This window comes from Peromyscus eremicus, chromosome 10 (genome assembly GCF_949786415.1).
Source record: "Peromyscus eremicus chromosome 10, PerEre_H2_v1, whole genome shotgun sequence".
In the NCBI taxonomy this organism is placed as follows: Eukaryota; Metazoa; Chordata; class Mammalia; order Rodentia; family Cricetidae; genus Peromyscus; species Peromyscus eremicus.
This window is the reverse complement of record NC_081426.1, coordinates 61,682,576-61,970,933: the sequence shown is the minus strand read 5'-3', so window position 1 is coordinate 61,970,933 and position 288,358 is coordinate 61,682,576. Positions and strand designations below refer to the sequence as shown.

General features: G+C 37.6%; 3 protein-coding genes, 1 long non-coding RNA gene and 1 pseudogene across 9 annotated transcripts; 2 read left to right on the top strand and 3 right to left on the bottom strand.

Annotated features, from left to right (window-relative positions):
• Nucleotides 1-109,808: 109,808 nt before the first annotated feature.
• LOC131920410 (ribosomal biogenesis protein LAS1L-like) lies at nt 109,809-169,829 on the bottom strand (annotated as a pseudogene).
• On the top strand, nt 169,404-190,672 carry Gnpda2 (glucosamine-6-phosphate deaminase 2). Of its 3 annotated transcripts, none has more exons than XM_059275953.1 (7): nt 169,404-169,532; nt 171,909-172,071; nt 177,674-177,775; nt 179,196-179,378; nt 184,361-184,539; nt 186,455-186,629; nt 189,802-190,672. In XM_059275953.1, the coding sequence occupies exons 2-7, from the start codon at nt 171,948-171,950 to the stop codon at nt 189,861-189,863; spliced, it is 825 nt and encodes a 274-aa protein (XP_059131936.1). In that variant the 5' UTR covers nt 169,404-169,532; nt 171,909-171,947; the 3' UTR covers nt 189,864-190,672. The 3 variants fall into 3 exon arrangements, with proteins under 3 accessions (XP_059131936.1, XP_059131934.1, XP_059131935.1); XM_059275951.1 differs by having other exon boundaries at nt 184,355-184,539; XM_059275952.1 differs by lacking the exon at nt 169,404-169,532 and adding an exon at nt 171,035-171,334 and having other exon boundaries at nt 184,355-184,539.
• LOC131921235 (uncharacterized) lies at nt 188,009-193,506 on the bottom strand. The gene is made up of 3 exons (XR_009381905.1): nt 193,276-193,506; nt 191,665-191,740; nt 188,009-188,412 (listed from the first exon to the last, which is right to left on the bottom strand). It is a non-coding gene; the product is annotated as an uncharacterized LOC131921235 (long non-coding RNA).
• Nucleotides 193,507-194,435: 929 nt separating this feature from the next.
• Nucleotides 194,436-210,880, bottom strand: Guf1 (GTP binding elongation factor GUF1). Of its 4 annotated transcripts, XM_059275949.1 has the most exons (17): nt 210,743-210,880; nt 209,649-209,760; nt 209,321-209,469; nt 208,974-209,054; nt 207,852-207,929; nt 207,010-207,093; nt 204,955-205,019; nt 204,173-204,376; nt 202,781-202,920; nt 201,384-201,507; nt 200,421-200,553; nt 199,662-199,805; nt 199,032-199,165; nt 197,683-197,784; nt 196,956-197,075; nt 195,575-195,611; nt 194,436-194,586 (listed from the first exon to the last, which is right to left on the bottom strand). In XM_059275949.1, exons 1-17 carry the CDS (start codon nt 210,878-210,880, stop codon nt 194,449-194,451), a joined length of 1,983 nt encoding a protein of 660 aa, XP_059131932.1. In that variant the 3' UTR covers nt 194,436-194,448. The 4 variants fall into 4 exon arrangements, with proteins under 4 accessions (XP_059131932.1, XP_059131933.1, XP_059131930.1 ...); XM_059275950.1 differs by lacking the exons at nt 201,384-201,507; nt 202,781-202,920; XM_059275947.1 differs by lacking the exons at nt 207,010-207,093; nt 207,852-207,929; nt 208,974-209,054; ... (1 more) ...; nt 209,649-209,760; nt 210,743-210,880 and adding an exon at nt 206,934-206,963.
• A 16,335-nt stretch (nt 210,881-227,215) lies between these two features.
• Nucleotides 227,216-246,134, top strand: Yipf7 (Yip1 domain family member 7). The gene is made up of 5 exons (XM_059275252.1): nt 227,216-227,331; nt 234,149-234,312; nt 240,829-240,974; nt 243,630-243,811; nt 245,802-246,134. The coding sequence occupies exons 1-5, from the start codon at nt 227,216-227,218 to the stop codon at nt 245,962-245,964; spliced, it is 771 nt and encodes a 256-aa protein (XP_059131235.1). The 3' UTR covers nt 245,965-246,134.
• Nucleotides 246,135-288,358: the final 42,224 nt, after the last annotated feature.

Sequence of the window (288,358 nt, the reverse complement as noted above, 5' to 3'; positions counted from 1 at the left end):
GCCAGGCAATTTTAATAATAAATGGCAGAGGTAATACATCTCTCTGGGCTGGTTGTTGAATCGCTCTCTTTTTACATTTTCATCTGTAAATGATATTAATTATATGTTCCTATCTCCCATAAGTGCTATGATAATTACTGTTGGTAAAGCACCTAGGTTTTCGTGGATAAGGGAGATGATGTAAGGGCAGTGTATTATCATCATAATTATCATTGCCCTGGGCATCTGCTCATTAATGACTACATTTGAGTAAAAACTCATGAAAGCTTTAATTGATATGAGACAGAAATTGGTCAACCTTAGCCATATTCACTGCCAAGTTTTAGTCCAGAGAGAAAAACTCTTCTGTAATTAGATCATCTCCAATATAATCACTAAGAGCTACACAAGAGTTTTACAGTATTAAATCAATGCAGGGTTCATTCATTCGACAAACTATTTGGGGGGGGAGGGCAAGGTATCTGGTATATGGCCATGCTCAGGGTTCTAAGCACATGGTGATAAATAAAAAAAATAACCTTCTAGAACTTACATTTGGCAGTTTAAAATATCCACTTGGGGTATTGTCATTTGTTTTCTTCCCATGGTGATCCTGTCTTTTATATTGTTTCTTAAACTTTATATTCCCAATGCCATTTTTTTTGCAACATTTCACAAAACACTTGCATGGCTTTTCTCTGTGGAAAGCTAGTCCTAAGTTTTTATTTTCCCAAAAAAATAAATTGCCATCTATTGTATAAAATACTTTTAAATTGCTTATCATTTTTTTCTAAAGTCACTGGATCTTTCCAGTTATCCATGTTATCTATTTTAGGACCACATATATTACAAATGATCTCCCCTAATTAAATTAAACACCTAATATTGTCTGTCATTAATACTTTCAAAATCAACAAAAGTTTATAAATGACTTTTCAGCATAGTAAACTCACTTAGTACTCAGATAAGAAAAAAAAAAAAAATGAGAGTTTGATTAAAAAAAATGAAAAAGAAAAAATCAAATGTATTAAAAAATGCACTCTTTGCTGGCTCTGTATCTCCAGTGCCCAACAGCCATTGTAGGACATCCAGCTGCTAACAAGACCTTGCCAGTCAGAATCATTCCAGGTACCTTGTGGTATCATGTCGTGGATACTCATGGCCATGTCAATTAGCATCAGTATGATATCTGGAAATGATTTCTTATATTCTGGACTTCTTCAACACTGCTAATTCTCCCCAATGTTCAAACTCAGGTTATATGCTAAATTATAAGAGTGATAGATATGAATCCTGTTCCTTTTCCTTCTTATTTCTTCACAGCGCTGAGAAAATACTGCTTTATATCCCTAAATCTTAAGATTCAGTTAGACAATATTCTCTCTCTCAATTTCTATAACCCATGGATAAATTTACCATATTGTCCCTACTGTTTTAACAGTCTCTATCCTCCTCCAATTTTATATATTGCTAGACCCTAATTGCTAGAATAAGAAAAATTAATCTGAGGAACAGAGTAATATAAACAACTCAGTTGTGAGCCCATAAAAAATTGTGCTGTAAGACCAAGCTTAGTGTCTCTCTAGATCTTCTCACAAGCAAATAGTTTACTTGGTCATTATTTTTCCCAACCAAATAACAAATATCTCATCTTGCAATTAAAAAAGAATTGTTTTTAAAAAGTAAAATAAAAAAATGGCAGTCCTATTTGCTTTGCTTCTTTGTGTGCCCAATGCAGGGAAAGTATAGATAGGCAGTCACTTGCTTTAGTCCCTAGACTTTATTAGTTTCTCAAATATTTGAAAATTGAATGTAACAAAGAAAACTTTCCATTTTTTCAATAAAGGGAAGCTGTTAAAAAGTCAATTTAAAACAGCTATACACTTAAAAATAACTTTATTTTTATACACAATACTCTAGTACTGTGCATGTTAATGGTAATAATGCATTTTTATTACTCTGACATTCAAAGAAGGAAAATGGAGTGCACTTGTCAATAAAACCATGGCACTGTGAATTCTACCCATAAACTTTCTGAAAATATCAGTATCAAGAAATAGCAGCAAAATGAGAATAATGTATTACCCAATATAGTTATGGTAGCATTCTGTTTAAAGTTAAGTTTAAGACATTTGTTTTAGTCTTGAGAACTATGACAGCTAAATAATGACTTCTCCATTCATCACTTTCTCACCCCTTCCTTTACTGTACTCAATTTGTGAGTTCTCATCACAACCTTAGTAGCTATATAGGTAAGTAGCAAAGGACCAAAAAAGAAGCTACACGGCTGAGCTCATTTTCAACCACGCATTTTTTGTGAATGACTCTATTAATTGTTTTGCTTCTTTAACTCATTTTGAAATGAGAATAATAATCATATCCATCTCATAGCCAAAATGTGAGACATTAATAGGCTAAATCATGTGAAATGCTTCAAAAGATATACAGTCAATAGCATCTAATAAATATTAGACATCATGCTGATGTCATTACCACCACACTGTCTTTATCATCAAATAAATTAAATTTCACACATAGAGAAATGAAGAAGGGGAAGCTTTTTCTGAGTTCCATGACATACTGAGCCAAATCAATGGAAGTGCACAATTACAAGGTGTGGTCCTTTGCTTCAGCAAAGTATTCACACAGGGGTGGCACAGTCAACTTACAAACTTGAACCAGCCAAATTGGTATATCCTCTTCTTTTCCAGAAGACAATAAAATTTAGTAGAAAGTAAAGGTGCTTAGATGTAAAGAAGACCTAGAAAATAGACCATCTCTACTAATCAGAGGTATTAATGAAAAGCCTCAAGAAAACTAAAACAGAAACCAGAAGGTGAACTTGAGATTCTGAGAGAGAGATATAGCAGGTGATGTAAAACTGAATTTGAAATCCTCAAAATTGTAAGGGACTATATAACTTTGCCTGAGGAAATGTGAACGTATATCTATTCATCCCAGAGGAAGCACCAACAGTGACAAAATTAATGATTTCATCTCAGTCTACCTGAGTGAACCAGTGAGTCTGTTGAAGTTATTTATAGGACCATGGATGGCTCAAAGGAAACAACATCACCAAGCGGCCCATCGCAGCATGGGTGCTAACTCACAAAAAGTACATCTTTGATGACTCGCAGTCAGCATGTCAAGTCATCATCCCCTGTAGACGTTATTCCTATCCAACCATAGAGAGAGGGCAATAGGAAACACCTAAGTTCCTGGAACTTCCTAAGACTTATGAGTTGTTTACTTCATGAGGCTTTAAAGTTTTATTTGCTACCAGAGGCCTTCCAGGAAAGAATGCTTCAATTCAAATTCTACACAATAAAGGGCTACTACTTTTATGAGTGAATAAAGAAAAGTTACATTCAGTAGCAAAGACTTAACTATGAGAAGGTGTATGTCTTTATAGTTGGGTAGTCCACTTTGGTTTGTATAGATGGAAAGACATCTCTTCTTAGTGTTTTTAACTTTTAAGACTTATTTTATCTTGAATTGTGTGTATGTGTGTGTTTGTGGATGTATGTCGTGCGTGTGTGTGTGTGAGTACTTAGCGATGTTACGAAAGGTAATGAGTCACCAAGACTTGGAGTTATAAGTGGTTGTGAACTCTGATGTGGGTGTAAGGAACTGAAATTGCATTCCCTAGGAGAGCAATGCTATTCACCACTGTGCCATCTCTCCAGCCCAATCCTCTGAGCGTTTTTATATTTATTTTGTATATATGTCTTTGCATAGGGATTGAAATAGAGAGGGAATGATCTAATATGTTTAATTATCAATATTGAACACAAATACTTATCAAACAAACTGCTCAATCTAAAATGTGTTTGTTAGTAAAAACCTTTCAGGCTTTCAAAGTTTCCTAGTATTTTATAATAGCATCCACAAAATTCACTGGTGAGTATATCACACCACTGCAAAGTGTAAACAAATCAAAGCTATCCACTTTTAGTCTCCCACAAGATTGTACAGCCCAGTAGATAAAAAGCAATTAATCTTCTCTGATCAAAAAAAAGGAGGGTGGATTTCAGATCTCTATCTGTTTTTGAGTCACATCTTTGAGATACAAATGACTCCTCTATGGAGTTTGTAGAAGAGGATCATTCATATCATCTCTCCTAAGGATACCAAAGATGTCAAGAATAAAAGGGAAGAGCACTGGTCCTACTTACTAATGAGTATTCCAGTGAAGTACAACCAGATTAATTATCCAGGCTTTTAGAAAAACTGTGAAGGAAGGAGGCCAACAACACTTTATGATAAATTTTTCGTAGACTACAAAGCAAGCTGTCGAAGTAGTAACAGAGCCTAGTACCCAAAGAGAAGACTGTTCTAAAAAAAAAAAAAGGTGCAATGGGAGAAGATGAAATGTTTTCCTGTGTCGTGCTGGCCCTATTTCATCATTTCAGTTCCTTCTTGGAAAAGCAATCACCGAAGTGTTCATTGTGTATCAGTGTGTATATCTATTCCTAGCACAATCATGACCCATTCACTGCAGTGACTCATATTATGAAAGATATAGATTTTCTTTTTTCTCTTTAGCAGGAGGGTGCCTCGTTTCTTTGCTTTCTTGCCTCCACTTGTAGCATGGGGAAGATGATTTGAGGCAGAACTATTTGATATTATTGTGTTGTTAGATAATAGTGACACCACAGGGGACTACCATTATGGTAAGTCGTTCTTTCTTAATACCTCTATTTTTAAAAACACAGATGTTTGGAAATTAAATCTAAGAAAAAAATGTATAGCATACTTCTGAATATAAAAATCTGTTTCATTCAGCCAGGAGAGTATAATCAAGAATTGGTATCTGGTTGACAAATAGAAACATTTGGTGTTGGTATAATTATTTAGACTAAGATTGTTTTCTTCTGGTAAAAAAACAGTGCACCTTTGATTATTAATTTACTGTATGTTGAGATAATTTGAAACAGGGTTTTGTCTTTTTAATATTTTATTTTTGGGAATTCCATACATTTTATTATGAAATATAATTATGTCTACTTCCTTTTCTACTCCTACTCTCCTCATGTCACCCAAACTGCCCCTTTCCAACATCATATTTGTTTGATAACCCACCAAATCCAGTTATTTCTGCTCAAACATAGCATGGGTGTCAGGCTATATCCCTTTGAAGCATGAGAAACCTACAAGTGCCCACATCCTCAGAAAAGATTTTTTCTTTCATGTTTTAAGATTATAATATTATTCCATCACTTTTTCCTTTTCCCTTTCCATCCAAACCCTTACATACCTTCGTCCTTTCTCTCTTTCAAATTCAAATTCATGGTTTCCTTTTTCATTAATTGTTGACAAAATATATGTGTGTCTGTGTGTGAGTATGTCTGTGTGTGTGTGTGTGTGTGTGTGTGTGTGTGTGTGTGTGTAAGGACATAAATAAAACCTGCTCAGTCTGTATCATGTTCCATGTATGTATATGTTTTCAGGGCTGATCGTTTGGTACTGGATCACTAATGAGCATGCTCTTTGCTAAGGAAGAGATGTTTTCCACTCTCAGCCCTCTGTCAATGCCTTGTGTGGAGTTGAGGACTCTTGGTCTTTCCTCTCTTCACTTTAGCATGTCTGTTGCCACCATTGTTCCGCTCTAGTTTAAGCAGTCCTGTTGGTGAGATGTTCCGGGTACACTTTCTGACATTTTTAAAGAAAAAAAAATAGCTTAAAACAAGAATTACTAAATTAATATATTAAGGGAAAATCTGTATCAGTAGCCATATGTAGACATTAATATAGGTAAAAAAGATGAAAATGTTATAAACTTGATTGTAGTAATCTGTAAACATTGTTTTGAATGTGTGAATATATTAAAAACAATAAATTACATAGTATGAGTCAATTGCATAGTTTAAAAATCTTATTGCAATAAATCTGTTAAAATAGAAAAGAAATAGCAGTCTACTTCAGCTGAATAAAAAGTAATATATATTCTATTGTTCAGTTATACTTCTTTTATAGAAAGATTTTGTAAGTAAAAATGACTCTTTCATACAATATATTTTATTTTTTTTTTAATTTTTTTTTTTTTAAGATTTATTTATTTACTATGTATACGATGTTCTGCCTGCGTGTACACCTGCAGGCCAGAAGAGGGCACCAGATCTCATTACAGATGGTTGTGAGCCACCATGTGGTTGCTGGGAATTGAACTCAGGACCTCTGGAAGAACAGCCAGTGCTCTTAACCACTGAGCCATCATCTCTCCAGCCCCATACAATATATTTTAATCAAGTTTTTCTCCTCCTCCAATTCCTCCCAGATCCTTCCCACCTCCCTACCCACCAAAATTTATGTATATTTGTATCTCTCTCTCAAAACTAAACAATAACAAAAAATAAGAAACACAAACACACAAAAGAAAAAAAACAAAATCCACAAGCTAAAGACAAGACTAAAAAAAATGTCCAAACCAAAAAAAAAAAAAAAATGAGACAAAATTGTACATAAAAATACCATTGAGTTCATTTTGTGTTGGTCAACTACTCCTAGGAATTGATTCTACCCTGAAGTGTGCTTAAAATACCCAGTGAGATTCCACTGGAGAAACTAATCCATCCTCTCAAGACTCAGGGATCTGTGCTGAAGAGGAGTCAGAAAGATTGTAAGAGCCAGAGATGACGGATGACTCCAAGAAAAGAATGACCTCCAGACACAAGACTGATGCACGTATGAACTCAGAGAGAATGTGGCAGCACACACAAGTCATGTACAGGTTTAAGAAAGATAGAGCCATACCTCTGCAGGAAAGTGGACACAGGTTCCTTCCTCTAACCATGAAGCGGTCTGTAACTGATATCTGCTGAAAATAAAAAAATCAGAGATGGGATCATTATTCCTTCTGAGGAATGCAAATCAAAAAATTAAGAATTTTTTTCTGTCTTCTTGGTGTACATATAAAATAATGTGAGTGACAAAATTGACCCAATATCCTGTAACATATTTCTTTGTTCAAAATTGTATACTCTGTATCAGGAACAATTATCTGGGCCAAGATTAGACAATTGATGCACATATTAAAGCTACCTGATATTTCACAGCACAAAATTGTGTAAGAATTCACTTGCTTTCTGTGGAAAATACAATATCTCTTCTTTGCCTCATTTACAAAGCATGTCTAAATATTAACTTTTTAAAAAATTAAATACATAACAGCAAACATAGCATTGCTAACTTAGAAAGAAAAGTAAAAGACAAAAGAGCAGCTAAGAGAAATGGAGCAGAAACTAAAAGCAGGATCTTTGGAAAATTTAGTTCACAAATAGGCTCCCATGGCATGTAATTTATTCATGGCTCCTGCTGGATTGAGCAAAGAGCAGCTGCTTCCCCTCTTGGTTGTGGTAGTCATTCCCTAAAATGTCTCAGCTCACATCCCAATACAGGCGGCAACCGATGCTCAACTGCACTGCTACCCTCCAAAACAATATTCTGCACATCACAAGGCTGTGAAGTCGACATGATGATCTTCATTGAGCATATGCCCCCTGGTTTATGTTTCTGGGTGATTAGAATACGTGAAAAACGGGAAAACTAAAGTCATGTTTACATACAGGAAGAAAAAAATAACACATCAGAAGAAACTAAACTTTTACTTAGAGTTTAGGAATTTCTTTGAGCCACTGCAGGTGGAATCTAATTGCTTGGAGGGGATTTAGACACATACATATATCTGGCCTTACAATGGAAATAAAACAATGTGTGTCTCAGCATATTTGTTGAATGCTTTCAGATTTGTGTTTTGGTCCTTTCAGCCACCCTACAAGAAAATATTTTTTTGCACAATTTTTACAAAATCAAATCTCATGTATGTTTGCCACTAAATTGTAGAAATAAGTTGAACTAAACTGCCTACATTCTTATCTAATCCACATTTCCAAGCCAAGCCTCAGTCACACAATACCCTGATAGGTTATCCAATCCCTAGTGGTAGGCTTAAGCACATACACACAATGAGCAACATTAAAGGGACTCAGCAAGTAGCACTTATAAATCGTGTGTGTGTGTGTGTGTGTGTGTGTGTGTGTGTGTGTGTGTGTAAAACAATAATTAAAGAATAAAAGATTAGAGGTTATGAATTTGACAGGGAATTAGGGAAATAAGGAAAGCAGAGTGGGAGAAAAAGGAGAAATGATGACAAATGAAAATGTCAAAACAATTTAAAAAGAAAAGAATAGGCATGAATCCATTTAATGCAGTTGGTGTTAGAGAGTATTATTTTAAGGTGTGCTACTTTTGTTATGTTGCATTTGTTTAACTCTGTGAAGCTGTGTTACTGTGCCTGTCTAAAACACCTGGTGGTCTAATAAAGAACTGAGTGGCCAATAGTAAGGCAGGAGACGGGATAGGTGTGGCTGGCAGGCAGAGAGAATATATAGGAGAAATCTGCAAGGAGAAAAGGAAGCATCCAGAGAAGGATGAGGACTCCAGGGGCCAGCCACCCAGCTACACACACAAGCCATGGAGTAAGAAATAATGAAAGGAAAAAACCCAGAGGTAAAAAGGAGATGGGATAATGTAAGTAAAGCAGGCAAGAAACAAACCAAGCTAATGCTGAGCATTTATAATTAAGAATAAGCCTCTGTGTGCAACTTATTTGGGAGCTGGATGGCAGCCCCCCCACACACAAAAAAGAGCAAAAAGTAATAAAACAACAAGTTGTATTTACCAAATTACCTGAACAATAAATTTATCTATATTTAAGAACAAAATGAAATGCTTACCTTTTGCAAAATAGATCTATTTAACAAAATTTTTTTATGATTTCTACTCACATTGAAAACTTGAAATTAAGAGAGCTCACAAAATGACAAAATCAGGAGATTTTTAAGAAAATGCTGTGCATCAACTCAATTTTAATAGCTACCTTCATCAGAAAAGAGTTCAAAGAAGGACTTGACCTTTATACTGTGAAGTTTCTGGCTTTCATTCTTCGGTGGATGGGCTACAGCTGTATTCAGTGCCATATAAATGATAGGATATCACTGGTCACCTTGGAAGGAGCAAGATCTTCAGTCTTTTACTCACGGAACATTAAGTAAATATTTTTACCATCTAGTTTTCATACTATAATTCAGTATCAAAGCAATAAAAATGTTATTTTTCAATTTACTTGATCTTCTGTAAAAGCCTCGGGATATTTGAATTTCAAAGTAGGAATGATTCAAATAAAGTACAAAGAATTTCTGTCACCTACATGTAAATAAACTCAAAATTGCAAAATAAGTCTAAAATCATAAATATTAATAAAGAAAATTAACATTAATAAATAAAAGGCATAAACACAAAATGTTGATGTATTCAAACCTTTGAAGAGTTTTTTAATATATTTTAATTAATTTGTTTGTGTGGGGGAAGGATGTATATCCATGTGTGTATGTAGAAGCATATACCCATACATATGTTGGGGGAGACCAGAGAATTATCTTGGAAGACTTCTATTTCTTTCCACCTTAATTTTCTAGAAATATGGCCTTACTGAACCTGAAACACTCTATTACCAATGACAGTGGCTGGCCAGTGGACCCCTGGAGTCCACCTCTCTCTGCCCCTGTGGTTGGGGTTACATGTGCACACAGCCATGCACAGTTTCTACATGAGATTAGGGACTTGAACTCAGTTTCTCTTGCTTGTGCAGCAAGTGTTCTACCCACTGAGCCGCCTACCCAGCCTTTATATGACTTTTGATGCACATATAATTATCTGATAGAACGTGATATGTTGATCCGCATGTGCATTGTTTAATAAAAAATTTCAAGATGTCATGTCAAAATTTTATCATTTCTAGGTGCTTCAAATTTTAAAGTTAATGTCCACTCTGCTTGAGTAGTATTTTATTTCTGAAGAATAAATTTTCTTTCCCTAGGGGTAAGGTTATCATCACTATCTTAGCATCACTGTTATGTACTCCAAACATAACTCAGTAATATGAAAAAAGCTATAGCCCTGTGCATATCTATTGTTATCATATGAACATTTCAGTATTGGCAATAACTGAAAGGGTTAACACAGTAGAATAACAAGTTCATTGAATGAAAAGTTTACAGTGATGTGGTGACATTTTTTGTCTTCATTTACAATTCACTGAAGCATGAAAATGCTTTTGGCTGTATAATTGGACTTTTGAGTGAGAAACAAAGTTTTGAATTGGCACTAGAGTGCAAATTTAATTAAAGACACAATTCTTGTGATGATCAGAACATTGATGTCATAGCCAAATGCCCCGGTTACATCTCCAAGGCCTTTCCTTTAGAGTCTACCTACGGTTCACTTAGCTGCTGACAAAGGGGTCACTTTGGACATTTCAAAAAGTCTTTTGAGGCTATTTGATGACTATACACATTTAATAAGAAGTTAATTATAACCTGAACATTTTCAAGTTTAACAAATTTAAAAAAATCAACAACAAAAAAGCCTTAAGACAAGGAAAATACAATGAAAATTACTTTACCCAAAAGTTATGTGTGTGTTTGTATGTGTGTGTCTACTTAAAAATCAATTTTCAAAATAGCCTTTTTCCCTGTAACTTTTATACAGTTAAATGTTTTCTATGAATCTAACAAGACCTATTTATTTGTGAAAAAAATCAATTGACCTTAGAATTAATATCAGAGAATTATAAAATTATCATGTTTCAGAATGACTTCTTCCATTTTTTGTCTTTATAATGGAAGAAAGAAAACTGTTATGTGAATTTAAATATGAAAATATATCTTTTTTGTATCCTTTTTAAATTTATTTTTTAAAAAAAGTTTTCTTTTTCATTTTACATACCAATCCCAGTTCCCTCTTCCTTCCCTTCTCTCGCCCTCCCCAACTCCCCAAGACACATTCCCCATCCAGTTCTCAGAGAGGGTAAGGCCTCCCTTGGGGGGGTCAGAAAAGTCTAGCATACTAAGTTGAGGCAGGACCAAGACCCTCCTCTTGTTTCAGGCTGAGCAAGGTATCCCGCCCTAGAGAATGTGTTTCAAAAACCATTTCCTGCACCCGGGATAAGTCCTGGTCCTACTGCCAGGGGTTCCCCAAACAGATCTAGCCACCTAACTGTCACCCCATTCAGAGGACCTAATTCAGTTCCACGCATATTCCCCAGCTGACAGGCCAGAGTCCATGAGCTCCAGTCAGCTTGGGTAAGCTGTCTCTGTGGTTTTCCCCATCATGATCTTGACATCCCTTGCTCCTGTGATCCCTGCTCCCTCTCTTCAACTGAAGTCTAGGAGCTCAGCCCAGTGCTTGGGTGTGGATCACTGCATCTGCTTCCATCAGTTACTGGATGTAGCAGCTTTTTTTTTTTTTTTAAAGATTTATTTATTTATTATGTATACAGCATATATGACCGCAGGTCAGAAGAGGGCGCCAGATCTCATTATAGATGGTTGTGAGCCACCGTGTGGTTGCTGGGAATTGAACTCAGGACCTCTGGAAGCGCAGTCAGTGGTCTTAACCTCTGAGCCACCTCTCCAGAAGCTCCTTTGATGACAATTCGGGTAGTCATTTTTGGATGGAACTAGAAAGAATCATCCCAGTGAGGTATCCCAGACCCAGAATGACAACACGGTATGTGCTCACTCCTGAATGGACGTTAGATGCAAAGCAAAGAATAACCAGGCTACGATCCACAATCCCAGAGAAGCTAGGTAGAGAGGAGGACCCTAAGAGGGACACGCATGGAGGGCCCCAGGAAGGGAAAATAGTTAAGATCTCCTGGATAAACTGGGAGGAGGGATAGAAGGGAAGGAATGGGGGAGTGGAAACAGGCAGAACTGAGATGGCTGAGTGGAGGGAGGGATGGAGAGGGAGAGCAATGAAAGAGATACTGGAACCATTGGGGGCCTAGGGAGAAACCTGGTGCTAGGGAAACCCCCAGGAATCCACAGGATGATACCAGCTAAGACTTCTAGCAATAATGGAGAGGTGCCTGAACTTTACCTTCCCCTACAATCAGATTAGTGAAAATGTATCTTGTGTTCTAAGTGGAGTGATTGGAAGACTGTGACCAAGGTACATAGCATACAAGTATGAAACTGTCAAAAAATAAATAAAAATATTCTTCAAAATAAAAATAAAGTGTATCTAATAAATGAAGACATCTTTCTATCCACACATAGAGAATAAATTGTTTGAGATAAAAGGCCTAAAATTTAAAATATAAGTTTTGTATCTGAAATACATTAAGTATTTAGAGGCAATATATAAAATGATAGAAATCAATGTTCTAAGGAGAGCAGTTCTAAAGAGACAGAAATTAGCCAGAGAACTCAGTAACCAAAAAAAATCTACCTTAATGTTTTAAAGTTTCTGCCACACTGAAAACTTAAATTTTTCAGTTTCAGAAAGGCATTTTAAATGTAGTAGATAAAAGCAGCTATCTTTAGAATTTATACCTCCTTAAAACGGGGTGTCAATAAACAGGCAATTCAAAAAGGGTTGGGACACAGAGGTTTGGGGAGGACTTTGGTGGCAACATAGATGAAGCTGTAAGCAAATGTGGAGAATAAAATTCTAGCAAAATCCAAGCACTACCCTTTGAATGCTGTTCTTCTGCAAGAAAAATTTCCTTCATTCTGACTAAAAAAGAACCAACTAAGCATAAATGGTTACAGACACATATCTGTCCATCACTTTCTAAGGCAAAAAGACATAAATAATAAAAAAATAACAATTTCACTAACAGAATTTATTTAAAAATAAAAAACCTACTTTTTAAAAATCTCGATTTCACATGTCTTCTTTTTCTCCCCCACAAAATTGGAAATTTCATAAGTATACACATTTTGTTCCTCTGCTTTATTTTCATGCCCTTATTCCATATAAAACAATCTCAGATTTATATATATATATATATATATATATATATATATATATATATATATATATATATATATATATACACACAGTAAATATTTATCATTCATATGAAGGAAACAATAAGAAAAACATGGGATAGAGCAAGCACATTTGATCCTGCCTTACATGGCATAAAACACCACTGGTGACAGATGATTTACTTTTGATCTGATTCTGTGCTTACCAAAGATATACCCAATTAGTGAACCATTGCCTAGAGCTGCATGTGCCCAAACAGAGCCTTGTGCATGTTGCTCAACACAAAATTGTGAATTTAGTTAAAATTCTATGAGGTATTTTTGTTTGTTTTTGTTTTAATGGGTACCCCAATGCATAGCTTTTAAGAGTGAACATCAGGGATTACAATGTCTGTAGCTAGAGTTTTCCTGCCTGGCCCACGGTCAGGGCAAATCTCTCTCACCTGCCAGTCCCACAGCCACTCAGACCCAACCAAGTAAACACAGAGACTTATATTGCTTACAAACTGTATGGCCGTGGCAGGCTTCTTGCTAACTGTTCTTACAGCTTGAATTAATCCATTTCTATTCATCTATACCTTGCCACGTGGCTTGTGGCTTACCGGTACTTTACATCTTCCTTGTCCTGATGGCGGCTGGCAGTGTCTCCTTCACCCAGCTTCCTGTTCTCTCAATTCTCCTCTCTGTTAGTCCCGCCTATACTTCCTGCCTGGCCACTGACCAATCAGTGATTTATTTATTGACCAATCAACAACACATTTGACATACAGACCATCCCACAGCAAATGACCTGTTTCCATGTCAAAAGTTTGGACGTACCTTCAAGTCTAGGCTAAGGTGGCACATTCATTCAGTGGTAAATTTGACCTTCAAAAAAAAAGTGTTAATTTTTGTTTAACTGAAATACTCATAAATTCAGAAACTGTCCTTTGTGTTAAGGGCATTGGAGATAGTATCTCTTTTACTGATGTTTAAACACATTGTACTTATCAGGAAAAGCTTAGATTTCTGAGCCAGCAACTGCTTGAGAAAGCAAATGTGTTATAGGAATAGAGAATAAAGTTATTTCAAATGAACAGAAAATTTGATTTGCTTGTATGAATTGATTATTGTTATGAATTTTGAAACTTTTCCTTTTCCTGGCATACATAATTTGTGGTCAAATAAGATTACTCTTGGTAGGTAGAATAATCTAATAATTTAGAAATACAAATAAGGAATGTCAGCATGATTAATCAAGTCACATGTATCCTTTGAACCACTGTCAAAAAAACAGACTTGAGTCAAAGATAATTTCACTGATTTCAAATTTGACACGAGACCACAAAGGATTATATGAAAAAAAAATATATGCTACTCAGGATCTCAGACGTATCTTCATTAAATAGCCAGCTTGTTGGTAGGGTACTTTATAAGATGTAATTTTAGTTCAAGTATCCCAGTACCTATGTGCAGAGAAGTCTGACCTACACTTGGAAACCCAGGACAATGAATGGAATGAATGTTCACCTCCCAGTCTACATTGTGAAATTCTAAATCTCAATGGGATGTTATTAAGATATAGGACCTTTGGGAGGAGATGAGAGCCTGAGGACCACCCTCATTGATGGGATGAGTGTCCTTATGAAAGAGGCCTTAGAGATCCCAGTCACTTCTTATCTGAGGGGAGGGAGGAGTCACAATATATGAATCAGTATGTTGGCAATCATCACACAGCAGTTCTGACAGCAACTGCATCTTGGAATTCTCAGCATCCAGAGCCATGAGAAAGAAAATGGTTATTTGTATGCCCCTTGTTGATGGAACTTCTGTTATTATCAGTCTAAGTCTTTGTCCCCACCCCTCCACCCCCATAATTAAACAATTGATTGAGATTCAAATGGAAAACTGAAGACACTGACGAACTAAAGTGGTAAAAATTCCCTATTTGATTACATGTCCTCATTCATGTTCAAACTATTTTTGTAGTTCAGTCATTTGGTATTAAAATAAATAACATTGATCAATTAAAAGTTCTATGGAAAAGTAGTGGAATCACAGACCCTCAGATGTATCAGAGTTCATGATTTCATACTACCTGGAATAATTACCTTCATTTGCTTTCTGCAAATGATTACCTCTTAATTCCTATACCAGCTTCATGCACTCACCTAAGACATCCCTGGTCGTCTTTCTTAGAAAAGAGGCACCACCAATTCACTTTAGTTACTTTTCCTAGTCACACGTTTCTCCACAGTTCTATCCATGTTCCATTGTTTGATGGTTTTACTATTCTCTGTTATTTCTTACCATACTGGAATTTTCAGGAGGATGGTACTCTCTGTCTGCGTGTGCTTTTCTGTGTCCCTAAGAATCTAAACCTATTCCTAGCGCCCAGTATGAAATACTATTGAATGAATGAATGAATAAGCAATTGAATGTGTAAAAATGAGCTGGCATTTTAAAAAGCTGATTGTTTCTAAGTAAAAGAACTATATCCTTGCCTTATTTTCTACAGTTGAGGCCTGAATACTACACTGTAGAGACAATTTCAATGGACTACTGCTCTGCTAAGCTTTTCTGAGATATTAGTTGTCTTCCTAATAAAGAAAATCTTTCACCCCGTTTCATAGAATTATTAAATTTTATTATACTTATGTGAATCTCATATATTTAAGTGTTACTGAAGTGTTAGTTCACTGTTATTCTGAATAAAATATATGGTAATAAGGTAGACATAATGAATAATGACTATGCATATCTATTTCCACATTTGTAAAATATTGTTTAAAAAGTAGGTTTGAAACTCCAGTGAAATACTATAAAATTAACTGCTTCAAAATTTAATTGAAATAAGCTGGTAAGTGTGGAAAATGTGGGAAATCATTTAGTTACTTCAGTACTTTTCATATCCACAATTGAAACCAAGAAATTTGCAGATAAATGGATGGATATGTTATATTATATGAATTATTTTATATTAAAATATATTGAGTGAGGTAATCTAGACTCAGAAAGACAAACACTGCATGCCCCATGCTCCAAATTCTCATATGTGAGTCTACCATATAGAGCAATCCAAAAACCAGGAAAATATAAAGGCACCAGAGAAGGACCATAGTTGGGGGTTAGGAGTTGGAGGAGAAGAATGTGATACCAGTGATATGAAACAACAGAGAGAGGTTCCAACCAGAGAGGAGGGATGGAGGTCAATACAGAAAAAGAGGGACAAGGACAATTAATACCACAGGTGTTTGATAAAATATCAAAGTAATATGATTTTATATTTACCTAAATTATATGGAATACATATGTTTATGTGCATATGTATTATATGTTAAGATATACATCTTAAATAAGACTATATATTTCATATATATTATATATATGTATATACACATATGTGTGTGTGTGTGTGTGTGTGTGTGTGTGTATAAAGAAGTTAAGTCACTTGGGCTTACTTTGCTCCCCAAATGAATCAGAGACTTACAAAAAAAACCCAAAACCAGTCACAAGAAACCTCCTTTTGACTGGCTTTTCAAGGTAGTCCAAACTAATACAGATTACAAAAGCAGCCCTTAGTTGTCTCCCCTGGATGCAAAAATACAGGCAGCTGGTGACTTCTGCGAGAAGGAGAATTAACCTCTCCATATATATATACAATGATAATCAAAAGAAACAGAAGCTATCAACTTGAATGGATGGGGTCTTGGGAGGGGTTTGAAAGAGGGTACCTGAGAGTGTCTGGAGGGAAAGAAGGAAAAGTAAATGTAATTGTTTTTCAATTTAAAAAGAAAAGAACTAGTGGAAACACACGAACTATGAACCAACAGCTGAGGAGCCCCCATGAAACTGGATCAGGCCCTCTGGATAAGTGAGACAGTAGATTAGCTTGAACTATTTAGGAGGCCCCCAGGCAGTGGGACTGGGACCTGTCCTTAGTGCATGAGCTGGCTTTTTGGAGCCTGGGGCCTATGCTGGGACACTTTGCTCAGCCTGGGTGAAGGGAGGAGGGAACTGGACCTGCCTCCACTGAATCTACCAGCCTGAGCTGAATCCCCAGGGGAGTCCTTGCCCTGGAGGAGATGGGAATAATGGGTGGATTGGGGGGAGGGAGGGGGAGGGGGAGGAGGGAGAACAAGGTAATCCATGGCTGATATGTGAAATTAAATTAATTATAAGATTTTAAAGAAAGAAAAGAATTCACAAAATATTTTATATTGAAAACAACTTGTACTGCAAGTGAGGTATGTTGGGAATACATTATTTCTCTCTTAATGTTTCAAGAGAGTAAGATAATACACACCAAATATAGACTCCATAGATGTAAAGAATGTGCACAAACACTCATTAGCTCCGTTTTGTTTCAAACACATGAAAAATTACACAGTGAATGCAAGCTCTGTGAGTGTAAACCATGTGGTAAAAACTCCACCATTCTCGTTTATTTCAAAGGCAAAATGTAACTTAGATTGGAGAAAATGCAATGAAAGTAGGAACTGTGGGAACGCATTCTACTGTTCTAAGGGTTTTTAAAAACAAAATATTATTCACACTGACAAAAGGCCCTATGAACATACAAAGTATGGCATCTTCAAACTCATGTAAGAGCATATTATACTGAAGTCCCAGAAATGTCAAAGGTATGGTAAAGTCTTTTATTCTTTCCAGTTCTTTTCAACTATATAAAATCACACTCGAAAGAAATCTTACATGTATACGGAATGTGGATGAGCACATTCAGTTGTTCTAGAATCTTTCAAAAACATAATTCACACTGAAGAGCACCCGATTAGTTCACAAAGTTTGTAAAGTCCCCAATCATTCCAGAAACTTCTCATAAGTGAAGAAAATCAGCACACATTATAGGTTTCTATGGAATACTCATTTTCTATGTTTCCTTTCAAAAGCACATAACGAAATAAGATAAAAAGTAAGATAAAACAAATAAATTTTTGAAAGCAGTGTGAGAAGCCTGTCATTGGCCAGCTTTATAGCAAACTGAAGGATGCATCAGTAATGAGAACCCATATTAAAGCAGTGTAACAATGTCTTCTGTTATCCCATGTCAGTAAGAACCCATAAAACAACACATTGCAAGCAATAAAACAATAGACACATGGAATATGAGCAGAATACAAATGGTATCTTTGGCTTTGTCTCTTTACAACACCAGATAATTCCATTTGGGAGATGACAATGTAGCTCTGTGGTGGTACAGTGGGGACCTAAGAAATACAAAGTAATTGGTTTGATCCTTACTTCTACAGAAGGAAAAGAGGGGATGTGCATGGATTAACAACTTTTATATGAATTAAACCAGAAAGATTATCAATTTCAACAATCACTTTGTAAGGCTTGTAAAAACTTTAAATGTAAAGATATTAAGTTAATATGAAAATCTGATGCAAAACATTGCATACATAGAAAGATCCAAATTCACACATCTTGAAAAAATAGTAAAAAAGAATGTATAAATATATATCTTTATCAAGTGTTAATTCTGAGAGTGACATTCTGTTCCAAGAATCCATATATTTATTTGCACACACAAAACATCATTAGTATGATATTACTGTGTAAGTCCTTTTGAAGCAAAGGATCATGAATTGATTAAGCAGTGGGCTCTTTTTCATAACTTAATAAAATTTAACTATACATTTTGAAGTGTGTGAAATCCATGGGTGACTTAAAAATGATTTCTTCTATTCCAGAGTGTATTTTATACAATCATTTAATATTTGATGGTCAATGAGCCATTGAAAGGTCAGGATTTGTGGCCAGAGAGATAGCAGAGCAGGTGAGCATTCTGTCGTCCTTGCAGAAGACCTGAGTTTACTTTCCAGGACCCTCACTGGATAACTCACAACTTCCTCTATCTCCAGATCCAGACTCTTTCTTTTTCTTTTGGCCTCAGTGAATGCACACACATGGGCACACACACACACACACACACACACACACACACACACACACACACGAGACAGAGACAGAGATAATAAGAATAATTTTGAAATGCTCTATATTCTCATATGTGTGTGAATCATTGGAGATATAGCATGACAAAACTATATAGCACCAGTATTACTTTTCTGTTGCTTTTATAACAAATAAACGCAAATGTTATTGCAAATGACATTATTCTATGATCTCACAGTTCTTACAGATATAAAATACAACCTAGAGGTCTATAAGTTCAAACAATCAGTACCACAAAAAAAATATGTCAAACACGGAATTTGATGGGCAAAGATCTGAATATTGGCAGAGTTGAACCTTCTCTGCTAGCTCTAAGGGTATGTTTCCTTGATGTGCCTTGCTTTCAGAGATTGCCTCATTCATTGGTTTATTAAGCTTAATCCTTCTCTACTCAATAGTCTTTCCACCACAGAACACCCTGTCATAACCAAGGTTACATATTATACTTGAATTATTAAAATTAATCCCACCTCTTCAGTCCTTAATTTCACCATATCTGCAAAGTCTATTTTGACATGTAAGATAATATACAGTTTCTGAAGATCAGTTTGAAGATTTTTTTTAATTATTAGTCTACCTGCTCACAAATATCTCAGTAGAGAGGTTATGAAGGAAAAAATAAAGATTAAATAATGCAGAACACTCTCTCTCTCTCTCTCTCCCTCTCTCTCTCTCTCTCTCTGACGTGTGTGTGTGTGTGTGTGTGTGTGTGTGTGTGTGTGTGTGTGTGTATGCGCACATGTGCATAGTTCAGGGGTGAGTTACTTTTATTTACTTTGCTGAAAATACTTGACATGTTAAACTAGCATTTTTCATACACACTTACTGTAAATTTAGTAAGCAGAAAATACAATGATGCCTATCAAATATGTAGATTATAATGTAGTGCCAATCAGAGGAAATTGAAACACTATTTTCTTTAGTTAAAAACCTATGTCATAGGCTCGGTATGGTGGCTCATGCCTTTAATTTCTTCACTTGGGAGGCAGAGGCAGGAAGACCTCTATGAGTTCAAGGCCAGCCTGGTCAACACAGCTAGCCCTAGGACAGCCAGGCCTCTGTAGAGAGACCTAGTTTCAAAAAACAATCAGCTCTCTACGATGGCAGCAAGTTGTAAACTAAAGCAGAAGATATTATAAAATATAAACAAGCCCAGACTTCCCTTCTGGAGCACAGGTGAGTCCCCTAGCTTGCCCCAGACCCCATCCCTGGGCACCATCCACTCTGGGGAAGACCTGCCCAACTTGGCCTCAGGTTCTGGCCACTGGGCAGGTTCCCTTCTAGCCCCACCCTTCTCCAAGACCCCTGGCAGACCCTGCAGTCTCCACGCCCTGCCCCCACGCCCATCCGCCGGAGACCCAAGCCTCTTCCTGAGACTTAGAGGCCGGCCCCCAGCTCCCATCTTGCCCCGGACTTCCCTTCTGGAGCACAGCTCCCATCCTGCCCCAGACTTCCAATTTGGACAAGAGAGCTCCCATCTGGACAAGAGAGAGAGACTTCCTGAATCTGTCAGCTCTGTCTGAACCAAGTGTGCAGATAAGGCCAGGAAGGAACCACAAGGAGATGGGCAGATGTCAAGGCAGAAACACATACAACAAAATAAATAGCAATACAGCATCACCAGGCCCTAGCCCTCCTCCAACACCTAGACCTGAACATCAAAAAACAACCAAAACCAACAAACAAAAAATAACATTAGAAAAAAAAAAACATATGCCTCATTGTGCCATGTTGAATTTCCAGGGTGGTATAGACACCCTGGAAACTCAACACATTGACTTTTTTCATCCTTAAGCAATCTCTCCTTTTACAACATGAAGAGATCCCCTGCATATTTATGGAGCAATCTGCTGTAGCAGCCACCTGCCAAAAGGGCTGCAGCTCTCTCCATAATTACTGGCTGTTTATTTGAATCTTCTGAAAATCACAACAGCAGACCCCTTCCAAATCTGCATGAAGATGGGCCAAAACCCTTAATTACTGTCGCCAGACATCACTAAGTTTCTCTTGATTTACATCCTTATTTGCTCTAACTAGCATGCTGTCTATAGCCCTTGGCTTCTCATAGTGACCTTTAATTCTGAAAACAAAATTCTACATTTCCACTCTTTAACATGTGAGACTATTTCCCCTCTTCCTTTTACTTGATACACTCTAAGTATTTCTGGGGCTGTTCTGATTTTTTTTTTCTGTTGCTGTGATGAAATATCATGACCGAAAGCTACTTATAGAAGAGTTTATTTTGTCTCCTGCTCCAGGGGGAGAGTCCATAATGATGGGGAAAGCATAACATAGATGCAGAAATAGGAAGCTGGCTGATCCTATTTTTCATCCATACATAGGAAGCAGAGAGATCAGCAGGAAGTAGGCAAAGCTATAAACCCTCAAAATATCCCTAATGACACAGTTCCTCTCTCAAGACTATCTCCCAAATGTCACACAGTCTTACCAAACATTGCTGCCACCTGGCTCAATTGCGTAAGTGCATGAGCCCTCATGGGGACTCAATGTCATATTTCGATACATGTATACACAATGTGTAATGATAAGAAAAATGCAACTGTCATAACCATTGCCTCGAATGCTTATTATCTCTTTGAGCTATGGATATTAAACATTCTTCTTACTATTTTGAAATATGTAACCAACTTGACCTAGTTACAAAACTGAACATTAGGAGTCATTTTTTTCTTATTCCTGTTAACTATCCCTTCTCTATCTATAGTCCACCCCACCCATCCCTAGTCTCTGGTGACCACTCTTATTTTTATCCTTAAGCTTTTGTAAAATTTGAAAAAAAATCTCATATGATTGACCAGCATTGCAAACTAGAAACTACCACCAATGTAATTTATAAGACTAAAGCTTAATCTCTTCTTTACCTAATTTTCTTACAGAATTTATACTAATGTGTAGCTGGAGAGTTTTCTCTCCGGGTCCCACCAAACCCCGGCAGTCTGACAGCCCACTGATAAAATAATCACACAGACACTTATATTATTTAAAGTGTTTGGCCTAATGGCTCAGGCTTCTAGCTATCTAGTTCTTATGTCTTAAATTAACCCATTTCTATAAATCTATACCCTGCCACGTGGCTCATGGCTTACCGGTGTCTTCACATGCTGCTTTCATGGCGGTGGCTGGCAGTGTCTCCTCCTACCTTCCTGTTTTCTCAGTTCTCCTCTCTGATAGTCCCGCCTATACTTCCTGCCTGGCCACTGGCCAATCAGTGTTTTATTTTTTGACCAATCAGAGCAACAGATTTGACATACAGACCATCCCACAGCAGTAATGTAGTGCATGAATCTGAGTGTACCTAAGTCTCTCCTGTGAAAGACATAATTTTTCTTATTTCTTAGTACTTCAGTTGTTAACATGGAACCCACTACATTTTCTTCTCCTGCAACATTAACCTGTGATGGATATTTTGTTCTTCCTTTCTGAACTCTGAGTGAAGAACTTTCTCCAGACCTACTTTCCTGAAACCACAGAGGGCAACAATTCCCTGCTCAGAATAAAAAAGATTTCTTCACTTGGAAAAGGAATTATGGGTCACAGAGTAAAGAGATTAACGGATTTGAAGAACTGAAGAGAACAGATTGTGTGATAAAAAAGATAGATCAAGATGGGAAAGCTAAAATGAATTTAAGTGCTCCTAAATTCTAAATGTTTGAATTACTTTCTCTAACTTGCTCCATCATTTTAACATAAATTATAGAAAGTGTGGTAATTTAGAAATTGTTAGAGAATTTCAGACAAAGGAAGCTGATAAACGATATTTGTAATTTACTCTGCACTGCCTATCCTTATATGTCAAGAGGGAGCTATGTTTTATGAAGTATTAAGAAATCTGGAGGAGGGATCACAGGAGCAAGTGAGGTCAAGAACATGATGGGGAAAACCACAGAGACAGCTAATCCAAGCTGGTAGGAGCTCATGGACTTTGGCCTGTCAGCTGGTGAACATGCATGGGACCGAACTAGGCCCTCTGAATGTGGGTGACAGTTAGGTGGCTAGATCTGTTTGGGGAACCCCTGGCAGTGGGATGAGGACTTAGCCCAGGTGTAGGAAATGGCTTCTGGGAACACATTCCCTAGGTGGGATACCTTGCTCAGCCTTGACACAAGGGGTAGGGGCTTGGTCCTGCCTCAACTTAGTATGCCAGACTTTGCTGACCCCCAAGGGGAGGCCTTACCCTCTCTGAGGAGTAGATGGGGGTTGTGATTGGCGGAGGTGGGGAGGGTGAGAGAAGGGGAGGAAGAGGGAACTGGGATTGGTATGTAAAATGAAAAAAAAAACTTTTTAAAAAAATAAATATATTCTGGATATCAGCCCTCTGTCAGATGTGGGGTTGGTGAAGATCTTTTCCTATTCTGTAGGCTGTCGTTTTGTCTTATTAACCCTGTCTTTTGCCCTACAAAAGCTTCTCAGTTTTAAGAGATCCTATTTATTAATTGTTTCTCTCAGTGTCTGAGCTATTGGTGTTAGATTTAGGAAGTGATCTCCGGTGCCAATGTGTTCAAGACTACTTCCTACTTTTTCTTCTAGCAGGTTCAGAGTAACTGGATTTATGTTGAGGTCTTTGATCCACTTGGACTTGAGTTTTGTGCATCGTGACAGATATGGATCTATTTGCAGTCTTCTACATGTTGACATCCAGTTATGCCAGCACCATTTGTTGAAGATGCTTTGTTTTTTCCATTGTACAGTTTTGGCTTCTCTGTTGAAAATCATATGTTCATAGGTGTGTGGATTAATGTCACGGTCTTCAGTTCAGTTCCATTGGTCCACATGTCAGTTTTTATGCCAGTACCAAGCTGTTTTTTATTACTGTAGCTCTATAGTAGAGCTTGATGTCAGGGATCGTGATGCCTCCAGAAGTTGTTTTATTGTACAGGATTCTTTTGGCTCTCCTGGGTTTTTTGTTTTTCCATATGAAGTTAAGTATTGTTCTTTCTAGGTCTGTGAAGAATTGTGTTGGGATTTTGATGGGGATTGCATTGAATCTGTAGATTGCTTTTGGTAAGATTTCCAATTTTAAAAATAATAATAAATTTAAAAATATAAAAGAAAAGAAAAGAAGTCTGGAATACAGGCAGGTTGGCTCATGTCTATAATACTAGCAACTGGGAAGTGTGGCAAGAGATTGGCTGTGAGTTCAAGGCCATCCTGGGCTACATAGTAAGGTCCAGCCTAAGGCTTTCTAATAAGACTGTGTCTCAGCACACACACACACACACACACACACACACACACACACACACACATACACACATACACATACACACACACACACACAGGGTGTGGAGTGAACCCTGACCCATCCTCTCTACATTCTCTTTCTGGAATGGTTTCTTTATCTTAGTATTCAGGATAATGCATATTCACTAGATGATTGTGCTTCATTTCCTTAAAAACAAATATTCCAGGATCTATCACACTACTCTTAATGATAGAAATATGGTTGCCTGGTCTCTTGTCATACTCTCTCCTAGAATGCCAGCTCCATGAAGGCTGACACTGCATTCTTTAATGTCACAGTGTGTGTTAGCAGCTATACAGAAACTGACCCAAGTTTAAGTTTGACATAGAGTTTAGGGCAAAGTAAACACAAGAATAAATTTATGTTCTTCAGCTGGGACTGGATCGTCTGATGGGCTGGACTCTGGTTAGCAAGGTGTAGATGTAATTCTAAATGGTCTTATTAAATAAGAAACACGGAGCCAAATAAAGAGTTAAAAGCCCAGAGATCAGAGCAGTATCTTACCACTCACTGCCATCCTTCCCTTCAGAGAGAGAGACCTTCTTCCTGTGTCCTGTCTATTTCCTGTCTGTTCTGCCTTCTCATTGGCTGTAAACCCAAACACATGATTTCCTCATCACTACCTGTCTATACAGACTGGGATTAAAATTTCAGGTCACCTTGCTTCGGATGTGTCCTTAATGACAGAGACTCTGCCTGCGATGTGATCGGATTAAGGGCATGTGCTACCACTGCCTGACTCCCATTTATGGCACACTATGACTTCTGATCTCCAGGTAACTTTATTAACATACAAATAAAAACACATTTCAGCACAAATAAAATATCACCATAGCAAGAAGAGAGACTTGAAAGCCATGGCGCAGCTGAGAAGAGGAGATCCACACTCCAGGGCTCCTGAGAACTTCACTCCTCTCATCATACTTTCTTTGTCAAGAAAAGGGGATAAAGAATGTGAAAAAAAGGAAGAAAATATGCCATTTTGCTGTCTTTGAAGTATTTTCCAAGTCTGTCATTTGTAGAAAACTGAGAATGTTTCCATTGTTTTCTATGTATACGGATCAATGTTATATTATTTCTTTGTTAATTTTTGATACTATTTCATTATATCTCTCCTTTCATTTACTCTCTCCAAAGCCTCCCATATTCTCCTCACTGCTCTTCTTCAGTCTCATGGCCTCTTTTTTTCACTGATGTTACTGCACATATCTATGTATTTGTACTTAACCTATTGGTCCATATAATGTTGTATGTGTATTTTCAGGGCTGACCATGAGTGTGTTCATCGTTCTTGATTTTTTATTTTTGATTTGTGTGCACTTTGATCTTCAACTTGAAGCTTCTAATATGTCAGGTACTGAAATTGGCATATACTTACTTTACATTTACGTATAGTTTCTGAGTTTAGCCTTTACAAATTGTCTCCTTATTCTGTTAAAAGTAAAACCCAAAAAAACGTTGTTTTAAGAAAATCTACCTAAATTAAATGAAAAGATTAAAAGTATACATTATGAGATATGTTTCCTTACTGTTATTTAAGTCAAATACCAAAACAGTAACTCTAAAGCTGACAGTGCACAGACCTGTCGTTCTTAGTTTGTGCCTTGTTACAATGAAGGTGTTACAATCACCTTCTTAAAGCAGTGGGTGGGGCACATATTTCCATTTCTACTGAGATATTATTTCCATTAATAGAATAATATTTTTATTATTATTCTACTGAGACCCTTTAATACAGTTTTTCATGTTGTAGTGACCTTCAGCCACAAAATTATTTTCATTGCTACTTCATAGCTGTAATTTTGCTACTATTATGAATCATAATGTATATATCTGTGTTTTCTGATGATCTTAAGTAACCCCCATTAAAGGGCCATTCAATCCCCCAAGGGGTTTGCAACCCACAGGATGAGAACCACTGCCCTATAGGACTTCTTATTTTATTACATTTTAGATTATACTCAGATAAACAGATCAAAATATTACAAATAAAACATTCCCAGTTCTCAAGAAGTTTATGGAAGTGTGAAAGACACATACAGATTGGGTGATTTGAATGGTCGCAACAGTGGATCTGTTCTACAAAGTAGTTACACTTGGATTAAAACTTGAAGAATGAGCAAGAATTCAAACAGAAAGATTATGAAGTTACCCAATATATAGGCAGAGCATATATAGAAATTTAAAAAAAATCTTAGAGACCCATGAGAACTCCATAGACAGTGTGTACAATGCAAGAGAGGTTGAAGACAGGCAACCAAAGAACTCGGTAGAGTATTGCTAATTAACATAGAACACCAATATTGTCAGACTGATGCTCTTTAATGACTAAGAGAAAGTTAGCAATAAGAAATAATATGAAAATTCTTGAATTTAATAAAGTGACCATTTAGGATGTGTGGTAGCTTAAACTAAAGAGTTGGAAGACCATATGGAAGATAGAGATCAGATGCTGCCATCTTAGTAAGACCATTGAAGACATTGTACCCAGTGCATCCTGCTCAACTCAGGAGGAAAGTGTAGTAGAGCAATTGGGAAAATAGAGTTCACTAGAAAGTGAAGAAGAATCAGAGTTTAACAGTCAGCTAATGTATGCTTACATTCAATTATATTAATTTATTAAGAATGAGCCTGTATCATTGTAAGCTCAACTTAATTGTAAATGATGCTTACAATGAAGGCCTCTGTGAACTGAATACATTATTGTAAATGTGCTTGCATTCCACCAGAATGAATTACTGCTTGTCTGGAGGCAGTCTTCTGAATGAAGTTCCATATAAATTAAACATCTCATGTTGATGAGCAAAACACACTTCAAATTAAAACATTCAACAATATTAATTAAACAGAAGAAATTTCTAAATTGATGTTGGCATACATCTTTACCTCATTTATTTTTAGGGAACCAGATTATTAATGTCTCCTTTAAGGGGTGGTGGTGGTGGCACACATCATTAATCCCAGCACTCAAGAGGCAGAGGCAGGTGGATATCTGCAAGTTCAAGGCCAGCCTGATCTACAGATAGAGTTCCAGGATATCCAGGCCAACACAGAGAAACCCTGTTTTGGAAAAAAAAATGAAAACAAAACAAACAAACAAACAAAAGCAAAAAACTGAATACAAGTGCTCATTGCTATGGGCTTCCTTACCACGGATATCATGTAAACGATCTAGTGCTATTCCTGCTGCCACACGCTCTCTGCCATTATGGACTGAAACTATAGTATAATGTAAGCCCAAATAAATATTTCTTTGCTTAAGTTGTTTCGGTCAGGTATTTTGTTGCAGCAATGACATCAGAAACCAACAGAGGAGGTTACAGAATATCTCATGAAATTCAAAGGATGAGTAGGGGAAATTATAATAACTTATAATTATAATTTAATAACTTTAATAAATTATAATTATAATAACTTGGAAAATCTAAAACACAAAAGCAGATACATATCTAGACATGTGTGATGTACCGAAATTCAAATGAGAGGCTCTGAACAATTTGAATGGATGCAAACAATCAATGAGATTGAAGCCGTAATAAAGCCTCTTAGTAGCCCTCCTATATACAATGGACAAAAAAGCGGAGAAGGAAATCAGAGATACATCACCCTTTACTATAGCCACAAATGACATAAAATACCTTGGGGTAATACTAACCAAGCAAGTGAAGGACCTATATGACAAGAATTTTAAGTCCCTGAAAAAAGAAATTGAAGAAGATGTCAGAAAATGGAAAGATCTCCCATGCTCATGGATAGGCAGAACTAACATAGTAAAAATGGCAATCTTACCAAAAGCAATCTACAGATTCAATGCAATCCCCATCAAAATACCAACACAATTCTTCACAGACCTGGAAAGAATAATACTCAACTTCATATGGAAAAACAAAAAACCCAGGATAGCCAAAAGAATCCTGTACAATAAAACAACCTCTGGAGGCATCACGATCCCTGACTTCAAGCTCTACTATAGAGCTACAGTAATAAAAACAGCTTGGTACTGGCATAAAAACTGACATGTGGACCAATGGAATCGAATTGAAGACCCTGACATTAATCCGCACTCCTATGAACAAATAATTTTTGACAAAGAAGCCAAAAGTGCACAATGGAAAAAAGAAAGCATCTTCAACAAATGGTGCTGGCAAAACTGGATGTCAACATGTAGAAGGCTGCAAATAGATCCATATCTATCACCGTGCACAAAACTTAAGTCCAAGTGGATCAAGGACCTCAACATAAATCCAGCTACTCTGAACCTGCTAGAAGAGAAAGTAGGAAGTAGTCTTGAACGCATTGGCATAGGAGACCACTTTCTAAATAGAACACCAGTAGCACAGACACTGAGAGAAACAATCAAACAATGGGACCTCTTGAAACTGAGAAGCTTTTGTAGGGCAAAGGATATGGTCAACAAAGCAAAGCGACAGCCTACAGAATGGGAAAAGATATTCACCAATCCCACATCTGACAGAGGACTGATATCCAGAATATATAAGGAACTCAAGAAATTAGACATCAAAATGCCCAACAGTCCAATTAAGAAATGGGCTATAGAACTAAACAGAGAATTCTCAACAGAGGAAACTCAAATGGCTGAAAGACATTTAAGGAATTGCTCAACATCCCTAATCATCAGGGAAATGCAAATCAAAACAACTCTGAGATACCACCTTACGCCTGTCAGAATGGCTAAGATCAAAAACACTGAAGACACCTTATGCTGGAGAGGATGTGGAGCTAGGAGAACTCTCCTCCACTGCTGGTGGGAATGCAAGCTTGTACAACCACTTTGGAAATCAATATGGCGATTTCTTAGAAAATTGGGAATCCATCTCCCCCAAGATCCAGCTATACTACTCTTGGGCATATACCCAAGGAATGCTCAACCACACCACAAGAGCACTTGTTCAGCTATGTTCATATCAGCATTGTTTGTAATAGCCAGAACATGGAAACAACCTAGATGCCCTTCAACTGAAGAATGGATAAACAAAATGTGGTACATATACACAATGGAATACTACTCAGCAGAGAAAAACAATGACATCATGAGGTTTGCAGACAAATGGATGGATCTAGAAAAAATCATCCTGAGTGAGGTATCCCAGACTCAGAAAGACAAACATGGTATGTACTCACTCATAACAGGATACTAGATGTGGAACAAGGATGACTGGACTGCTACTCACATCACCAGGCAGGCTACCTGGAAAACAGGACCCCAAGAAAGACACAGGGATCGCCCAATGACAGAGAAATGGAATGAGATCTACATGAACAGCCTGGACATGAGTGGGGGTAGTGAAGGGCGAGGGTCAAGGGAAAGAGAGCTTGGGTGAGTGGGAGATCCCAGCTGGATCAACAACAGAGAGGGAGAACAAGGAATAGGAGACCATGGTAAATGAAGACCACATGAGAATAGGAAGAAACAAAGTACTAGAGAGGCCCACAGAAATCCATAAAGATACCCCCACAACAGACTGCTGGCAATGGTTGAGAGACAGTCCGAATTGACCTACTCTGGTGATGGGATGGCCAAACACCCTAATTGTCGTGCTAGAAACCTCATCCAACTACTGAGGGATCTGGATGCAGAGACCCATGACTAGGCCCCAGGTGGATCTCTGGGAGTCCAATTAGCGAGAATGAGGAGGCTTTATATGAGCGAGAATTGTTGAGACCAAGGTCGGATAAAGCACAGAGACAAATAGCCAAACAAACAGAAACACATGAAATATGAACCAATGGCTGAGAGGTCACCAACTGGATCAGGCCCTCTGAGTGGGTGAGACAGTTGATTGGCCTGATCTGTTTGGGAGGCATCCAGGCAGTGGCACTGGGTCCTGTGCTCATTGCATGAGTCGGCTGTTTGAAACCTGGGGCCTATGCAGGGTCCCTTGGCTCGGCCTGGGAGGAGGGGACTGGACCTACCTGGACTGAGTCCACCAGGTTGATCTCAGTCTGTGAGGAAGGCTTTGCCCTGGAGGAGATTGGAATGGGGGGCGGGCTGGGGGGAAGGTGAGGGGGGCGGGAGGGGGGAGAACAAGGGAATCTGTGCCTGTATGTAGAACTTAATTGCATTGCAAAATAAAAATTTAAAAAAAAAAACTATTTAAAAACTAAAAAAAAAAAAAAAAAAAAAGAATCATGGCACATATGCAATACGAGAGGGACTTCTAATTGTAAGGGATCCATGCTTCCAGCTGAGAACATGATTCCATGACCCAAACTCCACCTAGCTTACTCAACTCTAAGGAAACATTTTAATAAATGTATTTCAAAGTGTTAAAAAAAAATAAAGCCTCTTAACGAAGAAGAGATTAGGAACACATAAATTCTAGGCCAGCTCTATTCCCCTGTTTGCAGAAGCTATAATTCCATACTTAAAAAACCTTAAAGAGTCCACCAGAAAACTCTAAGAAGTGATTAATACATTCAACAGAGTATCAAGACAGACAATCAGGAATAAATAGTCAATGAGGTCAAAGGTCTCTAGAATGAAAATTTAAGGCACAATGCAATTAAAGAAGACACTAGAAAATGGGAATCCTTTGCTTGCTTGCCCCCACTCTCACTGACACGTCCATCTGTTCTGTGTGGTGACATCCCTTTGCTAATATTAAAACCAACTTCTTTGGGATTTAAGTGTAGACTGAAGACCAGCAGCTCTCCAGGAATCTTTCAGATTTTCAGAGGCATATTGGGACTGCTCATGTACCCAGCTTTATAGACTGAAAAACTGGCAGATTCTTGACTTACCCAGTATGAGGAAGCAATTCTTGGATTATCCAGACCTCATTTTGTAAGCCAATCAAATAAATCCTCTCCATATATATCCCCTTCGTATGGAAAGATAAATATCAAAATGTTGTAGAAAGGGCTATATTACTACAAGCTATCTATAGTCCCAATGCAGTCACCATAAAAATTCCAATGGTAATATTCACAAGATTAGAAAAAGCAATCCTAAAATTAAAAAAAAAATCCAAAATTTCCAAAGTGGTCTCAAGCAGAAAAGGCCATTCTGGGGGTATAGAATTCCTGACTCCAATTAGATTAAAAAGCAACAATTTTGAAGACAGCATGGTAGTCATACAAAAAGGATATACCGATCAATAGGATCAATAGAACAAAATAAAAGACTCAGGAATAAACCTACAAAGCTACAGCCAAAGATGTCAAAAACAAACTGGAATAAAAAAAAGCTTGACAACAAATGCTGCTGGGAAAACAGGATAGCCATTATAAAAACCAAGGAAAGTAAATAACTTTTCTTACCCAACACATGAATGAATAACTTTAAACCCGAAGCTCTGGACCTATTTGAGGAAATCATGGGCAAATCACCTCAAGATTAGGCAGAAGCAGTGACTTCCTGAAAGAGAATTCAGGAGCATAGGAAATACTTCCAAGAGTTGACAGGTGGGGTTGAAAGTAAAATGCTTCTGCACGACTAAGAAAATATTAGACCGTGTAGAGAGGGCAATTAAAGAGCAGGAAAAATCATTTCCAACTATTCATCTTCCAGAAGGCTAATGTGTAGACTCCATAAAGGACTCCAAAAAAAGTGAGCACTAAAAAGGAAGAAAAGCAAGCTATCCAATCAATAGTTGGAGTACTTAATTAAATTGTTCTTATAGAAAAAAACACATATAACTAAAATTTGAAAAAGTACTCAGTACCCTTAGACATCAGACAAATGCAAATTAAAATTACATCGAGATTCTGTCTCACAGCAGTCGGAAGAGCTACGATCAAGAAAACAAATAACTAATGTTGGTGATGATGGAGAAAAACAGGAAAAGTTTTACACAAAGCAGGAACGTAAACTTGTGCAGCCACTGTGGAAAAATATACAGAATATCTTCAAAACTGGAAATAAAACTTCCATGTGATGCAGCTCTACCAGTCCTGAATTAACATCCAAAGAACTCAATGGCATCACACCTCAGAGGTACTGGCTGATCCATGACTATTGCTGCACTATTCACCATATTCAAGGGGTGGAACCAGGCTAGAAGTCCATTAAAACATAGCAAGGGGCTAGGGCCTGAGGAGAGAGAAGTAGGTAGGTAAAGAACTTTCCACACAAGCTTCAGAAGCCAAGTTCAAATCCCCAGCCACTAGGAAAACTCTTGGTGGGCTTGGTGGGCCTCCTGCAATCCCAGGATCTGATTAGCCTAGCAGAATTCTTGAGCTCTAGGCTCAAATGATAGAGGCTGCCCCAACATACAACTTAATATGCTACCTACAATATTAGTATGAAAGAAAGCTAGCCTACAAATATAATTTGAATAATGTAAAGATTTCATTATGACATTTCATTCATGTATATGAGGTGCTTAGATAGTATCTACACATGCTCATACTACCTCTCCTTGCTGCTTTGTTCCCATCTTATTATTCTGTAGCAATTCCTTCTAAGTTCATGATGTTCTTTAAAGATTCTGTATGTGAGAGAAAAGATAGAATATCTTTAAGCAAAATAAGTTGCACTCACAAAGGCATGTACCATTTAAATACACATTTATGAATACATAGTTGTTCCAATTTTGCAACCAAATTAATATATTCTGCATAATATATATGTGTGTGTGTGTGTGTGTGTGTGTGTGTGTGTGTGTAATGGTAATAACAAAATAAATGTAGTTTTTTGTATTAAATGTACACATGCAATTTCAGCGGTAGCATATAAGAAATGGTAGATTTATTTTTTATAAGCATGTTATTATTCTCAAGAAGATTTAGAGGGGGGATCAACACCATTACCAAAACAACCTGGAGAGTAAAGGGTTTATTTGGCTTCCATATCCTGAATTACAGTCCATTTAAGGAAGTCAAGGCAGGAACTCAACTCAAACCAGATGGGAATCTAGAAGCAGGAGCTAATAAAAAGCCATGGAATAGAGCTGCTTATTTGCTTGCTCTTTATGGCTTGCTCAGTCTGCTTTCTTCTATAACTCACAACTACCATCTCAGGAGTGTCCCCACCCACAATGGGCTGGGCCCACCCCTATCCCTCACTAATTAAGAGAATGTTATATAGCCTTGCCAAAGCCCAGTCTTATGAAGACATTTTCTCAATAGAGGTTTCCTCCTTTCAGATAACTATAGCTTGTGTCAAGCTGGCATAAAACTAGCCAGGAAAATCATGAAACATTTATATAGCTTCACCAGTATAAAAAATGGCAGAAATGACACTTCTATTCAAAATTAAATTAAGAATAATTTAAAATAAATTGACCAGTGTGGCCAAGACTATTTTGCTTGAAATAAATGGAAATCCACTCCAATTAGTTAAATAAATGGAAACATATCATATATCATGTATATTACAAAATATCGAAAGATAAAACCCAGGTACATATTGATTTGACAGGAATTGTAAGTGAAAGCTAAAATCAGACTTCTCTCACCATATTTTAGATATTAATTTTTCCACTGTGACAAGACAGCCTTGGTTCAAATCACAGCTTGCCTACTTCATAACTATAAAGGTCTGGTAAGTCATTCATGTTCATAAACAGCAAGGAATCAGGTTATTCCAAGGAGGAAATGATGTCAGCATATGCAGAGTACCTCATTAGTTCAAGGTGTAGTGTAAGGGCTACCTAAGGGTTTTCTAATATCGTTTCTACATTTCCTTTTAGTTTTTCTCCATTAGTTGTGTTCCAACAATTCCTCTTGCTGGTTGCCTCATACAAAAACATAACTGCCTCTTCTCTATAACATGAAACTGTTCTGTTTGGCAGTATAACACACTGGATGGTTTAGGTACAGATGTATGTTTGAAGTCCTATTTGGCTGTAGACTATAAATGAACAACTGCTTGAAATATTAATGTGCTTAGGAATACTGCTGGTATCCAATTATAAAATATAACTTAAAGGAAAGATACATTTTAGCTGATTAAAGTGGTGAATGGAATGGTGGCTTCACGACCATTCCAAAATTGGTTTAAGTGTATAAAAATGAAGCAAATTAGAACCAAACCCTGTGACATGTAACTATTCAGATAGTCTCCATTCATGAAAAATGGGGAAGAACTAAAGAGTTTATGCAAAAGTGTTTTGTATTATGATGCTGAAGATTGTGAGTGTATGTGTAAGGCATCTGTGGCTGAGCACATGTGCGAGCATAACTGTATGGAAGTCAGAGGACAATTTTGTGCAGTCAGACATCTTCCTCAACCTTTACGTAGTCCAGGGGAACTTAAACTCAAGTTACCAGGCTTGCATGGCAAGCACCTTTACCAGCTAAACTGTCTCACAGACCAAACACAGCGGTTTTAAAAAATAACATTGAAAGCAATTTGGAAATAGAATAAAACTGGTACTAGGAGAGAAGTGTTTGCAAGATGACATGACAAGATAATGATGCAGAGTGTGATTAGACCAACATGGGTGCATGGAAAAGCTGAAGTCTGTCACTGCTACTGGGTGGTACATGGGTTACTTGTACCCACACCCCAAATATATTTGAACCACGTCTGTAAAAGATTCATTAAAGTACATCAATGTGTTTCCTTCAGCAGGTTGCTACCAAGATCAAATTAGATAAATGTGTATCAATTTTTCTTTGAAAAAGTTGAAAGATAATATAATTTAAATACATTTACTAATATCCTTAGTAATACAATTTATTTTCAATTGTAATAACTTCCAAATACAATGTTCTCTTTAATATTTTATAAAAAAGCATAAGCAGTTAAAATCTAGATTTGTGATGCTGTTCAGGATGAAATTTTTTTTTTCAGAAAACTTAAATGTGGTGGTATTGTGTTCCCCAAAATACTCTGTACCCTAATAAACTTATCTGGGGTCAGAGAACAGAAAAGCACTAGATACTTAGGATAGGCAGTGGTAGCACACACCTTTAATCCTAGCATTGCAGAGGCAGAAATCCATCTGTTCAAGGATACAGCCAAGCATGGTGACTCACGCCTTTAATCCCAGAAAGCGAGCCTTTAATTCCAGGGAGTGATGGTAGAAAGGAAAGATATATAAGGCGTGAAGACCAGAAACTAGAAGCATTTGGCTGGTTAAGCTTTTAGGTTTTGAGCAGCACAGTTCAGCTGAGAGCCATTCGGATATGAGGACGCAGAGGCTTCCAGTCTGAGGAAACAAGATCAGCTGAGAAGTTGGCCAGGTGAGGTTAGCTGTGGCTTGTTCTGTCTCTCTGACCTTCCAGCATTCCCCCCAATAACTGGCCACAGGTTTGTTTTTATTAATAAGAACTTTTAAGATTCCTGCCATGTAGCTAGAGTTTTCTTGCCTGGCCCACGGTCAGGGCAAATCTCTCTCACCCGCCAGTCCCACAGCCACTCAGACCCAACCAAGTAAACATAGAGACTTATATTGGTCACAAACTGTATGGCCGTGGCAGGCTTCTTGCTAGCTGTTCTTACAGCTTAAATTAATCCATTTCTTTCTTGGGGTCCTGTTTTCCAGGTAGCCTGCCTGGTGATGTGAGTAGCAGTCCAGTCATCCTTGTTCCACATCTAGTATCCTGTTATGAGTGAGTACATACCATGTTTGTCTTTCTGAGTCTGGGATACCTCACTCAGGATGATTTTTTCTAGATCCATCCATTTGTCTGCAAACCTCATGATGTCATTGTTTTTCTCTGCTGAGTAGTATTCCATTGTGTATATGTACCACAATTTGTTTATCCATTCTTCAGTTGAAGGGCATCTAGGTTGTTTCCATGTTCTGGCTATTACAAACAACGCTGATATGAACATAGCTGAACAAGTGCTCTTGTGGTGTGGTTGAGCATTCCTTGGGTATATGCCCAAGAGTGGTATAGCTGGATCTTGGGGGAGATGGATTCCCAATTTTCTAAGAAATCGCCATATTGATTTCCAAAGTGGTTGTACAAGCTTGCATTCCCACCAGCAGTGGAGGAGAGTTCCCCTAGCTCCACATCCTCTCCAGCATAAGGTGTCTTCAGTGTTTTTGATCTTAGCCATTCTGACAGGCCCAAGAAAGACACAGGGATCGCCCAATGACAGAGAAATGGAATGAGATCTACATGAACAGCCTGGACAGGAGTGGGGGTAGTGAAGGGCGAGGGTCGAGGGAAAGAGAGCTTGGGTGAGTGGGAGATCCCAGCTGGATCAAAAACAGAGAGGGAGAACAAGGAATAGGAGACCATGGTAAATGAAGACCACATGAGAATAGGAAGAAACAAAGTGCTAGAGAGGCCCACAGAAATCCACAAAGATACCCCCACAACAGACTGCTGGCAATGGTCGAGCGACAATCCGAACTGACCTACTCTGGTGATGGGATGGCCAAACACCCTAATTGTCGTGCTAGAAACCTCATCCAACTACTGATGGACCTGGAGGCAGAGATCCATGACTAGGCCCCAGGTGGATCTCTGGGAGTCCAATTAGCGAGAATGAGGAGGGTTTATATGAGAGAGAATTGTTGAGACCAAGGTCGGATAAAGCACAGAGACAAATAGCCAAACAAACGGAAACACATGAAATATGAACCAATGGCTGAGGGGTCACCAACTGGATCAGGCCCTCTGAGTGGGTGAGACAGTTGATTGGCCTGATCTGTTTGGGAGGCATCCAGGCAGTGGGACCGGGTCCTGTGCTCATTGCATGAGTTGGCTGTTTGAAACCTGGGGCCTATGCAGGGTCCCTTGGCTCAGCATGGGAGGAGGGGACTGGACCTACCTGGACTGAGTCCACCAGGTTGATCTCAGTCTGTGGGGAAGGCTTTGCCCTGGAGGAGATTGGAATGGGGGGGCGGGCTGGGGGGAAGGTGAGGGGGGGCGGGAGGGGGGAGAACAAGGGAATCTGTGGCTGATATGTAGAACTGAATTGTATTGCAAAATAAAAATTAAAAAAAAAAAATAAAATAAATTTGATAAAAAAAAAAAAAAAAATTAATCCATTTCTATTAATCTATACCTTGCCACATGGCTCGTGGCTTACCGGCATCTTCACATGCGGCTTGTCATGGTGGCGGCTGGCAGTGTCTCTCTGACTCAGCCTTCCACTTCCCAGAATTCTCTTCTCTGCTTGTCCCGCCTATCCTTCCTGCCTGGCTACTGGCCAATCAGTGTTTTATTTACTAACCAATCAGAGCAACACATTGGACATACAGAACATCCCACAGCACTGCTACACTTAAATCTTCCCTGTTCTATCATTACAACAATTTTGAGTTTCAAAACACAGGTGACTGAAACTAGCTTGGTGAAAAAAAATATACTCAGAGCCAGAGACCTAGATAACAAAACCATATTATTGTCAAATTAATTAGCTTACAAATCTACAGCATTCATCTTTTGGTAAACTCAAATATGCCCTATTACAGGGGCACATTTTTGCTCCATGTGCATCCTTAATCTGTTTAAATATAGTTGGCTTTAAATCCACTATGGAGGCTTAAAATTATTAAGTATTCATAAGGCATCACTATCACCACTCATTTTTTCCCTGGGTTTGGCTTCCTGTACCCCATTCTTTCTATCTTTCCCCATATTTTCTCAAAGCCTTTACCTCCAGGATGAACACCTTCTGTTTCATAATTCCTTTCCTCCTATGCCAACAGCATTCTTAAGTACTTTGCTCTAAAATATATGAGGACAATAAAAACAGTCCATGGCATTATTGCTTCTAAAGATCTAGTTTTAGTATGTGTTCGCTTTAATATTTCATAAAATATTTGATCACTGCAGGCTAGTTTTCAGGCAAACCTTTGCTGATATTTAAATTACAAATACATTTGCAGAGTTCTAGCAGGCTTAGGAATGCTGCAAATACTCTGCTCATTTAGAATAGTTTCTTAAATGTGTGCTGCACCCATACCCCACTTGCTGTGATTGATGAGTGCTAATAAAATACAGTCGGTCTGTCTCCAGAGATTTCCCCCTAGGAAGCTTCCATGTGTGATCATGACACACTGCCATTTCCAGCATGAATGACAGCCAATACCTAGGTGATATAAAACAAAAGAAAGTCATACTGTGGGAAATGGGAATAGGTTTGGAAAGGCCGTTTGTGCCACGTAGAGGTTAGTACTTAAAGTCAAGGCTCTCTTTACATGTGACAACCCCTCATGTATTGTCTCCTCCAGTTCTTTCCTTTTGGGAGATATCTCATGAAGAGTACATCCTCAATAAATCTTCTGTGGCAAATTTCTGTTGAGAGGTTCTGCATCCAAGAAATGCACGCCAAACTCATGATTCATGAAATACATAAAAGATCTCTCTTTTATGAATAAGGATAAGCCACACAAAAAGTATGTGTCCATACTTATGTTATTCATAGATTTTGAAATTCATGTGACTTTGTGCTGGCATTTAATTAAAAACTTCATGGAACAGTAGCTAAATAAATTATATAGTGCTTAGAAATAAAATTTCTACTAATAATGCTCAATTTTATAATTTTTAAGTAGCTAGAATTTATCCCCCTACATTTTTTGGAAAATACAAAGCATAACTTCTACCTTAGTGTATACAGGCACACTAAGAACAAGTAAAAATGGATTGACCAAGTCCCCTTTCATATACCTCAACCTCACAATAATGCAAGTCACATCAGGAACATTAGTAGTCCCTTTTGGTATCAATTTTTAGAATAATTCTGATTTCATATTAAATTTAAATATTTTGCCACAACGAGTGTATAGATCAGCAGAATGTTTATAAGTTACTCTTTTGCCAAGTACATGGGTGAACATACTTATACATACACACATGTTCATACACACCATACATATGCATATACAAAGAAAATGCAGAGCACATATTTAATTGTTAGCTCTTTGCTTAGGTTCATACAGAATGGGTTTTCTGATTGTTTATCGGTTACTATAATATTTACATTGCATCTGTTTTTTTGCTGTGACATAAATACAAAGTTGAATCCAACTCTGCTAAGAAATACAAAAACCTAATGCTATGTATAGCTGTGCCCTCAGACTCTTCATCCCTGTAGTAAGATGCTGCATTTGCTAGCATGTATGCTGTAGAATGTTGGTGCTGTCCTCTTGAAGTTGCAAATCCCTGTTGCTGGAGAATGATCTCCACTGTCCTTTTAAATACTACCTCATTGGCACTGACTTTACTGGTCTTCTAGTGATCTATTTCATCAGCTTTAAGAAATCATTCACATTCTCTTAATGTGAGGCAACCCTTAAAATCTTTGTAAAAAGAAATAATGGGGTTATCTGAATGTGTGGTGCTAACGAATTAACTTTAGAACTCAAAGCAGAATCTTGACATTCCCATCCCAAGGAGACCATGACAACCTAAGAGGTAAACTGGAATAAGTGACCAAAGAAAGTTACTGCCAACTAGATTGTATGCTGAAGAGTTGAGATGAGTGAAACCAGTTTATCTACAGGAAAAAGAATTTCAGGATAAAAAAAAAATAACACTTACACATCATTTACTGATGTGAAGAATTTTCTTCTATCTCTGGAAAGATATATAGATATAGATATAGATAATGCAGACAAAGAGCCTTTTGGATGTCTATGCACACAGATAGGTACCTATTCATTTATTTAATCCTTCATAATCCTCTGTAATTAAGATTATCACTGTATCTGCTAACTTTTATGATATCCATGATGATCCTTTCACAGAAACTAAAATCAATACATTTTACTCCAAATGGAAGAATTTGGATTTGAACTAGTGCAGTTCATGGTCCACCTCACACATTAGGTATGTTTTACCATGGCAGAAAAGACGTAAATAGTGGAAAGTCTACTGTGTAAAAGTGGGGTAGATTCCACTCAAAAGGACAACTCACGTCAGCTCAGATTAGCTATGGAACTAGACAGAACTCCAAGAAAGCTGAGTAATGAGGTCAACCTCTGAGAGTGAGAGCAGTATACGGGCATGGCTTCTCTATCACAATGCTGATTACATTTGAACAGATGATTCTTCATTGTGAGGGTCTCTGTCCATCTGAGGATTTTTTTTTATCTGTCACCCTTTCTGACCCTCTGTCTCTCATTTCCAATAGCAAACTCTCCGTTACGGTAACTTCAAATGCCCCCAGACATTAGGAAATATCTCCCCTGGAATTCACATTCACCTCACTACTAACTTCCAGACAAGCGCAGGAAATTCTCTGGCTCAATACAAGAGAAAAATGATCAAATTACAAAGCTTGGTAAGAGAATAGCACTGGAAAGCAAAGAAGCCATAAACAACCATGAGCCTGAGAAAAAGTACAAAGTACCAAATGTAACTGATGCACACAAAGCCAAAAGGGCAGTGAGTTTGGGAATACCCCCTCCCTCATCTTCCTCCTGCATTCACCCCAACCAAAGAATGAAGTTATCCCAATCAGTATTCTACAATAAAGCTTATCACTTGCACACAAACAAAAATTGTTTCCAAGTACTCTATGAACTTTTAACACAGAGTAACACATTCCACCGCAGGCCTTATTCTCCACCAAGGACAGTAGGTCCAGTAGTGTACTCTAGCTGCTGTGGCCCTGGCTGCTGTCACCAGTTAATGCCTATGTTTCCCTGTCACTCTAAGATGAGGCTTCGGATTCTCTGTCAGCCTTGCATTCTGGGCAGAACCCGTTACTAACCAGAGCTGACATGTGAAAGGAAATCAATTTTTCATACCTGTTATAGAGGCTGCATTTCCCTTGATGCATTCTGAAATGAACACAGCTATTTTGGCAATCATATAAATCTATTAACTCACAAAACTTCTCTTTCAACTACATACCTTAGCCTACCATAGTCCATATGGGTAAGTTCAAGGTGCTAAGTATCTGACTAGAAGTTGTTGCCTTCGCTTGTGTGTTAGCCTGTGGAGATATCTGAATCTGATTGCCATGTAACAAATCCCAATTATGTTTCTAGCTCATGGCACTTGCAAATTTCTTCAAAATTATTTGCACATCTCAGGGCTCAAGAGATGGCTCAGCAGTTAATAGCACTTGCTGCTCACAGCAGAGGACGCAGGCTCTGTTTCCAGCACCAGTTATGAGCAAAGCAGCTCACAGTTAGATTCTCCTTTCTGGCCTTTGCAGATACTGGACATACACATGGTACACATACATATATGCAGACAGTGTTCCCATAAAAAAATAAACAAACTTCAAAACTTTTAAAGAGTTGTATTTATCTTTTTATCAAATGATTTTTAAAATGCTCAGACAGTAGATTACTGCAATTTGAGAATATTCATGATTTATAACAGTCTATCTTTCCATACTATTAGTCCAATATTTAGCCAAACAAGCAGTTTTCTTGATTATTAATTACCTAAGTACAACCACCAGTCTGTTATTTCATATCATATGTGGTTTGTCAAAAACTCGATGAATAGGCTGGGAAGATGCTCAGTGGTTAAAAGTGTTTTCTGCACACGTATGAGAACCAGAGTTTCAATCCCAGAACTCATGAAAAAGCCAGATACATTCCATGAGCATCTCTGATCCCAGTTCTCCTATAGGGAAATGGGAGACAGAGACTTGAAGAGTGCTAGAGAGGCCCACAGAAATCCACAAAGATACCCCCACAATGGGTATCTTTGGTATACTGGTAATGGTCTAGAGACTGCCCGAACTGACCTACTCTGGTGATAGGATGGCCAAACACCCTAACTGTCGTGCTAGAAACTCCATCCAATGACTGAGGGAACCAGATGCAGAGATCCACGGCCAGGCCCCATGTGGAGCTCCAGGAGTCCAATTGGCGAGAAAGAGGAGGGTTTGTATGAGCGAGAATTGTTGAGACCAAGGTTGGATAAAGCACAGGGACAAATAGCCAAACGAATGGGAACACATGAACTATGAACCAGTAGCAGAGGAGCCCCCAACTGGATCAGGCCCTCTGGATAAGTGAGACAGTTGATTAGCTTGATCTGTTTGGGAGGCATCCAGGCAGTGGGACCGGGACCTGTCCTCAGTGCATGAGTTGGCTGTTTGAAACCTGGGTCTTATACAGGGACACTTGGCTCAGCCTTGGAGGAGGGGCCTGGACCTGCCTGGACTGAATCTACCAGGTTGAACTCAATCCTCAGGGGAGTCTTTGCCCTGGAGGAGATGGGAATGGGGGGTGGGCTGGGGGAAAGGCAGGGGGGAGGGGGGAGGGGGGAGAACAAGGGAATCTGTGGCTGAAATGCAAAATTAAATTAAATTATAAAATAAAAAAAGAGTCGTTTGTGAGAAAGCTAGCCTGATATTCCCAGAAGCAAAGCAATAAAGACACCCTCTGTCATGAAAGTGTGGAGGGCTTAACAGACTAGATTTCTTCTGACCTCCACACAAATGATGTGGCACATACAGGCCCTCACTCATGCACTTGAATATAACACACACACACACACACACACACACACACACACACACACGCACACAAGCAAACACAAACACACATATTTACCAATTCACAAAACACAATTTAGCACATTTTCCTATCCCACTTTTAAAAGCAGTGGAAAGGCTAACAATCCCTGGCTTATTTTTAATGAATATAGCTGATTGCTCTTGTTCATAATTTTCCCCTTTCCTCAGGTGTCTCAAGTCTCTGAAGTTCTGAAGACACTTACAATGTAAAGGTAATAATAATACAGAAACATAAAAGAAGTGATCTGCTAGCAATATAATTATAAATAACACCAGCATGAAACTCCTATACGCCCTCTATGGGATGAATTTCCCTGCTCTCCCTGAAGTTCTGGTGGGGTAACAGTATGATATTCGCACTGATTTCTAGCTTTTTTAGTGGCAGTTCCTATTTTTCTAACTCATATAGGATAATATAAACAGGAAGCCAGAAGCAATCCTCCAGGGGAACATGATCAACAGCACCTCTAACGTCAGACATTATCCTGACACTACACATTGTAGTCCAAATATGAAATCTTTCAGAATTATTTTTCCCTCACTTTTCACCCTTTCCTTTTCTTCCTTAAAATTATTTTTCTTCGTTTTTTTTTCAGACAAATGACAGGTATTTGCCTTGGTTTGTGCCCTCAAGGTAGCTAACACTTTTATAAAGGCCATTTCCATAAAATAGAAGAGGTGGTGAATTGTACTTACTTACCTACAGAAGACACAACACATGACTAACACACACTAGAAGGCAGAGAGAGGAACTGCATTGATAACACAGTATAAAAGCTGATATGTTGTTTCAGTAGGGGGAAGAGAATGGAAACGGAAACAGGATGTGACAGACCATGAGAACAGGCCTGGGCAAGAAGGGGAACAGCTGATATTTAGCTGTAAAAAGTGTTTGACATGCAGACATAATTGATCTGATCTCCAGAGAATCTGGGAATCCAATGCTTACATAAATATCATTTTTTAAATACTGGCTTATTTCCATATCTCCAGTCAGAGTAAATGTCTGTGGGCTATGTAAAGCTTGGGGGAAAGCAGTGAGTAACCACTTTTGTGCATGAGAGTGTGTCACTCCCAGAGCGGATGCTTGTGGTTAAGCAAATAAAATGAATTTTTCACAAATGCCTAAGATAGATAGATAGATAGATAGATAGATAGATAGATAGATAGATATAGATATAGATATGTTGCCAGAGAATGCAGTTCAACAAACAAATGTATCTAATTAGTTCATTTAAGATGCAACAAAAAAAAGCCAATAATAAATGGTTGTAGAGCTTCTGAGTATATTTCATCCAACTCAGCTTATAGGATACAAACATGGTTTTAAGTGTTTCTTTGATGGGGCAGATTAACTCTTTTAATTGTTATTGTATATTAACGTGGAGGTGAAGTAATGACAATTTGGAAACTTCTCCTTAGCCTTTCTGTTGTGTACTATGCCTTAAAATGATTGCTGGGCACTCTCTGTAGGCCTTTCTGTGCCTGTCAGGATGATAACTCAAAGAGAATAGATGTAACTACTGTGTCGTGAGTCAATGACCTAATACAAGGTTCTTTTGTTACTCTGTTGTTCTGTGCTCCTCCACAGTTGTCTTACCCTTTCAGAACTCGTGGTACTTTCTCTCTGGCTTAGTCATCGTGCTCCTTCTGGAACTCACTTTGTCATAGCTTTTGGAGCACTAATTGGATCTCTCTAGAAGAAAGCACTTTATATAAATGGAATGTATATTCTCTTGAATGTTGGTATATTATTTATTAGCCATCTAGTCATATTGTTTTTAATTAGCATATAGGGGATTAGATGTTATAGCATTTTCAAAAACACAGTATGATTTTGGAGCTCCACATCCCCCCATCCTTTCAGCCCACTATTTCCTTCTGACCACTGCCCCATTATGAGCCCCCTAAGTCTCCTTTCCATTCCACATCACAAATGTGCTTTGGGAACCCCCTTCCTTGGCACCTCATTTTAGTCTCTCAGTCTTCTTTTTACCCACATTAGCATATATTTAAGTATATGCACGCTTATATTAGAGCCTAGCATCTGCCAATGAGAGAATATAAGGCATTTATTTTTCTGAGTTTGGCTCACAGTACTCAATGTACTATGAAGATCTATCAATCTTACTGTGAAGTCTGTGGGTTTTTTATAGCTCAATTAAATTTGTTTGTTTATATGTATCATATTTTCATTGTTAATTCATTTGTTGGTGAGGACTTGGATAACTCCATCCCTTGTGTGTTGTGAATAGAGTGGGAATAAGTATATATGTACATATATCTCGATGGTATATATGGAGACCTATGAGACTATGTCCTGGGGCAATATACATAGGCCATATGGTAGTTCTCTTTTAATTTTTTGAGAAACCTCTATATTCATCTCCATAGTGGCTATACCAGTTTGCACTGCACCAACTTCTGTGCAATTTATAACAAGGTTTAATCATAGATTAAGCTAAGCCTAAGACTCTACTTTATTTCTAAAGACACACTAAAGATGAATTTGTACAAGTAGCATTATGTCTTCCCTGAGAATGGAAACTGAAACAAATTTCACAAATAGATCTCATTCTGTAGAAGTTGAAATAAAATTTGTGTCCTACCACTCCTTTGAGATGTACTATTTTTATCCTCTCATTCTTTCCAAAATGCTCTTTGAATTTTTAAGCATGCTGATTATTTTTGCAGCTAATAATGATTACAATCATCATAATGACAAAAGTCTTAGGCAGTAAGTAAAAGATTAAAATTAACTACTAAGTTTCTGGAAAAGCAGCACATTGATTTGAGCTAAGCAATAGGGGGAGATTTATTATTAGTAACAATCTTTAACACAACTATGAACATTTTCCTGTGACCTGAGCAGTGCCAAGACCAAAACCAAGTCAAGGAAAATCTATGAAGGGGGTACATTTCCTTAAAGCCTTTCATGTTTGTTAACCTTTGGGCAGGTTTGCAACAGGGGGTTCTGTGTATGTGATCATGACAAACACATTGCATTAAAATATTGCACTATTCTGTTAGATGAGTAAAATGATGACTAATATAAAGGGCTACACATGGTGAGTACTGACTCTATTTGCTCAGCTCCAGTCCTTCAGAAATCCTGTTTTATGAACCTGCTGCTCATTCTTTCTTTTTCAGCTAAGCATTCTAGTTGAACCCGTGAGATGCCATCTACTGTTGGCTGCTTCAAAGGTGTGGTGCCAGACAAGACAATGAACCCTGGCCGTTGCTGAGCTATGAAAGAGAGTTCTTGTAGTTAGAGGTTAATGTGCCAAGCAAAGCCTAAGGCTATTTAAGCAGACGTTATTAGTGGCATGGCCTAATGGTCTGTCAGCATTTGTCTGGTCTTAGCCTCCATCCATCTGTTCAAAATTTGTATCCAACTCCATCCTGGCTGTCCTTAGCCTCTCCCAGAGACAATTAGAGGGGACGGGCATTTCAGTGTTCTATACCTAGAGAGTGCTAGTCAGGTAGATGCTATTAAAAATAGCTACTTTTCATATCCAAAGACTAAATCCTATTCAAGTGACTAAGACCTCCTTTCTACCCAGACATAGACAAATTTCCTAGAGCTTTGTCTATTTCTTGCTGCCAAATGTTCCTCTTCCCACATTCCTGCCAAAAGAGCCACCTGTCTGCCTAGCTGTGCCTGGACTTCCTTGGTAACAGTTGACCTGTCTGTGCTTTCCACCAAGGAGACCTTGGCGACTGTGATTCCCATGATAATTTGTCTTACTACCAGAAACAGAATCTTACTCTAGATACTAACATTTAATGAAAGTCTGACATTAGATTTCTAAAAGATAACTAAAAGCACAAGAAGTCTTGTGTCTCAGACAGGCTGGCATTTGTTGCAAGGCTGAATCAGCAGCAGCCCAAAGAATTGAGTCAGAGTCAGCTCTTAATTCATAATTGATCTTTTAATGCATGCACCTTTTTGTGATCTTATTATAAAGCAAAAAAAAGACTTTCTTTAAAGGAAGTGTGACTAGCATTTTGAGAAATGTTTATATCTATTTTGATTGAATAAATGACTTGTGTCCATTAGGGTGGGAATTGTAGCTTTTTCATAGTCTCCACGTTCCCACAAAATAAAAAATGCATGGAGGCATTCCATGAATACAATTAGCAGATTGCAGAAGATTTTGGAAATACACATATAAGCCTTCCTGAAAATGTCAGTAGCAGGTCAGATGAGCAAGAAAATTCTCTGTCTTGTCCTATACTGCCATCCTGTGGGTAACAAAGATTAAGGTAGTCTGATAATAACAATTTAGTTCCTTCAGAACTCAGAAAACCCCACTGAGTGGTACCTGGATGAACCCAGTTACCCTCTTACAATGGAAAGAAAAATCAGTAATAAAACTATCTTTTATTTCCCAATATTGGTGATTTAGATGATACTCCATAACCTGAATAAACAGAGGCTTAAAGTAGAAGACACTACTCCAGCCATCATCTACTCCACCAATCCCATCTCTCTTTTCTCATTGTATTCTAGCCACATTGATTCTGTTATTCCATGAAGGGGCCAAACTGTTCATTCTCCTTCCCTCTCTACTTGGAGAACTGTCACTCTTCCTACAGACTGAAGTGAGACTGTTTCTGCTTACTGTTTTGTGCTTTGCTTTTAAACAGAGAGAGAGAAAGAGAGACAGAGACATAGAGACACACCACGTTTATGTAAGTTCCAGGTCTTCAGGTTTTCACAAAAAATTGCTTTTATCCACTGGGCCATCTTCTACTACCACAACCCCCCACCTGCCTGAAGTTCTTTCTTTAAATAAATTCTGTTCTTTATTTATTCACTTTGTTAAGTAAAAACTCCGTGAGGATGGAGATTTTTGCCATTGGAGCATCCCAGGCACATAGAGCACAGCCTGAGACATACAAGTCATGCAATTGCTGTCTTGAATATGAATTGAAAGTTTAAGCCATTGTATAGTCATATCCACCCCACTGAAAGAAATCAGACTGTATAGATTTGTTAAAGAGCCTTTACTTTTCCAACATTTCAGTCAGTCCTGCCAATCAGAGACCAAAATATAATGCATAGAGATCAGATTTCAGGTCCTCTGATGTGTTTTATTTGTCTGGAGATTTTCTGCTCATGTTGAGGCTTGAATATACTTAAATAATATAATACATTTTCAACTTAACAGTCCCCAACATTCCATTTTATCCAATACTCAACTTTAATTGTTTCCTTTTTTCTTGGCCTATTGAGCATGCATGTGCATGAGTATGTGTGTGAGTATGTGTGTCTGAACATCCTGTACTTGTTTATGAACCCTGATTTTCATTCCTATCAATTTGCTAAAGCACTGTTTGTTCTTCCTTGCAAATGGGCTCTATTAAAAGAACAAGTGGGCCTCAGCCTCCATCAATACAGTGACTATCCTATATTGGAAAAAAACATAAGCAAGTATCATTAAAATAAAAACAGCTTAGTTCTGAGTCTACAATCTTTGCATCTTACTCTCCTCTGAGGGCAATCAGCCTCTATATTCGTGGTCCTCAACCTGTGAGTTGTAATCCCTTTGTAGTCAGTTAGTAGTTAAGAGCATTGGAAAACACAGATATTTACATTACAATTCATAACAGTAGCAAAAATACAGTTATGAAGTAGCAACAAAAATAATTTTATGGTTGGGAGTCACCACAACATAAGGAACTGTATATATTAAAGGGTTGCAGCATTAGGAAGGTTGAGAACCAGTGTTCTAGATCAAGTAGAGTCACACAACAGAATTTGACAGGAGCCACATGAGCACTGTACTCATATTCACCATGGCATCTCCAGCACTAAAAACTGGCCTTGCTTTTGGGAGGTACAGTACTTGATTAATGAGGGAAAGGATATTATAAAGTGAACAAATTTACAAAGTGCGTATCTGGATATTTGACTAAATGCGCCTTTAACATGTCACTAAATTGCTCTTCTCTCAGTCTTCCTCAGCTCCTGGTGACACTCTCATACTTCATCACAACAGGAGAGCATGAGTATATTCTAGTTATGTATAAATAATGTTTTGATAGTGATTATTTCTTGTTAACACAAAATTAGCATTACTCCACCCAATTAGTTCACTGTCACAGTTAATGGAAGATAAAAGTATCATAACAAACCAAGGTAGATCGTCCTGAATAAGGTACCATGAAAAGTTAGAGAATGGAGTTATGTGAGATGAAATTTACAGCAAGACATAACAGATAGTGAGAAGCAGTACAGAGTGATGCAGTGGTAACAAGGGGATTTTAAACATTTATCATTTTTGTTCAGACCTATTCTGAAATATGTTACTTATATTCAATAGAAAGGTTTCTGTTTTTCCTTAGGATCATTTCCTTCAAGAACCAGTCTGGATCTCAGGCAAAGTCCTGGAGTTGCAGCTGTCAGTCATAGAATCTGGGCGTTATATAATGCAGACACTATAGACATTTCTACACAAGCTCAAGAGAGGCTAAACAAAAGGTCTGGGGAAGTTAACTGTGGTCAACTGAAGAGTCAATATCTCTTTAAATATTACAAATATGTGATGAACCCAGCTTAGATTACCAGAAGTGGAAAGGGTGCCTGAACTGAACTGGCTTGCCCCACTGATCAGATCAGTAAATACCCTAATTGTCATCATAGAGCCTTTTTCCAGGAACTGATGGAGGCAGATGCAGAGATCCACAGCCAAACACCAGGCCGAGCTCCAAGAGTCCAGTCAAAGAGAGAGAGGAGGGATTCTACGAGCAAGTGCACCAAAATCATGATGAGGAAATCTGAAGAGATGACCAAACCAAACTAGTGAGAACTCATGAAATTAGCATCAACAGCTGTGGAGCCTATATGTGACTGGGCTAGGCCCTCTGCATAGTGAGACAGTTGTGTAGCTTGATCTGCTTAAGAGGCCTAATGTGAGGATTTATCAAGGCAACTCCAAATAGTTAAAAAGGAGGATTATTTTGAGGTAACTTACAGCCAATAAAGGGGTTGGTTACAGGATCCGGGAGAGGTGAGGTGTAGTCCAGAGGGGTTCTCTGCAGAACTCTGACTCAGTCTGTCTTCCAGCATCCAGGATCACTAGGAACCAAGAGGGCTGGCACATCTGGATCTAGGGTCTTAAGGGTTCCCATCTCGGCCCCGCCCCAGGATTGCATCATAGGTAGGCATGGCAGTTACCAGAGGTCTCACTAGGGGTAGTACTTCCAGGTCAAAGCTGGAACAGCTACCTACTACAGGGGTCCCCAGGCTTAGGATCAGAATCCATCCCTGGTGCATGAGCAGGCTTTCTGGAGCCCACTACCTATGATGGGACACCTCACACAGCCTTGAGGCAGGGGAAGGGGCTTGGACTTGCCTCTACTAAATGTACCTTACCTTCTTATATGAGAAAATGGGGGATAGGTGGGGAGGGGAAGGCTGGAGTGGCAGGAAGAGGGAAGAGGGGGATTTTTGATTGGTATGTAAAAATGAATAAAAACATTTTCTTAATAAAAAATGAATTTCTAGTATTTTATGAAGCATATCCTGATATAACACAACCTGCTTTTAAAAAATGAAGTCATTTAAAATCAATATTAACTGTAGAAAATATCTAATTAGCTGTGTGTTGGTTAAGCTGACATCAGCTAGACTCATTTAGGAAAGGGAACTCTCAACTGGAAATGTCTCCTGTAGGCAAGTTTGTAGAACATTTTCTTGTTTAATGATTGATGTGAGAGGTCCTGGCCTATCATGTGTAGTCTGACCCCAGGGCAGGTGGTCCTGGGTGGTTTAAGAAAGCAAGCTAAGAAACCAGGAGAAGCAAGCCAGAAAGCAGTATTGCTCTATGGCCTCTGTCAGATTCTTCTTCAGGTTTCTGCCTTGAGTTCCTGCCCTGAAGTCCCTCCATGGTGGATCATGATATGGAAGAGTAAACAAAGTAAACCCTTTCTCCTGAAGATGTGATGGATCATAGTGGGTTTTTTTAAATTTTTTATTTATTTTTTTGTTTATTTTTATTTTTATTTTATTTATTTATTTATTTATTTATTTATTTATTTATTTATTTATTTATTTATTTATTTTTTGGTTTTTCGAGACAGGGTTTCTCTGTGTAGCTTTGTGCCTTTCCTGGATCTTGCTCTGTAGACCAGGCTGGCCTCGAACTCAGAAATCCACCTGCCTCTGCCTCCCGAGTGCTGGGATTAAAGGCGTGCGCCACCACCGCCCGGGCCGTAGGATTATAGTGTTTTATCACAGCAATCTAAACCCTAACTATGACAGGCTAACTAACCAGTATTTTAATTTTATACTGTAAAATGAATAGGAATCATTTTCAAAACCTAAATGATATTTGACCTTTAAATTCTAATACTTTTAATCTGGTCAAACCTTAATATTTTCCATTAAGTAACTCACTGCACTGCTTATACTTAAGAAAATGTTCATCAATTTTTTTACCATACATGTGATCCTATCCTTTCTGCCATTTTTTTCTTACTTTTTTTTTTCACTCTTATGCATTGATTTTGTGGGACACATAAAGGCCTTCCATGCACTCCAAGCCTCTCCTTCCCACAGTCTATAACCAAATACTAACGTTGTGTGTCAAGTATTTTAAATTTTAATGTTGTAATACCACAAGACAGCAAATTGAAATATAATATTTTGCAAGTATAAGTAGCAAAAGGTTCACAGTTTCCAGATGGTCAAAACTCATGAAAGTGAGAGAGAATATTACAAATCACAGAGCTGCTAATAGGAAAATGGCACAAACACAATCCACAAGAACACACACCCCTGAAAATAAATACTATAGATGGGAAAATAAATCTTCCCTTTGAAGCAAGAAATTCACAATTAACAAAAGGATACATTATGAAAACCATCAGAAGTGACTAGCTCTCAGGTGCTATTGATTATGTGAAAAGGCACACACAAAAGTTACATTACTGGTGAGTCACAAATGTGTAGGGTATTTGAAGATGGCATATTAAAACATGTTTCAAGAAAACTGTTTGGCTCTAGCCAATAAAATTCTGTGTACTGCCAGGAACAATTTGGATGCAATCACAAAGAGGTTATATGCATGGATGCTTGCTTAGCATTGTTGAAAATAATAAACTTAAAACTACTTAAACATTTAACAATAAGTAAATTGTGTTTACTCATATAAGATCTGTTAAACTTTATGAAAACATCAAAAGCAAGGGTTCCAAGGCAGATTTCTTACAAGGGAAATTAGTAAAATATTAACAGAAAAAAATGAATAAATTCATTCTTACTGCAAATAATTTTAAGTACTCACATAGGCTTACATTGAAACATTTAAAAGTTTGTAAATATATGTTCCAGAGTATTTCAAGTTTGTTTCTGGGTGGAGGCATCATCTCAGTTTTTATTAAACATTGTATAGCTTTCATATAATATTAGTGTCTGTGGTATCTGTATTTTCCATAATCGGAAAAATTAAACATTGAGAATTGTCTAAAAAGCAATGTCACATAATAATTAAAGAACAAAATTAGAGTCGCTAACACAATGTGCCTATAACATAACTCCTGATATAAAGTTTCAACTTGAAGTATGCAGAACTTACTGAGTGGAGCCCAGGATAGATAATAGGTACCTTGTTGGTTTTAGCAAAACCGAGCAGGTACACACACAGTGACATCAAAAATTCTTCAATAACAGGTGTGACTGAGGATTGTAGGAGGAAGTGTCTTGGTCCTACCCAGCCCTGAGGTTCCACAGCTGCTTATAAAACAATTACCCAGAGGCTTATATTAATTACAAACTGTATAGCCTTTGGCTCCAGTTTATATTAGCTAGCTCTTTCAACTTAATTCAACCCATCCCTATTAATCCACGTCTTGCCACGTGGCTTTGTGGCTTACCCATACTTTCACTTATTCCTTGTTTGGTGGCTTGATCACATCTCCCCCTCTCTCCGCCTTTCTTCTCTATCTCTCTTGATTTCTGGCCTGGCTGTAAGCTTTCTTGCTGCCTTATTTATTAGCCAATAGGAGCAACACATACTCACAACATACAGAAAGACATCCCACAGCAAAGGATACTAGAGGCATATCTTCTTCTGGAACATAGCAATTCAACAAAAGTCAATCCTTTTCACATCATTTTCCTCCAAAAGAAAGACTTTTATTCTGAATTATACAAATATATACTCTTATGCACCTTGCCATTTACCTTAAGAAAAGAAAAAATCTACAAAAAAAAAAAAAGCTAAAAAAAACTTCCAGGATAATAACTTTGCTTAAGTCAGTCTAACATTTAAACTTCAAATCCTGTGCTCAAGTGATTGGAAGTGATTGGTTTTTCTGTCTGTGTTAAGTTTCACTGTTCAGTGTTTTCGATTTGTTTTTACTTTTTTGGGAAGGGATTCTGGCTACAGGTTGTTAAAATAATCTGCATTTTTCTACAACATTTACCCTCTTAAATTATGTATGTGAATCCCCCCTTTTCTATCTCTCCCTCTCTCCCCCCCACCCCTACCCCTGTGTATATGCTTCTGAAAAATAATATAGGCTTGATAAATATTTCTTGAATGGATTAGTGAGTGATTCATAACCAGAGTTACCCAGCATATTTACACACTTTCTCCTTTATTTTCACAACAATCCTATAAAGTTGGCAACAAAACAGTAGTAATTCTACTTTTATATATGAATGAACAAAAAGTAAAGGAGAAAGAGCTTTACACAGACCATACGCTGAACTACTAATTCGCTGTTGATTGCAGCTTGGTTTGACAATTAGACTGTGCTGTCATTCTCATTCTCTCAATCACTTCCTCAGTGCCAAGCACTTGCTCCTATGAGGTACAGTTTCTTTTATATATGATCAGTACAGCAACACACACGTCAACTTTTTACACATTAGTATCCGTTGATGCTCATGTCTATGCAGCAACTTTGCTGTGGATAATTAAGAGCTAGCACATTTTTCTCTGACACCTTCAGCGAGATAGGTGCCTTTTAGTCATGCTCAAAAGCCTGACTCTCTGGAGCCCTGGGCCTCCTTATCCCCGTCACCATGCTCCCGGAGCTCTGATGGATTCAGAATTAAAAATAGCTGTGTTCGATTGTTCAAGTCCAGACTTTGGCTAACACCACAGCCTGGGAGCTCACCTCTCCCTTTTATCTGAGAACACTGGAGACTCTGTAGAGTACAAAGGGCATCATGAGCTGTTATAAGCTGATTGTCCTCACCATGGAAAACAGGAAGAAGTCACAGTGAAGGGAGGCTCCTCCAGGAGTCCCCTAGATGACTGGTCCAAATGTTGTTTCCTTGTTTATTGTTTAGGAGAATGGATGGTTTCTCAGTTTCATGGAACTCTCAGCTGTCTCTCAGCAATGGACTGTGGAAGTGTAGTAAATTGCTCAGTACCTTTGCCGTTGATCCAATTTGTATCATTAATCAGATACAAAACCCAATTAACAACCCTGCCAGGATGTAAAAAAGGAATTCTGCCTTAAGAGAAAAACATTTAAAGAGTGCTGGAATAGAGCCTCTGACTCAGTGATGGGGTGAATTATTAGCCAGAGAATGTTAATGCATCTTCTCGTGTTTTGCTTAACTCATTGACAGGGCAGCATTTTTTAAAGTTTGTTACTGTGGTTTTTCTCTCTGGGGAAAAAAAAATTAAGCAACAATTAACTTGAAACCATTTTTCAATTAGGAAACTTGAAAAAAAAAAAAACCCTTGCAGTTTCATGCCAAATGCTGTGGAGATTATGGAAAACAGGCTCTTTGGCACTGATTGTTATTTAATATTTAGCAAGTATGCGCATTCACCTCCACTTTCACACTCTGCTCTGTTTTGTGAAAAATCTCAGTGCTGAACTTAAAGGAACAAAGTCAAGGTTACTTGTTGGGCCTGTAAACTATAGTACTAGAGAGCTCTCTAGAGAACCACAATCAGAGGAATAGACATTGTAATGTAGACTATAGTACAGCAGGAAGTAGAATGCCTGATAAATCTCTCTGAGATCCGGAAGCAAGAGAAGGTTGATGTGGATTACTGAGCTGGGTAAACCAACTGAAGAGCATGCATTCTCTACTTTAAAAACAAAACAGTACTTTGTATTTCTACAGTTATGAATATTTGTGTGGCTTGACTAGAATAAAAACCATTAGAATGACACCCAGGAGTTATATCCATGTATGGTTCTAAAATGGACAAAGAGAAAGGAGTCACAGTTGAGGTAGAGGACAAATGTGCAGCTGTGTGTTTTAACTAACAAACACAGTGGAATTAATGTTACTCGTATGATTATATTCACTATAAAAGAATTATTCTGTACGTTATTTGATATTGAGTGCATCATTTTAAATAAGTGTCCAGAAAAAGTTTACAACTGTTGACCAACATCTGTCCATAAAAGTAACACAGGTCTTGCTTTTTCTAAGATTTTCTTTGTGAAGCAGCGTAATGCAGTTGATCCATTGTTGGTTAGAATCTGATTCCCTGAGTAGCTCCTGGGGGAAAATAAGAAAAGTCATTATTTTCTAAAGGAATTGGACAAATCAGAAGTGTAGGAAGAGGGGACAGAAAGAAACAAGTCAGCAGAAAAAGGGCTGATCACTTCTCAGCATAAACTCTCTGGTGTAAAACTACTAGACTATCGCTGCCAAGATCACAGAATGAGAAAATCAGGGAAAGAGGCAATCTTGGCTCTCCTTTTTCTTCTTCTCCATGATCCCTCAGTACACCAGAAACATGAGCATCTTTAACGATCATGGTTTACTATGTTAAATTTGGAGACTTGATGACAACAAGTTAGGAGAAACCGAGTCTTGTCCTACTTCTATTAGCCCAGAGAAGTGGTCTTGCAGGGAAGTGGTTATTAAAGCTTGGGCTTCTACATTCCTTTCTTTCCTTTTTTCACATTCAGATAAAAATCACTTTTCCATATGAAGTCCTTTTCAGCTTTTGACAGCAGCATGTTGCACTAGATATGCTAGCGAGATTGCTAATTTAAAAATTGAAATAATGTGTGATATTTACTAGATGGCTTAACGTTGTCAACTCCTTCAACTAGTTTAAATTGATTAAAAATCTATTTTTAAAAGGCTTTGAGAATTAATCCCTAACAGAGTGAATTTTGCAGTTTCTCCAGATGATCAAAACATAAAAGAGCTTTGAACATTGCAATTCATTTTACCACCTATTACTAATAGCAACTGTCCAGCTGTGCTTTAGGAATATAGAAACTAGGAATGGAGAAAGTAATTAAAATAGAATGAAGAGATTCTGAAAATCTTTTTTCCTTCAAAGAGCAAAGTAAATGTGAAGACAGTCTGTGTTTGTAAAATGAAAAATTACAAGAACTAAAGCACATTTACTCTACTTACAATTTTAAATGTAGTCCCTTCCACCCCTCTCTGTGTATGTGAATGTGTGTGTGTGTGTGTGTGTGTGTGTGTGTGTGTGTGTGTGTTTAAACATTCAATACCATTAAGTGAAATAGAGTAAGAAATGGGTTGATGAACATGAAACATGAAGGTGTGAGGTATGTGTGGAGACACCTGCCATATAATGATAGTCTAAGAGTTAGTTATGTTCATTCATAATTGCTGAGGAGGAAACAAGAAAATGCATCAGGAGACAGGAAACTGCATTTTCTAGGAAATCAATTTTAGACAAAAATGTCAAAATACTTGTCTTTTCTGAGAGATGCAGAGCTCCAATTTTAAAACTGAAAGAAACTGGCAAAAGACTACCTTTAGGAGCAAAGTGGTATGTGAGAATGCACCCAGAGAGACAACCATCCTCTGTTTAGACAAGGAATGATGGATGGAGATGGCCCTTTGATGGCAACCAGTGAAAGATATTCTTAGTGTGAACTGATACAGGTAACACATTTAATCAACTCCCAAAGCAAAAATTGTCACTGTAGTTCAATGACCAGAAAACAATGTCTTGTCTCTTGTCATGTAAACTAAAAAAGAAAGGATCTTAGGAAACCAAAATATTAACAAAATTCAGTGTTTTATTATAGGTTGTTTTTCTTTACTTTGCAGACATTCCCTCTAAATTCTTGGCATCAAAATATATTTGTCCATGGTCACATTTATGTTGCTGTAGAATATGTATTATGAACATATAATATACATATATTTTGCATAATTGAATATCTGATTTACATCTTAAAATGTCGTTTCTCTTCATTCACCCCTTAGAGTAGATCACCATTTGTAAATGAACACTTAAATATAAAAAGATATCAAATGCAGTACAGGAATTCATATTATTAAAATGGCTTCCAATTGTTAGTTCTCCTTAATAAGCATTCACAAAAATAGTTTTTATATAGTTTTTCTGTTATATAAACATAGCATATTGTACTCAGATAATTACTGAGAGCAAGGCTTGAAAACTATATTAGGATTTGACAATATGCATGAGTATCTGTACACACGTGCACATACATACACTATATAAACACAAAAAATTACTTAATAGCCATTCTTCTTTTCTAAGACAATTATAAAGATCTCTTTGTACATATGATGTGTTAGGAGGATCACCATGTAGATGTGGTTAATATTGGAAAGATATAGCAAGGTTCTGTGTCATGCTTAGCATATTCTCAACTATAAATTACAATAAGATGACATGAAATTAAATTTCTGCTATTTCAGATTCCAAGCTTATTAAAATTATTGGGCCTCAAACAGCTGTCATTTTTTACAATCATATTAATGTTAGACATGTAAAAAAGTCAAAGCATTTAAGTTTGGAATACAGACACATTTAAAAATAATAAAAACAAACGTATAATTAATACAGTAATACACAAATTCTACTGGAATGTATCTGTATTGTAATGACTAAATAGCCAAACCTTCTGATTCACAATAAATGGGGAGCAATCATGCTTTTCATTAGTAGGCATGTAAATAATTGAAGTAACATTAGGACATAAAATAAGAAGACTGATTGCATTTTCAAATATTTCCAGTTCAATTTTCAGCACCATACAATTAATTTTTAATCCAGATTTTAGGTATCTAGTTACATAGAACTGATTGTTGCCATATTAGCTATGCTGTGTATAAGTTTTGAATGTGTACTCCAAGGGTGTGAATGGTTGAGACTTGGTCCCCAGTGAAGTGATATGGAGATGACAGTATCTTTAACCATGGCACTTAGTGTGGGGTGTGGAAAGCATTTGAGTATGCTTCCCTTACAAAACAATAATCATAACTTTTGTGAGATCCAAACATCCCCCAGAGAGAGGGGTTAATGCAGAGCAAAGCAGAGACCTCCACACTGTCTGGTTTGCCTTCTCACCAGATGATCTCTTCATTTCACGAACATTTCGGCCATGTTGCCATCTACAACGATTTAGCACAATCCAGGGAAGTGCTGTTAGAGTCAACCTCCATGCTTCTTGGGCCTCAGCCTCCAAAATTATGAACCAAATAAATCATTTTTCTGTATAATAGAAACCAAAGGCATTTAGTATAGCAATAACAACAAAAACATTGGAACTCAGTCTGATAGAATGCCATTAAAACTCAGTAGACCAAGTCATATTTCAGCATAAATTGGGGTGAATGGATTCACTTATTTATGCACTCATTTTCAGAGCTAATATTTCAGTTTTTACAAAGGCACACTCTATAGAATCCAAACCTAAAGAAGAGACTTCTGACTGCTAGACTCGAGAAATCTCAACGGTTTCCATGTACTCTGATTTATTTTGAATACAAAGCAGCAGAGTGCCGCTCTGTGTCTCACATTTACTTTAAAACAGATTATTTGACAATGCCCTTATCTATGACAGAAATACATTTCCTCTGAGAAACCTTTATCTTTTACTTTAAGGCAAGAATTTCACAAATATATGTGCCAATGCTTTCTGAAAAGGCATCTCAGAGTCTTGTGAGTGATTAAATTTATCATAAAAAGAATCAGGATAAACCTTTCCAATCTATTTTAAGTTTAGTTTAAAAAACAATAAATGATGATAAATGAGTAGATTTTTTTCATACCTCCTCATGTATATGTATTATCTCTTTCATTTGGGGGTAAAGAGACTATAATTTTTCCTTTTTAAGCTTTATCTCACACTTTATGGTTTCTTGAGGGTATTTTTGAAATTCAAAGTTATTTCAATGGTATTATTAAACTAAAGTATAATATTGTACAAATGATACATAAATTGAAATTTCTCACAAAACTCTGGTAAATGTATTTATGTCAGAAAAGATAAACATTATACCCTTTGGGCAAAACATTATATTTTAATGGGCAAGCAAACTGTTCATAAGAAGCAGCAGTAAATGCTATACCAGTCTGTAATGACACTTTACTATCAGATTAAATAACTTTTTAAGAAAAAAGAAAGAAATCACCTGTGTAACACGGGGGAGGGGAGCTTGAGGTGGATGTACATGAAAAAGTTTGTGTGGGGTAGTACAAAGGAAAACTCTACCTTTATTCTGTCTGTGGGATTGATAAGTCATTGATCAAGAGAAACTGAAGTTACAAAAGGATGTGAGAAATTATTTTATTTTCCTAATAGTCAACAACTTGACAAAAACTATGCCAAAATCATGCTGGTTTCCAGATCTTTATAAAGCTGTTCCTGAAACACACACACACACACACACACACACACACACACACACACACACACACCAATCATAACAATTTTATACTCTGCCATTGCAAACACGTAAGAGTGCTTTTCCCAAAGGATGCTGATTTTTTATTAAATGTTATGCCCAATTAAGTTCAGTTAATCATTTTGGTGTAAAATGAATTGCTGTGGAGTGATTTCCCCTAAGAGAGTAAGCAGCTATCTGCTTTTGGATTATAGCACAAATAGCCGAAAGCAATCACCTCACTCCGGCGCCATAAAAAGCTGTTGGTCTTAAAACAAAGAGAATCATCTTGTCTAGACTCCATTGGACAACAAAGCTAATAGCATATTTCTTTAAGTGATATTGCATAAGATGTTTAGAGTTTTTCACGTCTCTAGATACGTCTCAGTACAATTTCCTACAAGCCTGCAGATTTCAGAAGGTTATAATTCAGGTTTGAGGGAGCAGTGGGTGGGAAGGAATCATCTTCAGCAAATTAATCTTGAGTGTAGGGAAGTTAAGTGTGTGTTAATGGTAAATGTAATTACTTTGCATTGAGTACCTTATGAAAATGTGATTTTTACATCATAGTGCTACACTTTTTTAAATTAATTGTTTTTAATCTTTTACTTGTCTAAGAAATTGTCTAAGAGATTCCAAAATCCTTTCATTTTTTATGTAGAATGTTGAAGTAGTTCTCACAAATTATAGGTTGATGAATATGAAGTTCTTAAAATACTGTGCTTTTATTTTAATGGTAATGGAAATCTAAATAAGAAATCTCCTCCTGACTATGAAACCTCTAAAATAAGGAGCATAGAACTCTCCAACAAAGAAGTAACTTGTTAGTGCACTGTGCAGAACAGCAGTGTTGTCTTTTCAATTCTCAGTTCACTATAAATGACTAAGGATTTATATCAAAAGGACAATGCATTATTTCTATACATTTGCTAACTTCTCATTTGATGTTCTAATGATCCCACAGGTGCTTGGGTCATAAAAGAATATATTGTAAATTTCATTACATAAAAGGACTTCCAGCTAATTCACATTTACATAAAATAATTAACTTCAGATTAATGGTATCTAGTGATGTCAGAATTAGAAGATCCAAAGTTGCATTTGGTTGTAATAAAACAATGGATGTTTAAATTTATCTTTGGATTTTTATATCATGCTGTAAAATAATTTGTAAAGAATTTGTAGGTTCATCTGTACTAGAAACTGGAAGACTTATCTACTACTTTTTGTTGTGGTCACACAGACTTCTGTAGAATTATGGATGTTATTAGGCCCTAAAGCTAATAAAGAAGATCAAAAGAAGGAGGTAGGCAGGCACTGAGTCTGTTACCTGAGCATACACCTGTGTTAATACAGGGGATGCCTCCTCACAGGATGCTGCAACTCTTAGGAGCAAACAGAACTTAAGATACAGAGCCTGGAAGTTGCTACAATCTCAAGCACGATTCAGATGGAGACAGTAATCCAATGGTACAGGTGCTGCCACGTAAAGGAGCTCCTGCCTTAAAGAGAGGGGGAACTTGTGAGGACACAAACGTGACCAGGAAAGCAAAGGGCAGAGTTTCAGCTGAAGTCTGAAAAGAATCAATACTTGGGAAACCAAGGGGAAAGCAACAGACTTGTGTTTTTCTATATGCTGAAGGCTCCTCTCTTCTGAGCTGCTTCACTATTCCTGTCTTGGAAAAAGCCGTGTCTGTATAAAATAACCCGTGGCTTTTGGAATTCTTTTTCTTTTCAATAAATACACTTAAAGAAATCGGTTAACAGGTGCTGGAGAGATGGCGCAGAGTTTAAGGTCACTCGCTGCTCCCCCGGAAGACTAGGATTCATTTCCTAGCATCCACATGGTATCTCACAACCATCTGTAACTCCACTTCTAGGGTTTCCAATATGCTTCTCTGGCCTCAGAGAGGACAAGGAAAACACTTGGTACACAAGTAGGCATGCAAGCAAAACATGCTTACACATAGAAAAGTTCAACTAAATTAAAAATGCACCTTTAGAATCATGAAATTCATTTTTAAAAGACTTGGTCACAGTGGAGTAGATTTTCATATGACCTTTTCAAACCCTCTTCTTTTTTTTTTTTTTTTTTTTTTGGTTTTTTGAGACAGGGTTTCTCTGTGTAGCTTTGTGCCTTTTCCTGGAACTCACTTGGTAGCCCAGGCTGGCCTCGAACTCACAGAGATCCGCCTGGCTCTGCCTCCCGAGTGCTGGGATTAAAGGCGTGCGCCACCACCACCCGGCCCCTCTTCTTTTTAATTAAACACTGTCCCCCAAATCCCTGGTGTCTGCTGTTTCTGATGTCCTCCTTGCTTAAGCCTTTCTTTCCATTGCCTCCCTACATTCCCCTTGACTTAAGGAAGCTGTGTAATGAATTGTAACAGAGAAGCCTGATCACTAAAAGCTGCCTTGATAGTGTAGTCAGAAGTTTTTCTCTGGTCCTGCCTGGCCCGCAGTCCCACAACCCTTATAAAATAATTACTGAGACTCATATTAATTACCAATTGCATGGCACATGGCAGGCTTTTTGCTAGCTAGCTCTTATAACCTAAATTAACCTATTTCTATTAATCTATGTTTTGCCACGTGCCCCATGGTTTACCAGTTTGCTGGCATGTTTTTCTTTGGGCTGCAAGCTGGCGTCTCTCTCCTCTCCTTTCTCTTCCTGTCTATCTGCTTGGATTTCCACCTGCCTCTAAGCTGCCTTGCCATAGGCCAATGCAGCTTTATTTATCAACCAATCAGGGCAGCACATATTCACATCATACAGAAAGATATCCCACAGCATGATAGCATATAAACCATCTAAAACTTCTATATTTGTAAGACGAATTGCTAAGTGGTCTTATTAATAAAAAAAACCCAGAGCCAGATATTGGGGTGAAAACTGAGATATCAGAGAAGCAGAAAGAAGCCAGCCACATACTTCCCCTAAGAAATCTTCAGCCAAAAAAGAGAGCTACGGCCGGGCGGTGGTGGCGCACGCCTTTAATCCCAGCACTCGGGAGGCAGAGCCAGGCGGATCTCTGTGAGTTCGAGGCCAGCCTGGGCTACCAAGTGAGTTCCAGGAGAGGCGCAAAGCTACACAGAGAAACCCTGTCTCAAAAAACCAAAAAAAAAAAAAAAAAAAAAAAAAGAGAGCTACTTCCTGTATACTCACGCCTGTGTGCCTTTCTGTGCCCATCTCACTTCCTTACTCTGCCCAGCTACATCACTTCCACTTTCTGCCCAGCTACATAACCTTCTTTCTGTCTGTACAGACCTCCAGACCTCTATGGTTAATTAGTGCTGGGAATTAAAGGTGTATGCCACCATGCCTGGCTGGTCCACTTCCCAGTGTGGCTTTGAACTCACAGGATGAATCTCTGCCTCCCAAATGCTAGGATTAAAGGTGTGTGCTACCACTGCCTGACTTCTATGTTTAACATAGTGGCTGGCTTTTCCCTCCAATCTCCAGATAAGCTTTATTGGGGTGCACAAATAAAATATCACCAAATATGTTCATGTAAAAAGAAATTACTTCTCTAAAACAATATGTCCTAGGGACAAACTTTCAGAGCAGAAAGGATAATAAGCAAAAATAACCTGTGTCATCAAATATCCCATGAATTAGATATTTTCTGCTAAAATATCACTAAAGTGATAACCAGTGAATAGGCATAAGCAAGATGCCTTGACCAATCATCTGTGAAAGAGACATAGTAGATTTGTAGTAAAATGAAGATAAAAAAGAGGAAATAGGCAAAGAGAGCAAAAATACATGCCCAGTGCAGGATAAAAGCCAACATGAGCATTTCCGTGGATGTGGGATTGGGAGTTAGGTGCCCTAAGCAGTAAACCAATTGTATATCATAGGATAAACTGGAGAACAGGTCAGGGCTGCACTTGGTCCTCCTTTAGCTGGAAGATTCCACAACACTCTGCATCTGAACTGCAGGCTCTTACCTGCAACCTGAGTCTACTGGACAACCATCCCTTCTTGAACACCTTTCCAAATCTCTCTGCAGTCACTCTCTGCCTTGTATAAAACTCCAGTACTTGGTTACAGCTGTTACTTTGAAATTTCCCCTCAAAGTTTTAAAGTCCTTATATTTTCATCTCCCTAACCCTTTAACTTCACATAAGAGGGAGAAGTTATCAGTATATGAGATTGAAAGGATGAGTGGTATACATTTGATTGTATTGTTTAATGGTATTGACCTCCTGTCTAATCAGTATTTAAGTCTCCTAAATTAATACATAAAAATGAAGTATGTTGAAGAGATTAATAAAACCTGGTCTTTTTATTATGCAAGCAGTTATAAAGACTTAATCATTAACCCACATGTATTAGAGTAGAAATGGGAGCCCGAGGTGAGTTTAAGCAACCATGAAAAATAATTATGGCTTGTCATATTTAGTTCAAAAGAATATTATTTCTGCAGTAGAAGTCTGGAAAATAGTTATTCTAATGGAAAAACGGTAAACATGGGGCTCTGTTTAGAATTTGTTTTACATCGAATGTAAACATTTATGGAAACAATAACTGTTATTTTTTTAAAAAGACACGAAACCTGTAAGATGTTGCAGTGGACAAAATTACCTGCTGCCAAGCTAGATAACATGAGTTCAACGCCCTGGACCCACATAGTGGAAGTAGAGAATATGTCCCGCAAATTGTCCTCTGACCTTTACACAAGCACCATGGCATGTACACGTCCACACATATACACTCAATAAATAAATGTAGTAAAAATGTAAAAGACATGATTGGCTTCTGGAGAGGAGCAGCAGTAGACCTAGGAAAGGTAAGTGCCAGTAAAATCTATGAAGTCTTTAGAGTCTAGTGCATGCATGCATTAATGATTAGGATAATAAGAAATAGCATATTCATAGAAATATCTTTTAAAACATAATGTCCAAAAGATGGTCAAAATCACTACTAATTTAGAAAATTGTTGACATTCTAAATGTCTATTTCTTGTCTTTATATCAACATGTTCTTTGTACATTAACAAAAAATAGCATACTCATTAAAATGCACAGTGGCTCTTTCTTACTGTAACGAGTTAGTATCTTGACACTTTTTCATGATATGAAATATTGCAGATAGCATTTCACACAGGGTTGTTCAAAAGTTTAATATTTTTAACAATTGCCCAGTTTTAGGAAAATTAAGTCACTTTATTTTTACTTGTTTTCTGATCTTTTTGTTTTGGTTTGTTTGAGATGAGGTCACATAGAGACCACTCTGGCCTTGAACTGAATTCACTCTGTGTCAAATGATGACCATGCCCTGAAGACTCTCTCATCTCCATATCGTAAGTCACTACACTAAACTCTTTAATTTAGCTTTATTTTATTTTTTTGCTCATATGTTGGTGCATCTAAATAAGCTTGTGTGTGTGTGTGTGTATGTGTGTGTGTTGAAAATAAATCACTTTGTATCGGTTTATTAAGTTAAATAATTATTGTAAATACTCATACAACATGAAATTTATAGTTATGAAATTCAATTTTTATATGTTCCTACTGATAGTAAGTATTCAACAGGAGAATATATCATATTTTTAACATTTTTTAACTTCTTAGACAACTAGGGATAATAATATTTTATACTCTCATAGCATATATTTTGGAATTTCCCTTCTAATTTAATTCTGTGTTATGTATGCTTGAATATTCCACATTTCATATAACATGCACATCCTATTTTTTGATGTAACAAGGTAACAGTGTTGCTGCTTACAGATATTTATTTCATCTAACAGAACAAGAATATTCATTGTTCTAGAGCAGTGTGCACATACTGTAGAATATTCATGTTAGGTCTAAATGCCTTAACAAATATCAGATGGATAAGATCAGACAAGTTATCTTTCTCAGCCATAGTGAAATAGATCTAGGAGTCAATAACAAGTTTTCACAAATATGTGGAAACTAAATGGCATCATGCTGAACAGTCACTAAGCACTAAGAAAAGCAAAAGAGAATTTGTTTGTTTAAGATTATAATATAATTACATCATCTCCTCCTTCCTCTTTTCTCCTTCTAAATCCTCCTATATACCTCTCATTTCTCTCTTTCAAACCCATAGCCTGTTTTCTAAAATATCTCTCAGAGTAAATGAATGTTTATACTTTAGTGCTATTATGCATAAATCTGCACATAAAGATTTCAAGGCAGTTTTGAAAACACAACTTAAAAAAATAGAATTTTACTACTGGTCAATTTTGAGTAAGAGATATCCTGCCTTTTTTCTTTCATCTAAAACCAGTGACAATCTAAGAGAGGACAGGAAGTGAAAGAAACAAAAATGTCAAGGTTTTTTTTTTATAAGGCCAGTAAGAAGCTTTTCATTATTTGCTCAAGTAAATGAAGTTCATGCAGAGCTCGTTGGTGTCCCTGAGTTGAGAAGGTGGAACAGCCAGCTGAGATCACAATTTGCGGCTGTAGAGCTGCATAAGGAGAGGTGTAGGGATTCAGACCAGTTTCTCCTGAAGAACTCCAGCTCGGTAGTCAACAGCTCATGCATGTAATTAAATTACCTGAAGTCAGGAAAACGATTATCCTAGAGCATTAGAGGAAATAACCAAAGCTTAAAGGAGGCTGACAATAGTTCCATTCCTACCAGCCAAAATTTCTGTAAGCCTCAGAATTCAAGCAGTATCTTGAGTAGACAGATTTAAAGTTGTGTCTTAATAGTGTGGCAAAATCAGCCCTGGAGTAATGAATGCTGCATTGATTCTACCTAAGTTTTGAAACAAGAGTCAGTGGAAAGAAAATTATTTCCAAGTCAACTAATTATGTCACAGAGCAATGTCAACCACTTTTATAAACTAGAAAAATACACAGCACTCAGTAATGCTAATCATTTGCTATGTTGAACATCCAATCAAAAGTTGCCAGAAATGCAACAAAATAGGGAAAAAAACGGATCAAGAAAGGACAAGAAATATAATAAATGAAATCTCTATAACAGGCATGATATAGTAAATAGATAAGGACGTTAAAGCAATATTTAATATTGTAGTTCTTATGCTTATGAAGCTAGAAAAAAATCAATGAATAACATTACCAGAATGCTAGAAGAGATTTAAATTAAAAATCAGAACATCTACAATCCTTTGTTATCTGCCAACCTGAAGAAGATCTCTCAACCAGAGACCTGCAAGTGCCACAGTAGGCAGGTTCTTACACACAGAGATCAGTAAATCAGTCAAAGCTCTTAAGAAAAGCTTTGTCTTGCAGTAACTGGTCGTTAACATGCAAGCCCACAATAGGACAGTGTGTGGAGAATTAGAGACTTTGAGGTACGCAGTCCTAAATGGGATGTCTTCATGAAACTCCTCTTTACAAGGCACAGACATCTATACAGAAGAGGAGGCATAAAAGACAGAGATGGTAGATGACCTCAAGGAAACAGCATCTTCCAGATTCACAAAGACTGGTACCTACATAAACTCACAGAAACTGTGCCAGTGTCTAGGAGACCTGCACAGCTTCAAGCTGGACAAAATTCCAACACTGAGAGGAGAAAGTAGACACTAAGTCCCACCATTAACCAAGAAGCAATTTGCAATCAACACCTGCTGGGAAAGGAAAAAAATCAGTTTTTTTTTTTTCATTAGAGTATCACTGGATACGTCAACCACACTCCAAGGCAGGCCTCATGTGCAGGAATATTTGGCCAACACAAAATGGACTTTATGGTTTTGTTTTGGTTTTTTTTGTGTACTTTTTGTTTTGTGTATTTTTCACTGATCTTTTGTTGTTTTTCTTTTGGTTGTTTGTTGTTGTTGCTTCTTTTTCCTTTTGGTTTTCTGTTGTTTTGATTTTCATATGTTTTCTACTTGGAGAGACAGAGAAGTTGGAGAGGAAGTAGGAAGGGTCTGCGAGGAGTCAGGTGAGAGAAAATATGATCAAAATACATTATACAGAAAAATTTAATATTTTCTCAAATGAGAACAGTTTTCTAATATAAAATTCTAGCCTGTGTGTGTGGCTTAGTGAAAGAATGTTTGCTCACCCTATGGAAGGGCCTCGATTTAATTCCCACCATTGCAATTAATCAAGAAAGCAAAGTAAAGTGTCTGTAATTAAACATACCTCTGGTAATAATGGCTGAAAGATCAGACATTTCAACAATCCATGAATGTGGAGATGGCAAAAGAAAAAATAAAAATGAAACAAAAACACAGAAGAAATGGAGTGAAGTATGGGACAACTTGCATGTACGTGGACATGTGGGGTAGACTCTGAAGAAAGAAGAGAGAAGGTATGGAAAAATGTATTTGAAGAAACTAGCACTAGAAATACTAGAAAAAGTATTTCCCAGTTTAAGGAAAAACATGATTCATGATTTAAAGAAGTTTGGAAACCCAAAATACAAGAACTTTGAAAAATATTATACCAAGCCATAATCACATGATAGCTCTTATATTAATACTAGCAGACCAAACACTTCCCCCTCGGGATAATGAACATAATCAGGAGGCCCATTTTGTCACTGCTATTTAAAATTATTCTGATGATTCTATACACTGTTCAAAGGGAACAAAATAATTTTTGGAGGAAATCTACATATGAGTGAATGGAAATAATAAAAGTATAGCTTAATTTCAGCATTCAACATCATCATATAAAAATCAGAGCAATAGGCTAAGGGATTGGCTCAGACCATAATGTGCTTGCTTTGAAAGCAGGAGGACCTGAGTTTCATCTCCAGCACCCACCTAAAGATTCCAGCATTATGGCACATTCTTGTAATAACAGTGCTGGGGAGAAAGACAAAGGATTACAAGGACTTGCTGATTAGCAAATCTATGCTAATTGGTGACCTCCAAGCTAAGGAGAAACCCAACCTCCCTCAAAGGAGCTGGATGGTCTTCTGGAGGATGACACTATAGGTGGTCTCCAGGCCTTCAAATGTATGCTCACATGTACACACACACACACACACACACACACACACACACACACAATTCAAAATAATTAAATCCAGAATTGTGGAGGGCTCTTGTAATTCTAGGCCTGGAGAATCTAGGGTAGAATGATTTTAACTCAAGGCCAACTCAAAATCTAATGAATTTGAGACAAATCTAGATCTCATAGTGAGAGTCTACATCAAAATAATTGCATAAATAAATTAACAAAATTAATTTCTACCATATTACTGTAAACTGGATATGAACATTTCAAAACTTGAGAAAGATATTATTTATAATATTGAAAAATATAAGATGTTAAGGATAGATTCACAAAAAGATATTAAAAGATTATTTACTAAATACTGCAGAAGATTACTTAGAAAAATGAAAATATAAATATGTAAACTTATACACATGTATGTGTGTATGTATATTGAAAAACTAGATATTACTAAGTCCTACAAGGTGGTCTATACTGTACATAAATTGCAATATTAAATAAATTATTGTACCAACAATGCAATGTTGAAGTAGTCTTTTTTCAAGTACAATTATTATTCCACAATTAATTTAAAACTTTAAGAGGAAAATGAGCATATTTGCTTTATTTTGCAGAAACATAGTATCACACATCTATACACGATTAAAAAATAAAATATTTAAATGAACATTCAACCTCCACACTGTCTACCTCCCCTATTGTTTGATCTAACTAGAATGTCCCTGTTCATTTACCTCTAATTTTCAAACTATGCCCATTCATCCTAATCACAATTACTATCTCCTCCAATGAGCTTCTGGAATGGTTCCAATGTTAGCTAATCTGTCCCTTGTCAATGTACCAAAAGCACAAATATGAAAGTACTGCTAAGGCACATTGTACAGAATAAGTAATTTAGATGTTAACTTTTTCCCCTATGTTAAAAATTACAAAGGAAAGAGACATGCTAGAATGTTCTGTTCTTCCCAATACCTAACACAGCGTGTCAGATCATCATACTTCTTGACATTGTTTGAATTTCTGTAACATTGTTGTTGCTCAAAGCATCCTGTCAGTCATGTCAATAAATCACACACACACACACACACACACACACACACACACACGGTTTTAAAAATTATAAAGACAAAAAAACCACACTAATAGAAGTGATCAAGGAGAGAAATAAGAGAAATAGAAATGGATAAGTGAAATCTTTAACCTCAATGGTAATTACAATTGGGACTGATTTTGACAATATAATAATGACTGGGCACATATCACACATAATTATTCACACGAAAGTTTCTATCCCTACTACACTATGGGAAATTTTTAAATTGGGGATAATAACTTCAGATTTTAATAGCTAGGAACACTTTTAATAAGTATAGATATGTGATGATTTTGTTGTTTCGTTTTCAGGTTTTTAGGAACGATTGCAATCTTCTTCCCGAGCACACCATGACTGATGAAAATATATGATATAATTTCTCTTAGCATTGGGAAAACTTGCTCATACTAAATGAGCTCATTGTTAGCATATTTTCTGACCATTAGTTTGAGAGTTGTTTCCAATATTACATTTCCTACTTTAAGTCTCTAAAGGGAGAAATTGCCAAGCAAAGAGAGTGGCTTGTGTAACTTGATTAAGCGACTTGAAAGATTGTCAATCTTTAACACTTTCCCAATGAAGACAGGCATCTCCAGGAACTATTCTACATTATTAGCCAATTATATATTGTTCATCAAAGGACATTGTATATATCGAAGTCATTTCTTCTTATTGTTGAAAGTTTGTAATCCATGTATCGTAGTTATTTGTCTTCCTGTCTCCTGAGAAGTATTAAAACACATTCTTGACCTTAGCTATTTCTAGCCAAATCCAAATTATCAACAGCAAGGCAATACAAATATGAAGAGCAACATGGAAAATAAGTTCACAATTAAGATGAAAAAAATTGTTCTCACCTCTAAATTGTCACTCATTTCCTGTTAGCCAACTTGTTGAACCAGAAAGATTGCTGTCCTCACTTACAAAATGAAAATGCTAGTCTTGTCTAATTTTCAGAGTATTTATCAAATTCACCTCAGGTGCCTGCCCTGAGGAGATTTCTCCCAGAGTCCAGGGGAAGACGTTACAAGCAACTGGGATGCTAATCAGAGGGATATCAAATGAATCTAAGTGCACCAAACCCTTTAGTCCATCCATTTTATTCTTCTAAGTCAATTCTATCTACATAGCTTCTTTTCTGTTCTCATACTTAGCTCCTCTCTGTCCCTTCTTCTACTGTTTTCTCATTGTTTTGTCTTAATTCTTCTCTATCTTTTTTTTTTTGTTCTCCCCAAAGCATATATATATGTGGCCATATATATCCATTCATTAACAACTTGTTAATAAAATCTACAAAGTAAACTCTTAGGGACAAGTATTCTGATAAGAGTCACACTTGGCAAAGACTTGGTCAGCTTAATTGGTGACTGACAATGAATGGCTGTAGTTTGTAAAAAGTTCTGGCTATCTCTTAAAGGGGTAGCTACAAGGGTTACAAGGGAAGAAATTAAACCAATGAGAGATTTAAGGAAAAGGCAAAGAATATGTGTACTATTTTATGTGACTAATAATATCCAGATATGGTCAGTCAATTAACAGCCTTTTTTCTGTTAATCACCTGAATCTCAGGACCTATGCATAATTAGTCTACTTAGCCTAAAATCTTGCATTAAAAACTGGTGTAGAAATGAATACAAAGTGTTCATTGTTTTTTGAATCAGAGTGGGGAGGTGCCAGTGGCAGATGTTTAGGGCAACATAGGTGCTATTGATGTCTTGAAGGACTAAGATATACTAAGGCCAGACACCTCTGCACTATCACTTATAGTTTGTTATAATTCTTCTAAAGGGTTTTGATCCAACAAGGCCAGGCACCTTCAATTCTGCTCTGTGAAAGTTCTATGAAGACACTTTGGCCAATATTTACCTTGTCAGTGGTGGAATCTGTGGCTGATATGTAGAATTAAATTATATTGTAAAATAAAATAAAATAAAAATTAAAAAAAAACTTTATTTAAAAGAACTTTTACAATGATTCTAAAAATAAAAGAGTTCTACATTAAAAAAATGGAGAACAAGACCTCTAAGTGTCTACAGTCCACATGGAACAACAGACCTAGTATGAAGCATATTTTAGTATGTTCCTATTTATAAAAATTATACAGTTAAATAAGAAACTATCTTCTTGACTTCCACAATTATGTGTGCCCATAAGATGGAGATGTAATCATGAGATTACATGTACACATGACATGGAAATGCACAGTAAATGGGGAGATGTCACAGCTGTTAGTGCACAAGAAGTTTACAACAAGAAACAGCCAATTCATTAAAAAGGCAGTAATTCCATAACGCCTTGTGTGATGGTTTTCTCCAACAGAATCCTTGGTTCTGATAGGTTGGCCTTCTGAGTACTAGTTATCACCCATGGTCTTTTGCTGCCAGCAGCTCTCAATAAGTGTCAATCTGAAACAACGAGGTAATAGGCTAGAAACCAGAGAACAAGCTGCCCTTCTTCCATCCATCACGGAAGGGACACAAATTGGTTGGACATTAAGTACTCCAGCATTCAAGAGAAGACTTTCCCTTGGTGTTTGTCAGGGATTCTGTTACTTATTGCATTCCCAGTGTTCTAATCTTTCCTTCAGTTTTACCAGATCCTGAACATCCTGCTTTATCACCATAGACCTTACTTTCCTTCAGTCATATAAAGATGGTAATTGAATCTCCTCCTTAAGCTGCTGTGAGGTTCAGTATGTTTATGACCACACAGCTTTAAACATAAATCTTCACAAATTCTGTAATCATTAACTGCTAGTTATTTCTTGTATTGATCCCATTTTGCAGATGAGCAAATGGGATTAGTACAAGAATATACAGCTTGGAAAATATAGAAATACAATTTGAAGTCAGATATGTTGTTTCCATAATCAATATCTAAGCACAGTTGATACTGTCTTCCATTATCTTAATCTAAATAATGAGCAGAATGTTCTGTTTTTATTATTTACTAAAAAATGATAGAACAAAGTCATTCTAAAGGGTAATGGAAATATTAAGATAAAATAAGAAATCTCTCAGCTTGTTGGCTGAGAAAAAGGCTGAGGACTCATGGTTTGGTAGTGAGCACATAGCTGTAGAATTTTCATGTTTCTGGTGGAAACTGGTGGAGATTCCAAAAAGAGATTGGAAGAAGGAAGGCTGTGATAAGTCAGCCAAATTACAACCCCAACCATGAGTTGGCTGCCAAAAAGCCATAGACACATTTGTCTGCAAAGCTTTAATAAATGCAGTTTCACAAATACTATGCATAATATTCTCTCTCTCTCTCTCTCTCTCTCTCTCTCTCTCTCTCTCTCTCTATCTCTATCTCTATCTCTATCTCTATCTCTATCTCTATCTCTGAAATTAGTTTAAGTGCAAGCTGGAAGAATTCCTTGTGCTTGGGCCAATTGAAAATTTAGGAAATTCAGGAACTTTGAAGGGAAAGAAAATAGTAATAAAAACATCTAAGGGTTATGAATACAGTAATTATCTGTGCATAAATGTGAACAGTTTATCATTCTATGCCTAGACAGAAAATGAAAAATGTGTCCTCATGGGAAAATTAGTTGTGAACTGTTTTAAGAAATGGCACTGTTTCCCATATATGAGTATTTATACATTCAAACTAAAAATTGGAATACAACAGCAATGATTTTTTGGCAAAGATGTTGTAGTATCTATTTAACCACTTTTGGACTTCAAAGTTAAAATTATACATTTTTAATCAATAGGTGGAATTTAGGTTTACAGACCCAGTTTAAATAGAGGTTTTACTTGGATCAATGTTAGCAAGAAGACATATGGGGACTATTAAGGAATAATATGTAATTAAGAGTTAAAATGGGAATTGGTAACAAACTGAAATTAGTCAGGCTATGATATAAATTTCTACTCTATTTCTTGCTGCAAGTTCTATGACCTTACTTGGGTTGCTTACCATTCTCAAAAGAAAAATTCAGTGTGATTATAAAATTTATCTTGTATATTTGTGAAAACTAAACACCACATTAATATTTATACAGTGCTTAGAATATTATTTTGATTAACATATAGTTATGTATTAAATCACAGTTAAAAATTAATCCTTAATAGTAATATTTGCACTTAACCTAAAAGTGGTACATGTGTGCATGAGTTCAGAGCTAGCTATACATTGCCACTCTAAAATATGGTAGGTGTCCTGTAAAATTAACATCTTCAGAAACAGAATACCCAATGGCAGTTCTGGAGATCATCATAGATCCCCTGACTCTTAGATACACCCTTTGCAACTATTTTCTTATTTATATTTATCTTTTTTTCTTCATGTTTTTGATACAGGACCTCACTACTTTGCCTTGGATAGACTAACTCCTAGGCTCAAGTGAGCTTCCTGCCTCATCCTGAGTCTGTGTCTGAGACTCATGTTGTGAACCACCATAAGCAGATAAAAGCACCCCTGTTCATACCTGTGCTTCTTCCTGCAGTACTTAACACTTGCTTTTAAGTAAAAAACTATAAAAATATACAAAAGTCCTCAGAAGAGCAATAAAATTAATATAGGGTAATATAATTATTATAACAATTTTGTGTAGAGTGTTTATTAACATGATTCTTAACAGAACCACTTGAATTATACAAAAGCATGGATACAATTGGATGAGCACAAAAATTCCAAGTTTGGGGAGAAGTCTGAAATCAAAAACATCTTAGTTCAGTGCAGAAAAGAAAAGTGGCCTCTATTTTGGTGTGCATGTTAGATATATACTGCCTGTTTTGGTGATTATTGCCAACTCTTGCTCTTTCCAACTTTTCTTGACACCCACAGTGACACACTTCCTCTAACAATGCCACACCTCTGAATAATGCCTTTTTCTTTCAAATCTCCACAATCATAGTGTTTCATCATAGCAATATATCCTCGTTCCTCCTCCCTCTCAGTTTCTTTCCTACATTCATGTATCTCTTTTAGATAAATTCACTATGGTCACCTAATTATACAGGAAACAGAACTAAGAATTAATAAATGTGACTATGTCAGTGTTTGTGTTGTCTTTCTATTAAAAACCAGCTAAATTAAAGGACTACATTTATTTGGCACTTCAAACAATGTTCATCTTACTACAGATACTTGCTAAGCTCTGTTCTTAGCTGTTCTAATATTCAAAAATTGAAAACAGTTTAGATGCTAATCAAGTGGTGAATGCTGTATGCTATGACTATGTTGCTCTGATTGGTTGATAAATAAAATGTTGAGTGGCCAGTAGCCAGGCAAGAAGTATAGGCGGGGCAAGCAGACTAAAGGAATGCTGGGAAGAGGAAGAGCAGAGACAGGAGATGCCAGCAAACCACCCAAGGAACAACATGTAATGGGTTACAGATAAAGCCACGGAACATGTGGCGATACATAGATTAATAGTTATGGGTTAACTTAAGATATAAGAGCTAGCTAGCAAAAGGCTAGAGCCATGGAAATGCAGTTATAATTAATATAAGCCTCTGTGTGTTTGCTTGGGGGACGTGAGTGGGAAAGATTTGTTCCAACTGCTGGCAGGCCGGGACACAGCAAAACTTCCAACTACAAAAGTTACTCAGCTGTTAAGAAAAATAAAATTATGAAATATGCAGGTAAATGGATAGAAGTAGAAATAATTATCCTAAATGAAGTAACCCAGATGTCAAAAGAAAAATATTGCATGATTTCTCTTACATGAATGCTAGTTTTTAAGCTTTAAGCATATGTGTTTCATACAGACTACTCACAGAGGTAAGGTAGCTAGTAAGGAACCAAGGAGCAGAATGTGATCTTCCAAGGAAGGTGAAGCAGAATATAGTCTTAGAAAGGAACAATGGGCTAATTAGACTAGGAGATTAAATAGGGAAGGGAATGGGAGGGCAAGATGGAAGAAGGAATGTGGAGTGGGAGAATTAACATTAAAGTATGTTTGAAAGCCAAGTCAAAACCTACTACTGTAGAATCTCCCTAAAATACATACATATATAAAAAGAATTTAAAAGAAATTAGCATATGTGGCAGTTTGAATAAGAATGCCCTTCAAAGGCTCATATATTTGAATGCTTTGTCATCAGAGAGTGGCACTAAGAAGTATGTGGTATTGTTGGAATAGGTATGGCATTGTTGAAGGAAGTAGATTACTGGGTTGGGCTCTGAAGTTTCAGAAGCCCAAGCCAGGCCCAGTGGCTCTCTTATTCTTTCCCCACTGCCTAATAACAGAACTCTCAGCTACTCTCCAGCACCATGTCTGCCTGCATGCCACCATGCTTCCTGCCATGATGATAATGGACTAAACCTCTGAAAAGGTAAGCAAGCCCTAATTAAATGCTTCCTTTTGTAAGAGTGTCTCTTCACAGCAATAGAACATTGACTAAGACACCATATAATGGGAGAGCCAATGCTCTAACTAGACATCATGTATACTAGATAAAATGCCCAGTGTCTAGAACAGCTTACATCTTTCTTTGTGTCATTGCTCATAGAGGTCCCATGGGCCCTCCCAAAATATCACAAGCTATTGTGGAAGCCATTGGTTACATTTCACCCATACAGGAAAAATCTGTTGCTGAAGTCACCACACACTTATTTCGCCAAATATGAAGAAAGCAATCTGGTGCCCAACTAGAAGTTTCACACCTACTAACTAGCATCTATAGTTATTAGAAGATATCATATGCACAATCAAGGGAGAAAGGTAATCACTGATATCACCCAGCTACAAATGCTACAAGCTATAATAGCAACCTGCCTACAACATATACTTACTTGTACAAAAATGGCACAAGCGTTATAAGAATAATTTACCATATTTTTTTATTGGATTTAAGGCCCACTGCATGAGTTGGAACCCATAGTTGATACTGTTAGTGATTCAAAGAATCTGAGTTTAGATAGGTTGTGAACCCTAGGGGAAAACATTCTACTAATATTCTCAGTGAACACAGCAATAAAATGACTTCAAGTGACATATTGCTATACTCATAGCTCAGTGCATCATCCAACCCTCATCATAGAAGGATCTTCTTGCAGTAGAGGGCAACTAGCACAGAGATCTGAACTGGACAATGCAAGACCATAAGAGACTTTGAAGTACTCAGTCTTAAATGGGATGTATTTATCACACTCCACCTCTCAAGGCTCAGGTTTCTCTGCAGAAGAGGGGTTGAAAAGATAATAAGAACCGGAAGTGAGGATGACTGCATGGAAATAGCATTTTCCAGGAACAGCAGGGCTGGTTCACATATGAATTTACAGAGACTGTGACAGCAAGTGAAAGCACAGGATCTGCACATACCAGACAACATCACAGCATGGAGAAGAGTGGGCACAAATTCTAACCCCTAACCTACAACTGACAGCTTCAGGCAGGGTAAGTGAAAATCAGTTTTCTTCAATAGAGTGACTTTGGGTAGATTAAGTACAGTCCAGGGCAGGTTTTCATACTCAAGGGTAGTTGGCCAACACAAAACAGACTCTGTGTATGTGTGTGTGTGTGTGTGTGTGTGTGTGTGTGTGTGTGTGTGTATGTGTGTACTCTTGTGTTTGGTAGAATACGGGGAAGGGAAAGAATATTATCAAAATATATTGTATGACAAATATAAAAAAGAAAAATTAAATCAGAATATGGTCTTAAAGTATTAATAATTCTAGTCATAAAAATGTTTCTTTACAAACAAAGCTCAGCATTATAATCACATTTCTAAGCATACCAATACAATTCCCTGTCAGGTTCCACCTTCCTGAATGCTTAAGGGAAGATCCTTGTCTATGTATCCTGCATAATGGGCGTTAACAGCTTAGATACAAGATTGTAAAACATCTGAGGGAACTTCTGCCCTCCAGGGTTCTCCCATTGTGCTGTAAGCCTATATTTAAGACCTCCTCCCTCCTTCAATAAACGGCATCGGCATCAAAAAAAAAAAAAAAAAAAAGAGGGGAGGGAAAGCTGTGGTCGGGGTGTAAAATAAATGAAAAAATTTAATTAATAAAAAATAAAATTTAAAAATCTTAAAAAAAAATACAATCAGCAGAGGCAGAAATTATGACTGATGTTAAGAGGAAGCCAAACAAGTGGATCAAACTCAGTGATTGTGCTACCCAGCTACCAAACTAGTCCTCAGATATGACTGCATCCTATCATTTTACCCTTGTGAAGTGCTTGCCCGTCAGGAAAACGGCTGACTTTGTGAACAAGAGAGTAATGTATGAAAAACAGTATGACTTCTTGTATTAAGTCATGGAGACTGCAGAGTCTACCATGCAGCTTCTTAGCTTAGAAGGCCTAGGAACGATATTTTACTGTAGGAGGATGTCCTAGTATTCACAGGGAGATCTACCACCAAGAGCCTGCAGCAGACTAACAGAACCTCTTGATAATAGCCATCTTAGGAGTGCTGGTCAGAGCTGTAGATGATTGCTGATATATAGACTGCTGTCTCTGAGAAGTGCCAGAGCTGCACTCTTGTGTGTGACATGAGGAGGCCCATTGCTGTTTTAAATCTTGAAGTTCAGAAGTAATTTGTTAGGCAACAGTAAATAACCAAAATATGTTGAACTTAAAGTGAACTATAGTCACAACAAACTAAAATATGAAAGTGTAGCTTTTAGAGATTGGAAGAGGCCCAGAAACACAGCAAAAGAGTCATCCTAGTTATTTCTGCTATTTGTCTGAAGATTCAGTATGATCAGCTGCCTCACATTCCTGCTGCCATGCTTTTACCACCATAATGCATGGTATCCCTTCAAACTCCAAGTCAAAACAAACTCTGCCTTTCTTAAGTTGCTCCCAGCTAGAAACTTGGTCAAAGTAATCCTTTTAAGTAACTGATGTAGGATAGCTAATACTTTTCTAGAAATTTAACATTTGAAAACAAATACCTAATGTCCAAACACAAGCAGAGATATATATATATATATATATATATATATATATATATATATATATATATATATATATATATATATATCAACTATGTATAAACTCAATGTGACTGATGTTAAATTGGATACACATGTGCACTCAGGGAAGGATCTCTATTCTAAATGATTAAGACTGGGGAGTGGGGAATCTTGGTTGGAACATGAAGCACATAGCAGCTAGTATTGAAGAAAAAGCACCCCAAATTCATTACAAATAATAAACAAGACCCAACTCTTAGGCAATTAAGTCATGGAGTCATGGGGTGTCAGAGTCAGAAGAGATGGCAAAGGCCACCTTGTTGTCTCATTTGTTGTCATACCAAGGCCATTACAGAATCCATGACCTCAGCCACACCAGACCTTACAACCCACAACACCATCCTTGATGTCACCAGATTCTCAAAGTAAGATAACGTTCTTTAGCTTCTAAGTAGATAGTTCTAGGAGCTGGGGGAAAAAGCTTGGAGAAACATTAACATGTCTGGTGTTGAGAAAAGCTGACTGTAACGGGTCTTTCTTTGGACCACCAGCTCCCAAATAATGGCACTGAGACTTCTTATTAATCATGAAAGCTTCACCTTAGCTTAGGCTTGTTCCCAACTAGCTATTAAAACGTAAATTAACCTGTTTTTATTAATCTACTTTCTGTATTGTGGCACATTACCTCTTCTCAGTACCATGCATTCCATTTCCACAGTATCTGGCTGGCAAATCCCACCTCTCTCATTCTTCCCCCTAGTTTTTCTTTCTCCCCAGAAATTCCTTCTATCCTCTCCTGCCTGGCTATTGGCCATTTATCTCTTTATTAAACCAATCAGAAGATACCTTAGGCAGGCAAGGACGGACAGACATCTTCATACCGTGTGGTCAAATATCCTGCAAAAGCTGACAGATAGCTGTATGATCTTATCAAATAGTTTACCTTTGTTTTTGTGATCTCATCTAAAGAGAATTTTTGTACAAATCCTGTGTTCTTATATCATTAGACGGCTCATGTAGCACTAAAATTGCCATGGTTGGTTCACAAAATAACAATGAACATTTTCATAGAAGAACTATTCTTGCCTTCAAATATTCAATTACATGATTAACCTAAATTCTAACTTTCGTTGTTTTACATATTATTTAATCTTCATGTGAAATTCAAGGTTATATATATATATCATCACTAATCTTGTTTACTAATACATGCATAACTCTCAAAAATGTGAAATATGCTCTCATGTGCATCATTCTATTTAAACACAAACCACCATGGAATGAACAATATTTCTCATTTACAGAAAAAGAAAATATATATAACAAGCCAAAAATGCTTCACATGTAACACCAGACCTAAAAGCCTACAAGCCAAAATCTTCTTCCACTAGTTTTCAAAATTCTTTCCTGATATAGGTTGTCTCTTATCAGAATGAAGTCTCACATCTAAGCCCATTGTTAGGGGTCATGGGTGTCTGGAATGGGTGTCTCAAGGTTCATGGTATCTGATTCAAAGAACTGAAATAAAGGCACACACACACACACACACACACACACACACACACACACACACTGTCAAGTAGCAAGAAAACTCTTTTCAAAGAAGAAGTCATGATTCAGATCAGAGCACACTGTCAAAAGTGACAATGGACTCCCTCAGAGAAAAGGACACAGGGCCCAAGTTATTGTTTGGGACTTATTTTTTTCAAGTACTAAGAAAAGGGGAAGTTTGGTTACCATGTTGCAAGCAAAGATGATTCTGTATTTTATTTGACAGATTTGAGTCACATAAGCTGTTTCGTCAGTGCTTGTATCTCTTCTCAATATGCATCAGATTTTAACTGTTATCATTCACTCCAAATAAGCATAGCTATAAGGCAGTAATGTGGTATTTTCCTTAAAGCTCACTCAGAGCGCACAATTTGCCATATTATGCATGCAAATACTGGTTTAAGCCAGATCTTCCCCACTACGTACAATAGTCAAATATAGTGTGGAGGACATCTGGATAGAAAGTGTAAGCAAAAGAGAAGGGCTTGATGACTGTCATAACAAGGAGAAATGGACTTCATTACTTTGTGTAGGGAATACATGCTGCTAGATGCAATGAGTGGCCCTACTTTACAAACAAATTGTTAATTCATTGTTATAAGGGTGTATGTTCATAGTATATACAGGCAAGGAACCTAGAATCCTAAATGTCTTGTTAGAAAAGGATTGTATGCATAGCAAAATTATGGAGAGCCCTAAACTTCTAAACTATCCCCCTGCTTAACTACCTCACCATGGTATTCTTTCTTTCCTAACTACAGTTCAATGTCAGAATCATTTCCCCTACTTTCCCCAATTGTGCACCATGAGATTCTATCCTCTATTTTCTGACTCTACCCTTGTTACATAAAGCATGACTTTCTTGTGTCCCAAGATCCCTGCTTTATGCTATGTAAAAGGAAGTTGAAATGAGAAAGTGTTCTTGTCTTGTCTAAGTAGTTCGTGTTTAAGGATCCATTCTGGAGTCCTTGGTAGTTTTTTAAAGAACTTTCTGTGAACAAAATGACTTGATAAAGGCTTTTTAGTTGTGACAAACTTACTGATTTTAATAATGTTTTCTAATCCTAGCTGTACTTTGAAAATGAGCAGGAATGCTATCTTGCCCAATCTACTTAATCTTGAAAATGCATATCACATGAATAACAAGATTTTAAAGGTTACAAATTGAACATCTTTGGGTGTTGTTTTATTCAGTCTCACTGTTATTTAAATATTATATTAAATACATTTATATTTTTATGAATTTATGAAAATCATAAATATTCATAACTGAGAACCATGCTGATTCCCTTGTACAACTTGCAGTACTACCTAGTCTAGTTAGGTCCCCATCACAATATTATTTTCCTAAATGATTTTATGACAGACAGCTAGCCCCAGAAATTATCTGAGAGTCTAAATTTTTATCTCAAAAACCTGCTAAGTATTGTGAATCTATATATAATCAGCAAAGGAGAAGAAATTTGAAGTTGGGTGTAGAGGAATTGAAAACAGAAAATCAAAGATGAAATGTTGTGATTATAATTTTATCCAAAAACGAAAGAGGCTTGAAATAGCTAAAGGCTCTTCCACTGAAAAGGAAGTTTCACAAAATAACTAGACAAAGTTATTACATGATTAAAAAGCAACTTTCTCTTCTCTAGTTATTTAAGAGGAATTCTAAATAAACAAAACTGAATTAACACACATCTTCCTTTGAATCTAGTTTTGTCAATTTCAGATATCAATGGTGGAATTCTACTAAGTGGCCATCCTGATGTTATAAGATATGACATGGGACTTTCTCATCCTTTCAGTTGTTCCAAGATGAATAAACCAGAAATATGGTCATCGCCTTGCTCCTGGACATGAAGCTATGGTTAAAAGTCATGAGTGATGCATTGGGAGGTCTACTTTTACCTAACTCTGAGTTTTGTTAAGTCTTATAGACATCCCCGTGGAACACCAAAGTACCTCTTTCTAATTCCCCAAAGTATTTTTCTTTCTACATTAACTTTACACTGTTTTCAAATTATGGAATTCGTGAAATCATGGAGTTTTGATTCAGTGGACATTTTATCATGCATACTTCTAACCTCATCTTGAATGTATAAATCTTTAACATTTGTAATTTTTGATCCTCAGAGACCGGACTAAACTAGAAGGTTGATTTGATGCATTGTGTACAGTTTCTTCCTATTTCAGTTAATTACACCGATGAAGAATAAAGAATAAAACTAATATCCACATGTCACATGTCAAATAATTCCATTTCCCTCTTACCTTTGTAAGTTGACTCTGTTCCTTCCGTCACTGCACTCCTTGTTGTTACTTACCAAAGTGGTTTGGATGTGCAATGTTCCCCCACTCTTTATTATTTGACCACTTGCTTTCTAGATGGAGTTGCTGTATGTGAGGGTTTGGACCCTTTATAAAGTTGAGCCTTATTGGAGGAAGTAGAGCACTAAGGGCTCTCCTTGAGGTTTTATCACAGGACCCCACTGCCCATTCCCTGGCAGCTTCCTGACACTTTCTATGGTGTGACAGGCTGGCTTCTTGTTTCTGCCAGAATGCCTTCCCTACCATGATGGGATGAACCCCTCAAACTGTATACCAGAATAAATCTGTCCTCTCACAAATGCCTATTGTCAGGTATTTGGCCACAGCAGATAATGAAGTAGACAATATACTTACCATATTCATTTTAATGTGTATTTTCAAACATTTAGTTTAAAAACAAAACCATAGCCTCCCTCTGAGAGAATTTTATGTTAATTCTTCAGATCTTTCTAATGAAAGGGGACAGTGAAGAGCCCTTTTTAAACTACACTTTGATATTTAAGAAATGTAGAGGAACTTAATTTTGTGAATTGACATCCGAAGATCAAATACATGCAGTGGTGCAATTCTGACAATTTCTACAGTCTACCACAAATCAAAGTGGTTTTTTTTGTTTGTTTGTTTGTTTTGCTTAAAATTTTCTTAGAAAAGGAAAACTGAGTTCACAGATGTTAATATATACAGTATTAGATATAATAATCGACTTCTGGCATTAGGCAAATAATAACTCAAAATGTCAAAAAAAAAGAGAGTTACAGGGAAAGACTTACTTCTCAATACAAAAACAAAAGAAAAAAAGAAAGAAGTTGATTTTTAGCTTGACCTTGCCACTGGGAAATTCACTAAGAATGCACTTATTTGAGTTGTCACTGAAAAACTTCTATGACCACAGGTAAACATGCAAGCTTTTTCTGGGAAGACTTTTATTTTTATAAAATGGGATATTTTCAGGTCTCCCCTAGCTATGAAAATGCAAATGTAACTGAAGTAGGCAAGCAAGGCCCTGAGCAATGTGTACAACTCAACATTTTTTCTTCTGTGTTTTAACAAATATGACCTTGGGATGGCTCTTAGAGTACAGAGATGAAATAGAACAGGGGATGGAGTCTATTTGTCAAAGGGTCCTAGACACACTCTGAGGGATTCTTTTTATAACTGTCTTGTCCACTCTAGAGAATATGACCTCTTCGTTTGCTGAACAACTTTACTAGCTGCATCCTGGGGGCTAAAATCTCAATCTCTGCCTTCCTACCCTAAGCCAACATGCCTATTCCTTTGTCAATGCATTCTTAAAAACTCATTGCAGCGTGAATCTGCATGGCACAATGCCTCCACTTACATTCTCAGAGGATAAGGAGACTTCCTTATGACTCATGACTTGGTTTTATTCAGTGACACGGCACTTTTTAATGTAAAGTAGACACAGCAAAATAGTAAAATGCAACTATAAAGAACTTTATGTTCTTCAAAGGTTAATGTGCCTATTAATACATGAGAAAAAAACATTAATGCAAGAAAACAACTGATTAACTGGGAAAATGACATTTGGCTCTAGTCATTTGTTTTTTAATTTTGTAATTAGAACTTTTAGAGTTGTAGGACAGATGGCTTCTTAATGGCTTATTTTGTTTCGTTGCCCCCCTCCTCCTGCCCCTCCACACACAAGTAATTCACATCTGAAAACTAGAATGGCCATGCGTTACTTAAATCTAGGACTAGTTAGAATGGCATTATGTTCTGCTTTTCAATGCTAAGAATGAAATTGCTCCCAGAATTATGGTGCAGCAAGAAACCTGCTTGTGATGAGCTGAAAGGTAACACTCCACATATTCATTCAAAGCAACATCCTAAATCTGCAGCAACTGACAGCTCACTGCATATAACTTATTCTGTGATTATTTACTATTGTTCTCTTCTCCAGATTACCTATTCAGAGAATTCAAAATAACAGAACTGAATTAGCATACCTTTTCCTTTAAATCCAGTTCTATCGATATCAGATATCAGTGGTGGAATTCTACTAAACGGCCATTATGATGTTACATCACTTGACATGAGAATTTCTCATCCTTTCAATTGCTCCAAGATGAATAAATAAAAAACATGGCCATACGTCATATTCTTGGCATAGAAGCTATCTTAGATAATATGAGTGGCTGCATTGAGATGTCTATGTTGACCTATCTGTGAGGACCATGAAGTCTTACAGACATTCATTTGAACCTCAAAGTAACTCTCTCAAATTCCCAAAAACATTTTTTTCTGTCCAAACTGACTCTATACAATTAGAATTTTTAGGAAGTCTGGTGGGATACCTTAAGTAGTTTAGCCAACTGACTGATTCTATACATAATATATATATATATATAATACTCTCTATATATAATATAAATAAACATGTTGATAATTCAATATCAATATTTCAATATTAATGTTTGTTTTTGAAAGAGATCTTTTAGATCATTTGTAATACCAGCTTATAAATTTAAACTGTATTCAAAAGAGAAGAAATTGTTCTTTTGTACTATAATAATTATTTCCATTTTTAATTTGGCTTGATATCTTGAAATGATAGGTTTAACTTTTTTATCTTTGCCAAATTTAAATAAACATCTGATACTAACTTACACTAACTACCTGCATATTTCAGATTTGAATATTATGAGAAAACATGTACTTTAATTCGTCTGATGGTTGGGAGGGGGAAAACTCCATCTGAAACTTAAGTTTCTATGATGATTTTACCATGAATTTTAGAAACACGTTTATATCAATCTTAAGATAGTTTGAAATGTTTATAGCAATGATAAAAATCACAGATGGAGGGAATCACATGCCTTATAGAAGGCACAACAGGGTCTACCTGTGTTTTACCTCTGTGTTCATTTGTAAAAATTGTCAATCAGATTCAACACCAATACTAGAGAGCCAAACACTGGTCATCTAACATGAAGTACAAACACTTATTTCTTCTACTAACTAGTAATAACTCTTCACACTTACTACTCTTCCTAGGAAATTGAACTAATATTCTGGCTAAAATGCACACAGTTGTTGCAAATGCTCCTGTTCTCTATTATTTCTGCAACCCAGGTAAAGCTTTCTCCCTGCACAAGGATCCCAACAATGTCCACGTAGCTGTTAAGAGAGGTGACTGACCTGCTGCTACCCTCTTCTTTTAGCACTAGAAAGTGCAGAAGCCATGCAAAACCTTAGTCCTAACCTACACTAGCTCATTCTGCCTTCCTGACCAGCCCCAGTAACCTCTACTCCTACTCCATGTTACCAGTACACTCACTTAACTGCATACTAGAATAGATTTTTCCCCAACATTATTTCACTACCAAATGCTTCAAGCCTTTCATCTCTATGTCATATTTTGGAAAAGTACCATAGTTTCTACTCTTCTTTATGAAAAAAAGCAAACAGAAAAACCTCTATTGATTAACTCTTCTTCTATACCACAAAAATCCTAATCATACAAACCCACAGTCTGCTCTTCTACAATCTCATCCACAGGGGTTCAGGTACTACCTTGGTCAGCATCACCTGCAACTCAGATTGTTGGGTGATTTCAGCTAACATTGCGCAAAAATGGTAAAGACAATGACTTTGAGGAATCTAGTCTACCTGTAATCTACCACTACTAAAGAAGTCACAGTCCATGTGACTTTTTCCTAGAGGAACATGGTCTCATGAGTATAGGCTCTCATCTATCTATCTATCTATCTATCTATCTATCTATCTATCTATCTATCTATCTATTTCCCTGTTAGGAAATATTATTTTAAGGTGTGTTTCTTTTATTGATGTTGCATTTGCTTAATTCTGTGAAACTGTATTACTGTGCCTGTCTAGAATACCTGATGGTCTATTAAAGAGTTGAATGGCTAATAGCAAGGCCGGAGAAAGGATATGTGGGGCTCGCAGGTAGAAAAGATTAGTAGAAGGAGAAATCTGGGAGAGGGAGATCTAGGAGTGAGAGAAGGAGGAGGACATCAGGGGCCAGCCACCCAGCTACACGACCAGCAACAAAGTAAGAAAGAAAGGTATACAAAAATAGAGAAAGGTAAAAGCCCAGAGGCAAAAGACAGACAGGTTAAGTTAAGAAAAGCTGGCAAGAAACAAGCCAAGCTAGGACTGGGTATTCACAATTAAGAATAAATCTCCATGTGTGATTTATCTGGGAACTGAGTGGTGGGGCCCCCAAAAGAGCAAACAATAACATTTCCCTGCTTTTTATTCCTAGAGAATATAACATGTAACAGTACCCTGCTATTCTTCTTTGTACTTCACTTTAGCATGCTTAATTGATTGTCCAAATATTAACATATAAACTCTAATTTGTTAGTATTTTAAATAGTACTATCTATTTTATGTTGGAATTTGATTGATGCATTCATGATGTCTATAAAGTATTGCATTCCAACTCAATTTTAGCGTCAGTATTCATCATTTGAATCTGTATCATTAACGCTCTTAATCATCTCACTTCCTAGTATTGCCTGTGCAAATCCTTTTCTCTAATGTATGTGTCAAGCCAACCATAGCTTCCTGTCATATGGTAACCTTGCTAGATGAACAGGACTAGCAAAAATCAGACAGTGGGGCATGCCATGACCTTTTGTATAGAGGTGTATGAAGCACACATTCTTGGGCAACAAGGCTGAGGACTGAGGATGTGAGTATTGGAAGGAGACCCTTCCTGCCTTTCCCTAACAAATGAAACCCAGAGTCATGCATAGAGAGGCATATGAAACCTATTATTGAAACTGAGCAAAACCACAAATGTCTGAGAGAAAGGGCAGTTTAATAGTAAGCCTAGAAGTAATGAATTCTCGATGCTTAAATAGCATCTATCTTATTTCAGAACAGATGGGAGCATCACTCAAAGATGGTAATTCTGTAAGGATCTGATGATGCAGAGCCACCTGGATCCTCTGGAACTTTGATTTTCTTAGACAAGTGAACCAATTAGCTTGAATCAGGCATAAACTTTAACCCCACTTCATATATGAATTGTTAAAGTGACTAATATACCAGAATAGATGGGTGAGAAACTGTTAAAGATTGTTGAGTGATACTTATCCCCCTAAAGAAAAAAATTACTAAAACTAGAATTTCAAAAAAACAGGATAATTTTGACAAATTTCTTAGAAAAAATAAACAGAACTATTCTTTCCCATCCTCAATGTCGCTCCAAGCACATCTCAAAGGCAGGTGACCTTTCTATATGTATAGCACTTCAAATAGTTGCTTTTCATTAAAAATGAAGCTAATCAGCAATGCCCCCACTAACTATGGCTTGGTAAACATGTAAGTAACATGAGGTAAGATTATTTTATTTTCCTTGGTTTTTAGATAACAGAGGGATTTAAAAAAAAAACCACTTAAATCTTTTTTTAAAGTAAAACAAAAGCTTAAGGAAGAGGTACTGCTCCAGATCTGTAATTCCTAGAAGTCTTTTTATTGTGCTTCTTATTTAGATCTCATCAGGGTGCAGCCATGGGAGAGCAAGAGGCCATTGTCTTCTGTTCCCTGGGACAGTACACTTCAGCTGATGACAAGTTTTGCTGAAGCCTTTGCTGTCCTTGCAGTAGACACCTGCTGTGGCATTGAATAAAGCTGTGCCAGGGTGGGTGGTTTTCTGAATTCCCTGAGCCAGCATGGTAACTTATGATTCACTGAAAACTACAAGGCTGAGAGTTAACTGTGCCCTCCTGGCCTTTTCTGCTTCAGCCCCTCCAAAGAACTGTATAGCATTTTCTTACATGCATTGAAACTCTTTTTAAAACTTCAAGCTTCCTTCTATTCCCCATCCAAAGTCTGTGCTGGATCAGATCAAACTGTCTACCAAACTCTTTCTTATTCTATAAGCCAATCTTGTCACCACTCTTCAAAATACTAAAATAATGTACATAGTCTCATAGCATGCTTGACATGAAGAGGAGCTCAGTAGAAAAGAAGACCAAGGGATTCAGAAGAAAAAAAAAGATGTCTCCCTAAAACAGGAATTAAAAAAAAAAAAAAAAACTAAGGATGAATAAGGGAATGAGAGAAATGAGTGTACGTGCAAGAAAAGTTGAAAGCAAACTTTGGGATGCAAGTATGGGTCATTCGTTCCCATCAAAATCCCATTTACATCCTTCCTGACACTTCCTAGCTGTTCACCACACTGCTGGTTTACACATTCTTTGAAAATCAGAATGGACAGTTGAAAGATGATAGATGGTCAAAGACATTTACTTAAGTGGCCCTTTAGTTTCATTTTGTGATTGTTAGATAATCCTCAAACTGAGGGGAACCGATGAAGCATGTACAATAATAGATTGCGCTTTTTCTCTACTTTGTTTCTAAGGACAATGACAATGATGTTGACATAATAAGAGTGCAATGATAAATATATTTCCCCATGAAATGCATCTGTCATCAGAGATGTGTTCTACTTCTAAAACTAGAAAAATTGAAGGAGGTGAATAAATTAGATTTCTGTTACTTTAATAAGGACTTAAAAATAATTGAAGCTGTAAGAGATGTCTCCATTTTATTTTTTTGATAATTGTCCTTGGGGAGTAGAAACTCTTTCTAAGATGCACTACTAGGTGCATCTTAGAATTATAAGAATCCCTGTCAAAGAATAATTTGTTATGATGAACATTTGAATGATGCCATGAAATCAGCCTTTAGCCCTCCCTAACTTTCCCCACATAATGGAAAAATAAAAAGAACAGTACAGCAGCCCTATACAGCCAAATCATATCATGATCATGATTACCTGCATATGTCCTGAAGACAAAGGTTCCCCTGAAGAATTCCTTTCAAATTGTTTTAGTTTTTACTTTTGACAACTTCATAACTGTATGCAATGCATTGTGATGATATTCATACTCCTGTTGGCACCTCTTATCCCTCTTCCATTCCTTCCAACCCCCAGCTTTCCTCCTTACTTCAATGAGTGTGTGCCTCTGTGTGTGTGTGTGTATGTGTGTGTGTGTCTCACTGAGTTAAATTAGCCAAGGTTGCTTGAATAAGCATAGTTTGAGGGTTATTTCTTAAAGCACAAAAAAATTATCAGTGTCTGCACTGCTGAAGAAAATGACATCACTTCCCAGAGCAACCATTGACTACCACTTGTCCCTCATGTGGGATGGGCATCCATGAGCTGCCCCTCCATCCATAATGTTCATAGACTCCATCTTGTGAAAGTCCTGTTTAGGTGTCTATAGCTGCTTTGTACTTCCAACAGCCACTAGTCACATCATGTTCAAAGACAACTTTTTTGTATCAGTACTCCCTATCCTCTGGCTTCTACAATCTTCCCATCTCCTCTTCCATGACGATCCTTGGGCCATAGAGGAAGTGGTATAGATACCTCACTTAGGAAGAAGCTTTGTCTTAGAACTTTGACTAGTTATGAGTTTCTGCATTAACCATTGCCCACCGACCAAAGCTGAAAGAAGCTCTAGTCAATGGATAGAAGGATAAATATTTGATTGGCAGTTTGACTACATGTCCATTTAGAAAAATGCCAGTATGGAAAAATGTAGCTGGAGAGTTTTCTTTCCAGGTCCCGCCAAGCCCTGGCAGTCCAACAGCCCACTTATAAAATAAACACACAGACACTTATATTATTTAAACTGTTTGGCCTAAATGGCTCAGGCTTCTAGCTATCTAGTTCTTACATCTTAAATTAATCCATTTCTATAAATCTATACTTTGTCACATGGCTCGTGGCTTACTGGCATCTTCACATGCTGCTTGTCATGGCGGCGGCTGGCAGTGTCTCCCTCTGCCTTCCTGTTCTCTCAATTCTCCTCTCTGTTAGTCCCGCCTATACTTCCTGCCTGGCTACTGGCCAATGAGTGTTTTATTTATTGACCAATCAGAGCAACACATTTGACATACAGACCATCCCACAGCAGAAAAATCAATTTTATGTCAAGAGGAAAAGATTCAGGAGTGGGTTCATACAATTCCTTTTTCCCTCTTTTGTTTTGTTTAAATGAATAGGCCTCTTTACCGTATATGATTTTAAAACTCATTCAGAGCAGAATGGCTGATTAGAGCTTGCCCCAATAAGCAAGCAGTTGGTCATATGCCAGCCTAGATGTTATTCTGACACAGTGTCCATGTAATTTTCCCTTGGGAGCTCTTTGCCTTTTGGAGGTAACTTATTTAAATGCTCTTTTAAGATAATGTATTAACCCCAGCAAATTCCAGCTGTTTCCATATGATGGTTTCTGGCAAGGTAGTGAGAAGTATTTGATTAGTAGTCTCCAGGCTGCACTGTCAATTGCAACGTATTCAGAGAGAAATTAGGGCTTGATATTTTTCTAACAGACATAATTTTTCCATGCTCCTGTTCCTATCCAGTATGTGAGAAGCAACCAATAAGAAAATGTTCAATAGGCAGGATAATGCTGGGCATGCAGCCCTTCGAAGAATAAGCAGCTGAAATGCAACACAGTTTCTACAGTCTCATGTAGAAATTGAAACAGATATGATCCATGTGTTGCTGAATGGAAGTAGGTAGGCCTTTATCAACCACTATGTTCAGTCATTGTAGCTTACTTTAAGAAACCCTATGTAGGGCAGTTCTCCCTGGGATAGGCGAAAGAACAGAAAGCTGATGTGATATGAAGCAAGCCTCACTCTGAGAGAAGATATGTATGAGGAGTGTATTTCCAGGCCACCTGTGCAGTTTCTATGTATTGATTACAGTTGTGCCTTAGATTTGCCTTTTTAATGGGAGAGACTTCAGATTTTTATCTTCAGGACCATATCTAGTTTACCTAGGTTGGTCCCAAATGATAAATAAAGACACTTAATATCATGGCTCATAGACTGTAAAATTGTCAGGAATATTTTCCCTCTAATATGGATACATTTACATTAATTAAAATGCCATTGATTTCCAAGCAAGTGGGATTATATGCATACCTACCAAATTTGAAACCAGATTAGGTTTATTAGAAAGCTTTTTCTGAACCAACTTTAGGGTTCAAATAGTTTCATGGAGTTCACACTTTATTTGATTTATCAGGTCCAAAAGTCCAAGATACAACGCTTTAAAAAAATTGTTGTGTCTTGAGTGATGTATGAAGCATAATTTCTTGCTATCAGCTCTGGTTATAGCTGATAATAACTCTGCAGAATGCTCACACCTGAGTGTTCAGTGGGTTTAACTTATCGGCTGCAACATTCTGGTAGTACACAAAAGTCTGTGTTCATTTGTGCAGCCAACAGTGGAATAGGAAATCAGCATTAAAAAGAGTCAGCAGCTTTGAAAAGCATTCCTGAGTTGGCTTTTTTATTAGCATATATTGCTCAAGTAGTTTCAATACAAAATGGATTTGTATTTATGTACATATGTATGTATGTAACAAGAATAACTAAAAATGAAGAGGTCATGGAGTTGAGAAAGAGTAGGAGGAGTTTGAGTGGGAAGAGTGGGATAAAATTATATATGTATAGTAACTATGCGTTTTGTGTTGAACGTAATTGATAATTCATCTCTGCATCACCACAGTGATATTATTTTCATAGATAATACCATATATGATTGTGCTTTGCATTTTATTTCTAATCATTACATAAAACAGATGGAAAGAGAAAATTCCATGATATAACTTTAAAATGAAGTTCAATTACACAAAACAAAAAACAAAAAAAAAAGAAATTCTCAAAAGAAATAAGAAAATAATTACTTAAAAAACATGGACTTGTATGAGAGTTTAACAAGATGATTAGATTTCTTTCCTTATTAAGTTCTTATACTTAACATGGGATTGTACTCATCATTTTATAATATATTACTTAAAAATATTTTATTTTTTAAATCATAATCTCAATGGATACCTCTACAACACAACTTATACACACAAGGCTCAGAGAACATTGCAGGAGATGATGCAGAAAAAATTATAATAATCAGAGCATCAAAGAGATAATCTGGAGATGAAGACATTCAATGATTGTCAGAAGCTGTGCCCATAAAGTCCCAGAGATATGACTACCTAAACATAAGCTGAAAAAAGGACAATAGATATGATAGTGGAGACAAGGGAAAGCCCAGAAGATGTCCACAAAGAATTACTTAAAAAAAAATTCAGATCAATCAACTTTGAAGTGTTCACTTTTTAATGCAAAGTTCTATTGTGTTTTTCTTTTTAGTTTTAGCAGTTCACTTCTAATTGTCCTTACTTTTTTATTAAAAAAAATTTCATTCATTTTACATACCAATCACAGATCCCCCTCTCTTCCCTCCTCCCGCTGTCCCCAGCCTTCCCTCGCCAACCCAGCCCCCATTCCATGTCGATGAATTCTAAATGGTCTTATTAAATAAAAAAAACATGGAGTCTAATATAGGGGTGAAAGTCTTAGAGAGATCAAGGAAATAGTAAAAGCCTCCAGTCAACCTTACCTCACCAACTCTGCAGCTTCCAAATGCAAGTTACTTCCTGTCTACCCATGCCTAGATGCCTTGCTGTTCCGTCCATCTGATTTGCTCTCTCCTTTCAGCAACATCACTTCCTCTTTCTATCATAGCTCTGTCACTTCCTGTCTGTCTGTACAGACCTCCAGACCTCCATGGTTAACTAGTTTTGGAATTTAAGGTGTGTGCCACCACACCTGGATCTGTTTCCAGTGTGGCCTTGAACTCACAGAGATCCTGCCTACCTAGTGATAGTATTAAGCATGTGTGCTAACATTTCTTTGTTTACTTATAATGATTGGCCTTTTTCCTCTGATCTCCAGGCAAGCTTTATTTATTAAAACACAAATAAAATATCACCATATTTCAGCACAAATAAAATATCACCACAATTCCTTCCTCTGAAAGGGTAAGGCCTCCCATGGGGAGTCAGCAGAGCCTGGTAAATTCATTTGAGGGAGATCCTAGCCCCTTTCCCTGCACCAAGGCTGTGCAAGGTGTCCCATCATAGGTAGTGGGCTCCAGAAAGCCAGCTCATGCACCAGGGATGGATCCTGATCCTACTGCCAGGAGGCTCCTTAAGCAAATCAATCTACACAACTGTCTCACTTATGCAGAGGGCCTAGTCCAATTTCATGGAGGCTACACAGCTGTTGGTCTAAAGTTCATGAGCTCCCACTAACTTGGAATGGTTGTCTCTGTCGGATTCCCCAATATAACCTTGATGCCCCTTGCTCATAGAATCCCTCTTCCCTCTCTTCAACTGTCCTTGTTTTTTATAATCTAAAAGTTTAAGAGCATTGAATATGGTAGCTCACATCCATAATTCCTGAACATAGAAGATGAAGCCAGAGGATTATCAGGAATCTGTAGCAAACCAAGCCTCCCTGGTGAGTTCCAGGTAAACCTGGGTAACAGTTTGAGACCTTGTTTAGAAAGATAAAAAGACAGATAAGTAGATAAGAAACAGTAGTGGGACACTTCATTTCAGACATTAATACTCTTTAGATAGTGAAAGCATATGAAAGCTCATGTCTAAAACATCTGGACCAATTCAGTTTTTGCTTTTTGGATGTCAAATGTTTGTCAGAGGCTTGTGGATAGTATTGATTTTATCACAATCCAGGTGCCATTGATCACAACTTGAAAATTAATTTCAGAAGTGAAAAACAGGTGAAAGTAGCAGGTAGTTATACATACAGATATAGATAGATATAGATACAGGTATAGATTGATATATAATGATTATATATATTCAATTATATGCATGCTAGGAGAATACATATATTATGTATTGTAACTCAAAATAGCAATTTCTTTCATTCAAAAAGTTTTAGTTAATGGAATTTCATACATCTAATGTTACATGAGCACTCTGCATTACTGGTGCCTCTACTAGACTTGAGGAATAGAGTCAATCATGGCTGCTCCTGAAACAAGAGGTGATTCTATATAATCTCTCCCATCAGTCAGCTGAAGAATGTTAAATAGCAATGAGAGTCATCTGCTGTAATGATTTTCAGAACTCACTTTTTCAATTCATAATATAGGGCAGCATGAAACTGGGGGTCAGTAATATCATTTCAGAGACAGGAGCAGATTACATTTTAAAATATGAAGTTGAAAGATGGGCAGTGGTGGCACATGTCTTTAATCCCAGCACTCAGGAGGCAGAGCCTGGTCTACAGAGCAAGATCCAGGACAAGCATTAAAACTACACAGAGAAACCCTGTCTTGAAAAAAATAAATAAAATAAAATAAATAAAATAAATATGGAGTTCTGTGGTGATATTATGTTTCCCAAAATATTGTGCACCCTAATAAACTTATCTGGGGTCAGAGAACAGAACAGCCACTAGATATAGAGGCCAGAAAATGGTGGCACACGCGCCTTTAATCCTATCACTTGGGAGGCAGAGATCCATTCGGATCTCTGTGAATTTAAAGCCACACTGGAGACAGCCAGGCATGGTGACTCATGCCTTTAATACCAGGAAGTGAGCCTTTAATCTCAGGAAGTGATGGCTGAAAGCAGAAAGATATATAAGGCATGAGGACCAGGAACTAGAGCTGGTTAAGCTTTCAGGCTTTTGAGAAGCAGTTCAGCTGAGATCCATTTGGATGAGGACACAGAGGCTTCCAGTCTGAAGAAACAGGATCAGCTGAGGAATTGCGAGGTGAGGAAGCCGTGGCTTGTTCTGCTTCTCTGATCTTCCAGCATTCACCCCAATAACTGGTCTTGGGTTTGTTTTTATTAATAAGATTTGTTAAAATTCGTGCTACAGAGTTGAACATTTAAAGGTTGAAAAGTTTGAGGAAGGAGTTATTGTTTTGATTTTAGTATGAATAAAATTTCCATAAAGGTAGTTGTTTTAATAATATCAATTTCTCACTCAAAAATAGAGAAATTAGAATGAGAAATCAACTTTATATTAAGCATTTCATGTACTCATTGTGGAAATATGTTGCTTTAAAGAGAGTACATCAACTTTTCAATAAAATATTAGCCTTCTAAGGAACAGGACTGTCTCCTCTTCTTCACCTCAAGTCATTTGTTATGTCTGTCTGGAGATAAATCATCTATTTGTTCCAAGTTTCTTTTATTGAAGTTTAAAATGTCTCCAGGACTTCACTGGACTGGACTCTGAGTCATAGTCTTTTCAGCATTAGGAAACATCTCAGATCCTTGTCATCCAGATCACTGTGATTATTTTTAAGTATAAATGTAAAACAATATATCATTGTTTGTGGTTTATGATTTAGGCAGTTCATGTTTTAGAACCTTGAATAAAAGCAAAGGAGGAATTGTCATCATAGAGACTTGGAGTGTTATTGAAACATCCCCAAATCATTCTGCTTCAATTATTAAGACCCATCTGAAGAATTACCATACATCTAGATAAAGATGGTCTGGCTGTATGATAATTGAAAAATACAACACTTTTCAATAGCAAATTAGATTTAGCACAAACAATTAATTATACTTAATGACAACTATCTCATGAAGAAAAGTGTTCAGGGAAATGACAGGGAAGATGACACTTTCTTTAACTGAGCCTGGAAATGAAAAAAAAAATGAACATAACAGCTCTGATGGACGTAAGATAATTAGGTAGCTAATCCAACAACACAATTTAAGAAATAAATTCTCATCATGGTAATGATTCACTCAAAATCATTCTGTAAAGTATTATAAAGAAAACAGTTTTAATAAAATAATCAGAGAAACTGTTTGCATTTTAAATGAAATGAGAAACAATGACAATGGACAAGACCTGTGTGAGCTCCACTGGGGCTCCTTTTGGTGAGCAAAGCATGCATCTTAAGTCAGGTTAACTCGTGACATTCCATAAGTGCCAAGTCATGGAGTGAAGCAACTTACTCAGAATTTTTTAAAAGATAAAAGAAATTTTAGTTTTCTCTGTGCCTATTATTTTGCCCTGGATCAGCTCTGGGGAGACTATCAGCTCCAGTCCCTTTTCTAGTTTGTAAACTAATTAAAACCATAGGGTTTTGTTTGTTTGTTTTTACAGCATTTTTAACTGAGGTACTTACTCAGCCTTAGTGGACAACACTGCTTCATGGTTAATTAAATGAAAATCTCTGTGCCAGGCACAGGACACTACCCTAGTAGTTATTGTTCAGTGAAGTCCCCACAGAAACCACAAACAACTATTGCCCTTGGTTGCTCACCATAACTAGATGGTAAGGTTTTATTGCCAAAAACAACACACACTTTGATTACAGAACATAGAGAAATCAATATCCAACTTACCAGTAAATTTCATAGCTACTGGCTAGCTTTCTTAGTGCTAGAAGGTACTACACAAGACAGTAGGGGAGAAAAGATTACAACAGTCTTTATGAACACTAGATCCTGCATGCTACAGTACCCACCTTCCAGACAAGATGTGGCCAGTGATACAATACTGACTTGACTAGTGTAGAAGTAACCAGTTGCTTTCTGATGGGATTTTGAATCTTGCTCCACAGGAAGTAAGTCATGCCTATAAAACTAGTCAAAAGTCCATGACTGGAGTGGTCATAAGCCTTAGGAAGGGACCCACTATTGTTTTACTAAATGGTCATAATATCAAATTGCTTTCTAAATGATTGTAACATGGATCTTAGAAGGCCTCATTAATAAAAAAAAAAAAAAAAAAAAAAAAAAAAAAAAAAAAACAACTCAGGAGCCAGGTATTGGGATGAATTTTAAGAGATCAGCTAGACAGAAGAAGCCACAGCTAACCTCCCCTTGCCAACTTCTCAGACTATCCTGTTTCCTCAAATTGAAAGCCTCTGAGTCCTCATTCAAATGGATCTCAGCTGAACTGCTGCTAAAAGCCTAAAAGCTTAAAAGGCTCTAGTTCCTGGTCCTCGTGCCTTATCCACCTTTCTGCTTCCTGTCATCACTTCCTGGGATTAAAGGCATGTGTCTTTCCCGAGTTAGCCACGAGATCACAAGTGCTGGGATTAAAGGTATGTGCCACCATGCTTGGCTGTTTCCAGTATGGCCTTGAACTCATAGAGATCAGATGGATCTCTGCCTCTGGAATGCTAGAATTAAAGGCATGTGCTACCACTGTCTAAACTCTATGTTAAGTATAGTGGTTGTTCTGATCTCTCACCCCCAGATAAGTTTACTGGGGTGTAGCTTGAGTTTTCCTGCCTGGCCCACAGTCAGGACAAATCTCTGACACCTGTCAGTCCCACAGCCACTCAGACCCGACCAAGTAAACACAGAGACTTATATTGGTTACAAACTGTATGGCCGTGGCAGGCTTCTTGTTATCTACTTCTTCTATCACGAATTAACCCATTTCTATTAATCTATACCTTGCCACATGGCTCGTGGCTTACCGGTATCTTCCCATGCTGTTTGTCATCGTGGCAGCTGGCAGTGTCTCTCTGACTCAGCCTTCCACTTCCCAGCTTTATTCTCCTCCTTGCCCCGCCTATACTTCCTGCCTAGCCAACGGCCAATCAGTGTTTTATTGATTAATCAGCAACACATTTGCCATACATCCCACCGCACTGGGGTACACAATTTATCAACCACAAATGATAATGTTTATACACACAGATTTTTGTCTGTCAAAATTGGTCAGAGAGACTTCTTATTGCAATGTACATCAGTCAATGAAGAGACTAACAAATAATGGTCAAAGTGCTGAAAATAAGTGACTGAGTATTCAGCCCTAAATGAAACATCTCTCTCAATTCCCCACCACCAAGCCTAGGGTAATATCTTGGAAGAGGGAGAAGAAAGAACATAAGAGCGGGGAGACAAGAAGGAGGAGATCTATGGAATGGTGACTTCCTTACATGACCCGGATGTTGCACTCCTGAACTCACATCATCTGTGGTTATCTGGACATGATCAAGTGCAATAAAATTTCTACATGGATTGGGAAAGAAAGGCACCCCTAGCTGATATGATATGAGCAGTTGGTGGATACTGGAAGAGGGATATTCATTTTTTGGGGGGGGCGGGGATGTGGCTCCTGGCAGGTTACCTATGCTCTAGTGAATGGACAAGTAGACAATAGTATAGAGCATAAAAGCAGTACTAATTGGATCAGTGGCTTATAAAAAAAATGAGGTCATAGTCCAGAGACCTAGGATAGAAAAGAAAATCAATAATACTCTGCTATACTCATAGATTGGTGGCTAACCCAATCATCATCATAAGACTTTATGGTTTTGTGGGAGTGGGGAAGGGGGGTGTCTCTGACTCTTCTGTCTTCTATTGTAACCTTTTTCCTCCTACTAGGTTGCCTCACCCAACCTTGATATGAGCATTTGTGCCTAGTATTATTGTAAATTGTTATGCCATGGTCAGTTAATATCCCTGTAAGACCTGCTTTTTTTCTGGAAAAAGGAAGAGAAGTTCTGGGCAAAAGGGAAGAGCATATGGGAGGAGTCTATGGAGGGGAAACTGACAGAGAAGTAATATATGAGAAGAAGAGGGTTTTTTTTTTAAAAAAAAATGAAAGCAAAGAAAAAGGTGGACATAAAATTGGAAAGGATATCTGTTGAGGAAAGAAAATTTGGGAGACTTGGAAAGAAAAGTATGTATATATGATCAAAATATATTGTATACATGTAGAAAATTTTTCAAAGAATAAATTTTAAAATATTGTTTAAAAAGTTGCTCACATCATTTTGTTTATTTTCTCATAATTATGTCTGATAATCATTTTAAAATAAGTTATCAGGGCAATTCAAATAATTATTGCAATAAATCATTTCCATTATTTAGTATTTGTTAAGCCTGGACATATCCATAGGTTTTCCAAAGTTACTGACAGGCAGTTGTAATCACTAGGATATCCATCTCATGACAGGAATTCTATCCAACCTAGATTTTATAAACTGTGAGCCCACTGTGCACTGACAAATTCTACAAAATGTTAAGAAATATTATTCAATCATGATAGCATCAATAGTGTTATTAGAGATCATATGCTTTTTTCTAAATAAAATTTATGTGTAAGATACACTAGAGGATTTAACGTACTGTTTCTCTTTTTTTCAAAAACTGGTTTACACTAAGTTCAAAGAGACCTGTATAATAGCTACTAATGTATATTATATAATTATACGTTAGCCTATCTAAAAATAATTCATAATCGAAAACATGACCAAATGACTAAATATCAGTAGAGACTTAAGGACCTTATTTTTGTTGAAGAATACATGCACAACCACAAACGTATAACCTAAAATAATAAGAAACATTCTAGTTTGGAGGACAAAAATTTTCAAGTGAACTAGCACAAAGTATATCTTGTTGGCACTGTGATAGGATTCTGTGTCTGTCCTAGCAAGTCACATGCTCACTTTCATCTTCACTACATCTGGACTGATGTTCAAAAAGGACACTGACTGTTAGAAGTCCTACTTCCTGGCATGCATCATTTACCCAAGTAACAGAACTAATACCACGTAGACAGGTGACTCCATCACCATCAAAGAGGTAAAGAAGGAGCCTGACGACTGTTTGAAAGCTGAGCCCCAGTTTTCTGGCAATGTCTGTTCTGAGACTAATCATTGCCTTTTCTTGGGCAGCATATCACTATTACGGAAGACTCTGCCATTAACCAGGCCCAAAGCCCAAAACTTTACCAATGGCAGAAAAACATCGATTCAGTGTTTAGCATTTCAAAATCACAAATTGAACAATAATATTTGAGAGATTTGAAAATTCTTAGTTTTTCACGTCTTTGAAAAGCATTCTGAATTTAGTTCTGGCTTATAGAAAGTCCTTACTGAATGGGCAAACACCAAGTTCACAGTCTCCATTTACCTGGGTTCCTCAATTCTAAATGTTCCCCAATGATCCTCTAAAAACAGTCTTAGCAGCCAACCTAATCTGGGCTTTAAAATTAAAGTATGTTTTCTTCCTTAGAAAAATTAAGATGAGTTTTTATCATCACTAAATAACAAAATCAGACTCTTATCGCAGAGTACTCCATGGCTGCCTCTTCTTCAACTTCAAAATGCTTTGGAAATTGATCTGCAAAAATTCCAAACCAATCTGAAATGATATCCTTGTGTGCAATTCATGTTAACCACAGAAACCTAGTAATCTATGCTTAGAAAGCTCATAATAAAGTTTACAGGACCACCATAGTAAATGAATGAATTAGGAGTGAAATATAACTCTTGGAATGCCATGCACCACAGTGTTGTGGTTCCCCCCCACCTCCAAAAAAAAGTTTCTATCAAAAAAGAGTAGGTTCGGGCTGGAGAGATGGCTCAATTGTAAAGAGCATTGACTGCTCTTCCGGAAGTCCCAAGTTCAATTTCCAGCACCGACATGGTAGCTCGCAACCATCTCTAGTGGGTCTGATGCCCTCTTCTTGCATAAAGGCATACAAGCAGGTAGAGAACTCATATACATAAATAAATAAATAAGTAAATCTTTTTAAAAAAAGATACCTTTTAAAAAAGTGTGGGTTTGCCGGGCAGTGGTGGTGCACGCCTTTAATCCCAGCACTTGGGAGGCAGAGCCAGGCAGATCTCTGTGAGTTCAAGGCCAGTCTGGTCTTCAAAGCTAGTTCCAGGACAGGCACTAAAACTACACAGAGAAACTCTATCTTGAAAAACCAAAAAAAAAAAAAAAAAAAAAAGTGAGTTTATTGGTGAAATTATTAAGGCCACTCCACGTAGTTAAAAAGGAGATTTATTTATTGGCGTAACTTACAAATGAAGGGATAGGTAGGTTTTAGGGTCTGGGGAAGACGCAGCGCAGTCGGGCGGTATTCTCTGGAGAACTCATTGTTTAGAAGAGGAAGAATATGTTGTGATGGGCATTTGAGAACATTACTACTATAGAAAGAAAATGAAAAATCTTGTATACACTGGTTCTACTGATGGAGAGTATGGAAGGAAGGGTGTAGTGGTTACCTTTCTATTCTGTCCTTCAGCATGTCAACATCCATAGAGTTTTAGTCTCTACATTCAAGAGCAGTCAGTATAGCTTTCTCCTTAGGTTTTCTTCTTTTTCATCCACAGTCATATTCGATGCTTTTATACATGGCAATGTAAATCTTTGCATAATAAAATTAAAGGTTTTTAATAAGGTTTTAAGACAATAATTAGCTAATTTGGCATTATTAAAACCATAAAACTTGAGAACATGAATAAAGAAGACTAGTTGTTGAAACTATAAAGTTAGAGACCAATAAAAAAATGAAAGTAAAATAAGTTTTAACTTAAAAAATCTGATAATGCCCAGGCGGTTGTGGCACATGCCTTTAATCCCAGCACTCGGGAGGCAGAGCCAGGTGGATCTCTGTGAGTTCAAGGCCAGCCTGGACTACCAAGTGAGTTCCAGGAAAGGCACAAACCTACACAGGGAAACCCTGTCTCGAAAAACCAAAAAAAAAAAAAAATCTGATAACTGAAGTTTTAAATTCACTAGAAAACAAAAATAAGGCAAATGTAGATTAGCCAGAGTTAAAGAAATCTCTCCCAAAATCAAAATATTTTATGTTTAACCCAATAATATAAGAATAGAGATTTTTTTACTTTCTTCTATTTAGAGAACCTTCAGCTCAATTTTTACTTAAGAAATATTCAATAAATAAATAATTGAATATATACTAGTGTTTTAATAAAAAAATCATAAAATAAAATATAAAATCATGTCAATTATTTAACTGAGAATAATTCAAGAAAGACAAACTCCATTTAAAACTAGTCCTAATAATGTTACAAAAATTGGGAGAGGGAAAATAAATATATACACAAATAGGTGCAAAAGAAAAATAGATATTGGTATTAGAAATACAATGAAGATTTAAAGTTTAGAAGAATGAAATATAAGCTAAACACAGAGGATAAAAAAGCCTACTTTATATCAAAGGGGAGATGAAAATAAATATACATGTTGATACCATGGTCCAATGTCAGCACCAAAATGAAAGGGATACGCTTAAAATTTCCTGTAAAGAAAATCCAGACTATCCATGAAGGAAAAAAAAAATGTGACTGGAATCAAGCAAAGCTGAGTACTGAGAGATCAGATTGAGGAGCAATGACTCTGGAAATTTTGAGGGAAATTTAATGTGAACCAGGGATGCTATTGACTGACATCAAACAAATATGAGGAGAAATGAAAGGGATTTTGTATTAAAAATTATTTCCACACTGGCATTCTTCATAAAATGAAATTACTCAAGTTCATGTCCCTCTAAGTTGAGAAAGAAATAAAAGGAAGTAAATGGAATGATTTAGGACTTTAAAAAAGAGTCTTTGAGCTGTCAATCAATCCAAAACATAAGATCTGAAAATGTTATAAAAAAATCTCCTTAAGGGGGATATATATATATATATATATATATATATATATATATATATATATATAATATATTAATCACCAATCAAGATGATTAATATCTTTAAATGTCTTACTAATAAGATTAACATCACATGGTATTTTCTTGCTAGTAATAAAGAAGAAACAGATTTAGAAACTACTTGGAGAACAAAGACCAAATACATAAGAAACCATAGACCTCATACTGACACACTAAAATATAGCATGATTAAGAATTCCTTTCTTTTGTTTAGTATAGCATCAATTTTGTAGGATTACATGCTGTTGCCAATGGGTCCCTTTAGAGTAATTTTAACTGAAATAATACTCACATGGATTAATATTTTTTGTTCATAATAGTCAACACTTTTACATAATACCTCATGTTTTATAAGGTTTATTTGTTTTTAACTTTTTAAAATAAACTTTTAAGGCAAAAAAGAAGACAAGATCAAATGTGACAAGATGAAACCAAACAGAAACTGACAACATCAAACAATGGTGTGGCCAACAGATTTTAGGAAATGGAAAAGCATGAAAAACTAAATAAGGAAACACACTTCCTTATCTCATACAATGTGAGGTCAATGGGTTCTCCTAAGTCACATGTACAAGGAGCAATTAGTTGAAGAATCTTATTTAAAGTCATAAATGTCATAATGGAAAAATTATTAAAATTGACTCTAGAATTGGGAGAGAGTGAATGTGTGATCTATGATCTTATTTAGTGATAGATACTAGATGTAGCCTAAAAGATAAATCCAGACATAAACTTAAGAGAATTTCATTGATATTCCAAAAGAAGAGTACATAGGAACTGAACAAAACGTGTTAATGTAGCTGCAACTATAGATCACAGTGAAGGAGCAACAAAGGGAAGGAGAAACATCTGTTTTGTTTATTCTTTTTATTTATTTATTTATTTATTTATTTATTTATTTATTTATTTTTTAATTAAGAGGAGTCCAGTTGAAGAGAGAGAAGAGGGATTCTATGAGCAAGGGGCGTCAAGATCATGAAGGGGAAACCTACAGAGACAACCAAACCAAACTATTAAGAATTCATGAAATTTAAATCAATAGCTGTGGAGCATGCATGGGACTGGATTAGGCCCTCTGCATAGCCAGACAGTTGTGTAGCTTGATCTGCTTAATTGTTTTCTTTCTTTTCCTTTTAAAGCTCTCTGAAGTGAAGATCCTCCAGCTCTTGTTGTTTTTTTCACCTTCTCATCTACAATGATCCCTGAGCCTTGGGAAAAGTGATGTGATAGTCTGGATTATTTATTTCATTCACTCGATTGCTTACTGAGAGGTCAAGGCCTTCAATACATTGCCATGGTAATTTCTGTCCCATAACTCTAGTGGTCATAGTATGCTTTGAGAAATCACTACATAACTGATTGTAAAAAGAATTTTTGTAAAAATAATTTTAATTAAGTCCAATCTGATGAAGTCTCATAAGCAAACAAGGTAAGATTAATCAGCATTCTATGCAGAAGCCAGGACCTACTGTGAGCAAGATTAGAAAAATAAACCCAAATGCATTTCGGAGATATTTCTCCATCTCAGTGTTAGAGTGCAAGTGTCCCATACTACAGGGTTATCATAGAGATTCTACACATAGGTAATATAACTAGCAGTGACTATAGAGATACTATATTCCAGTGCCAAGCAAAACAATAAGGATAGAAATGTCCCCAAACTCATGATGTTAAAGACATCAGCAAATGATCCCAGCACAGAAGACCCACAAGGACACAGCAGAGACACACAATTAGCAGCTGCTGTAGAGAAATACATTAGAGGGAAGCCATAACACAGGGTTGCCACAGGCTGGAGCTATCTGGTGTATTGAAGGTAGAGCTGCTCAGAGCCTTAGTGAACTCACTGCCAGCTAGAAAATCTACAAGTACCTAGTATGTCCAGAAGGTAGCAGTGGAGGTTGGAAGGGGAAAACATCAAGCAAAAGATTAATTCCAGCTTTATGATTTCTAGACTGCTGAGGTCATATTCTCCTTACTTTCATATTTCTTTCCTTTGGAATGTGAATGTCTAGCCTTTGCCTGCACAAACATCTTATTTTGGAAGCAAATAACTTGTTTGATTTCACATGTTCACAGCTACAGGAGTATTTAACTTTGGATAAATAATAGTTTGAGTATCTTGAATATTTGTTTTGGACAAGGCTGGGAAGAAACTTGACTTTGGACCTATTAGCTAAGACATTGGAGCTATTGAAATGGGAACAATTTTGTTTCATATATGAAAAGGACATGGGTTTGGGGAGCAGGGATAGCATTCTTGATGGGAGCCATGTAACTTCTTTGGGGAACAAGGCCCGAGAGTAGCAGGAATGGATCTCCTTGTGGCAAGGCCCTGGAGACCCTGACCCATTCGGCAAAGACCTATGGACAGTTCAGTGCCTGATTCTGGGCACGACCCCAGGGAGCACATGTGCTACCTGCTCTCCATGCTCTCACCATGCTAGCCAACTGACGGCCTGAAGGGGTCACAGGAGGTCATGAAGTTTAATAGTACATATTTACATAACTGTTCTGGAAAGAATGATTTTAACCCCAAGAATCTCTGAGAAGTACTAATAAATAGATGATATCAGGAGTTAATGGGAACAGTCTAGAAACAGGGAATGAAGCAGAATCAGGGAAACATACAATGTTCTCATTTCTAATAGCTGTGCCAATACTGTAGAAGTTGAGAGGAGGGGACATGAGGATAAGGGGTAAGCAGTGCCACCTCTTAAGAGTAAACTTTTAAGTTATGTTGCTTATAGGATAATAGGGAAAAACCTTGTATATCCCCATAGGAGATAGTGTAGTACAGAATGATGAATGAGTTGATTCAGCTTTGGCTGGTGAGTTGATTGTGAGAACTTAGACCTTACCAGAAGTAAATGTTAACCACTAGAGGCATGACACTGTAACCCCATGTGCTGCCAACTGGGCACACTGTCCTACCTATAGGTGTGCCTAGTTAGCAAACTTCCTTTGTGGCTTGCAACACTGCTTATGCTTCTAACATGAGAGCTATGAAACAAGTACACAATGGTTACAGGTGGGAAAGCTGGGGTATGGAAGGGGAATAAGGTAAAGGAGCAAACTGTCAATTATTGTAACCATTATTAGAAACTTAAGGAAACAAATTAGATTGGAAAAGTGTTCATGCAAACCATTGAAACTATATAAATATAAACACCCCAGGCTATCCAGGGCCACTTGTTTGAAACAGGTGGTCACAGTTTCTTCCTTGCACCAACTTCACACATCCATCCCAGGTCTTAAGACCTGTTTGGAGCAAGCTCCGTGCACATTCTGTGGGCTAGATATCTCTTTTTATTCAAAATTCCCAGATTGAAACCTATATTAGTTACTTTTCTCATTGCCATAAACAAATACCTGTCAAGAAGCAGGGTAGCACAAGGCTTGGGCTTGTCACATGCCATCTGCAGTCAAGAAGCAGAGTAGCCAAGAAGCAGGACTGGGCTATCATCTTCAAGGCATACCCAGTGATACCACTGCCTTTGGTAAGTCTCTGCCTTCTCAGGGTTCACAACCTTCTCAAACAGCATCACAAGCTGGAGAGCAACTGTTCAACAGGGATAGCCTTGGGTTATGACTCATATTCAAACAACAAAAGCTAACTCTCAATGAGATACCACTTGGATATGGAGCCTTTCAAGGTGATCAGAGACTTCATGAACAGAATTTCTGTGCTTCTAAGAGAGGACCCTAAGAACTATCACGTCCGTTTTAGCATTGGAGGACCCAACAACCACATATCTCAGTAGGTATCAGATGTGTTGAAGTCTTGATCTTGGACCTACCACTTTAAGAACTATGAGCATTCAGCTTTTGTTGTTTATATGCAACTCCACTGAGGATAGTTCACTAAAGCCAAGAAGGTGAACAGCATGTGAAGGAGGACCTATGTTCCCTTTTAACCTCCAGCATTAACATCCTAACCACAAAATGAAACACTAGAGAAGCCAATCACACAGGTTCACTCTTTTAGGGGATATGGCCACTGATAGTTTTCCAGGGTCTGTGAATGACTCCACACCCATGCATATGTGGAAAGTATTAACTAGAATTAGTGAATTATCAAAAAAAAAAAAAGCTATTAAGTTGTAAGGGGGGTGTGTTGGTGAGGATATATGGAGATTTGGAAGGTTGGTTATATATACACATGAAGTGAATTAATTCTGCTAGTATGTAAGTGAAGGAAAAATCATCAAATGGCATTTAACCACAAAGATAGAAAATGAATAACAAATATCAAAAGATCATAATATTTGCTCAAGTGTTTGCCATTATTATTTTTTTTTTCTGAGACAGGGTTTCTCTGTGTAGTTTTGGTGCCTGTCCTGGATCTCACACTGTAGACCAGGCTGGCCTTGAACTCACAGAGATCCGCCTGGCTCTGCCTCCCAAGTGCTGGGATTAAAGGCGTGCACCACCACCGCCTGGTAATGTTTGCCATCATTGAAATTTACTTCACATCTTCAATTTTGGACTTCCAGTTATTTGATAATCTGGGCTAGAATGCATCATAAAAGTATATATATATAAGCTGAAAAGATGGTTCATCAGATCAGATTAAAAGCATATATATCACTCTGATAGATTTCCCAGTCAATTCCCAATTCACAGAGAGTGGCCCATAACAACCTGTAATTCAAGATCCAAGGGATCCAGTGCCTCTGCTTCCTGTAGGTAACTGACCACACATACATGTACCCATACAGACTTACACTCACACCCATATACATAATTAAAAAATAAATATCTTAAACTTTTTCAAGAACGTATATCTTCCTGAATCTTTAAATGAGTGATACTATTTATAATTATGGGGTTGGGGATTTAGCTCAGTGGTAGAGCACTTGCCTAGCAAGCGCAAGGCCCTGGGTTCGGTCCTCAGCTCTGAAAAAAAAAAACAGATACTATTTATAATTAATATAATAAAATATCGATAAGAGATGTAAGCAAACTGTATCAATATGTGTATATATTTAAAATGTATATGTATATGTTTAAATATACTTTAATTTACATACACATTAATGCATATATACACAATACACTGTATTTTTGCTAAAGTTCACAAATAAATGTATATATTTACTTGATAGATAACTAGTATGCCCTATTTGTTTTATTCCAAATGTAAATACATGCTACATTCTTAATTTAGTGTTTATAAAATGATCTCTAGGAGCTAGTAATGGGACAAAATCATAATCAGCATCTCCATAGCTATGTATGTTTTTTATAACATGATTACATATACACATATAGGGTCTCCTGTGTGATACAAATTATCCTAAGTGTGTTTTAGGATTTTCAATCTTTCCCTCTCTATTCACTTTTAGGCAGCATTTCTCAATTATTTCTTCCATATGCATTCTCCTCTGTCTAACCTACTTCTGACCTATGCCTAATTTGCTGAAATTGAGAAAAGGGAGCCAAGAGTACAGGATTTTAAGATGTTCTACAAAATTTCAGATCCACCCAGAACCTAGGGCTGTGATTTTATTTGGGTTAAGAGACTTTACAGCCATATAATTAGTTAAGGTAAAATGAGATAATACTGGATTAAGATGGACCAAAAACCCACTGACTAAATGACAATATAAGAATACTAAAAAGCTCACTATGCTAGGCCATAAAAGAAGAAAAATACTCCAAGAAAGCTTGTAACTATAATGAACAAAAATATACAATGAACTGAAAATCTTATTTTTTCAAGCATTTGTCTTTATTGATATTCACTGCACATCTTCAATGCCAGACTTTTATTTAACCATCTAGGCTAGAAAGCTGTATGAAGAGATATACATTTTCTTTACCCAGAGGAACATGGTACCTAAAGATGGAGGCAGAAATATGACAGATGAAATTTAAATCAAGAAGCATGAAATACTGTTGGGAGCCACCAAACACTAGAAAAAAAAACTAGGAGGAGAATTTTCCTTATACTATCAGAGGGAAAATATAACATTGCCAATGTTGTGACTTCTGACTTCCTGCCTGCTGGACAAAGTAAATAATTTTCTCTCTTTTAAGGGTACCAGATTTAGAAGTAATTTGTTATGACAGTCAAAGAAACTAATACATCAATTCACAGAAACTATGTTTAAAAGATCGCTTAAATGGATGAAGGATATTATTCTGTTTAAATTCAGGTTAAATGTGCCTACCTTGATATATAAGCTTTTTTTTAAACTTTCTAAAAAGAGCTCATGGGAGGCTTTGAAGATATTTTAGTAGCCTTAAAACTTGTAGGTGTCTTTCTGGGATCCAGTTAGAAGCAAGAGGACTGAATGGCTATTATCAGGAGAGCAGGGGCGGTCTGGAAATTAAAGCCCCCTGCTTTGTCCGGTAATAACCTACCCAGTCCCTGCCATCTCTTGAATCAGAGGAGGTAAAAATGTGTGATTTCACCCGAGAATCTCATTATTTGGACCAAAAGCAGGTGTTAATCCAAGGTCAGTGCCACCACAGAGAAAATAGATTGTTCCCAGTGGGAGTCTTCAAGTATCGTGCATCATGTGATAGCCAAAGGTCCACAGCACCACTCTCTTGAAAGGTGTTTACCAGCAACAGCAGATTAGGTTGTAAGAGCTAGTGACGAGTGCGCTCTTGGTAAGCAGAGGGAGAAAGATGCTTGTATTGACCGATTGGAACAAGATGTGCTGGGTGTTCTCTGTACCTGGCTGAGGGTGATTAGAAATTTACAATGGAGAGTAGCAGAGGGGCAACAAACTCATATCTGCAGAATCGGGATATAATTTGACTCCTTTTGACAAAAAAAAACCAACCTGTCTTGCTTCCTGAAAATCTTCAGTTTGATGAGTCACAGATCCACAAGGCAACATGTTAATAAGAAATTAAATTTATCCCACAGTAAGAAAAAAAAATCTGAAGAAGATAGTGGTTTTCAAACTTCATGACTTACAAAAACTTCTAGGACTATAGTATAACCTCTCCACTCCTTCTTCATCCTCCTTTTTTTATTTAGGGCAATAATCAAAGAGAGATTGGCTCAACCATTCTACAGTTTCATGTAAACATATTTTTTAAAACAATCTCTCTCTCTCTCTCTCTCTCTCTCTCTCTCTCTCTCTCTCTCTCTCTCTCTCTCTCTCTCTTTCTCTCTGATTTTGTTGACATCCTCTTTCTGGGCTTGGCGGAGCTTGTTCTGAACACCAGGACATTCAGACTTCACATTATAATACAATGTGTTCACAATTCTTTTCATTGAATATAAAGACTCCTCTTTTTAGACTCTCTTCCTCTACTTAATGTTTGGGCCTATCCTTGTTCTCTTGTGGTACATGAAAGTTTCTTCCCTCCAAAATGTTATGTTGTTGATAGCATTAGGAAGTAGAGAGTTGGAGAATGGGAGCTGAAGTAGGGAGTTGAAAGTCATAAAAGCACAGTCTCCATGAAGAGTATCAATGCTTGGATAAATGAGAGCCCCTAGAAAACTGTCTTAGGATCCTTGGCCATATAATGCCACAAGAAGAAGTCACCAAGTTTGAATCTGGAAACAGGCTCTTTTTTTTTTTTTTTTTTTTTTTTTTTTTTTTTTTTTTTTTTTTTTTTTTTTTGGTTTTTTGAGACAGGGTTTCTCTGTGTAGCTTTGCGCCTTTACTGGAACTCACTTGGTAGTCCAGGTTGGCCTCGAACTCACAGAGATCCGCCTGGCTCTGCCTCCCGAGTGCTGGGATTAAAGGCGTGCGCCACCACCGCCCGGCAGCTTATTCCTTCTGTTGAATATTTTCTCCAGACTCACAGTTGGCACCTGATGGTTTTAGGTCCTGATGTAAGGTATCCAGTGTGTATGGACTTTTCCCAGTGGAAGAGGGACCTATGCTTGTCTTTGCCCTGCTGTTCTCTCCATTCTGAGTATAAATGGAACAGACACAGAGCAGCTTCTCCTGCTCCCCATCCGGCAAGACCTGTCCCATGACTTTGAAGACTAGCTGAAGGAGTTGGGGGCTGGCCCAGCAAGGTGAACCCAAGCAGGACTCAACCACCTGGGGCCAATCAAGGGAAGTAGAACAACTGAACAGCCTCTAGCTCTTTCTTGCCTCCCACTGGCTTGCAGAAAACCTCCAAGCATTCCATCCAATCTTGGTGTTGGCCCAGATCAGTTCAACTTTCCATCTAAGGATGTAGGTAGGCCGGATCCCACAGTTCTCAAAGGTAGACACTCAGAGAACATCCTTTCCAGCAGGGCCTGTGTGAAGGTCTGGGAGGGCAGGACCTTGAGCAGGGGCTGCTGCCAGGACTGAGAGAATGGCTTTGGCACCAAGACGTCACTCAAGTCGATGTTTTCTTCATACACTACCTGCAAAGCTCGCAATTGCTCCAAAGTGGGAATGAGGAAGATGTGCTCCAGAAAAGCATCCAGCACAGCATGCCTGTTCTCCCATGTAATGCCCTTGAGTTTTTCAGGATATACATGGGGAAAGGTTATTCCACACCCTAACAGCCTGAGGTAAATGCCTATATTTCTCCAGCACCTTAAACTGCTCCTCTTCATATGAAACCACCAATTCTCATGCTTTTTCATACAACTCCTTATGTCTTGGAGTTGGTTCTAGATGAGCTGACTCATTATTGTTTTATTGTTTGCATCATCCTCGATATTCAATTCATCATCTTTGTCATCATCCTGAGGCTTTGGTTTCTCGTCCAATTACGTTATCAACAACAATTTCACCTCCCTCTTCTTGATGTTCTTCTGTCTCTATCTGGTCCTCTTCCAACTCTCAGGTTGTCCTCCAGTTGACGGCTCCAGCATGTCTTCTGAAGCCAATTCAAGACAAAGTAGCAACCTCGGCAGTAGTCATTTATACGGGGCAATTTCTTGTGGGTTAATTTGTGGCGAATTCAACAACCCAGTCTGGAATGTTCTTCTGCTGAGCCAGGTACTTGAGGGGGAGGTTAGCACATTTGGTCTTCCTCTGAGATAAAATTTACAAACCTGACCAATGCGATGCCATAGAGCAGCCAAAGACCACCAGTTCCTAAGCCACCAGTTACTTCCATGAGCTTACATCATATCAGGTCAGCAGTAGAAGCCACTGCCAGAGGCATTCATTGACTAACCTCTTGCTCCACACTGTAATATGGTTCAGTGTGTACTGCTGCAATTTCTGATCATCACAGAACAGATAAACCGTCACTTGATTCCACTCAGCCCTGCTCAGCCACGAGACCACAGTACTGCCAGGACATGGTGGCTCAGGCTGCTTCTCTTTGAAGGACTATTGATCCCACCCATGCCACACGTGGTCCAAGCTCTGGAGACTAAGACCAGGTCTAGTGCTGGATTCCCACAAGAACCAAAAAATGCTGTGTGTTGTGTGGTTCCATAGCCTTCACGTGAACATCATAGTTTTTATTTTAAATAAATATACACATGTATTACTGGTTTTCAAGTGTGTGTCTGTGTGTGTGTGTGTCTGTGTGTGTGTGTGTGTGTGTGTGTGATATTAATGAGTATGTGGATATGTGGATATGGGTGTGCCTGTCCATACATGTACTTTTAGATGTCAGAGATTGACATGGTATGTTTTCTTCAATCACTCTCGACATTGTATATTGAGACAGGTTCTATCATTAAGTCTAGAGCTCGAGTTGATTTTGTGAGGTTGGTTGGCCAGAATCCCCAGCATGGAGATTACAGACCATCACTACACCTGGATTTTTATATGAATGATGGGACTCAAAATTCAGTCTTCTTGCTTATGTGGCATGCACTTTATCAACCAAGTCATCTCCCCAGTCATTGTCTTGGTTTTGAAACTATAACTAGATAACGTCTGGGAAGCTCACCCAGCTAAGTATAGAATTAAAGCTCAAAAAATTCTCTAAGACAGGTGATGGTATAACGGTCTAATTAGTAAAATAACATAGTGCAAGTTCAAGTCACCTAGTCAAAGAAGATCTAGTAAAGATGTGACAGAGCAAGAACTGGAACCCAGAAACTTGAAAACCTCTACTTTTAGCCAGTCTTCCATGATGCTCTAGAAGATGACACATATTCATATACAGGAATACAAAGTAGTCCTCATGCAAATTTTTAAAATTAACAAATTACTTTACAGAAGTAGTCAATGACAAGGTTGACATAGAAGAAAACAAATGATCAGAAAATAAAAGTATTAAAGAATACAATAATTACAATAAGCATCAAAATTATGAAATGTAATAAGTAACATAGGAAATAATGTAATATCATCAATAAATACTAAAGGAAACCTAAATTAAAACAGGTATGTAATGTGTTTATTTATGGAGAGACCTTCATATCATAGAAGAGATGAGTTCTTCTCAAACTTCTACATAATACTTAAAATTACATATCTTTTCATAAAAGAGATGAGTACTTCTCCAACTTTTACATAATCCTTAAAATTATAATCGTTGTATGTTTAACTTGATAAATTATCTTAAAATTTAGGTTGAAAGCCAGAAACATCAAATAGTTAAAATGTTATTCACATAGAAGAAGAAAATGAATTGATCTCTGAAGTACTCAAATAAAATCTGGGGGAAAGTAAAAATATATCTTTGCTTCATATCATATATAAATATTGGTCAATTCAATATAGTTATAAATGTAAAAGGGAAAATTATGTATTTTAGGACATACTATAAAAATGTCTCAATGGCCTTTGAGTATAAACGTTTTTAAATGGAATACTAAAAAGTAAAAGAAAAATAGAAAACTGAGGTGCAAAAATTTACAATCATGTATCCTTTTAAAAGTATCATAAAAGAAGAGAAAGATTAAAACATGTACTGGAGAAATATAATGCACATATCTGAATATATGAGGAGCCATGTTTCTAAAAATAAAAGTTAATCAATCCAGAAGAAACTAAGACACTGGATGGGATTCATGATAAGGACTTCCTTAGTAGACTGTAAATGTATGAAATCATTTCGATCTGGGAAGTCAACAGGGACATGCAAGTGAAAAGTGACATACCTTGAAAGATAAAGAAATCACAAGATGTTTAGATACCAACAAAACTATCAAGGATACAGAAAGCTGCTTGGCAAAGCAGATGAGATTTTTTTTAACTGGGCTAAACATTCTGGAGATAGTTTGGAACACAGTAGTAGAACTGAATATATGCACAAATTAGAAGAGGAATTCTACTCCTCCATATGTATGGCAAAATGTATGTGCATATGTATGGATATAAATACATATATGCATATTATTAATAAACACTCAAACTTGATGAAGTCCAAATATTTGCAAGCACTAAAATACAAGGTAGTTTATGAAATGCTCTAACAAAAGAATTAGTGAAGATGAGTTCACTGTAATGAAATGATAAGTCTCCCTAACAACATTCAGCCAAAGAACCGAGATAAACTAAATTTTTTATTGAAATAATTCATTTCTACGAGTTCAATTGCATTGGAGCATATTGAAATCTGTATATCTATTTAAAACTTAAAAAGAAGAGTGAATGTATTATAAATTTAAGAAGTATATTCTCTTTGGGCAATGGGGTGCTACAGCAGTTTTAAATGATTGCTACTGGACACATGGGAGAGTTCTCCTGCTCTGCTGGTATAGTGCACTTGGATCTACAGAATGATTTCATGGTTGTCCATTTTCTACATCCTAATTCATCAAGTTGCAATTCATGCTTCATTCACTCCTAAAGAGAATATATTGTATATATGAAAACACAGGGGCTAGAAAGATGGCTCAGTGGTTAAGAATGTGTGCTGTTGTTGCAGAGGACCAAAGTTACTTCCTACCAGCCAAGTTGGGAAACACTAATATCTACAATGCCAGTTCTAAGGGACCTGACAACCTCTTCTAAATTCTGTGGGCACCTGAGATCACACATTCACATTCCCACACACAAACGCAAACATAAAGACATAACTAAAAATAAAATATATCTTATGAAAAATGGAAAGATGAATTATTTTGCATTAGCATGCATTGTTTCACATATTTAAACATTTTGTATTAATGTCACACTACAATGTATTTTCTCATCCCAAACTGTTGCAGGCCACACAACAAAAGAATTTTAGAATCTCATCCCTAGACTTATCTGACTTGCAAAGTAGCTAATTAAAATAGAAGAAAATAGAATTTTATGGTAGAAGAAAGATATATTTGCCATGAATGATTGGAACTTCTTCTTTAATTACAAATTACTCATGGCTTCCAATAAAGTTGTTCTGCAGAAGGCAAGGCTATAATCACTCTCAGTACCATGTAGTGCTCCCATTGTGTTATAAGACAAGATGGTAATTAACATGGTCACAACTATAACTGCCAAGCACAGGAGCAATGCTGAGTATATTTTTGACCCAGCGGCTGGCAGCATGGGGCACAAGGATAGAAAATGTTGCCAAGAAATCAATCTCTTCCATCAAAACTGAGCCAAGTCTGAGCAGTATTTTAGTGACTTTTATTAGAACAAAGGCATGTGCCACTAATTGCTTCCCTGAAATTTAGTAGTTTTTACTCCATATTTCACCTGTGGTTTATATGTGGCCTTTCAAAATGGCTGCCAAGAAGGCTATGTAAGTTGTCTCATGAAACAAGAAAGAGGTGAATGACATCTTGGAAATATTCAACTGTCAAAACAGTTTATTTTCAAGATCTCTTTTGCTTCAAAAAAATTCTAGTTTTTAGAAATAAATAATGAAGGCTACTAGCACATGGTGGTGGATCATTGGTATTTCAAAATGAATAAGATGCAGCAATTCTACAGCAGAATTGCAAGACTAGCTAAGAAAGGAACAGGGTTAAGTTATCTACCCTAGTGGCTTTCTCTGGGATTTTTAGAGTCCCAAGCCATAATTTTAGGGTTTAGGGGTGATACTGTGTACATAAACAATTTGATTAAAATAAATTACTGGGTTAGCTTCTGATATTACTAGGAGACTTGATATCACAACAAACTCCATGATCCTCTGCTTTTTACAATCTTTCCACCCCCTCCCCTCTTCAACAATGTTCCCTAAGAATGCTTTGTAGATGTATCCATTGTGGCTAGGCTACAGAACTCTGCATTCTATTCATTGTGGTTTTCTGTAGTAGTCTCTGTATGTTGTAAAGAGAAGTTTCCTTGATGAGGGGTGAAAACTACACATCACGTGTTTCTAAACTGCTGTCATAGATTTTCTGGTTTAATAAATTAGTGGTTTCAGATTCTCCTCCAATAACCATGACTTCACTAGAGTGGAGTAGTTAGGTAGATTTCCAGTATGAGGCATGGTTTCCCATCTCACCAACATAACTGCATGAACAAAGATGACAAAAATGGACATTTCAAAGTGACCAGGAAAAATCTCATGAGGTCTCAACCCTACACAAAGAACTATTGGCATCTAAGGAAACCTGGGAGAAAAGAGGTGATTTTCTCCAGAGAAGAGCATACCACTTAGGTGTCTAAAGTCAAAAAGTGGTACTTTATTATGAAAATGTTTTCTCAACAAATTGATTCTTCAACATGTGAAGAACCTAGAAAGGTCAAAAGATGAAATACAAATTCCTTGACTCAGCCGTTGAAAATGATGTCATGAGACACAATTTTTCTTTCTATTCTTTGGATTGAGGACTCTTACATTCCTCCCATAGAAAACATGTTACCTCTTTATTTAAAATAAGTAGATAACTTACAGCTCAAGCTTGGTGATAGGACTTGGTCAAACACTTTCTTATAGATTCTGGAAATCACCAGGAAAGATGTTTCTACACCAGTAGGCTCAACCTGCCCATGCGGGGTCACCTATTGTAACAGGATAGTCTCCTGTGTGGATTGTACTCCTGCTATCTCTGAAGTCTCTAGTGATGGGTTATATAGTTCAGACTGGTCTACCACATTGTATGAAAATGAAGAGTTAGGACTGACCTTTAATTGTCTGGAATTGGTAGGGGCATGATAGAAATCACAGCAGCATTAAGAAGACAATGAGAGAATAACAGCTCTGAATCAGAAGTGGGTGGGTTCGAGAGCTGCAGCTTAGTTAATAAATCAAGCATGTATGTAGTTTAAGCTTGTGCATTTGGGTATAATTGGTTTGATATTCAGTCTTCATAGATTATATTAAAGATTATTCTTTTCCCATTACTCAAGTCCTATCACCAAGCTTGGGCTGTAAGTTGCCTACTGCCTTCCTGTCTTCTCTTAAAGCCATGATAAGACAAATGACCTGAAGGGGCAATGGGAATCCTCTGGCCACATGCACTCAAGTTTGATTCTCTAGGTTTCATGTGTTTCTTTTTCTGATAGTGTGATTAGAATCTAATCAATTTTTCTCATGTTTTTTTGCCTTTTATCTTCTAAAAATATTCATATGCCATTTGCAGACATAAACTTTATTTTCACTTTGAAAACAATTCATTCTGTAACATTCTTATTTTAATTTCATCATTATTGTTTGTATGTGCATAATACATGTGTGTATACATGCACATGTGTGTGCCACAGCACATGTATGAAGACCAAAGTACAGCTCTGTGGAGTTGGTTTTCTCTTTACACATGGATTCCAGCTACCAAACTCCCTTCATCAGTCTTTCATGGCTTTTAACCACCAAGCCATCTTGGCAGTCCTTGGTTTTTTGTTTGATTGTTTTAAGTTCTAGTAAGAAATAAAATGCACATTCTTACTTAAAAAATAAAGTAAGTAGATAGGCATCAGTTTGTTTAAAAGTGCACAGTGCATCTTAGAGGATAATAGCTCATTTTCCTGAAAAATTGGCAACTTAGCACATCAACTTTATTTTCAATTAGCTGTTCCAATAATCTCTCAGTTGCAATGCAATTCCTAAGTGATGAGGTATGAGACATACCAGAGGGTCTTGTAAGCAATGGTCCCCTTCTCCTACCTCCTATACTGCAGAGTAAATTACTTAATCTGATAAAATATTAGTTGCAATCTTATATCAGTAAATGAAATATTCTCTAGGACTTTGGATTGTGTGCTGTTTAAAATTCTGTACATAAAAAGACAAATTAATAACCAGAACATGGGTTTGTATGAACAAAGTGCTAGATGTTCCAGGATGGAGACATCCATGAAGTCAACTTTCATTCAACGGCAGGCTGGTATTTTCTGTGAACAGTTTCTATTAGAGATTCAGAATGAGTCACTATTGCTAGCAAACTATTGTTGCTAGTAGACATAAAATGGGCTGAGGCTGCAACAGCTACAGCACTCTTTTATCAGGAAAAAACCATGGCTTCCACTTCCTACAATTGTTACTTCATTATTCATGAAAATATTTCCTCCCAGTATTTCGGTGTTTAAGAAGAAGCCTTGACTGGTAATACTTGGCTAGGTCATTTCTGTCTACTTGATTGTTTAGTGTCCCTTCATCTGCAGATATTCACTGATGCAGCACACAGTCCTCACTATCCATTCCCTCCTGTACCACCACCTACACTTTTATCTCAGACCTTGTTCCAAATAATCCTGCAGTTAAGTAATAGTATGGCTGCTGTCCTAAAATCAATCTGACACCTGTGTGAACCAATTCCTTCTTTCTTCTTCTAGGGATACACCAGTAAAATAAGCTAAATAGGGAGGTGCTTGTGCATTTTCTAGTGATTACCATAGGAACTGTGACTACCCATTACAGCAAACTTCATTTTTCCTCCAAACATACTTGTGCTCAACTTTGGATTCAATGCTTTTGTTTCATAATGAACTATTCTTGGAATTCCATTATTTATGATTTAATAGGATTTATAAGGCTTAAATCATGATATTTAGTTTCTTGAGACTGTGGAATCCTTGCTTAAAAATGTAGGCTTCTTATTAGGTTACTGCCCTTGGCCTCCTATCTAACCATTCTTATTTTTGTCCTTATCTAACCATTCTTATTTAGTCCTTTAGTTGCATACTTCTTCAGTATTGTCAGATATCCATGTTTTTACTTTTAAGATTCCATGTTCAAATAACAATCCTAGTTTATAGATAAACCCCCTTGATCTTCCATTCCATTGTCTACAACAATGAGATTCCTCAGCTTCTAGTAGTGAAGCACAGTCATCAACCCTGCACATGTTGAGAGTCCTATTATTACCGTTAGCAGAAGGAGCACAGTTATACAACCAAACATGTTGGGAGATATTGATACTTTACATCACTGAACTTTCTTATGGACCACAACATCTGAGGAATTTGGAGGCTATACATAATACAGCCATGCCAGTATGGCCACTTTCCTGAGCATTTTTCTGTATCTTCCCTCACAGTCAGGCATCTAAGATCTGACATTCCAACTTGACTGAGCAGAATGTTTTATTAACTTCCCTGCACTTGCCAGAGCAATCTTAGTATTGCTTTTAGTTTCCACGATGCTTGGGACCTTCCACAGTTAAGTTTTATACCTTGAAAGCAAAGTCCCAAATCAATACATGCTTCTTATCCAATGTTTTGAAAAAATACCATGATCACTCACATTCAGAACCCGGTTCTCCATCTCCACTCTGTCTGCCAGTCTCCGCTCCCTGTGTTTTGTGATTACTTTAATGTGTACTTATTTTATTCCCTTACCACACATTATTCTAAGCATATGCTAGTGGGTGTTACTTTGTACAAGCCTGAAAGGAATTACCAGAAAGATGCTTAGTACAGACTTTGGGGGTGGGTGATATGGATTGTCCTGTACTTAATGTTTCAAAACAATCCAATCAAGTTCCTAATAGAAATACATCTACACTCTTACTATATTCAGAGAAAAATACTTAGAAAAATTCACATAGATATTTTCCATTCTTTATGTCAGGGTCTCAGTTTTCTTTATTAATATCCTAATCTGGATGTAATAGAGTTGCTTTCAACAGGATTTTTAGTCATCTTTGAAAGGCAGCCCTTGCTCCTACACGACTTTCCTGTCTTCCCAGAAGGGATAAGAGCCTCTGTGTATAACCGAGAGTCATTTGAGTTAAATATCTTTTGCCTAATATTTTTCCTCTTAACTTTAGTGTACATCAATAAAATTTAGATTTAGTCATAGAAACTTGTTACCTCTACAGCTGTTATTCATGCTTTTCAAACTTCTGAAAAACCTTTTGGAAAACCTTCTCAATGCATCACTGGGTAATTTTAAGATTGACCTCATTTTAGCTGTTATATTCTCAGAATACCACTAATCCCAATGGTAAAAGGTTAAGTTTCTTGGAAACTGACTCTCTTTCTGAGATATAACTATAATGCAGAAATTTAAAGTGTTTATTAGGGACCAACTATTGTGAAGGGAATGAATAGAAAAACAATGACTCAAAAGAAAATAAAGCACAATCGATCATGCAAATCCACAAAGCCTTAACCAATACAACAAAGAGCTCTGGGGAAAATTGCCTGTCATACTTTCTTACACTCACCTTGTACGTCTGCTTAATCCACAGCTAGATCAGGACTACCAAAATAACATACCACCTCAGCGACATTTATTCCCTGCAGCCAAGTCTGACCATAAAGGAACTCAACACTGAATTTTTTGATTATTGAATTCTTCACATCTGGGCAACAGTTTCTTCCTTGAAAGGATTTAGGATATCAAGCCCCTTGACTATAACAATAGATTAAAATTCAGATGTGACTGAAAATGGGTTCTGATGCTCTGGGGACTCAAAAACAGAAGGTTGTAGCTTCCAAAAGGAAAGCAGCATATAAAAGGCCAGAGAAGGACTAAAACAATAGAAAAGTCAGAAGACCTATCACTAAAACTGTCACAATTAAATCAAACAACATTAAACCTTCCCCCAATAAAAGCAATATGTTTGATGTAGGTACCAATTTCACAGTGATGCTTCATACCTAATTGTTGCCTGTGCCTCCCACTTATGTAAATACTCTTGAACCAAACTGTTTTGCCAGCTATACCCATGAGCATGAAATTTGTTCCAAATATTATGATACACAATTAAAGTTCTAATCAGTGAGGTAGTATAATTTGATTTACACTTTTAGAATCTACCTTAATTTTTGTATAGAATACACTGAGACAAAAAGAAGAAGAAAAGAATTCTATCTAAGATACTATCACATGATTTCTGTGTAACAACAAAGGAACTCTACTGCACCCCAAATCAAAATGAACATGTGTAAAAAAAAAATATATCAAGAGTGGTGCCATAAGAAGTCTAGAAATTAGCCGGGCCGTGGTGGCGCACGCCTTTAATCCCAGCACTCGGGAGGCAGAGCCAGGCGGATCTCTGTGAGTTTGAGGCCAGCCTGGGCTACCAAGTGAGTTCCAGGAAAGGCACAAAGCTACACAGAGAAACCCTGTCTCGAAAAACCAAAAAAAAAAAAAAAAGAAGTCTAGAAATTAGCCAAACGCTTGCAATATTCTAAGTAGCAATTCTTGAAGTAAAAGAGCTGAATCTCTTTACAAAGATATCTAATTGTGAAATTAAAATTTTCCCAATTTTCCCCTCTATCATAGTTTTATACTGTCCTTTAAAACTGAATTTTAACAATTACAGTAAATTTAAGAAATCCATATAGCAGCTATAAGAAAAAGAACTAGAGCTTCCAATGCATAATTTACAAAAAGACTTTTTGAGCCTCTTAGCATCTCGATAAAAAGGCTCCATCTAAGAATTTATCTATTTGTTTTTTTTTTTTGAGGGGTAAGAGGTATTTGGAATAATGTTTATTTATTCTTTGGTAATTTCATACATGTAAATAATATATGTTAATATCTGCCCTCACTTCCTCTCTCCCACTTTCCCTGGATTCCTCTCATCATGTCCCTCTGCACCATATTCATGCCCTCTCTTTTTACTGATTACCCACTAAGTTCTGGAATGTTAACTGATCAAGTTGTCTCTGTTTTATATGAACCAGCATCACTCCACGGTGTAAGCACTATCTCCAGGGCATTTTCAAAAACAAACAGTGGTGACTGTATCACAGCTGTTAGGCAACAGTATCTGTGGGAATAAATAAACAACAGACTAATAAAATGCAATTTTTGTGTTTCAAAAATGCAAGGAAAATGAGAATAAAGGATTCTTGGCAAACCATATGCCTAGGTGTCTAGAAGACTGTGATCTGTGCATATGCCTAGGGAAAAAAAACCTAAAAGACCATATTTTATCATCTCTGGCTGGTCACAATTTACAAAGTAGCAAGTGAAGATTAAGGTAGAGTTATTAAGGACCAAGACATTTAATAAGTATGGGAGCATACACGTGGTACTTTTGCAAAATCTGGAGAATGCATTATCTCATATAATGTTGGGTTATGCAAATACATATAAGGAAACCTTTGTATAATCTTTCACTGATCACTGTACTAACCACATCTAAGTAGATTTAAGCCTCTTTCCACAAGAAAGAAACTACACTTGCTACTGTAAACTGATTAGAAAGCCCATGCATAGGGGAGAGCTGTTATAGCCCCAAGAATGGAACTTAATTCTGTTGTTCATCTAAATTGACATACTGTTGAACCACCTTTACATATATGTGTTTATATCTACATACAACTAATACATGAAGGCAGAGACTTACATTACAGTTTCATAAGATACTGAGAATAAGTGAGAGTTGTGAGGTCAACCCTAAACAAGATATTTATACCATCCTTCCAATTCTCAGAAAAAAAGAATAGAAAGATTGTAAGAGCAGAAGGTCTATGAAATGTCATCATTTGAGTGACACAGTCATCACAACCACAAATTCAATAACTATGGGTGACTGCATTGGGTCCGTAGAAGACAGGCCCATCAACAGGATGGAAGAAGGGCTTAGGAGACCTTACTCCTCACTGCTGAACTACTTCCTAGTGATAGATTCAGAGAAAAAGGGGACAGTGCTTTCAGTCGTGTGTACACTGTGACCCCACCAGGCTCTAATGACTAGTCCAACAGTTACACAGATGACCCTGGTTAAAATAAATAAGTCATACAACATAACCAAAAGTCGTAACTCTAGGAAAGCAACAAGTAGGGAGTATTTGGAGATGACAGAATGAGATTAAACAGAATAATATATATAGTATATACATATAAAATTTATCAAAAATTAAAAATAACTTTTTAAATATAATTTTTAAAATTTATCCAGAGAGCAAGATAATTTCATGCAATTAGTTATAATACTCAAGGCAATGAATAAAACATAAAATACAGAAAGGAAACATAACTAATGCATTGAAAATTAAGTGATGGTTTGGAACAGAAATGCCTATCATAGGAGACTTTTTTAAGCATCCGTCTTTGGCTTGGGTGCTATTTTGAAGGCTGTGGAGCCAATAGAAGAGAGACTTGCCTGGCAGAAGCAATTCATAGCAGTGGTCTTTGAAGGTGATACCCACTCTTTGGTTCCAGGCTGCCCTTGTTTCCTGTCTGATATGATGGAAGAGTCTCTCTTCTCTCACATACTTCCATGATATTCTGTCTAGAAAATTATGGACTGGAATTTCCCTGTAATCTTGAACTCAAATTACCCTCTCTTCTTTTAAATCATTCTCTGGGTTATTCTGCCAGAATAACCAGAAAAATAACCAGTACAGAAAATTTGCACTGGAAAGATAGGATGATTTTTGTGATTAAACCTAAATATGTGGTTCTTAGGCCTGTAGAACTTATTTGTTAAGAGAAGGTGGGAAGGTATGGAAATGTATGGTAAAGGAAACCTAGAATATGGTCAGGCTTGCTTATGAGGACTCTGCTGGGACTTTGGGAGACAAGGAGACAATAGAGAAGCATATATTAACGACCATGCCATAAGTTTTCACATAGGAATAAGAAGTCTATAAAGAATCAGACTGGAGGGGACAGGAAGCACTGATAAAGGTACTTTTCTATTCTCTCATAAAGATGTGTTTATGTTGTAGAATGGAATCCACATGTATATGTTGTTAATAGATTAATTAGCACATACAGAGTTAATCAGTAATTGTTCTGAGTTAACTTCCACAAGAGGAGTAAAAGTTTGATACTGTTAGGTACACACTAGAGTCAGAATTTTAGGAACTACCTGAGTCCAGACATCCAGGAATAGGAAAATAGTGCGAGAAGTGACAGCAAAAGATGCCTGGCCATCTCAGGTCTCTGAAGTATCACTTTCCACCTGTCCTGGTTCCTTGGCCTTTGTGCTTCCAAGCATCTCAAGCTCCAACATTTCCGCTATTTCTTTTGTCAACTCTAGAGGGATGTCTTCAGGACTCCATGATCAGTCAGATGTTTAACAGGAGTTACAGTTGCTCCCTGGACTTGGAGCTACAGGGCTGTGAGCTGGAAAAACTTCCAAGTAAAGCCAAGTCATTTCGGGTGAGGGTTTTCCCTTTTCTGAAACCCCTGAGTCTTCCATCTCTTCCACGAAACAAATTGAATCATTGCACCGTGGAGTTGGGTTCCAAGGTTATGGCTGTTTCTTGGCATCATGCTTAAAATAACTGCCTAGGGCTGGGGAGACAGCAGTGTGGTCAAAGCACTTGCTGCTCAAGGTAAAAACCAGAACTCTGATGCTCAGAAATCCACAGAGGATGCAGCATGAGCAAGACAGCTCACCAATCATTATAGCCCTGCAAGAAAGAACAGATCATTCTGAGTAATTCAGAAAAGCAGGTAGACATAAGAAGCCAACCGTGGCTCTGAAACCTACAGGCCTAGGGCATAGGAATTCTGGGAAGGAAAAGTACATATTCTCTTTAAACAGGCAATTAGGCACACTACCTCTTTAGAATAACTTAGGATAAGTTCACCTTTCTAGCAGTGGTCCTGCCTTCCTGAATGGTGGTTCCTTAGCTAAGGGATTTGCCTGCTGGACTGGAACATGAGGTCTCCACATAGGCCAGCAGAAGACTGGTTTACCTTTAATTTTATGCGATACAAAAAAAAAGTCTTCCTTCAGAACAAAGATTAGGCAGGCTTTCTCGCAGCCATCCTTTAAGATAGCTGGGCTTCCTGAGGGTGATGTTTGTCATCACCAATATAAAAACCTTTTGTGCACAGCATTCACTTTAGTTCATGTCCACAGTGCTCCTATGGAGCTCAGCAGGTGGTAAGTCAAGGAGATCACACAGAATATGAAACCAGTATTCCTGCTGAGCTCAGGGTAAAAAAATCCCCTGTCTCAGAGTTAGGAGTCCACATATTCTGCCAGTATCTCAGATCCTATAGAAAGCTAACTTGTTAGTCCCAAAAAAGAACATATTCTCAGGTCCCTCCTAATTCTAGACATTATTTAACTTGTAGATTTGAAATTAGCGTTTTGGCACATATGAATACATAAGTATTTAGAATTCTTTGAAAACCAGGAATAGTGGCTCATGCCACTATTAATCCTAGCACCCAGGAAGCATAGACAGGTAGATCTTTGTGAGTTTGAGTCTACCCTGGCCTACATAGAGAGGTACAGGTCAGCTAGGGATACGGTGAGATCCTATCTCAAAAATCAATACAAAATGCTTTACATTGCCAATCACTTTTAACAGTGTAAGATGGGCAAGACAATTTGTGGATGTGGGAAATTCCTAAATTTAGCATGTCAAATTCTCTGGAACGTGTCCTTTATGGGCTGGGTTCTTTTTCTTCTGATATTTTCCAGAAACAGTCTTGGAGTTCAAAGGGCCAACTATTCACTTTCATAGTTTTTTAGAAATTTATACTTTCAGATTCAGTGAAAGAGTAGCGAAAAAAAGATGAAAGAAAAAAGCTGAGTAATTTGGCCATCCTTGTGGACATCCACTACAGAAAGTAATAGTATCATCTGAGATTGTGCCAGAGCACCTGAAACCAGGCCACATGGACATCCATGGATATTTCACCTCAAACAAAGCAAATTTATCCTTCCAATATTTCTTTTATATGGCTGTCAGTGGAGTAGATGGCACTCTCCCACATTTGTGAAATAATTTCATTACCCAATCTGTAGTTTCAAATGTTAATGATTGATAACTTTACTACTCACATTTTCTGTCCTCACAGATATGTGAGGTAGTGTGGGAGTCTTTCGGAGTCCAACTCCAATCTTTCAAAGGGTTCTTGTGGAAAGAAGAATAAAGATAGATAGAAAGAGATAATAAGAAAGACAGAGACACAGGATAGCTTTGGGAGGGCCCTGGGTCGATACCCAGTCGCCCTGAGGTTTATTGAAAAGGTTTTTTTATAATATGCCAGGGGAGAGGCAAACGACCTCCCCCTTGCAAGATCAAAGCACAAAGTACTGACAAGTGTAGACCCTTCCAAACACCTGGTAAACGTGCCCCTGGCCAGATCATCCCATTATGCAGCCCTCCTGGCTAACACAAGCTCAGATTCTCTGACCATAAGTAATTTGGGCCCCCACAAAGTAGACACCATTTGTTTATTTATCATAATAGTGAGGAACAACCAATAAAGAAATTATGATTTCTTCAAAATTGCTATATATGAAGATATGAATAATGAACTCAACATGGAATTTTAATTCCTTAATCATTTCAGAAGTCACTTCTACAGTTGTATTCAGAATGAACCCAGGCAAAGTTAATGTTGACTATATGCAGTGCCCTCTCTAGGAGGCTTAATGAAAGGGAATAAATCCCTCATTTCACTGAAAATGAACATGGATGTCCTTTGAAGCCATGGATTCTTCTTAATTTTCTAGAAATTGTAAATTATATAAATGAGAATCTTAGCATTTGTGCATTCCTAATCAAATCTTCTAACCAAAACTGATCAATTTTATAAATATATGGTTTCATATATGAGGCTGATGAAATTTTCCTTTTTGTCCACATTAAATATTAATATATCATATATAAATATAAATCAGATACTGTATTGGTTACTTTCTGTGGTTATGATTAAACACTGACCAAAACCAACATATAAAGAAAAAGGGTCTATTTCAGTTACACTTACATTTCACAGCAAATTACTGAAGGAAGTCAGAGCAGGAACTCAAGCAGGAACCTGGAGACAGGAATGACGTAGTGACCATGTGGAAGTGCTGCTTACTGGCTTATTTTCATGGCTTGCTCAGCCTGATTCTTAGGCAAGCTTCCCCACAGGTGGCATTTTCCCACATCAGTCAGTAATCAAGAAAATACCTTAACAGACTTGGGCATAGACAAGCTGATGGAGGATTCTAGTTCATGTGAAGTTGACAAAAGCCAACCTCTCTGTCCATCAGCAAATTGGGGAGAGGCTACTGAGAGTAAGTTGGTTAGTAATGGAATTAACATTGAGGTCAGATCATGTGGTCATATCAAGACATAGCAACCTATAAACAGCTAAAGAGTGGGGGATGCAGCTCAGTCAGTCCAAAGTCTTTATTCCTAATATAAGCAAAATATTTTCTGTTTCACAGATGGTGCATGTTAAGCACATAATCCAGTTTTCATCACTTAGGAAGCATTAAAAAGACAGTCACTGCAATAAGTTTGTTTTATCTGTCCACAGTGCTGTTATATATTGAGCAATTAAAAGAGAATACAGTGTTTCATTCTTGTGGCCTCCAGAAAAAAATTAATATTTGGTAATATACTCAAATGTTTCTTGCATTTGTACCGTCTAATAATATGCAAGGGCTCATAAAAATTTAATACCAATGAATGTAAATAATTGAGACTGATAGACTATATATAAAGTAAATGAACTTGAGGTCAGCCTTGTGTGTTCAGGCCAGCCAGGAAACACAGAGACAATACCAAAAAAAAAAGAAGGAAAGAAAGTCTGACATCTTATTTGTCCTTTATTCTTGCTGACATCTTGTCAATAACAAATGTTTAGTAAATGATTATCACATATATGGATGTGCCTGCAAGCAAACACAGAATATTAAAAACCAAATATCTATATGAAGTTAGCATACTTGTTGCATGATTGATAAGAAATGAGAGTTATCTCTCATCTAGCAATTTCACTTCTAGAAATAAACTCCCAAATTGAAAAGCAAAAACACTAATGTACATATAAGCATTATTCAAAGTAAGCAGAATGTAAGAAAAACCCAAATGCTCTTCAGCTAATTGAGTGACATATATATATATATATATATATATATATATATATATATATATATATATATATATAGATGTATTTCTGTATTTATGTGTGGATATATATGTGTGTGTATGTTTTTATAAACACATCCGTAAAAAAGTATGCTTTGATTTTTAAAAGATATCTCTAAAAGTAATTACATTAGCTATTTCCCAAATAAGTACACTTATTTATTTAGCAGTACATTAGATTGTTACTTGGAAATGTCTTGTATATTATGGTTGTTTTCCCAAGGATTGTATGCCAGTCATATGGTTTGGAGAGAGGGAGAAGATGTTTATATTTTCATAGTTTCTGGTGTATTTTTAGCTGTAGAAAAGCTATGCCTTAAGCAAATTCCCAGGCATATCAGAAAAGATTAAAGGTTCACCTATCCTCCAAAAACGTCTCAGTGCTGTGATAGTTTGTATTTGAAAATAGTCTGGGAGCCGTAGGGGAAGACATTGGCAAAGGGGAGAGGCATGTGAAACTGTAAGGACCACCCGTGCTTGCTTTCTCTTTCATTAATATACAGAATACAGAATGGTCCTGTATGTATTCCTAGGATTGCTACACTTTGTAACTCTGCCCAATAGCATTTTGAATAGATATTGTCACTCCCCATTCTTCTTTAGTGACAAAAAAGGAGTTGCCAAAAGTCAAAGGGACAAATTGTTCCCAGTCTGAGACCAGGCCACCTTTGGTCGGGGGAAAAGGACAGAGTAGTTGGGATTATTTTTGTCCTACCTCTCTGAACACTAAGTACAGGATTTTATCCTTCCTCCTCCATCCTTCCCTTCTTCATTATCTGTTTGTCAAAAGTAAAACAGTAAATTAAACTATGACAACTTGTGACCGACCAGATAGCTGTGTTGGGTATAGTCACCTTAAGGAACTTGTTTAACTGCTGGTTTGTGTGATTCTCATAAAGCAGACTACACAAAGGTCACTTTAGGTTAGCTTTGGTGAAGAGGATGCTTTCAAGGCCAAAGGAAGAATTGGAGTTTAGGAGGTAAAGTTGTTTCCTTTAAATACATGGCAGTGAGATTACACAGAAAAAGCTACAAAACAGAAGTGTTAATGTTTTAGACCTTAAGATTTCAAAGCATCTGACCACTCATCAGCAGGAGGGCACTAATTATGGAGAAGCACTTGACAAGAAGCACCATGTCATCTTATAACTACTGCTTTGGTGAGCCAGAAAAAAATGAATTCAAGGGGAGATAAACAGTAGGAGATTTATCAACACAAACAAACAGAGGAGGAATGACTTCCAAAGCAAACCAGAAAAGCTTTGGGAAGATGTGGAACCCAGCATTTGGTAGGAATGTTGGAAAAGTATCTTCTCACAGTTGTTCACAGAACATTTGAGCAATAACTGTGTGTTAACTGGTATGATGCTTTCTGTCTGTAGCATAGCTCAGGGCTGTGTACAGAAGCATAACTAAGACATCATTCCTTCAGGGGTTAGAATCAGAAGGAGGAATGCACAGGCAGTAGACAGGAAATCATCTTTTCTCAAAAAAATGTTTTCAAGCAAACTCAAGAGCACTCAGCAGGTGGGGATTAGGCAAAAAGCATGTAATTCTGCTGAGACTCTCCCAATCCAAACCACCTGTGGTGGCTCAAGGATCTAAGTGATTATGTCTTCCCTGTATCTCCTCTTCCGCAACATTTTTGAAACTAATTGCAGTAGTAACAATTATTCAGGAAGGAGCATTCTTATTCAAACTGCGTTTAAGTCATCTTAAGATAGACACCTGTGCACAGTTAAGTAGTCACAGTCACATTACAGATGCAGAACTGACTTCAGTCATCTGCAGTATTAGCTTATGAGAATTATGCCATGTTCTTGGTACTTTTTGTAATACTGGACAGCTTCATTTACTATTTTTCCAGTTATAAATAACACTGAGAACCTAGAGGCCTAGAGTCCTTTGTAGAGAATAGCTGTTGTCTTTATAAAGAATAAAATTCAAAAACCCAAGATATAGGTGAGACATGAAGGCTTTGTCTAAGAATAAGACATTTGGGGAAAAAATAGGAATTTCCCTGGGCTTAACATTTTCCTTAGAGTAAAATCTCAAATTCATTACCTAAAATCCATGACATCTCTCAGATGTTAGGCAACCACTCTGACCTCAGTCATTTCCTGGGACTCACAGGCTCCACTGAAGTGGTTCTAACACAGCAAGGTAACCTCTCCATAAAGAACACGTACACTTTCTACCTTCTTCTTGACTTCCTGGCTGTCTTAAGGTGTTTATTGCTTTGATGAATACCATGATCAAAAGAAACTTGGGAAGAAGGAAAGATTTATTTTCATCTTACACTTTTCAGGGTACACATCATCAGTAAGAAAAATTAGGACAGGAACTCAAGGCAGGAACCTGGAAGCAGGAATTGAAACAGAGGCTATAAAAGAACACTGTTTATAGGCTCACTACTCATAGCTTGCTCAACCTTTCTTATAAGCATCCAGGACCACCTTCCCAGGGGTGTCACTGCCTTCAGTAAGCTAGACCATCCCACAGAAATCATCCATCAAGAAAATTCCCCACAGGTTTGCCCCCTGGCCAATCTGGTAGGGTATTTTCTCAATTGAGGTATCCTCTTCCCAAGTGACTCCAGCTTTTTGGTGTATTTTTGTGACTCATTCTCTGATTTACCCCAAGTTTCTTACATACCCAAGAATGCTTTTCATAACAGCATCACCTACCCACACACCTCTGTTTTGCCTACCTTTACAATATACATGGTGGGCTACAGTAGAGGTTTTATTTCACAAGTCCTACCATTTAAATGAAGAATTAAAATATTCACTTCTGTACACTTTTTACTTAGAAATATACCGTCAGTAAAGATTTCTTGATTGAAAGAGGAGAGAGAAAAGAAAGGAGGGAGAGAAGGAGATGCAAAGTATTGCATTGACATGCAGACTAAGACAAAACATATCTCCCCCTCCCCAGATAGAGTTTCTCTGTATAGCTTTGTGCCTTTCCTGGATCTCGCTCTGTAGCTCAGGCTGGCCTCAAACTCATAGAGTTCCACCTGGCTCTGCCTCCCAAGTCTGGGATTAAAGGCATGTGTCACCACTGCCCGGCGAATATATCCTTAAGTTTAACAAATTACTAATGGTAACAAATTTGGGTATGTATTAGATAGTTGGGTCCACTTGCTTCTAGGTTTCCAACCTATAATTTAATATTTTTCAGCAAAAGAAGAGGTTTTTTTTCATTCTTTTGTTTGTTTTTTGGTTTTGTTTTGTTTATGAGATCATTTGGAGGAGGAGAAGAAGAAGATGAAGATAAAGAAGAAGAAGAAGAAGAAGAAGAAGAAGAAGAAGAAGAAGAAGAAGAAGAAGCTGGCATGCAATGAAAGAAACCCTGAAGCAGCAGGATAGAAGAAAACAATGGAAAGAACATCATGGGAGAATTATGTCAGACTGCCAGCCAGCCTCTGGTGAGACTGCTAGGTCCACTCAACATCAGGTGTTATTGCACGGTAGGTGATGCACTTATGAAAAGCATTCTTGGGTATGCAAAAAACCTTGGGTATGAGGTAAATCAGGGAATGAGTTACAAAAATACACCAAAAAGCTGGAGTCATTTGGGGAAAGGATATCTCAATTGAGAAAATACCCCTACCAGACTGGCCAGGGTTCAATCCTATGGGGAATTTTCTCGATTGATGATTTTTGTGGAATGATGTAGCTCACTGTAGGCAGTGACACCCCTGGGAAGGCGGTCCTGAATGCTTTAAGAAAGGTTGAGCAAGCTATGAGTAGTGAATCTATAAACAGTGTTCTTCCACAGCCTCTGATTCAGTTCCTGTGACCAGGTTCCTGCCTTGAGTTCCTGGCAAGCAGTATTGCAGACTCTCTCAACATTTCTTTTAGACTGTTTTCCCTGGAGATCCTTCCTAGGAGAAAAAGAAAGCTATCCAGTTCTACTCAAGGACTCATAGTAGATTCAGTTAGGCAGGCACAAGTTAGAAAATAAAGACAGCTCCTAGATATGTAACATCACCCTCTTGCTTCAATGCTAAGTGCCACATTTGGCTAGGGGAATATCATACATCTTAACAGTAAGAAGTTCACAAATCACACACTAAAGACTGAATTGTAAGTCACTGTGTTGGCAATGATATAAAATGTCCATTTTCTCTTTAAAATGCAAATGTTCTGGAAGAAAACATTATTTTTTATTGAAAATAGATTTTTATACACTATATTCTCATTTTGATTTCAATTCACCTGACTCCTCTAGATCTTCCCCACATCCCTACCCTCCCAAATCCATATCTTCTTTTTCTCTCTCATTAGAACACAGTCATCTTAAAAATAATAATAATAATAAATAAAATAGAATTAGATAAAATAAAAACAAGCAAACCAGAATAGGACAACTCAAACAAACAGAAAAAGAGCCAAAGAAAAGGCACAAGAAACACATACAAACTTTGAGACACACACACATTCACACACACAGAAATCCCTATAAAACCAGAAACCATAATATATGAGCAAAAGATCTGTAGGGGAAAAAAAGTCCAGACAAAGCATTGTGAGACCAACAACAACAACAAAAACCCCACAAAATATCATTGAGTTCATTTTTGTGTTGGTAGCTACATGAAAATTTACCTCCTTGCTTAGATTTTTTTTAATAATGTATTTTATTATTTTATCAACTTAAAAGATTTGTGCATAATAACAAGGCATGATGTAGTGTTTGTGTGTGCATGTTCATATGTGAGAGAGTGCATGTTTGGGTGTGGCTTAAACATGCACTTGTACACATGTGCATGTGGAGGCCAGAGGTGAACCTCAGAAGTTGTTCTTTAAAAGATCACCACCTGGTTTTTGGTTTGTTTGTTTGTTTGTTTGTTTGTTTTTTAAGACAAGGTTTGATTACTCTTCTGCTTTCTCCTTTGTAAAACCACTTATTTGTATAAAAGTATTATTTAATTTTATATTAATTAGATACATGATATTTTCATAGATAATCAATTGATCTTTATGTATTTTACAATATAGTACATACTCTGCCAGACACAGTCTTTTGAAAAATGGTGAGAGATATTTACTGACCCCTGGATGCTTTATCTTTGAAATGATGATCACTTGAAAACAATACATTTCACAACCATAGAACAATGTGCTTTGACTAGCAATCTGGTCAAGAATAAAACCCTCTGCTTATGGGAGACAGTTGTGTAGCTAGGTCTGTTTGAGGGGCCTCTGGCAGTGTGATCAGGATCTATCCCTGGTGCCTGAGCTGGCTTTCTGGATCCCATTACCTATGGTCGTTTACCTTGCTCACCCCTGATAAAGCAGGGAGGGGCTGGGTCCTGCCTCAACCGAATGTACCAGGCTTAGCTGTCCCCTCCATGGGAGAACTTACCTGGTTGGAGGAGGGGATGAAGTATGGGCTGGGGAGAGGAGTAATGCTGTGGATATGTTCTGTATGCTGTGAATGTGTTGCTCTGATTGGTTGATAAATAAAATGCTGATTGGCCAGTAGCCAGGCAGGAAGTATAGGCGGGACAAGCAGAGAAGACAATCCTGCGAACAGGAATGCTGAGTCAGGAGTTACCAGCCAGACACAGAGGAAGCGAGATGTAAAAGTACCAGTAAGCCACAAGCCACATGGCAACTTATAGATTAATAGCAATGGGTTAATTTAAGATATAAGAACAGATACCAAGAAGCCTGCCATGGCCATACAGTTTATAAGTAATATAAGTCTCTGTGTGATTACTTGGGTCCAAGTGGCTGGCTGCAGGGCCACAGGGCCACAGGGCCACAGGGCCGCAGGAGCTGAACAGAACCAGTAAAACTTTAGCTACAGGGTAAGGTGGAGGTGAGAGGGGAGGGATGAGAGGGAGATCTGTGGTTGTATGTAAAATGAATAAAAAAATTTAAAGAATAAAAATGTATTTATTTTTCAGTGATGTAACTAATTGCTTTATCAAGTACTTATAGAAAAGGCCAAATTCTGGGGGTTCCTTTATCATGACGTTCACACACACACACACACACACACACACACACACACACCGCTTGCACAATCTCTCCTCCCCTTCAGTAGGACTCCAAGAGCTCAGTCCAGTGCTTGGCTATAGATGTCTGCAACTGCTTCTATCAGTTACTGGGTAAAAGGCTCTCTGATGACAGTTACAGTAGTCTCCAATCTGATTACTGTAGATGGCCAGTTCAGGCATACTCTCCATCATTTTTAGGAGTCTTATCTGGGGTCATCCTTGTGGATTCCTCGGAGTTTCCCTGATACCAGGTTTCTCCCTAACCCCAAAATGTCCCCCACCACCATCAAGACATCTCTTTCCTTACTCTCCCCCTCCATTCCACCCCAAATCAGCCCATTCAACCCACTCCTTAAAGTTCCCATCCCACACCTTCCCCCACCCCTGCCCCAGTTTACCCAGGAGATCTTTTCTATTTTTCCTTCCCAGGGAAATCCATGCATTGCTCTTTGGGCCCTCTTTGTTGTCTAGCCTCTCTGGGGCTGTGGATTGTAGGCTGGTTATCCCATACTTTACTCCTAATATCCACTTATGAGTGAATACATACCATGTTTGTCTTTCTGGGTCTGAATTATCTCAATCAGATTTTTTTCTAGTTCCATCCATTGTCTGCAAATTTCATCAAATCATTGTTTTTGTTGTTGTTGTTGTTTTGTTTTGCTTTTGCTTTTTTATAGCTGAGTAATACTCTATTGTGTAAATGTACCGCATTTTCTTTATTCATTCTTCGGTTGAGGGACATCTAGGTTGTTTCCAGGTTCTGGCTATTATGAATAATGCTGCTATGAACATAATTGAGCAAGTGTCCTTGTGGTATGATTGAGCATCTTTAGAGTATATGCCCAAGAGTGGTGTTGCTGAGTCTTGAGGTAGATTGATTCCCATTTTTCTGAGAAACTGCCATATTGATTTTTAAAGTGGCTGTACCAGTTTGCACTCCAACCAATAGTAGAGGAGTGTTCCCCTTATTCCACATCCTCTCCAACATAAGCCGGTGTTTTTGATCTTAGCCATTCTGTCAGGTGTAAGATGGTATCTCAGAGTCATTTTGATTTGCATTTCCCTTGAATTCTTTATCTATTTTGGAGATCAGCCCTCTATCAGATGTAGTGTTTGTGAAGATCTTTCTTCATTCTGTAGGCTGCCGGTTTTGTCTTATTGACCATGTCCTTTGCTTTACAGAAACTTTTCAGTTTCAGGAGGTCCCATTTATTAGTTGTTGCTCTCAGTGTCAGTGATACTGATGTTATATTCAGGACGTAGTCTCTTGTGCCAGTGTGACCAAGTCTACATCCCATTTTCTCTTCTATCAGGTTCAATATAACTGAATTTATGTTGAGGTCTTTGATCCAGTTGGACTTGAGTTTTGTGCAGGATCTATTTGTATTCTTCTACATGCTGACATCCAATTATGCCACTATTTGCTGAAGATGCTTTCTTTTTCCATTGTATGATTTTGGCTTCTTTATCAAAAATCAGGTTTTCATAGGTGTGTGGATTTATGTCAGTGTCTTCTATTCAGTTCCATTGATCCATGTGTCTGTTTTCATGTCAATACCAAACTGTTTTTATTACTATAGCTCTGTAGTACAGCTTTAAGTCAGATATAGTGATAACTCTGTAAGTTCCTTTATTATACAGGATTGTTTTAGCTATCCTGGGTCTTTTGATTTTTCATATGAAGTTGAGTGTTGTTCTTTTGAGGTCTGTGAAGAATTGTGTTGGAATTTTGAAGGAGATTGTGTTGAATCTGTACATTGCTTTTGATAAGATGCCATTTTTACCACGTTAATCCTATCTATCCATGAACAAAGGAGATCTTTCCATTTTCTTTTATCTTCAATTTCTTTCTTCAAACTCAAAGTTCTTGTCATACAGGTCTTGTTTGGTTTGAGTTATCTCAAAAAATTTAATATTATTTGTGATTATTGTAAAGGGTGATGTTTCTCTGATTTCTTTCTCAGCCCATTTATCATTTCATGGACTCTGAGCCAACAGTTAGGGAGCCTGCATGGGACCAACCTAAGCCCTCTGCGTGTGTGTGACAGTTGTGTAGCTTGGTCTGTGTGTAAGGCTCCTAGCAGTGAGATCAGGACCTGTCCCTGGTGTTAAGTTAGCTTTTGGGAACCTATTCCCCTTGGTGGGTTACCTTCCCTTTCTGCAGGGAAAGGAGTTCAGTCCTACCTCAACTTGATGTGCCATGTTTTGTTCAAGATCATGGGAGGCCTGCCCCCTTTCTAAATGGAGATTGAGGAAGAGTGGATGGGGAGGGTTGCAGATGGCAGTTGTTGGTGAGGACATGGTGGGGTGGGGAGAGGAAGAATGGGAAACTGTGCTCAGTATGTAAAAATAAATGAAAAAAAAACTAATAAATAAATAAATAAATAAATAAATAAATAAATAAATAAATAAAAGTGCCAAACTCTTGAATCATATTTGTGTGTTGATTGCTCCTATTGGCTCTGCTTGTTCATGATGTATATCTTTCACACTCTATTATTGGGTGTATATTATTTACAATTGATATGTCTTTTTGGTTAATTTATACTTTTACCTTGAGGAAATCACACACACACACACACACACACACACACACACACACAAAAAAAAAAAAAAAAAGATCCTATTTCTTTCAGATACTGCTAGTTGTGTTGAGATGCACTTTGTGTTAATTTAATTTAGTCATATCAGCTATCAGTTCTTATCATTTCTATAGTGTAGATTTTCTTATCCTTATACTTTCACCTACTTACAACACATTTTTACAGTAAGTGAATTTCTTATGAACAACATATTGTTGAGACTTGATTTTGTTTTATTTTTAAATGAGTAGCACAATCTCTACTTTTAAATCTGAATTTGGGGGTCGATTTTCTTTAAATAACATAATTAACACTGAGCATACAATTATTCAAATTTGCTGTAGTTTGGTAGTTTCATGAGTGATTGAAAAGGTTAATTCTGATGACATTCTTCTTACTCTTAGTGTTGCTACTTCATGAAAAATTAGAGCTTTGCCAGTACACGACACCATTACCCTTCTCTTGCTTGTTTTGCTACTGCAAACCTATAATTTGAGGGTTTTACATCTACGCACATCATAATACTCACAACCCATGTATGTTATCCATAAATTTTCCCTTAATTATGGTGTAGTCTCTACAGTTTTACATGCAGTTGACCGAGATCTAACAATAGTAAGGTGGAAATGTGTCTACAGAGTGAGGCTTAGAATCAACTGCATGTAAATTTACTGACTTGTTCACAAGTGTCTGGGTGGATACAGTCTTCCCAAATGATTCTAGCTTGTGTCAAGGTGAAGAAAAGCTAGCCAGCACAATACTCTTGGGTTTTCTTCATAGATTCTTTGTCTGTTCAGCACTATTTAATTTAAATCCTTCCACATACATACAGGAGCCAATTTAAAATATAGTCTTTGATACTAACATTTGAGTCATCTTAAGAATTGTTTTTGTTGTGTACTTTTGCTGTTGACCACGGGTCTAGTTTTCCTTTATTCTTTTCACACCTATAACTTTCGTTAACATTCACACTGTCAGTTGTGTACAATAAAACTATGGACTGTAGAATCTTTTTTCCGGTTAGTGTTATGTGGCCTCCCGGGGGGGGGGGGGGGGCGGGGTGTAAACAAATGCTTATTGACCCCAGATAGCACACTGGTTAGAAATCAAATCAACAATACTAACCAAGTCTACCTTAGTGAAGCAGTGAATTTATTTTAGCCACTTTCTTCACTAGTGTTGTAGTGTTGCTTACAGATATATAGGTCACTCAAAGGCAAATGTATCACCAAATAGCCGAGCCCAATATAGGTGCTGACTTATCAAGTCTGCATCCTAGAGTTCTCTGCACAGCTTTGAGGCTACGCAGCCAGTCACTCTCATCTCTCAGCCAATGAGGACTCACTGCTTCTTTTATAACCTTGAGGAGGAGCCTTAATATTCTTGTGACTTTCAGACCTTCCTGACCTTGTACAAGTTTGTGTAACTTCCCAAGACCTGTGCACCTCCTTGTCCTTCCAGGAGAGGATGCTTAAATTCCAAGCAAATAGCTACACTACAGGTAATTATTTGGCTTAGCAGATAAAATACATATGATGTATCTTGAACTTGTGTAGTTTCGTTTTATAATTTTTCTAGACAGGGATTCACTTTAGCCATCATCTTAGGATGAATATTTAGTCCTGAGGATATTATCATTATTTCCATGTCGTAGTGCTTCTGAAGTTTCTATTAAGTGTCCTCATTAGAAAGATTTAAATGTCAATTATGTCATCATTGTGTTGTGCAGGAAATCTTCACAGCTTAGCGTTTTAAAGTGCAAACTGATTTATTCCTGTATGTTCCTTGGATTCTCTCCCTGTGCATGCACAGTTCCAATTTATCCATAGATGTGAGAGAAATTTCATGAAGATTTTGGACCTCGCCTCTTTTAAAAAGACACCCCTCTTAATTTATAGTTGTCTGTGAGTCTTGAACACTGAATTTAAAATTTTAAATTGTTATAAATATGGGTTTCTGCTTTAGTATTATACCTTGCATCACATACAAAAAACAAAACAGACAAAAAATTCCAAACTAGTTACTTCTTTTGTAATAGACATGAATGTTAAGGCAAGGCTCAACTGACTTATATTTAGTGCAAGGTGCCAAGACAGTACTGAACATATAAGCAAAAGCTGTCATCTCAGAATGATTTTCACTTAGTTCCAAACTAGCGTAGTTCAAGGATCAAGACCCAAGAGAGTAAAAACAAGCTGGCTAAAACAGTCTTGAATAATAAAATAATGGCTGGAGGCATCACCACCCCACATTTCAAGTTGTATTACAGAATTATAGTAATAAATCGCATGGTACTGTCATTAAAAACAGATATGTTGGTCATCGGAATCAAATTGAAGACCCTAACATAATTCCACACACCTAAGGATAACCTGCAGTTATACAAAGAAGCCAAAAATACACACTGGAGAAAAGGCAGCATCTTCAACCAATGCTTCTGGTCAGAAAGGATGGCTGCATGAAGAAGAATAAAGATAGGTGCTTGTTTATCACCCTGCACAACCCTCAACTCTAAATGCATCAAGGACCTCAACATAAGACAAGATACTCCAAATCTAATAGAAGAGAAAGTGGGAAATAGGCTTGAACTCATAGGCACAGGAAAGTACTTTCTTGAACAAAACACCAAAAGCACAGGTCTTCAGATAAACTATTAAAAACTGGAACCTCATGAAGTTGAAAATTTTTGTACAGCAAAGGACACCATCATTAGGACAAAGTGGCAGCCTACAGAATGGGAATAGATCTTACCAATTACACATCAGATGTAGGGTTAGTATCTAGAATATATGATGATCTAAAAATACTGAACATCAAGAAAACAAACAACCAATTGAAATACTGGGTACAGACAGAAGCAGGTCCCTTAAAAGATGAAACACAAATGGCTGAGGGAAAAAAAAAGAAATGTTTAACTCCTTGGTCATCAGGGAAATGCAAATTAAAATTACTTTGAAATTTCCTCTTTCCCCAGTAAGAATGACCAAGATCAATAAAACAAATAACAAAACAAACTGGCAAGGATGTGGGGAAATGGGAATGTTTATTCATTGCTGGTAGGAATGTAAACTTGTACAGACATTATGAAAATCAGTATGGAAATTCCTCAGGAAGCTAAGAATTATCTACCTATTTCCATATATGTTATTCTTGGGAATATACACAAAGGAGTCAACATTTTACTACAGAGATAATTCATGCATGTCCACTGTTGCTCTATTAATAACAGGAGGAGATTTGAAACAACCTAGATGACCACCAACTAATGAATGAATAATTAAAATGGTGAGCAAGAATCTTTATAGATCCATCAGTGTCAAGTGAGTAAATGAGGGGCCACTGTTATAATTTATAAAGCAACTGATTCAAAAACATGTTTGCAAAAAAAAAAAACAAAAAAAAAAAAACAAAAAAAAACATGTTTGCTTGATCTAAAATGTCATAAGGAATTGAAGGCGTGGTTCCTACCTTTGCCTGATGTCACCAGTAAAGAACTATTACCAGCAACAGTTAGTTCCTTCTCCTCTTGTACATGTCAAGTGCAATCATAAAAGTATACTTTTGTTGTTGATTATGTGTCTATCCGTGAGAGCGGAGGGTAAAAATAGTTACATTCTCTTCCAACCAAACTTCAGAATCTCACAGACACTCTTGGAAAGATAAGCCTAGAAGAGATTACTGGAATCATGGAGCATGCCACCTTCATTTAACAAGGGGAAAACCTGGACAGTAGAGGCTGGATCTGTCCTCTAGCTAGGGAGCCAGAGGCAGAGTGCAACCCAGCTGTCCTGACTGAGCTGAGTCCTCAGCCACATTCCATGCATTTCACTGAAGGTGGTCTCATTCCTTGTTTGTATTGAAGGGTATCCATTCCACAGAGCACCTCACATTAATAAAACTCACTAACCCTCCGTGTATACATGAACGTAGTCGCTACTTATTCATCTCTATAGAATCACTCCACTTCCCAAGGATGACATTTTATCCTTTAAGCACCTCTGTCTAAATTTAGACTTCTACTGTAGCAATGTTTTTTTAACCCAGAAACCACACATTGTAAGTTATCCAATTACATCATTTTTAAATAACTGTCTAGTAAAATATAGATCGCTCCTGACCTCTAGTGGCAGAGTTTGTTAGTATCCCTCAAATTACAAGGATTAATATGAAATGGTGTCAAGATGATATTTTGACTTAACCGGAAAATATTATTGACATAAAAACATGGTTGCAGATATAAAAATAAATAAACGCAATGGATTTCTTATGTGTTCCATTAAATTTCTTCATAAATTGTATTATTTATAAAAAACAAGTTAGAAACTCGGAGTACCAGCTGCAATTCAGTGTTGTTTAATTTTAAGTAGTGATGTTTATCATTGCACCTTTTGGTAAAATATTTTCAAAAAGATCACTGATAAGCATAAGTTAAAGGGTTTTAAAGCTGCATCTTTGTGTTAGTGTTCTTCATCAATATTCAGAACTCACTCATTTGTATAAGTTTTCAGATTGACTCATGAACTGAATGAGAGACCATAGCAGTGATGATTTGCTTTCTAAAATAATTGTTTGCATCTCAGGAGGTTTATACTGAAAGGGAGAGAAATTTACAACATCATCCAGTATAATTAACTCCTAAGCACCATAACTTCAGGTTTTTAATTCTTATTGATTTTTAGGATATAGTTGCACATTCTGCCTTTAGAAATCTGTAAGTTGCTGTGGGATGTCCTGTATGCCTTGAATATATATTGCTATGATTGATTGATAAATAAAGTGCTGATTGGCCAGTAGCCAGGCATGGAAGTATAGGCAAGACAAAGAGAGAGGAGAAGTCTGGGAAGTGTAAAGGAGAGTCAGGAGATGCCAGGATGAGGAGCATGATGTAAAGTACCAGCAAGCCACGAGCCACGTGGCAAGGTATAGATTAATAGAAATGGGTTAGTTTAAGATAGAAGAACTAGATAACAAGAAGCCTGCCATGGCCATATAGTTTGTAAGCAATGTAAGTTTCTGTGTGTTTACTCCGTTGGGTCTGAGTGGCTGCAGGACCGGCATGTGAAAGAAATTTGTCCTGACTGTGGGCCAGGCAGGACTGGAGAAAATCCAGCTACAGTAAATATTCAATCTTCCTTGGAATGTCCATTGAAATAATTCTATGATTCAAATTTTCAGTTCTTATAAAAACATGGTTGCCTTGCTCATGGCATAAAGCCACATCAGTGATGAATTTGACAGCTTAGTCTTAATTTAACCCAAGTTACACTTTCTAAAAGGTCATTTTGTAAGATCTCTTCATTTCTCATTAACTCAATCCATATTAGTAGAGGTTTCTTTTCTTCTCAAGTCTGTGTTCAATGAAAAAAGCATCTATCACACACATGGTGAATCTAAACCACCAAATACATTAAATTCTTGTGTGTACATATGTGAGTGTCCATGTTATGTGCAATCATATCAAGTATCTGCAAATTTTAATTTTAATTGCTTCTAAAGCACAATTAATTACAGAGCACACACTTTTACAGAACATTATTCTGTCTGAAAAACCATACTTTTTGTGAGTTCAAGAGCAATATAAAGTCTTAATAAAATGAGATATTGATATGTTTTGAAAAGAATTATTGGCAACAAAAACATAAACATTTTAATAGTTTCATACATGAATACAATGTTGTGATCAAATTCCCTATTCCCTCTCTTCCAGTTATTCTTCTCAGCTCTACCCACTTTTCATTCCAACCACATTTAATCTTTCTTTTCTTAAACTCCATGGAGTGCTAGTTGTATGTGCATGGGTGTGGCTTATTCAAGAAAAAGAAAAGGAAAGCCACAGCATTGACAAAAGCTAAAGGTTTAAAGCTGCTGTTCCTGCTGTTCTTAAGACATAACAAAACTAACTCTGCCTTTGGATCTCGCTTCTTTGCTCTCCTTAGGACACAAGGCCTCTTCAGGTGCCCTTAGTTTACTCTATGGGAGAAGAAATAAATCATTTCCATGAAGAACCTGTTTACAAGTGGATAGAAAAACACTAGCAATGTGCTGTATGAGTGTTTTAGCTGCTGGGCTTGTTTCAAACTAAATGATTTATTTATCAAATAAAACAAATCATTTATGTATTTACTTTTCTGAGATGTTAGCATAACTAAGTAATAGACGAAATTAATAAACTTAAGTCTAAGAATGTAATCAGAACAAATTATGGCAATATTGATATTCTGAATTTCCCCACAAAGATATTAAATTAGGAAGTAGAATTACTTAACTGACAAATAGAACCAGATTCCACAAATCTGTTACTGTTCTCTTTATTCTGAGATTATAACTACTACAGAGTATGAAAATGGCTAAATTAAATACTTATCTTTGTAATAGACTAAGCATAACATATTCAATAACACATCTATGCTTAAAAATAAGAAAAGTTCACTGGGCGGTGGTGGCGCACGCCTTTAATCCCAGCACTTGGGAGGCAGAGCCAGGCGGATCTCTATGAGTTCGAGGCCATCCTGGGCTACCAAGTGAGTTCCAGGAAAGGCGCAAAGCTACACAGAGAAACCCTGTCTTGAAAAACCAAAAGAAGAAGAAGAAGAAGAAGAAGAAGAAGAAGAAGAAGAAGAAGAAGAAGAAGAAGAAGAAGAAGAAGAAAAAAATTCATATTACTAACCAAAAATCCCTTAAATATCTTCTGTATATTAATGAAATGTTAGTTACAATGGTTAAGTGGTTTTCTGTTACCTACAGAACAAATTCAGTAATATTATGGGGAGCAGTAAAAGAAATAGCAGCAGAAGCTTAAATTTATCAAGCACTAGGTGTCACTCATTATTTTAATACATTTATTTTTATTGTGTTGGACTAACTCCATGAGACTATACAGTTGGAAAAATGTATGCTTAGTGAGGCTTTATTGTCAAAGTTGTACTTGTGTTAGGTGATAGAGATTATTAACCACAACTCATAGAAAATGGTAAATGTCAAATAACACATCTCCAGCATCTCATCAGCACTGAATGGTAGAGCTCATGATTCAAAGGTGGAGAAGTGATATAGAGCGGGTATTCTCAATGGCAAAGTAATATAGAGCAGGTATTCTTGATGACAAAGAAATAACCAGTAATTAGGCAACCATATCAGCTCTAGCTTTCTGAGCATTCTGGAGAGGATGGAATTGATTTGTGGGTAACTGTCAATACCCTCCTTCACGTGTATTCTGACCAACTCTTCAATTTACTAATGAGAACACTGAGGCTGCACTGATATCACTAACCACCTATGTAACCTGGGATTCATAAGTCCTACCATAGACTAGTACCGTGCCCTTAACCTTTTAAGTTCCTTCCCTTCCTCCCTTTCAACCACTCACCATCTATGTAACTTTGAACACTCAGCATTTACCAGTTATTTATCAGCTGGGTGTTCAAAGTTAGACAGATGGAGAACAGCTGTCTGTAGTAGAGGTTTTTTGAGACCTCAACCATGATAAAGGGTTGATTATGTGATTGTGTAATTATGTAAAATCCTCAATCTGTAGATGGAGAAAGTGAAGGGACTTAAAACGTTAAGGGCATGGTATTATTCTGTGGTAGTACTTATGAAACTGAGGTTGCAGAGGTGGTTAGTGATAGTCCCTGTAGCCTCAGTGTTCTCATTAGTAACTTGAAGGGTTGGTCAGGATACACGTGGAGGAAGACATTGATAGTTACCCACAATCAGTGCCATCTTTTCCAGAATCCTCAGGAAGTTATTGCTGATAAAACTGCCCTTGTTTTTCCCATGCCATTTGTGAGCTCATGTCACTAAATAACTGAGTTCTTATCATTGAGGTCAGCAGATGCGCTATCCCTTGCAGGCCTGGCCTCGCAAACCTTCATATAGCCTTTCTTTTTCAATTCACTTTTCACAGTCTGGAAGAAAGAAGTGTCTGGGTCTTGCTCCACACAAGCAAATGAGGACAAATATCTAAGGTATAACCGAGAAACAGAGTTGGAAAGCCAGGTCCTAGAGTGTTGCCTGGAGCATGGCTGTCTGCCAATCCAGAAGGATTACCTCAGACTCCCATGGGAGGAAATAAATATACTTTCATTTTTCTCTAAGCTACTAAAAATTGCTTTTCACAACAGCAGTTTCCAGTAAGTAGTATATTATATAATTTATACTATAAAATATTTTTATAGTACATAGCTCTATGGAACTTTTTCTGGTTTGTGAAAGAAATAGGCAAGTCTTTAGATTATTACACACTTTATAACAATAGCAATCCCATCTTTATTTTTTTAACCTATCACTGTTCCTAGTAGCTGCCAGTGCTAGGGATTAAGCTCAAGGCTTCAATAGTCAACTGCTGTATCACTGAGGGATACAGCCAGACACCCGTTCCATCTTTAAATGTACCCGCTTCCAACTATTCATTGTCTCCTGGAAAATGGAAACCCACAGAAATGTGTCCAAGATAGTTCTGATTCCCCACATTTCCAGTCCAATTGAAGAGACAAAACAAGCATGTATGATCTTAGATACAGATGTAAAAAGTATTCACAGGAAGAAAAATACCATATTTACTGATGTGAACTAGGAAAAAATGTTCTGAATAGGAATATTTTAATTTGGGTTTTGATTGCAGAAGAAAAGCTTTAAAGTGAAAGCAAACAAAAATGAACAAAGTTAATAAATACCGAGACAGCTAAGACCAGGAGAAGCAGGACAATGGAACCTAACAGGTGCAAAAATTAAATTTGGAAAGATCAGTGTTGCCAGAATATTAAAAGACTAAAATGTGGGCCCGAGAGTTGCTACCAAGAGTATTAATAACAAGTAACATTTCCAAAGACCTTGCAGATGAAAAGAAATATCACTATGCCAAGTAAGTTGGTTTGGTGAGAAATTGAAGATAAAGAGATATTAATTTGTGGAAATGTGAAATATAAATACACGTTGATAAATCTTAGCAAGGGTTGTGCTGGTTAGGTTTTTACCAACTTTACTCAAGCTAGAGTCATCTGGGAGGCGGGTATTTCCTGAGGAAATAGCTCCATCAGATTGCCTGCTGACAAGTGTGTGCATTAATTTAGATTCATGATTGATGTGAGAGGGCCATGTAGAGAGCAAAAAGCCTTGTGCACACAGATAACCACTGGAGAAGCCAGGAAAGTTTAACACACAGCTCACTTCTTCAATGGAATGAGGTGGGTAGATGCTCGTCCTGGAATGCTAGGAATGATGTAATTTTACAACCTGGTGACCCTTTGCTGTCTGATGAGACAGGTTCTGCTGTATCTCCCAGAATTTACGGTTTTACTTATCCAAGACCTTTCTCCCTAAATCTTGAGCATTCTTTTTCGACCATAAACCACACTTTTTTTTTTTCATTTTTCTTTATTAAGACATTTTCTACTCACTCCACATGCTATCCACAGACCCCGCCTCCTCCTTCCTCCCACCCCCTAGCCCTCTTTCTCAAGCCACCCTGCACCCCCAAATCCCCCAAATCGAGGTCTCCCATGGGGAGTCAGCAGAGCCCAGCACACTGAGCCTAGGCAGGTCCAAGCCCCTTCCCACTGCACCAAGGCTGTGCAAGGTGTTACACCACAGGCACTGGATTCCAGAAGCCTGCCCATAGACCAGAGACAGATCCTGATCCCCCTGCCTGGGTGCCCCCAAACAGTTTGAGTCAAACACATAAACCACACTTTTATGAGTGATGTCACTTGTGCTTTACAACAGCCTAAGTGACTTCTATATTCTCTTAGGGCCAGGCCAATCCTGACACCCACAGGCACTGTGTCTACCTCAGTCAAACTCCCTAGACTCTTGGGCATGATCTCTGAGTCAACAGTACCCATTCTTGTGAAAGAAGATGTACTTTTGTAAGGAATCTCAATGTAAACATGTCATAAATTGTTTTGCCCTTGGGACTGAGTTAATTGTTATCTGAATATGTTTTCTTTTTTCAAAAATTGTGCTGTGTTTAAATTTGGCTAAAGTAAAATGATCTGGGCCAGATGCTAGAAGTCCTGGTCCAGTGCTGGTTACCATAAAATAGGGCTGAGTCAAGTTTCATTCTTGTCTCTTTGTGGATTTAATTTCCCCTGCCTGCTATAAAGTCTGCAGGGGAATCACCACTGGCCTAGACCACAGAGGGTGGTGGCACCCCTGAGCAGGTAGTGCTGGTTGTACAGAAAACTCACTTAAAAAGTTATGAAGATCAAGCCAGTCAATAGTATTCCTCCATGGTTCTGCTTCAGTTCCTACCTCCAGGTTTCTGCCCTGACTTCCCTCAATGACAGATGATGACTGACCTTTTCCTCCCCAACTTGCTTTTGATCAGAATGTTTTATCAACAGCAAAAGCTAAACAAACTAGGACAGTTGGTGAGGATGTAGAGAAATTGAAAACACACACACACACACACAGCTGGTGGGAATGTCAAACACTGTTGGCAGCTCTCTCTTTAGAAACCTAGAGCTTCTGTATAACCTGGGCTCCCACTCCAAGAAATAGACCATAAAAGAAATGCATGCATATGTCTACATGAAAAAAGTGTACATGAATGTTCATATCTGAATTCATGACACTAATGAAAGGTTAGAAATTGTATTAATTTCTATCAGCTATCAAATAGTTAAGTAAAATGCTATAATTATTTGGCAATAAAAAGCTATATAGTACATATACATATTACAATGTGAATGAGTCTAGAAAACATAATGTTAAGAAATAGAATAAGTCATAAAGGAAAAACATCATGTGTGATTCCATTTCCATGAAATGTTCCTGATCTGCAGGTATTTCTAGAGGCAGAATTGTGTTTTCCTTGTTTTGGGATGAGTAGAAAGCTATTGGGTAATTATTGATATGTTAAAGGTTAATTTCAGGAGGCATAACTGTGATAACTTAACTAAAATGATAGTTATGCATGTTTAGACTAGAATAGACTAGGCCACTGAACTAGACATTTTAATTGAGTGAATTTTGTGGCATATGCATTGTATCTCAGTACAGTAATATTTAAAATACTTCTTAGGGTGAATACAATGAGGAATATTAGTACCCCTGTGCTGTGGATATCTCTCTGTATAAATAAAATGCTGATTGGCCAGTAGCCAGGCAGGAAGTATAGGCGGGACAAGCAGAGAAGAGAATTGTGGGAACAGAAAGGCTGAGGAGGAGATGCCATCCTGCAGTCCTGGGAACAGCATGTAACAGGTACACAGGTAAAGCCATGGAACACGTGACAACATATAGATTAACAGAAATGGGCTGAGTTTAAATGTAAGAGCTAGCCAGTGGTAGGCCTGAGCAAATGGCTGAGCAGTTCTAAACAATATTAGCCTGTGTGTGTTTACTTGGGTCTGAGCAGCTGCAGGACCAGCAGGTGAGAGAAATTTGTCTTGACCATGGGCCAAGCAGGATTGGAGAAAACTCCAGCTACACCCTTGGAGTAATAGATTTGGAATATAGCCATTATACTTCACCGTGGCATAAATCTGTAAATTTAATGTTAAATATTTGAAAAAAATTTTTAATTATTTACTTATATTTAATTCATTGCACTTGTCCTTATATCATGTCAGAGGCTCACCCATACTGAATGTAGAAGGAAATAAAGGCATCTAAGCAAATCATCACAGAAGCAGAGTGAAGGCAGGGGAATGGCTGTCACTATGGTATTAAATCTGAGAAGAAGGGAGCATGAATCATGATGATTTCTTGCCTGAGAATCCAGACAGACGATATCTATAGATGATGGCTCCAAGCACCAGTAGGTTATCAGGCCTTTCTGTTTCCTAGAAAATAAGCAAGTTCCGTGCACACTTCCGATGTTAATCTGAACAAACCAACTCACCCACAGGACATAGCAAAAATTAACTATAAGAACTTTAGAACTCATTTTTATTAAGCTTTTAATTAAAACCCATCTGGTGTTTGGTACAACAGAACATTCTACTCATTTCTACAGCAAATGCTTGTAGAATGTGTAGAAATGTGTCCTGGTTTTCTTCCTTTGATGTCTGAAGCTACATAAAGTCCATTCTCACATTGTCTTATTAAAAACTGACCAAGATTAAACAATTGTCGATGATGCTATGCAGATAGAATTTATATTTGTTGTGTTCTGTTATATTTAAATCAAGTTAAAAGTTCACTAAGGAAAGGAAAAATGTATGAGTGCTATAAGAGCAAAAGAGCAGAGTAGATTAGTAACAGAGAAAACGGAGAAGACGTCTTTGGGAAGATGAGACATGACTAAGGGCAAAAATGTCAATGACTAAACCACATTACTGTATAATGGAATTGAAGAAAACTAGTTGTTATAGTTGATAAACATGCCTTCCTTGCTTAAAACAAAGGAAATCTTTATATTATCAATTAATTTCATAAGTATGCTCTCTATTAGTTATTTACTTTTCTATTTTTGTGACCACAAAGTGGGTGGTGATTTTTTCTCATTATTTCACAGGATTTCATTGCATCATAGTAGAGAAACCATGTTGGAACAGATTCACACATGGAAATGAGAACATGAAGCATGGTTGGTAGATATAATTTAAATCATTGTGTTTATGTATAAAATTATCAAATAATATAAAATACATGTGGGAAATGGGAAAAAAAGAACATGAGTCAGTGCCTGTCCATGTCACAGTGAACCAGGAAACAAGAGCATCTGACAATAGAGGCAGGGCTGTAATTGAAAGTCCTCCTCAAGTGACTTACTTCCCAGGTAGATTCCACATCCTAAAGGTTCCAAATACTCCCAAACCAGTCCCTCCAACAAAGGATCAAGTGTTCAAATTATTTCTAATTGAACTAATCGGTTCCCAGGTTTTAATTGGACCTAGTTTTCATTTGCAACTCCTGTGTTCAGTACATGTTTTCCATGGCCAAATGAAATGAAGTCTGTCATTTTAGCCTGGCATTCAAATCTTCCTCAACTTTGTTTATTTCAACTCTTGACCCACATTTCTCAATTTTAACCAAAGGGTTGTTTAAACTTCCTACAAACACAACCTCCACTTTGCCACTCTCTCTTCACTCACGTCCTTTTAGTCTTCTCTGCTGCTTCCTTCTGATCTAAACTCCTCAAAATTTTTATGATTTCATTGTTTCCCTAGCTTTGTACCATGTTACTGTCACGTCTGCTGGTGTGTATTCCATGTTACCATTTATAGATTCCTATACCCTCATCATTTTCTCAGGAGGTATGTGTCTACCCTTTCACCATGGAGTTTCTAGAGTTGGAAGTCAAGCATGAGATTCAGACCAACAAAACTGCCCTGTTTTCTCCTGGTTTGTACACTAGTCTACACACTTCCATGGAATGTCATTCAAAACACCGGTCTGTGGATTAAACATTTTGAAGTCTATTGTAAACTGTTGAAGACATGGGCCTTTTCCTTCAGAGGTAGGCTACATTAAGAGATAAAATTAGAGGATAGTGAACAAAATTGTTCTTTTTACCAGAAGAAATTATAAAGGAATATCAGGTATGAGAAATCTCATAGTAAGTCAATAGGCATATGTTACTCACACCATAAGAATAACTTTCCAAAAAAAAAGTGAGTGGGAAAATAAGTACTGGGAAAGAAGGTAATTGGCAATGATAGCCTTGGCATAGACCAAATAGCCATAAAAAGATATGACCATAACTACCTAAGAGATTGCATTTGTTGTAAGAGAATTGAGTGTGAGCAAGTATTAAAATATAGTGCATGCTCAACTCTGTCCTGTTGATCTAAACATATACTCATAATTATATCTTATGCCATCTTTGGCCATTTATCCCTTGTGGTTGGTAAAATAATCTTCTTCAAGATGTCACATCTTAATCCCCGTGGCCTTTAAATATGCTATATTATATAAAAAATGGAGACTTAAGGTTGAAGATGTAATTGAATCTGTGAATCAATGCAAGTTAAAATAAAGAGTTTATGTTGTCTCATCCAGGTAGCCAGTGTAATCAAAAGGCCCTTTAATGTGAAAGAAAGGAGACCAGAGACACATTGTTGTGAGAAAGATTCCTATCTCTAAGCATTTGCAGGAAATGTTAAGCCAAGAATACTAGGAAAATTCAACAAGATGCCAAGGATACTGTAGTTGATTTAAAAAAAAAAAAAAAAAAAAAAAACTCTGTGGGGCCCGTCAACCAGCTCCCAAATAAATACATATCCAGAGTCTAATTCTTATGCATGCCTGCCCTCAGCTTGGTTTATTTCTAGGTGGCTTTTCTTAATTTAAAAAGAAAACCTTTTGCCTCTACTGTCTACCTTTTGTCTTTGGGCCTTTATCTTTCTCCTATATATTTTTTTCTTCCTTCCTTCCTTCCTTCCTTCCTTCCTTCCTTCCTTCCTTCCTTCCTTCCTCTCTCTCTCTCTCTCTCTCTCTCTCTCTCTCTCTCTCTCTCTCTCTCTCTCTCTCTCTCTCTTTCTTTCTCTGTGGCTTGCTGTGCAACTGAGTGGCTAGCCCCTGGGGTCCTCCTCCTTCTAGCTCCTAGATCTCTATCTCCCCAGATTTCTCCTCTTCTTTATTCTTTCTGCTTGCCGGCCCTGCCTATCCATTTTCCTGCCATTCTGTTGGCGGTTCAGCTCTTTATAAGGCCAATCGAGTGTTTTAGACAGGCAAAGTAATACAACTTCGCAGAGATTAACAAATGCAGCCAAAAAAGAATGCAACACATCTTTGCATCATTAAACAAATGTTCCACAGCATAAACAAATGTAACACATCTTTAACTAATAGTCTACAACAGGATACAGATGGACTTTTTCCAGCGTTCAGGAAGGAGTACAGCTCAGTAAGCACCTGATTGTAGCCCAGTGAGATGAGCTTAGACTTCTGACACTCAAAAATGTAAAACAATAAATGTTTTATTTTAATCTACCAGCGTCTTGATAATTGTGTTTTGCAGTAGGAAATTAATGCACTCACTAATGCACCTTCTATCTATAACAGAAAATTATTCTGTTTCAGTCATGTCACTAACTTCCAAGCAATATTTATTTGTAAGATAAACATTGTAATTTGACGTAACGGAAGCTTTTTAATAGAGTTCTTTGTCAAAACAATTACTAAGACATATTACTAGACTTAATGACTAATTAAGTCATGATTATACAGTTATTTTAATTAATGTCAGTTTAGACACCAATTTAGAAACAAAATATATTTTTAAAATCCTCAAATAGCACATGAGGTTTATACAGATTAATTTTTAAATGTTATGGAGACAAGTCTGCTGTTTGGCATGATGTGATCCCTGCTTTAAAAACAGGCAATGTCAGGAAATGAGGAAACATTTAATGCTCCAATAATAAGTGCGTTGATGATGGTGGGGGAGTGAAGGTGTATAACATTTCAGCAGTTTCATCACGATCTTCAAAATGTCTTGACACAAATGCCAGAGAGGCAAATTGAGTTAGAAAAGGGGTTCACTCACATCTGGGAGTCTGAATAGTAGTGAAATCCATACCTCAGTACTAGACAAAGGCTTAGCACAGCTGGTACAGAGTGAAGGGACCAACTAAAGCTGGGCTTGATAGGCCAGCCAGGAAAGAATTCTGGAGCCGTTTAAACTCTGCTTTGAAGGAAATTTAACTTTGTCTTGAGAATTAAAAGAAGTTATTGCAAGTTTTGATAGAATGGTGCAGGTATGCTATAACTTAAAATTCATAACAAGAAAATATCTCTGATGCCAGAGAGAAAGGTGGAAAGGAGGACTGATGTGGAAATAAATAAACAATTGGGCTGCAGTTCGTTCATCTATGCAAGAAGTCATGATTCACAGTATAAAGTTGTTAACAGTGAAAAAATGAGAGAAGCAGGCAGACTCAAGAAATATTTAGGAGATTAAAAATTAGTTTGCTTTAAATTTCAATAAAATAACAGTAATTGTAAGTTAAAAATAAACTGTTATTTCCCATATAAGAAGAACAGGTGTGGAAAAATTGAAGATGTTCGGAGAAATAAATTCACTGTGTGCTTTTTAAGATTAATTTTATTTTAAATTATGTATGTCAATATACATGGATTTCTTCTTCCAGCCTCCAAGAAGGAGTACAGTTCAGTATGTGCACATGAATGACAGTGCTTTCTGGATCTGGAATCCTAGTGACATGGTTTCAATCCATAACTAATGTTCTGAGAACCACAAGAACCAATGATGTAATCCCAGCCCATGTGTAAAGGCTCAAGAGTCAGCCATGCAGAAGTGTCCAACCCAGCTCAAGACTGGAAGAGTAATAACATTTTGTCTGACTTTTTATTCTATTCAGATTTACAGTGGATGAGATAGAGCCCACACACATCTGTGAAGTTCCTCATTCAGTGTACCAATTCAAGAGCTAATCACTCCCAGAAATATTCTCACAGTCATTCCCCCAAGTAGTGATTACAATCTGTATTGAAGTCCTTGTTCATTCTAGCTGATATAAAACTAACCATCATAGCACAGTTGCTATATTCTTGTCCAAACATCTTGTTGATATCTCTGTGCATGGATTATCTTCCATTTCACATTTTTAAGCACTTGTCTTAGCATAACATCTTTCAACAGCAATATCCTTAACAGGAAGGAAATGGAAAAGTCCTCTACGTGGGTATCTCTTCATTGTTGAATCAAAAAGAAGACACCTTTAAGTAGGTTCTCCCATAAAGTCCTGCATAAATATCTGGGTGATATTTGATGAGGAGATATTGTCATTTACTGAGCTAAGTGAACAAGGAAAAACGGATTTGAGTAGGGGGAAGTGAGAAGCCCTTGAGCACATTTAAATTACTAGTTGCAAAGCCCAGAGCTCACTTTCATTATTTTAGGACTCAAGATTGAGACTGAAGCACAACCTGTAAGACTGGGCCAACTAAATGAAGTCACGGTGTTTGTTCAGAGGAAGTCTTTAAACTATATTGCAAGCATGATTAGAAAAGAGAAATAGGGACTTGGAGGAGGTTGAAGTCCATTCATTTGAGAGACAGAAAAGGAAAGTCCGTGGAGGTAAGGAGCAAAGCTTGAAGGAATCATATTCAAATGAGTATGTTTGTGGACGGTGTCCACATCCTGTGTATGAACATTCGTATTTGTGTGTGTGTTGGGGGGGGGGGGGAGATTACTCCTGCACATGTGTAGAGGCCTGGAATTTATATTGGGCATCTTTGCAACCACTCTTTATTGATTGAGCGTGAACATTTCTTGAACTGGGAGCTCACCAATTCCAGGAAGTCTAGAGGGCCAGCGGATCCCCCTTATCTTCTCTCTCTGCCTCTTGCCTGCTGGGACTACAGAGGGCCGGCCACCTCACCTGTCTGGTTTTTACATGGGATATCAGGGTACAAATCCTGGGTTTTGTGTTTGCCCAGCAAGTCCTTTAGCCGCTGAGTCATCCTCCCCAACCCAAGATGACATTTGTAAGTGCAAAAGAGGTCAGTGGAACTAAAAGCTTCCCAGAGATCAAATAAGATAACAAATTCCCTAAAACATCAGCAATTAAACTTCATGGTCACAATGGCTGATGAGGAAAACAATCCTTAGGAAAGTTGTTCTGGAGATTTTTTGGTTTATTTTGTTATTATACTATTAATTTTTGATGGAAGATGATCTGAGTTTCCATAGAGGGAGGTGGAAGACAGAGAGATAAAGGTAATCTAAGTGGGTACACATTTTAATTTACACTTGTCGGGAAGCAGTTATGCTTCGCTGAAATCTTTAAAGAGCCAGTGCAGCCAGTTACCTCGGGTATAGGATGGTCAGGAAAGCTCTCACCTTTCTCCAGCTATAACGTTGTAGAGGCCACTTCTCAACATCTGCCTTTCCTCATTTACTGTTGGCCGTTCCGTGAAGAATGCATTCTTGTATCCAAGTTAACTTTTTGCCATTCTTTTGTTTGCAATTCATCAAAAGAGGAAAAAGGAAACATGAGGGATGTTCTATGAAAAAGACATACAGTTTCTGAGCAAGATGGTCTGAAATAGAGGCTCAGTTTACACGGAAGTTACTGTTAAGGAACCATATCCTAATGGGATAGAAATGTAGCTGAGCTAATAGAATACTGGTACCTGGCATGAGGTTAGACTCCTAGCGCGGTATAAATCAGGCACTGGAGCTCATGCCTACAATCCAAAGCTGAGAAGCTCCTCAGACAGAAGGATCAGAAGTACAAGGTTATCTTTATCTACTTAGTGAGTTCAAGACTAACCTGGGATACATGAAACTTTGTACCAAAAATAAACAAACAAACAAAACAGAACAAAAACACCAAAATTTACACACACCTCAGGAAAGGGAAAATTTCTGACTTCTGTGTTTTCTCTTCATGCCTGCTGGTAAATCTTTTAAATGCCAAAAATGGAAATGAATGTAACGTTTTCTACTCTAGCAAAATTTCAGTGTAGTATGTTTTGTATAGTTTTTGTTGCCTGGTAATACTTTTGTATGGAGGTGTTCCAGGGTGACCTGCTGTACATAAAGATGAAGAAAAACAAGCTCAGACTCTTTTCTCAATACAATTTAATTTTAATTAAAATATAATTATTTCAATTTCCATTTCCATTTCCTCCTTCCAATCTCTTCCATGAACCATCCCTCCTTACTCCCTCTCAAATTTTTGGCCCCTTTTCTTGATTTATTATTGATGTGTGTGTGCTTGTATAATATATATATATATATATCCATAAATATATGATTACAACTTGCAGAGTCCATTTCATGCTGCTTGTATACACAAGGCTTCTATTTCCAAAGAAAAAAACAGTCCTCTGCCTGTCTCAATCCTGCCCTCTTGTGTGGAAGAGTAACACAGCAATTCTCATTTTAAATTGAAATACTTTGCAAACAGGGCCCCTTTATAATGCAGGTTTTATTCTGGGTGCCAACAATACCATTAGAGGACCCCTTATAACTATGAAAATTACTTAGAACTTTCTTTACTCATTCTAAAAGTTTAAATTCAATTTCCAAACTCCTCTGTAGGAAGACCAAAGAGTTCATCATAAAGTACAAATACTTGCATCACTGAAAAATAAATATCATGAATAATTTCTTTAGTGTGCAATATTCAATTATTGATTCTGTTCGCCTCCAGCTTCTCCTTAGCATCTAGTGGTAAAAAATTTAGGACACACTGACTTAGTTTTATGAGCATTATTTACAAAAGTACATTCTCTGCCATAAAAACCTGTAATTTTTCATTCCAAAGCTCTTATTTAATCTTAGTTGTCACTGAGAAACTTCAGGCTATAATTTCACATTTTATAACCTCAGGAAAATTCTCTTTATTAAATTACAGACAGGAGACAGTGCTTTATTCTGTTATTAAAATTGAAATTCCCTAAATCTCATTATATATTCTTACCATCTGCATCTTTTATGATTGTTGTCTAAAGACATTTTCAGGAAGTCTCAGAACTGATGTAAATTCCCCAGATTTTACCATCTGATTTTGTGGTTTTTCAGAACAAAAGTTCTTGTCTTAATTTAAAGGAACAGTTACTCTATCATGATGCCTAGTGTAAATGCTTCTCACATGGTCCAAAATGAAGCTTCCCATAATGAATGTGGATACAATAAAACATAAGCCACAGTAGGAATATTTGATAGAATTATATTTTAATGAAGCACTTAAATCAATAGAAACTTATTGTAGCCTTTGATTATGAAACAACCGCTGCTTTTCTATTGAAAGTTCAATCATCGTATCTCTGACTTGGGACATGGTTCCTTCATTGAAGAGTCTGAATCCCCTTTTACCCTGCTCATTTGATCAATGATCTGTTCCTTCTGAGTCTTAGTGTGGGAAGTCATTATTTTATTTCAGCTTCTGTAGGGAGAGATCACATTAACCTCTTTCCCACTGCTATAAAAAAAAATACCTTATGGCAGGTAATAGATGAAAAGCCCACATCTTTTGCATGCCAAAGGTCTAAAATCAGGTGGTTCAAATTGTTAATGACCCTGGTGGAGACTTCCAACAGATGGGATCATGACAGAAGCATATGTCAGAAGGATCACAGGGTGAGCAGGAAGCCAGAGGGTGGGAGACCTTGCTTCCTCTTGTATATCAATCATTTTGCTCTCAAAGATATAACTCATTCCAGAAGACCAACACTGGTTCCTTCTGGGGGAAGTTCTCTCAATGACCTCCCTTCTGACTAGATCCTACCTTTCAAAGGCTCCATTACTCTTTTTTTGTGTTTACTCTCTTAAACAATACATTGCAACCATAGAGATTCATGGCCATCCCTCCACATCTCCCACATACACTAAGACCAAGCACAAACGCTCCCATCAAGGCTGGGTGTGGGATTAGGAGGAAAGGAATCCCAAGAGGAGACAAAACAATCAGAGATACCACCACTCCCACTGGCAGGAGTCCCACAACATCAAGCTAATAATCATAACATATATGCAGAGGACCTAGTGCAGACCCAATCGGGCTCCACAGTTGCCAATTAGTCTCTGTGAGGCCCCAACCCTGCTTAGTTGATTCCAAAGGCCGTGCTCTACTGGTGTCCTCACTCTGTCTGGCTCCCACAATTCCTCCTCCCCCTTTACCACAGGTTTCAAAGGCCATAGAATTGATGGAGACCTTCAACTTAGGCTGTCTCCACTTAATGTCTGGTTTGGGTCTCTGTATCCACTCCAATCAGCTGCTGGAAGAAGCCTCTTCAATGATAACTGACGACTACTCTTAATAGAGCCAACTTTTCCAGACTTGAACCTTCAAGTGGCCCAGTCAAACTCAGTAAGCTCCAACAAGGAATATATGGTAACTTAAGACCTCCTCCAGTTTTGTCAAACCTAATGACCCTCCAAAATCTAAAGTTAGTTAAAAACAATAAACCTTCCATACAAATGATAATTCCAATTAGATTTTCTAATCTTTCATTACAAAAACATGACTAATGAAAAAATCAACACATTAAAAATTGTGCACAAACTGCTGATTTTTGTTGTTATCATTTTTTTTTTTTTTTGAGATAGGTCTTTTCCTGTAACCCCGGCTGGCCTGGAACTCACTATGTATCCCAAGCTGTCCTCAGTTCATGGCAGTACACCTACTTCAAACTGTCAAGTTCTGGGATGACTGATGTGAGCCACCATGTCTGGCCTGAATGTTTTTAAATAAATGGGTTATGTGAGCATATTTTACATTATTGTAGAATGGGTTTTGTCTCATCTGACTCTTTATTCAAATTTCTGGCAAGCATATGTGTGTGTGTGTGTGTGTGTGTGTGTGTGTGTGTGTATACATATATATGTTTATGTGTGCATATGTATGTATGCATACATGAAACCTCATCAAATCCTCAAGTAACATAGGCTTCCCACCTTGTTTATAAAAAGTTAAGTAATGCGCTAATGATCCTACTCTTCCAGGATGTAAAAAGTGAAAACCATCCCATTGGATATGGCCAGCATCTCTGAGAACCTCATTAACATTGTTGAACCTTTAAGGGTCAGGGAAGCCATACATGATTTCATTCTTTCTCCAATGCACTACAGATACATGTAATTGCTATAAAAAGCTTTACAAAATCATCCACCCAAAAGCTCAGTTACCTTAGAAAGGGAACAAATGTCAGGAGAAAGAGAATTAAGGCTATTTTATAATCAGTAAGCCACAAGATGTCTAGTAAAGAGGAGTATAAAGTTATTTCCTGAGACAATCTTGGCTTTACCGTTGCTTGCAGTATCGCACACATAAGCATGATGGACACCCTGTCTCATCGGATACAATTCCACTCTTATGCCACTTTGAAGCCTTTCAGTTTTATCATATAGCTCAAAGGTTCCCTAAGACCCACATTTCTCTGAACAGTTACAAATGTTTTTTAATATGCTGGGATATGCAGGGAATGATCATGTGCATAAAACATTATATATATATATATATATATATATATATATATATATCATGTGTATAAAACATGGAACATATATATGTATGTATATATATGTATATGTATATATATATAATGGGGATTTTTAAAGATATCTGTATCAGACTAGTAAAAAAATGTGCTACTTCTTCATATTACATAATGCATACAAAAAAATTAAAGACAGTCTTAAGGAAGATACTCACTTGTAATTTATAACTTTTAAATAACATGATTTTGCCTTTTCTCAAGATATTTTGACATGACCCATGACTTTAAATGGTCTTAAAATGTATTTTATGTTAATGTGACTATAAATAATTCCTAATAATGCCTTTTAATAAAAATCTCTTTGAAAATTTACTATTTTTCAGAGAACAAAAAGTTGCAACAAACAGGAAAACTATAGTAATTTTGAACAACTGCAGTGATAGTCTTAAAATCCAGCTGAGACAAACTCACTGACTCCTTCATTTACTTGCTGTCTGAAACACCTGAAAAACTGGACAAGGGGACCAGGGAGATGGCTCGGTAAGTCAGAATGCTTGATGCAGAAGCATAAGGAACTGAGTTTAAATTCTATCATTCATGTAAAAAAAAACCTGGCTTGGCCACATGAACACTTGTAACCTCAAAAATATGGTGGGGCAGACACAGGAGAGTCACTGGGGCTTACTGGCTGCCATCTTAGCTCCAAGCTCAGTAAGAAACCCTGTCTCAGTGGGATAAAAGAAAGTACTACACCGAACGTTCCTCTCCCTCCCCACATACACTCAAAAAACCCACACAAATATACCACATACTCCCATATACACAACAGAAATTTTAAAATTAAAAATTAAGCTGGATTATGGCACATTAAATATGTCATCTGCAACTAACTGCACAGAAAAGCCACAGCATTGTGCTATTCTGTTGTGACTTCATCTTTTATGCAACTATGTTGAGAGACATTGGAGCCTTTAAGAAAGACTAGTCCTGTCCCCATGGATGTGAGTACTTATCCTCATGGAATCTGACTGTTCATTATAGGAGTTGATTGTGATAAAGAAAGCTTGACACTTTTGTCTCTCTGCCCCACACTGCCTCCTGCACATTCCCACTCCTTGCTTTGGTTTGCCATAATGCCATTCAGTTCAAGCTCCTAAATAGAAGACAAGCGGATGGCAGTACCATGGTCATTTGATTTCATCCTACAAACTGTGGGATGTAAGCATTTTCCTTAGAGAGTGCCTAGCAGTGGCTATATTGTGAGAGAAAAAAAGAAAATGGAACAAGATATCAACTATGTCTTAGTTAGGGTTTACTGTTGCTGTGAGGAGATACAATGACCACGGCAACTCTTATAAAGAAAACATTTAACTGAGGGAGCTCGCTTAGAGTTCAGAGGTTCAGTCCATCATGGCAGTGAGCATGGCAGTGTACAAGCAGACATCGTGTTGGAGAAATAGCCAAGAGTCCTACATCTTGTAGGCAACAGGAAGTTGACTGCCACACTGGGCATTATCCTGAGCATAGGAAACCTCAAAGCATGCCCCCACAGTGACACACTTCCTCAAACAAGGCCATACCCACTCCAACAAAGCTACACCTCCTAATTGTGCCACTCCCTATAAAATTATGAGATTATGGAATTATGGGGGCCAATTACATTCAAACTACCACAAACTATATACTGTTCTCATGAACAAATCCAAACACACCTTCATGAATAGGGTACAAGAAAAAGAATAAAAATATATCATGTGAACACTAATAAAAAGAAAATTGGACTAGTGATATTAACAAACAATATCTCAAAATAATGAATATCAGTATAAATGTAAATATAATCCTTTCTCAACCCATAAAGACAACATAATTAACAAACATTTATGTACCTGATGACAGGACATCAGAAGGCAGGAAATACATAGCAAAAATAAATAGATGATAAATTTAAATTTTAAATACCATTTTCTTAAGTGATAGAAAATTGAATTACAAATCATTAAGGCTTTGGAAATTTGTACACTATAAAACCCAAATTATATCTAGTAATACAGAGATTTAGTTAGCCATGCAAACCTTACAAAAATAGTGTATTTTACAAATAATCAACTATATTCCTTTTCAAATTATTTTTCTTCAATAGCCATAGATGAGGAGAACGTACTCCTTAACTAATTCTATAAAGCCAGTACCACCCTGATGTACAGCAAGCCAAATATAGTACAAGATATTAGAACTATGGACTGACAATTTTAAATATAACTACAAAATATCCTCCATAAAATACTAAATTTACTTGCGTATTTAAAAAGCTCTTAATTAGCAAACAGGATTTATCCAAAGTACACAATCAATCTAAACTGCATTTCACAGGATAAAACAAAAGATCAGACAGTTGATTAAATAGATCTAAAAATGTACCTAGCAAACACCAGAACTCCTTCACAATAGGAAAACACTATTGAAAAACTAAGACTAGAGGTGTAGTTTCTCAAGCTTGTATCTGTGGGACACACATATAACATCATATTCTTGTATGAAAACATCATATTCATGTATGAAAGGCTGTGAGTTTACTTCTAAGACTATGAACCAAATAAGGATCTCTGTTCTTCTCAATACTACATAACATGGTTGTGGATATTTTGGAACAATAAATAAGAAAGGAATAAAATAAATGACAGTCACTCAGAATAAGAAGTAAAATTACACATGCACACATATGTCTTGGTTGGGTTTTATTGCTGTGAAGAGGCACTATGACCATGGTAACTCTTATAAAGGGAAACATTTAAATTAGGGCTAGCTTATAATTCAGAGGTTTAGTCCATTATTGTTGTGGTGGGAAGCACGGTGGCATGAAGGCAGACTTGGTCTTGGAGAAGTAGCTGAGAGCTCTACATCTGGATTTACAGGCAACAGTAAGAGGCTGAGACAAACTGGCTGGGGTTGAGCATCTGAGAACTCAAAGCCTGCCCCAGTGTCTTAGTTAGAATTTCTATGGTGTGAAGAGACACCATGATCACAGCAACTCTTATAAAGGAAAATATTTAACTGAGACTAGCTTACAGTTTCAGGGGGTTATTCCATTGTTGTCTTGGGGAGAAGCATGGCAGTATGAAGGCAGACATGGTGCTGGAAAAGGAGCTGAGAATTTTACATCTTGATCTGCAGGCAACAGGAAGTGAACTGTCTGCCACATTGGACACAACTTGAGCATATGATACTTCAAAGCCCACCTCCACAGTGACACACTTCCTCCAACAAGGCCACATCAACTCCAACAAGGCCATACCTCCTACTAGTGCCATTCACTATAGGCCAAGCATTCAAACATATGAGTCTATGGGGGCCGTACCTATTCAAACCACCACACCAAGTGATGTACTTCCTCCTTCAAAGCCATACCTACTTCAGCAAGGCCATTTCTCCTATTAGTACCACTTGTTGTGAGCCTATGGGGGCCATTTACTTAAAACCACCACATTTCACTCCCTGGCCCCCATAAGCTTGTAGCCATATCATAATGCAGAAATGCATTAAGTCCAACTTTAAAAGTCCCCTATAATCTATAAAAGTCCAATGTCTCTTCTGAGACTCATGGCAATTTCTTAACTGTAACCTCCTGTAAAATTTAAATAAAAAAGCAGGTCACATACAATGGCACAGGATATTCATTACTGTGCCAAAAGCGAGTAAAGGGAGCATAGTGAGGAAATACTGGATCAAAGAAAAAACAAAAATCAGCTGGGAAAACTCCAAACTCTAGAACTCCATGTCTGATGTCAAAACAGTCTTCAGATCTCCAAATCCTTTCAGCTTTGTTTGCTGCAACACACTTCTTTCTCTTGGACTGGTTCCTCTCCCTGTTAGCAGTTTTCCTCAGTAGGTATCCCATGACTCTGGCATCTCCAACACTTTTGGGGCCTTCAAGACAATCCAGGCTTCACCTTCATAGCTATTTACAATGGCTTCTCTAGGCCTCCAAGAAGGGACACCCTTGGCACATATCTGGCCCCAGTGGCTTTCCTTAGTCTAAGAGGGAGATTCCATAACCCCTTTCTTCTATTCCTGACTCTAAAGCCAGAACTATGTGGCTGATGTCATCAAATTCTGCTGCTTGCTAGGGCGGGAACATGGCCCCCTCCTTCAATTACATCTTCACCAGATTTCTGTTTTTGATGGTTTTCTTCACTGTCTAAGTTTGGTTGTCCTGAAACTCGATCTACAAACCAGACTAGCTTCAAATTCAGAGATCCGCATGCCTCTGCCTCCTGAATGCTTGATCAAAGGTGTGCACCACCACACCTAGCTTTAAACTTTTCTTTAATCTGTTTAGCTCCTTGAACACAGGGCTTATCTCCATTCCAATTCCTGGTGGTCCTTTTCTCCTCAATCTGTATATTTTGTATTTTTCCTTGTTCAGCTTGTCTCTTTTCATTATAAACCTGAATAAGCATGAGCACTAGTAACCACTTGACAGAGTTGATACTGTCCTGTTTTGAGCTTTCCTCTGCCAACACAATTAACACAAAACTCTTCAATTTAGAATCAGGCAGATTTTTTTGGACAAGGGCAAACAGCAACCACCCTTCTTCACCAAAATATAATAAGAATGATCTGTAGGTTACATATTATATTCCCCTCTGAAACCTCTTGAGCCGGGTACCCATATTTCAGTTCACACTCAGCACCACTGTCTTCCATGCTCCTACTAGTATGGCCTGTTAAGCCCCACTTAAAGCATTCAGCTGGTTTCCTAACCCAAAGTCCCAGAGTACACATTCCTCCAAACAAAAGCATAGTCAGGCCTATCACAGCAATAACCCAGTCCCCGGTACCAACATCTGTTTTAGTTAGGGTTTCTATTGCTATGAATAGACACCATGACCATGGCAACTCTTATAAAGAAAAATATTTAATTGGGACTAGTTTACAGTTCATAGGCTCAGTCCATTATCATCATGACAGGAAGCATGGTAGCAGGCAGGCAGACATAGTGCTGAAGAGGTACTTGAGAGTTCTACATCTGGATCCATAGGCAGAGGAAGAGACTGAGACACACTGGCTGGGCTTGGGCATGTGAGACCTCAAAGCCTGCCTGCACTGACACATTTCCTCCAAAAAAGTCACACCTACTCCAGAAAGTCCACATCTCCTAATAGTGCCACTCCCTGTGAGCCTATGGTGGCCATTTCTTTCAAACCACAGAGAGAGAGAGAGAGAAAGAGAGAGAGAGAGAGAGAGAGAGAGAGAGAGAGAGAGAGAGAGAGAGAGAGAGAAAGAGAGAGAGATCTATATATATCTGTGTGTGCATATATATATATACATATATATATAGAGAGAGAGAGAGAGGATAGATAGATGATAGATAGACAGACAGATATTTGAAGATGTCCTCTACATGTGAAAATTTCTAAAAGAAATCTATATTCATGTACACATACATTCAGTGATACACAAAACACCATTAGGCACTGCAAACTAATTCAGCAAGGTTGCAGAGTACAGTCTTAATTACATAAAACATTGTGTATGCATTGCATTTGCATACATAAACAAATAACAACAGAAATATAAAGTTAAAGAAACAATTCCAGTAACAGTAATAGCATTAAAGTAGAGCCCACAGTAATTTAACCAAGAAAGATTACAGCCCTTGTACTGAGAACACAAGAGATTGATAAAAAGAAGCTAAGTAAGTAGAATGAATGCCTTGTGTTCATGGTTTGAAGAAGTGCTGCCTATTTTTCCCACTGTCATCACTAAAATATCTGAGGGAATAAATGAAAGTACAAAAGATTTATTTTGGTTCATGATATCTGCTATTATGACACAGGAAGGTGTAGCAAGGGTGATCATCTCATTGTAGATGAGAAGAGGGCCAGGAACGAGAAAGGGACAGGACAGTCCTCAAGAACTGCCCCAATGACCTACTTCATCAAGTGAAATCCCCACCTGCTACCCAAACCATAAAGACAGGCAGCACAATGAGATGGTGCTGCTCTCTACACTGATCTGCACATTCTCAGCAATTACTGTAAAATCCCTATGGCATTTTTTTTTTTCAGAATGGCTCACAGCTGCTCCTGAAATACATATGGAAATACAAGTCATCTTAAATAGTTTAGTCAAAACAGTCTTCAGGAAGAACAAACATGGAAGAGGCGTATTTCCATATTTTAATCCTTACTACAAAACTATCATAAACAACATATTGTTATTCTGACATAAAGATAGACACATAGCTTGATAGAATAGAACTGAGAGCCTGTGCATCTATGCCCGAGAGATTTTCACACAGTACATCAGGACCATTTCATGGAGAAAGAATCATCTTTTCAACGCAGGTGTGAGACAACTCAGCACATAAAAGGAGGAAGCTAGTTGTACCCTTGTCACATATTATATTTAGCAATTACCTCAAAGATCTCAATGTAAGTAGCTAAAACTATCATTTGTAGAATGAAAGACAAATGTAAATCCCCATGTCCACAAATTAGACAGCCTCCTCATACAGTACCAAGAACATCAGACAGCGGGGGAAAAAAAGATAGATGTTGATAAATTTTATTCCATCTAATTTTCATTTATTTATTTATTTATTTATTTATTTATTTATTTATTTATTTATTTATTTTTGAGACAGGGTTTCTCTATGTAGCTTTGTGCCTTTCTTGGAACTCGCTTTGGAGACCAGGCTGGCCTCGAACTAACAGAGATCCCCCTGGCTCTGCCTCCTGAGTGCTGGGATTAAAGGTGTGCACCACCACCGCCCAGCATATTCCATCTAATTTTAAAATGCTTTCTGCTGCAGAGGATACTACCAAGAAAGTAGAAAGATATACCATAGAATGAGAAACAATATTTACATAAGGGTCTAGTATGGATGATGTATTTTTAAAACAAACAAAAAAGCCGCTTGCTGGGTATAGTGGCACCGATATGCAATATCAGCATATGGAAGGCAAAAGCATCTTACCTCTGTGAGTTTGAAGCCAGTCTGTTCTAAAACATGGACTCAAACCATCCAGGAGACCCTGTCTCAAACAAATAAACAAAACCCTCTTACAACCCCAAATAAAGAAAATACCGTAATTTAAAAAGTAACATGAGATTTTAGGAGATAGTTCTTTGAAGCAGATGTAGAAACAGCCACTAATGACAGATGTTCAAATATCATCAGTCTTTAGAGAAAATGGGATCAAAACTCCATTCTCAAGTACCTCATATCAAATGTTTCCTTTTATTACATGCTTTGTGCATTTACAATCCCTTTGCAACATCCTTTTTCTCTTGTTAGGTAGCTTTCCATTCTCACTGCATCTCTATCCTTCATGTGCTAATTTATATATGAGGTCAGTTAATGTTGAGCTTCAGTCTTCCTTAAGAATACATATTTAAACTGGGATTCTGTTTTAGGGTTCCTATTGCTTCAAAGAAACACTATGACCAAAAAAAAAAAAAAAAAAAAAAAAAAGCAAGTAGGGAGGAAGGTTTATTTGGTCTGCTGCTCATCACTGAAAGAATTCAGGACAAGAACTCAAATAGGGCAGGATCCTAGAGGCAGGAGCTGATGCAGAGGCCATGGAGGGGTGCTGCTTCTTGGCTTACTTCCCCTGGCTTGCTCACCCCACCTTCTTATAGAACCCAGGACCAACCACACAGAGATGGCACTAACCACCATGGGCTGGGCCCTCCCCATTGTTCACTAATTGAGAAAATGCTGTAATAACTGGATCTCACAGAGCCTCTCAACTGTGACCCCTTTCTCTCTGATGATTCTATAGCTTGTATCAAGCTGACACACAAAACCATCCAGTACAGATTCTAAAGCTATTCATTATGACTACAGGACTCATTTTTCTTACTTCATCCAATAAACCATCATCTAAATTTAAATAAACAGAAGGGTCAGTTAAAATATCTAATGGCTGAGAAATATCTACTAAAAGCTGATTGATTAGAGCCAGGTTAAACTTTTGAGCTGTATAACCCAGAGTGGGTATAATCTTTTTTTGAAGCATGTGGAATTTGTGTGTAAACATGTTCTTTGTGCTTGTTAAGAGCCATGTATAAAAGCATTAAAAGCATCCGTATAAGATTTTAAAATGTAACTTTAGGCAATACCCAGGAAGTATTTTCATAAATTCTTAAAAGGATGATTTTTTTCATAGCTCTCAAGTAATATTTTAATTCAACTTGCCAAATGTTAACAGTGTGGAACAAACAACTTACCTGCATTTTAGTTAGTGTAAAAATAATTTTTGTAGGCTCCTTAGCACTAAAAGATTATTTCTATGAGCTACCACCTTAGCAGCCACATTATTTGATAAGCCAATAACCTTCTCTGTTTCAAGTGTTACATTTTTAGAGAATTTAACTAAGAGTTTAACTAAATTAAAGTTAATTTAATTTAAAGTTAAAGTTTAACTTTACTTTAGTTAACTAAAGTAGCTTAAAGAGCAAAGGCAAATCCTCAGTCGTGATAAACAGATAAGAGTGTACCCAAAGATATTATAAATTTTATTCTTTTAGTTTATTTACCATGAAAAATTAAACATTCATTTAAGCATTAATTAGGTGATCAAGAGAAGAGAACATCCTCCATATAATGAATGACTAATACCTCTGGAAATTTAAACAACATTGACTTAGTACTTTATGCCCTAGTTGTGATTGGGCTTGTTTTAATTTTTTTCACCTATGAAGGGACCATTGGTATTTGTAGCTGAAGTTTTCCTGGTCCTGCCTGGCCCACGGTCAGGACAAATCTCTCTCACCCACCAGTCCCACAGCCAAGTAAACACAGAGACTTATATTACTTTTAAACTGTATGGCTGTGGTAGGCTTCTTGCTATCTAGTTCTTATGTCTTAAACTAACCCATTTTTATTAATCTATACCTTGCCACATGGCTCGTGGCTTACCAGTATCTTTACATGTTGCTTGTCATCGCAGGGGCTGGCAGCGTCTCCTGACTCAGCCTTCCTGTTCCCAGCATTCTCTTCTCTGCTTGTCCCGCCTATACTTTCAGCCTGGCTACTGGCCAATCAGCATTTTATTTATTAACCAATCAGAGCAACACATTCACAGCATACAGAACATCCCACAGCAGATATTGAGTTGTTCAGGCTATTAGGAGAAAAAAAAAAATAAAGCAACAACAAAACCAATTCCCAGTAAGGGACCTTTAATATTGAGTTATTCCTGCTACAAAGGAGAAAAAAAAAACACATTTAAACAAAATCAAGCAAAGCTGTAAGCTCTGGGCCAGCTGTGTTAGCTCATGCTACAGGTGTGGCATTCAGAGACTCTCGCTTTGGAACTCAGTTGCTGCCACTCTTCACTGGCAGGCCCTTAGCTGAAAGAGCTGGTGCAGCCAGAGAGCCCTGACATTAAGTTTTCCAGCTGACAGTAAGTTTTTCCAGTCTTTTGGAATAACCTTATTTTGAGTAGCCCAATTATTTAAAATCTGCCTGTCATAGGATGAGTGCAGTCCATATGCCACCACTGCTTCTTTAAGTTGCTTCAGATCTGTCATCCCCACCAGTTTCCACCTAATCCGAATGTAAACATTTCCCATTTTTTTCTGCCAGGGAGATCCATTTTTTTTTTTTTTCTTGATTAAACACTTTCCCATTTTCCACCGGTAAAGGCCTTTTTCTTTGTCTCAAGAGCCTTCCCATTCGTACATACTTCTGCTCCTGAGAGGGGAAATTTCCCATGTCCCCACCAAATCCTAGAGTCTTGAAGCAACTGTTATCTTCAGTCCTGGAGTGTCTTCATCCCTCTTTTTTCTGAGCCTGCAACATTGGGCGCCGAATGTCAAGTGTTTGGTGTTGTGCTAGATCATCAGAAGAGAGAGTGTCACTCCAAGATGGATTTTAGGCCCTCTGGCAGGAGGGAGGAACAGTCTCTGTGAACTGAACCTCAAACAGCCAGGCCAAGGCTTATTTGTTGATTGTTACACAAAAGTTGGTTTTGGGGTAAACAAGTTCCTCATACCAACGTTCCTGATCTAATCTATATATTTTCTGAAGCAAAGCATCATACCACCCCCCGCACTTCAGTCCTTAATGTGTATTGTTTTCAGTACCCAGTAATTCAAGAGCTCCAGGTGTGCCAGGATAGTCTTGTGACCAAAGTCATGCAAAGGTTGCAAAGTTGCTGTGGAAAAATAACTCTACAGATAACAGAAATCTATGTTTTCCACAATGATTTTTCAAGGTCAAAGTGCTTTTGGAAAACAACTATTCATTACAATGTTTACCCTAGATACAGTGAAAACAACTATTTCATTCTAAGGTTTACCCTAGGTGCAATGATTCTACTAGATTCCTACAACAAGTTTCAACAAGTTAGAATGTTGAGAACACTTAGGAAAAACCACGGAGGAGAAAAAAAATCTAATTTAAAAAATGTTATTCGTGCACCAGTAACACTGCAAAAATACACAATTAAAAATCCTTTTGGTAAAAGCTGATAGTACTGAAAAAAGCTAACAATTGCTTTTTAAAATTAGCTTGTCAATGAGATCATAAGAAATACTGTCATTGTCAATATACTGTAACTGTTCTGTGAGTTCCCATAAGAGCAGAACATCTCGATTTGCCGGGAGGATTTACCAAGACTGCTATTTGACCTAGTCTGGATTTACAGTGAGGGTACCTGACTTCAGTAGTCTAAAGAAATAGCACACGATATTTATCTTAAATTTGGAGTATCTAGGGAAACAGGATCCTGAATCAGCTTGCCACCCAATGCTGGTAGTGAGTGTGTTGCTCCTAGTGGAGGCTTCAGTAGTTTTTAATGAAATATTCTGAGAACAAAAGTTTCTCCTTTTGTTTTGTCTTGTTTCTGCTGCTTACTTAGTAATTTTTTCCTTTACAAAAAACTGTGACAGCCATTCGAAGTTTATATTGCCTTCCTCTACCCCTGAGAATCATTCAGCACAATTCACACAATACTATAGTCTCCTGGGGTACCCTTTCTGAGAACCTCTTGGGTTTCCTTCCAATAGTTTTCAGTTTTCCTCTCTGCAGACCTAACTTTGATGGGATCTTAGGATTCAAAGTAGTCACTGTGTTTTCAAAAGTATGAACTAAGTTCTCAGAAAAGTACACTGCACCTGTTTTAAACCTTCAGAGCTGATTATAACTCAGTCATTATAGGAAGTAGAAATGTTGTAAATCCAGAGCCAAATTATCTTGGGGTGTCTCAACCCTTTACATAACCACTTATTGCCTACCTTATATCTGACCTAACATCCTCGTGACTAGTAAGGGCTGCCATCAGGAAGTGTTTGGCATTTGGCATACATAGCAGAGATCTCCCATTCTGCTGTAACTGCCTATGTGATGTTTCCACCAACGTCTCTGGAACGCATATCGATTTATGATTTTGCTTTTGTTCTGTTGAAAAAAAAAAAAACAAAAAAAAAACAAACCAAACTCCATGAAATTGTTGCCCCGTTGGAACACAGTATTTTAGTTAACTGGAATCTTGTTCCCTAGCCATAGCCATCCCTGCTTGGCTCCAGAATAAATTCTTTCTTAGTACCTTTAAATTGGGAGCTACTTTAAAATGCTCAAAAACAGTAAATATTCAACAACTGGGGTGACTGTAGTAACCAAGCAGTTCACATTATCATGGGCGGGCATTACAGGCCTACAGGGAATCTACCTACCGCAGTTCAACCTCTGGAAGACTTAATGAAAAAGAGTAGTAGCAGGTGGGTACCCCAAGAACTGAAGACTCCCCCACAGGCCCCTACCACCAGGTGGAAAGGTGGTTCTGCCCCAGGTGAGTGGCGTCTACTCTTCCTGGCATCTACATGGGCAGTGCGCTTGCGCAGCGTCCTCCCGGGTCCCTTCCTGTGGTTGTGTCTGCATCCGGGTTCTCAGGCTTCATCTCTCCTCACCGGCTGAGGTCGCTGGCCGTTAGCCGGGTGCGTTGGTGACCGACCGCTGTGCCGGTGTTGGAGGAGGCTGTGGGTGTGCGGGTGAGTCGGGGGAACACAACGCAGCTCCGATGCGGGGCTTGGGCGGGGCTCGTTGCCGCTGACCCTCCCGGGCACGGTGCGGAGTTGGGCGCGGCGGGGGCGTCCCTGCTTGGCGTCTCTGAACCCCGGGGTGCTCTCGGCCCCAGTGGGGCCGCCGGAGGCTTCCAGCATCTGCCAGCACCGAGTCCTCACGCTGTCCCGGCAGCTCAGGGCAGGACAGCTCTGATCCTGAACGGTCCCCCGCGTGCGCAGGCCGGGCGGGCAGCCTGGACATCTGCGGCGCAGGGACAGGGACATCACCCATGCATGCCGAGGTCCCGGGGAGGGACGGTGGGTGCTGCTGCTGGAGCTCAGCACACCGGCACACCGTGTGTGTGTGTAGATTCTTGGGCTGGCCCACGGGTTAAAAAGCTGTGGAAGTTCGGTGGTGTAGAAGTTCCCACCCCATAGAAAGTTCAGGGACTTGGCTTCAGACGCTGTTGCTGGGGATGCGCTGCCCAGATGAATCAGCACCTGCAGGAAACCCCGGGAGCCGAATTGGCGTTTTTAATGCTATCTGCTCACGATGCCAGAGTCACAAAGCATCGACAGTTTCGGTTTCTGATGACTGTAAAACCTGGGAAAGGAGCGTCTTAAAAATCTGAATAAATGTAGAGAAGGTATTACCTTGCATGAGGGGAATTCACTTAGGAATTTTGGAGGCGCACTCTGCTCTCTAAGAAAAAAACCCACAAACAACTTGCCCGAGCTTTTGGTCTGAATGACTTGTTTGAAACTTTTCTCATTTTAGCTCAAGTCTAAGAATTACCTGTGATACTTGACAGGCTCTTGGACTGCGTGTGAGATCTATTGGAGCTAAGGAGAGGGGCCCAGAGTCTTTTAACAAGTGTTATTAATGATTTCAAATGGATCAAACATTTAATACATGGATATTTGTGCCAGATACACTTAAAGTCTAGCTCCCTCCAAAACTCCAACATGGCTTTGTAGCTTCTGCGGAATCTGAATTAGTTTCTACATCAAGAATTGAGAATAATCGCAAATTGAGGAAGTATTAAGTTGATCGAATGCCCTTTAGCAGCAGGATCCTTAATCATCACATTTGTTTCTGTGGAGCCTAGCAGTGTTCAATCCAGAGCAAACGGGGCACGTATGATATACTAAGGGATAACCGAGGCACCAGGAAGATCTAATGCCTCTCCTTACAGTTCCTTTTTCTTTCTTCTGGTTGTTTGCCGCATAATCATATTAGAAGTAAATAGATAATTTTGATAGCTATAACGGCCAGTGGGATTTTTGGTGTAACTCTGAAGTTATTTTTGGTGTTGGCTTATTGATATACCTAAATGGACACGGGATTCACTTGTTAGGCTGAGTTTTAAAAAGCTTTGTGATTTCTCATCTATAAATGTTGTTTGTTTCTTATTGTCCCAGGATTCTAGATTATAGTGATAAGACTTTTTGTTGTTTTGGAATTCTAAATCGTGTTCTTAAGAATATCATTTTGTTTCTATGTATTTGTCAAGAGACCGTCTGTTTCTGTTAGCTTAAACATTTGATTTAATATTCTGTGTGAAGTGTGTGGTTACCAAACAGGAATGCTGAAGCCCCATGTCATTAAAGGGTTGATGTTGGTGACTGACACATTTAAATATGAAACTAGAAATTAAATCTGAAAGTTGTGGATTTCGGATATAGAATATAGAAGTTTTTTAATAATACTTCTTAAAAGTATTTTTAAAAAAAGAGGAAGCAATTTATAACTAAAATTTATTTTTCTATGACGAATTTTTCTTCCCCAGGTCAGTACTTTCACTCAAATAAGGTCTTATTAAAACCCTAAAGTATTAAAATGTGTGTGTGTGTGTGTGTGTGTGTGTAAGTAATGATAATGCACATTATCTCTGGTGGTATTTAAATACTGCTTAACAAAAAGGAAATTTGATCACTATGGTATTTATAGGGATAATTCTGGATTTTGATAAGTAATTCAAAAATTACAGTAGTTAATGATTTAAGGATTTTTTAAAGGATGGTTGCTTTGGTAAGAGTATATATTATACTTTGAATTCTGCTGTGTCACTTAGCTGCATGACCACAGGCAAATTGTGTATGCCCGTTTCCTCCTGTGAAACTAAGCATTGTGTTACTACAAGATTGTTATAAGGATTAATATATGCCTCTAAATGACCTAACCCACTGCCAAAAGCTCGGGCCCTGTTTGACAAAGAAGAATATTGTTACTACTATTTCATAAGTATGGATTGTATTTTTATATGTACATGTCCTCCTTAAGTACTGTCCTTTTAAAAATTAACATATTCCACTCTGGGTGTCTGAAAATGTCTAAAGTACTCTATCATGGGATTTTCACAGGTGTGAACTTCTTGTGCTAAGAGCTCTGCATCACCAATAATGAGACTTGTAATTCTTGATAACTATGACTTGGCCAGTGAATGGGCAGCAAAGTACATCTGCAATTGTATCGTTAAGTTCAAACCTGGACAAGACAGGTATTTTTCACTGGGCTTACCAACAGGTATATCATGCTTTCTATTTTATATACTCATATAAGATTGTTTAAAGGCTTTTCTTAGTAAAATATTTTTTATTATTTTCTATATCACTGAACATATTAGTATATTTAGCCAGAACTATATGCAGGCTGTTGCAGTATCTACATGTTGATTCTATTTGTGTTAAAACTCTATATTATCCACTACTCCAAAAATTGCAATTTCAAAAGGTATCTTAACTTAAATGGTGATCATAATATTTCTGTGCCCTTTCCTAGTACTCTTGAGTTTCTAGCGCACTGCTTTCATTATTCACGTAATTTCTTGTAGCTTAGCTCTTTCATTACTAACAGGTGAAAGTGTGGACTGCCACTTCTTGATTCGGTATTACCTTCTTTATGATTTCTTACTAGACTTTCACTTTTTATTCTTCTGTTACATAAGTATTTCAGGTGCACATTATGAAAACTCTTGTTAGTTTATCACAGAAATCAACCCAAATGCCAATTACATGCTCTCTTGGCTTTGGTTTTCTATGATGGGTTGCCTTTGAAAAGGATCAGGTAGTATCACTTGCTCTATAAAACCACATGGTAGATACTATGGAAGAGGCATTGCTAAGTACAATAGCAGAATTTCCTTAGGAAACGATGATGTTAGACTGGGCGGTGGTGGCGCACGCCTTTAATCCCAGCACTCGGGAGGCAGAGCCAGGAGGATCTCTGTGAGGTCAAGGCCAGCCTAGTCTACAGAGCGAGATTCAGGACAGGCACCAAAACTACACTGAGAAATCCTGTCTCGGAAAACCAAAACAAACAAACAAACAAACAAAAAAACAAAAATAAAAACAAAAAGGATCAGGTAGTATCACTTGCTCTTTTGGCACTCTATATTGGTAAGTTTGGATTTTTTGCCAAGTGCATGACACCTAGACTCAGAACTGACTTTTAGGGGCTCCAGGGCATTCATTCCACATACCTTGAGCTCTTTGCTTACATGCACAAAAAATAAAATAATAATAATTATAACATCTTAAATACTGTATTTGAAGCTTAGCTAAAACAGTGCATGTGCAGATCTTTTGAATGCAGTACATGCTGTATGGTTTTAAGCTCTCATGAGTGTTTTGTTTAACTAGACTATTTTCTCCTGATCCTCTATACATGCATTCTATGTAAAATCTCTAGTCGTAATTCATTTTACTTAGTTGATTTCTATGAATTACATTTTTCTAGATGGTTGATTTGCTATTTTGCTTTCTCTCCTTTTGTCTAGGACAGAAGGTCTTGGTGAGAATTACAATGGGATATTTTGGTGAACTAGGCATGTAGATACCGCACATTCATTCACATCATCACCCTCATGTACACTTTGACGGTTCAACAAACCTGTATATCTGTTTGCATACTATGAACGGCTTATACTCAGGCTACGTCTGTTAATCACTTTGTCTTAATTATGACAGTAGTAATAATCTGAGTTGGGGACAGAAAGGCTTCCAAGTGCTGCATGTTAGCAGTAGGTTGCCAGGCATGTTTCTTATGTGTTTAAATTTATACCGAGTGCACATGCCAAGGGAGATCTGAAAAGCATTTGCTGACATTTTATGTTTTCTCTTTGTTGAGCATTGATGGTGTTTGTGTTTTTGACTTCCACCCCTGCTTCTGAAATTGGAACATGTATGCTTGTCTGAGGTTAAATACAACATCCTGTACATCAGTGATTCTCCCACCAAACACAATTTCTGGGGCATATGTATTTTTTAAGTGATTTTTTTTTTTTTTTTTTTTTTTACGGTCTACATATTGTGGGTCTGACTTGCCTGGGAACATTATTTTCACCATTTAATTGTGTTGGAAGTAGACTGCTTGTGGTTCAAAGGATAAGGCTGAACTTTCTGGCTTGCTTTCTTTTCACCCACATTGCTGCCCTCTTCCATCTGTGTATGTTTTAGAGAAAGCATACCTGGTTTTAAATCCCAATGGCTTTACTGCCATTGGGTTCTTGGCAAATTCATTCATCTTTTCAATCCGGTTCTTACATTTCCAATAAGAAAGATCCTGCCAGTTTTCCAGGATTTGAGATTTACATGAGGAAACACCTGCATAGCCTGTAGCCATGGGCCGGGCACATAGATACTATCCTTGGACCTTTTTCGCCATCTCTTGTCTGTCTTAAATTACAGATTGCTGTGTGGTTGTCAGGATTTCAGCCCTTCATGACTCAATTGGAATGATCTCCTAGATCATTTTTTTAGCAAGCAAGATTGTAGCCTTTTATTCTTCAATGCCATACCTTAGAATTCCCTGAGGTTTTTCTTTACCTCACGGTTTTGTACTTTGTATCCTAAGTTCTTCTCAAACAGAAAAAGCCCCCAACAAGCTTTGAATCACAGAAGACACCTGTTACGCATTACTTAGGGAGTTAAGTGACCATCCCAAAGCAAATCATGACATTTCTGTAACAGATTTCCTCTTACCATCTTTCTCACTTCCTTCTTTAACTACATTGATTAACAGTCAGAAAGTAAATGTGTTCTTTATCACCGACATTGTGGCAGGGCCTCACCCTAGATTGAGGGACTCCTGGCTTCCTAACAGTAGAAGATTCATGTGTAGCTAGAGTTTTCCTGCCTGGCCCACAGTCAGGATATATCTCTTTCACCTGCCAGTCCCACAGCCTCTCAGACCCGACCAAGTAAACACAGAGACTTATGTTGCTTTCAAACTGTATGGCCATGGCAGGCTTCTTGCTAACTGTTCTTATAGCTTAAATTAATCCATTTCCATTAATCTATGCCTTGCCACATGGCTCGTGGCTTACCGGCATCTTCACATGGTGGCGGCTGGCAGTGTCTCTCTGACTCAGCCTTCCACTTCCCAGCTTTATTCTCCTCCTTGCCCCGCCTATACTTCCTGCCTAGCCAACGGCCAATCAGTGTTTTATTGATTAATTAGCAACACATTTGCCATACATCCCACAGCACTTCCCCCCTTTTTTTTTTTTCAAAAAGGAAGGTTTTAACCTTAACAAAGTAAAATTACATATAATTTGGGAATTTGGGCGTAGCTTCTCTTACTACTTCCTGCTGGAGGGGGGCGCTGTATCTTATGGGGAAACAAAGAAAATTTTAGGATTATGGAGTAGTCCGTGAGGCTGTATCGTCTGAGCCAGTTGCCTTGAAACCATTCCGGATGTTGGATCATCTGGGCCATGGTGTCATCGGAGATCTTTCAGGGGGTCTTGGCTGGTCAAACCTGATGTATCTTAATCTGGAACAAATCCATAGCCTCTGGCTTTCTGTGAGAACAAAAGCAGAGTCTTCTTTCCAAAGCAACATATCTTTATATCCAAATTTTAAAGTCAAGGTATCTTTAAAATATACATTTTGGCATAAATCAACAGCTTTTACAATCAAATGTTTTTCTGCAGTTAAAAATCCCAAAGACAACACAATCCAGATTCTCTGTGTAATATCCATTTTTACGTGGCTTATTTTTTATACTACCTTTACTGTCTCTTTAATGACTTTATTTTTTTTAAAACTATGTATTTGTTTCTATAACTCTATATATCACCTTTTTTGTCTCTTTCAAGCCTACGTATCTTTTACAAACATTGTAAACTATTACATCTGAATCTGTCTTATTGTGAATCTCTTGCTTTAAACTGCAGCAGCTGTGGCTGCTGGCTCCGCCCACCTCAGCTTCCCATTATGGCTACGTTTACCACCAGCTCTGGGAGCTATCGGGGGTCTATGCTTTTAGCCAAGCAGCATGTAGCCCAGAAACCTCCTTTTTTGTTTTTTACTAATAAAGGCTAAATCCACCATGCAGCTTAATGTGCCACTTGCAGAGGCCTCATTCCTGCCATAGGGGAATGCAGGTCGAGCACACACTCTAGGAACTCGTCAGTAGCTGAAACCAGCAGCTGCCGCTCATTTGAGAGAGACAATTAGGAACTGTTTTTAGCTCCGTGTTAGAATCTTTTATCTCAGTTTTTAGGTGGAAACTCTTGCCACCACGTTGGACGCCATTTGTAGCTGGAGTTTTCCTGCCTGGCCCACAGTCAGGATATATCTCTTTCACCTGCCAGTCCCACAGCCTCTCAGACCCGACCAAGTGAACACAGAGACTTATGTTGCTTTCAAACTGTATGGCCGTGGCAGGCTTCTTGCTAACTGTTCTTATAGCTTAAATTAATCCATTTCCATTAATCTATGCCTTGCCACATGGCTCGTGGCTTACCGGCATCTTCACATGCTGGTTGTCATGGTGGCGGCTGGCAGTGTCTCTCTGACTCAGCCTTCCACTTCCCAGCTTTATTCTCCTCCTTGCCCCGCCTATACTTCCTGCCTAGCCAACAGCCAATCAGTGTTTTATTGATTAATTAGCAACACATTTGCTTTATTGATTAATTAGCAACACATTTGCCATACATCCCACAGCATTCATGTGCTTCTAGAAAAAAAGAGAAGCATACGTATCTACCTTTAAGATACTTTACATGTTAGTGAGCTATAGATCTTTGAGTATGGACTGTGAGATTTAATCATATGGCTTGGCTTTTGTATTATTACTTATAAGTTAAAATATGCTTAGCCTTAAAGTCCAGTATTCATCTGTTCTCTGCACCTATGTGATATTTATTATGTTCGTCCACATGATTTACAGCCACTTGTTGTTCTGTCTTCTCAATATTCTGCGAGGGGCAGGGACTATTCCTGAAGCCCCACCCCCTTACTTGTGTCAGCCAGAGATTTATTTTTTAATCTAGTGGATGTCTAAATTCTGCTTAAGTCTAACCACTACTCCAGAAATACTGACTTCTGTAGTGTTTTTTTCTTTTGTTTTGTGATAATGCATTATCACATTCCACCCAGGACTGAGAAGGTCAGGTCACATGTTAATAAGGGTGCCTTTTCCCTTGGGATTTATAATGAAAAATAGAAAAGCAAATTTAATTAACAAAAGGGGGAGGTCCTCCATAAGCTGATAAACTTATCTTTATTGTGTCATGTCATGAAGTACAAAGTGGCCTGCTAAACTAATCAAAAAATTTTATAGTACACTCAAATAAAACAATCTCCTCATAACATGGCGTGTTCGCTCTGAGGCTATCCTGGAAGGCCTCTCCGTTTTAAAGGTATGATGCTTTTCTTTCTCAGCTAAGCCTTTTCAGCGATACATGCCAAAGCTAAAGGAGAAACAGAAACAGAAGCACAAGTTGCCTGATGTTCTCTCCAGCCTATCTCTGTGTCACTCACGCTACAACTCAGTTTTTTTTTCCAGCAAGTATAGTGTTCACTTTTCTTTTCACCCAGTGTTCATTCTAAACGGTTTTAATCTTATAATTTGCAATAGCAATTCCAAATACTGAGAACACTTCAGAATAGCTTTCCAACTTCCATTTTTGTGTATGAGTTTCCAGCTTTACTAACCAAATTATGGTTTAATGAAATTTCAATGCATCATGGAAAGAAACAAGCTATCATGAACATTAAATCTGTATTTAAGTTGTTTGCCTATTTTGAAATATAGACTGTTATGCATAAGAATTTAAGGATAAATATTTTTAAAATAGATTTCAAGTTATTTCAGAAAATGGGCCCTTTCTCTCTTTTAGGGAGCACACCTTTAGGATGTTATAAAAAACTAATAGAGTACCACAAGAGTGGGAACCTTTCATTTAAATATGTGAAGACTTTTAACATGGATGAATATGTAGGTAAGATACATATGAATCTGCTATTTGAATAGATTATGTGTTACATTTTGAATATCATGAAACCTTAGAATATGTTATATCTAGACTCCTTTGTGTACTGCTTTGTTGGTGAAATTGGTTATAGCATAGTATAATGGAAGGAATATAAGATTGGGAATCTGACTGAATATGCATTCATTCTGCCATTTACCTATGATGTAACTTTGCGCATCACTCCACTCACAAGTCATTCATATCCATTCTCTCTCCCCCCTCCTTTTCTCTTTTCCCTGTCCATCTCTTCTTCTTCTGCTGCTGCTTCCTTCTTTAAGGTATAATTAAAATTATAAAAAATTAAGTGAAACATATGTAAAGGTAATCGATTTAGCTTCTTTTTTTTTTTTTTTTTTTTTTTACAAATTCATTGTTTGTGCTAGCACCCACAAAACTTGTGTAATTTGTTGCCTTGCTTAACTGAAAGGGTCTATGATGATGCTTAGATACCCTTTGTTAAAGCATAAATATAGAGTACATTTTCAATGTCTGTGTAAGCGATAGCCAAATAACTATTATGGCTCAACATTCTTTGCAAAGATGTAGGATGAATGCAAGGGAAAGGTGGCCACTAGTTAATTCTTTAAAAATATATAATTATGGGTGTAACTTACACCCTTGAAGTCTCACCAGCCTAGTAGCCTCAACATGACCTTAACAAAGATGTCATGAATATACATGCTAATATGGAAAGTGGACTCTCAAGAGGCCTTAACCCTAGACAAAGAACTACAGGCAAGTAAGGGATGCTGAGAGTGGGAGAAATAGTCTTCCCTAGGCAAGGTATCTTCTAATACCAATTAATTATTCAATACCAGTGGTCAGCTCTGAAAACATGTATACAAGCAACATTATATATGCACTAAGCAGGTTGTCATTATATATTTAGGAATATATAAATGTATACACACACACACAACAACAACAACAGTTAAAGAAAAAGAGGCCATGAATTTAAAAGAGTGAGGCAGAGTATATGGAAGGTTTTAGAGGAAGGAAAGGGAAAAGAGACATTATGTAATTGTAATCACAAAAAAACTGTTAAAAATACAAAAATCAGTAACATTGGGTAACATTTTTTGTGCATGTTTCAGAAGTGTATAGTGACTAAGTGCATGAACTAGGCTTCCCATGTTTGCATTGCAACCCCTCTACCAGCTGATGATTTGGGGGAACATTCTGTGTTTCATGTACTCATCTATGAAATGAGAATGACAATAGTATTTTCATGTATGTTTACAAATTAATTGTGTTAGTGTAGATATTTAAAGTGACACAGGTATACATCAAGCATATGTTTTATGCCAAACATTTTAAAATTGATGTAGTATAGAAAAAACTTTTTTCTAGGAAATAGTTATATTTTTATTATTAACTTCATATTTAGGACTGCCACGAAATCATCCTGAAAGCTACCATTCTTATATGTGGAATAACTTTTTTAAGCATGTTGATATAGATCCTAATAATGCTCACATCCTTGATGGGAACGCTGAAGATTTGCAGGCAGAATGTGATGCATTTGAGGAGAAAATCAAAGAAGCTGGAGGAATAGATCTTTTTGTTGGAGGTATGAAAAAAGGCATTGTTATCAATCATTTGTCTGCTAATAGTGTTTAAAAAATGTCACCATTGCATAATGCAAAAAACACCTGCTATTAACTGTTAATATCCAATAATAGTAGAATAATTCCAATTTTACTTTATTTTCATTTAAAAACATAAAGTAAGTACAGATTAAGTAAAAATAAACTTAAAATTGCAACAGTTAACACATTTGTTTAAATTATGACTTGAGAAATATGTTCTCATCCCTGTTGAACTCTTTTGATTAGCTCTAACGTCAATAGTTCACCACATCCTGGAAATGCGCTGCTGGGTCATTGTCCTGAATGAAAGCCTATGTTTGATTATTTCTCTCTACCTCTAGCAGAGGCTACTTAACAGATTAGAGCTGAGAAATGGGTAGATTTTTATCAGATAACTCCATTTATGCTGAGATCAGTTAAGAGTTGTAAGACTTGTATCACCAGTCTTTAGATGAGTTAAATTCTCCAAATGCCTTAATACATTCCAAAGGGAATGAATGTTTGGTGAACCAAATTCTACTTATAAACTAAAAGTATCTATTTATGTGTGTGTATGTGTGCATAAATGTACCAAAACTAGGAGTTCGTTCCCCTGTAATAGCTATGGCTCTCTATTACCCAGAATAAAACAGCTTGAGAAAGCTGTTGCATCAGAAAAATATAAGCCAACTACACTAAAGCCAAAACCATTTTTATGCCAATCTTTAGTATTCAACTAAAATACCAGTGCTCTAAACTGCCTTTATTTATGTTATACCTAATTAATGAGAAAGTTGCACCAGGGTTATATTGAGGTGGATTCATGGTTGAAGTGGTTGAGTACGATTGCAGTGGTTGGTTGGTTGTGGGATTTATAGTAAAACCTATTTGCATCTCCAGTCTCTGTATGCCTGGTAAGTTTAGTGAAGTTCATTGTAACTAGACCATGTGCAAGACAGGATTAATTCTAACTTGCTCAAGAGTTGTGAAAATTCAATGTATTATAACATGTTTCAAAGGCCGTAAGAGTGGAGCTTGGCACACAGCTGACTCAGGGCCACTTGAGTGTTGTCTTCCATGAGCTGTAGAGGCTAAGGTAGTGTTGTCCCTGAGTTCATTGAATTCCCTGAGGTTTTTACTGAATTACTTTTATGGATGACCAAGCGAGACTGAACTCTTCTCTGTGGAAATTTTTATCTATGTGTATCCAAGCCAGTGCTGTTCATTTTTTTGTGTAGACAGAATCGCTATTTATCTGATCAAAGATAAATGTTTACTGTTTTGCGTTTTAAATAGAATGTCATCCATTTTAAGTGAATCTTGCTAATATTCACTTTAGTAATCCTGTAGAGTACTTTCACCTTTTAGCTTTGTGCATATCGTTCAATTTTGAGATAATTACCATATCTGTCAGTATTAAGGCTGAGATGCTAGATGTTTGGGAATGTTTAAACTTTTTTTTTGTGATTTCTATATCAAAATAAAATTGCTGGAGTATTCCTAAATGGATTATCTTAGTTTTTTTTTTTTTTTTTTTCTTTTTCAAGAAACATTTTCAGTAATTTACTGTTATGTTGGAAATAGATGCTGGATGTTAGAGATTAAAAATTAAAATGGCTGTTTAAAAATGTTTTCATTTGGAGACATTTCTTTTTTCCTGTTAATCTGTTGACTTTACAGAAGGATCCATATGACAAATCTCTCCTAGATTGAGTGCAAGGAAAAAGAACTTACTGGACAGGGGATGAGGACTCTACTGTCCTCTTGTCTGCCTTTGAGAAAGCATTCTAAGTTTTGTAGGTTTTTTTTAAGGTTGCAACTCTCTCATCCAATATTTCTGGTAGAAACTCATTTCCCATTGCTATAAGTCATTTCTCATTTCTTTTTCACTTATGTTTTTGGTCTGTTTCCTCAAAATAATAAACACCTCCCTTCTAAGTAAATGGAATATCAGTTATAATTATGCTTTGTCACTTGGTTTTTATCCATTTTTATCTTAAGCTTCCTATAGTTATTTCTTTACTACCTCCCAAAACAGAAAACATTTTTAAGAAAATCCTTTACCTTTCTCATTAACGTCTTCACTGGAGTCTGATGATCGAGGGCCTGACGCTTTATATGTACCATCTAGAGAATGTGATTTCTGAGCACAGAGAGAGGAATTAGCATATGCCTTCTTTCCTGTTTGGAGTAGCTGTTGTTGAATACCTACTTGCTCGTGAGAGAATCTCATTGGATTCTTTGAGTTTCTTGATCTAGGTAATTATCTTTGGAATTTGTAAGACGAGGCTTGGTATCTGGGTCTTACCACTTACCCTTCTTTTGTTCCAGGGTTTGGTTAATAAAAACACTAAGAACTGCCAAATGGGATCAAAATGTCAGCTTTATTAAAGGTAAAGTTGGAATAGAGATTGTAGGTTGGGCTTGAAGCCAGTGTTGTTTTTTCCTCTACTGTGAACTGGACTAGGACCAGAAGAGCCTAAGAATCTGAATTTGCTGCTATTCACCCCGGGGGGATTAGGTGGGCTATTTCCCCTTGGTAGAGAAGAGAAAGGAGGAAATAATTACTCTGAGAGCTTTCTTTCTTCTCTGAGGGCAGAAATTGTGAGAAAGGTAAAGTGTATCCTGAGTTTCTAAGGAAGACTCAGCAGTAAGGTACATAACAGTGGGATTTTGTACATAAAACCTAACTGTAATAACTTCCTAAAATTTTGATATATTTAGAATTTTAAAAAGACAGTGGGGAAAATGTTCACATTTTTTAATCACTGAAGTTTTGGTTTAGTAATAGGATAACTAGTGGAAGGGGACTAGTAGTGTGTTAATTGGAGTGATTCTGCTATAATTCACAAAGCCTAGGGAAGGGATCAAATACTGATTGGAAAGAGCCAAAGAGCCTCAGTTCTCGGAAGCAAGAGCTCATTAACTGGCAGCTGTTGGTTAGTCCCTTGTGTGTGTTTCCTTTGTTTCTATTCACCAGGTAACAGCAGCTCTAGAGAGTGAGTTCCATTGCTTCAGCTTGGAGTCCTTTTCTGTAGGCCACCTTCATTCAGCATGACAGGGACATAAGGAACTACTTTTGAGACTCACCCCTACTCCCCCACCCCTCAACCTATAGTGAGGAGTGGAGCAGAGGAGGTGTAGCTGGGAGAAACTGTTGAGCCAACCAAAGGAAAAGTATCATGCATTAATTCAGTCAGCTGTGATTTATTGAATGCTTTATGTGTGTAATGCTTGGTTCTGAATGGTAGATAGAGGCACACAAAAGCCTTACTCAAAGGAAGCTTGTAAACTACCCACAGAACTATAGGAACACAGGAAGGATCTATATCATAATCCCACCAGTGAGTTCTTGAGATGATGCTGATATCCTAATTTAGATTTAAAGGCCAAAAGAGTTAGCTGAACTTAAAAACGTTACAGAATCACAGGCTCTGTGCTAGTTGTGGTGGGAAGCAAATGTGGTGCTCCTTCTCTTTCAGTACCCTTGACCAGAATCTCAGGTCAGCTGTATGCTTCTCAGTGGCCCAGGTCACCACTAAGAACATTAACACCAGTCTTTGCAGACTTCTGATTTGTTTTCTGAAGGTTTTATGTTTCTACCTTTATCCTTCCTTCTGTGCTTATATAAAGGGTATATACAATAGTGCGTTTATATCCCCAAGAGTAAAACAGTGATTTGGAAAACACAGCAAGTAAGGTTTAAGTGTGATGAAAACATACTAGAAACAGGTCTGTACTTAGGAGTGGAAACAATCCTTGAATATTAACTGTATGTAAGTCCTTATTTAAAATGTACTTTCACACATTAGTCATTGCTAATTGTTGTGCTTTGGAACATTTTGCTTCATACTGTATTCATTTTTCTTAATCCTTTGAAACTAGATTATAGCTTGCTATATTTTCATGGCTTGTGTAGCAAGTACTGGTTATACAGCTGTTGTCTCATTAAACATGGAGTATAAATGTAACAGATATTTGAATTACTTGTTTTTATTGAAGTTGTTGTAAGTCTGACAACTAATATAAATGTATTATAAATTTGATTTTTAAAAGTTTTGATTTTATGAAGGGAATTATCTCCAATTGTCTTCAAATAAGGACTACTACATTCTTTTCTATATTTTAGAAGCCATCTTAGAATATAGCAGATGTGTATAGGTCACTGTGGTTGTTACCTGTATGTCATGAAATCAGTACAGCCAGTAATATCCAGCATTCCCTTCTTGTACTATTAAGGAAATGGAGTGTAACAGAAAAGACCTTGTGAGCTGCCAGTAAGGCTAAGTGTGGTTTCCTGCATTTTGTTTGTTTGTTTTTATTTTAGGGGTGTGTGTGTGTGTGTGTGTGTTAGATTATAGTGAAAAATCAAAAAGCTTGAAAAACTGGTATTCAAGGTATTACCTTCTATAATCTATACATTATTTATGAGGAAACAGAACTAAAAGTGCACAGTGGTTATGGCCTCACCTAAACGGGAACTAAACGAAGCAGAGTGAGAGGATAAAGACCACTGAGTCAGTAGTCAGAAGGCTAAGGCAGAAGTGGATCTTGGTGTTTCCTAAACTGTGGTCCTGAAGGCCCATTTATTTTTTCTTGCACATCAGCTTATGTGTTAGCAACGAGGTGGCATTTAGGGAAGTAGCCATGTTTAATCTTACTGGATCACAAAATTACCTACTATTATCTGTTGTGAAAGCCTTATAAGCCTATATTGTTAGATGATAAATGTGATGCTTCTCTGCTATTGCTAAAACTGTCATCTCATGCTGTGTATGCAGCACATAGGAAATATTAAATGAAATATGGAAACAATATTATAATTCAGTATTAGGAGTTCAGCTCTAAACTAAGGTAAGTGTGTTTATGGTTATTTCTTTGCCTTCATAACTAGTTGACATTTGAGAAAATGTTTACTATATGTTGGAAACCTTGCTTATTTCATGTTTATATGAGTGAGCCTCTCTGTTTTTGAAAGGAATAGGTCCAGATGGTCATATTGCTTTCAATGAGCCAGGATCCAGTTTAGTATCAAGAACAAGATTAAAGACTTTAGCTATGGACACCATTTTGGCAAATGCTAAATATTTTGATGGAGACTTATCAAAAGTGCCGACCATGGCTCTAACTGTTGGTGTGGGGACAGTGATGGATGCTAGGGAGGTAAGAAATATTCTTTGATCATTTTTCTTTGATGTTGAATAATTATGGCGCTAAATATTTTAGATTCATCTGATTTTCAGTAAAAATGCTTAGTTTCCAGCATTTAACGCTTGTCATTCTCATTGACTTGCTAAGAATCAACTTAAGTCCGCAGTTATGAACCAGGAGCCACCCATTTGAATAGTCTTGTGAAGGGCAGGTGGGACAGAGGTGCAGAGCGAATATCCTACATAGTGTTGGAGCACACAGGATTGATTAATATAAAGTGCTTCATGTTTATACTTAGGAGGACTGACTGTATTGGTTTCCCACAGTTCAATCCCTGAGGCCAACATACTAAAAGGACAGATCTGATTGATGGCTGTGTGAACACACACACAAATAAGTAAAAAGCCATTTAATATTTTTTAAAGAAGCATTGTAGAGATTCAGCTGCCTTCTAAGGACTTTCTGTGAGATTGTTGGTATGCTAATGACATAAGGGACTTTCATTACTGCACCAGCGCTCCAAATATTAGAGGAGACCTGAAACAGCCAGTAATGTGTGTCTTTGTGCATGTGGTACACACACATTTCATGTGGTTGTTTCTGTAATAAATACTTCATTCTTAAGACAGTACTCTGGCTAACAATGTCCAGCAAGGAAAATTAATTTACATATTCATTGATTTTTTTTTTTTTTTGCTTACCTTATATCAAACTAGTTAATTTTTGTTTTAAAAGACAGATGGTTTTAATTAAGGTGATACATTCAGCTTTAGTTAAGATTCAATTTCAAAATGAAAATCAATTTGAATTAGGATTTTAAAAAGAAATATAATACCTTGATCCATTCTCTTTCATTTTCTATACTTTAGAATACCTAGTCATAAAATATGCATACATAATATAAATTTTTATTTTAAGTAGTTTAGAACTGCAGTCATTTTAATTTTTTAATAATTGTAATGAGAAAAAAATAAATAATCCAAACTGAGAAAGATACATAATTCATGTTCTCATATGATCAAGATTTAAGGAAGGAAGACTATTTGGGAAGAGGAAGGGGATCAGTTATGCCAGAGTGGACAAGGAAAGTTAAGAGTGGAAATGATTTAAGTATGTGCATTTATGAAAATATCATATTAAAACCTATTATGATTTATGGTTAGTACTAATTAAAAAGAGAACAATAAACTCTAACACTGTGTTAATGTAGGTACGTATTCACAGTTGTGGAAGGGTAGCTGAAAGGTTGTAAGATCCTTTCTGACACACACTGGCATGTTTCTTGAATTATTTCACAAATGGTGAGGAATTTAAAAAACAGGAACTTGCAATTTCTGTAATTTCCAAGAATATCTCACTCACGTGCTTCAAAATCAGTGCCTTGTTTCAGGAGATCCCAAATTCTTAAAATTCAGTAGCTTGTGTTTGGAACAACTTTAGAAATGATGATACCCATTAGGTGAAAGTCCAGGCTTCTCTAACTATCTTTTAAATAGCTGTTGTGGAGGGACTTTCTTTTCTAACATAGGACATACTTCTTAATTGGACTAGAGAGATTTGGGATGTTAGCCCAGATTACAGAAATTCATTGAAGATACTTTTTTTTTTTTTGGTTTTTCGAGACAAGGTTTCTCTGTGTAGCCTTGCGCCTTTCCCGGAACTCACTTGGTAGCGCAGGCTGGCCTCGAACTCACTGAGATCGGCCTAGCTCTGCCTCCCCAGTTCTGGGATTAAAGGCATGCGCCACCACCGCCCGGCTTTTTTTTTTTTTTTTTTTTTTTTTTAACCCAGGAAGCCCTTCTCTTTACTTTCCCAGGCTTGTCTTTTACACATCAGTACTAACGTATTAACTCTGGTCTTCACTTATGTGTTACCATAGAGCTTCCTACTCACTTTTAATTGACAAGTGACACTCTTGATTCTGCAGGTGATGATCCTCATAACAGGTGCACACAAGGCATTTGCCCTGTACAAAGCCATCGAGGAAGGAATCAATCACATGTGGACTGTTTCAGCTTTTCAACAGCATCCTCGAACGATTTTTGTGTGTGATGAAGATGCTACTTTAGAATTAAGAGTGAAAACTGTGAAATACTTTAAAGGTGAGCATTGAATTAGTATGCGTTTGAGATGCTTGTAGTGGATGGCAGAATTGAATGACTGTGGATGTTAATCTTCCAGTTTCCCTGTTGAAAACTCACATTGTGCTAACACACCAACCAGGTTTTTCAAGGAATAAAACTTCTCAGATAATAGTTTTCAGAGCTCTCAGGACATTTTTTATTCTTTGAAATCCAAAATTCAATGAAGTATTTTAGTTTCATATTGAATATACAAGATTAAGTAACTCAGTAGTGTCCTTCCTAGGTCTTTTCATTTGTTTGGTAACATTTGGGCATTCTGCCTCATCCTTCTACTATAACCTTATCCATGGTTGAGATGCATCACCCACTATCCCACCTAAGCTTCCCGATGTCAGGCAAACCCACTCCAGTATGTTACAGTTGGTATTATAATGGGTACACTTTCAAACAGTATGAAATGATAGCAAAGCAGCAGTTTGACTGCTTAGACTTCTGCATGTTGATTTTTCTTTGCCTTTTTCCTGTAGTCTGGTTATTTTCAAACCTTATTTGCACTGGGCTTTGTATAGAAAATACTCGTGATGTAATGGACACTTTAGGAGGCTTCAGAGAGCATTTACACTACACTAAGCTTAGTGTTTCCTGATTATGGGTGAAGGCAAGCTCAAGTGCACAAAGCATCGAGGTCTTGTTTAGAGTAGTTGTGTTGGGTACTGAATATTAATTTAAGTCATGGCTTAGAATGTATAGTATATATGACAATTCTGGGACATGAGTGAATATACATTTTTATTGTAACTTTGATTAACAAGTGTTGAAAAATGTAATGACAAACAACCTATATTTCATAAATATTGCTGAAAGAAAGGTTAACAAAATTGCTATATTTTACACACTCTATGACTTGACTGAAATTGGGATGAGATCTGTCTTAAAATGGGTGGCATTGCTTATCTGGTATCTTTTTGTTCCTGATGGCACTTAAAATATGCTTTCAACATATAGCAGTTCTATTAGGAACTATATAAACTTAAACCCTGTAATTCAACTGGAGGAAATCAGTAAGTTAGATGTAAATGTTTGTGCATGGGAAAATCCTTAGAGGTGGTATACAGATGACTTAAGTTGAGTACGCCCTGAAAATAATCTCAGAGTTTGACCATACTCTATATGTGGTTTTGTGTTATTTGCATCTATGTTCTCTATTGCTCTTCATTCACTAAGTATTTATGGAGAACATTTTAATGAAGATACATAGCTAAGTACATGTTTCACAATTAAACAGTTCTTATAAATTAATCTTAAAAAAATGGTACCTTCAATATAATTTGACAAATAGAAGCAGAATTCCTTTGGTGATGAGTTCTGAAGCAAAGCTATTGAGTTTACCCATGTATTTCCATGGAGTCCACTTTGTATCAAAAGTGTTAGATTCTTTGAAGTTAATATAAGCCGTCATCCAGAAGATTTAACACCACTTTTAAAATATCTAACATATTTATTGTCCAGTGCCAGCATTCCTGAATTAAATGTATGCTAGTCTATTTGTCACGATTAGTGTTTTGTTAGATTTTTTTTGTAATTTGTTTAATAAGAGTCCAAACTTGCATTGCCAGGCAGTATTCTAAATGCATCTCCCTGACTGAACTACTTAATCCTCACAACAGTGCTATGCAGTAAGTTCTCTTTACCTTGTATTTAAGAAGACAGATCACTTACCAGTCATAGAGATCCTATGGGCAGAGAGGATAACTGAAGTAAAGCTCCTCTGGAGTTTGGGCTTTATCGACCTGTGTGGCATCTGTAACAAAGTCATACCTGTTTACCTATACTATGAACATGGTCTCTAATTAAAATGTTAGATAACTTAAGCTGGAAAGGAAGTAACTGTTAGATATATCCAAAATCTTAGCTCTTGGAAGACATTTTGAAGAGCATACCGTTCATGTGAGGATTGCTCTATGGCCTGAAGAGGATGCTGTATTTCCTGTCTTGGAGTTATAAATATTCAGAAGAGATTTTAGGATACCAGCAGTTATCCAAAAAAAAATGAAATTGATAAGAGCCTGAGTGTATATCACCTTTTCTTGCAGGAAAGCATATTAGTAGAGAGTACATTGCATGATTATATGCATATTTCAAATATACTTTCACATATTAGGCATCTGATCACTTCAGTGTCACATGAAACACTGATGAGATATAATCTACACAGAATAATCTGTGTAATTATGTATAATATTTGAAATTCCATTTATATTAGTACCCTTTCTTTTGGTCACAAGAATCTTTTTAAAATTTCTATTTCTAGAGATCTAGGTTAATGAGATGTATAACAGTGATAATTGTTAGTAAATGGAAAATTACGTCACCTCTCTAAAGATAAGATTGGATACTTGAGAATTCGTTCCATTCATCCTAGCTGTTTTTTCCTTTAAAATGGAACCTCGCTCTGTAGTAGTGTACATTCAGAATGCTGCTGCTGCCATTTAAACAAGGCTCCTTTCAGTGCTTGCCGGCAGTGACTTCAGAGGTAGAGTTCAGGTAGATCCCAGATTATAAGATACTCAGTTAAAAACTGGTACTTAAAACCTGTATCACTGTAGCATCTTTATAAGAAATGCCAGGAAACCAGTGCATTTTTATCAGAAGAGACACTTTCTTGTTTCTCTTTATGACTTACATACCAATTATTTACACTCTTAAAAGTAGTTTTTACCTGGTAAACACTTTTCTACCTAAGATATGCCCTACATTGACTTTTGGCACCCATATACATACACAAACATATTAACACATGTGACACCCCCTCCCTTCCCTCAAAAATAGATGTATAGGGTAGTATTTTGGAAGACAGAGCTATCTTATGACAGTTCTGGGTCCCTTGATTGTCATAATTAGAGCAATTGCCATAAAATCAAAACATAAACTTCTAGATAATGAATTAACCAATCATATTCAAGTTCACCAGCCTGCCATTCTAATGCTCAAGATAAGAATTGAAGCTGCATTGGGACTCTAAAATAGCTGTGCTGTTCTAGATCTACACTAATTTATAAATTGTATTTCTTAAACAGTTTCAGTAGACCTTGTAATTATATAAGAATCAAATATTATATCATGTAAAATCTGAAGTAAAAGTTCAAAATTAACAAAAATACAACTAGAATTGTGCTTTGTTTTCTTTAAGGTTTAATGCATGTGCACAATAAACTTGTGGATCCACTGTACAGTATGAGAGAAGAAAACTGATGGAGACTGCAGCAAAATTCTGCTTGGAAAAGGAAACTTTTCTTCCTAGAATTTCAGCTTATGCAATATGATAAAAATGGGGAAATATAAAGACATTGAAAAAGAAAAGAACAGTGTGTGTTAAACATTCCATATTTAGAATGTGTGTTTTACACTAGGGCCTAGAACTAAGTCGACCCCCAGACTGGTTGGCTGTTAAAAAGTACAGAAGCTATATAGCTACCTATAAACAGCAAAGCAGCAGAATGTCTGCATTTTAAGAGATTCTACACATCAGGTACTGTATGACAATCTCTTTGACTTATTTACAAGAAGGCGCTCCAACCTGTTCCAATGTCATAAAAGGCTTCACTTTTGGAATGTCTATTCTTCGCGCATCACACATGCTTTTTGCCTGTAGTTGCCTTAGTCATCTTTCCGCAGTAGCATCTGGACATCAGTAGTCCTGCTATTCATTAATCAAGGAAATCTAAAGAGATGACACTGTCCCAAAGTAGTTTACATCCTTTCAGAAAGTATCTGTAAGTGCATGCTTTTATGCACCTTCTTATGTAGTACTTTTTTACAGATATGCTTATTTTTATTTAAAGACCTAGGTCAGTGCCCTTAATAAAGAAGTATATTGGCAACTATGAGCTTTATACCTAGCTATAAATTAAAGGAAATCCTTTTGAAGAACATTTTCTGATTATTGTTAAATTTTATAAATCATCCTTATATATGTCTAAAGAGATAAGTACTGTAAACCTTTAAATTGCAAAAACTTGTATAATTAAGCTGCAAATAAAAATATTGTTTTCTATCTTTAACTCAAAGTTTACAATAAAACAAGTTTTGTTTCTAAAAGTGAAATAACATTCACTGGGAGATTCAATCAGTTCATGGTACCCATGACATGGATTTGCTTCTGATTTGCCATCGTGTAGTTAGGAAACTGAAGAGACAATACCTAAGAAGAAATAAAAAATGGAGGCTGGAGAGATGGCTCACCAATCGAGAGCACTTACTGTTCTTGCAGAGGATCAGAGTTCAGTTCCCAGCACCCACATGGTGGCACACATACCCAAACTGTAGCTCAAGTTCCAAGGGATCCTCCAATGCCCTTCTGTGGCCCCAAGGACACCAGGCACACAAGTGGTACAGACAGACAGACATACAAGCAAAACATTAATACACTCACAAAATAATGGTGCTTTAATTCCCAGTGGTCCTAACAGCTGAGGAGCCCCCATGGAACTGGATCAGGCCCTCTGGATAAGTGAGATAGTCGATTAGCTTGAACTGTTTGGAAGGCCCCCAGGCAGTGGGACCTGGACTGTCCTTAGTGCATGAGCTGGCTTTTTGGCGCCTGGGGCCTATGCTGGGACACTTTGCTCAGCCTAGGTGAAGGGAGGAGGGGACTGGACCTGTCTAGACTGAATCTATCAGGCTGAGCTGAATCCACCCCAGGGGAGTCCTTGCCCTGGAGGAGGTCGGAATGGGAGGGGTGGATTGGGGGGAGGGCGGAAGGGCGGGAGGAGGGAGGACAGGGGAATCCGTGGTTGATATGTAAAATTAAATTAATTATAAAATTTTTAAAAAAGTATAAAATACCAAACTATCAAATCACTTCCACTTTTAGCCAAACTGATTTCCTTCTGCAGCACTGCTAATAAAATGCTTGGTTATAATAACCTTAACTCTAAAAAAAAGAAAGTAATTTAAAGAATATATTTGGAAGATACCATGGTAATATAAAGGTGTTATACAAATTGTGTGAAGCCCTGTACAAAGGGGTTTCACATGAGCCCAGAGAACTTACATATTCTGGAACCTCTTCAGATTCATAGCATTATGATGTGTCTTCTGACCTTCAAATACATGTTTTCAATAGCCTTCTGAAAAGCACAACATATAAATATTATGAATTACACTAAAATTAAGCTGAATTCTGAATCCCTTAGGCTGTTCTGCCTCCTTGCTTACATTAAAACTGGTAGCATCATACATTCTGACAGGAGCTCCACCAAGTTAGCCTTAGTAGTGTTTGTTCTTCCTCTCTGTATCACCCTCCTGTCTCAGTCCTTCTGTAATACACATCTTAGTCTCAGTGCACTGTTACCTTCTCACTGCCTGAACAAAATACCAGGTAGAAACATCATATGCTCAAAGGGGATCCCTATGTCCTTAGCATTTTAATTAACCAGTCAATCAGTAGCATCTGTACTAAGGAGTTTGGCAATAACATGTTTACTTAATACTTCCCTACTACCCCTGGCTGCACAGCATCACAGTGAAATGTTAATGACCTGTTTGATTATCATTTGGTACTTCCATGCTCCAAAGACCTAAAAGGAATCTTTTTCATTCTAGCTCTGATGTTTTCTAGTACAGCCATGTCCTCAAGCTCCTTAGCACTTCTCCAGCCACTGTAGCTTCCGAACTCAACACAGGGTACTATTAAAGAGCTTACACACCTATTCACATTTCATACAAAGCAAAAATTCTTAGGAGCAAGAAATCATTACTAGAATTCCATCTGTCACCTAGGGATTTAAATGGCAACATCTCACCCCCTACTGTTGTGTCAAAGTTATATTCTATAACTCAGCACAGTGGCCAACCCATGCCAAACTTAGTTTAACAATTTTTAGTCACACAACTGTACACATTTATGTGGTATTAGAACACAGGGGACTATTTAACTCAGCTTAACACTGGGAAATGGCCATGGGAGAGGAGTTAAGCTTATTTAGCTAAAAAAGAGTCTAGAAAACATTTTCTACATATTACAAGTAAGGCTAATTTCTAGAGTTATAGGTTAAAGGGGACTAAACAGTCCAAAAAACCCTCAGGTATTACACTGCAGGTATTGTAAATTAAGATACATTCTTCAACTTTTGACTGTCCTTTAGCAATAATGTAGGAACAGAACATTTTTTTTTTTTAAACAACTGTATTGTCTTAATTTCAAATGTATCACGTTTTAAAAATACTATTGTGGGAATTTGGTATTTTATACCTACCAAATTTAGCTGGGGAATGTATGAGATTATATAGTAAGGTAAGCTAAGACTACCTAGCTACTAAATCCATGCCTTAAAATTCTATTAAAATACTAAGATTCATAACTTTTTTATAAGACGTGTCATGCTCAAGACAGAAGGCAGAAAATAAAACCCAACATGAAGACTCTTTCTTGCAGTAATATATTTATGTTGGTTGGTTTGTTGTGACTGAACATGAAACTAAGCCATTTACTGTTTGTTTTTTGACTTTGGGAGGGGGGTCGCCACCCAGCTCCCAAATAAATCACACAAGGCGGCTTATTATTACTTATAAATGCCCAGCCTTAGCTTGGCTTAGTTTCTAGCCAGCTTTTCTTAATTTAACCCATCTGTCTTTTGCCTCTGGGCTTTTCTCATTCTCTTACTTCTGTAAATCTTACTCTTACTCCATGGCTTGCTGTGTAGGTGGGTGGCTGGCCTCTTGAGTCCCCCTGTACTCTAGCTCCTTCTCCATCTTAGTTTCCTCTTCCCAGATTTCTCCTTCTATTTATACTCTCTGTCTGCCAGCCCCACCTATCCTTTCTCCTGCCTTGCTATTGGCCAGTTCTTTATTAGACCATCAGGTACTTCACAAAGGTACAGTAACACAGGTTCAGAGTTAAATAAATGCAACATAAACCAAAGTAACACACCTTAAAATATTCTATCATTTTAGAGCTAACATTTAAGTAATAGTTACTAATTTATTAGCAGCTGGTGCTAATACCAAGTCTGTTCTTCTGCATGAATATATTCTAAAGGTCAGAAACAAGACAAGGCCACCCTAAGCTTAACTTAGATGTAGAACATAAACCATTGAGTTTCAGAAATGCTTGATTAAATATATAAGCATGAAAAGCTAGAACAAATGTCCAATAACATGTTCTTTATTTCTTAATAACTGATTTTCATTTATACCAGATAGTGTTTGAGTTTAAAAATTGTGATACAAGGTGATTTTGGAAAGCTTTTAACTGAACTAGATGGGATTTGAGATCCTTTTAGTATTTAAGAAAAACAATGCATAAACTGGACAAAGTAGCCCGCCCACGCCTGTCATCCCAACAATGGGAAGGCTAAGGCTGGAGGATTGTCACAATTTTGAGGTCAATCTGGCCTATATAATGTATCTTGGGCTATCCAGGACTATATGGCAAAATCCTGTCTCAAAACACTAAAAACTTAAAAAAAAAAAAAAAAAAAAAAAAAAAAGCAACAACAAAAAACAGAGGAAAAAAAAGGTTTAAATTCACTGTGATTAAATGTATTAACATGCCCTTTTGAATATGTAAAATATATTAACCTCTTTTAATTTCACAGCTACCTCTGGAGGTAGTAGTAACATAATCTCAATTTTATATTGAAGATAGGTCAAAGAATTCTGTCAAGATTACTAATGAGTAGTGGAACATGAAAGAGACTAGGCAATGGACTACAGTCTACCTCTTCTCTACCAGTAGGTCAAAGTTGAAGACCCTAAAAGTAATATGCATTTCAGCTTTCATTCTGTTGTCAATATAAATTGGAAGAAAAAGATAAACAGCCCTGCTGTCCATGAATCATTTATTAGGCTGGGTTTTCAGAACTTTTATAAAAGCATCTTTGGGAATTTCAATGTTGCCAATCTTCCTCAGTTTCTTTTTCCCTTCTGTCTGCCTCTTCAAAAGTTTCATTTTTCGAGTGATATCACCACCATACTGAAAAATAAAAAATCCAAATTGGTTCAAAGGAAATGATTACGTAATTACACCAAGGAACACCAGAACCATAATCATAACATTGTGACCTCATTTGACCTCTCCTCAAAAATCTATATTATTTAATATAAGCATATTACATAGCTACAGTCTAATATACAGACTCTCAGAAGCAGACCTGTGTCAGAAACTTCACCAGGTACTTATGAAAAGGATTTTGTTTTCACAATAACAGATTTTTACTTTTAAAAAAGGCAATTCAAAAATCAATGTAGCAAGGTGCTGTGGGAATGTCTGTATATCAAATCTGTTGCTCTGATTGGTCAATAAATAAAACACTGATTGGCCAGTGGCCAGGCAGGAAGTATAGGCGGGACTAACAGAGAGGAGAATTGAGAACAGGAAGCTGAGTGAGGGAGACACTGGCAACCACCAACATGACAAGCAGCATGTGAAGACGCTGGTAAGCCACGAGCCACGTGGCAAGGTATAGATTTATAGAAATGGATTAATTTAAGATACAAGAACAGTTAGCAAGAAGCCTGCCACGGCCATACAGTTTGTAAGCAATATAAGTCTCTTTGTTTACTTTGTTGGGTCTGAGCGGCTGTGGGATGGGTGGGTGAGAGATTTGTCCTGACTGTGGGCCAGGCAGGAAAACTCCAGCTACAGCAAGGTAGATTTCAATTCCTACTCTTCCAACAGTAAGAAAGAGTAACTATAAATCTTTCATTATATATAAACTTATGGTAGTAATATAAAATTCTCTTTTATGCGGTATTGTATAAGAAAAGAGAAAATGAGAAGCATTTTTAAATGTAATTAAAATGATGCTAATATGGTTAAGCAGAAATTTACCCATTTAATATGAAACTTGGAAATGAAATACATGGTACATAAAAATTAAAATCAAAACAAATTTATAACCCCATTGATTTTAAACTCATTAACAATAATAAGGTAGAAAAAAACATAGCTAGATACATACACATTTTGCCAAAACATTTTTTCTATAGGCTTTCACACTGTAAAAGAAGAAATTTTGTTTAGGTTGAAAATTTATTACACAGTTCAAAAGTATTTGATTTCTATACACAATTCTTCTTTTAATAAAATGATAGTGTTCTTTAGACAAAATTGCTTTATGTAATTAGTTCAAATGTTCTTATATTTTTTTCATATACTAATTTTAAGATTCAAAAAGTTCATTTTAATGTCACCATATACTTTGATAAAAACGATCCAGGTTTGTGGTCTGCATGAGAGAATTATGAGCATTTGTGGCCTTAATAAAAGAATTACATTATTCCCAGCTCAGTCTAGAAATACTTTGAAAGCATCTTTTAAAAAATGGAATCATCACATTGTTGACTTGACTGTAAATGGATAATGACTAGTAAAGGTTTTATTAATAAATGTAGGTTTTATACAACCATTCAAGACAAAGTATTAATATATCCAACCATCAATTATACAATTGTATTATTATGACACTTTCAGATCAACACTAATTTTGAAAAGTATCTCTTTTACTTAATGTATTTTCAATTCAAGTTATGTGAAAATGACCATGTGGTAACTGCTCTATTTTTCTAGGATGGTCCCTAGAACTCTGCCTAATTTCTGGGTTTTCTTGGATACTGAATAACTGAAACAAAATAATGTTCAAAATGAAATTATTTTCCTAATGGGCATACATTTTATATAATCTATATCAAAATGGTGGTTGTATTTTACCAGGACTGATGCCTTAGGTTTAGGTTAAGCTAGAATTAAACAGCAATTCCCAATTTGTCATAACTGAAGAGGTACTTCTAACTTCCAGGGTCTTAAGATCCCTAAAGGTTGGGCAAGGGCAAGTGTTGCCAAAGACTGCACTTGCTACTACAGGAGTCTGACTTCATCAACAAAGCTAGCTTCCTACAGAAAGTGAGCTATTTTCCACATCTACTATAAACCAATGAGGGACGGACCTGATCTAGAAAACAAAACCCAACATGTTATTTATAATCTTTCCTGAATTAGTTCTTCAGAGAAAATATTTTACCATTACCTTAGATTCTGTTCCTGTCACTTATAATCTACCTGAACAAATTATAAACCATTGAATGAAACCGTACAGAAATCTCTTAACCCAGGAATTCAATGGAAATATGCAGAAATTCTTGAAATCTTCATAAATTATATCAATTGTAAGTAGCATCACTCAATGTAAGTAATGCAAAGTAATCGGACATCAGTGGATGAGTCAGAGCACTCATCTCATGCTGTACGAGACTGAAGTGTAGACCAACATTAAAACTTTCGTTTTGTTTTCTGCGTATATTGTTTCTAAAGCCAGCCTTGGACAAAAATGAATCTCAACTCACGTTTCTCTTGCAATTACTTTGCTTCCAACAGCAGCTTGGATTGCTATCTCAAATAGCTGTCTGGGCAGAGAATCCTTTAGACGTTCACATATGGTTTTGCCAACAGTGTATGCTTTCTCTCTGAAGACAGAAAAAAATATAGCTATCCTAAATATAAATATTTAAATTATCTTTATAGTCCATGTGCAGTAATTAACAGTAATAAAATTAAAGTGAGTTTTAAGAGATTCAAATAGAACTCAACACTTTCTACTTATTAGGCATTTTTTTGTAACTAGGTATTAATCTATACTGTGACTTATAATTGCATTGATTAAAAAATATAAAAAAATTGCATTGATATGGAATAATTTCTAACAGTCGGCCACTTTGTGAACATGTATAGATGACTTTTCATTATCATGAGTGAATTTTAGAAATATGAAAATCTTTTTGTTCTCAATCCCAAAACCATCATTATAAAGTTAAAAAACATTTTCTTGTACATTAACACAGTAAGGGAAAATTATTTCCTTTGGCTCTGATAATTCTATATTCTACATTTATTAATAGGGAAAGAACAATGTAAAAATAGAAGGAAAAATTAGTAGACTAAAATCTATCTTAATTATCTTCCAAAGTTTTACAAAATGTATCTGCTTCAATAAGAACGAAGAACCATCAATTACAGAAAAACACCCAAAAGTGATCATGTTCACAGTCAGTGATCTTTTTCTAGTCTACTTACCTATGTACCACAGTTACCAGCTCTTCCACAATATTTCCATTCAGTAGAATATCCATTTTTATAAGATCTGCAGCCTGGTAACCTGCATCTTCATAATCAAAACTAACAAGGAAAGAAAGAACAACGATAACATGATACTATCAGATTACACTCAAATTCCCTTTTCCTACAATGTTCATTACCTGCCCTCACCTGAAGAAAACCTGATTAAATTATTACCACACATAAAGTTTCATCTAATGGATATCTATGTCCATAGTAAAGAATCAAATGTATCAACCTTCATTTATGAACTGAGGGCCCTAAGTACAGGAACTATAAATCCCTAGAGAGAAGGAAAAAGAACTGGTTAGGGTAAACCAGGAAAATCTACCACTGAAGACAAATGTCAGCTCCTTTCTAATTGCCAACAATTAGACTTTGGTGGACTTTGACTAACACTACTTCAATGGGTCATTAACAGTTTTCTATTACCAATGGTAACATTGGTAACAGAAACAAAGAGAAACAAAAATCAAACAAACATATGTTTAGATAATGCACTAATGAACTGCCATTAAGAAAGGACACTTGGATTTCCTACACAGATATGTAGTTTGACCATTGAAAGTTTTTGTCAGGCCTGAAGAAACTAATACATGTAATAGTATGCATGGACCTAACCCATACCAAGTAGTTACAACAAAGCTTAGGTAATCAAAAGCATGTGCTCATGCTAGCTACTACTTTCATCAATATTGTCAAAGCTAACAGTGCTAGGAAAAACGTCTAAGTCATAAAGCCACTGCAACTACACAGACTGCCAGAAGGCAATATAAACAGTTTCTTGCTCATTTAACACTCAACTCTTGTACTTTTATTTGGCTGGGTTTCAAGTACTAACTTAAAAATATACAGATTTTTATTAGATGGACAACACAGTCCTGGGAAGACTTAGTTCTTGACTACAGCATTGGTAAATGCAGTGCATATTTAGCAATTTTCATAATAGTTACATCCAGTTTTCAAATATAAGTAGATGCTCCAGGGACCGAATAACATATACATATATTTTAAGTATCACTCCATCACAGATGGTTTTTGAAATTATGTCCAACTCTTAAGACACAAGGGATATAAAAACCATAAGAGGTTGTTTACTGTTTTGGATTAAGTTTGACAAATCAAAAAGAACTTTTTCCTCCTATAAGTAAATGTCACATACTCTATAATATCCACAAGCTACCTAACCATATATGATTCTCAACTGTCTTCAAGACAGTAGAAATTACTAAGGATAGAAGAGTAAATTCTTACTCTCAGCATTTTTAAAAGCTTCACTGAGACATTTGTGATTATTATTTTCTCACCTTGCATATCCAGAAGATAGAGACTTCAAAGAGTCATAAAAGTCTACCACAATTTCATTCAAAGGGAAGAGATATTTAAGCATAACTCTATTTTCATCAATAAAAATCATATTTTTCTGAATTGCTCTTCGTGCCTAAAGAGAAAGAGTTCAATGATAATTCACACAAATACTGATGCAAATAGGAAAGTTTTTAATTTCCAAATTAAAATTTCTATAAACAAAAGTAAAGAGAATGAAGGAGTATTACTTAATGGTCTACCAAAAATTTACAAGCAAGAGTTTTAATACAGGAACAACATTACTTTTAAACCAAAGCTTTTAATCTCTGTCAGAGCAGTTTTATCTTCAAAATCACACTATGTTCACTTTCAAGAACACAAATAGACTAAATCATACTGGAAGTCCCTTTGGGATAAGTATGTAGCTTTTATTTTCATTTCTTTGACTAACGTACTCGGAGTATGTAAAATCCAGATAGTTTCTCAACACTGCATCTGGATGTAGGGCCGTGAATCAAGAAATACTTCTTTAATTTTATTGAAGCCAATTTCACAGCAGAAGGAATGCTATAAATCCAAGCTTAGGTAAGCACTGCTCCCGAGGACTGGAACCTGCTTTGTGTTTCTACCTGGCAAAGCGCCATTACTTTCCCAGTGTATTCAGTTGGTGTGACAACAGTGCCCAGAACAACTGGTTCCAAATATTCTGTTACTTTTGACTTCTCAGGGAATTGTGCAGGGTTGATGATTGTGATTTCTTTTTCTTTATATTCCTAAAAATGAGAAAAGGGAATGGTATTTAAAAACAAACACTAATAAAATTATGTTTCTTAAAGGTTTGCTTTTATCATTCAGTATATTTTAGACTATAGTTATTGAACTTACTACAATTAACAAAGCAGCAGCAGCAACAATAACAACACACCTAAAGGTTAGATTATTACATAATATAACAAAAAAAAATCTTCCAATTACTACCTTTTCACATTGGTAGGAATGTTAATACTAAGTATATTAATATCTTTCTGTTATTAAAATTCACATAGCACATTATATGAACTATCTAGAAAAAGTATGACAAATGTTACATTTTAACTTGACTGGTTAGGGTATTATAATTAGTGTATAAAATTGGTTTATCTGTGCTAAAGGCAGCAGTGGTTTAAATGAAGAAACTGCCACTTAAATGGAATCCAGCACTGCTTCTAGCACTAATTTCAAAATTTCCCACAAGAATGAAGGTTTTACTTTTTTATAACATCAATTATTTATAACCAAAATTATCTTTTATAACTAAAACTTTTCTCATATTTAGTATATACACGTGCACTTCTTTATTAAATTTTCCCTTTCAGGTGGATACAAAATAGAAGTAAATATTATGGTACCTTTATCAATTTTGCAGATGAAAGAACAGCTTTGTATGGAACAGTAGGGGTTGTCAAAATAACAGAAGCATTATATTCTTGCTCTAGTCGCTGGTTGAAAACTTCCATGTGCAAAATTCCAAGAAATCCCAACCTGGAGAAAAGGGAGGAAAAACACCAAAAACCCTCCAATTATCCATTTCCACTGGGCTGTTTTCTGTTATTGAACACATTGCTACCTTGTAAAGAAGGGTAGAAATCAAGACTCATTCCAGAAATTTGCATCTCCTATATAATTTTATAAAATAAGACCCAGATCATCTACTATTTTAAATTAATATAAAAATTATCCAGCTGGGTGGTGGTAGTGCACGCCTTTAATCCCAGAACTCGGGAGGCAGAGCCAGGTGGATCTCTGTGAGTTTGAGGCCAGCCTGGGCTATCAAGTGAGTTCCAGGAAAGGCGCAAAGCTACACAGAGAAACCTTGTCTCAAAAAACAAAAAAAAAACAACAAACAAACAAAAAAAAAAATCCAGAAAACATGAACCCACTTGAGAAGTAAGCAGACATTAAGAGTTTAGTTATTTTCTTCATCTAAACTGATCTTTAGGGCTTGGGAAGATGGCTGGCTGGGTACTGACTCACTGTGCAAACATAAGGACCCAACTTCGACTTTGTAGCCCCAACATACACATGAAAAAGGCAGGAGCTGCAGAATGCACCTGTGACCCCAGTGCTGGGAGGAGACAGCAAAGTGCCAGGGTGACCTCCAGGGTCAGTGAGACACCGCCTCAAAAATTAAAGAGAATGAGGTTGATCTTGGATCCACGAGCATGAACATCATCTGGGCATGCACCCTGTATATACATGTGCACACATACACACAAAGAATGTAAAAAAATTTAAACTGATTTTCAGAAATGTTCGTGAGCAACGAATCCAATTAGAACTGATTTTCCTACAAAAATGTGACTCTACCTTACCTCCAGCCAGCACCCAGGGCCAGACTACTGTCTCGATGCACTGTCACACTGGAGTCATTTAGGGTCAGTTTTTCTATAGCACTCCTCAGGTTATTATATTCAGATTGGTCTATAGGGTACATTCCTGGGGACACAAACATAATATGAAGTCCTGTCAAAAAACAAAATTAACCAATTGGCATTTATATTACTTTTCTTTATTAAAGTGGTTGCAAGGTATCTTGGAAACCATTAGCTTTAATGAATATACAATTAAGTTGACACTCCAAACAGTAGTTTTATGCTTTTGGAGAAATACAAAAAGAAGAAAATATATAAACAACCAAGGGAATTAAGTCTACTCACAATTAAGCAAATTATGTTTATTTAAAAAACCAAAAGCACAAGATGGTCCACTACTGTGAGGAAAAATATTAGTAGTTGGGAAATGGCCCCAGAAATGAAGACGACACTGGGCTTCATTTCTAGACCGGTTACTAAAACTAAATATAAATTTGGCTTTTAGAAACTTACTGCTTTGGGCTGGGCAGTGGTGGTGCATGCCTTTAATCTCAGCACTAGGGAGGCAGAGGCAGGCGGATCTCTGTGAGTTCGAGGCCAGCCTGGTCTACAGAGTGTGTTCCAGGAAAGGTGCAAAGCTACACAGGGAAACTCTGTCTCGAAAAAACAAAAAACAAAAAACAAAAAACAAAAAAAAAAACTTACTGCTTAAACTATGGGAGCTACTACCAATTCCTCAGATTCTCTTCATTTCCTGCTTATGCTACACTTAACAAATCTTCTGAAATCCAAATGACTGACAGCCTAACACAGCAGTAATAAACTTCACAATCTCTGATGAAAGAGGACTAAGAGTAGAGACCAAGGTGAGAATAACCAGATGACCCTCAATTAGGTCTTCATTGTCTAAATGTCCGCAACACTCACAGTAATTCCTGTTCTGATATTACACATACTAGAGGCTACATTGCTGTCTACTGCATCCACAGGAGAACAGTCTAACTAAAGAGAACTCGACTAAGAAGAGGGATTAATTAATTCTACTGAGAATTGTAATTAAACATCCTAATTAGAAAAAAAATTAAAATATAATCCACTAACTTCTCAGAAAATAAAGAAGAAAATTCATGTTACTAAGATCTCTTACATACTTATATCTTAAGAAATCCAAAATGACCTCTCATATAAAACGTCATCATGTAAATGAAGCTGCAAATTTATACACAGAAGTACCACATACATATACACAGGCAAATGAAATGTCATCATATATATACATCACCAACAGATCTATAAGAATGTGTATTATCTTCTAGTACATTTTCTTTCACCATAGAAACAGACTTTTAATTAAAAAATATTTTGGCCCTTTGGTGTTGAATTTGTGAGCTCCTCACCTGCAAATACCATTGGTTTCGCTGATTTAAACCCAGGCAAGGGCTCCACTGGATGATTATGTAAATATAATGTATCTCCTATTTGTGCTTCAGTGACATCTTTCATCCCAGCAATCAGAAAGCCCACCTGTCCTGCATATCTAAATAAAATTAGCATATGCAAATATTTACTGCTTTTCTGTTGTAAGTACATACTCACAGTTCTGTCCTCCTAGGCATCTGTCACATACCTTCCAAATCAAGTAAGTGCCACACACTGATTTTCAACCTCTGAAGCTCATCAGGAAAACAACACTGTGTCTTATCCACTGTCCTAAATCTCTACACATGCCTAAACCTGTCTTTGTGATTCTGCCTACCTTTCACAAATTAAACACCAGCTTCTAACATCTGTTTTAAAAACACTTCAGGAGAATATCATGTCTATTATTATTTTATAAAGGTTCATTAACAAGGGGAAAAAAGATAAATTTTAACCAAACAGAAAAAAGTAAACATTTAACAGTCTATTACATATCTGACTTTCCACATGAAGAGGAGATTCCAAGAATTCAGTTTTAGGTTAAAAAAAACATATATAGTAGCAAACTCATTTACATGCAGCAGAGGAGCCTCCAACGAAGAGGCAGTAATGTTCAATGCATATATTACATATATACAAATACTACAATACATATATTACAATACATGAACTTACTTCAAAAACACTTCACTAAAACTAAAATGGACTGATTTGAAATGTGTCATGATTCATATGAGGCTTTTTAGATACAACATTAAACTGTGGAGTATGATCCATGGACTCAATATGCGACACTTTAATCTTCAGAGACAACAGGAAAAGCAAAATTACGTGCCTGATGTCATGGCTTCCTGTTATCAGAGAAGTCATTCAGCAGCCGTTTCACAGCTAACTCAGATTTGATTTTCTAGCGAATGCTAATTTCTTAATCCCACTCCTCTATAAATTTTAATTAATCTAGGTTTAATCCTGAATTCCACAGTGAACAAAGGAGTGGTCAGTTTCTGTAGCACCTTATATTGCAAAATTTGGTTGTGATGAGATGAAATGCAAAATGAAAAATAAATCTATCAAATGAGTTGAGGCACCCTAATATTTAATTGTCCCATCAAATACATTAACATAGGAACATAGGATTACACTAGATCACTAAGTTTTTCCTACTAATTAATAAAACCTAATCATTTTCATACCCATAAAACTGTCCACTACATACACGTAAGATCCTTTTTTTTTTCTGAGACCAAGTGTCTGGATGTACAGTTGCACTATATATATCATCTGTTTTAATTCTACATTATGAACATTCTGAGCACATTGGGAGAAACATATCCATAAATGTACTGTACATGCTAAAACAGATTACTTACAATTTATGAGTTGGCTGCTCGTTAGGATTCAAAATGCCTACTTCATTAACTTCATAGGTCTTCTTAGTGTGTGCGGATACAATTTTATCTCCTTTGGAAACCACTCCATCAAACAGTGCTATGTTGGCTACCACACCTCTATACTGGTCAAAGGTGGAATCAAATACCAATGCTTTCAGTGGGTTTTCACGATGTACTTTTGGACTATTATAAAAGATTAAATTTAAGCATATATAAGAAAATGTCAGAATAAGAAAAAAAGAAAGAAAAGAAAATGCCTATTTTCAACTTAGGAAATATGCTAATTTATTTTAATTTTGCAAAAGGTAATTACTGAAAGGCCAAAGCAAAAGGGCCTTTCTATAAAATGTTTGATTTAATTCAACCATCAACTTTAAATTTTGGAATCATTATTTCAAAACAATATATAATTTTTGAAATATATTCAAAAACATGTATTTGAAAATATTATGGCTGTATGTTCATTATATAGCAAAGACCAATTGCCAACGTACTTAAGTCCCTATATTACGATTATCAGAGAGATTGTCATTATCCTTGCTTTCTGTTTTACTATATTGAAATTGCCTCGTTACATTACTAAAAGCAAAAATGTATTCCACCGTACTGCAAGATCACTTGCCATATTCATTAGTTTAAAATGACAGATCGAGTTGAGGGCCTATTAATCTAAACTATTAAATTACTATTAATAACGTCTACAAGTTATTAAATTCTAAACTCTTAGACCTGAGTGAATAGTCTAACAACAAACCACTTACGGAGGTATTCTTTCAATGACTGCCTGAAGAACACTTTCAACGTTTGTCCCAAGTTTCGCAGAAATCTGAAACCACGCAGAAAGAATAGCACTGAGACCTAAGGCTGCATCCGTCCTCCCTGGGGCCTCATCATTTGATCAGGAGGAAGAATCCTCTTCCTCACCATTTGATCAGGAGGAAGAATCCTCTTCCTCACTTGTTTGAACCCAGAACAAGGGGAAGGATAAGGATTTCTTCTCATTATTCAGTGTTAGTGATCCTATGGTTTCAGGATTAAAGTATAAGAACATTCTTAGTGTGTTCACAAAGCAATGGAATGGGAAAACAAAAATTTTGATGAGTAAAAATGATGCCTTTTAATGAAATGTATCACTTTAACCAATATCTATCAAGTCCCAAAATACCTGCTTTTCAAAAACAAAATTACCACACAGACAAAATAACTTATAAGAAGTAATGCTTAGGGCAGGAGAGATGGCTCAGATGTTGAGAATACTTGCTGCCTCATAGAGTACACATCAAACATGCTGTAACTCCAGTTACAGAGGCTCCAACTCCCACTGCTGGCTTCCTTGGGCATCTGTACCACATGGTGCACAGTCTTGTGCTGGCACACACATGTACACATACCTGAAATTAAGTAAATGGACCCCTCCTTCCCCCAAAAAAGAGGATTAATGCTACATTGAATTTCAAAAGACTTTGGTTTTGTTTCAAAACATTAGTCCTGATATACAGGCTAACTAAATCTGTGATCTTAGGAGAGTATTGTAGAATATTATTTTAACATGTGTTACATTTGTTTATGCTATAGAACATTAATGATGCAAAGATGTGTTGTATTCTTTTTTGTTGCATTTGTTTAACTCTGTGAAGCTGTGTTACTGTGCCTGTGTAAAACACCTGATCATCTAATAAAGAGCTGAACAGCCAATAGCAAGGCAGGAGAAAGGATAGGTGGGGGCTACTGGTAGGCAGAGAGAATAAATAGAAGGAGAAATCTGGGAGGAAAAGAAGGAGCAAGAAAAGGAGAAGAGGACACCTGGGGCCACCCAGACAGCCAGCCACAGAGTAAGAGTGAAAGTAAGATACACAGAAGTAAAAAAAGGAAAAAGCTCAAACATAAAAGGTAGATGGGATCATTTAAAGTTAAGAAAAGCTGGCAAGAAACAAGGCAAGCTAAGGCCAGACAGCCATAAAAAAGAATTAAGTCTCCATGTATATTGGGTGGTGGGCCCCCAAAAGACCAAGACCAAAGAGCAAAAGAGTAAAAAAGAAAAAAAAAAAAATTTAGTGTTCCAACTTCCAACATTGGGCTGTAGAAAGCTGAACAATAGGAGAGTGATAAAATCTTTAAGCCTTAGCTCATTTAAAAGTAACACAGCAACAATTTATACATTCTCACAATATAAAAGGAGTTTTCTCACCTGAATCTAATGAAATAATAATAAAAGAACACTCTAAAACTACAAAAAAAAGTGATGAGTGCAAGGTAATCAAAAACCAATAAGTTTCAGTTAGGTCAATCACCTGAGATTTTCCTAAAAACAATCAACAGTTGTACTGCCTAGTTCTATGAACTGAGAAAATGTCTTTATAAGATTAGGCTACAGGCAAGCCTTAGGGTATTGTCTTAATTAGTGATTGATGTGGAAGGGCCCTGTTCATTGTGGGTGGTGCCAACCCTGGACTGGTGGTCCTGGGTTCTGTAAGAAAGCAGGCTGAGCAAGCCACAGGGAGGAAGCCAGTGAGTAGCACCCCTCCATGGCCTCTGCACCAGCTCTTGCCTGCAGGTTTCTGCCCTGACTTCCTTCAATGATGGACTACAATGTGGAAGTGTAAGCCAAATGAACCCTTTCCTCCCCAAGTTGTTTTGGTCATGGTGTTTCATCACAACAATAGAATTAACTAAGACAATCATCGTTTAAAAAAGGCATTTACCTTAATACATTCTTCACTAGGGATATCAAATACTTTACCTTAATACATTCTTCACTAGGGATATCAAACACTTTACCTTAATACATTCTTCACTAGGGATATCAAACACTTTACCTTAATACATTCTTCACTAGGGATATCAAACACTTTTTCAATCTGTTTTTCAACCCTTTCAGGATCAGCATTCTTCAGATCTATCTGTAAACAAAATTACTGAGTGAGCATAGTAAAAATAAAATTAGTCCATAGAAATAATATTTGGAGAGCAATAAAACCTTCTGTGAGTTAACCTAACTGACCTCTCCATGACTTTTCAAAAGAATATTTAAAATAATCTATATATTACCAATGTGATTTTAACAAGCGTAACTACTGAAAAGAAAATTCAAGCAACAAATAGATTAAAAAAATGTAAGCAGGGCAAAGTATATCAATTAACACCATCAGAACAGATTTTTAAAGTGAAGTCAGATTCAAGCTGTTTTACCTATGGGCAGGCTCATTTTACATTTAGCACCAATATCAAGATATGTAGCTTAATGCAGTCTGGATTTTTCAATTAGGATTCTTAACTCTACAGTATTGGATAGATTTATATGGATGAAGTTAGCATTGAGCTGTTTCATGGACTGCACTGATTCTTAGCTCTAAGCCCCTCTCCACGGTAGTGGGGCTGGCAGGTTTATTTTATCTGCCTTGAACCCCTTTCCTACAGACACAGCCTTTTCTCAGCACATGCAATTCAGACGAACCTTTTCAACTCTCTGAAAGGAATATTTGACCTGCAATTCTATCACAAGAAATTCAGAGGTAAATCCCACTGACAATCTAAATGAATAGTAACTACAGATCCCTCATATTATGAGAAAAAAAAACAAAAACATACTTCACAATTAAACACTAGATATATTTAGAAGGTAAAATAATTAATGGCATTGGTGTCTCACTTTAATTACCTTGTTTATAACTGGAATTACTGTCAACTGTGCTTCAAAGGCAAGAAAGAAATTTGCTACCGTCTGAGCCTGAATACCCTGGAAGCGAGACAAGAGAGACCGAGATGACTGCTTTGACACTAAATGTACCACAAAATTAGTAATTCCATACCATTCCCTACATCATCATCCAAGTGAGATTTTTAGATCATGCTAATAAAATGATACAATATGCCATCTGGAACATGGCCAAAATGACACATGGTGAACAATGCCTTGCGGAACCGTGGGGGTGGCTGCAGGAAATAGGCAGAGGGCCTTTACCACAAGTGCATTTTGTTTCCTGGACTGTTCCTGGATGTGATTTTGTGCCTCTTGTATTAAGCATTTGCATTCAATTCATAAGACGTGTTTATTCTTGTTGCAGCAGAAATGGGGCACTGTTAAGGGTTTTTAATGACTCTGTTTTGCTGATTTCTGTGGCATAGTTTCTGGAACAGGTGTTCCTTGCCCTCCTGTCACCTTTCTTCATGCAACTTGCTACAAAAGGAGCTAGTTCTCCAGAATAACTTCAGTCAGAATCTTCAGCTGTCTGCCCCATTCATTTCAGTGCCGGCTCTCGAAGACACATCTGCAAGGTGGACAAAGATTGACAGCGACACCCAGCCAGAGCCAGGATCGTGCCCTGAGACCTAAGGCCCTTTGCTCTTCCTCACTTGTGTTTCCCAAATAGTGAGTAGTGTTGGCCCCCAGCAACATCTGCAAGCATCACTACTACATTATGTAATAATAATGAATCATGGACTCCAACTTTCAAAACTGTGAGCCAAAATAAACTTGCTTTTACAGTTATTTCACATATTTCTATATAGCGAGAGAAATCTGAATTGCACCACCTCCGACTTTTCTGTACCATTTATGCTTCAGGGTTCAAAACCAAGATTACACTACTACCAAGAAATAGATTAAACAGGGTGAGTCAGCATCTCAATTTAACAATATTAAAGTATACGATTTAGAATAAGCAGTATAACAAACTTGTTGCTCAAATGTAGAAGTTCTATTTCCAAAATGCATTTTTACAGAGAGCTTTACAAAACAACCAACAGGTCATGTCACATCATGTATGATGAAAGATCTTACCTCATTTGCATCGACCACCAGTAAAACACCTTGGCAGGCCGACAGTGACCTGGACACTTCATAACTAAAATCAACATGGCCCTGAAAAGCAAAATAGTGGTTCCTTTAAATATCAGCTATAATTTTTAAAGGAACAGATATTATTATTGCTAATCTACTGATAAGACAAAAACTTGTAAAATATGGGGAGAGGGTTGTGAAAACATCTGAAACAAGTTACACTAACATCAAAAAAATGAGAAAACAAACACCAAATTTCAAAATTCAAGCCCCAAATGAAAGAATTTCATTTGCAATGTCAACAAGACTAACTGTGGCCATCTTTGCGAAGCCAGTATGAAACTTACCGGTGTGTCAATGAGATTTAACAGGTACTGCTTTCCTTCAAAACTGTAAAACAGAGTTGCTGTCTGTGCTTTCACGGTGATACCTCTTTCCCGTTCTACTTGTAATTTATCAAGAACCTGCTTATTTTTCTGTGTCTTATCAATTGTTCCTAGAAATAGAAGACACATCTATTCATTTCCCTGGGCTTTAAAACAAGACCAAACAAAAAATCAAACATAATTATCAGAGAACATTGGAGATACAATACCGAAATATAAGACACCAAGGTAAAACTAAATTCCCAATTACTCTAGGCAGTCACAAGCTTATGATATGAAATGAAAATACCTGTTAGTTCTAGGAGCCTGTCAGCTAGAGTACTTTTGCCATGATCCACGTGTGCAATGATACTGAAATTTCTAGTATCTTCAACAGGAAATCTAGACATGTCAGGTTTCTCCTAAAATGGGGAGGGAATAGAACATTTTGGGGGATAACATTTGCATAAAACAACTTACAAATTCAAAGAAAAATCTTTCAGTTTATGGAGAATTTCACTTACTGCAGTTACCTGACCTCAATTTTTACTACAATAAAGATACATGACTAAGCCTAGCTACAAAGAACAAATTACAAGAGACTTACTGTCAGTTTCATAAACAAAGCTAAATAAAACCCCCTTACTTAATACTTCATCAGGCATTGAGCCAATCGCAAATTTACTTCCAGTAATGGAGAATACCTTATCAAATAAAAAGCTCTTAGAAAATCTTTGAACGTAGTGAGACACACAGCAAACTTCAGGAAATTGGTATCCAAGAGAAACAATCAGGGGAGTGTGTGTACACGCTAGGCATTTTCCACCAGCCGGTATTTCATCAACAGGAAACAAGATGAAATTGTAATGAATGCAACATTTATTTTGGCTTTCTTTTGGTTACTCAATATAAGGCAGTTATGGTATAAGTGAATTCTTCAAACAAAACTGGAATAGTTGCATTGTAGTGTCTTTTCACCCCCATCGCATTCAGGTCAAAGTCAGGCAGACCCGCATCACTTTCAAAATACCCTGAACTGCGCCGAATACAAATCCATTTTTTCTAACCATAAGCTGCTGGAGCCACATCCTTGCACGGGGCCAAAAAGTTCCCTGCCTTGGCGTCCCGCAAACCTCCAAGTCTGATTATTATCTCACTCAATTAATGAAGCTGCAGGATCGGATGCAAGTCAAGCACGTTGCCCGAGAAAAAAAAAAACCTAACAAAAATCAGGAAAACCGCTGCTAGAGAGGAGCAGCTTCTCGGAAGGCTTTCAGAAGTAAAGCATGCTCCAGACCAACCCTACCCCTAAGCCAGGCTAGCGAGCAGCCAGGGTGGAAGGGCTCGCCCGCCCTCCGCGCACACGCGGAAGCCCCAGCGCCTTCCCCGGGGTGAGCCGGTCACCTTGAGCTCGGCCGTGCTGACGGGCCGGCGGGTGGCCCGGGGCTCCACGGCCGCCGCGTGCCGGGAGCGGGGAGGCAGCAAGCGCGCGGCCCCGGCGGCGGCCCACGGCCCGCGAGCCCGCCCCGCGAGCGCCCACATGCCTCGGCGGCTCAGCAGCAGGCCGGAAACGGCCACGCCATCCCAGGGCCGGCGTTTCCGCCTCAGCTCACAGCGCCAGCCGGGCCTGACGCGAGCAAAACGCGCCGCCAGCCGGCGGGTCGCGCCGCTTGTGACGTCAGCGCGTCTGCGCAAGCGATCGAAAGGTCAGCGGTCTGAATGGTGCAGAAACCGTGCGTTACCGCAGTCGCCCACGTTCTTGTTCCCTGCCGATCGCCCTGCCGCTGCCTCTGTCTAGGCTGCTGCAACCGGATGTCCCGTCAGTCCCTGCACTTGCTGGGGCGAATGCAGTCGGAGAGTGGCCCCCTAGGCCGACTCCCAGCATGCAACGGCTCCCCACAGGGTCAGGGAGTCCATAGGTCTAGGAAATGAAATGCAGCATCTGAGTTCTGCTGCATGGGCACGCCGCTTGACCCCCTCCACTCTGGAGCCCACCACGTCTGGGGAGTTCTTTTGAAACACTTACGGGGAAAACTGGAGAAATTAGTTCGGATTTAGCCAGTAGGAAGCAATAAAATTACTAAAAATAAATAAATAAAAAACAGGGGAGCAGCACTTCGGAAGGCAAAGAGGTGAGCTTATCTGTGCCCATGCAAAAGTAATTCTCACCTCAAAATTGGTAAGAGGATTTATTCTGCAGTCAAACAGACCATGCCCCCCTACCCCATCCAACACGGGTTAAGGATAACCTATAATTTGATGTTCCAATGAAATAGCGATTTTTAAGAACTTTTTATAATGACAGAACAAAGAAAGTCTTAAATAAAAAATATTTTTTCAAATAGGTTGATAAAACATTACCGTTACAACACAACTTAGAAATCTCAGCTATAGGCCTCGGATGCTACATGAGCACCTTCTTAGCCTCTGTGGTTGGTAGAACTAGGTTTAATTAATAGTTTTCAACTGGTTTTTATCTATGTCAAGATGATAGGTCTATCTTTAGATCTGTTAGCCACAGGGTGAATACCTTCCTGTCCTTCAACTGTGTATCCCTTAGTTTTCTACTAGGTGTTCTCCAAGTAGCCAAATTTACTATCCCATCTTCTGGAAAGGAAGTGCATGTCTCCTGATTTTACCTTGCTTCTACAGTTCCTCAAAAATCTCCTTCAAGGTACTAACATATAACTGCCCATCTCTAGATTCTGCTTGTCCCATGTCTTACACCTGACCTTTATTTGCATGCCTCTCACAGGAATTGTTCCCTTGCCTAACCAATTCAAGTTTCTGGTAGTCAAGGACCCTGTTCAGGTGCCACTAGCTGTGATCTGCACATCTTTGGGATTGATCTGACTGGGGTAATGGAGAAGGAAGACACAAAGGACATATGTACAGACAAGTTAGGATTGGGTGAGCTGTGTGTTCTTGTGACACACCAGTAGCTTGGAAGCTAAGAAGGCTTATATACAGCTGAAGGAGGAGACAAGTTAGCTAATCTTCATACGGGTGTCTCTGTAGTGCAGCAATCTCTGCTGTAGTCATCTGTGGGGCGTTTACCCAACCACCCCCACAGTTCCCCAGAGTTTTCTTGAGTGCGAGCAGCAGGAAATATTAGATAGAAGGATTTATTGCGGAGAGTATCGCGGAGATAAACAGATAGAAAATAAAGGATAGCCTCGAGAGGGCCTGGAACCTATTCCAACGGGCCCTGACTGTCTCTGCCCTAGGGTTTTTATAGAGACGCCAAGGGGTGGAGCAAAAGACCTCCTCCCCCAGCACAGCCAAGTGCAGACCATCTCAGACACCTGCACTCAGGCCCGTGGTGGTCTAATCATCCTCTATGAGGACCTGCTGGGTAAAGCCACGAGGAACCCGAGAACGGGCTCCCACAGTCATCCAGGAGGAAGAAGCTGTTGTTAACTTTTTGCACATGCTGTCCACATCTATTGTCTGACCCAGAGGAAGGCCTTACCATTCCCTGGGTTCTGTGGCATTGACAGCAGTGACATGACCATGCTCATGTTAATAATATACATTCATTAAGGACTTCAACTGCTTCCCACAGCCTGGGACCACCTGCCCAGTGAATAGTATAGCCCATAGTGAACTGGGTTCTCCGACATCACTTAACAATCAAGACAAACTCCACAGACAAACCCAAGGCCAATCTGACCTGGGCTGTCCCTCCACTGAGACTCACTTCTCCAGTGACCCTAGCCTTTGCCAAGTTGACAGTAAAAGCTAACTGCCCAGACTAGAACTAGAACTCCTTGTTTATGAATAGATTGACTTTTTCTTTTTCTTTCTTTCTTTCTTTCTTTCTTTCTTTCTTTCTTTCTTTCTTTCTTTCTTTCTTTCTTTCCTTCCTTCCTTCCTTCCTTCCTTCCTTCCTTCCTTCCTTTCTTCTCTTTCTTTCTTTCTTTCTTTCTTCTTTCTTTCTTTCTTCTTTTTATTTACTGTCTGGCTTCCCAGATTAAAGTCTTTGATCTGTACAAATGAAGTGACATCCATGTTCTCTTTCTTTGCCCCATGGACCATAAAAGCTCCACAAAGCCAAGGCAGTGCCGAGAGAGCAGTACCTGTACTCCTTGGCTGCTCATTTCTTGAGGAATACATTTCTTTTTTGTTGTTATAGTTGATAGCTTTTGAGATGGGGTGGTCACACTTTAACCTTTCTGGCTTTAAAGACTTGGCGATCTTCTTGCCCCAACCTTCCAACTGCTGAGGTTATAAACTGTTAGCTAACATGCTTAGCTTGACGGCACATTTCTTCATGAACACAAAGACATAAGCTATGAGCTCATGAAGTAATGCTAGGAAACATCTGTATTTCATATAAAAATGACACTTTTTTCATTGAAAATAGATTTTTCTCTCATACAATACATCCCAACCACATTTCCTTTCCCTCAACCCCTCTCACTCCCCCCTACCTCCCTTCTCCCCCAGATCCACTTCCCCTCCATTTCCTCTTCTGAAAAAGAGCAGGCCTCCAAGAGACAAAGGCCAAGCTGGACAAATCAATATAAAATAAGACAAGGCAAAAGGCCCTTGTATTAATTGCTGGACAAAGCAACCCAATAGGAGAAAAAGAGTCCCCACGCAGGCAAAATAGAGACACACCCACTCCCACTGTTAAGAGTCCCAAAAGAAGACCAAGATAATAGTGATAACATGTACACAGAGGACCTAGTGCAGAGCCCTTCAGCCCCCATGCTTGCTGCTTCAGACTCTGTAAGCCCATGTGAGCCTGCTTACATGGGTGACTTGGAGGGCCATGTTCTCCTGGTGTCCTCTATTCCTCTGACTACTGTAGTCTTTCCTCCCCTTGTTCCACAGGGTCCCCTGATCTCCAAGGTAAGGGACCCGTTGAAGACCTACAATGTAGACTCTCTCTCTCTCTCTGAATGAATAATGTCTGAATGTGGGTCTCTGCATCCATCCCCACCAGCTGCCAGAGGAAGCCTCTCTGATGGTGACTGAATATGGAGCCAATCAACGAGAACAACAGAATATCATGAAGAATTAGTTCATTGATGTTTTTTTGCTAGTCATGTTTGGATCTACCCTAGGTATCTTGGCTATCCAGGCCCTGATTTCTGGCCATCCAAACAGTGTAGGGCATGGGCTCATTTTTGTGGCATGGACCTCAAATTAAACCAAACACTGGTTGGCCACTCCCACAAATTGTGTGCCCCCATTGCCCCAGCACATCTTGCAAGCAGGACAGATTGTAGATGGAGGTTTTTGTGGCTGAGTTGATGTTCGAGTTTCTCTTTCTGTAGCCTGCAGAGTACATTCCTATGCCAAAGAGACCAAAATGTAGGGGTGAAGGCTCCATGCAGGCACTAGTTCAACCTCTCTACAGTAAATGGGCTGTGTGGATATTTTCCTTAGCAATGGAGCCTTACTGTCAGTTTTATGAGAGCAACCTTTGATCACAGCATAGCCTAGGTTGTTTAGTGATCTCCATGGGACCCCGTTGGCCAACAACTCAACCGATTGCAACCCTGGCTATAAATGATGGGCAGTTCAGACTCCATATTCTCCATTACTCAGACTTCTCACTATGGTCACCCTCAAAGATTCCAGGAAGTTTCCACTGCACTAAATTTACAAACACACACACACACACACACACACACACACACACACACACACACACACAATCTTAGGGTTCTATTGCTATGATGAGATACCATGACCATGGTTACTTTTATAAAGGAAAACATTTAATGCAGACTGGCTTACAGTTTCAGAGGTTTAGTCCATTTTTGTCATGGCAAGAAGCATGGTGGCATGCATGCAGGCAGACATGGTGCTGTAAAAGGAGCAGAGAGTTTTACATCTTGATCCACAGGCAGCAGAAGGAGACTATGTACCAAGCTCAGCATAGCTTGAGCATATAAGATCTTAAAGCCTGCCCCCACAGTGACACCCCCAATGCTCCACAATTTCAGCCATCTCTCCCTGCACACTTTCCATCCATTCCCCAGCTTTATCCTTCCTGCTCCCATCCCCACCTGTCTCCAGTCCACCCATAAAACTTATTCTATTTGTCCTTTCCAGAGAGGTCCATGTGTCTCCTCTAGAGTCCTTCTCTTTACCTAACTTTTCTGGGTGTGTGGATTGCAGCTTGATTATCATTTACTTAACAGTTAGTATTCACCTCTTAGTGAATACATACCATATTTGCCTTTCTAGGTCTGGGTTACCTCACTAAGGATGATATTTTTTTCTAGTTGTATCCATTTGCGTGCAAAGTTCATGATGTCATTTTTTTAACAGCTTAGTAATACTCCACTGTGTAAATGTGCCACATTTTTTTTATCCATTCTTAAATTGAGGTGCATTTAGGCTGTTTCCAGTTTCTGGCTGTTATGAATAAAGCCACAATAAACATAGTTGAGTACGTGTATTTTTGGTTGGATGGAGTGTCTACTTTATTAAGACTTTTTATATGTTTTCTATAGAAATATGTCAGGAGCTATGGGGATGCGTCAGTGAATAAGATGTCTATTATGCAAGCATGAGGACCTGAATTTGGATTTCCTGCAATCCAGGCAAAGTTGCTGAAACCACAGCATTAAAGAGATCAAGAGAAGTATACCTGAGCTGCACCCTGGCCAGCAGTGTAACCAAAACTTCAAGCTCCAGGTTCAGTGAGAAATTCTGTCTAAAAAATAAGAAGGTGAGGTACTGTCAAGAAAGATATCTGATGCTGACCTCTGGTTTTTTAATGTGCACACACTAGTATGCATGCCCTGTATACACACACACACACACACACACACACACACACACACACACACACACAGAGTTAAAGTAAGATAAAAGTGATTTAATAATGGATATTAATGGGTGCTAGATCTTAGAGTTGCCCCCAAAATCAAGGGCTGGGGAATACCCACAAAGAATGTGCCAACCAATCCTGAGATGGAGCCAGTTGAGATTCCAGATAGGGAAGCACTTTATCCTAGGGTAATCAGCCCACTGCATTTACTACAGAAAAATGTTCAACAACAGCGACAGAGGGTTGTGTGTTCCACAAAGGAGTAAATGTCTGGAGTTTACATGAAAGGGGTTTAAGAAATTTGGCATAAGGTAGTTTCTATTAGTGCTTTGGGAAGCAGCTAAGTGTCTGGCAATGTTCAATAGTTGGGTTCGAGCCTGACAGGAAAGAAAGCAGCTGGTGTGGTCAGAGGGTTGTCAATATACCCTGTCTCTTTTGGTCAAGGTCAAAAAATTGTGAGGGGACCTGGAAGACTCTACGATGTGGGCTTTATCTAATAAGCTACTATATATGCCTACCTCCACACTTCAGTTTAAGCCTGTGTTGACTGAGATCCATTGAAACAATGTTTGTTTGTTTTTCCTCTAATTCAGAAAGAAATCGTCAGTTTTAATAGCCAACGAATAACACTTTTTGGTGATGAGGATCTGAACCTTCTAGAAGTGTTGCAGGAGAAACCATTATGACTTAAGCCACATGGCTCTTATACAGTAGGGTTTCTATTGCTGTGATAAAATGCCAGAACTGTTAGCAACCTGAGAAGGAATTGGTTTATTTCACTTCCACATCCACATCATAGTCCATTATTGAAGGAAGTCAGGGAAGGAACTCAAGGCAGGAACTGATGTGGAAGCCATAGAGGGGTACTGCTTACTGGCATGCTCTCATAGTTTGCTCACCCTGCTTGATTACAGCACCCAGGACCACCAGTCTAGGAGTGGGACCACCCATAGTGATGTGGGCCCTCCCACATCACCCATCAATCAAGAAAATGTACCACAGGCTTGCCCATAGGCTAATCTGGTGGTAACATTTTATCAGTTGAAATTCCCTCTTCCTAAATGATTCTAGCATGTGTCCAGTTGTCATAAAACTGATCGGCATACACTGGGTCAGCAGGAAGTTCTCTGAAAGAAATTTGGGTGCTGACAGGAAATGAAGGTTGAACATGGAACATTAACAGTATCCATTCTAAGAACTGCAGGATTCAAACAGTCTAGAAAATGAACATATGCACATATGCCAACAAATTGAACTTTGCCTCTTAACAGAAGTGATTTTCTTGTAATTTAATTTGCTTTTAAAAAATTTCCATAAATGTTGGAGCTGTAGCTCAGCTATAGAGCACTCGCACAGCATGTGGAAGGCCCTAAGCTTGATGACCCAAGTGCTGTAAAACACAAAGAAAGAAAAATAACCTTTGGTGCTTACTTCTTAATACTTTGTTTCTATTCCTTTCCCTTATGTTATTCGTTCATGTACATAATTATTTGTATAAATCTGGTTAGTTTTCCACCTCTAATTCCTCTGATTTGTCATTCAATACCTCACATCAGTCTTGATTTATTTAAAAGCAAGTTACCCCAGGACAATCTTTTCCCGATGTGCTTATTTCTCTGTGACAGGTATAAAATTTTTATTTCTTTTTGCTCCTAAGGAAGGGAGTTGTCACGTCCTGAATAAAGAACATGAGAAATAAACATCGAATTTTAAAGCAGCTCTAGGAACATGAGGAAAATAACCGTCAAAAATGCATCGGAAATATCTTGCAAAGGGACTCTTCAGATAACAGAGAGTTTAACTTTTCCATGAACGATGGTAGCAGATTTTTATTTTTATTTTTGGTATAATCAGGTAGCCATCAAATAGCCTTCCATTATAGGCCTCTTTCAGAATTTCTGCTCTGGCCATATTAACGGTGCAGCAATTTTTAGATCTCTTGGTTGTCAGTATTTCAGTAGTTTTAGAAGGTGTGTTTTAAGGTCATATAGTTCAAAATTTTCACTGTTTTGATGGCGGAAAACATAGCACCAAGGGGATAAGTTAATTTCCTGAGGTCACACAGCTCAAAATATTGCAGAAGGAAAATGTCAGCTTCCATGGCTGTAGAAAACAATGATTTAGGAACCCCTGGGGCAAAATACTGTTTGTCAGCATTGGATACTTTCACTACTAGAGGAAGAGGAGAACCAGAGGAGCCTCTCTATTATCTAAGTAATGAATGGGTGATTGAATGGAACCTCTCCCATCTTTCTTCTGAGAACAGATAATTTAGAGAGAAAACATATGATCATAATACATCAAGAGAAGGTACATAATGGCTACTGCTTTGACTTGCCAGGTAAATAAACTGTCTTTTTCCAGTAACTGAGAGTTATATAATTCTGACATGATATTTGTGAGGATTTTTGGTACATTTAACTATTAGAATTAAATCAGTTAATAAACTCATATAGTGATATTGAAATGTGTCAATTCTTGAGAGGATCATCGTATGACTTACATGTTGTTTCAGAACATACACTTGTTTATTATTAGTCTGTGTGTCAAGAAAAGGCAGAGATTACTGAGTCCCCTATCTATGTGCATTATTTTGAGAGCCTTTGGGGCCAACAGTTCTTAGGGAGGTATTCCACCAATTTGTCTATGGGGAAATAAAAAATATGACTTTAACCCCTTTGGTTCAATGGCAGCTAAGAAATACACTGGGGATATATAAACAAACATTACATAGAATTTTCAAATAGGTACCTTCACATCACCAGAATTTAGCAAAATTATAGGTGGTGTTTTTAGAGATGTAGAGTAATGAATGGGAACTGGGACCTGACTCTTAGACTAGAGATCTCCAGAAACAAGCACTATGCATTTTAAGGTGGATTAAATCTTATCACCTCCTTCAACAATCTCCCAACAAGTGGATTATGACACCTTTCCATTGAATCTGTGGTGTCCTTAGTGACGTAGATAATAAAGTGCAGTGGAAGTAATGCAGCCTTATCTTTAAGGCACACTAGGAAGTTATTTACTGTTTGCCTTGGTTACTTGGAATGCTTTCTTCGGTGTCTAACTGCCATTTAATAAGACTACTACCAATCTTGAGATTGTGAGGATGGAAGAGCCCATGTTGAAAGTCTCCCATGGAGAGACATTTTGACAGCAAAAAGACAGAGAAATAGATGCTGTGTTTTTTAAGTCTCCAGTTTGTCTCTGTTGAGGCCATAGACATCATGGAACAGAAAAATGTCGTCCCTGCATCTTCTTTTCCAAATTGTTGATGTGTGCTTGAAAGGAATGTTTGCAATTTTAAGCCACCGAAATTTCCCCTTATTGAAAATAGGTTCTTTTCTCAAACAGTATGTCATAATTATACACACCCCACCCTCTACTCTTCTCAGTTCCTTCCCACCTCTTCTTCCATTTAGATTCACTCTTTCTGTCTCTCATTAGAAAACAACAGGCTTCTAAAAGGTAACAAATCAAAATATAAGATAAAGCAAAGACTATTGCGTTGAAGTGGGACAAGACAACCCAACAGAAAAAACAGCCCAAGAGCAAGCACATGCATCAGGGACCCACTCATTCACTGGGGGACCCACAGAAACACAAAACTGAAAGCCCTAATATATACGCAGAGGATCTAGTGTAGACCTGCGCAGGCCCTGTGCTTGCTGCTTCGGTTCCTGTGAGCTCACGTGAGTTCTGCTCTCGGTTGATCTAGAGAGCCTTGTTCTTCTGGTGTCCCCCATACTCTCTGACTCTTAAATTCTTTCTGCCCTGTCTTTGGCAGGGTTCTCTGAGCTCTGAGGGGAGAGATTTGATGGAGATATCCCATTTAGACCTGAGTGTCCCAAGCTCCCCTCCCCCCATCTGTCTCCTTAATGTCTGGATGTGGGTCTCTGCATTTGTTCCCATCTGTGGCAGGAGGAAGCTTCTTTGATAATTAAGCTACTAAATTTTTAAGTGGTTTGTAATGAAGAAACTATTAGTTAGCATGAAGTTTTACCAATTTACATATTGGTCCTGATGATGCAGAATTCCTCTACTTGTCAACCATTTAATTGATTATGATATGTCTGCATAACTGTCAGATACAAAGTGAGTTGTTGCAGTTACAGATGTTTCACAGCTTAGTGTCTTTTCAGTACATGATAGTTCACGTAAAAGATGCTAAGGAATTACAGATGCCCCACCACCACACCACATTCCCTCATAATTCATACCTCCTCCTCCTCCTCCTCCTCCTCCTCCTCCTCCTCCTCCTCCTCCTCCTCCTCTTCCTCTTCTTCTTCCTCCTCCTTCTGCTCTTCTTCTTCTTCTTCTTCTTCTTCTTCTTCTTCTTCTTCTTCTTCTTTTTCTTCTTCTTCATCATCATCTTCCTCTTCTTCTTCTAACACATCGAGTCTAATTAGTACAGTCCATATGTACATGGGTGTAGGGCAATCCACGGGTGTAGGGGCAACCTATGATGGGCCACATTCCTGAAGAAAACTGACTTTCTTTTCCAAAAGGACAAAGTAAACATGATTTATATGCTTTGTATACATATATGAAATTAGCAAAGAATATCAAAACACCTAAAAATGACATTTTATTCATCTGTAATAAAAATGAAAAAAAATGTAGATAGAAGTTCTTAGTATTGGTTTCTACTGCAGCTGTCAACAACAGAGAGTTCATTTCTGGTTTTGCTAAGCTGTTGTAGTAGTAAAGGGGGACTGTTTTAGCTTACCTGTGTAGGCTTCATTACTTCCCACCATTCTCAGCTAGTTGTCAATGTTTCGTATTGTTGAATAATTACAAATAGAATAATAACAGAAGGTAACGGCTTCAATCGGGCAGACAGCCATTGAAACAAAGGGAATTGGTGAAAAATACAGCTTAGAATAAGAGTTAATCAAGCTTAGTGAAAAATTAGATGATTTTAATCATTCGTGTGAATGATTACATTTTGGTATCACTTCTTAAGACTGGATCATTTCTTAAGACAATGAGGAAGTCAAAGAAAAGAAATCATTTTGGATTACATTGTGTGTGAAATTTGTATCCTGTAGATTATCTGGAGCTGAGAAGAAAGGTCCAGGGTTCTGAAAAATTTTTATATATATATGCATTTTACACAGCCATGAGAATGAGTAAGATCAAACAAAAGAAAAAGAGCTAGTGAAGGAGAAGAGTGAAAGAAATGGATTTTGAAAGGGGGAAAAGGAAGGTTTGTAAGAAGATCATGTTCTTATCAGATGAGATATTTGGTCATATTCATTTTTGGTCATTAGAATTTAGAAATGGTTATTTAAATAGATAAACTAGAATTATCAGTGATGATGACTCTGTGACTATCTTTTTGATTGATCTAAACTCTGTCCTTTAAGACACACTAAAGCAATCAGATGATTTGTTAATGGGGAAAAACATTTAAATCCATTTTGCACATGTAAAACATTACATTTTTAAGAGTAGCTTTAAAGTACTCTAGCATCTGTATTAATGATCCGTTAATGCACTTCTCAGGAAATTGAAGTCATTTGGTCTTCAGTGTTTCATGGCTTACAGCACACTTGAGGCTCAGATTAATTTCATTTTTACATACCGTTTTTGGTTGATGTATTTTTGCAATTCATTTAATCAATCCAGGCTTTCATGAGGGAAATTGTGTTTAAAAATGTATAGTCACAAAAGTTTTAAATTATCTAAATGGAATAAAATTTAAAATACCTTTGGTAAACTTCTCAGTGAATTTACATGTCAGAAAAAATATTCCTTAATTTTCTGCTTTAAAAAACGACCTATGTTCTTTCAAAAGAAACTTTGATGCCAGTTACCCTGACTTGATCAGTGCACATATGAGTGTGTTTTCAGACTGGGCTCCATTAATGAATAAAATTGATACATCTCAGAACTATCTCCTTAAACCTCCCCAGTTCAAAGTTACTGCTCAGTTATTGGCTTCAGGTCTAAATGCCAAATTGCCAAGCTCCTTCACTCCTTATAGCCTTTTCTTGAGATGCTCTTATACAGCCTCCCAGGGCCTTCTTTCTCATCAATCAGTTCTGTGCTCAGATAAACCTTTCACAGATTGTCATTAAGATCCTCTTCCTGAATTACTCTCCATTTCACATAGTTAATTTCTGATTGCTATATATATGTATATATATGTATATATGTGTATATTCAGAAACACACACACACACACACACACACACACATATATATATATATATATATATATATATATATATATATATATATATATATACTGTCAGAAGCATAAGCAGTTTACAAGCTGCAAATGAATTTTACTGACTAGGCACACCTATAAGTAGAATAATGAATGTGCCCAGTTGGCAGAACATGCGGTTACAGCATCATATAGGATAAGAGATAGTTTTGTCTCTTGTAGTTAGTATTTACATCTGGTAGGGTCTGGGTTCTCATGATCAACTCACCAGCCAAAGTAGGATCAATCCATTCTACATTTTGTACTACTCTATCCCCTCTAGGTGCACACTAAGTTTTTCCATTCCTTTAGGCAATATAACCTGGAGACTCACTCTTAATAATTGGCACTGTTTATTCCTTGTCCTTATGTCTATCTCTCTCACCTTCTACAGTATTAGCACAGTTATTAGAAATGAGGGAATTGTTTTCTACTTCATTCCTTGTTCCTTGAATGTTCCCATTAACTCTTAATACCATCTATGTAATAACATTTCTTTAAAACTCTTGTCGTTAAAATAACTCTTTCCAGAACAGTTATGCTAATAACTGGATGCTGTGGGATATCTTTCAGTATGCTGTGAATATGTGTGGCTCCCACTGGATAATAAATAAATCTGTTTTGGCCTATGGCAAGAAAGCTTACAGCCAGGCTGGAAATCTAAGCAGAGATACATAAAGATGAAGGGCAGAGTCAAAAGAGATGGCAGCTGCCTCCAAAGGAGCAACAAGATGCCAGCAGACCAGTAACGCCAAGGCCACATGTCAACATATGGATTAATAGGAATGGATTAATTTAAGACGAAAGAGCTATCTAGCAAGACGCTGAAGCCATAGACCATACAGTTCATAATTAAAATAAGCCTCTGAGTAATTATATTATAAATGGCCATGGGATTGTGGGTTTGAGAGATTTGTCTGGACAGCTGGGCAAGACAGGACCAGATAAATTTCCATCTACATGTGTAATATTAAACTTCACAACCTACTCTAACCATTCAGGCCAGCAGTGTGGCAAGCATAGTAAAAACAAAGAGAGCACATAGCACACATGCTCCTGGAGTCATGCCCAGAATCATGCAGTGAACTGTCCACAGGTCCTTGCCAAGTGAATGAGGATCTCCAGGGTCTTGCCACAAGGAGAGCCATTCATGCTATTCTCAGGCCTTTGTCTCCTGAAGAAGTCACATGGCCCTCACCCCTGGATGATCATTGTGCTGGTTAGTTTTAATCTCAACTTGATACAAGGCTAAAGTCTTCTGAGAGAAAGGATCTTCAGTTGAGGAAATGCTGACATAAGATTGGGCTACAGGCAAGTTTGTAGGATATTTCCTTAATTAGTGTTTGACGGGGGAGGACAAAGCCCATTGTTGGTGGTGCCATCCCTAGGCTGGTAGTACTGGGTTCTATAAGAAAGCAGGCTAAGCAAGTCACCGAGAGCAAGACAGTAAGAAGTACCCTTCCATGACCTCTGGATCAACTCCTGCCTCTAGGTCCCTGCACCGTTTTGAGTTCTTATCCCAATTTCCTTCAGTGATGAACAGTACTGAGGAAGCATAAGCCAAATAAGCCCTTTCCTCTCCAAGCTTCTTTAGTCATGGTATTCTACTGCAGCAATAGAAACCCCAATTAAATCAGTAATGCAGGCTTTGAACTCTGTCTGCTGCACTTCCAATATTGACTCTTCTACTGAGTATCTGATATCTCTGGGCAAATTATTTCATCTCTTTCTTTTTTTATAAAATGGCACAGTTAAAAACTCATTTAAGTGCTACAAAAGTTAAATTACCTACACTTAAAGTTTGTATATAGTCCTGACCTATTCATTATTAGTTGCAGATGTAATATAATGTGTACTAAAATATATGGCTTTGAATTCAGACCTGCATATCCATTTTTGTAATCATGCATCAAGACTGGGGTTTGTCCAGGCATGGTGGCTCACACCTTTAGTCCATGCCATTACTCCAGCGGCAGAGACCAGTGAATCTCTGTGAGTTTAAGGTCAGTATGGACTACATAGGTCTAGGCCATCCAAGAACCTTACTTCTAAAATAAGAAGGACAGACTCTGATACTCAGTATTTGGTCCTCAATAGACATGTGGATGGATGTTACTTTACCACTGACATAGAAATAGAAATTATTAAGCAAATTAATTTTTTTACTTCAACACCAGGATTTGAATATGTAGGGAATCTGAAGTCCTAGAAAGAAGACTCAGAAGAAAGAAAACCATAGGGGAAATGGCCCTCAAAGTTATCTGATCCAGGAGGAATGGAGAATATTAGCTATAATGTCTACCTGGGTCAGAGCTAGAGTGAAGTTTCCTGGTAGAGAGTGATTCAGTGATGTAACACAGAGAGCCAGCTGTGTACCTTTCTAGGGCAAGGATGAGTTAGAGCCTCTAGTGTTTGGAGTTGGCTTAAAAAGAGGACAGAATGCATTCTGTATATGAAAACACCGGATCAGGGTGAGAAGGTGGCAAATGGCTAAAAAGCGCTTGATGTGTAAGTGCAAGGACCTGTGTTTGGATACCTGGTACCTATATAAAAAGCCAGGTGTGGTGGCACACCTCTAATCCCAGTGATAAGAGATGGAGACAGCAGGATTCTGGGAGTCTGTAGCCAACCTATACAATGGGCTAGCCAGGTTCAGTAAAATTCTTTCTCAGAAAATGACATGGAGAGTGACAGAAGGCACCTGGTGTCGAGTACTTCTGGCCACATGCAACACTCCACACCACACGCACCCCCAACACACACAACAAAACAAATATACAAAAACTAGATCAGAGTAATGTATAAACCTTAATCTCAGCTGCAGAAATTAAAAGCAGGTAAAGTCAAGGTCAGGTCATAATTCATCTTCCTAAAAACACTCAGATTTGGATAAAAGGATAACATCTCATTTTATTTCAGTGCTGAGATCTTCATGTTAAGGTCAAGCACTATATATTTATTTTTATCAGAGATCATCAGTCAATCCCTCTAGGCTGAAAACCAGAGTAGAAGCAGGCACACCAAGCCCCTTGCTTTCCCTGACTTACTTCCAATAAATAATCTTGCTGCAAAGTTTAGTGGCCCTGCACAAAAGGATATTGGTTTGATTTCTCCACATTATCAGATTTATGTCTGCATGTGGCTTGTTGTGTTTTGTAAACTGTAAAGAGTGTCATGAGATACTGCATTTGGCTGTTGGCAGCCTTGTTTTCTTGGCCATGTCAGCCACCGTGTCCGAGTACAAATTTAGAAACTTTTATATATAGTCAGTGCGTCATCTTTTCACCCATCGAGTTGTTTAGATTTCCCGACCACAGCTCCCTTTGTTGGAGGATCTTCCCTCATAGCATACCAAGAGACAGGTACGTGTCTGGTCTGTCTGATCCCTCTAAAACATTTAGCATTTAAATAAAATACGAGAAGGGGTTATGCAAGAACTCAAATAGCTGTTGCATGAAGCTTGGCAGGTTGCCTAAAATGAGTGTATTCTCGAGAGAAATCTCTCTCTATGCTTCATAGTAACAGTTTTTATGGGCTGAGAAAATTGTGTTATTAAGTTTTAGTATTTATTTTATATTTAATATTTGATTTATATCATAATTTGTTAGAAGACTCATTGCTAAGTCTTGATTTTAGTTTTCATAGCTCATAGCTACTTCATGAACATCACTAATGAAAAATCCCTATTTATAAAATCAGCTGTATGAATTGATACATCCACGTTTAGCAAAGCTCTCTATATTTACCAAAATGAATAATTGATATATTTAACAATTATGAGTTGAATATTTCTGATTAATGGAGCTCTTAAGAGTTAAGGCTGCTTTTTATACATTTAAAATTTAAAATTCATTATTGGTAGTATTCCACAGATGGCCCTACTTATATGGATTACTCCCAGTGGTTTCCAGTTTCACTCTTTTAAAATAAAAATGGTTGTCAGAAACAGGATTAAAAATCCAAAATATCTCTGCTCTCTTCTAGAATTTTTATTCAAATAGCCATCTTGCCTTTCTAATATTGTCTTCTGTCTCCTCTTCATCTCATTTTGTTCTTTTTCCATCTGGTATTTCTGGCTTTAGTATGAGTCAAGGTCATGTACCCTGAATTATCAGAAGAGCCTAGAAGCTAAGTAGTGAGTTTAGGTAAAAGAACTGTGTCCTTAGCCTGGCAGTACAGAGTCTTTTCTTCTATGACTCATCCAGAACCCATGGGTAGCATCTTGGGCAAAAGAAAGAAAATGTTCCAGATAGTTAATAAGAACTCTCAAGTAGAATTAGGAAATATTTTATAAATGCTTATTTTTTGTTTAGGCGAGTAAGAAGATGTTTAGTAAAATTTATGTCTCTGGGGAAATTAAAATATTAATAGCATCAGCTGTTACTTTCTGCCCTCTTGGTGTTTTTTGTGTGTTTGTGTGTGTGTGTGTGTGTGTGTGTGTGTGTGTGTGTGTGTGTGCATGCCTGTGTACTTGTACATCTTTTTTTTAAAATAAGAAACTTTCATTGCTGAGGATAAATTTGTAGATATGCACCACACCAAGTTTAAAACGTTTCTCTAAACTGCTAAGAATGAGGTATGTGAGGGAAGAATGTTGGTTGTTTCTTTTAGAAAAACTGAAAACAGCTTACAGTCACAATGAGAAAAATGGGAAAACTTGATAAAGTAGTTGATGTTGACAGGTTTTGTAAGTGACTTTCTAGCATATATTTCCTGCTTTTCCCTTCATAGTTCATTTATTCTTCCAAATACAGTCTCTTTTGATAGGAAGATAACTATAACAACACCATCAGTTAATCTTTGTATATATTGGAAAAGTTTAATTGGCTCACAAAATAAGTAAAAAACAAACTCTTAATATTTCAGGATGTCGAACTTGGGAGAGTATGACATGGACTTTTACCAATCTAATTATACGATTGATAATCAGGAGCAGAGCTATAATGATTCCAATGCTTATGGAAATCTTTATGGATCCAGAGAGTAAGTAACTTATAGTGAGTAAACATACTCCCATTTTTAGAAATGTCAGTGTTCTGTCAGTTAGTTCCTGATAGGTGGGCTCTCCTGAGGGAAGACAAAGTTAACTGAGCAGTTGTCAATGATGTATCCCTCACTAAATGACAAGAAAGGACAGATAAGTTACCAGGATTTTTTGTAAATGCTTTTTGCACTTGGTGCTCATGTCACGTTAATGTTTTATTTATTCTTTTAAAAATAATGATTAAATAAAAGCCTTTTACCTGATAGTTATCTGGACACTAAAAATGGATTTCATCTATTTAAAAACATTTATTTTGTCTAATTTCTCTCAGAAATTAAGACCACTACAAAACCAAGGTGAGGATGAAATCCAAGGTCTTTTATAGTTTTTACTTATTTTTAAGAAAATGAGAATTTTCTACATGTGTAGTGAAGTCACATCACTTCCAGGCCACCTCTGGTGTCCCCCCCCCAATCGCTCTCAAATTCGTGACCTCTTCTTGAATAGTTAATATTGCATACACACATGTGCATGTGCGAGCACACACACATACACACACACAATGCATACACGTGTGTACTTGAATCTGTTGAGTCCATTTGGGGTTGGTCTCTTAAGCTTATGTGTTTAATGTTGATCACTTGGTATTAGACAATTTATCAGGGGATTATCCCCAAATAAAACTGATGATCCCTCTCTCTGCAGACCTTGGTTGCCTGTAGGTCTTGATCTAGGGGTGGAGCCTTTCCTTTATTCATGATGGCATGTCAACTGGTGTTGCCATTATGATCTTGCTTAGGCAATCATATTGCTGAATTTTCATGGATGTTACTTCCTGTCATATGTAGCTAGAGTTTTCCTGACTGGCCCACAGTCGGGACAAATCTCTGACACCCGCCAGACCCACAGCTGCTCAGACCCAACCAAGTAAACACAGAGACTTATATTGCTTACAAACTGTATGGCCATGGCAGGCTTCTTGCTAACTGTTCTTACAGCTTAAATTAATCCATTTCTATAAATCTATATCTTGCCACGTGGCTTGTGGCTTACCGGTACTTTACATCTTCCTTGTCCTGAGGGCGGCTGGCAGTGTCTCCCTCACCCAGCTTCCTGTTCTCTCAATTCTCCTCTCTGTTAGTCCCGCCTATACTTCCTGCCTGGCCACTGGCCAATCAGTGATTTATTTATTGACCAATCAGCAACACATTTGACATACAGACCATCCCACAGCACTTCCCCTTTTCTTTTCTTAAAAAGGAAGGTTTTAACCTTTACACATCTCCAAAGTCAGCTTGGTATATTTGGGAATTTGAGTGTAGCTTCTCTTACTACTTCCTGCTGGAGGGGGGGCGCTGTACCTTATGGGGACACAAAGAATATTTAGGATTATGGAGTAGTCCATGAGGGTGTATCGTCTGAGCCAGATGCCTTGAAACGGTTCTGGATGTTGGATCATCTGGGCCATGGTGTCATCGGAGACCTTTCAAGTGGTCTTGGCTGGTCAAACCTGATGTATCTTAATCTGGAACAAATCCATAGCCTCTGGCTTTCTGTGGAAACAAAAGCAGAGCCTCCTTGAAAAAAAAAATAGGGGAAGTGCTGTGGGATGTTCTGTATGGCAAATGTGTTGCTCTGATTGGTCAATAAATAAAACACTGATTGGCCATTGGCTAGGCAGGAAGTATAGGCGGGACAAGGAGGAGAATAAAGCTGGGAAGTGGAAGGCTGAGTCGGAGAGACACTGCCAGCCGCCATGATGACAAACAGCGTGTGAAGATGCCGGTAAGCCATGAGCCATGTGGCAAGGTATAGATTAATGGAAATGGATTAATTTAAGCTATAAGAACAGTTAGCAAGAAGCCTGCCATGGCCATACAGTTTGTAACCAATATAAGTCTCTGTGTTTACTTGGTCGGGTCTGAGTGGCTGTGGGACTGGCAGGTGAGAGAGATTTGTCCTGACCGTGGGCCAGGCAGGAAAACTCAAGCTACAGTCTTACATAGATGACACTATGTTGCAGCAGATGTTCTCTGGCTCCTGCAATCTTTCTGCCCACCTTTTCTGAAATGTTCTTTTAGTCTTAGATGTAGGAGTTGCACTGTAAACGTATCAGGTGGAGTTGGGCACCCCACAGTCAATTCTCAACGTTTTGATCAGTTATGAAATTCTGTAATAGTCTTGTCTGCTTCTACAAGAAGCATCTTCAATGATGGGTGGATATGTTTTTAGAATGGAGTTAGGAAGTCTTTTTCATTACAGGTATATGATTTTGAGGAGTTGTACAATAAAATATAAATTTCAATATGTGAATATTATGAAAAGTGCCACGACAGTATTGACATAAACATATTTTAGGATGTATTAGGTATTGGAGATGAGTTTAACTTGAAGGACTGGTAAGATGGCTGAGTTGGTGTAGTACCTTCCACAAAACCATGAAAATCTAAGTTGAGATCTCCAGAAATCATGTGGAAAAGTTGAATGAAATGATATGCATCTGTAATACAACATGGAGGAGGTGGTGGTCAAAAATATTCTGGGGCTTGGTAGCTAGACATTTTAGACAAATCAACAAGCTCCTGGCCACTGAGAGACTCCCCATCTTAAAAACATAAGGCAGAGAGCAGAGATCTATTGAGGAAGACCCTCAGCATTGACCACTGGCTTCAACATGTTCACACACACACACACACACACACACACACACACACACAGAGAGAGAGAGAGAGAGAGAGAGAGGAGAGAGAGAGAGAGAGAGAGAGAGACAGAGAGAGACAGAGAGACAGAGAGACAGAGAGACAGAGAGACAGAGAGAGAGAGACAGAGACAGAGAGAGACAGAGAGAGAGAGAGAGAGCAAAATCTTAACTTGAATTTAAAAAAAGGGAAACAAAGAATTTAGTATTTGTTTTTTATTAGTGACAAAGAAAAGAATGGAAGGAAGGAAGGAAGGAAGGAAGGAAGGAAGGAAGGAAGGAAGAAAAAGAGAAGAAAACCCTGCAAACTGAGGAACATTTCTCCCAGCTAGCACTGTTTAGCTCTGTGATATAGGAAGACAACTTTTTTTTTCTTCAGCTGAGACATAAAGACATCTACTTTGTGTAATTTTTATAAAGAACAATTGCAGTGATGTACAAAAAATGTATCTTAAAGAAAAACTATTATTTAAATGTTAGATAGATATAACTTTGAAAAAGCAACCTGTTATCCTGTGGTTTGGGTTGCTCTGCTGCTTTTCTACACATAGTTTTGTGGGTGTAGGTAGGAGAACTGGAATAAGTATCATGTCTCTCAACTCTCACGACAATTAACATTTACTGTGTTCTCTTTTTGTGTTATGGACTGCCTTGAGCTTTATTAAGCATGTCACTGGAACCCTGAGCAACCCTATGAGATAACTACTACTTTTGAGAAACTAGCCAAAGAGATAAATTGATACTTTTTCAAGGTTATTAATCAATTATTTTTCTTGTTGCTGTCACAAAAATATCACACAAACATCTTAAGGCAGGAAGACTTTATTTTTTTTTTGTTGTTTATTTTTCTTTGACTCATGGCTTGAGGCTACAGTCCATCAGCCCATCATGGAATGGGAGGGGAGTCATAGAGGCAGTAGTTTGAGATTACTGGTCACATCGTGCCACAGTCAAGAAACAAAAGGAGAGATGAATGCTGGTGTTCACATCACTGTTTCCTTTTGTTCAGAGTAGGGTATTGCAGCCCATAGAGTGCCACAGCCCTAAGTTAGAGTGTGTGTTTCCCCCTCAATTATTCCATCTAGAATCTCTCTCCCTCACACATGTGCCCAGATGTTTGTCTCTTCGTTGATTCTGAGTCCATCTTCCTGACAGTAAATATTAACCATCACAGTCAGCTAGTAAGAAACAGGCTTGAAGTTTGGGGTCTCAGGTTGTATGATAGAATCTTCATGAGGGTGAATGGAAGGTGTTCAGTTTCACCTCTGTCTAGGGAAGTTCGGACCATGTTCCTATTAACCAATCATCTGTGCTTATCAACTGATCATCCTACACACAAGAGCAATAGGTGCTGCACTCATTACTGAGCAGTGTTCTAACCGAAAGAGAAAGGTGCGGTTGTTTAATGTTTCTACAACTTCAAATGGTGAGTATACGAAACTGTATCCCATTGCACCTTTTATGATTTATACTTTGAGAGATAAAGAAATGCCAAACAGTGCTTGAGGTTGAGTGAGTACGTGGATTACAAGGCCATTTCAGAATGGTTAGTGTAATGATGAAAAATGAGAAAATGTGATAGGCTTTTCATCTCAAGTGCCCTGTTTCACAGAAAGGATCACAGTGCCTTTAAATCCCTATTTCTTTTATCCATTCTCTTTTCCAAGTGGTATTTCTACTGGAGTATTATCTTTTATTTAAACTATAATATAAAAGTCCGATATGAGGAAGCTAAAGCTTTATTCTTGAGATCTCCCATTCCAGCCAAGCCAACATTTCCCCCATTTGATTATTCTTTTATTTATTTATTTTTTATTATTTTTTTATTTTATAATTTAATTTAATTTTACATATCAGCCACGGATTCCCTTGTTCTCCCCCCTCCCCCCACCTTCCTCCCAGCCCACCCCCCATTCTAATCTCCTCCAGGGCAAAGACTCCCCTGAGGATTGAGTTCAATCTGGTAGATTCAGTCCAGGCAGGTCCAGTTCCCTCCACCTAGGCTGAGCCAAGTGTCCCTGTATAAGCCCCAGGTTTCAAAAAGCCAACTCATGCATTGAGTACAGGACCCAGTCCCACTGCCTGGATGCCTCCCAAACAGATCAAGCTAATCAACTGTCTCACTCATCCAAAGGGCCTGATCCAGTTGGGGGCTTCTCAGCTATTGGTTCATAGTTCATAGTGTTTCCATTCATTTGGCTATTTGTCCCTGTGCTTTATCCAATGGATGTGAGTGGGGGATAATGAAGGGCATGGGTCGAGAGAAAGAGAGCTTAGGGGAGCAGGAGATCCCAGCTGGATCAAGAACAGAGAGGGAGGATAAGGAATAAAAGACCATGATAAATGAAGACCACATGAAAATAGGAAGAAGCAAAGTGCTAGAGAGGCCCACAGAAATCCACAAAGATACCCCCACAATAGACTACTGGCTATGGTCGAGAGACAGCCCGAACTGACCTACTCTGGTGATAGGATGGCCAAACACTCTAATTGTCGTGCTAGAAACCCCATCCAATGACTGAGGGAACCAGATGCAGAGATCCACGGCCAGGCCCCAGGTGGAACTCCAGGAGTCCAATTGGCGAGAAAGAGGAGGGTTTGTATGAGCGAGAATTGTTGAGATCAAGATTGGATAAAGCACAGGGACAAATAGCCAAACAATTGATTATTCTTATCAACATTTTTCAGAAATCAAGATGACAAAGTGATAGATATTAACTCAACTGCATGAGAAAAGTTCATGATTGTACTGCACCAGTGTGGCTGAACTTGGCCCAGGTATAAGCTCTGGTTCCAGCCCACATTGAAAAACATGAGTAATAGTTCATATAAGTGAGATACCTATAGTAATCAGTATGCATGCTGTAGGGATTCAAAAGTATTAGGTTATATCTCTGCCTTTAATAAGCCGGTATTGGGTTAATGAATGATGACATGACTCTTCCCTCTATCTCTATGGTTTTATTTGCCAAGATAGGCAATTTTTTGGTCAAGGTTAAATACTTAGAATTTAATATGATTTTGTGGAATGTACATTAAGAATAATCATAAAAGAAAATTGCCAAAAGTATTTTGTAAAAATATTTTAATAAATTTTTTTATAATTATAATAAATACATTTAAAAAATAAAGAGATCTCAAGATTTCCAAAGTTCAGAATGTTGAACTCTATATTCATCTAGGGGTGTTTGGAAAAAAAACAAAGTAAAACAAAAAATGAAAAAAATGTGATAGATAGTTATTGATTTTTCTTTCCCTACTGCAACTAAAAACTGTGAAAAATGAACTAATTTCATAGACTCTCTTATTTTTCTTTCTTCCATCTTCTAGCACTACTACAAGCTATTTATAAGGTTCAAATATTTTTCAAGTTCCTTAAGCACATGATAAAACAAAATACACATTCATGGACATGTAAAAACATTGTTCATTGGCAAAAGCAGATTGCTCATTGTAAGAAGCGTTGCAGAAGTTAGCAACTCACATAGTTAGCAAGGTGCTCTAGGCACTCATGGATAATTTGATGAATAGCAATTTTCTGGTAATAGTCAGTAGTGGAGAGCACATTTCTATGTGAACAAAACTGATTTTATAGATTTTGATTACATTTGGCTTGATGATACAATTAAGTTCTGATTTTTATTAGCCTGTTCTGGGGGCTTCTAGAAGCTTTAATATTGATAATTCCCTCATGAAGAGCAGAAAGGTTTCCTATGTAGGGAGCAGAGCTCTGCTCATAAAACTTCATTTCAGAAACCCAAGCATGACGCTGAGGGTCATTTACTTTTGAAATTCTATTTATTCTTCTGTAAAATGGTATTTAAAGAGCATTTTGACCATACAGAGTTTTAAGTGAGAAAAAGGGGACAGTGCCCAGCATATTGCATATGCCTGATTAATAATCTTACTGTAGATCATTATTATAGAAGCTTTTTCATGACCCTTTACTTCAATTTTTTTTTTAGTTAAATTTAACTTTTAAGCAGGTTCATTATTTCATTGGTAAGCAACCCTTAGAATCAGGTGAAGTCCTTAAGAGGAAAATTGTACCTCCCTTCCTTCGTTTGTTAGGATATTCCTTTCTTGTATGTAAAATATAGGCATTTTTAATTTCCTAGAACACAAGCCGCTGAGCAGCGTCCACCTTCCTCTTCTGTTCCAGCAGAGATGCTCCTGTCATCGAGTTATGCAGGGCAGCTCTTTCAGCCAGCATCTAACTCAGACTATTATCCACAATCTCCTTCAGTGGACGGTTTTGATGAAGAGCCTCCTTTGCTAGAAGGCAAGTTAAGGAAGTGTTGTTCCTAGGGTGTGCACAGCTCAGGAAACTACTGCAGTAATCAGGGCTTAGCATGCTCTGCCTCAATGTTGCGGACACTGCTTTGTGTGCAGTTACTGCACAGTTAACAGGACTCTTCCAAACCAAGACACATACCCCCAAATGGCTGCAAGTTTGTTGCATTATTGGGTGAAATTTCCAAGCATGTTTGTTCTGTTGCTGGGAAATTGTTGCTATTATTGAATGCTCCTTCACTGTTTCCTAGATTTGGACTCTGGCCTGGCATAAATAGGAAAGACATATTATGGAAAGGTGTTTATATCAAAGTAGCAACACTTTCCAAACATCTAAGGGTGCACTTCATAACAGTATTATTTTATTCTTTGCTGTTTGCCTGGGAGCAAGTGAGATAGTTTCTCAAATTAATGTTTCTCTGTGGTTGGCGTGGAGGCAAGCCACACTCTTTTTTTCCTCTGTCTCTCATGAGCTCTCTCTGATCATCTTAGAAAAGCTAGGTGAAGGAGAATACAGTTCCTGTTCATAACAATGTTCTTAGGAAGGAAACCCAGGACTCTTGGACCTGGAGGTCCAGATAGATTTCAGGAACTTTATGTTCATTTTTCTTCATACCCAAGCATTCTATGTCTACGTTGAGTTTTTGCTGGAGGTAACAACCCCAAGAAAGAACTTAAAACTCTACTGGATTTACACTAGAGAATGAAGCATAAATTCTCAGTGGTAGCACCCTGCCAGTCCTCTGTACCCACACTGGCTCTAAGTGGAGTTAGATGAAAATGAAGACTATAATTACCAATATTTTCCATAGTAAGTACTGTTTACCTCATTTGAATTCAGTAACTACCTGGAGTTAACACAGCCTTCTTTCTTTGCCTAAAAAGGTAAACAAGAGAAAGATTTAAATAATTCTGAACAATGCAGAAAATTAGGTAATAGATCTCTTAGTACCACAGAAGCTATTAAGCTTTGTGATCAGTTATGTCTAATCAACTCCTTCTATTTCTCCTCTGCAATTACTAAACAACTGAAACTTATAAACTATTTTCACTAAATATGGTTGGCTCTATCAACATTTTTTGCCCTAAAAGACCCATCAATCACCTAAGTGCATTCACTATACATATTGGAAAATATAGAAATATATGAATTAATATATAAGGTAGTTAAAATCTTGTCTCTAAGGATTAACTACCATGAAACATTCAAATGTTTCTTTCCAGCTATTATTCTATTTTTTTATGTGTGTACATATTATGTATGTAAACACCTAGTTACTCTAAAGGGAAATACTATTTTTCAATGAAAATATTTGTTTTGAGTATTTTTAAAATAAAGTTGAGTCATACAAACACATATGGTCTTATTTTCAGTTATTGTGTCATGAACATTTCTTTTCTTTTTCTTTTTCTTTTTTTTTTTTTTTGGCTTTTTGAGACAGGGTTTCTCTGTGTTGTTTTGTTGCCTGTTCTGGATCTTGCTCTGTAGACCAGGCTGGCCTGGAACTCACAAAGATCCACCTGGCTCTGCCTCCTGAGTGCTGGGATTAAAGGCGTGCACCACTGCTGCCCAGCTTCATGAACATTTCTATATATTAGTTCTTTAAAGACATTAAATGTTAGAAACATGATTTATAATCATCTTATAAAACTCAGGTGCCACAATTTAAACATACCTTAAAGGTTGTAACCTACAGCAAGTAATATTGTGATTAACATCATAGTTAAAATCTTTTAGCCTGTGCATTCTTTGGGATGTGTCTGTAACAGTGGGAAAATTTGGTCAGAAGGCACTTGGAACATTATCAGTTGACCTGACAAAAAGTGGATTTTCTACTGTACTGTTATAGTCAAATATGTAATATCTATGTCATTTGATATTAAAAAAGGAAAGATGAATACTTTGTATTTTATATTACTAGAAGTCTGAGAATTTATCATGTATATTGATTGTTTTTACTTCTTCCCATTTTTGTGCTTTTTGCCACAGTAGAATTAAATTAGTTTTCCTTTTCTTATTTTAAGATATATTTAGATAGAAGCATATTAATAACTTTCCAGAAGATATATTTGAATAAATCTTTTTTCTCTCTTATTTCCAATATAATATTCTCATAGGTCTTTGGGGACATATAGAAATTTCAGTATTTATATTTTAAAATTAAGATTGACATTGCTTGGAGAGTTTTTTTTTCCAATTGCAGCATTTTTAGAACCAGACTCTCTAGATCAGCACAACATTTATATCAGTTTCCTTAAAGATGCCCAGATTTTAAAGTAATATTTTTTGTATCATATTTTCATAGATGAGACATACAATATAAAGTAAAAAAAATAAATGTTCATCCTAGGGTAATGGTCAGCCTTAGCCTGCCAAACTAGAAAAGTTACTGGTATTTGTTGTTTGCTCCTTGTAGCACAGGCCGATACTTACATCTGTAAGGTCAGTGCCGTAATTTATGTAAAAACGAAGATCTTAATTCACTCTTGTACTTCATGTCATATACTTGCCTACCACTAGATGACAGCAAAACAATAAATTTTACATTCGAGTTTTATAGGAGTTCCATCTTCTGCTTTACACGCTGAGGTGCTGTGTTGGGGCCCCTACAATGAACACTTTGTAATAAATTTGAAAACAAAATATTTATGATATAAATTCTCTGTTGAAAACATAAAATATTTTTTCACGAAAATATTTACTATATCCTATATTCATTCATGATTTCATGACTCCGTATTGAAAGGTGTGCAGACCTTAATTATGCCATTAAATAAATGGTGGAAATCAACAATGATATTGCAAAAAGCATTTTTTTTCTGAGTTTTTTTTTTCAGAAAAAAACTACTCCTATTTTCTTAAGGAAAAAATGTATTTTATACCAAAGGCACTTACTTGTAATAAAAACTGAAAATGAAACTTGAAAGTGACATAAGCCTGGTATAAAATTAATTTAAACTGTGATATTTTTAATTTTTATGGTCTTCTACTATTTAAAAAACCAAGTGCAATGGAAACTCCTAGGGATCTGCAAGGGTGACTATAGAAAAGACTCCTTGTAATGGGAGTTACAGAACTTGACCTGACCATCTTCTGTAACCAGAAAAAGCTTCAGTAGAGGGATTGGGACACCAACCCAGCAACAAAACCATCAATTTACAATTTGTCCTTCCTACAAGATGTGCTCGGGTAAAGGTGTCACAGAAATTATGGGAGTGGCCAACCAATGACTGGTCCAGCCTGAACCCATGCCACTAGAGCAAGCCCATCCCTGGCTACCTAGAGGGCCAGAACCCAGAGACTGGATAGCCCAGAGACCCAGGATAGACCCAAACAGGACCAGAAAAAAAAATAATGAACTCTAATGATATTCTGCTATACTCGTAGACAGGCACCTACCACAATTATATCCAGAGAGGCTTCACCTAGCAACTGATGGAAACAGACGTGGGGTCTCACAGCCAAACCTTAGTCAGAGATTGGGGAATCCTGCCAAAGAAGGGGAGGAAGGATTGTAGGAACAAGAGGGGTCAAGGGCTCCAAAGAAAACCCACAGAATCAACTAAACTGGGTTCCTAGGGGTTCACAGAGACTGAACGGACAATCAGGGAGTCTGCATGGAACTGACCTAGGTCCTCTGCATATATGTTATGATTGTGTAACTTGGTGTTCTTGTGAGACACCTAACAGTGGGAGCAGGAGCTGTCCCTAACTCTTTGGGGACCCTTTTGTTCCTAGTAGGCTGCCTCATCCATCCTTAGTATGAGGGGTGGTGCCCAGTCTTACTGCAACTTGATATGCCATGTTCAGTTGATATTCATAGGAGGTCTTCCCTTTTCTGAAGAGAAAGGAGGAGTAGTGGATGGGGGTGGGAGAGGACTGGGAGGGGAGGATGGAGAGGAAACTGCATTCAGAATGTAACATATGAGAGAAAAAGTTTATTAAACTCTTAAGCCATTTTAAGGTTATTGAACCACTCATCTCCTCCAGTGTACATGGTCAGAAGATACAACACACTGAAAATAAAGGAAACACATGGAAACAAAAATGTACTCAACTTATCCACTTTTTTTTCTTCTTTTTTCTTTTCTTTTTTTTTTTTTTCAAGACAGGGTTTCTCTGTGTAGTTTTGGTGCCTGTCCTGGATCTTGTCCTATAGACCAGGCTGGCCTCGAATTCATAGAGATCTGCCTGGCTCTGCCTCCCAAGTGCTGGGATTAAAGTCTTGCGCCACCACCGCCTGGCTAAATCTACTCACTTTTTAAAAATTACTTCATTTTATTTTTTGAGATTATAGTATAATTAGATCATTTCCCCTTTCCTCCCTCCAAACCCTGTCATGTATCCTTCCTTGATCTCTTTCAAATTCATGGCCTCCTTTTTCATTAATTGCTGTTCCATGCATATATGTACATACATAAATATTCCCAACCACAACCTGTTCAGCCTGTATAATGTTACTTATATGCATGCTTTTAGTTGCTCACTGTTTAGTAATGTTTATTTTTCTCAATCTTTATCTTTCTTTCCTAACCCACTGCTGGGGTGCAAATCCTCACACATGTGAAACCACTGCTTTAACTCTAACCTATGTCCCCACTAGGTTAAGTAGTTCCCTGCCCCATGCTTAGGATAACAAATTTCAACCAGGAGACTGCTGTGAATATCGCTCTGTATGCTGTTGCTCTGTGTTGCTCTGATTGGTTGATAAATAAAATGCTGATTGGCAGTAACCAGGCAGGAAGTATAGGTGGGATAAACAGACAAGGAGAATTCTGGAAAGAGGAAGGCTGAGTCAAGAGACAACAGCCCACCATCCAGGGAGCAGCATGTAATGGCACACAGGTAAAGCCACAGGACATGTGGCAACATATAGATTAACAGAAATGGGCTGAGTTTAAATGTAAGAGCTAGACAGTGGTAGGCCTGAGCTAATGGCCAAGTGGTTATAAATTACATTAAGCCTCTGTGTAATTATTTTATAAGCAGACCACAGGACTACAGGGCTTAGGCAGGACCAGAGAAACTTCTAGCTACAGGAGACTGTATATGTAAAAGTTTAACTCTCTATTCCAGCTCACTCAGGTGCCCCCTGACCCTCTGACAATGTCTAAATTGTTAAAGGAAGGCCCCTCCATGGCATGACGATCATTAAAAATCTTTCTTGTTCAAAATGTCAACTTTGGAAAATATTTAATTGGCACTAGCCACCATTAAAAAAATCTGAGGATGGAGATATGGCTTAACGGGAGATACTTTGACTAGTACCCAATGTCTCTAAATAATAAATAGCTCAACTATTCTTATAATCTGACCAGAGATATTTGTACATGCTTGGAAGTACAGTTGAATTTAGGAAGTGTAGCCTTTCCCATAGGAAAGATGGAATATATAGATGATTGATAGATAGGTAGATGACAGATAGATAGATAGATAGATAGATAGATAGATAGATAGATAGATGTACAGTTGAATTTAGAAAGGGAGCCTTTCTTATAGAAAAAATGTAATAAATTAGATAGATGATAGATAGATAGATAGATAGACAGACAGACAGACAGACAGATAGGTGATCGATAGATTAACTGCACAGGAACCTGACTTCTCAATGTTTTACAGGAGTGAGATTGGCCAATGTGGAAATGTAGATTTTCTACTTCTTGCTTTTAGACTCTGAAAGTTACTTAACCTTTTAAATTTCAGACATCTGGTGCATAAAATAGGAATGAATTGATACTACCTGTCTCATATATATATATATATATATATATATATATATATATATATATATATATGACCAATGCTTATAGATCTTGAGAGCCAGTAAAGCCTGAGCAATCAATCAGAGCTTGCTTTAGTGAGATGATTCTATTCCAATACTCTCACTCATAGAAAGAAAAAAGATTAACTTGTCCTTAGGATTATTGATTTAATCCTACAATGAATTGATTTATAAACATCTGCATGTACATCGTGGTTACTGCTCTCTGCAAAAAGAGTCCTTCTCTTTCTTCCTTGTGGAGTTTTATCAATTTAGAGCAAAGTTAATATTCTTATTAGGCAGAATGAAAGAAAACGCTAGACCTAAACTGAGTGTTGTTAACAAGTTATGCCATCGGTGGTATGGCATGATTCCAGAAGCACTAGGAGTCGGAAATGTAGGGGGAGGAAATATCTGAAGGGGCAATTGAGACACATTTAGTCTGTTAGCCACAATGATAGGTTTTACTGTGTGTCAATTCCCATGTTTTTAAATAGTATTAATGTTTTCCTGCATGAACCAGATAGAAATTTCCTCCATAGAGATTTTTTTTCTTTAAACTGTTTCTTTGGGTGTGTTGTTTGCTCATGGTATATTACCTCAAACTTGAGATTTAGATTATGAAAACCAAGTAGAGCAATCATCTTAAGATGCCATGCAAAAGAATAGGTACACTAACTTTGCAATAATAGAACTCTTTTGTTTCCTATATTTACCTTAGACTATTTATTTCCTTTTTGCAGAACTTGGAATTAATTTTGATCACATATGGCAGAAAACCTTGACGGTGCTAAACCCAATGAAGCCAGCAGATGGCAGCATTATGAACGAAACAGATCTCACAGGACCCCTGCTTTTCTGTGTGGCTCTGGGAGCCACATTGCTTCTGGTAGCTTCCAAAGCTAACCTGACATTTCAGGCTTTGTATCCATCAGAGATAATTTTGAAACAATTTCTTTAAAAAAAAAAGAAGAAGAAGAAGAAGAAGAAATTTGCTTTCTAAGAAGCATTAGGACAGGAGCTTGGATCCCATCACATAAAAACCGGGTTTAGAGATACCCCAGCACAGGGGACCATGATGCTCACTAGTCAGAAACTTAGACAGTCTGTGAGCAATGGGATCAGTGAGACATCTTGTCTCAGAATAAAAGGTGGCCAGCACACACACACATACATACACATACATGAACACATACACAGACAAACATACGTAGCACCCCCCCACACACATACAAAAGCAGTTTCTTTTAATGCAGCTATAACTTTCAAATGTGTTTTATAAAGTGCATGTTCTATTTTCCTTTACTAAATTTGTAATACAAACCTGCCAAGATATTGAATAAAATCTAGTTTCTGTGTGACCAATGATCACATCCTTTTCATCCAGGACAACAGTGCAGTATAACAACCGCCTTCCTTGCAGTACATAAAACGGGAACACGCTCTAACTCAAATGCTGTCAACCAGAGTTCCCACCTATTCTTAGGGCTCCCTTCTCTTTTTCACCGTAATGTAGTAATTTTGGATTAAGCTGCTATGCAAGGCCATGCTGATTAATCAACTAGTCAGAAACAATCAGTTTAATATATGAACTCATTTTTTCCTTGCAAGTCATTTGTAATCTAACAGCTATTTGTTTTTCTGTGGGATATATTATGACTACCATCTCTTAAAAGACAGTGTGAATTCCATCATCAAGACCACTCTTGGATACGTAAGGCTACGAGAAGTCACTTAAATATCCTCTTCTGTGTTTTAGATACAAAGCATTATAAATGAGGAAATCTTAACTGGAGTTGATCAAATGAATTTTACCTGTAACTATCAATAACTATGATCTTCATATGTTGTCTGCACATTTTTATGCCTCTGTTTCTTTGCTTCAAGACAAAAAGGCTTTACTTTTTTTTTTTAAATAAGGTTTACTAGAAACTTAGGTCTCTTATAGTTCTAAAATTATATGGATATATATGACTAGCCCTTAGATTTTTTATTAGCAGTTATAACTTCAGAGTTAATGTTCATAGATACAGATCAACAACGACATTCCAAAAACTCCAACTGGACATTTAGCTGAAGTCAGATTTCAATATGAATTTAATTGCTGCCAAATCAACTATGTGTTACTCTGCCTCTATAATTAAAAGTTCATTTCATAGGCCATTGCATCCATTATATTAGTAAAAGTAAAACTAAATTCAGAAACAATATTCAAATTCATTAAGTACTTCTGGATATGTAAGAGTCACAATCATTTACAGCAGTGTGCTCACAATCATCTATAGGAGTGTGCTTACCTCTTGCAGCCAAGAAGTAAAAGATAGAGATAAGAAGGACCTGGAGGACCCAGTATCCTTCAGAGAAACATGCCCCTAGTGACTTCACTTCTCCCTACTAAATCCCATCCTTAGAGGGTCCACAACTTTTCAAAGCACTACAAGCGTCAGAGTCCTTAACACATAAGCGTTAAGGAAACACACAAACCACAGCAACTCCAATTTTTATATTACCCAACATCAACACACAATTTAAAGAGATTCTCATTTAACTGTTCTGGTAGGGCTATTAGTATGATCTGAAAAGCAATGTTCTTAAGCAACACAAAAGTATAATTAGGGCTGGGTATTGTGCTACATATTTGTCATTCCAGCACTCAGGAGATGGAGGTATAAAGTACAGAAATTTTACATTTATATTTGCAAAATATATATATTTGCAAAGATCCTTTCTCATAAAACCAGGCTGGGGATGTAGTTCAGTGGTAGAGCACTTGTCCAATGTCTACAAGACCTGGGGCTTTTTATTTTTTGAGGCAGAGTTGCTTTGTGTAGCCTTGGCTATCCTGGAATCCACTCTGTATACCAGGCTGGCCTCAAACTCACAGAGATCCACATGTTTCTGTCTTTTGGGTGCTGGGATTAAAAGCATGAGCCACCACCACCAGGCAAGAAGACAATTTTAAGTGTTTATTATAACACTAAGTATTTTAGATCAAGATGTTCTAATATGGGTAAATTATATATGGAGGATCCTAGACATTTGAGGTAAAAACTCAGGTAATTTATTTTCTGTTTCAATATTAAACCTTTATTAAAATTTGAAACAAAATCTTAAGGGTATTTTTGATACTATTTGTAAATGTCTAAGACTATATTAGATGTTTTATTCTTTTGCTCAATCATTCAGATGTTCAGTAAATATGGGACACAAATATATGTGTTTCACTCTTTATACTCTCTATAGAAAATGTATGATAAAAAAAATCGTCCTGGCAATATTTTATCTTTTATGTAGCATGCGTAGCCCATCCCAAATATTAGACATACATGCATCAATATATGTGGATACATATATTCAGGGTGATTGTTTGGAGTTTATGTCACAGGCAATGTTTTGTTTTGTTTTAACCAGAACCAGTGCCCGGGTGATAATACCATGATATCCAGCAGCATTGAGTAGATTCTTGAATGCTCTCTGGATTGTCACTATTCTGATTTCTTCTTATCTGTTGTGATGTCTAATCATTTTCTTTGCATTGTTTCAGGCAGGAAAAGCCCAGTTTGGTAACGTATACGGCATGAGTGCCATTGGCTGCCTCGGGATTTACACCTTATTAAACTTGATGAGTTCTGCAGGGGTGTCATATGGTTGTGTGGCCAGTGTCCTAGGATACTGTTTGCTCCCCATGATCATCTTGTCCAGCTGTGCCATCTTCTTTTCATTGCAGTAAGTATCAGCACTAATTGACCCTACATGGACAGTCTTTGGCCAGGCCTGCCAGACCAGGATAATCATGAAGTTTTATTAACATTTTGTCATGGAATTAAGAAAATCATGCTTACTGAAAGTTACACATAGATTCAGAAAAAAAAATTCACGGTGGCTGGGATGCTGCTCCTTTTTAACTGGTTAAAAAAATAAAACCCAACCGTGTAAAATTTAAAACTAGTTCTTTTAAGTTGTAGCATTTTTCAGTCTAAACTATTGGCATGGGTAATATAACAACTGCAGAAAATTCATTTATTTGATTTTGGAAGAGTAAATGCCTGCTGAATTCTGACAAATTACTTCAGTGCCCAGGCATCTGCCTTCTAGGCAAGAAGCAACTGTTATTTCTCAGCTGGACTCCTCACAGTGGAGAATTCCCAGGAACCCCGATGAGGATATTAATTCTAGAGAACTTACGGCATACATGCTCAGTCAATACAATTTCTTTCCCCTTTTCTTTCTTCACTTAGGCATCTGGCATTTGCAATTCTAAACTATTTATAAGGAAACTGTAGATGCGTTTCCCACAGCACTTTCCCAAGGCTCATGCATAACCCTAGCACTCAGGGACAAGTAAGCAACTGCAAGTCACCTGTTGTGTCTACAAAACACTTGGAAACAAACTCTTACCCTGTGCTCAGATATGACTTGTGTTTTCTTTTTGGATGATGCAGGTCTTAGGTTATTAATGCTACATTGGAAGAGATGTTGTCATATAGAAAGTTTATCACTACAAGGATAATCAGGTCAGAGAAGAAAAAGCTTATGATATTTTTGTTATCACAAAAGTTATTCATATGAAATTACTAAGAGTGATTTAAACATGCTCAGTCTGTTCACATAGGGTCTCATTATTTAATGTAGCATTCATGAGAATTACTGGAGCCAATTGTTGCTTTTTCAATGAGTACTCAAATTTAACAAAGGAATTTGACAGGAAATGGACACTGTGAATGCATAAGTAGAATGAGTTATTCTTATTGTGTTTTATCCACAGAAAAATACTACTGTTTTTGTAACTGTTGGCTCTAGCACGTTGTTCTGTTCACATGACTGTACTGTCCTGTACAGAAGTTTGACAGAATAGTCTAGCTTGGTTTTACAACTGTCTGATGTTTTTGCAAGATGATAATACTCTGATGTACCACTTTAAAATTCCAAGTGTCAAAAGATATTTTCAGTGACTTCGGTATTTAGAGCATCTTAAATGGCTTGGATGCTAAGGGACAAAGAAATCACTAGCAGTTTAGACTTTTTATCCTGAAATTATAAGGGATAATGCGTGTGTTAGATTCTCACTACTGTGACAAAATACTTGAGGGAATCGTCTTATAAAGAGGGGAGATTTATTGTGGCTCTCAGTTTCAGGATATGGTTGTTATCTTTCTTCTGTGGAAAGGCCAAAATGATGACGAGTAAATTGTAGTGCAACAAATCTGCTCCTCTTAGTACCCTGGAGAAAAGAGAATAAGAAGCATGTGTAGGTTGACCAAACTTCCTCCCTCTAGGTTTTGCCCCCGCCCAAAGTTAGCTCTAACACTTCTAGCTATAGCTAGCTCTACCACTTCTAGCTATAGCTAGCAACCAAACATTTAGCAAATAGACTTGGTTAAAAATCCAAACCATAACAGACAATTTAGAAATACATTACACAAAATGGGAATAAAATGGGGATGTTGATGAATGAGACTGATTATTACAATGGTTTCTGCTTTTGCTTGTTCTAGATTTACTAAAATATAAAAATATCAGTCGTAAACAGTGGATTTTAATGAAATATTTTCTGACTGGCTGAGTCTTTTGAGCTCATCCAGGTAAATCATTAACCTTTGAAATGGAAACTGTTACTCTGTACAGGAGCACCACTGGCTTTTCAGAGGCAGCTCCGAGTCAGTCTCCCCAGCCTCCTCCAGGCATAAGGCAGCTGTCATCTTTGTCTCTGCTACAGGGGCACCTTTGGAACTGTGTCAGCCCTGCTCATCATCATCTGGTGCAGTCTTTCAGCTTCCAAGATCTTCATTTCAGCCTTGGCCATGGAAGGACAACAGCTTCTTGTTGCTTACCCCTGTGCCTTATTTTACGGACTGTTTGCCCTTCTGACAGTTTTCTAAAGACTACTGATGTGGCTTTTCAAGATTCCACTTGCTTGCTGTTCATATTTTTTTTGCAAGTGCATTAGCACTCAAATTCAGTGAGATAACTTCTGTTTTATTGCTGTTGAGAGAATATTAAGCAGAGAGACAAAACAGCACTCAAGGATAGTGCTCTAATAGCCTGTTTGGTGGGGATGGTGTTTTGATTTTTCAGCTTGGAGCATTAAAACACTTAAAATATTTTGAAATACTAAGAGATACAGTCTCTGTGCTGATAGATGCTGCTTTTTCTCAATAGACATGTTTCTGAGAAATTGTAAGTAAAATACCATCCTATGCTTAGTATTTATTAACTCTATAATAAATATTTTTCAGAAACTTTCATGACTCTGTGCATGTGGTTAAAACTTACACAGTTTGGCACCTTTGGAGAGTGCAGGAGTTTTTTTCTACCCAGAGTCAAAGAAACACCTTCATTTACCTTAACTACTGTTATTCAGTTTCATTGAGATAATGTATTGACTCACCACATTTTCAGGTTCTCGCTTCCCTCTCATCTGGTCTAAATGCTACAGTCTATTACTGCAGCTCTTCTTTGCATAGATCCCACATAATCTTACTATATTCTCTCTAAATAGATAAATGCTCCTACAGAAAATTCCACCTATTTGTACTAATGCTATTGAAGTTTCTGGAATGTCTCCTCAGCAGTGCCCTTTGATCCTATACTACGTTTTTGTTTGAAATTTGTTTTCATACTAAGATGACCAAATAACACCAGTACTTTACTGCTCAACTCTCTAATCTTTCTTCCTCATTAAGTATTTTGATCCCATTTCATTTAAAGCTGTAAGTGTCTAGATAATCCTTTCATCTTCCCACAGCATCTGTCTGTTTACGAAAGATTCTACTTATGTCTGCTCTGCTTCCCTTTATGGGCTTCCTTCTCTCCACACCACTCTTCCTTCCGTCCCTAGTAGTTTCTTTCCTTCACACAAGCATGTAAACATGATCTGGTGTCTCCTACCTCAAAATAAAAGTTGCAAGTGTAGCTCATTTCTCTAGTTCTCTTTATGGAAAAGACAATCTTGAAAGGGTTGTCTTCTCTCTGCGTCTACCTTACCACCGCCTCTGCTCTTCCTGGCTATCAACTCAAGAACTCTTTATCCTGTTAATATGACCGCCTCTGTCAAATTGATGATAACATGTCATACTACATCCAACCATTAATTTTTAGTTTCATCTCATCTGAGAAGTGGTATTGGCTTGGTCTTTTTGTCAGTCTCTGGTTTGGCTACTGTATTGAATTATTGAGTTCTTCACATGGATTTGCAATGGCCACCTCTCTTATCTCTGTCTCCTTGGCTGGCCTTTCTTTTACCTTTCTTTCTTTCTTTCTTTCTTTCTTTCTTTCTTTCTTTCTTTCTTTCTTTCTTTCTTTCTTTTTCTTTTAGGTTTTTCGAGACAGGGTTTCTCTGTGTAGTTTTGGTGCCTGTCCTGGATCTTGTTCTGTAGACCAGGCTGGCCTTGAACTCACAGAGATGTGCCTGGCTCTGCCGCCCCCCCCTCCCCCGCTGAGTGCTGGGATTAAAGGTGTGCACCACCATCACCCGGCCTTTCAATCACAAATCTAATATTAAGTTATTAGCTGTGCTCATTTAGCTTCCAAATATAATGACTCCAAAATTCCATCTGTACTGGACATTCTCTTCCCTGAGCTCTTGGCATATATCCAAATTATACTTAATGTCTCCATTTGATTTTTCATATGATAAGCACATACACATCATATCCCTTGATTTCTAGCCTATCCTCCTCATTCCTCTTTAAAAATCTTTTCAATTATATGGTGAGTAGAATCTTGATCACTTTTGTTTTCCACTCAATATCTTTTCCAATATTTAACTTAACCTGTCATGAAAAAATTTTTCAAATGTGGCTGTGTCTCATGAGCTCCACTATGGTTTGGATAAGAACCATGTTTTTTCAAAAGTCTTTTATGTGGCAGGTTTGTGTTTCAGATAATGCACTCAGTTATTGAGACATGATTGGATCGTGAGGTCAGAGACATAATCAGTGTACTAATGCTTTGGTGGATTCTTAATTTGATGATGTTGCTGAGAGGAAGTAGGAACGAGGAGACTGGGCTAGCTTGGAAGAAGTAGATCACAGAGGGAATGCCTTTAGATGGCATGTCTAGTCTGTGACCCCTTCCTGTCTTCTGTAGGGTGAGTCGCTCTGCTCTACCACATGCTCTTCACCATGATTTTATGTTTCACTATATATAGGCTTAGAACCAATGGTGCACGATGACTTCTGAAACTCTGAGCCCTAAAGAAGTCTTTCCTTTAAGTTGTTTTCTTGGCTGTCTTTTCAAAGTGAGAAAAAGTGACTGACACAAGCTCTTTCTCAGCCAACCTCACAGAGGCCACTTTAACTGTTTGCTGAAGGAAGTAGTCTACTCACTGACTTCTTTCTCCCATGCATTCTCTGAGACAAGGTTATTTATAGATGCAGTATAAGAAAGCCTTTGAATGTGTATATTTATTTATGGTCATACTCACCCAAGGCCCTTTTATGGCTTTCATTCATATGTACAAGAAACCTCAACCTCCTTTGCACAGCTCAGAAGCTTTCTAGTCAAAGAGTGGCTCTTGGAATAACAGATAGCATTCTCTGGAATTCTCTGAAGGGCTGTAAATCCCTGGTCCAGCCCTAGAACTTCTGAATTGGAATTTGCATTTTAACAAGATCCCAGATGAATTAAAAGCACAATAAATTTTTTAAGTGCTTGCCTGAATGATGGTCATGTGACATGCTTTACCCTCCAAAATTCACACCTCGAATTCTCCCCTTGTCCCCTAACCTTATTGTTGCTTCTCACACTACAAAATTTATCACTTATGAATCTTCATATTTATTCTGTTTATCTGCGACATCCTTCCTTCCTTCCTTCCTTCCTTCCTTCCTTCCTTCCTTCCTTCTTTCCTTCCTTCCTTCCTTCGTTTGTATTATTAAGCTCTGTGTTCATGCCACTTCCTCATCTAAGGCCTCCTTTTGTTGATCTTTTTCTAACAATACACCTTATACCCAGCTTTACTCAGTCCATTCTCCTCTGTTATGTATTATGTAATCTACTTACCTAAAGTTATTTAATCTCACTATACTCCAATTTCTTGACTTTCTCTCTCCTCATCCAGAAGATAAACACTTTGACTCAGATCCTTGTCTATAAACAGCATTCCTGATATAATTTTTGTTTCTATTTTTAGGAATGGTTTTATTTGCTATTTGAAATTTTCTATTTCTATTTATGGGGTGAGTGAATGAATACATAAAAAAACAAGTGAGACAGTGATTGGATATTAATGCCCATGATGAATAAGACAATTGAAGCTGTGACCCATGAGTGAGGGGCAAAATAGACAAAAAGCAAATAACAGTAATCAAGTGAGATAAGTTTTAAAGTATGAGACTGCTAATGTGCAAGCATGTAGAAAGGAAGTCCAGACTGCAACAGGTGTTAGAATTCTATGGCTTAAAAACACATTAATGAACATTAATTAAATGTGGAGTTTTCATAAGTTCTTAGCTTTTCTGGAATGAGATGGTTCCACTTTCACACATTATGTACAGCAGGTGAAGCAAATATATCATTCACTGTATACTTTTTTCTATGAAAATATCCCATTGCATAGAGATATACTTATATTCTGGATTAAAATTGTATCCTTTGGACAAGATTTTTGCTTAAAATATTTATAGATAAGTATTTCTTTAAACTCACAATGTAGCTTGACATTTTTTTCTATAAATTAAGCATACACAATGTTTTTATTTACTGTGAAATTTTTTGGCATCTATGAAAAAGCAAATGCCAAGTATTTTCATTTGGTGGGAAATAAGGTTACATTTTATTTAATAATAAAAGACAGAATTGTGAAATGGCTAAGAATTAAATTAACACAATAGGAAACATAGATTCTCTATATGAATATAAATTTATAAAATATTAAAGACATATTTTGAGGAAATTCAGTTATGCAGACAGACATACTATGGCTATGGATGACAAAGCTGAATTCATGAGGAATTCCCCTGGATAAATGTGTCGGGAAAAATCCCCACAATGTGGGAATTAACAAGGTAATTCTAAAGTTGATATATGTGTCAAAAACATCAACCTAACAGTCTATAAATTTATTTTGAGAGGGAATTAAATAAATTGTTCACTTTTATGCCTAAGTAAATTGAAATATCTTTGAAGAATGATCATATGAGACAAATGCATACAAGTATGTTTTCACTTTTTTTTTTTTTGGTTTTCTAGATAGAATTCCACTATGCAGTTCAGGTGGGCTCAAAATTTTCCATATCTCTGTCTTGGCTTCCTGAATGCAGGAGTGCTTTGCCTTCATAACAACCTCTGTTTTCACATGTTGCTATTTAATGGGGACTTACTATGGGCTGGTCTAAATACTTCCTACATGTATCAGCACATCTGATTATCACAATAACTATAAAGTGCTTTTGCCATTGTCTCCATCTCACAGCTGAAGGTGCCAGTGACAGAGGACTCAATCACTTGCCCAAGTTACTCAGCCAGTGACCAGAATTTGGAAACAGAAGCTTGACTTCATAGGCCCCAATCACAGCCTAACAATTGCTGTTCTCCAGCAGTGACACGTCTTTTATTTGCTATACTTGGCTTTACCCTTGACCTTGGTGCATGCTACACAGGGACTGTTGGCTTGAGCTGCTGGAGAGAATAACTGAGTTATAGGAAGAAAGCAGGATGCCCAATCAGAGTAGAATGGTGTCTGAAAGTCTCCAGGAACCACTACTGAACTCTAGTTGAAATCAGTGATGCCAGTTCAGATCTAGCTGGCATTTGGATACAAGATCTTCACAAAGTTTAGTTCTTTTTTTTTTTTTTTGGTTTTTTCGAGACAGGGTTTCTCTGTGTAGCTTTGCGCCTTTCCTGGGACTCACTTGGTAGCCCAGGCTGGCCTCGAACTCACGGAGATCCACCTGGCTCTGTCTCCCGAGTGCTGGGATTAAAGGCGTGCGCCACCACCGCCCGGCCAAAGTTTAGTTCTTAACCCTACTCCAAGAAAGGTGTGCAATGCATAGAAGCATAGATTATAGGTGTTCTCTTTACTATTTCATAAAATCTGGAATTTATTTGTCGTCAGTAGTATATATGAAGTCACAAAATGATGCAGCAGGTGGAAGCACACTTGGACACATAATAGAAACAGGTCCTTTCATTTTAATGCCTCCCAGGAGTTCTCCCCTTTCTCTTTTCATCAAATGTGTTCAATCTTATATATATATGGGAATATAACTTTTTCTCTTTCCTTTTCACTTTCTGTTTTACTGGCTGGATAAAAGTTACAGATTATTTTTCAAAAGATAAATGACACATTTGGAATCAAGAGATGGCCTCCATTTTGACAAGAATGATTGGGGACATGTGCTGAAAATAAGAGCCCTGAATTGCTCAGACTCAAGTGCCCCAGTTCACACAGTTTAACTAGGGCAGTGGCCTTTGAAACAGCTGATGACAGATGCTCTGCTTTCTCTGTCTCCGGGTGAGTAACGCCAACTGCAAAGGCCCTCTAACAACACCCTGCTTCTCTTTTTGTGAGCAGGCAGCAGGCTCCACTCTGCTCCTACCCAGTCACGTCCCCAGCTTGCTAAATCAATTTCTGTTCTTCAATGGAAGTCTGAAATGATTATATGTTTTTCTTTAAGTTTCAAAACCAAGTAGGCTGTCATAGAGAATCCACAATACTGGTGAATGTGTGCATGTACGTGTGAGTGTAAAACATTTTGTTTCCTGTAGGTAAAATCCATGATCTTTCTCATTGCTATAATCAAAAGGAATACACGCAATATTAGGAACAATGAATTAGTCATAGATGGAGGCTTGGAGAGGAGAGAAAGAAGTGAAGAAGAGGATTGAAAGAGAGAATAATAGAGGATATTTTGACTTGGCAATAAAATGGAAACAGTTTGACTTCCCTGACACACACACACACACACACACACACACACACACACACACACACACACATGACGTCTTGTTTTTCTCATACAGAAAACTAAATGAATGATGTAAAATTTGCAAGTTTCTGTTGAGGAGTGAGTAAGACACTGCTTGTGAATGACCTAGCTCAGAGTCCAGCACATAGTAATTACTCAGTAAATGGAAATCTGCCACAGTTTTGAGAGATTCTCTGACATGAGATTTTAGGAAGGGCTGTTTTTCCCTATATTATGATACACATATTCTATGAATATAAATTATTTTTACATTGTATACAATTGGTGGCTGAGATTATGTCAAGGCCAGACAAACTTCCTTTAGCTTGTGAGTTTGAAAGAAGGGGTTTTTATTGACATTTTATTGTCTATAAAGTTTCTGAACATCATTCCTATATTGAAGGTTTTCCATATGCTCTAAAGAAGGTGACTGTAGCCTCTTTCTGTTCTCTAGGAGTTAGAGACCAATACATTCAGGTAATCCAACCAGATCTATTTGCTCAGTACTGCAAAATCAATGATAAAACAAGCACAAGAGCTATTTGAAATGCATATGAAAGCAGAGACAAAATCTAGATATCTCTATCATCTATCAATCTATCTATCTATCTATCTATCTATCTATCTATCTATCTATCTTTCTATCTATCTATCTATATCTATCATCTATCTCTCTATCATCTGTCATCAAAGTTAATTAATTGTCTGGCCATACCTGTCCTATGTTTTCTTCCAGGCCTTTTTAGAATTACAATCCATACCTATCCAATATTTTGTTAAATGGTATTTATTTTTATATTAACTACAGCCAATTTTGGATGGTGTTTATAAGAACTCTTGTGCTACTGGTAAAATACTGAACATCCAAAGTTTGTTAGCAATAAAACCTTTGTACTACAAATCAGAATATCAAGATAGATATAGGATGCTGAAGTAATATCCTTTGCATTGTCTCAGAGGATTCAAATATCACATATTACGTAGCATTCACAAACAGAGCATTTAGACCTGGAACTGTCACTGTAGAGGAATTGCTATCACTAAAGGCAGTGCAGAAAATTGGTACTGGAAACTGAATTCAATTAAGGGAGAGATTTTTTGGGTAACTACAGTATGATTCTCACACTCTGTGCATAGATTATGAATCTGGGTATTATCTATCCCCAAAACAGATCTTTGGGGGTTTTAAATATTGTGTATTGTGTACACAGGGATGAGTAATACAAAATAGAAAAAAAAGGAAGAATGCGGAAAGGAACATGTTAAATATTTCATAGAGGAGGAATCAAGGTCAAAAGCAGGAGTGGCAAAGAGTATCTGTGAAAGCCACAGGAGTCTGAGGGTCCTCCTACTACGAGCAAAAACCATGCGGACTTCAATCACCACCTGTCACCAAGTATACAGCGAGCTCATCATGCAAAGGCACCGAAATCTCAATTTCATTAAAAGTGTGCAAACTAGAGTCTCATGCTTATTTAATAAAAAGTGTGCACCTTGTAGATAAACAGCCAGTCTGAATTTTCCTTGTTGGTGTTGTTTATTGAGCAGGCAGGGGTGAGAAAAGCTAGTCCAACAAGGATAAGCAAGGTTGCTCCTGTTTGGGGAGCTTATTGGGAAAAGTTACATAAAATGCTTTTTATTACTGGGATTTGCTTAGAGTGTAGTTATTTGTAGAGGGCCCCAAATTTGATCTTCATCATTAGACCAGGGAGTTTGATGGAGCAACTTCTAGAAAAGCATACAGAGTGAGCAAAAAGAAAAAAAAAATCTAATTCCTGAGATTGTTTTGTAAACAATAATTACAAAATTATTTATTTCATCTATATTCCTGTATGACCCTAGAGCTGTGTCTCTAAGGAATTAGTCTGGGGAGATGCTGTTCTCTATCTGTAATGGCTCCTGACGGCTTGCCCCGGCCAGCGGGGTGTCAATGGGGGCGACCCATCTGTGGGAGAGAATGAGAGGGATGGGGGAGACACGAGAGAAGACAGCAAGACAGTGTGTTCTGATCAAGCTGCAAATTTTATTCTCCTCAGCAAGGCTTATATAGCATGGGAGGGGGAGGGAAGGAGGGAAGGGGTGCACGACGTGCCATACGTGCAGGTGAAGGGCTACGTGCAAGTCGTGCAAGTCGTGCAAGTCGTGAGGCTGCTAGGTGGTAAGGTCACTGGTCAGGGCCCATTGTTCTGTTGCTATGCTACCTGACCTGCCTGACCTGTTCCTTATCTTTGGTTTAGGGTAGGGGCTTGTTCTCTGGCCTAGCTAGTACTTTTCCATGGTCCATGTTTGGTCCCTGACAACGGCTGTTAAGAAACATTCTTTAAGGAAAGCAGTAATTCAAAAACATGAATAACTTGTCCTTGATGAATGGTATGCATTAATGCCAACTCTCTCTTGTTAGAAATCCAATTCCAGCAAGATTTCCCAAGTCAAATTCCCTTTGGCATAAATTTGTTTCAATAAGCTTCTTGCCATTTATAAATTTGGATGAAATAGATCCTTTAAGTAGCCATTAATATTTGCTTAAACCGTACATGTTCGCAGATAATTATGTTAAACATAATGAGAAATTCTATTTACTAATATTTTCTTTCAATCATAGGTTGCTCCAATCTTGAGGAAATTTCTCTTAATTTGAGCAGAATAAACTTCTTAGAACATTTTTAAATGCTTATCATAACCATACTTAATTGCTCACATATGGTCTCAGCTTTTCAGAATTGCCAGACATTTGGTTGTGAGACACTAAGTGACTGAGTGCTGCTGACACCAGGTCTCCTCTTCATCCCTAGCTGTGCTGGGTTTTTCTCAGCATATTTTTTCATACTCTTTTACTCTAACCTTCTACTTCCCATGGGTAAAAGGAGGAAAGAGAAACCCTGTGTTTGCATTGAAGACATATGAAAAAACTGAATGAGCAACCCACGTGTACACACGATAGTGTTTTATGTAGTCTCATTTCTCCAAAAAACAATGTTGTAGAAGAAGTTTAAGTCAAGAGAACATAGTGATATCTTTATATATTTCATTTGCATTCTGTGTCTTTACCTGTTGTAGGTGTTATCATGTCTATTAATTTGGCTACATCTTCAATGCAGCATAAGTGTCTGGAGAATACTAACCATACCAATTACATAGAGGATTCTTGAAAAGTACTGTAGACTGGGAGGTTTAAGTAGAAATGTACTCATAGATGTTAAGGCTGTAAGTTCATGATCAAGGAATCTCCATGTTTGTTTTCTACAATGGTCTATCACTTTGGCTTGCAGATGTCCCCTGCCCTTCCTTCTCCTCCATCTTCTTTTTTGGCAGATATTTGCTTATTTGTTTACTTATTTATTTAAAGTGCTGGGACTTAACCCCAGTGTTTCATGCATGCTAGGCAAGTCAATATTCCTGAGCTCTATCTGCAGCCCTCTTTTTCTTCTTTGAAACCAGACCTCACTACATTGTGTAGACTGCCCTTGTACTCGATTTGCAGCATAGACATGCCATGAGCTTTTAATCCTCCTGCCTTCAGAGTACCTGGAATTACAGGCCTAAACCACCAGGATCAACTCTGTAATTGACATTAATGAAGAAAATAGTAAGTCCTATTAAGGTGAATGCTATTAGGAATTTGTGACATTTGTGTGTGTGTTCCTTTTAAAAATATTTTTTACAGCCGGGCGGTGGTGGCGCACGCCTTTGCTCCCAGCACTCGGGAGGCAGAGCCAGGTGGATCTCTGTGAGTTCGAGGCCAGCCTGGGCTACCAAGTGAGTCCCAGGAAAGGCGCAAAGCTACACAGAGAAACCCTATCTCAAAAAACCAAACAAAAAAATATTTTTTACGATTTTGTACAATGTATTTTGATCATAGACTGCCCAAAACATAAGTGAACAAATACAATATTTTCAGACCTCCAACTGTTTTCTCTCTCTGCACAGGTCAGGGCTATTTATGGGCATGTTTGCCTTTATTGTTTCCTGGGGGTTGGTGTATGGGTAGAATCTTCCTGGAGGCTTCACTTGTCCACTGCAGTTTCTTCCCTGTGCCCATATTTCACAGTGTGAATTGGGCTGTCTTATTACCGTGCCCTCCTATGTTCTTTTCTCAGCCTAGCTATCTGCATGTTGTATCCTTTTGCTTGTAAACAGTCCCATGGATCAATGGGACTCATTTGCTAACATTGCCTTCTGAGTTATAGGGACTTAGGATTTCAATATACAAATTTCAAGTAGGGAAAGTATACAACCCAGCCCATAATATTATTGTTGTCTAGAATAGGATGACTATCATTCAGTGAGAGAAGACTGATGTCAAAGTTAATGCTTGGCTAATGCTTATTACTCAAGTAAATTTCTAATACTTTTCAAAATAGTCTCAAAGTAATAACCCTTTAAGGAAATGTCCAGGGACTCTGACAGGAAAGCCCGGCACATCTATAAGTTCTTTTCCTCCTTGTACATAAGTGCAGTCCCCCTTCTACAAGCCAGAGTAGTCTTTACTTGTTTGCCCCATAGAACAGCAGAGTGACACTCTATAGATTCTAAGACCAAGCCTTGGAAGAGCTGGCTGTTTCTTCTTCATGGCTTCTGAAACATTCAACCACTGCTTGGGAAGTTTAAAACTGCATACTAGAATAAGATACCACACAGAGAGCCCTGAAGTACTACAAATATTACTGTAAAAGACAAAACCATCTATAAAATTTTGTTCCCACTTGCATATATATATATATGTACTTAGATTTATGTATAGTTTAATTATTTTTTATTTTTTGTGACATAATATAATGTCATCATTTCCCTTTCCTCCCTCTCACCTTCCTCCATGTACTCTGACTTTCAAATTCATGGTTTCTTTTTCCATAATTTTGTTACACATATGTGTATGAACTCACTGTCTTAGTCACTGTTCCATTGCTGTGAAGAGATCCCACGACAGTGGCAACTTCTTTTTTTTTTTTTTTTTTTTTTTTCGAGACAGGGTTTCTCTGTGTAGCTTTGCGCCTTTCCTGGGACTCACTTGGTAGTCCAGGCTGGCCTCGAACTCACAGAGATCCTCCTGGCTTTGCCTCCCAAGTGCTGGGATCAAAGGCGTGCGCCACCACCGCCCAGCAGTGGCAACTTCTTTAAAAGAAAGCATTTAATTGGAGCTTGCTTACCATTTGAGAGATTTAGTCCATTCTTATCATGGCAGGAAGACATGGTGCTGCAGAAGTAGCTGAGCATTATACATCTAGATCTGTAGATAGCAGGAAAACACACACACACACACACACACACACACACACAGAGAGAGAGAGAGAGAGAGAGAGAGAGAGAGAGAGAGAGAGAGAGAGAGAGAGAGAGCCTGCTCAGTCTGTATTACATTACTTGTATATACATGTTTTCAGGGCTGACCAGTTGATATTGGATAATTAACTAGTATGCTCTTTCCTGGAGAAGACTAGTCTTCCTGCCCTCACTATTCTTCATTGTCTGTAGTTCTTTGTCTAGGGCTGAGGCCTCTCCCCCTTCCATGTTATTATTATTATTTTTTTTTTTTGATTTTTCGAGACAGGGTTTCTCTGTGTAGCCTTGCGCCTTTCCTGGAACTCGCTTGGTAGTCCAGGCTGGCCTCGAACTCACAGAGATCCGCCTGGCTCTGCCTCCCGAGTGCTGGGATTAAAGGCGTGCGCCACCACCGCCCGGCCCCCTTCCATGTTAATATGTCTGTTGATGTGGTTCTTGTTCAGATCATGTCTGGCAGTCATGTTAGTGAAACTTCATGTGTAGAGCTGTTAGCATCTAGCATCTGTACTGGCCTGCCCCTAGGGTCCTGACAGGATATATCCTCAGCTGCAGCCACTAAAAGCAACCTCTGTGCCCATTCGCTAGGTTTCCTTATAAAAGGCAAGCCTTGCCCACCTCCTGTCTTTTTCTCTTTCTCTCCCTTCTCTCTCGTCTCAGGGACTGGTCTCTGCCTGATTCTCTGTTCCTTTTCACTTCTCCCCTCAATAAACCTCCCATGTGGGCCCAGTGTATGGTGTGACTCATTTCCACCATTTTTAAAATACAACAATAGCTTCGGACATTTCTAAGAGACACAGACTTGGAGCTAAACTTTGTTCCTCTGGCTCTTGTAATATTTTAATTAAACTTTATGTTACTTTTCCCCTTCCATTCCCACCCTTCAGACTCTCCCAAATCTCCCCTCCTCCTCCTACTTCTAATGCCCCCCCCCCTTTTTGAGACAGGGTTTCTCTGTGTAGTTCTGGATCTTGTTCTGTAGACTCGACTGTCCTCAAACCCACAGAGACCTGCCTGGCAATGCCTCCCGAATGCTGGGATTAAAGGCATGCATTACCGCTGCTCGACTTATGCCCCCTTTCAATTTGATAGTACCTTTTCTTTTATTACTATTGTTACATGTAAATGTTTGTGCAAATACATAATTATAACCCACTGAGCACATTTTTGGTTATGTATACATATACATACATGTATATACATATACACAAATATATATGTTTTATAGGCTGACCACTTTCTATTGGATAACCAATTAGGTGGCTTGTCATTGGGAGAGTCTAATTCTCCCTAACAGTCATTAGTGGCCTATAGTTCTTTGTGCATTGATCTCCATGAGATTTCCCTGCTTCCACATTGGCATGTCTGTTCATACCACCCTTGTTCTGGTCTTGTTTATGCAGCTATTTCTAGGATAAAGTGTTTCATAGTAGACTTCCTGTTCCTAACTCTTAAATCTTTCTCATCCTTCATCTATGAGGTTCCCTGAGCTATAGATGCAGAATCTGTGATGTAGATGTATTCCTTGGGGCTGGCTCCTCATGATCCATTCGTCTTTACATTGAGTCTAGTGGTGGTTCTCTGTGATGGTCTCCATTTGCTGCAAATAGAAAATTCTTTGATGAGGGTTGGTAACTACACTTACCTGTGGATAGAGGATATGATTTAAAAATGTAGTTAGAAACTATGCTGGTCTAGCAAAGGGCAGTAGTGGATTCTCCTCTAAGATCCATGATTTCACTAGCTCCAGGAAGTTGCCTAGGTTTCTAATACCAGGCATGATGTCTCTCCTGCTGAGTGGGCCTTAAGTCCAATTAGACAGAAACTGGTTACCAAAAAGCATGTGAATGCCACTTACTGCACATTTACAGATACCTTTCCATACTGATCATTATTGTGATTCACAGATGTCACAACTGAGGAGCACTATTAACTGCTTCCCTCCCTTGGCAACTTTCACAGTATTTTCTGGTATTCTGGAAGCTAAGCTGCAGGAGGGAGGCTTTTGGGTCAGCTCCAGATTGAATAATGCTTGTCTTGTGCTGTCCCAAGTGTGAAATGTCTGCAACAGTAGGGACTTACCTTCCATTTTTGAGTAACAACCAAGGGCTAGAGCAATAGTCTACATTTTAGAGGGAGTCACTGGGATACTTTGACCAATCTTTGGAAAGGAAATTTCTGGTGCCTGAACTAGGTTGTGTGTTAGTTTATGGTTACTTCAGGGAGTAGACAAAACTATCTTGATCACAAGACTTCTATCTTGAGCATTATTGGGTACTCTAACTACAAGAGACACCTATCCCTTGTTCCCTCCCCCTTGACATCACAACAACTTCTATATTCATTGGGCAACAGTGATTCCCCTACTGGCATTTTACCACCTGAAGATATACCACCCGAGTTCCATAACCTTAAAGAATAGTTTTCCAGAAGCTCAGAATGCAGAATCAGCAAGATACTACCCTTGTCTTCTCTTCTTACCCAAGATGTCCTGGTTCAGCCCAGAGGAAATTCTTTGACTCTACTAATTAGTAAATTAATGAATTTTTAGTAAAACTTACACTTTTACTGTGAATTCTGTTTCATGTAGTTTAAAATATATTCACTGGAGCAAGAATATATAAAATGGTTCTTAAATATTCTTGAACCAAAAGCTTGTTAAGGTGCAATTGGTACTGTCAACATTTCTTGTGTGATTTTAATGAGGAAAAAAATTAAAAGCAGATTTCTCTGTATGGCCAGTCATTAATCATTGTAAAGATATCTTGGAAGCAAATTAACTGACACTATACACTGTTTGCCTCTAGAAGCTAAGTAATCATAAAGGCACTGCAGGAAAATTAGTTATATATGAACACGTGTTTTTAAGAAGTGATGATAATGAAAAATGTTTGAAATCAAAGGTAAGTGTTGTTGTTGTTCAAATTTGGAGCAACCTGAGAATTCAAGTCTGGATGAACACCAACAATTCTTTTCCCCTTGTGACTCTTCCCAAACATTGCTACAGCCACGCTGTTAGATTTTCTTTCTTGTTGTTCCTAACTTTGGGTCAATTCTCTGCATTCATGGTGGACTTGTAACCTTTACTGTGTTCTGTCCTGCCCTTATTTCAGATGTATAAACCATCAGAAGGAATCTGTACGCCCATGTGGCGTGTCCTGTACTTCATCCACTCATATTTGGTGCCTAGCATTCTATTGTCTTCTATTTAACACATGAAACCACCATAGCTATACTCTGGACTTTGTTCTTTTTCAGTATTTTCCCATTTTGGAATGAAATAAGGATATCAACATTTAGTATTCTCAGCTCCTCCATTTCTTCCTTTTATTTGTGCATTCTTCTCCGACTCTAACACACGTCACTTTTGCTCCTCCCCAGGCCACGTGTCAAGGTTCTTACACTCTCATCATCCTGAGCCTGTTGTCCTCTTGCTTTACTAAGTTACACACACTTTATTAAGTTACACACAGATTTAGATTAATATCTGTACCTGGTTTCATTTCTCCGTGCTTGGTTTGATGAAATCTGTTAGAAAACTAGAGAATCATTTAACAACATAGAGAAGTTTTATTTTAAAACTGTAAACTAGAACATCAAATGTATTCCCCATTTTTTAAATGAAAATAAAATCTCCTGATCAGAGAGATTTGTAAAAAGTACAAATAAATACATAAAAATTTTAAACAAAAGTAAAATGGGGTAAGAAGAGGTGCCTAATAATACCTTTACATAGAAAAGAGATTTATTGCCATTTGTCCTTCTAATTGTACTTCTGTAGAAATACAATGATGTGCACATTATTTCACAAAGCATCTTCAATGCTATAAAAAAGTTTGCTATAAGAATTTCTTTCTGATGTCTCATTTTAAGTATTCTATATCATTCCTGCTTTCAGACACATCTGATTTACATCTAACTTTCCCTTAGTGATGGGTGTTTAGATTGTTGCTGATAACAACTGTCACCTTTTGTGCAGAATGAATTCCTAAAGACAGGACTGAGAAGTTATGGACAGTAACAGCTTAAAGTTTCTTTCTGAAATTTAGCAAGTAGGCTTTGAGAAAAGTGGGGGAAATATACTAATAACTAGAATAGGAGCTACTCTGTCCTGTTCTGGGCACATTGCTTAGATCATACAGCACTTATGACAATAGCCAAATGTATTTATGTGAACAAAAATGGTGTGTGCAAGGGTGAGGAGGGAGGGACACACAGGGGGAGGATGGGAGAAAGAATGTTACTCTGGAAGTGATATTTACCAAAATCCCACCAAAGAGTTCCAATTAAGATTCCAGTAATTCTGTCATGCAAGACGCATCAGGTTAAAAAGAAGCAGAAGTTGATACACTTTGTTTCTGAGCAGAGGTAGCTAAGGCAAATGACTCAACAGAAGCAACCATGAGTTTTTCTTATCTTGAGGTCTTCTAATCAATTCAGTGCTTTAGACAGCTGAGACTGTCACTGGTAGACTTTAAGATGAATAGTGCCATAGTTGATGTCTTGAATGGTGCAGGATTCTTTGTGAGGACTCCAACTCCACTTCCAAATTCTTCCTATGCTATCTCTGAGTGGACCACAGTCAAAAAGGTGGAGAAGGCTTTCTTGAGGGCAGCTATCCACCCTAGCCTTGTGGCATAGCCTATGCAATAAGATTTTCTGGAAAAAAATTGAATCTGATTAGATTGTCTCACTATAACCCTCACATGCCAATGTGTATCAGGACCCTCTTTATTTGGCCCTGAGGGACCTCAGAACATCCCAGGAAGCTCCTCAGAAACCTTAATTAGAAGCCATAGCTAAGGTACTTTTCTCTGTTTTGATGCAGTACTGTTCTGCTTATAGTTCTTTCCCGACCACCCTTTCAGTTCACTACACCATGCAAAAATCTTTCCTCTGGGGTACTTTGGCAGAGACTGGGTCTTTGCCATCCATGATATATACATACTCTTGATCCTGCATAGCCCTGTTATCTATTGTTTACTCTATTGCAGACAGTAAAGCCTTGAGGTGTCACACCCAGTTTGGCTTGCTCTAATGGTTCATCTGATTACCTATATGCTGCACCAGTGACCTTGGCTCCTTTGGAACCTACACCCTGGGATTACCTTGTCTTCTAATTTATCAGGAGAAATGTATCATTTATCTGGCCAAGATTAATCATTCTTTCAATCGTTTACCTAACAATTTGTTCCTTTAAGCATATTGTTTACACACATGGAACCACATTACCATTGACATTATGTGATTAAAGAAAATATAGGACAAAATAAACTTGGTTTTCATCCTCAGGGAATTCATTGTTTTAATTGGGAGACAGAAATGGGGAAATAATCAGAAGTCTCATAAGTCAAGAGTAATCTCATGAAGCTGTAAGGAGGTAGAGGAAAGTCACTCAATCCAGTCAGTAGTTCAGTATTTTTCAGGAAGACGTAGTGCTAATTTTCTTTACAGTTGTCAAAACATTTGGCAGGACAATTTAAGGAATGAGAGTTTTAGCATGTTTTAGCTCTAGAGAGATTTTGTTCCATCATGGCAAGAAAGGTGTGCCACGGGAAGCTATTCAGTGCATGATTAAGGGACATGTGCCAAGAGCAAGTCAGGTCATGACAAACCAGAAGTATACTGGACCAGAGCCAGGGTTAGGTATAGTCTTCAAAGGCTGGCCTTCAGTAACCCAACCCTGCTATTCATGCCTCAAGTCCTAAAGATTCTGTGTCAAAGCAAGCAGCTGCCACCAGCAAGGTAACACGCATTCAGAACATGAGCTATGGGAAGGAGAGTTTTCAGATTCAAATAGAAGGTGGTAATCTTGGCTCAGAAATTGGACAATAAGGAAATATAATTTAAGGCTGAATAGAAATAAAAGCTAGCTAGAAGATGGAGAATGTAGAGCTGAAAGAAAGAGAAAGGGGAAGGGCTTAGAAAGTACTGCCAGGAGAATACGAAGATTCCTTTAAGAAAAAGAAAAAGGAAACATCATGTGTGAACAGAACAGTGGTCAGGTGCATGTGGTTTGCTTGTAGAAGATGGCATGGGGAAAGGGGGAGAGAAAATGCTGAGAAGATGGAGCAGCCAGCAAATTCAGTGATTAGGTAGAGTAACAAGGACTTTAGGCTTGGTTTTGAAGACTACCAGGAGTGTTTTGTTGTTGTGTGGTTTTGCTTTGTTTTCCTGTAGAGAGGCTGTCAACAAAATCAAGAATTTCTTATGTAATTTGAAGACACTCATCATAGTTAACAACTTTCTGAAATACAGTCCATGAATTCTTGGAAGTCAAAAACATGAACAGGTTAAAATAGCAATGTTAAATGTGTATATATATAATATATATATAATATATATATTATATATATTATAAATATATATTACCTGAGGGAAGATTGTTGTGGAATATTCCTTTACACTATGTGAAGATGTGTCACTGTGATTGCATTAATAAAGAGCTGAATGGCCAATAGCTAGGCAGGAAGAGGTACAGGCAGGACTTTAGGGCAGAGAGAACCCTGGGAAGAAGAAAGTGGAGTCAACAGTTGATGTAGAGGGAACAGACAGGCAGGAGGAGAGGTAAAATTCACAAGTCACATGGCAACATGTAGATGAATAGACAAGATCAGGCGTGTTCAGGGTGGTATGGCCGTAGACTGTAGATGAATAGAAATGGGTTAATTTCTATTTATAAGAGCTAGTTAAAAACAGGCCTAAGCTACCTGCTGATCTTTTGTAATTAATAATAAGTCTCTGAATCATTTTTTGTGAACTGGCAGCCTAAATAAAAGTTCACAAAGAGAAGATGGAAAGAAGCCTCTTTCCTCAGGCAGTCCTTCCTAGGACTCAAGACCCACCCAGAGTCCTGTCTCTCAGTTGATTTCAGATCCTATTTAGTTGACAATTGAGTTGACACATCCTGTTTTTCTTTCGCCCTCTCCCTCCTGGTCATTATGAAGAATGTGTGAGAAGAACAAGGAGAGGTCTACAACCTAGAATTTGCTACATTGTGGGCTTGAGCTCTACCACTGAGCAACATACCGGATTCATGCACATTATTTTAAATCACACTATAGTCAAAGATACTCTATGTTCTCTGAAAAGAGTTTAGTCCTTGGATTCTTTCCTTTAATGTCATTACTCACATTTTTAGGCTATGTTGGTGTCATCTGAATTACGTTGACAGAGCACCTGTCATAACAGTCCGTCCTCTAGCAGGAGCTCTGTGTACATGCCCAAGTTCATACATTGAATGTTATGGGACCTTCTGAAGCCTAAATGAGCATCGAAAGATCTTTATTGATAAGTCTGTCTTTCAAAGATCTAATTCTTGCGACCTGGCAATATAACTCTACCTGTGAATTATGATGAGTGCTTACATAAAAGCTGCTTCCTTAGCTGGTAAGCACATTTCAATGCCAAAGACCTCCTTCGTGACAATAACAACATTTGGATTTGGTCTGCTCCAATTTGGAATTCCTTAACTCGGAATCAGTGCCAATGGTTCTTCTCTATCAAAAGATTCCCCTGTCCTCAGAAGATTATTAATAGGAGACATCACATTCATCACAGTTTCAGTCCTTGATGAAGGGAATGTCAGTGAGACCAACTCAGCAATGTATGAACCTAATTATTAGAAATCTCATAGACTCTTTCTGCTCAGTGCTTTTTTTTTTTCAGATTTAAGATAGACTGACAGGCTCTTAGCATACTGATTAGGAAATAGACCCCTTGATTTCAACCTTTTCAATACACTCCAAGGTTGCCCTGTGAAAAGCACAGACTCTGCTCACATTCCAGAATGGAAACGGCACAGTTTTATTATGTTCTATAGGGCCTCTATCATTTTAATGGAGTCCTACCTTTTTAGTAGAACAATGATTTGATTATTTTCAGAGGGTAAAAGACATCTTGAGATACTATGGGATGTAAAATAATGTTTCACATGATAGCTAATGCAAAATAAAAGTCGATGGGTGAATTTAGAACAAAAGCATTTCCAATCACTTCTAGGAAGGATTGTTTTGATGTCGCTTAGCAACAGAACTGAGAAGACCAAAACCCAGGTAATTTTCAAAGGGGACTGAGTTCAGAAGTTACCAGCCACCAAATGATTTATTATTTGTTTTTATCTGTATGCATGTATGTGATTATGATATATATGTGCTTATTTGTGTGTGAGAGTGTGGACATGTCTATGTGGTGGTCAGAGGTCAACTTCAAGTGTTGGTCTTTGCCTTTCACAGTTTTTGAAGCAGGGTCTCTTTGTTGTTTGACTCTTACAGCAGATTAACTGGCTCAGAAGGTTCTTGGTGTTCTCCAGTGTCTATGTCCTCACTGGGCTTACAAATGTCCTACCTTGCCAGCTTTTATTGGGATGCTTGGGATTGAGTCCGGTCCACAACTTTGGACCTTACCCACTGAAATGTCTCCCCATCCCACAAATGATTTTTAACAGCAACAGAACTAAATTTGGGGAAAACCCCAAATGATTGAGCCTGGAATGTCTGAAGAACACCCTGAAAGTGATACTAGCTAAGAATATTCACTAGGGAACACTGTAATGCAGGTCTGCTTTTCAAGAGGGTCCTAACTTCACAGACATCTTCTTTTCCAAAGCTACATATTGAGAACTTGACTGAAGTAATTAAGTCACTGAAATGTACCAACACATAGCTGCATAATGTGATATGAATTGTAGATAATCACTTTATATGCAACATAAATATTTACTAGGCATGAACACATTTTAAACTTAATAAAATGTATGCATCTTAAAAAACTTCATCCACTGACAGTGGATAGAAATAAGTTATCTTTAATTTTGTCCTAAGGAAAAAAATTAGAAATGTGATTTATAATTGTAGCATTGTTAATGATAAATGTGTAAATTTTATAATCCAGTTTCAATATTTATACTTTACTGACTATAGGTGCAGTAAAACAAGATTAAAAAAGGAGATTATAAGAAGTTTGACTTTCACATGGAAGTCTCTTCTTCATTGCTCCATCTTGAATCAGCCAATGACCCTAAAGGTCTTATCTAAGCCAACTGTAAGAATTCCATTGTTTAAGACGACAGGAGATTCAAACCAATAAAATGTGAGGGTGTGAATGCTGTACTTTATGTGATATCCTTGAGGAAATGCTTCCTCTTGGTTGAACCAGAGCAACAGGAATGAATGGTAAGCCATCTTTACCAGTATTCATTTGCTGCACTTTGGTGGCTAAGAGGTTGTAAGGGAAACCTGTGCCCCAGGCAGATAAGGGAGAGAGAGAATCTGAGAGCTACATGATGTCCTTTAGCCTCACTGAACCAGTCACTTCTGTTTTCTGCTAAAATTATTTTCCATTGATTGAACACACAGCTATAAACAACTTAAGTGATAAACATGATGACTCAGACTTTGTCTTCTCTTTCCATTCTCTCTTTTTTTTAATTTAATTTTTTATTTTATAATTTAATTTAATTTTACATATCAGCCACAGACTTCCCTGTCCTCCCCCCTCCCCCTCTCCTTCCCCTCAGCCCACCACCCTTTCCCATCTCCTCTAGGGCAAATACTCCCCTGGGGATTGAGTTCAACCTGGTAGATTCAGTCCAGGCAGGTCCAGTCCCCTCCTCCCAGGCTGAGCAAAGTGTCCCTGCATAGGCCCCAGGCTCCAACCAGCCAGCCCATGCACTAAGGACAGGTCCCGGTCCCACTGCCTGGGTGCCTCCCAAACAGTTCAAGCTAATCAACTGTCTCACTTATCCAGAGGGCCTGATCCAGTTGGGAGCTCCTCAGCTATTGGTTCATATTTCATGTATTTCCATTCATTTGGCTATTTGTCCCTGTGCTTTTTCCAATCTTGGTCTCAACAATTTTCGCTCATACAATCCCTCCTCTTTCTCTCCAGTTGGACTCCTGGAGCTCCACCTAGGGCCCGGCCATGGATCTCTGCATCCACTTCCTTCAGTCACTGGATGAAATTTCTAGCATAACAGTTAGGGTGTTTGGCCATGTTATCACCAGAGTAGGTCAGTTCGGGCTGTCTCTCACCCATTGCTTGTAGTCTATTGTGGAGGTATCTTTGTGGATTTCTGGGGACCTCTCTAGCACTTTGCTTCTTCCTATTCTCATATGGTCTTCATTTATCATGGTCTCTTATTTCTTGTTCTCTCTCTCTGTTCTTGATCCAGCTGGGATCTCCCACTCCCCTAAGCTCTCTTTCCCTTGAACCTTGCCCTTCATTACCCCCACTCATGTCCAGGTTGTTCATGTAGATCTCATCCATTTCTCTATCATTGGGTGATCCCTGTGTCTTTCTTAGGGTCCTGTTTTCTAGGTAGCCTCCCTGGAGTTGTGAGTAGCAGTCTAGCCATCTTTATTTTACATCTAGTATCGTCCTATGAGTGAGTACATACCACCTTACACCTGTCAGAATGGCTAAGATCAAAAACACCAAAGACAGCTTATGCTGGAGAGGATGTGTAGCAAGGGGAACTCTCCTCCACTGCTGGTGGGAATGCAAGCTTGTACAGCCACTTTGGAAATCAATATGGCGCTTTCTTAGAAAATTGGGAATCAGTCTCCCCCAAGACCCAGCTATACCACTCTTGGGCATATACCCAAGGAATGCTCAATCATACCACAAGGGCACTTGCTCACCTATGTTCATATCAGCATTGTTTGCAATAGCCAGAACCTGGAAACAACCTAGATGCCCTTCAACTGAAGAATGGATAAATAAAATGTGGTACATATACACAATGGAGCACTACTCAGCAGAGAAAAACAATGACATCTTGAGGTTTGCAGCCAAATGGATGGATCTAGAAAAAATAATCCTGAGTGAGGTAACCCAGACTCAGAAAGACAAACATGGTATGTACTCCATTCTCTCTTGGGTGTCCTATTCACAATGGTGGCCCTCCAATGTTTTCTATCTGTATTTTCTCACTTTCTTCTTAGCATCAACAATATTTAACATACTATACTATTAACTCGTATGCATTGTTTATTGTCTATCATTCTGTACTAGAATCTGAAAGGCAGTAAGAGCTGCTTTTTTCTTTATGTGATTCATTACTGTAGTGAATCATCATCCATGTGACGTCTGAGATATAGTAGGTGGTCAATCAATATCTGTTTCATGATTGACTGAATGACTTGTATTCAATACATACTTACCGAATGATTCAATAGGTTACTAAGTTTAGTAACCATAACATAAATGGTCAGACGTAACTCTATTTGTTTCATCTTCTATTATAGATTATTTACAAAATTATTTCCAAATGGATTCGCATTTCCTTCCACTCCCTACCAGATGTCATAGAGATTGTTTTTCCACCTTTCACTAACTTCAAGAAGACTTAATACAGACATAATTTATAGGAAAATGAGCATGTTTTCTATAGCTTGTAATTTTGTGTCAATTTGCCTTTATCTGGCTATTTCTAAGTGAGGCATACTCCTCTGCTAGGCCTATAAAATGCATGAATAAATTGCTCTTTAGCTGCTTAGTCTGCCTTAGCATTAGAATGCTCATTTCCCCTTTATTGATTTTTAATATATCACTCTGAAATTGGCCTTAAATTTTGATTGAAAATTAGTTATCAGTTTATTGTTTGCTTTTTAATCTCCATAAAATTTTTCTGACATACTTCAGGTTTGAATTTGTACCTGTCAAATTATCTCTCGTCTTCTGCTAAATTTTTTTTCACTATGAAAAGCCAAAGGACCTTTCCTTTCTAGTACCAGGTGACTAGTCCCCCTCAGCACTGGTTTCAAATGATGGCCTATCAGCCACTGCTGCCCCAATCATCTAGGTTTGCTTATTCAAAAATGTAGACCTTCAGTGCTCTACCCCACAATCAGTCATTTTAGATTTTATTTAAAATTTTACTGAAATTATCTATATTTTTTATTTTTATTTTTTGGTTTTTCAAGACAGGGTTTCTCTGCGTAGCTTTTGTGCCTGTCCTGGATCTCACTCTGTAGACCAGGTAGCCTCAAACTCACAGAGATCTGCATAGCTCTGCCTCCCAAGTGGTGGATTAAAGGCATGCACCACCACCACCCGGCCAATTATCTACATTTTTACATAAAAAAACTTTATCATTTTATAGATTATAATTTGATACGGTTGATATGTTCTATTGCTTCAGTAACACTATACATTACTTTTAAATAATGCATAATTTTTTTCCTTCTTTGTGCAATAGATCCAAACCACCTTTTCCTGCCTTCATTCCTCCCAGTCTCTCCCACTCATAGACCCACTGCTTCTCTGTTTTACTTCAGAGAAGAGCAGGCCTCACAGAGACATCTACCAAACACAGCATAACAAGATGCAATAAGTCTAGGCACAAACCCTCTTATCAAGGCTGCACAACCAACTAAAAAATATTTTTAAAAATTCTGTAAAAATAAAAATAATAAATGGAATCTATCCTATAAAGAGCTCTTTGGGCATAATAAATAATGAACTTTATTGTTAAAAAAATTGTGATGAATTCTCCAGGAAACCTTTCTATCTCATTAAAATTTTGACTGTGCCTTACAAATTGGGAATATATAATCTTGTAAATATGTATTTTGCTTGTAAACTTAGTTATCATTTAACAGCAAAACCTAAAAGTATTAAAATAGGAGTTCTTTTGTATGATTTAAGAATTCTTCCAGTCGTTTTAAAGATTGTACTTCAAAAATCTTTTCTAAGCTAATAGCAAGGATATTTAGATATAATTCATTGTTTAAAACTTTTGAAGTAAGATATTCTATATTATTTAAAAATTCCAAATGAAATGCTCTAAATTATTCACTATAGCATGAGCTGAACATAGTGGTAAAGCTATTCATATTTTATTGTCTGTCAGGCCAAGTTCTTTACAAATTGTTGTAGGGCACATATTCCCTTTAAAAGTCTCGTCTTGTGCAGTTTGATCTTGTTGATAAAATTTTCAAAAGACATTGAATGTCCTCAAAAGCTAGAGCTTTACCTCAATCTCAAGTATATATGTTAATCTTGGATGACAGCTTGTCTTATATTAAGGCTTTCTGTGTGTTATTGGACTCGACTTAGAAGATGAGGCTCCTCCATTCCAATGTATAACCAAAAAGGATTTTGCAGTCATTAGGTACAATGTAATGAATTCTTTCTCTAAAGCAAAAGTAAGTCTTCGCTTTACACACCAGGTACTGTCTTAATTGGAGTCTATGATAGTGACTTTCCAGTGGAATATGAAGTCATTGAAATTCTCTCTCTTGAAAATGTTATCTCAGGCCCAAGCTTTGGATATGTTAGAGTCCACGAACCTTCTTAGTTTGTGGTCTTTCTTACAATTTACCTAGACTGTGAGATTGACACAAAGGCAAACTCTTGGCTACTGTACTGTAGAGAATGTTTCCTTAGAAGACTGCAATATGACACAAAATCCAGTCTTCGTACTCTTTTCTTGTATATCAATACGTACTCCTCAGGTAAACATTTCACCAAGCTCAATAGGTTTTTGGTTCCGCTTTAAGCCCGGGAGATTCAATTGGAATAATCAGTGCTATGTATCCTTGAGGACAGTACAAGACCCCAGTGGGACCCATCCCGTGGAGCATTGGTGAGGAAGAAGAACGTTTCCATGGAAGTTTCTAAACTAACCCTGGAATCTTAAGAGACTTGTCGTTCTAAGAAAGAACTGAGAATGGAATGATGCCAGCTGTGGGAAAACACTGCTAAGAGGAGGAGATGGATGGATTTTTCAGTCAACTCACTTGAGCATGTGAATGCAAACGAGCTTACAGTAGGAGTTTGTCTTTCTTTATGTATATATACATAAAATAGTGTGTGTGTGGAGGTGCCAATATTTACCTTACTTGAGAAGGCCACTTTACTTGAGTTTTATTTCCTTGTAAATAAATCAACTACATGAAAAACAACAATAATAATCAGTGCATACTTTTCATTGATCTCTGGTGTTACAAATATTCAAGGAAATAAAGAAATAAGAACAAAATGTATCACAGTCTTTAAGATACAGAAAGATTGTTTTATTTACTCACCTTTTGTACTTTTTGGATTTCTTAAGAGCAAATTTTAGACATGTAATAATAAAATTTCTAAGCCTAATTTTTTAAAAACTAGGTATTTTATTTTTATAAATATTACGTTTACTCAATATATCTTTTAATTTCATTACTTATGCTTAAATATGGTTGAGAACTTAGTTTTGTTAAGTGAACAGTTTTGAATTCATTTGGCGAGGAATGTAATCTGATAGTTTTTTTTTGTTGTTGTTGTTCTCAGAAAGGTTTTTCTTGATATATTCCAATTGTGAGCTCCCTACAAAATATTTTCCACCTCTAAAATTCCAAATCTTCTCTTTCCTTGAATATCAATAGCATATTAACCTACTCCAATTTATGGATATTCTCATGCATCTATCACTTTCTGTTTCTATTTACATTTGAGAACATTACAACATAAATGTATATGCTTTGAACTGTTACTTCTAAGTACATTGGAATTCATAACGTGAATATCAAGCTTAATAGCTGTGATGCAGTGGACGGCATTGCTACTTTAAGTGCTGTTACTACTGTCTATGTTTTAAAACAGATTTTAAGCCTCTGTGATTTTAGAAAGTTTGGAAAATATTCAAGTATGATGTAAGTTCATTCTTATTTTATTGGCACCTACAATTCACTTGATATTGCGTTGAATCCAGTATTAAATAAAGTTTATTTAAACAGGTAAAATGTGATTTTTATATTTTGTGTGTATCAGCCAATACATAAGAGGGCCTGTCAAATTATTAGGCATGCTCTATTTGCATGGTGATATGTTTTATAACAATGGGGTAATTTTTTTCTGCAACTGAAGAAACAACTTATCCTGGAGATCGTTTTGATGTCCAAAACACCAGAAATAAACCATTTGTAAGTATTTTCAGGCATCTATTTTGGAATATTTGGAGTCAGTGGCTTGAAAGAAAATGGTATCTATGGAAAATTTAGCAACCTACAAACCTTGTGCTAGAGTTATAGGATCATAATTGAGAAAGTTTGTCCATTAAAGTGAGCTCAGACCCATTCTCAGAGATGTGAATAGAAGTTCTTATAAAAAGAAGTAATTAGCCTGATATGTACCAATTTGGGAACAGAACAAGGTTAGTGGGTGTCTTAAGAAAAATAAAATAAAGGGTTGAGTAAAAATAGCAGGAGCAGATCTAGACCAGACAGACTTAGGACAAAGAGATTCCCTTGGGAATTTCTAGCTGAGAGTGTCAGTATATCTTAGAAAGCAGAATGGTTTATCATTGACACCAGCACCATCACACATCTTCATCTGAGAATTCTCTGCCTCTCCTCTCCTCTCCTTCCCTCCCCTCATCTCCCTTCTCCTCCCCTTCCTTCCCCTTTTCCCTCCTCCCCTCTCCTTCCTCCCCTTTCCCTCTTTCTCCTCCCTTTCTCTCTCCTCTCTTCTCCCCTCCTCTCCTCTCCTCTCGTCTCCTCTCCTCTCTCTTTCCCTCCTCTCCTCTCTCTCCTCCCCTCCCCTGCCCTCTCCTCTCCTTCCCCTCTCTCCTCTCCTCTCCCCTGCCCTCCCCTCTCCTCTCCTCTCTTCTCCTCTCCTCTCCTCTCTCCTTCCCTCTTCTCCTCTCCTTCCCTCCTCTCCTCTCTTCCTTCCTCTCCTCTCCTCCTCTCCTCTCTCCCCTCCTCTCCTGTCCTGCCCTCCCCTATGTTCTCTTCCTCTCTATTTCTATCTTATCTCCTCTTCCTTTCTCTATTGCTCTCCCCCATTTCACCCTCCCTGTTCTCCCTCTTTCTCTAATTAACACAGATTTAAGAATTATTAAACTGAGAGGCAGGCAGATATCTGTGAGTTGGAGGCCAGCTTGGACAACAAAGAGAGTTCCAGGACAGCCAGGGTTGTTACACAGAGAAACCTTATCTCAAAAAAAAAAAAAAAAATTAAACTAATGAGGATAAACAAGTTCATTCAGTTTAGTTAGGAAATCCATTTAAAGGCCTAGCAAATGTGAGTAAAATTATGAGAATAGTGACCAAGTATCACTTGTCATGTCACCTAGAGGTGTCAAGACAGCATAATGCCCCATCTTAAGCAGCTCAGAAATGAGTAGGAAGTCATGTTGTTTAGCCTTCAACGAGGTAGAGGTCAATGAGAAACATAGTGTTTGCTTCAGGAGCTTTGCTAAAGTTTACCCTTTAAGAGGAAGGTGAAATAAGACTTGGATCACTCACTGTCACTAAATACCTGAGCGAAGGAATCTGAGGGAAGAAAGATTGTTTTGTTAATGCAGGGCTTCAGTGACCCCAGTCTAAGGTCAGCCAGAGCCACTGGTTTGGAGCTGAAGGGCTCAATAACAAGGAAGTGGGAGTGAGTGTCAGAAAATATACAGATCACAGAAGCTAGGAAGTAAAAGGGACACAGGATAGTCTGCAGTAAGAAAAAGCCACACTCTCCAGTGATACAACTAAGTCCCACCTAGTAATGCTTCCAAGGCTCCCAAAGCAATAGTGCTAACTGATGACCAAGACTCCAGTACATGAGCCTTTGGGGGTAAAATTCAAGTTCACATCCAAACAAATACTGTTTGTTACATATTGAGGGATATAGGGTGGGGAGGCCTGGAGCAGGAACACTGAGGGGTTGGGTATTCTAGAATCAGAATGCGTGATTGGTAAGGTCAAGTTCCCTTTGCTGTTCACAAGCAGCTCAGATAAGTACCTTGGCTTTTGTGACTCTGTTTCTTAACTTTAAAGATGACAAATATTTTCATCTCAATTTGATCCCTTAATAAGTTGCTGGATTTATGAACTTAAAGTTTTTTAATGGCACATTGTTATGTTGATATTTTAATTGTACTGAAATGTGATTTTATTTGTATGTTAATAAAGTTGCCTGGGGGTCAGAGTTAATAGCAAGCCATAGCAGAAACTGGGTGGTGGTGGTGCACACCTTTAATCCCAGCTCTTAGGAGGCAGAGCTAGGCGGATCTCTGTGTGTTCAAGGATACAGCCAGCATGGAAACACATGCCTTTAATCTCAATACCAACCATAGAAGACCTGGAGGTCTGTATAGACAGGCAGTGACGAGGAGGTCATGTGGTTGGGTTTACAACCAATGAGAAGGCAGAATAGAAAGTCTATAAAAAGGACAAACAGACAGGAAGTAGGTCTCTTGGCTGAGGAAGACAACAGCAGCAGTGAAGGGTAAGGTTTTTAGCTCTGATCTCTTGGGCTTTCATCTCTGCATTGGCTCTGTGTTTCTTATTAAATAAGACGGTTACATCTACATATTGTTTTTAACATTGTTTTAATAATCGTGCCAATATGACCTCACCTAAAATTTGAAACTTTTTGAGTTATATTATGCTTTTGCAAAGTATGACTGCTATTATGTTTTAGTGCTATTCTTTTAAAAGTAGTTTTTCAAATATTTCAACTCACTGTTAATGTTTAAGCATGAAACACCTCTACAGGCTCAAGATTTAGCACATAGTTCCCGTCTAGTGGTGCTGTTCTGGGAGAGTGCAGTATCTTTGGAGTGGTGGGTGCCTAGTAAAAGTGAATGGCTGTGAGTGAGCCTTGAATGTGATATATTCTTTGACTTCTGGCCCAGCTGTTTACTGTGATCCATCAAGATGTGAACAAGTCGCATAGCAAGTTCCCTATGGCATGAGCAAATGAGGAGGCCTTGGCCAGCATGATGGATTGATAATGCTGAAAACCATGAGGCAAAATAAACCCCTGTTTGCATGAGGTGCTTCTGTGAGGTTTTTGGTCACAGCAATGAGAAAAGCCACTGACACATACACTTTAATGCAAGCCACACTGAGACCTTTGCAAATCAAATGCTGAGTGTGTGTTTTAAGATCATATTGCCTATTATTCAAAAATAGAACATGGGATGGAATTTAAAAATAAGTACATTTGCAAAAGAAAGATGTAAGAAGAAGCTAAACAAATAAACTTATCAATAATTATGTGTTCACTAATTTAATATTACATGTTGATTTCAAAAATTCAAAATATACTCTTGATGACCTATTATATACTTGTAAAGGTAAGTCAAATTCACTCCTTGCAAAAGTACTAATAGAGAAAAATAAAAATGGAATTGGGTCATTGCTATCACCTGGATACTGTTAGTAAGCCAGAAATATTTAAAAAATTAAAATATAACAACAACAACAAAAACCTTGCATGCTATTGAGTTTGTCCCAAGCCACATATCTTCAACCCCAGTTTGTCTTTTTGCCAGACCATGTTCTCCTTTCCTCTGTTCTCTTCCTGTAGCCAGAGGACAGGGAAGAAGGCCCTAGTTGTTTAGAATTCCCTCACTCTCTGTGGGTCTCCTAGCACATAAGGCAGTCTTCTCAGTAATTTAGTGAAAAAGTCAATCCTCTATGACACTTAAAAATCAAACTCTACCAGAGTGTTGACCACTGCCTTTATTCCTAACCATCACCCTTACAACCTCAAGTCCTAGTCATGACATACTGTCCTTTAATCATTTTGGTGACAGAAGGATCTTCTTGACATAGCTTTTGGTCTCCAATTTTTGTAGCCCTGTGGAAATACATTGAATGTAATTAAAATACATAACCAAGAAAGCTTCTGTAACAGTGTCACTGGGGGTTTCTGTCTTCAGTAAGAGATTTTTATGTAATGACTCCATATAAATGTGCCTGGATCTATTCCCCTTTTATTTCTCTCAGTCTTCAAATACACAGAGACAGATGAGTTCATTCATCCGTCTTTAAATTCAGGCTTTCTGTCTTCTGAGGCCATTCACCACCAGCTCCACAGTTTTACTTATGTTTGCATCCGCACCAGGGAGTTCTTAGTGCTGTACCTCCTTCCTTAAATGGATTGGGTACTTTCCGGTGATAATAGGATAAGTTTATTAACTGTATTGTACAAATTGTACAAATTCTAACATTACTAGCCATATTTGTACACCAAGGAAGAAATTGTTTTTATTTTAAAAAGAATAAGTTTAAAACTATCTCATTACCTCGTTCTTCTTCCAAGGTTTACATGGCTACCATAATATCCTAGCAGTATATAGCTTGGTGATTTTCGAAAACTAAATATAAGCTAAGGCACAGAGAAAGTACTGAAGTAGGCTGCTCTGTGTGCAGAAAGAAAGATTTACTGAGGATCAACTGTCAAGGCTATGTCTTGGGAGTAGGGGGCAGAGAGAAGAGCAGAACTGTTGAAAAGCAAGCAGATTTTACGACAGTCAGCAGGGTGGGTATCTGAATTGATACTGACTGCCCTGGATTGATTCAGAACTGGGTGCTCTTGCCAGAGGTATTTGACCTTTGGGGGACGGTTAAGGGAGACTCCTGGAGGATTAAGTAGGTTCCTGGTGATGCAATCCACATTAAGAGATCTGCTTTCCAAGATCCATGGATGGAACTCTGGGAGTCCAGTTAGTGAGAATGAGGAGAGTTTATATGAGCGAGAATTGTTGAGATCAAGGTCGGATAAAGCACAGGGACAAATAGCCAAACAAATGGAAACACATGAACTATGAACCAATGGCTGAGGGGTCCCCAACTGGATCAGGCCCTCTGAATGGGTGAGACAGTTGATTGGCTTGATCTGTTTGGGAGGCATCCAGGCAGTGGCACTGGGTCCTGTGCTCATTGCATGAGTTGGCTGTTTGAAACCTGGGGCCTATGCAGGGTCCCTTGGCTCGGCCTGGGAGGAGGGGACGGGACCTGTCTGGACTGAGTCTACCAGGTTGATCTCAGTCCGCAGGGAAGGCTTTGCCCTGGAGGAGGTGGGAATGGGGGGTGGGCTGGGGGGAAGGTGAGGGGGGCTGGAGAGGGGAGAACAAGGGAATCCGTGGCTGATATGTAGAACTGAATTGTACTGCAAAATAAAAATAAAAATAAAAATAAAAAAAGAAAAAAAGAAAAAAAAAGAGATCTGCTTTCCAAGTGAAAAGAAAACGTTAGTTTGTTTACCTGATAACAATTCTATTTACCTGGCCAAAGTGCTTCTGTTTAAGAGAATGTCACCAGCACTGCCGTTTTGGGGAAAGGGTGGCTTTGGACTTGACATAAAGACCCTGGTAATGAATTTTTGAACTACATCATTAGAATAAAATTATGCAACTTTCATTTTCCCCAATTCACTGGGAGAAAACTTTATACAAAGAACTGAATAAGGGCACTTTCATGTTGGCACGGTCTGGAGACGTCTTCTGATAGACGCTTTTTAATTATCCTTAACTTAAAAGAAAGGGAACTGAATACGGTTTTGACTTGAAAGAAGTTATGGAAGAAAAGATTGGTTGGGAATTAGAGAGAGAACAAAAGAGTGCTGGATAGAAGGGAGGTTCAGCTACTTTGTGGACAAAAATACAGGGTTGTGGTCCAACACTCAAAGATGTCAGCCATAACAAATGCAGAAAACTACAGTTTCAGGGAGAAACCTGTGAAAGCTAATGCTCTGCTGAGTAGCTGAATATCCAGAAACAGTGATATTTCAGGGACCAACTCGGGTAGATTGCTGAATTTCATTATCTTAGCTGTGCTCTAATATTTTAGCTAGTCATCTCCAATCATTTTATAATGTGTATCAGCACCCTAGCTTGAGTGAGTCATCTGAAATCAAAATTTTATATGCTTCAGCCATCTACCTCAGGTATTTCTATTTCCTGTCTTGTCTACCATCGTTTTCCTATAGTCAAGCTTAGTGAATTAAACAGAGCAAATGTTTAAACAAATACTTTTAAACTCACTAATGAGCAATGTTTTGACACCTTGATGGCTGGGAGAAAGCAAGTAAAGTTATATGTTGGGAATGTAACAGAAAATATTGCAAACCTGCAGGCTGATAATAAAAATGTTGTGCAACACTATTCCCTGGGAATGGTATGGACATTGCCTTTCTGATCTCTCAGATGCTTAGAGTACCCACAAAAGATTGGTCTCATTAATGTTCCAGCATAGATCAGGATAGACATACAAAGCCCACCTGTCCCTGCAGAAGTAAGTTGGTGTCAGGGCCATACAGACATAGGCACAGGTGTACACAGGTGCATGTGCGCACGCGCATGCACACATACACACACACACACACACACACACATACACACACACACACACACACACACACACACACACACACACACACACACACACAAACACTTCCCAGTTAAACTCATTGTTTCTACCTGGTAGACATAAGTGACATCATTTCCTTGGTCTGTGATTGATTCTCTATCTGGGAAATAAGTAGAAATATGTTCTTGTTTCCCCATGAAAAGATAATACAACAGAAATGTCTTAGTCAATATTCTATTGGTGTGAAGAGACATCATGACAATACCAAGAAAAAAGGAGTGAGTACGTACTATGTTTGTCCTTCTGAGTCTGGGTTACCTCACTCAGGATGATATTTTCTAGTTCCATCCATTTGCCTGCAAATTTCATGATGTCATTGTTTTTTACTGCTGAATAGTACTCCATTGTGTACATGTGCCACATTTTCTTTATCCATTCTTCAGTTGAGGAGCATGTAGGTTGTTTCTAGGTTCTTGCTATTACAAATAATGCTTTTATTTTATGCTATTACAAATAACATAGTTGAACATGTGCCCTTGTGGTAAGATTGAGAGTTCCTTGGATATATGACCAAGAGTGGTATAGCTGGGTCTTGAGGAACAGGGGGATTGGGATCTATCCCTGGTGCATGGACAGGCTTTTGGGAACCCAGTGCCTGTGGTGTGATGGCTTGCGCAGCCTTGGTACAGTGGGAAGGGGCTTGGACTTGCCTCAGCTCAGTGTGCCAGGCTTTGCTGACTCCCCATGGGAGACCTTGATTTGGGGGATGTGGGGATGTGGGGTGGCCTGGGAGGGAGGCCTGGAGGGTGGGAGGAAGAAGGAGGGGGGATATGTGGGTGGTATGTAGAGTGAGTAGAAAATTTCTTAATAAAGAAAAGTGAAAAAAATTAAATTAAAACATAAAGTTTAAGTTTAAGAAGTGTTTATCTGTTCATTCACAGGACTTAGGACACATGCCTTAGAGTTCTAGGTTCTAAGATCTCCCATGTATATTCCTATGAAATTATTAAAATTATTGTGCAAATGGGAGTGAGATAATGGTTACCAGGAAACTTTTTTGTAAAATTGTACTGTGATTAAATATGTCTGAAATAAATTGCCTGGTTTCAGACTCCAGAGGTGTGAACCATCCTGGCTAACTAAAAAAAAAAAAAAAAAAAAAAAAAAAAAAATATTTAATTGGAGATGGCTTACAGTTTTAGAGGTTCAGTCCATTATTATACTTCCTCAAACAAGGTCACACCTACTCCATCCTATCCTTGTCATCTAAGGTCCCTACCTCCTATCCCCTGTCAAGTAGCATCACTCCTCAATGACTAATTATTTAAACATATGAGTCTATGGCAGCCATTCTTATTCAAACCATCATATTCCATTCCCTGTCCCCCATAGGCTTACAGCTATATCCTAGTGTAGAAAGGCATTTGCTCCAACTTCAAAAGTAGTCTATAATGGTCTCAAGACTAATTAAAAGTTCAAAGTTCAAAGTCTCTTCTGGGACTCATGCAATTTCTTAATTGTGAAATGTTAATCTAATTAATCTTTAACAGTAAACAAATCAGGAGTCAAATATCAGAAAAAAAAAAACCTGAAAGATCAGAGAAATGGGAGCAACCACCAATAATTGTTATAACCAATAGGCAGTTATTGTCCAAAAGGGCTGAGATCCTCTCTCAGCCCACCTTGCTACTTCCTGTCTCCTTCTGTCTACAGTCCTCCAAACCTCCATGGTCAGCTAGTAGCTACCTCTGCCCTCTCCAAGCAAGCTTTATTTGTCAGAACACAATCAAAATACCACACAACACTTCCCCCTTTTATCTAAATAAAAAGTGAAGATTTTAACTAAAATAGTAAAACTATATACAATAAGTACAATAATTATATACAAATATATACAGGCAAGAATTATATTAACAATGTCTAGTCATTTGCATTTGATAAATTCAGCAAAAATACTCCATTATCTATCCTGTCTTACTGAGTCCAAAGTGTTTTACCTCATTTGTGGTGATATTGTGTTCCCCAAAATATTGTGTACCTTAATAAACATTTGGGATCAGAGAACAGAACAGCCACTAGATACTGAGGCCAGAAAATGGTGGCACTCACACCTTTAATCCTAGCATTCCAGAGGCAGAGATCCACATGGATCTCTGAGTTTAAAGCCACACTGGAAACAGCCAGGCATGGCAACACGAGCCTTTAATCCCAGGAAATGATGGCAGAAAGCAGAAAGGTATATAAGGCGTGAAAACCAGGAACTAGAGCTGGGTAAGCTTTTAGGCTTTTGAGCAGCAATTCAGCTGAAATCCATTCTGGATGAAGACTCAGAGGCTTCCAGTCTGAGGAAACAGGATCGGGTGAGAAGTTGGCCAGGTGAGGTTAGCTGTGGCCTGTTCTGTCTCTCTGAACTTCCAGCATTCACCCCAATACCTGGCTTCAGGTTTGTTTTTATTCATAAGAACTTTTAAGACTCATGATACACTCATTCACTTTCTATCCCAACTTGTATTTTACCAATCCAAAACTATCTTTTTATGTCCCTCAATCTTATACACTTTACACTTCTTTTGTGAATTTCTTTTCTAAATTTTGTATCAAGGAAAACTATAATTAATTATCTGGTCTTCAACTCCATCAGAGGCTGACAAGGAAGTTATATTACCCGAGTAAACAGGAAATGCAGAGCAAATAACTCTCAAAACAAACAAACAAAAAAATGACAGAAACAGCTGGCTGCCTGGACAGTCATCTAAGATTCCTCTGCAACACTGGAGAATCCATCTTCAGCCTGCAGGCCTAGAATATTTGACAGACTTTCTGTGAAGCAAGATTTTTGAAGGACTATCCTGCCTTGTTGTGGTAAAGTTCGGCAGTCACTTTCTTTTGTGTCCAGCTTATCCAGTCTGGACAGCATACTGCCAGCAGTCCAGGCAAGGGCAGTTTCTTATCCAGTGGCTAACTTTTGCTACAAAGATAGTAAACTCCATATGGAATTTCTTCAATGTCCATCATCTTCTCTGAAGTAGATTGGTGCTGCCAGGAGCAGACATGTCTCATTGTCATTAATAATAATAATAATAATAATAATAATAATAATAATAATGAAACTATTATTAAAATATCTTGAGTGCCATATTCTCTAGGTCTCTGAAGTGTTTGGAGACCACATGCCTATCTAAAATATATCTCTATATGACCTTAAAAACATACCTAACATGACTACAAGTTTGATTGGAATAAGTGACTATTAACCGGCATTTCTATATTATCCTAAATAGTTCGTAATAATAACTTTCAAGGACTAGAAATTTACATTATATTGTCAAATGAGATGTATAGGTACAATACCTTAAATAAGATTAGAAATGTATGTACAATATGCTCTAACAAAATAACCTTACATTTGTAAGACATCTTAAACAAGAGTAGAACACATATACAATATAACAAAATAACCTCAAATTTTTATCAATATATAAAATCCATATAATGTAAAATATTTAAGACTACTAGTTGCTTTTTTGGTTTAAAAGTAGACTCAATAATCTACTATTTTATCCTATCATTTCTATTTCCTCCCTTTTTTTCAGAACAAGATGCCTGAATTTAATCTATTTTGTTCAACTTCTTTCCTGACCATTACCAATAACAACTTGTAACCAACCCCCCTAAATGATGACAAATATACATAACCCACTGAACAAATTCAGAAAACATACTCCCATTCCACTGGGAATGTGGGCATTATGTTCTTAAAATTACTTCCTGTTTCTGGAGGTGATGACATCTTTAAGGGATCCTGAAAAGGAAATTGGGATAATTGTCAAGTCCTGGGAGGGCTAGCTATATCATTTGCTGTCCTGTCTCCATGTAATGGGACAGTGCAGGTCTTATCTTAAGTCCTGCCTAGAGTAGTCAGGACCATCTGGACCATCTCAGCTAGCCACCTTGAAATTATCCTGAGCAGTTTGTAGTCCGAATCTGATCTTTGGGTGGTGTTTGTCAGCTTAGAGGCATGACCACAATGCAGGTAGTATTGTCACTGTGGGGCAACATTATCCTTTTGGAAACTTTAAAGGTCACTGTTAAGCATGGTCATGGTTTACTGCAGAAAACTTAAACATCTTAAATATTATGTGCAGCAGATATAGAGGAGGTTAAAGGACCATCATTTGTTAATGACATCCAGAATACAAAGAGTTAATTCTGAGAGAACTGATAGAGACTTAAACCCAAAATCATGTATAGCAAGCTAGTTGATACCTTTTTTTAGAATTAGTTAGTACTCTATATGATCATTAATATCATGACAAAAAGTTAAATATATATATTAATTTTACAAATTTTGAGATAATATTTATCCCTAAGAAAAGGTTTAAAGAGTCAAAACAAAACCAAAGGATAATGAGATTAATGGCAATAGAATAATTCCTTAATTTTGGTTTTTCTTCTGTCCTATATCAGGTGGCTCTGCTGACATGAGACAGACTTTGGATTTTCTTTTAACAAGCATGCTTGTGTTTAGAAAAGGAGAGAGCCATGCTCCAACACCAAAGCCAGCTTTAGTTTTTAATTGAACTAAGACTACAAAAGGACCATTTCATTTGCATTATATGTCTGTAGAACAACAGAAACACTTGGGAAGATTAATAAAATTTTATCCTTTTGGAAATGTGATATATCAATAGGCCAATTTACTCTTTTTCTTGGGATATTTTCTCTGAATGATTCGTCCTTTTTCTTCAAATGTCTCATTTGTCCAGTGGGCTTCAGATTCCATAGTTGGATGCATTCATTCTCCTGGAAAGACAAAGACAAAACCCTGCCCCAACCCTTACTTGGAGGAGTTTCCCTTTTGGCAAGTTGTATCTGATCAAATGAAAAGCATTTATTAGTTTTACAAGTTAGTTTAGATTGAATGATTATGCTAGTTGATGAACTATCATATCTTCTGATCAAGAGTTCTCTCTTGTTTGAATCTAATCTTTATCAATTTTGTTGGTATCCATAGCTTTTTTCCTCCTGTGGAAACAAAAGCAAAACCTTTTCCTCAATGTAACACATTTTCTGGTTTACATTCTGAGGTCAGCACATCCTTAAAGTATACAGGCTGATTTAATTCAGCAGCTTTTTCTATTATCCAATGTCTCTCTGCAGCTGTCATTCCTTTCTCATTAGCATTTAGAAAATTTAAAGTTAATAGAGCATTGTGCAATCTATCTTTTTGGATCTTTATTACCCTCTTCTCTTTTATTAAGCATATCTTTCAGAGTTCAATTAGATCTTTCTATAACTGCTTGCCCTGTAGGATTGTGTGGTATACATGTAATATGCTTTATGTTGTAGTATGCACAAAACCTGTTTCATTTTACTAGAGACATATGCTGGAGCATTGTCAGTCTTAATTTGTACATGTATCCCCAAAATGGCCATAACTTCTAACAAATGTGTGATTACAGAATCAGCCTTTTTAGAACTCAAAGCAGTTGACCATTGAAATTATGAACATGTATCTATGGTATGGTGTACATATTTTAATTTTCTAAACTCTGCAAAATGTAATTTTCCAAATTTCATTTCTTTGAGTGCCCTTTGGGTTAATTCCTATAGGTAGTGAAGTTTGCTTATACAAAGAACAAGTAGAACATTTCTTTATAATTTCCTTGGCTTGTTGACAAGTGATGGAAAAATCTTTTTTCAAGCCATTGTTATTAACATGTTGTTTCTTATGAAATTCTGAGACTTCTAGCACATGTTCTACTAATAGTTGATCAATTTCATCATTACCTTGTACTAGAGGGCTTGGTAGAGACATGTGATCTAATATGTGTTATAAATAAGGAATAATTTCTATTTCTGATTATTTCTTGTAACTGAATAAATAAAAAAGTCAATTCTGAATCATCTAGAATAAATTAGGCAGTTTCAGTATGTAAAACAACTCTTTCTGCATATTGAGAGTCAATAACTATATTAAGAGGTTCTGGAAAATCTGATAATATCATGAGAATAGCATGTAATTCTGACTTTTGACCAGAACCATAAGGGCTTTGAGCCACTTTACTTACATTTCCTGATTTATAACCTGCCTTTCCTGATCTGTTGGCATCAGTATGGAATGTAGGGACTCCAGAAATTGATGTTTCCAGTACAATGTGAGGAAGGATCTATTTAGTCTCTTTATAAACTGAATTCTCTTATTTTTGAGATATTGGGTGTTAAATTTCTTCCAAAAAAGTACTGCAAAGTCTTTGTCAATGATCATTTTCTGCCTATAAAGAGGACATTTCAGCATGAATAAAGGGTACCACAATTTCTGCTGGTTCTATTCCTATTAATTGATGACGTCTCAATTTTCCTTTCAGAATCAACTCAGAAACCTTGTATACATAGGTCTTTAACTTTTTACTCTGTTGGTATGGTAAAATTATCCATTCTATGATACTATCTTCTCTCTGCATTAGTATTTGTTTAGCTTCTGTGTTTGGTATCATTCTATTTACAGCTAAAGTCAATCTTTGCAAAACATCAGTGCAGGTTTCTTTTGGGCCCTGTGTAACTTTTTTAAATGACTCATTTCTCTTTCTAATTACTTCAACTCTGTCCCAAGCGTTCAAAGCTGGTGTACAGCATAGAGCCAAGGTGTGGTCATCATATAAAGACTGTCTTTGTACATCAACATAATCACCCTCTCTAAGAAGTTATTCTTGGGAAATTTCAATACCTTTAGCCCTACTTTGTTGTTCAGTGGTCCTAGCCTCATCTTTACACCACTGTAATTGAGGACCAGGTTCCAATACTACTATAACCAAGTTGTCCCAGTCTTGTGGGATAATTCTGTTACTAGGTGACCATGAATATAACATCTGCCTCACAAAAGGTGAATGCATACCCTATGTGACTATTGCTTCCTTAAATCTCCTAAAATCTAACATTTCCACAGGAATCAGCTCTTCCGTAGCCCTGGGGATACCTGTAATTTGGAGTTTGTTTCTGTATGGTGACTGGACAAATTAAGGTTGGGTTTGTTTTTTTTATAACCTTGAGGTGTTCCTCTCTAATTTTGTAATGTAATGGTGAGGTGGGTTCTCCTTTAAATTCCTCTGTTGTTGTCTGAATATCTCTATTATCTGTTTCAATAAGTTTTTCTAAGGCTTGTAACTTATCAGTCAAAATTGCATTATTTTCTTTTTAGTAACTTTGTCTAAGGCCTGTATCTTGGCATTGATATCAACCAACATTTTTAGTCATAAAACAAGAATTACCAAAACAACAGTGATTATAATTGACATTACATAAATCCCAGCTAAGTTAATTATTTCCTCATTTAATTGTTCTACTTTCAAATCACCCACTGTGGAATCATACAGAGACAAAGCTCTATTGGTTGTAGTATTAAGGCAACTCCACATAGTTAAAAGGGAGGTTTATTTTGTGGAATAACTTACAAGTAAAGGGATAGGTTACAGGATCTGGGAAAGGTATAACACAGTCCAGTGGTGCTCTCTGGAAAACTCTGCTCGGTCTACCTCCAATATCCAGTATCCAGGAACCAAGAAAGCCAGCCCATCCAGATCTCAGATTTTAGGGGCTCCTGTCTTGGCCCAACTTGTATTCATGACAGTTACCAAAGCCTCAATGGGGGTAGTACTTCCAGGTCAAAGCTGGAACAGCTACCTACTACATAACTCCTTCCATCATAACATTTTTAATGTGGGAAAAAAAAACTCTTTTATCTTTTTCTTTTGACTAATTCCCCATTTCAAGAATTCCAGGTTGTCTCACCAAATCTGCTAATGATGACTGTGGAGTGTAAGTCTGGCTGTTGCTGCACAGCACATCTGGGTGGAGAACACAGGAGGTGCACAGCCTGACTGAAGACAGCTGCTACTGATCACATGTCAGCAGCCTGAGGAGGGGGTCCAGGGAAAGGCCACAACCCACGGGGAAAAGGAGCCAAAGAGCAAGCTGTCTGAAAGGTGGACACAAGGGAACATGCAAAAGCAGCACATATGACAGATGGGAAGTGAGAGCCCAGAGCTGCCTGAGGCAGAGTTGGCCAGTGGTGAGGGACTAACTGCAGATGCATTTGGATGGCAGGCATCTGTGGTGTTTGGGGTGTGTGGAGATTGCTGTAAAAAGATTGCAATAGGAAAATCCTAGATTGGCTCAGAGAGCTTGGGGAAGAAAAGGAAAAGCCAGTAAGCGCAGATGCAGCTCTGGTGTGTAGCACCAGTGGGTGCTGGCAGCTGCAAAGTTACAGGCAATCAGCTATCTCACGAATTGGTGCCCCAAAAGTTGGATGCCAAATGAAGCATTAATTAAGTTAATTAATTAATTAAAATAAATATTATTAATTAAATTATTGTTAATTAATCTTTAACAAAAAATTGGGAGTCAAATATTGGGGTAAGAACCTAAAAGGTCAGAGAAGCAGGGAGCCGCCAACAGTTGCTGCCTACCTCTACCATTCCTCAGTCCAAAAGGGCCAAGATCTTCTCACTCTCACTTTACTATTTCTTGTCTCCTCTGTGTTTACAGTCCTCCAAACCTCTATGGTCAGCTAGTGTCTAGCTCTGCCCTCTGATTCTAAGCAAGCTTTATTTGTGAGAACACAATTAAAATATCACACAACACAACTGTAATCTGTAATCCCCTGTAAAATCAAAATGAAACAGCAGATTATATATTTCTAACATATAGTGGCACAGAATATACATTACCATTCCAATAGGGAGAAAAGGGAGCATAGTGAGGAACTATTGGACCAAGGAAAGACAGAAAATCAGCTTGGCAAACTGCAGTGATATATTGTGTCCCCCAATATATTATGAACCCTAATAAAACGTATCTGGGGTCAGAGAACAGAACAGCCACTAGATTAGACATAGAGGTCAGACAGTGATGGCACACGCCTTTAATCCTATCACTCAGGAGGCAGAGACCTGTCTGGATCTCTGTGAGTTCAAGGCCACACTGGGAACAGAGCCAGGCATGGTGGGTATATAGCTTTAATCCCAGCACTAACCATAAAGGTTTGTACAGACAGACAGGAACTGGCAGAGCTAGGCAGGAAGAAGAAGTGATGTAGCTGGGCAGAGAGAGGAAATGAGATGGCAGACCAGAAAGGCACATAGGCGTGGGTATACAGAAAGTAGGTCTCTTTGGTGACTGAGGTGTCAGTGAGGTGAGGCTGTGTGTGACTTGTCTTATTTGTCTGATCTCTTAGTTTTCTACCCCAATATCTCTCCCTGGGTTTTTATTAATAAGACCATTTAGCAATTCATCTTACATCACATCACAAACTCCAAACTCTGCTTCTTTATGTTGATGTCAAAAAGCTCTTCAGATCTCAAGCTCCTTTCAGCTTTGTTGACTGAAGCACACTTCTTTCTTGGGCTGATTCCACTCCCTGTTAGCAGCTTGCCTTGGCAGGTATTCCACAACTCTGGCATCTCCAACATCTTAGGATTTCCAAGGTAACCCAGAATTGACATTCACAGTTTCACATAATGGACTCTCTGGGCCTCTCTTCAGGGTCACCCCTACCACATGCCTGGCCTCAGCAGTTTTACTTAGCCTCAGAGGAAGATTTCACAACTCCATTTTTTTTTTTTTTTTATCCAAAACCATGTGAGTAAAGCTTCTAAGTTTTTCTCTTTACTGGGGCTAGAACATGATTCCCTCATTCAAATACATTTTTTTTTTGTACCAGCTTTCTGGTTTTGATGGTTCTCTTCACTGCCAATGCTTAGATATTCTGTTACTTGTATTATAGACCAGGCTGGCGTTGAATACACAGATCCACCTGCCACTACCTTATAAGGGCCACCACACCCAGACCTAAGCTTTTCTTTCATTCCTTTTCTCAAGTTGGAAGTTTAGTTGAGTTAGATCTTGCTCTGAAGTTACCACTCCCTTTATTCCACTTAGGACCAGGCTTTTACTTAATCTGTTTATCTCCATGAGTGTAAGACTTAACTCCATTTCACTTCCTGGTACTCCATTTCTCC

Coding starts and splice junctions, on each gene's coding strand:
- Gnpda2 (XM_059275951.1), top strand. CDS start 171,948: ATGAGACTTGTAATTCTTGATAACTATGACTTGGCCAGTGAATGGGCA. Junction 172,072..177,673: donor TTCACTGGGCTTACCAACAG/GTATATCATGCT, acceptor TCTCTCTTTTAG/GGAGCACACCTTTAGGATGT. Junction 177,776..179,195: donor TAACATGGATGAATATGTAG/GTAAGATACATA, acceptor CTTCATATTTAG/GACTGCCACGAAATCATCCT.
- Guf1 (XM_059275949.1), bottom strand. CDS start 210,880: ATGTGGGCGCTCGCGGGGCGGGCTCGCGGGCCGTGGGCCGCCGCCGGG. Junction 209,470..209,648: donor CAGGCTCCTAGAACTAACAG/GTATTTTCATTT, acceptor TTCTATTTCTAG/GAACAATTGATAAGACACAG. Junction 194,587..195,574: donor AAAATGTTTTGGCAAAATGT/GTATGTATCTAG, acceptor TTTATTTTTCAG/TATGGTGGTGATATCACTCG.
- Yipf7 (XM_059275252.1), top strand. CDS start 227,216: ATGTCGAACTTGGGAGAGTATGACATGGACTTTTACCAATCTAATTAT. Junction 240,975..243,629: donor TGGGAGCCACATTGCTTCTG/GTAGCTTCCAAA, acceptor GCATTGTTTCAG/GCAGGAAAAGCCCAGTTTGG. Junction 243,812..245,801: donor GCCATCTTCTTTTCATTGCA/GTAAGTATCAGC, acceptor TCTCTGCTACAG/GGGCACCTTTGGAACTGTGT.